Source organism: Dryobates pubescens, chromosome 16, assembly GCF_014839835.1.
Source record: "Dryobates pubescens isolate bDryPub1 chromosome 16, bDryPub1.pri, whole genome shotgun sequence".
Lineage (NCBI taxonomy): Eukaryota > Metazoa > Chordata > Aves > Piciformes > Picidae > Dryobates > Dryobates pubescens.
This window is the reverse complement of record NC_071627.1, coordinates 1,050,264-1,294,056: the sequence shown is the minus strand read 5'-3', so window position 1 is coordinate 1,294,056 and position 243,793 is coordinate 1,050,264. Positions and strand designations below refer to the sequence as shown.

At 40.4% G+C, this 243,793-nt stretch overlaps 1 protein-coding gene across 1 annotated transcript; it reads left to right on the top strand.

The window, feature by feature from the left end:
- Positions 1–4,192: 4,192 nt before the first annotated feature.
- SRBD1 (S1 RNA binding domain 1) lies at positions 4,193–143,258 on the top strand. Its single transcript, XM_009904029.2, has 20 exons — positions 4,193–4,275; positions 4,695–4,860; positions 5,795–6,148; positions 7,559–7,725; positions 9,823–9,940; positions 10,071–10,209; positions 13,306–13,402; positions 14,975–15,110; positions 22,811–22,914; positions 32,007–32,114; positions 40,217–40,374; positions 41,541–41,631; positions 42,519–42,626; positions 70,283–70,374; positions 84,897–84,979; positions 117,829–117,935; positions 120,753–120,929; positions 123,666–123,818; positions 137,825–138,009; positions 142,465–143,258. The coding sequence occupies exons 1-20, from the start codon at positions 4,193–4,195 to the stop codon at positions 142,752–142,754; spliced, it is 2,916 nt and encodes a 971-aa protein (XP_009902331.2). The 3' UTR covers positions 142,755–143,258.
- The last annotated feature ends 100,535 nt before the right edge of the window (positions 143,259–243,793 follow it).

Sequence of the window (243,793 nt, the reverse complement as noted above, 5' to 3'; positions counted from 1 at the left end):
GCAGTCAACATTGTAGATGCTCCATGTGGAGTATAACCATTTGCCTGTTTCTTCAGTTTTCCTACCTCACTTCAGGTACTGCCTCTAAGCTATTAAAAAAACCTGTAATAGTTATTCATCATCATCAATGGCATTTAGTCTTGTTGCTTTTTCATCCTCTTCCTTGCCTCCCCCTGCACTGAATCATTGAAGGACTGTTTTTCTTAGTCATTAACTGTAGGTGTTAGCACACCCTAGCACAGGCAGCTCCAGAGGAAAAATTAGCAGACAGCTGTCTGGCAGTTTGGAGTTAAATAAGGAGTACTTTGTGGATTTTAATGAAAAATTAATTCCTTATAAACAAATATAGATGTAGCAGCCTAAGATTCTTTTTCTGGACTTGATCTTGGAGGTCCTTTCCAGCCTGCATCAGAGGTCTTGGTGGTTGAACTCAATGATCTCAGAGGTCTTTTCCAACACAAACAATTCTGTGATTCTAAGTATGAAGTACTATTTGTTCGTTGTATGCATCATTAGAAGAGGAGGTAGTTACAGCTTGGCCTGACCTCACAGTGAAATAGGATTTTATTTTTTTTGTCTTTTTCTGATATCCATGTTTGATATTCATCTTACTGTGCTTTTTGGTATAGGCCTTTTACTTAGAGCTGTAGAACTGTTTTGCCTTCTGACCCATGGCTTGTCTGCTCACAGAGAGTTACTCTCTAGTTTTGTACTTTAAATTCACATCTCGCCTTAGTTCAAATTGACATTAAGCACAGGTAAAAAAGCTTTAGGAACAAAATTACCACTTTTCACAAAAATTCAGTAGATTAATGATGTAACTGAATTTGGAGTTTATGTATTTGATGCCAGTCCTGACTTGCTGTGTGCTTGTAAGAGCTGGAAAAATACTGATGAGTCAAACAGAGGACAAATTCTGTGCTGCTCTTATCTTCTTTGGTCTTCTGGAGCCAGTGTGTTTGATACTTCTCCAGCTTTCTGAGGGACAAAAAACATTGATTTTTTTTTTAAGTGGAAAATCCAAGAAGTCAAAAGAGAGGAAAAAATACAAACATTGAAGTGTTCAATGATTCTTTACCTTATCATGTATAATTTTCCATTCTGTGTCATGCTTTCCCATGCCATCTTCATATTTGCCATATTGTAATCCCACTTCATTCAGTGCTTTGTATGACAACAAGTAGACTCAGACTAAGGATACAGAAGCAAATATTAATCTGTTTAAGATTTAACACATCTAAGTGTCAGGTTTTACACATTGGCCACAATAACCCCAGGCAGTGCTACAGGCTGGGGTCAGAGTGGCTGGAAAGCAGCCTGGCAGAAAAGGACCTGAGGGCACTGGTTATCAGTAGGCTAAACATGAGCCAGCAGTGTGGCCAGGTGGCCAAGAAGGCCAATGGCATCCTGGCCTGGATCAGGAATAGTGTGGCCAGCAGGAGCAGGGATGTCATTCTGCACTGTACACTGCACTGGTTAGGCCACACCTTGAGTCCTGTGTCCAGTTCTGGGCCCCTCAGTTTAGGAAAGATGTTGAGTTGCTGGAAGATGTCCAGAGAAGGGCAACAAAGCTGGGGAGGGGTTTGGAACACAAGCCCTATGAGGAGAGGCTGAGGGAGCTGGGGTTGCTTAACCTAGAGAAGAGGAGGCTCAGGGGAGACCTTCTTGCTGTCTACAACTCCCTGAAGGGAGGTTGTAGCCAGGAAGGGGTTGGTCTCTTCTCCCAGGCAAACAGCACCAGAACAAGAGGACACAGTCTCAAGCTGTGCCAGGGGAAATTTAGGCTGGAGGTGAGGAAGAAGTTGTTCCCAGAAAGAGAGAGTGGCCATTGGAATGTACTGCCCAGGGAGCTGGTGGAGTCACTGTCCCTGGAGGTGTTTAAGAAGAGACTGGATGAGGCATTTGGTGCCATGGTTCAGACGATTAGATGGTGTTGGATGATAGGTTGGACTTGATGGTCTCAAAGGTCTTTTCCAACCTGGTTAATTCTATTATATTCTGTTCATGAAGAGTGTGAAAAATGCCTGGTTTCATAAACCAAGTTGCTCCTCTATTCTTACTCTCATACAAAGACTTAAATCATTCACCAGTGTTGGATGTCAGGAAGTACGACTAGCTTTATAGAGTAAGTTTTACCATAATCTTATTTAATGTAACAATACAAATGTTGAGATACTTTGAGACCCTGCCCTTGGTCACTGGAGGTGAGAGGGAAGTACTAGCAGAAGACTGACCTTCCAGAAGAGGCTTTCCGTGTACCTGTGTTTTGGGTAAGCCTGCAGACTGTCATGGTGATACTCTGCATGTTCAGAACTGGCAGGCCAGTTTAGGTAGCGGTGCTATGTATCAGGACTTGAGATTTCAAGTGAGAGAACATGTATGTCTTTTTCCTTGCTATGATTCAATGGGTACCTATGAAGAAGCTGGTTAGAGTGATCGCTTCCTTCCAGATTTTCCTGCAATACCCACTTAGTCGAATTAGCTGAAGAAGCATGACTGATAACAATATTGTAGGCTAACAGTTTGATAACAGAGAACCGTGGAACTTAACCAAGTGAAAAATATCCCAGTGCCTGCAAAAAATTGATCAGAGATGTTACCTAATTCTGGAAATTTTCATGCCTCTGAGGTAATGGGATTAATTAAGAGCTATGATATTGACTATTGAGGTATAAAGAGCAAAGGAAAATGGGAAGCAAAGTGGCTGATTAAAGCTGCAGGTGTCTCAGAACTGACAGTGAAAAGTTACCAGGGAAGGTATTGAGATGAGTGGGGTTTTTATGTTCTGTGGAGATTTCTGTGTTCCTGTGGTAGATACTTGTTCTAACTCGTCACATAATGGGATTTCAGTCAGTGGAACAGCGCAGAAATGATGACCTGTTACTGACCATGATGATTGCTACAAAAAGGTCTTTTTGCAAGCTTTGGGATGCAAGTACATCAGAAGCTGGTGCTATTTCATAGAATCATGGAATTGTTAGGGTTGGAAGGGACCTCAAGTTCCAATCCCCCTGCCATGGGCAGGGACACCTCACACTAGATCAGGTTGCTCAGAGTCACATCCAGCCTGGCCTTCAAAATCTCCAGGGATGAGGCTTCTACCACCTCCCTGGGCAACCTGTGCCAGTGTCTCACCACCCTCAGGGTGAAGAACTTCTTCCTAACATCCAATCTGAATATACTCATTTCTAGTTTTGTTCCATTTCCCCCAGTCCTATCACTATCTGACACTCTAAAAAGTCCCTCCCCAGCTTTCTTGTAGGGCCATTCAGAAACTGGAAGGCCATAATTAGGTCTCCTTGCAGCCTTCTCTTCTCCAGACTGAATAACCCTAATTCCCTCAGTCTGTCCTCACAGGAGAGGTGCTCCAGCCCTCTGCTCATCCTCATGGCCCTTCTCTGGACATGCTTCAGCACCTCCAGATCCTTCCTGTAATAGGGGCTCCAGAACTGGACGCAGTACTCCAGGTGGGGTCACACCAGAGCAGAGGGGGAGAATCGCCTCCCTTGGCTTGCTGGCTCTGCTTCTCTTGATGCAGTCCAGGATGTGATTGGCTTTCTGGGCTGCAAGTGCACACTGAAGTTTGTCATTAGTATGGAAAGCCTGCAGTGAGCGCTGGTGGCTCATGTTGAGCTTCTCATCCACCAGCACTCCCAGGTCCTTTTCTTCAGGGCTGCTCTCAAGCCAGTCGCTGCCCAGCCTGTGGACCTCAGTAGTAGGGTGCTGAAAATTCTGGATCAAAATAGACAACCTTGTAGTCCTATTCATATCAAAACCATCCGAGAACTTGCTTTACTGGATCTTTATTTTACATTGCTTCTTTGGCTGTTGGAGGAAAGATGGTGTAAGATGTAAGTGATACCCAATCACATGTCTGAGAACCAGTACTCTTTTTGCTAGGATATCTTTACAAGCAAGCCAAATAGTTACCTTTGTTTCAAGAGGAAAAATAATTTGAGAGGCTCTAGTGCTGGTTTGCTGGTTTGTCTGTTTGTTCTGTTGAAAAGATCATTGAACATGCACTGCTGTGGCTTAAATTCTTGGATACTAAAAAATCCAAACTTTCTTTAGAGGAAATCTTTGTGACTGGTGAAGACGTTATGAGGGCATACTTTGCAGTGAGTTAAAAGGCTGAATAAGAATAAAGCTTCAACCAAACGTTCTATTTCTCTTTTCTCACTTGTGTCATCAGATGTCAACTCTACCAAGGAGGGTGAAATCTGAATCCAAAGCCCATACATCAGAAGACTATGAACTGCCTTCATTTCTTAATTCGTAAGACTACTTTTGGTTTTCCTTATTTTTTGTTTAGTGTATGCTAAGCATGAGGTCAATTGAAAAGTTTCAATGAGCAGAACTTGTAATCAATTCTAAAATGCAAATCACCTCTTCATCTTCACAGTGAAGATAAGGTAAAACTGAATTGCCAGTTGTCCAAACAGGATCAGATGTGTACACATCCCTGTGACCTACGTCAGGAAAGCTTAGTGATGTGTTCCAACTGTTAGCTCTGCACCAGGCCAAAAGGCCTGTATTTGTTGAGGCTGCTGACCTTTCTGTTAACTTTTCTGTTTGTGTCCTTTCATGTCAGAAAACACTCAGACCAGTTTGGTTGGTTGGTTAGTTGTTGTTTTTATTTAATTTTTTTTAAATTCTTCTAATAAGCAATATTTTTTTACTCATTTGTTTTTCAGGAGCTCTGAGTCAGAGGAGGAAGAGGAGGAGTGGGAGCCAAAAAGCAAAATGGCCAAGAGACCTCGGTTGCCAAAGAAAAATGAGGCAAAACCTAAAAAAGTTGCTGCTTCACGGTCAGCTGTGGCCAGGAAGAAGGTAAAGAAGGTACCAATAAAAGAGGAAATGGTGAGTATCTGTAAGCAAGAGACATTTTATTACTGTGGCTAACAAATTACATGAGCAGTAGTTTTCCATCTATGATGTGCTCAGTTGCCTGAGTCTGATCAGCTCATCTGATTTCACTGTTACTATGTATATTCAGTATATTTGATAAATGTTGCTTTCTTAGGTATTTAAGTGTCCCAGATCTAAGGACCCTCCTTTGAATTTTGGCCTTGCAATAATGGGGCATGGGTTTCCCTGGAGATCTCTTTCAACAACAAAGATAAATAAGTGTCTCTGTTCTTTCTATAATGAAAACTAAATACTCTAGTATCTGTGATTTCTGTGTTTCACCCATGTCTTACACCTTTCACCATGACAAAAAGGCCTGCACTTATGTTTCCTTGCATGGCTGTTCAACCCAGTAACTGCAGTTTTATGCTGATGAATATAAGATGTATCAAAAGTTACTTAACTTCTGTCAAAGATTAGTATCAGAGCTCAGGTCAGGAGAGGAGCCAGTCCTTATGGCTTCTGAAGATACCTGGAGAAATCCAGGAAAAAAAGAGGTGGCTTATCCAAGGTTATCTTGCCAGACCAAATCTCCCTTCCAGTTGGTGGGCAGCACCTAACACCTCATTAGAGGAGTGCTTCCCTGCCCTGTTGTTTTTTTCTTGAGTGAAGGCAGGGACTGTAGGTTAATGTCTTCTGAAGGAGAGCCCCACTGGAGTCTTTCCAGGATGATTTTATTTGCTCTTTTAAATGTCAGTTCTGCTAAATATGCTTGTGTCTTTTCTTCTACACAACATGTATTTTGGGTTACTTCATTTCTGGCTTAACATTTCCCTGCCAGACAGAGATATAATTTGGGAAAATGGTGTCTAATATTAAGCCTTCCTAGGTTTTAAGTGAAATGTTGAATTGGTTTGTAACAGTGGTTTCAATGCCTTTTTGTCAGGATGTGTCCTTGCCTATTGCTCCTGCAGAAGATACTGGAATGCAACTCCTAAAACTTAAGGAAGAAGATAAAGGCGCTAAACCAAAAACCTTAAACCAAAAGCTGGAAGTGCCTGTAAAAATGGAAGTAAAGTCAATCCAAGGGAAGAATTCTGAGAGGGTTGAAAAACCTTCAACAAGTGTTCCTGTAGTGGGAAGTCAAGTGAAACATGAGAAATCTGAGAAGGATTTCGCATTTGATGAGCCACCGTTTAAGAAGATAAAGTTGACTACATGTCCTGAAGGAAAGCCAGCTAAAAATCTAGGAGGCAGCAAAGTAAAAGAAGAATTTGAAATGAACTGGGATATTGTACAGGTATGAGATTTTTTTTGTTTTAATTGTCTGAGGTATTGATGAAACCACTTCCTATGTAATTAGCACTTTGAATCTTAACATACAATTTCAGTCTGCTTGACATCAGTTGGAGTGTCAGAGCATCATTGTGCTGTTATCATTTAACTTGAGCTTAAGTTGTCATAATACATACAGCTGTTGGTCGGTAACTGTTAAAACTTTAATCTTTAACATTATTCTAATATCTGTGAGTTAAACAGTCCTTAGTACAGAACTTGCCTCTAACAGTTTGCACAATTCCCCTGTGTCAGCACAAGGTTTTTTTGTAGATGCAGTCAACCGAATCCCCTGCAGAAAGGGATACTGAGGGATTTGGGATGTCTCTGTGCAGGGTTTCAGAATTTAAGACTTAGCACAGAGCATTTTGTTGTAGACACTCACTTCAGAGTGTATATCAATGTACAGTACTGTCAAAGGGAGATTGTGTTCTTGGAACAACAGTAACATCAAGGGAGATGTCGTCTTTGTTTCTCTAGGAGGTTACTTTGAAGCTATTCAGGTGAAGACAGTTTTAGGATAGCTCCTGTTCTGGGGAGTCTGTGTGTTGTTATGGAAGATTTTACTAGAAACAGAATGGTAATAGTTTGGGTACATTCTATTCATCATCTTTAGCACTACCTGCTTAAGAAAGGTGAAAAATTTTGTTTCTCAGTCTTCTAAAATATTCCTGGAAATCCAGATGTGGAATTTGGTCTTTTTGTATCATTACTCTAAAATCAGTGAATATGATCGTGTAGGAGTTGATATGTTTTTAGACTTCTGAATAAAACTTTCCAAATGCTTTTATGTCGGCTACTATGGTGCTTACATAGTTTGTTCTGGATGCTGTTATCTTTAGAAAGGCCAAATGGTACAAAATTGTGGTTAACTTAACGAGGCTTGATTCATCTTCAAACCTTTAGTAATATCATGGTAGTATCAAGTTATTTCTAGAGCGTTAGTTGCATCAGCTCAGGATTTGTTTTCTTTAACTGTTAGGTATGTCAGTGTTACTATAGAAAAAAATAAAGTCCCAGGTGTTCTGAGTTGTAATGTGCAAGTCTTGCTGATAATTGTTGTTTTGTTTGCTTGTGCCTTGTTTGTTTGTGGGTGTTTTTGTTTGGTGTATGGGGGTGTGTGTGTGTGTGTGTTTGTGTTCTTTTCTGTAGTTCAGGTTTCTGGAAACATGGGTAACTGCATGTCTTTCTGAAGTACAGGGTGTGGGGCCTGGATTCATGGGCAAGCCTGGCATCCAGATATAGGAAGGAGAGTAGTCCCAGCTGGCCCACATAATATCCTGGGAGTGGTTTTTAACTTTGAGTGGGAGACTGTTTAAAGCGATCGTATCCTCTCTCTCACGTGTTGTTGGGTTGCTTGTTTCTTTCCTGACAGGCCTTGTCAGAAATAACAAATGTTGAACCATGGGTATGTGCAAACTTAATCCGTCTCTTTCAAGAAGAAAACACAATTCCTTTTATTGCTCGGTACCGCAAAGAGCTCATCAATAACCTGGAGGCTGATGCCTTGCGAGAAGTGCAACAGGCGTTAGAAGAGCTGCGGTAAGTAAGTTAAATCCTGGGAGAGAAGTAACAAACAGCTGCTGCTTCTGTGTCTCTTGTTTTGACACTTTGGACACACTACAATTGTAAAGGAGCTGATCAAACCCAAAATTTAAAACTAAGGTAATTATGCTCGTCACCTGGCTGTGTTCCTGCGGGATTTTTTTTACTCTAAATAACAAGAAATCAGGCATTGTCAAAGAAAAAGTCGTCCTACATCTGCAGTTTTCTAAAACTCCAGAGGAAAGAACTCATACTAAAAGTGTAGTTTATGGGCTCTGGAGATATGTAGCCTGATGAGATGTAAGCTGCACCCTCATGAAATACTCACTAATCATAGAATCAATAAGGTTGGAAAAGACCTCGGAGATCATCAAGTCCAACCTATCACCCAACACCTCATGACTAACTAAACCATGGCTCCAAGTGCCACATCCAATCCTTTTTTGAACACCTCCAGGGACGGTGAGGTGACTCCACCACCTCCCTGGGCAGCATATTCCAATGGCAAATCTCTCTTTCTGGGAAGAACTTTCTCCTCACCTCGAGCCTAAACTTCCCCTGGCACAGCTTGAGACTGTGTCCTCTTGTTCTGGTGCTGGTTGCCTGGGAGAAGAGACCAACCCCCACCTGGCTACAACCTCCCTTCAGGGAGTTGTAGAGAATAATAAAGTCTGCTCTAAGCCTCCTCTTCTCCAGGATAAGCAACCCCAACTCCCTCAGCCTCTCCTCACAGGGCTGTGCTCAAGGCCTCTCCCCAGCCTTGTTGTCATTCTCTGAACATGCTCAAGAGTCTCAATGTCCTTCTTAGATTGAAGGGCCCAGAACTGGACACAGGACTCAAGGTGTGGTGTAACCAGTGCTGAGTACAGGGGCACAATGACTTCCTTGTTCCTGCTGGCCGAACTATTCCTGATGCAGGCCAGGATGCCACTGGCCTTCTGGGTCACCTGGGCACACTGCTGGCTCCCTTGGCGGGGAGCAGCAAAGCCTGTATTGAAGTGCACTACCTGAGGTTGCAGTGTGTCACTATCCCAGACCATTGTAGCAAAGAAATGATCAGCGAAGGCTGCTGCAGTGGCATATGAGACTGCTTTCATTTCTACTTGCTTTTGGGTGGTAGTAAGTGATGGTGCAGGAAGGGACAAGCCAGCTGTTCTGTCAACACAGTGTGTTCCTTCATGTACTCTCCATTATTCCCTAGCAAGAGATTCTTTCCAAAGAGGGAAGGTGACCTGAGAGTTCTTGTCCTAACAAGGGATTTAAATCCTCATAATATACCTTTGCTGCTTGCAGTAGCACACAATTATCTTACTGGAGTTCTAAGAGTTTAATATTTGGTACCTTGTACTTGATGCAGCAGTACTGTCTTGATATGAATTACAGCTGTAAGTGCTTGTCACCATATATTTAATTTGGGGGTTTTTTACTTGGTTTCCAGGTCAGTAATGCAAAAATGTATATAGCAGTAATAGAATAGAATAGAATTAACCATGTTGGAAAAGACCTTTGAGATCATTGAGTCCAACCTATCACCCAACACCATCTAATCAACTAAACCATGGCACCAAGTGCCTCATTCAGGCTCTTCTTAAACACCTCCAGTGATGGTCATTCTACCACCTCCCTGGGCAGCACATTCCCATGGCCAATCAGTCTTTCCGGGAAGAATTTCTTCCTAACATCCAGCCTGAACCTCCCCTTGCACAGCTTGAGACTGCGTCCTCTTGTTCTGGTGCTGGTTGCCTGGGAGAAGAGACCAACCCCCACCTGGCTACAGCCTCCTTTCAGGTAGTTGTAGACAGCAACAAGGTCTCCCCTGAGCCTCCTTTTTTCCAGGCTAAGCAACCCCAGCTCCCTCAGTATTATGATTTTTCTGAAAGCTACCATAAGACATGCTGATACAGTTTTGAACTAACTAGAGTAATAGTCAGAAAATCATTTGGATTATTAGAGTTGTTTTGTTGAGCATTAGCATGAGATACAGCCTTCAGGGGTTTCAGAGAGCTTCAGCAGTGTAATAAACAAGGCCATAATCAGTAGCCTTTTTGATCTGCTGTGAAATGTGATTGTTAATATCAGTCTCTTGCTTTTTAGTACTGTTGCAAAAAAGACACATGCAATGATAGAGAAGTTGAAGAAAGAAGGGAAATTATCTGGATGCCTTTCAACAGCATTATTAAATTGCAGAACTTTGGAAGAGTTGGAGCATGTGGTAAGTACACTAGTATTTTTTTTCAGCTCATCCTTAGTGTAAATGTAATCTTGCTCAGTGCATAATGCAAAGTACATAGCATGACTTGAAATATTTCCTTGCATTTTAGTAACTCTGTTTTTTTCTTAAGTCTGCACCTTATAAAACTGGGAGTAAAGGCACCAAAGCCCAGAGGGCCAAGCAGCTGGGATTAGAACCTGCTGCTCTCTCCCTCCTGCAGAATCCTATGGAACTCAATCTCTTTTCTTACATTACACCCAATACCAAAGGTAAGTGCTCTGCTTCTATAAGCAGTAATGTCCTAAATGTCTGAAAATATTTTGAAATGGTAATTACTTTATTTATTCCTGTGTTGCTGGAACTATGCAACAGTTCTCTTAGCAATGTGTAGTAAGAGTTTGGTTAATGCCATGAAGCTTCACCCTTCCCCCCCCTGCTTTTTTTTTTATAAATAGTAATAATTCTGTTACAAAAGAGACATTTGAGATGTTAGAGTTGACATCTTTATTTACTGCTGAGAGTGGGAACTGCACTGCACCCCTGAGACCTCTCTGTGGTTCTACTTTGATTGCTGAAGATTCAGTGCTGATTGTACAGGGGGCTTACGCTTGTAGTCTGTACCGAAGTAAATATCGCCTATCAAAGCACATCTTAGTAAGAACTGGCCTTGGCAATTGGGACTGAGTGGGAAAGTTTTTATTACTGAATGACAGTAGGAATGGAGAAGATGTATTCTCTGAAATTTGAGTGGGAACCTTAACAATGTGTTTGTCACATACAGACTGCAGGGTTGTGTTTCTTTGTGAGTGCAGTTATAGGTGAATCTGTAGGGGGCAATCTCTGACAATAAAATACAAAGATTGCTGCAACCTTCTGTATGGTGTTAAAAGAGAGACATACTTTTCTTCTTCCCTGCTACATTTACTTTTTAAATTTAACCTGAAGGCACTGAACCTTCTTACTGGAGCTGATTTACTCCTCCCACATCGGCTGTTCTTTCTTTAAAGATTTTTACAAGATGGCCCTAATTTTGCATTGAAACTCAGTTACCAAATATTCTGATTAATTACAGCATTTTTAGCATGTCATTACTTCATACTGCCATATATTGCAACCACGTATCTGGCTATTCTGGCAGAGTCAAAGCAGCCAAAGGAAAACATTCACAGTGAAAGTCCAAATTAATTATTTAGGGTGCATTCAGAAGGAAGTGCTATTTGTTGCAGGATAAACATTTCACTTTTTGAGAATTGGTACACCTGTCTTGACTTTTGTGCTAAAAATAATGTTGCTTAGGTTTATATAATGGTTTGCATTTGAAAGGTGCATCAGAGATTAGATACATTTATGAACTGGGTCACTTTTATCAACTTGGGAGCCACTTGGCAACCTTTGAGATCAGAGTGAAGTTTTTTGAAGACATGAGCCATTTATTGTGAAGAAAAGTTTTCATCAAATCTTAATAATCAGTTCTTTTAAATTCTCAGTGTCTTTAAACTTATACTAAACTAAAAATAAACAAATAAAAACAGCAGTTCATGCTTCAAAGCCTGTTATTTCAAAGTTAAGGAAGCAGGTTCATCAAAATACTTATTCTTTCTACTTGTATGCATGGTCCAGTATTTTGCTAATTACCCAAGCATCTCTTAGTTTTGCAGTGGACACAGTAAAAGGTTGGTGTGAGTGGTATCTGGTGAATGGGAGCTTTTTTGATGATTAAATATAGGCCCAAACCAGTCGTGATTAAGTAATGACTGTTTTTGGCCTATTCCATCTCATTTGCATTCTCTGCTAGGCTTAAAATAATGTTGCCATGTACATTGGTGGTCCTTGAGTGTCTCACTTCATATTCAATAGAGTGCATGTTTTATAATTCTCCTTAGGTTTATATTCTGACATTACATTATGTTTGCCATAGGAAACACTAATTTGTAGATCTGAGGATCCAACTTTCACAACTTCTGATCAGTTGAGGCATTTAATAACACGTTTTTATTTTCACATTTTTATTTCTGACCTGTGAATTCAGCATTTCCTTTTAAAAGAAGGTCATGATTATTGTTACTTTATTTTTGTTCTTGGAGGTTTTTCGGGCTGTGTTTCTATGTTGGTGAGGGTTTATTTTGGTGTGTTGTTTGGGGTTTTTTGTGGGTGTTTTTTGGTTTGTGTGTGTGGTTTGGTTTTTTTTAATTGTGTGTACCTCCATAGCCAAATCAGAAGCACAGATCTGAATGCAATACAAATATAAATACTATGATTTAGTTATTAGAGGCATATGGGTTTTTTTAAAAGGGTGTTAGTAAAGCTGTTTCCAGATACTGGTAATCCCACTGACAGCAGAATGAAACATATTGTGTATCGAAAGAGACAGTTAATGCTGCATCTACCAATGCTAGAATTCTTTTGCTGTGAAGCATTTGTTTCTGACCATTGATAGAAACAGGGTTAGATATATTGATTTAAACACAGGATGTCAATTTTATTTCATTACCTTCTGGTTCTGTCTGATACAACCATTGTGCTAAGGAGAGTAATGTGTCGCTTCTTCTAGTCCTTGGAAGCGAGAGATCGTTCTGTGTGTTTGTAAGCGGAATGATTCTGATGCAAGCTGTCTGTAGTACTTTGTCTATGGAGGTGTTTTACAACTCAGTGTTTGAACAGTGTTTCATGGGAGAGGATAAGGGTGCCCTGACCTCAGTGTGCGAACTCCTGCTACAAACTGGTGGAAATATAAAAGATGGCATTGCCTGCAAAGATCTAGACTATGTCACAGAATCACAAAATGTTAGGAGTTGGAAGACGCCTCTAGAGATCTAGTCCAACACCCTTGACAGAGCAGGATCACGTAGAGTAGATCACACAGGAGCACATCCAGGCAGGTTTTGAATGTTCCAGAGAAGACTCCACAGCTTCTCCAGTTTGAATTTCCCTGTCAGCAAATTGTGTGGGCTTCTGATTCAATTACAACCTCAAAAATTATACTTGAATATCCAGTTTTACTACTGTAAATAATTCATTTGCATCTTAAATGCCAAGATTTGTTAGCATCAAAGAAAAAATAAATTCTTTTTCACTGATATTTGGTGTCATTTTGACTTATGCTGCATTGGTTACTTTAGGCTCATTAAAAATATAATGATTTGAGGTGCTTTGAAAAGAAAACTTAATAAAAAAATTCTAATTAATTAGGGTTCTTCATTGAAATCTCTGCAAATCAGTTCAGCTATCTTGCATCAATTTTATTTTTACTTGTATGAATATCCTTAGTGCATGTGAAGTTGTGTGAAATAATTATAAAAAAGCTAATATGACAAATTAACTGGGGTGTGTGTTTTTTGTTTTTTTTTCTTCCCCCCCCTTGAAAGGCCTATCAAATATCCAGGAAGTAGAAGCTGGAGTACAGCATATTTTAGCTGACATCTTTGCTAAAGACAAAGATACACTGGATTTCATCAGGAAATTGTAAGTTTGACTCTTACTTTCTGAACTTTGCTAATTACATGGTAATATTCAGTCTCTTAGCTTGCCGATACATAAATAACTTTTTCAGTGATGTCCAAATAGTGTTACTGTGAGGTTCCTTTCTTCCCTTGTGCTGGAAGCACATTCATTAGTCTTTCAGCCTGTCTGGCTATCAGTGAAGGAGAGATCTGTGTGCATGGCATTGTCCTGTGACTCCCCAAGGCTGAAGAATTCTCCATGGCTCTGCTTCATATAGATCCAATCTGCCTTGCAGTTAGTGAACTATAAAGGAAAGTTTTCTTTCCTTGCACTTTCTTCAAGCTAAAACTTTTCAGAGCTTAAGCTGTTTGTCCAATATCTACTGCATAACGTGTCAGTATATTTTGCATGCAGAGATGTTTGACTTTGGTGTTGCTATTCAGTAAAGCAAACAAATATGGCTGGTTTTAAAGCAGGACTTATTGATCCCCTGACTGTGTTAGCTAAATTTTAAGTTTTCATGTGTTACTCGACTTCAGGGTTGTCATGTCTGGAAGCTTGGTGTGACAAAGTAACAGATACCTGTGTTGTGTGTCATCTGGTTTAGAAAAGATGGTTATCAAAGAACTGGTGTCACTATAGGAGCATGCAGTATTGGTTTGAATCAGTTCAGTTCTGTTTAGTTGACCCTTGTTTGCTGTTTATTGTAATGGCCAACTTCATCACAAGACCAGAGAACAGCAATATGATAATTTCAATGGAGGGTTTATTTTGTAATGAATGTGATGTCCCTACCAGACTATCGCTTTTGTTCTTTTCACCACTGGAATCTCCTTAGTTGGATACACAGTGCTCTACAGAAGTATCCTAATGATCTAAAGAGTGTTGTCTGTATAATAATCATGAGGAGCAGAGAGGAAGCTACCTGTTTGAGATCCCTGTTACTCCTAAAGTAACGAAGGCTTTTATGGGTGTTAAGTACTCAAAGCACAGAATCCTGAGGCTGGGTAGATTCAAGAGAGCTGTTGTATTTGTAAGAATTACATGGTAGTTGCCTATTTTTAGGAGCTTCCTGGAGTTTGCTGTGTGAAGTTGAATCAGTAACTGACCAAACCGAAGTGCAGATGGTAGCTTTTGAGTCTTCATTCCCTTTGGAATGACCGTATTCAGCTTTTTCTGAGGTCTGCTTGAATTTCTTTTCTTAGTATATTCCAGTCAGTATATGTTGTGTCAGTCTCAGCATTAAGATTCTATAGGTAATGAGAGCTAACTTGTAATAAGCTAGACTCCAAACCTTGTTTTTAATACAAGCACTAGTGAGTGGACATTAGGAACATTTTTTTTTTCCATGGAAAGAGTGGTCAGGCATTGGAATGTGCTGCCCAGGGAGGTGGTTGAGTTGCCAATCCTGGATGTGTTTAAAGGTAATTTAGATGTGGTGCTTGGGGATATGGTTTAGGGATGAACCTTGTAGAGTAGGGTTATTGGCTGGACTTGGTGATCCCAAGGGCCTTTTCCAACCTGAATGTTTATTTGATTCTGTGATTGTTTCAAGTTTCCTGCTAAAATACCTTATTAACGTTTGTTTCTTAGATGTCAGCAGAGGTACATTTGTATCCAGTCAGCCTTGGCAAAAGTGTCATCCAAAAGTGGGAATGAGAAAGATATTGATAAATTCCAACTGTACCATGAATTTTCTTGTAATATCAAGAACATACAGCACCATCAGGTACACCTACACATTTGTTTGTTAGTTTTTTTCCCTTGGAATTTTAATTATGGTTTCACTTTTGAACTTTGTTGCTTAAAACTATTTTAAAGGTGCTTGGTTTTGCTTTTCAGTTATCAAAGGCAACAGAGATTTTCAGATTCTTGACGTGCGTGACTAAGCTGTTAACATCTTTCATAAGAAACTGAACAAAGACCTGTTTGTTCAGTATGCCTATTGTCTAATGCTCATTCAACAAATATTTACAATGATTTATGTATCAGAGATTCCAGCACTGGTGTGATTTATTTTCAGTGTGTGCCATACCTTCCTCCCTCCTCTTCAGTGAAAAGTGCAGAGCAGATGTTACCATGAGGGGGATAAAGTTAAGCAATAGACTGTAGGGGTGATGCTGGGATGGTAGTGGCACAGTAGAGGAAGCTTCTTGGTTGGAGTATAACTATTTGAAGCAAATTTTGATAAACTTACTCTTTGTTGGTTTTGGATGTTTGCTGCAACACTGAGTCAGAGTGCTCTGAGCCATTTGACACTAAACATGTAAGGTGAAACTGGTGAGAACTATCAGAGAAGGATCCAGAAAATGAAATTGATGGTGACCTTAAAAAGTAGCTCAGGGGAACATCCCATGCACTACCCCAAAATGGGTTTGTTTTGCAAGTCATCAGTAATCCCTTCTATGAAGCATGTCCAGTTATCCTAAGCCTCTCAAGTTATCTTAAGCCCCAAGGCTAGGTTTAATATGACTAGAAATGAGGCAGAAAGCAAGCTTGCTACCTGATGACAAGCTGAAGACTTGATAGCTAGGCTGCCTCTCCCCCAGTACTGATGGTCAAAGACTGAAGTGTGATGCACTCAATGCAACTGTCAGGACCTTTGTACTGTACTGATCCATGACTAATCACCAAGTGAATTGTCTCTTGTTTTGGTCACAGGTACTTAGCCTTTAAAAAATAAGAATGAAATACATAAAACTCCCACACAACCCCTAACCAACCAACCAAGCCCCCAAACTCAACAACAACAAAAACTCCAGAACAATAAACCCAAACAAAAAAAACCCCAAACAAAACCCAAACCAAAACAAACAGAAAAGACCAACTAACTGGAAAAAAAAAGCCAAATGACAAACCAAACAAACAACCCCACAAAACAACAAACAAACCAAAACCCCAAACCAGCTACTTCCAGCCAGAAATGTCCTTTTCCTTTAGAAGACTACAATATTCTACTGCAGAATGCTTTTCATTTTATATTTATGATATGCCTCATTTTCTCTCTGCATGCTATTTTAAAAGCCTTTCTTCCATGCCTTGAAATGAGTTTATTACAAAAAATATTTCACAATATGCATGGCCTAATTTTAACCCCTCTCCCTCTACCAAAATGGATGGTGTCAGTTGAAAGACAAAATAGTGGGCTGAACATGAGTCACCAGTGTGCCCAGGTGGCCAAGACGACCATTGGCATCCTGGCCTGGATCAGGAATAGTGTGGCCAGCAGGAGCAGGGAGATCATTGTGCCCCTGGCCTCAGCACTGGTTGGGCCACACCTTGAGTTCTGTGTCCAGTTCTGGGCCCCTCAGTTTAGGAAAGATGTTGAGATGCTGGAAGGTGTCCAGGAAAGGGCAATGAGGCTGGGGAGGGGTCTGGAGCACAGCCCTGTGAGGAGAGGCTGAGGGAGCTGGGGTTGCTTAGCCTGGAAAAGAGGAGGCTCAGGGGAGACCTTCTTGCTGTCTACAACTCCCTGAAGGGAGGTTGTAGCCAAGTGGGGGTTGGTCTCTTCTCCAAGGCAACCAGCACCAGAATGAGAGGACACAGTCTCAAGCTGTGCTAAAGGAGGTTCAGGCTGGATGTTAGGAAGAGATTCTTCCCAGCAAGAGAGATTGGCCATTGGAATGTGCTGCCCAGGGAGGTGGTGGAGTCACCATCACTGGAGGTGTTTAAGAGGAGACTGAATGGGGTGCTTGGTGCCTTGGTTTAGTTGATGATAGGTTGGATGATAGGTTGGACTCGATGATCTCAAAGGTCTCTTACAACCTGGTTAATTCTATTCTAATCTATTCTAAAATAAGTATGAGTGATTTTAATAGAGAAACCCTTTCTAGATGATTGAAGAAGTACTTGGAGTTATTATATTTGTAATAAGTATTAATATTTACTGTATTTCTATCAGTATTTCCTAAAAACTTACCTCTAGATTGCTGAGAAAAGCCAACAGAGCAATCTAAGTCTAATCTCATGATGTATCACAGAAGATTTGTAAATTCATCAGGGCACTCTGTTTTGTTTGGGTGCTTTACTGTTGAAGACTTTCAGAGACTGTTTAGTTTTTCCTGTACTAAGTGGTGAATACTGAGGTATGCAACAAGTATTGGGCATACAGCTGCTCCCTGGGGTGATGGTGTGGTTTAGCTCTTGTCTGAGGCATCTGTTTCTTTTAACATACAGAATTCTTTAACTGTTGGTTAGCTAGATCCAGGTTTAGGAAGCAGTTTACCCAAACCTGGTGAGCACTCTGACTATGTGGCTGCACTGATGTGCCCCTCATTTGTCTGAATTTAAGATTAACTTGATCTGTTTTGATTTCTTCCACTGTGTATCTGTCACTAACCTTAACATCTCTTTCTTTTCCCATTTTGGCTGTCCAGCAGAGAACAGTCACTGTTCTTGCAGCTACTAGTCCTATAATCACAGGATGTTTTTGCACTCTTATGTGTTGCCTTCCATCTGTATTATGCTCTTGTTGATTCTTCTAACATATTGAATATTTCTGTTTTATGAATCTTCAAAGTCTGAGTTGTTTGTGCTTCACACAGGGCATCAGGGCCCAAATTTTATCAGGGCTTTTTTATATTAGTCAAGGACAAAATGTATTTTGTGATAATTTTCAACATGTGATTTGCAAGAGGTCCCTATTTTGTAAAAATACTGCAATTCCTCTTTTGGTTCTTTGTTAGTTTTCCAGCTCCTTTAGTTGTCTCCCATTTATGTTTTGATGATGAAATAAGTAAGGAAAAAGTGTTTTATCTGGCACCTCTTCCTTAAATTTTAGCATTGCACTTTCAAAAGTCTTTATCATAACCAGTTTCTTTTTTTATCTGACCTTACTTTGAATCATAGAATCAATAAGGTTGGAAAAGACCTTAGGGATCATCAAGTCCAACCTATCACCCAACATCTCATGACTAACTAAACCATGGCTTCAAGTGCCACGTCCAATCCCCTGTTGAACACCTCCAGGGATGGTGACTCCGCCACCTCCCTGGGCTGCACATCACAATGGCCAATTACTCTTTCTGGGAAGAACTTTCTCCTCGCCTGAAGCCTAAACTTCCACTGGTGCAGCCTGAGACTGTCCCCTATTTTTCTGGTGCTGGTTGCCCGGCTACTTGCCCTACTACTAGAAATTAATATTTTAATTAAAAAAAAAAATATTTTCTTGGATTATAACAATCTTTTTTAATATCTAAAAGTCTTTAGGTTTCTCCTTTACCTGAGTCTTTGAAGAAGTCTTTTAAATCTTCAGCATTTTAAAAACTGGTCAAAAAATGTCATCTTTAATGTGCTTTGGAGAGGCATAGTTGTGTTCAGGTGAAGAAATTTTCTGGTTTGGTTCAGGATTTTAAGAAGATACTTAAAAAAGCTATGGTGAACCTTGAAACTTATCATAGAATCAATAAGCTTGGAAAAGACCTCACAGATCATCAAGTCCAACCATGGCACCAAGTGCCACGTCCAGTCCCCTCTTAAACACCTCCAGTGATGGTCACTCCACCACCTCCCTGGGCAGCACATTCCAATGGCCAATCTCTCTTGCTGGGAAGAACTTTCTCCTCACCTCCAGCCTGAACCTCCCCTGACACAGTTTGAGACTGTGTCCTCTTGTTCTGGTTGCCTGGGAGAAGAGACCAACCCCCTCCTGGCTACAACCTCCCTTTCTGCCTGGCTGCTCTCCAGCCACTCTGTCCCCAGCCTGTAGCACTCCATGGGGTTGTTATGACCAAAGGGCAGCACCTGGCACTTGGACTTGTTAAATGCCATCCTGTTGGACTCTGCCCATCTGCCCAGCCTGGCAAGGTCCCCCTGCAGAGCTCTCCTACCCTCTAACAGATCAACTCCTGTCTCCAACTTGGTGTGTCTGCAAACTCACCAATGATGGACTCAATCCCTTTGTCCAGATCACCAATAAAGACAGGGAATGGGATGGGGCCCAGCCCTGATCCCTGCAGTGCTGCAATCACAGCTTGAGCTGGCACTGGATTCTGAACGAAGCTTTTTTAGCTTCAATTCTGACAAATTCCCTCCAATTTTCACCAAATGTTTTGTAACACATTGAGGTCACAGAGTCTCTGTAGGAGGATTTCAGTCCTTACTGAGCTGTTTCAGAACAAGAGGACACAGTCTCAAGCTGTGCCAGGGGAAGTTTAGGCTCAAGGTGAGGAGAAAGTTCTTCCCAGCAAGAGAGATTGGCCATTGGAATGTGCTGCCCAGGGAGGTGGTGGAGTCACCATCTCTGGAGGTGTTCAGAAGGGGACTGGATGTGGCACTTGGTGCCATGCTTTAGTAGTCATGAGGTGTTAGATGACCGGTTGGACTTGGTGATCTCTGAGGTCTTTTCCAACCTTATTGATTCTATGAGTCTATGATTCTATGATTCCCTTCAGGGAGTTGTAGACAGCAAGAAGGTCTCCCCTGAGCCTCCTCTTCTCCAGGCTAAGCAACCCCAACTCCCTCAGCCTCTCCTCACAGGGCTGTGCTCCAGACCCCTCCCCAGCTTTATTGCCCTTCTCTGGACACTTGGAGTGATTTAAAAAATGTAGTAATGCCCTAAGACTGCAGGTGGAAAAGCTGTCTTTTCAAAATTCACTGCTTTAAAGACTTTCTCTACTCCTTTCATGATTATGCATATGCAAATGTTCTCAGTGCTTTTAGCTGGAGGCAAAAGTAGTTGCTTTAAATCACCTCTTTGTAGAGTTGCAAATAAAGAATTCTATAAAATACTGCACTGAAACTGGTCATCACCTGAATATATAAGTGCTGGCCTGTGTGCTTCTCCTCTAGTTCACATGCAAGTTAAGGGGTTGAGCCATACCCTAGCATGTTACCTCTAAGACAATTAACTGTGTCTTTATGACCAAAGCATCTGTAGCCATGTGAGTGTGCTTTAACGCACATAGTGCAATGAGGTGAACTGGTGTGCAGTGAAATGTGGCTGGGTTCTGTGGTACTGTAGCTGTCACTGCATTGTGCCTTAGTTCTGGGTTAGTTGTTGTGCCGTTGCTGAGCGTTAAGATGTACCACAGAATAATCATCACTGGCATGGAGTTGAGTTGTTTGACTGAAAAAGTTTAAAATACTGAACCTGAAATGAGAAAAAGAAATTGGTTGTTTAAAATGCCTGACTCCAGATTTTGTCATGGTTGGATACCTGGGGGTGTTTCCAGCTGGAACGTTTTGCTGTTGAGAAGTTCAGCCACAGTTCTTCCCTTTGGCAGCAAGGACAACCAGACTGAATTGTATTAGGATGTCACTGGGTAGCTGTACCAACTCTTTTTGAACTGAGGAAAAAAACCTTTCAAGAGTTTATTTGAATTTTTGACTAAATGTAAACAATTCAGTGTTTGTGTATGCCTTAGGGCTACTTTCCTCTATTCAGAGATGATTGAATTGGTGGGAGGAAAAGAATTCATGAATAAAGTGTAATGTTGAGGCAAGTGCTCTATTTTCAATCCCATACTTAAAAACGAATTGGAAATCAAAGTCCTTGGCAAAATACACAGAACTTATTCAGTGAATTTAAGTAGATGTGCAGCGTAGAAGAGAGCTATGCAAAATGAATGATGTTCTAATTTTCTGATAAATAAGTGTGATGAATTTTATGACTAGACGAAATTATTGTTCTTACCTTCTCTGAAAAATGTTTGTTGTTTTGATTAACCTTTCCCCTGTTCCAGTCTTACACAAAGCTGCTCTCCTGGAATTTTTTTCTTTCTAGAACAGCCTGACTTTTAACCTGTTACTTAAAAAAAAATAAACTGATGTTATTGGATTATTAGAATTTGACTAATTACTTTATGAATTGAACATTTCTTGGATGATAATTCTTTCTTGAATGCATGTCACTTAAACAGTCTGCCTATTCTGTTCTAAGAATAAAAATGTAAATAATACTTGTGACTGCAGTACAGCTGATTCAAGTTCAGGTAGCTGACACATTCTGCAGATTGAGTGCCAGCAAACAAACTGCGATGCAAATACTGACCGCTCTAGCAGTGTGCTGAATGACGTGATAATTCTATCAGATACATTCTCTGTAGTGAGCATCATTTTGATTTCATTTTAGCTTGACATTTAACTTTCTCTCTTTTTAAAAAATACGATCAGAAGAAACGTGAAAACATTTGACTTATTAAAATGTGCCTTTCTAATCTCTACATGAAAACATTTGCTTTGGCAGTCAAGGTACCAGATGCTATAATATTTCACATGCAATCTTTATTACTAGCTTTGTTGTTCAATGATATGTCAGGCCTGGTATGTCACAGAAGCAGTAAGGCTGAGGAATATAATTTGGTACTATGTCCTGGAGTCATTTAAAACCATTGTATTTAACATATGTGACATGTCTGAGTTAGCTAGTGATTGAATTAAAGTTTATGATTGACATAGAATGCTCTGTTGTGACAGTGCTCAGGGCCTGCTACATACAGCAACATGTGTAGTCATACAGGAATGTCAACTTCTAGCAGTTTTTTTGTTTTATTTTTGCACTTTAAAGCATTCTGGAAGGGAAAATGAAATATGAAAGCATGTGGCTTTTATTTGTAGCTGCTTCTCAATATTCTTCTATTTTGAAAATCTCTTGGCAAGTGAGTTTTCTTAAAACTATAGGGCCTACTTCAAGTGAACATTCAACATCTTCATAGTGAGATTAGACTAGCAGATACCAGTATCCTCCAGGATCTACCACTTGTATTGTGATCTTAATTTTAAGTGTATAGCCACAATCTTCTGTTTAAAATCAAACTCTGTATGCAGATAGCATGTGTGACACCAGATCTTGCTTTAGATGATGAATATGCAGTTGTGTGCACAAGTATCTGCCAGAAATATGCCCATATGTTTTAAAACTGGAGTGTTACTGTAGGTATTTCCTGCTGTTTATGAACTAGGCATGAATAGTTCTAAATTCATCCTCTTTCAAATTAAGCTGATTACCTTTGTTTCATTAGTTCTGAATCATAATTAATATTTAATTTGGATTGATTTCAGGAAGAAAAATGGAGCCTGAAGCATAGGGTTGACTTTTTCCCTTTCTGTTCTCTAGTTCTGATTGGAGTCGCTTTCTAGTTTATTTCTTCAGTTTTAATATGGGTTATGAAACAAGATTATTCCACCTAAATTAATGCTGACTTTTATAATAAGTGTGTTTAATATAAGATGGATCTTAAGATTGCAGACTCTAAGAAAAATGTACGCTTTTTTTATGCCAGGGCATGCTTTAATCTGTGTTTAAATCGTGGATGTTGTCTGTACATGCTAGTACTTCTCTGTACATGCTAGTACTTTGGGAACTGATTTACTGTACCACCATCACGATTTGCTACAGAATGTCAAGCAAGTGCGTACACAAATGTTGATAAGTTTATCTTTTAGATATTTTGTGTGTCATCTGTCTCTGCCACTTATGTTTGCACTCAGATTCTGGCCATTAACCGAGGGGAAAATCTGAAGATCCTGACAGTGAAGGTCAACATTCCTGACGGGGTGAAGAATGAATTCTGTTGGTGGTGTGTCAATGAAAGGTCTGCATGGATACATATTTTTAAAGAAATCTCTTTTTTCTGTAGACAGCTGCGTACTGGAATGTATCTCAAATGTCTCATTACATTAGGAGAATAGTTTAAAGGAGTACTTACTAGATTAAATTAAATTAGCAAGTGCATAATTCTTGTTCTTTATTTCCAACTGCTGTAGCATAATGCTGAAAAGATCATGCCTTTGGCAGTATTTGGGGAGTTCTGGCATCATTCCTCAAGCATCTGAATTTTTTAAAATAGTGTGAAGGCTGATAAATGTTTATGTATTTCCAGTTGCAATATGCATCGTGTCCAGTAGCCTTTACTTGAAAGGAATTTGTAGAATTCTAACTTCTAGAGCTAACTTCATATACCTGTTTACAACAGCTAAGGTGGGCTACCTCAGATTTAGATCAGGGAAGTTCGTAACTTTGATTGTCACAATTGTAAGGAGTTGCATGTTTAAAACAATGTTTTGGATTGAATAGACAAACCTAAATGTGGCCTTTCTTCAAGGCATGATTCTTAGATATCATGTGACCAGACTTTTCCATTTTGATCTCTGATTATTAGAAAACTGGGCTTTAAATTTTGGATGATTCTTGTACTTCTTACTGATTTGCTCTTATAAGTTGCTTTCTTCTTAGGCCTGTGGTGAGATGTTTCCTGTCACATAATACTGGTTTGGGGCACCTTTTTGGTCATTTTTGATGTGTTTGTTGGGTTTGTTGGTTGTTTTTTTATTTCAGTTGGTTTGGTTTGTGGGGAAAAAACAAATGAAAGTTTAGGTTCAATTTATATTGTTTTGTGCAATATTTCTGTCATCCTTCTTGGAAACTATACCTTGATGCCCTCTGTTGGAGAATGTGGTTCCAAACTCTGCATCTTCTGTGCATTTCTAAAAGACAGTTTTCTCTTTCTCAGTGGTTTGTGAAAATGGGCTTTTTTCTGAGAATGTCTTAGAAATCCCTACCTCTGCATCCTACACATTGCATACATAGAATACATACATACATAGAATAAACCAGGTTGGAAGAGACCTTCAAGATCATCGCGTCCAACCCATCAACCAATCCAACACCACCTAAACAACTAACCCATGGCACCAAGCACCCCATCAAGTCTTCTGAAAACCTCCAATGATGGCGACTCCACCACCTCCTCCGGCAGCCCATCCCAATGGGCAATCACTCTCTCTGTATAGAACTTCTTCCTAACATCCAACCTAAACCTCCCCTGGCGCAGCCTGAGACTGTGTCCTCTTCTCCCAGGCAGCCAGTACCAGAACAAGAGACCAACATCCATCTGTCTACAACCTCCCTTCAGGTAGTTGTAGAGAGTAATAAGGTCACCCCTGAGTCTCCTCTTCTCCAGGCTAAGCAACCCGAGCTCCCTCAGCCATTCCTTGTAGGGCTTGTGTTCCAAACCCCTCACCAACTTCATTGCTTTTCTCTGGACTTGTTCCAGCAAGTCAACATCCTTCCTAAACTGAGGGCCCGAGAACTGGACACAGTACTCGAGGTGCAGCCTAAGCAGTGCAGTGTACAGGGGCAGAATGACCTCCCTGCTCCCGCAGGCCACACTGGCCAGGATGCCATTGGCCCTCTTGGCTGCCTGGGCACACTGGAGGCTCATGTTCAGCCTACTGTCGACCAGCACCCCCAGGTCCCTCTCTGCCTGGCTGCTCTCCAGGCACTCTGACCCCAGCCTGTAGCTCTGCATGGGGTTGTTGTGGCCAATGTGCAGAACCCGGCACTTGGATGTGTTCAGTCTCATGCCGTTGGACTCTGCCCCTCTGTCCAGCCTTTGAGGTCTCTGCAGAGCCTCTCTACCCACCAGCAGATCAACTCCTGCCCCCAGCTTGGTGTCGTCAGCAAATTTACTGATGATGGACTCAATGCCCTCATCCAGATCATCAATAAAGATGTTAAAGAGCATGGGACCCAGTACTGATCCCTGGGGCACACCACTGGTGACTGGCTGCCAGCTGGATGTGGCACCATTCACCACCACTCTCTGGGCTCGGCCCTCTAGCTGGTTCCTAACCCAATGCAGTGTGCTCCCATCCAAGCCATGAGCTGACAGCTTGGCCAGGAGTTTGCTATGGGGAACGGTGTCAAAGGCCTTGCTGAGGTCCAGGTAGACTACATCCACAGCCTGCCTCACATCCACCAGGCGGGTCACCTGATCATAGAAGGAGATCAGGTTGGTCAGGCAGGACCTGCCTTTCCTAAATCCATGCTGGCTGGGTCTGATTCCTTGGCCATCCTCTTAAGTGCTGTGTGATTGCACTCAGGATGACCTGTTCCATAATCTTGCCTGGCACTGAGGTCAGGCTGACAGGCCTGTAATTCCCTGGCTCATCCAACCGGTCCTTCTTGTGGATGGGCACCATGTTGGCCAGCTTCCAGTCCTCTGGGACCTCTCCCGTGAGCCAGGACTGATGAAAAATGATGGATAGTGGCTTGGCCAGCTCATCTGCCAGCTCTCAGCACCCTAGGATGGATCCCATCTGGTCCCATGGACTTGTGGGGATCCAAGCGGCTGAGGAGAGCTCCAATCTCCTGCTCATGGAACATAGGGAAACTATGCAGCTCCCTGGCTCCTTCTGCCAGCTCTGCAGGCCAGCTGTCTGGAAGACATTCTGTCCTGCTAGTAAAAATTGAGGCAAAAAAGGTGTTAAGTACCTCTGCCTTTTCCTCATCCTTTGATACAACATTTCCCTCCATGTCAACCAAGGAGTGGAGGTTGTCCCTACCTTTCCTCTTGCTATTAATATATTTATAGAAGGACTTTGTGTTGTCCTTCACAGCAGAGGCCAGTTTAAACTCCAAATACGCTTTTGCCTCCCTAATTTTCTTCCTGCATGATTTGGCTACATCCTTAAACATTCCGTGGGTTGCCTCGCCTTCCTTCCAAAGGTGATAAACCCTCTTTCTTTTCCCTTAGTTCTATTAAAAGTTCATCGCCCAACCAGGCTGGCCGTCTGCCCCGGCGGCTCATCTTCCGGCACATTGGCACAGCCTGTTTCTGTGCCTTCATCAGTTCTTCCTTGAAGCAGGTCCAGCCCTCCTGGACCCCTTTATTTTTAAGAGCTTTATTTTTAAGGGCATACTGTGGTACTGCTTTAGCATGTATTTTTTTTTTTCTGCACTCAGTGTAAGAAAGGGATGTGGTAAAAATGTTATTTTTCACTCTAGAAACATAATAGTTCTGCTTCCAACTCGGAAGTCTCTGAAAGAGTTAAACTGTTATTTGGCTAGATACTATTAATCCTAAATCACCTTAGTTTAAGTATCTTCACTTTTTTGTTTTGTTTTTATTTTTTTACATTAAAGTATCAATATTCGTAAACACACTGAAGTTCCTTTCTAGTTTGTAATGGGATTCCTGTCCTTCCCTGGAGATGTATATTTGCTAGGCTGAACTTATCTGTCAGTCTTGCTTTTACTGCATCTGTGACAGAATTTGGAAGCACTGTGAGCCACAAATAATGGGACAGCTTGTCACTGCTACGCAAATGCATGTGGGATGTAAATGGAGATATTTGTGGTTGACTGCACTTGTGTGATTCATTCTGAGATAAAAAGACTGTTGACCTTGGAAATTAAACTACTTATTAATACCTAGTGTTCATGAGGCTATATATCCTTCTGGCTTTTTACTATTTAAGGACAACTTCTCCACCAGCTTCTGAAGGAATGATTTTAGTAAATCTTGGTGCACTAACACCTAGGACAAACTGATCTTCTTTGTAGATTGACAGCTGTTATCAAATTGACAAATGGTAAATACATATTCTGCCTTGCAAACTTGGAAATGACTGTCCAAGGGTAGGAGGTGCATTGTTTTCATTGCATTGATTTGCTGGTGAGATCAGAAAGTTAAGAACTTCTTTCAGAGGCAATGGTTTTAAAACTTTAGAAAGGTATTAACTAATTTTCTGAAGCTTGCACAAAACCAGTTGCAGAACCAGAAATGCTATTTTGCTACATAGTTTGGCCAGTATTCTAGCCACAAAACAGTATCACCTGCTGCCTGTTGAATTAATAGCAAATATGCTGACCTGCATGTGTTCTTCTGAGGAAGATTTTTTTTCTTATTTTTAATTATTTTTTTATTTTATTTTATTTTAGCATTAATTCCCCCTGCAATGGAAAGGAGATTTGGAAGATGACTATAGAGTTCTTTATTGTTGCATTGTACTTTATGTAGATGCTTTTTAAGATTAACATAACTTCTTTCCAAGTTTGGTAGATTTATTAGCCCACAGAAGGATCTATATTACCTTGAAATTTGTTTGTGTTGATAAGTCAAGAATATCTTTATGCCTGGTCCTCTGGACTGTATTTTACATCAGAAAATGGCATCTCTGTGGTTTGACAGCAAACCTAGCTCCATTAAGACTAGTGCTGCAGTGCTCCTAGAAACTTAGTTGTGAAGTGGGACTAGGAAAAAAGGTTCAATATGCAACAGCCAGAGAGGGACTGCTCAGCTGGCTTTGAGTGTAAAGACAACATTGAGTTGTTCCATGGGTAGGGGCAAGATTTTGTTCCAAAGTGAGACAGCAGCCATGGAAATGAAGTTCAGCGTTTGATAATCCAAGTGCTCAGATCCTGCGTTAAGTCTGTGGTACAGACATGAAAGGCGTGCTTCATGAACAGTTACTAGCATACCTTTTCCTGCCCTGTCTTGCAAAAAAATAGGATGCTTTTTGTGCATCTGATGCAAAAGCCGTGCCCTTCCTGAAGCAGTTGTTTAGTTAATACTAGCAGTTTGTAACGTGGGTTACTTTAAGTCTGTTGATGTCTAATTTCACCCTCTGTGGTCTGCCAGTAGTCTGAGCCATTTAAGTGTGTGGTGGGCACACGCATGTGGAGATATGATCAGCAGAATAAGGTAGGATTATGTATATGGAACTTTTCTAAATTCAACTTCATTTCAAGGGCTTCAAAAGTCAGCTCTTAATTAAATAATCAAGAAAAATCCGTTCTTAGAGGGAAGCTTAACTGGGCTGTGATAATCTTTAAAAACAAACACACATGCTTCTGCTTTGTTTGTTTGCAGCAAAGTGGAATTTTCTTTTCTCGCAAAGAATGAGAATGAATAAAATGCAGTGCTTTCCTATGATTGTACTTACATCTGCAAAACTATCCAAACAGTATCAATTTCTAATACAATGTTACCTAAATGTTTTTAGTTATATATAGGCAAGTAATAAAAATATCTGCTGTTATAACCCTTTTACAGAGGGAAGGTTTGCTAACTAGCTTTAATGGATGGAAGAGAGGGGGAAACAGCTGCTGTGTTTCCAAATTCACTCTTTTTTGTGCTGAGGATACTGTCTAGAGGAGTGTAGTCATATTTGCCACCTGTAAAAACTTCATGTTTATAGAACTGGATGGCAATAAGAGAGGGCTTTAAAGCCTTTGCCACTTTTATATAGGTCTGGAAAGAGTCTCCCATTGCAAATGAGTATAATAGAACTATTTGCAGAAACTGTTAGCACAGTGATGAGGTCATGTGGACAAGCACTCAAGTCTGAATGTTGTAAAACTAAATGGTGAGCTTAATTCTGCTCTGTGTTCGTGCAGTGTCAACTTGATCACACATTTATCGACTATTATATGTGCAGACACGCAGGAAAGCTGTTTCAGGAAATTGTAGATCCCCTTAAACAACCAAAAAGCTGTCTGCGTAGGAGCAATTTAGGTTTCTTAGTATTTCTGAGTCAGTGCAAGTAAACAAATTCAGAAGTAATATTGAGTCCTTCTTTTAGCCTGGATCTTCACCTGGACACGTTATCAAATGGCCAAAATTCTATCAGGTTGCATTTTTTTATACTAAAAATCCAAACAAAAACCTTACAAAACTTACCCAGACATGCATATAACTCACTTTGCAATTAGGGACCCAGGCATGTGAAAATACACAGTGAATTAAGAAATCACCGAATGTTACCAGTATTTTAAAAAGAAACAAAATAGGTGGACTGTAATAGGAAATATTAATAGTCTTCAAAGTGCAAGGTCCTGCATCTGGATCAAGCCAATCCCAGGCACAAATACAGAGTGGGTGGAGAGTAGCTCTGAAGAAAGAGTCTGGGGTGTATTAATTGATGAGAAGCTCAGCATGAGCCACCAGTGTGCTCAGAAGGCAAATCCCATCCTGGGCTGCATCAAGTGATAGGAGCTCTCCTCAGCAGCTTGGACCCCCACAAGTCCATGGGACCAGATGGGATCCATCCTAGGGTGCTGAGAGAGCTGGCAGATGAGCTGGCCAAACCACTCTCCATTATTTTTCATCAGTCCTGGCTCACTGGAGAGATCCCACATGACTGGAAGCTGGCCAACGTGGTACCCATCCACAAGAAGGGCCGGTTGGATGAGCCAGGGAATTACAGGCCTGTCAGCCTGACCTCAGTGCCAGGAAAGATTATGGAGCAGGTCATCCTGAGTGCAATCACACAACACTTAGAGGATGGCCAAGGGATCAGGCCCAGCCAGCATGGGTTTAGGAAGGGCAGGTCCTGCCTGACCAACCTGATCTCCTTCTATGATCAGGTGACCCGCCTGGTGGATGTGGGGAGGCCTGTGGATGTAGTCTACCTGGACCTCAGCAAGGCCTTTGACACCGTTCCCCATAGCAAGCTCCTGGCCAAGCTGTCAGCCCATGGCTTGGATGGGACCACACTGCGATGGGTTAGGAACTGGCTGGAGGGCCGAGCCCAGAGAGTGGTAGTGAATGGTGCCACATCCAGCTGGCAGCCAGTCACCAGTGGTGTGCCCCAGGGATCAGTGCTGGGCCCCATGCTCTTTAACATCTTTATTGATGATCTGGACGAGGGCATCGAGTCCATCATCAGTAAATTTGCTGACGACACCAAGCTGGGCGCAGGAGTTGATCTGCTGGAGGGTAGAGAGGCTCTGCAGAGGGACCTCGACAGGCTGGGCAGTTGGGCAGAGTCCAACGGCATGAGATTTAACACATCCAAGTGCCGGGTTCTGCACATTGGCCACAGCAACCCCATGCAGAGCTACAGGCTGGGGTCAGAGTGGCTGGAGAGCAGTCAGGCTGAGAGGGACCTGGGGGTGCTGGTCGACGGTAGACTGAACATGAGCCTGCAGTGTGCCCAGGCAGCTAAGAGGGCCAATGGCATCCTGGCCTGCATCAGGAACAGTGTGGCCAGCAGGAGCAGGGAGGTCATTCTGCCCCTGTACACTGCACTGGTTAGGCCGCACCTCGAGTACTGTGTCCAGTTCTGGGCCCCTCAGTTTAGGAAGGATGTTGACTTGCTGGAACGAGTCCAGAGAAGAGCAACAAAGTTGGTGAGGGGTTTGGAACACAAGCCCTACGAGGAGAGGCTGAGGGAGCTGGGGTTGCTTAGCCTGGAGAAGAGGAGACTCAGGGGTGACCTTATTACTCTCTACAACTACCTGAAGGGAGGTTGTAGACAGACAGATGTTGGTCTCTTCTCCCAGGCAAGCAGTACCAGAACAAGAGGACACAGTCTCAGGCTGCGCCAGGGGAGGTTCAGGCTGGATGTTAGAAAAAAGTTCTATACAGAAAGAGTGATTGCACATTGGAATGGGCTGCCTGGGGAGGTGGTGGAGTCGCCATCACTGGAGGTTTTTAGGAGAAGACTTGACAGGGTGCTTGGTGCTGTGGGTTAGTTGCTTGGGCGGTGTTGGATTGGTGATGGGTTGGACGCGATGATCTTGAAGGTCTCTTCCAACCTGGTTTATTCTATGTATTCTATGTATTCTAAGAGAAGTATGATCAAGAGAGGTGTTTCCGCCCCTTCGCTCGCATGAGACCCCACCTTGAATACTGCGTCCAGTTCTGGTGTCCCCATCACAAGAAAGACACAGAGCTGTTGGGAGTCCAGAGAAGGGCCGCAAAGATGATCCAAGGGTTGTAACACCCCTGCTACAAGGCTAGGTTGAGGGAGCTGGGGTTGTTCAGCCTAGAGAAGACTCTTGGGGGACCTTATAGCTACCCTCCACTATCTGAAGGGATCCTACAGGAAGGCTGGAGAGGGACTTTTGATAAGGGTGTCTAGTGGTAGGAGAAGGGGAAATGGTTTTAAATTGAGGGAGAGCAGGTTTAGACTGGATCTGAGGAAGAAGTTCTTCAGTATGAGGGTGATGGGACTCTTGAGATAGGCTGCCCAGAGAGGTTGTGGCTGCCTCCTCCCTGGGGGTGTTCACAGGCAGGTTGGATGAGGCCTTGATCAGCTGAGTGTAGTTAGTTGAGAGGCATCCCTGCCCATGGCAGAGAGGTTGGAGTGGATGATCTCTAAGGTCTCTTTCAACCTAAGCTGTTCTGTAATTATTTGATTTACACTTTAAGTATGTCAGCAACAGGTAAGGGAAAAATGATTTGCAGATTGGTTGTGGGTTTTTTGTTAAGGACTGCTGCAAAACTGATAGATTTCATTTTGAGTCTGAATAGAAATTCTCAAATAATTCAAAACGAAACTTGAATTGGTTTTTGTTAATTGATACTAACTCTTGAATTTGTCTGGGCACAATTGCCTTACATCAGTAGCTCTGCAGTGAGACTCACAGAGGAGGTTTAGTCTCTCTTTTTTCTTTTTTAATACATGGAAGAAAAGCAAATAGTGCAACCCTAATGGTAATATGGAATGAAGTTCTTCATTCAGTTGTGGTAAGCATTGACTTCTCATTTGTAAAGAGTAAGAGGCTTTTTTAATTACTCTCTTTAAAACATAAAATCGATTGCATTCTAATACCTAACAACAACAAAAAAGGCAACATAAAAGGTAGGCCCTGTCCTTTGTCTTCTAGTAGAACCATGGACAACTTCTCATTCCATTCATAGAACCATAGAATTGTTAGGGTTGGAAGGGACCTCAAGGATCATCTAGTTCCAACCCCCATGCCATGGGCAGGAACCCTTCACACTAGATCAGGTTGCTCAGAGCCATTCATCTTTGGAGCTATGATTTCTCTAATTACTGTAGTAATCCTGCTGTGTATAGGACATTCCATTCAATGTAGAAGTCTCTTTTCTTTAAAATTCCCTTATTAATTGTTTGCCTATGTGCTTAAAATATATTTTTTTTTCTATTTCAGATGGAGACCAAAACAATTTTTAAAACCAGAATTAATGAGGATACTACGGACTTCAGTAGAGGATGCGTATAAACGCCTTATATATCCTCTCCTCTGTAGAGAATTCAGGTAAGAATATGTGTTCTCATCCTACCAATTTCTTAACGGTTCTCTCCTCAACTTTTTATTAGAATATATTTTATCCATTTGGAAATACCAGCAATCTTTTTAATTCCCTGTGCTCACAGAAGAAATGAACTATGTGGTCTTGGTTCTGCAGATACCATTTGAGACCTCTATCCAGTTTAGATTACAGTAGAGAAATGGTCTTTCTGTGAAGGTTTTACATGGTTACCTATTTGTTGCTTGTACATTCATCTAAGAAAGTTGAGTTTAGATTTGCACTGCTATAATAGTTTTATCTTTAACCTTGAGTATTATCATAAACCATCATGTAGCTGAATTTTTCCCAGCATCTCTTCATATCATACCAATAGGACTACCAGTGACATTATTCTGACTCCTCTTTCACCTGTCTGAAATAAACTGGTAAAGTAATTGTTGTGGTTGGAAGTGTCCCTCGTGCTTATCTGCACTTCATGGTGAATGAATTTGCTCTCATGCCATCTTGTGAGTATTGTGATGGCTCTATTTCTGGTAATGCTGGTGTAACAATGCAATCTATGTCACTTTTAAGGTCTGTAATACTTGAAATTTAAAGGAAATTTAAAACAGTGTCAAAGTAACATTGAATAGGGTATTTTCACGGTGTAGTATAGGAGTCTACTATGTTAATTGAAATTATTTGATATTATTAAAAGTCTGCATTTTAAAAGTGTTATTTTAAAATGGCTAACAGTACTGATTTGATTCTTCTCTTGAATACAAGAGAAGCTCCTCAAAGTATTAAAAACATGTTTGATTCTGGCAAGGCTTTCTGATTCATAACATAAATTTTAATACGTGTTTTGAGGTAGTTCAAGTGGAGCCCCTGTTAGATCTTAAATGTTGAAATGGCACTTTGAGGTGGTGTCCAGTGATAGGAGAGAGGGCCATAGGTACAAACTAGAACACAAGAGCTTTTACTTGAGCTTAAATAAAAAATTCATTACTTTGAGGGTGACAAGAGACCTGGACTGGGCTGCCCAGAGAGGTGGTGGAGTCTCCTTCTCTGGAGACTTTCAAAACCTGCCTGGATGTATTACTGTGTAACCTGAACCTGCATTGGGAAGAGGGTTGGACTAGATGATCTTTGGAGGTCTCTTCTGACCTCTACCTTTGTGTGATTCTGTGTATGATTCTCTTACTTGTATCAAAATAACATATGTTGGTTATTCAGTACCTAAAAATGGCAATCACATTCTGAAGTATAGTTCTTCTGTACCTGCCTGGCTGTGCAATTGTGTTTCTGTTCAAATTTGAGTTATGTTCCTGGCATAAAACATCACTGGCTGGGTGTTTTATGTTCTTCCTCTCTGAAAAGGTCTGTTGTCTTTAGTTTTGAACAGCAGATATTTCTAGTGGCTTTTGTGTGCCTTCACTGCAGTATGTTGTGTTTGCTCATTACTTTGCAAGTAAGACTGCTTCACTTGTTTTCACTAGTGAGCCTGATTTTTTGCTACACTGAATTTCACAGGTTTTTTTTTTTTGCAAGTGCTGAGATCACTTATTTATTGTATGACCCCAGTATACGTAGCTGTTTCAGAGGAGGCACTGTCTCTATTGTTTGGTCACAATTATGAACATCTTAAAATGGTGAGGCTAACTGATGGGTTCTGTTATATGAATGAGAAAGTTGTCATTTGTAGCCTTCTCTACAATCAAACTCTTAAAATAAAGAAAAAGTACTTTTAAAGTAGGCTTTTTTTAAACAAATCATAAGCAAGCAAGATGACATAAGGGTTCTTTAAGCTCTTTTATTATGTTTTTGCTTTGTGATTCTTGCCACAGGACTGTTGTGGCCTGTATGTTGTGTGTAACACTGAGGGCTTCTGTGGCAGTAGGTTGCTGAAGGTTTTTCATTCTCTCAAAATAACCCTCAGCTTCCCTCCCTGCTATTTCCTAGATGTAGCTCACGAGTCATAAATGCAAAGAATACGAAGCTTGCTGCCGGTTTTTGGGTGGATCTCTGCTTATGTTTCACTCTATGATAATTTTGCATGATTGATGGTGTCTGGTTTGGAAAAGCCGAAGCATCTCCTACAGAGAGGAATGCAGAGCACCTGACAGTAGTGTTCCTGGTCCATGACTACTTAACCCTTATCCTCCTTTTACTCTCTTTCCACCCACACCAAAAGCTGATTTTTAGGACCCTTGCAAAGGGCTGCTAAAGTATTCAGTACCTCCTTTTGGCATTAATATTTCCAACCCACAACTCACTGTTCTATTTTTTATTTTCTTTTTATTATCATTAAATATTGGAACAGAAAGTTTCCAGGAGTATATTGAAATTTCTGATGCTTCTAGTAATCAGAAGAATTAAAGTTGCCAGCCAGACAGTTACTTTATTTGTTTAATTTCCTTTCTTCCACTCTGTAAGTTACCTTAATTTCTTGTATCTGGTATAATAATGTCTAGTGTTGCTTTTGGCTCTTTGAAATACATTTTATTTTGTTGCAGTACTGCATGGAATGATTCCATGAGGATTTGATGCAAGTGATGTGGCATGGAGATATCTTTTAATGGATAATCCTTTCCTAATTTTCCATGCTTTCTTGAAGTGAGTGCTTTGTCTCCTCTGTCTTCAGGGACACAAACATTTCTCTATGTATCTTGTTTCACACCTGAAGCTAGTTTGCAGATATTTTTCCACAGAAAGGATTGCCTCTCAGACTGAATATGGACATGGGGAGTTTTAAATCTCAATTTAAAAACTGGAATATAGAAGCTTGTAAGTCATGATTAGGTTATTTGCTTTTATTACAATCTACCTGTTAGTGATACACAGTCCAAGTGCTTCACAGGGTTCATGACAGGGGCTTGAAATTCGGACTTGGTTGATGGTTTAAGTAAGAACTGAAGGGTTTTGTTTTGTTGGGTTTTATTACTAAATAATAATTGCTCTTGTCTTTAGAATCATAGAATCAATAAGGTTGGAAAAGACTTCAGAGATCAGCAAGTCCAACCTATCACCCAACACCTCATGACTCAACCATGGCTTCAAGTCCAGTCCCCTTTTGAGCACCTCCAGTGATGGTGACTCCACCACCTCCCTGGGCAGCACATTCCAATGGCAAATTTCTCTTTCTGTGAAGAACTTTCTCCTCACCTCAAACCTAAATTTCCCCTGGCGCAGCTTAGGACTGTGTCCTCTTGTTCTGATACTGGTTGCCTGGGAGAAGAGACCAACCCCCACCTGGTTACATCCTCTTTTCAGGTAGTTGTAGAGAGCAATAAAGTCTCCCCTGAGCCTCCTCTTCTCCAGGCTAAGCAACCCCAGCTTCCTCAGCCTCTCCTCACAGGGCTGTACTCCAGACTTCTCCCCAGCCTCGCTGCCCTTCTCTGGACATGTTCAAGTATCTCAGTGTTCTTCTTAAACTGAGGCGCCCAGAACTGGACACAGTACTCAAGGTGTGGCCTAACCAGGAGAGGAGAGATGCTATCTGTCTCTGCTTTCTCTCTCTGCCATATTAATGAGAATTGTCACACATTGGACGAACATGAAGCCAGGTATCTTGCCATTTGTATGCTGAAGAGGAGAAAGATAATCGCTTGTTTGAGGTAGATTGACATTTGTTCAAGGATCAAATGTCTGTCCCAAATTTGAAATTAAGGACCAGTAATTGGGACAAGTAGATCATCATTGATAAAAGTGTTGAGTGAGTGGCAGAGAGAAAGAGAATGAAATGAAAAAATGCAAGATATGTAATAGAAAGGACATTCAGTAACATTTCCTGTTATTATAAAAGTTTAATGCCAGTTTTAAACATGATTTCCATAAGGTGCACATAACTAACAATATGTGCTTAGGGGCAGTTTTAATTCCTGCATGAATCTCCCTTCAATAGTGGCCTGATGTGAATTTACAGTGGGAGAGGACTCGACCTTCTGGGTGATAGGGACCGCATATCTCTGTGATAGAAAGTTGGACCTTGAGTGGATCCATACAGCTGTGAGGCTTAGGTGTTTGCTTTGCTTTCTTTGGTCTATTGCAAGTGTCAACAAATTGTTGTATCCTGAACTCTTCCTGGAAGATGCTGCTTTTGTGTTTTGGACTGGTTTTGTTTTATGAGTGGGAGAAGGATGCTGTAAGACTGAATGATGAGGAAATAAAATGGCATCTTAAAAATGGTGGAGGTGGGTTTATAAAGTGATGCTTGCAAGGGGAAATAATTATCTTTTTATATCAAATATTATGAACTCTGATCTATCCCAATGTGCAGGAAAGGTGCTTTGGCAGTGTGGAAGATAGTTCCATGTAAATGTTAAGTGCTCAGAAGATAAACAATCGTTGGCTGAGTTGGCCCATATTTGGAATATTATTGGCCATTTTGGTTGAGGGATGAGGGGGAAATAGTAAAATGATTCATTACAGCTGAAAGGCCCAGTGAAGGAGAACTAGGTATGAAATTATTTCTGTGTGAAGAATTGATTAGGCTATGACATTTCAGCTTAGAAAAGAGGAATTACAGGTGAATGGTGTGTAAAGAGTGGAGGTAGGGTTTCTAGGGATGAATTTTTGCCCTCTTCTAAGACATAGAAGGGGCACAAAAATTCAGAGAATTTAAAATAATTGGCTTCCAACAAAGAAGTGGCAGGTGTTTACACAGCTTTTGATGAACCTGCAAATGCCAGTTGACTGTGTGGTTGCGAGAAATGTGGGGTTCAATATGAGACTGGATAGTTGAACAAGAGATCTGTTATGGGCTACTGGAGACAAATCATGTCAAGATAAGGGAATACTCTGAGCTGGAAATAGTTGGAGGCTACAGTAAGATTATCGAACAGGTATTCTAACGCTGCCATATCAGATCCATAGGCAGCTGCTTACACCCACGCTTGGGGACAAGATACTGCAGTTAGAGGGACCACTTACCTGAACTAGTGCAGCCATTTCCATATTCTTGTTTTCAGTGGTGATATACAAAGTATCTGCTTTTCGATGCTGAGGGCACATCTGAGTTACCAAGGAGTCTTGGAATGCAGATACTGTTCACCATCTCACTTCAAATCGTGTCTGTGGCATACTTGCTGTAAAAAACCAGCACAAATATGAGAAACTTTTGAATGCTTTCTAAGGAAGCATGAAACAGCAATCAATGTGTAAAGAGAATCTAGACCTATCTCTAGACTACTTTGCAAATGAGAGACTTACCAGCTCTCTGTACCACTGCAGGATGAGACAGGGCTGAACTAGTTGTTTGGTTGAACCTTGGGCTAACTCACGTCAAACCTTTAAATTCTTCCACATCTGGAAATTGCTCAGCATATTTTCATATCCCATCATATTAAATAGCTTTAATGAGGATTGTGTTTGAGCTGTTTGTAGTCTGCTTGTGTCGTGCATTGAATGACCTAAATGACTTGAGTGATTTCCCTTGCTCCATTCTTACAGGGTTTGTTAATTGTAATGCAGGGTTTTTTCTACTGTGAAAATAAATTCAGATGTGACTATTTTCAGTGATGTGTTAAAGGAAGATGAGAATAAGGGCGTTGGCTGTTCTAATTTATTGGAGAACAGCTGTCTGCCTAATTACTGCTGAAAATAGCAGAGTACCTGCAAAAGGGCAGGGGTGTGTGTCATGGTAGGGCCAAATGGCCCCAGCACAAACCCAGGCAGACACTGAGGTGTCTAGCCGTGGTCCCCCTCTCCTCCCTCCTTCCTGCAGAAAGCCAGGGTAATGTGGGAAAAGGAACAGAGGGGACAGGACCATGCATGTCTGGTCAACAACCCTGTATCTATGGTAAAGTCATGTGTGCTGGCCACAGCCTGGCAGTAACCCCTTCCCATTGGGTAACTGAGTGCTCGTTTCAGTGCCCTACTGGCCCAATCAATCTCAGGCTGATTTCTAGTCACCTGTGCCTTGCTCAAGCCTTGCTCAAGCCTTGCTCAAGCCTTGCTCAAGCCTTGCTCAAGCCTTGCTCAAGCCTTGCTCAAGCCTTGCCTGCTTGAACCTTGTCTGGCTTGAAGTTGCCTCAAGTTGCCTGGTCCAGTGCCTGGGATAAAGCCACGAGCATACACACTGCAAACCATCAGGGAAGCCATGAGCTTAGGAGTTGGAGCCAAGCCTGCTTCCCCTTGTGACCAGGATTTTGCCATGCCTCAGTTTCCCCAGGACAAAGCAAGCGCCCGGTGTGATAGCATCATTAACAGCCCTGCCGTCTGCTGAAGCCAGACCAGCCATCGACAACCGTGTGGCATTCCTGCCACTCCAAAGCCTCTAATTCTAATACACAGCAGCAGCACCCCCCTACTTGGGTACAGTCAGCTGTGAGTAATCAATTCACTGCCTCTTTGGCATAACCATTCTTGTCGAGTCTCCCCTGACCCCATGTGGTTGATGCCATTTTGCTCCTGGGGTATTCTCTTTCTGTTATATTCCTCCCGGTGTGGATAAAATGGTTAAATTGTTATAGTTGCCCAAATGCTGCACATTGCCATGGTAAATATATTCTAACCGTACATCCAACCTTGTGATATGATTGGCAATTTTATAGTAATAAAAGAATATCAATATCTTTATTAATGATGCCGTATATTTATAAATTAAAAATATTATATCCTTTCACAGTGTGTACAACACTTAGGTAATGATGATGAATATTTGTGTTCTCATTATCTTTTCAATTCAGCTTTTTTTATACAAGATGCTATACCATGATAAAAATATGTCCTTATCAGTCATTGTCTTACTGGTCACATCTGACATAAGACATCATACATCTTGTACACCTTCACTCAACAAGATTGATTTGTTGCTCATAACACTCTGCAGTAAGTGTTTTTGCTTGAAGTCATCAAAGTCAGTCCTTTGTGCACGAATTCCCTTCTTTCTCTTGAAGAGTACTCTCAGCTTGCGTCGGGTTGGAAGGGGCCCTCAAAGGTCATCTTGTACAACTCCCCTGCAGTCAGCAGACACCTCCAACTAGATCAGGCTGCCCAGTGCCACATCAAGTTTGGTCTTGAATGTCTTCAGGGACAGGGCCTCAACCACATTCCTGAGCAGCCTGTTCCAGTTTTTTACCACTTCTATTGTAAAGAACTTTCTCCTTATGTCCTTAAGCTACCCTGCTCCAGTTTAAAACCATTGCACTTCATCCTATCGCTCCAAGCCCTTCTAAACAGTCCTTCCCCAGCCTTCCTGTAGGTCCTCTTCAAATACTGAAATGTAGCTACAAGGTCTCCTCAGAGCCTTTTCTTCTCAGGCTTGACAGGCTCAATTCTTTCAGCTGGTCTTCATAGGAAAGGTGCTCCAGCCTTCCAGCCTTCTGATCATGTTTGTGGCCCTGCTCTGCACCCATTCCATCAGGTCTATGTCTCTCTTGTGTTGAGGGTATCATAGCTGGGCACAGTACTCCAGGTGAGGGTCTCGCCATAGCAGAGTAGCATGGCAGAATCACCTCTCTCAACTGGTGGCCATGCTTGGTTTTATGCAGGCCAGTGGAAAAAAGGGTAGGGATCATCTTGATCCCATCAGCTTTCTAGTATGGTTCTGGGAAAGCGGAATACCCTCCTAGAACGACTCAAGTTTACACACTTCCACGAGGACTGTTAAGTAATATAATTTGTAAATGAAATTGAACATCTCATGAGTCTCAATGGATTAGCAATTAATTGGACAGTCTCTTCTGTATTCTTTCTAGTACATCTCAGCCTAAGTGATGATCCTTTTTTTGCTGAGTAGTGATTTTTCTCCAGAACTGGGAAGTTAGGATGAATTCAATCAATGCTGCCTTCAGAACCACTTTTGTTTGCAATTAGGTATCAGCATTGATGGAAATCTGCTCTTTGCTCAACAAGATGAGCTGATGTTAGAATGCTTGTTATGTGCATGTTCTTATAGGAGTTGGATTTACTTTTAGAATCAGGATGAGAGTATTATATAGCTGATCCTTTTTTATAAAGTGTCAAAAACTTGATTGGAAGTGTACTATTTAATTAAAGATAATGAAAACATGATTGGGAAAAGCTTTATGACTTTGAAACAGTTCAAAAGTGTGTTTTAATTCTGATGAAGGGGAAAACGTTTGGTTTGGTTGTTGGTTTTTGTTTTTGTTTTTATCCTTTTAAGATCGAAGTTGACGTCTGATGCAGAGAAAGAGTCTGTGATGATGTTTGGGAGAAATCTCCGTCAGTTACTTCTGACCAGCCCTGTGAGGGGCCGTACTTTGATGGGAGTAGATCCTGGCTACAAACATGGGTGCAAGCTGGCTATTATTTCACCAACCAGTAAGTTTCAATTCCAAATATGTTTGAAAGAACTGAAAACATATATATTGATTTAGAGGAGAAGATCGTTTCAAAGCCTATATTTGTATCAAACTGATTTTTATGTTTTTTTTTTTCCCTTGGGCTGTTGGTGTTTTCTCTTAGTCTTGTCTACAAATTCCTTTCTTCAGGCTTAAGGTTAAGTTTCTGTCACCTGGGTTCCAGTGTCTCCTTTGGTGTAAAATAAAATACAACTTTAAATCCTTCTTCCTTCTTGAGTACAGACTCAAATAATTGTGCCTCTCAGTAGTCAACAAAGAGAACATCTGGCATTTTTATTGTTTAACCAAGAATTTGTGTTTAAATACTTTGTAAATCCTCAATTTTTTTTCATGGGCACATTGGACATCTGGATGCTTTATCAGCCCTTTTTGTTTAGTAATTTATGTGTTAATTGGAGAAGTCAGAAACATTGTATTTATACAACTTTCTAGTGTAGTTTTTAGACAGTTGTATAATAGAGCCTTTCCAGTTTATCTATCTGATCTGGACATGGATAACTCTTTAGGCCCATGGTAAAATGGTTTGTTTTCCTTTTATTTTGTTGCTGCTTTTTGTGTGAGAATACATCTGGCTAGTGTGTAAGGAAAGATGTGTTCTTGACACATTAAAATGGCAATAAAAGTAAGGTAAGTGTTTATTAGCATGCGTTGCCCCATAAGCTGTCAGTGCTGATTAATACCGTTATTTCCAAATGTGACAGATGAGATCATGGCAAGAGCTAGTATTGGAGTTCTAGAGGTCCTGAACTGCAGGTCCTGCGACTGAATTCCTAATTTTCATCTCCCTTTACTGGATCTGTAAAATATGCAAGACTAAAGCATTAGTCTTTTGCAGTCAATTGGTGTTTTTTTGGTAATATCATACACTTTAGTTGCCTAATATGGCTAGGTCCTCATTATTTATGTACATATGTCTCCAAGGAACTAGAAAATATATCAGCTCATTTTGGTTTGGCAGCTAAAGTATTTTTGTCCTTGGCTCACCATACATGTCTTCTAACTGGACTGGTGGTGCACTGGATGGCTGGTTAAGAAGCTTTGCTTGTGAATCCCCAAATTGACTTTGCAGGATATGGCTTCTGAGTTTTGTGCATTTATTAAATTATTTACTCTCCATTGTTCCAGGTCAGATACTTCATACCGATGTTGTTTATTTGCATTCTGGTCAAGGATTTCGAGAGGCTGAGAAGATAAAGAAGCTTCTGCTACAGTACAAGTACTCTAAAAAGAAACTTCCATTTATTACTCTTTCTTGCCAAATGTAGTGAAAATCTTCATGATAAAAATACTTGCTTTCAAGTGCAATAAGATTTCTAATGATTTAACTGGCATTGCTCTTTCTGTATAGTTTAGAGCTTGTTTTTCTTTTATTCTGTTCATGCTTTTACATTATGTATATGTTAGAAGCATATGAAATCAAGCTGTGGCTGTCACTAAAGCTGCATGCTTAAGGGAGTGTATCCCCATAAAGCTCTGTCAATCCAGGAATTATCTTGAAAATAGGAGCAGCATGATTAAAGGGTTATTGTTTCCAACTGTTTTGGGGTCCCCTGTGGACAGACATCTGGTCCCTTGTGTCAGCTGTTGAACATCCACAGTATACAGCCCAGCTTGTCTTTAAGCATTAGATTGGTTTTAAACAAGGTGATTCGATGGCTGTCTGGCTTTGGTGGCAGCAGTCAGCGTCAATGACCTTGCAGGCTGTTGCAAACTGATGTTTGCATTGAGGAGTTAAGATTCTGATTGCTTGGGCTTTTGTCCTTTTTCATGACTTGTAACAGAAATATAAGGTGAAAGGGCTTGAGGACTGTACATTACATTTCTTGTATGAATATGAGGTATCATTTTGGGGGGGTTATGTAGATACTACTACTGTTCAATTCCATTACAAGTGAGAGAGAGTGAGAATTTTGACCTGCCTCTTGAGTTATTACAGTTAAAAACTTGTTAAACATGGTATGATATTACTAGGATTATGTTCTTACTGCATGTGGGCCTTGTGTTACATGAAATAAGATGGACTGATCTTTTTGTGTGTTGAATGATATGTATGTCTAAAAGAATAACTAAGGGAAATTGTTCATCTTTTCACCTTACACGAAGCTGTAGCACTGTTGTGATTGGCAATGGCACGGCCTGCAGAGAAACAGAAGCTTACTTCGCTGACTTAATTATGAAGAAATACTTTGCACCACTGGATGTTGTTTACTGGTAAGATCATTTTGCTTGCTGTGATACTCAATCTGATCAGCATATTTTAACTTACCAGGTAGTCTTAAATACATTTTTTTTCAAGTGCTTCTTTTTATTGCCTTGTCTTTTTTTGTGTCAAACTTGACCCATCCTTCTAGCCAAAAGAAAATGGCTGTAGCCCTTTGGAGCGTGAAAGCAGCTGTCCTGAGTCAGTAAGAGAGAGTCCTGAGATTCACTCTGTTGCTATTATCATTGTAACAAAGTATGCAAGAATAGCAGTTCAAACAGCCCTGTGTTTGTTACTGTGTTTGTTTCTTGATTAATGAGGTTCAAATGCAAATGATAAAGCTTGTATTGTCTCACTGTAGTATGAAATACTTCCTGATCCTATGGATATTAGATGGGCTGGGAATAATATTTTGTTAATGAAGGTGTTTGTTCTCTTTAAACTCCAAATTTTATCTGCTAGTTTGCTAATTTCGGACTAAACTTTTTGGTGTTACTTGGATGGAAACTACTGTGTTGCTTTATTTTTTCCATGTAGAGCTTTCTTTTGTTTGTTAGTTTGTTTTTCCCCCCCGGCCCTCTGTTCAAAGTACAATACAGATTTCCTGGAACCTTTTTTCCCTAGATTAGGAAGTTATCTTAAAGAAATGTTCAACAAGTCTGTTATTCCTAACAACTTGTGTTATCATTTAGTTACACTTATTCTTTGTTTCTAAGATTTCTAAGTAAATTTGCAAAAGATCTGATGCTTACATGTCCTTTTTATTTCAAGAGAATAGTAGTAGTTTTTCTGATTTTAATTATTTGCAAAGGAAGAAGGCTCTTTAAGCTTCTGAAAAATTAAGACTTCTTCTTTCCTGCATCCAAGTTGAAAACAGTGGATTTTTGATGATGGTAGAGAATAGAAAATGTTTCATACTGTGTGGATTTTTGAAAACGCTTTGTTTTGGCGGTGTCCTCTTGTTACACTGACATAGGCGCTCTGCCTGAAAGAGTGATAGTGATTTTATTTATTGATCATGTGTTGCAAAATGTCGGTAACTGTTTAGTTTACACAGAAAAAAATATATAATACTGTGTCTGGATAGTTTACTTGCTGCTTTCTTCTTTTGCTCTAATGTTTATTTCTGGTTTGATGCTCAGGATTATTGAATTTTCAAAATAATTAACAGTATTGATGAACTTTAAATTTGTGTTTTGGCCAGTAGAGCTGTGAAGTTGTTGGAACTGGTAAAAGCTGTTATGAAATAGGAATTAGTGTAAATGCTGTAAGGCAGAGGTCAGGGTATCAAGTTGGTTTTGTTTTTTCTTTTTTTTCTAGTAGTTATGAATAGTTTTTTAAACCCTTCAGATTTTCCAAAACTCATGGTATTAGTAGGAAAAAATGCACAAATGCAGTTGTTTAACCTTCAAGATAAATTCCTGGAAATTAAGAGTAATCAAGAAAGCATTTTTGCTTCCAGTATGTGTATATACATATATATATGTGTATAGTTAGTGATTTTCTTGCATTGTACTCATGTATAGTGAAGAGCTAGTCCCTACTTCACAATTTGTATGCAGGACACACAAATCAGAAGAATATAGATTTTAATTTTATTATTTTTTTGGCAGCATATTTGATGCTGTTGAGCTTTGTAGATTGCTGTTTGTGTGTGTGTGTTTATTTGGATTTACAAATAAGCTGAGCTTGTAGCTGAACTCTCACATTTTGACAGTCTTGATTCGATGTTTTCTTGGAGACAGGGGTTCCCATGTTGTCCTTTCCTGCTAAATTAATTTTATGTGCATCTCATTGCTTTATCCAGTGCTGGGTTTTCTCAGCCATGCTGCTGAGTCCTGCAAGATAGCTACTCTGTTTCCTTTCTAGCTCCAGAAAACATTCTCCTTAATCTCTTTGGTATTTCTTAGTAACAGAGAAGTTCCTGATACCCTTATTTTTGATACTCCAGTAGAATGCCTGGGATTTTTGTCAGTTTGAGTTAAAGACTGTAATACTTGCAAAATGAGGAGCAATTAGTACAGAGTTATTATGTGACATAGTAGGCATACATTGGGAGAACTGCTATACCTCTTGAGGGGAAGGAGCTATGAAAGGTGACTTGGGAGAATGTGTGCTGCCGATTCTCTTGTTTTTAAACATAGAAAGTCCTCCAGTCGCACTCTCACATCACAAAAACTCGTTTCCATGTACAAAGTCTTCCCTTGAATGTACTATTTTATGATAAGGAAAACATTGGGACTGTGTTTATACAGGTCTCTAATCAGTTCTGTTGAAACCTGTGGTTTGCTTTTGGATCAAATGATCTCTACAGATTGTTTTCCAGTTAAAATCTCTAAGAAGCCTATTAAGCAGCATTGGAACAGGTAATTTTAAAAGGTCTGTTTCTGCATACTGTAGTCATAACTGAAAAAACAGATTTGCAAATCAGTTCCATGTTTGAACTGTAGGGAGAAAAAAAAGATATTCCCCTAACCAGACAAAACAAAAAAGTGAGATGAAAATAAAAATCCTCAAGTGCTGAAACTGTACAGAATGAGTCAGACGCATCTGACAGAATACCAGTTCTTGCGCTGCCCAGCAAAACGATTCAGTTCATTGCTGTGTGCAAGTTTCAGAGAATTGTGAGTTGTATTTGCACTTACAGCCTTTTTCCCTCAAAGGAAAACTCCTTAAGAGAATCCAAATGTGAAGTGGCTTGGCAGATGAGGCCGGATTGTTTTATAGTGCTGTAAACCCCAAATCCCAATCATCTTCTTAAGCTGTCATTCAGAAAGGTGACTGATGGAGAAGTACTACAGACTTTGACTTCTTGGCAAATAAAGTTTGTGGTATGATACTACTTGACTTTTTGTTAGAAAAGGAGAATAGAATCTGAAATTATTATACAAAACCAAAACTCTGCTCATACCTTTATGTCCAGCTCATCATATGGAACTTGGATCATCTGTTTCCAGGGAAATGAAACAAATAGAGTGTAATTTTACAGAGGGGGCGTGCACAGTTGATGCGCACACAAATATTCTGGACAGGTATGTACTCTTAAGTAAGATTAGTGATAATAGCCAGCTAATCACTTAAGTGATATGTATGTGCAATACATGTTCAAATAGTCTCTTTAGTACTAACATCCAATACAATAATTTCAGAATTCTGCCTGAAGCTATTCCTTGGCTTCAGTCTCCAAATCCAGCAAGCACTGACCTACAGACTTCAATAAGAATACCGTTAACTTTTTATGAAGTCTATGACAAGAGTCAACTGATTCTCATGTTAAAATGTTTCAGTTGTTTCAATAATAAGAATTACAATTATTTTTTTTCATTTCACTTCTCTCCAACAAAATTATGTTTTATTTGTTACTATGTTGGTTTTTTTTTTAGTGCTCATAAACACATGAAGGGCAAAAAATTACCAAATCATCAGCAATGGCACATACAAACTACTTGGTTTACTGAAGTTTTCCAAAGAGAAGCAAAACAGTGCAGACAGTAGTAGGAAATGAAGCATATGGCATGATTTTTATGTGGCTTTAAAACCTCTTTATACTCAGTTTGACAGTTTTTTGATTTAAAGCAAATATTTTTCACTATTTTTTTTAACCAGCATACTTTCAAATACTACCTACATCCAACCTAAATAACTGCAGGACTTTCTTTTTATTTTTACTTTTTCTTTTTCAAAGTAGTTTCCCTTTTAGATATATGTTTATTGACTTAGATTAGGACTGGACTAGAGCCCGGGGACAGTCATATCTAGTCTTTGAGTTTTTTGGTTACAAATCAGTTTTTGTTACAAGGTTCAATAAATATTCTTGATTATTTATGTTACTTCTATTGTGAGTTCTTGCCAAAGATACATTGTATTATAACCAAAACAGATGTTCTGTTTTAGACAAGTGTATTTGTTTTAACAGGACCAGAAATGTAAATGAAACAACAGTGTGTTCAGCATTAACATGGCAGATGATGAACTTTTGGGATTTCTTTGGCCTTTTTGGATTAACTGAAAGTCTAGAAAAAATATCTCAGGAATCTCGTTCCATATTTCTCTCTCTGCAACTGTTTTTTCTTTGATTGCTGTCAGTTGTAGCAATGTTGAAAATGAAAGGTATCTGAATGACAGATGAGCTATGCTAGAGCAGGACAGCATGAACACCTCAATCATATATGGAAAACAAAGTCACAACTTTTCCGCCTCAGCAGTTTTGTTGTCACAATAGAAACATTCTGCTGCCTTTTCTTACGTGTTTGTTGCATTAGTTCACACTCCTCATAAAGCATCTCAGCTCACATTTAAAAGAAAGTTTAGGTGCCATGAATTGCTAATAGTTTTCAACAAGGAATAAAGAATGAAGCCAGGCAAGTGTGTATTTTTCTACTTTTCTGAAGTATTTTTGGTATTTAATTTCTGTTATACTCGGTTTTAAAAGTCATACAAAGTCCTTTTCACTTTCAGCAAGACTTTTCTTGCTCTCGAGACTTTATAAGCAGTATAATTAATAATTTACTGCTGTTTAAGTTCAAACGTGTATACTGTGACAAATAGGGGAAGTCTGTTATACAGTTTTGTAAAGCTCTCATTGGATTTTCTTTAATGTTTATACTGTCTCCTTTAGAATGCTTAGAAATGTTCTGCTAAGGTAGAATAAGACTGTTTAATACCTTTTGAAGTTGGACTTTGGTGGCAAGAAATTGATTTGGAAATGTTTGCTCTATAGGATTTTAGGTCCACTGGTATTTTATAGGTGTCTGCACGTGCTTTAAATATCCTTTTCAATTTAAATGTGTGGTTTATGTTGTTGAATATCTACATTATATTCTCTCAGCTTTAACAAATGCCACTTTCAAGTTCCATGCCCCTACATTTCTAATGTTACACTAGCTTAATTCCCATTACTTTTCTGCTTCATAGCACTCGCAGTTTGAAAGGGACCTAACATTCGGGTTCACATTATGATAATTAGGTTTCAAAGCAGCGTGGGGGGATTAAGATGTCTGAAGTCTAGTCGCCGAATAAAGTTCAGAACTACTTGTAAAACTTGTTTGAGTGGTTAACAGAAGTGGTTTTATTTATTCAGAGCTCATGCGGCATTAATCCGTATTTCATCAGGTACCCACAGTGCTGTAACTCTAGATATGACCTTGGGACTTAATTTACCCCATCTCAGTTTTCCTTATTAATGTGCCATGAAAGAGGTACATGAAAGATAGCCAACATCAAAGCACCTTTTCAAATAAAGTGGTTGATATGAATCCTCTGGTATTTAACACTGTCTGTCAAATGTTTCAGCTGGTTTGCATCCTTTTACAAGCTATTGCTTGCTGCATTAATGCAGTTGTTTTAAGTCTGTTGAGAGTACAAAGGGGTGTGGGGATATGGGAAACTTCTATTCCTTTTTCTTTTTGATTATATTTTCTTGAAGCTGTTATTTTTGACCGTTAAGCCATGTAACTCTATTGATGACACATTAATGTGTGCACACCTACACACCTTAGGTCATTAGATGTCTGATACAGAAGGTAGAGAGTAGTTTGGAATATTTTGGCAAAAGGACTACATGCTCGGTGGCAACAATGCAAATGTCTGAAATGTGCACTGAAGAACCTTTGTTCTGCTTTCATCTCTTTCAAGCTCTAGTGGAGTCATGAGAAGTCCTAAACAATGAAGAAATAATATGACAAACAAGCACGTTAAAAGTATGTGTCAAGAGGACATAGTCAGTGGAAACATTTTGTATTAAGTAGCGATTTCCCACTAAATTGTCTTCTCTCCCTTATTTAGAAGCTACTTTCCACTGTGATTATTTACAACAACTAAGAATTCATGGCTGTGCACACTTCAAAAGAAAAATCTCTTTGTCTGTGTGCATGTAATTTTATGTCTCACTCTGCAAAGAAACTTGTTTCTTCTGCTACTCCTTTTATTCGTAACTTCAGGTAGTAATTAGTCTGTTGTTTGGCACAGCTTGGACCATAATCAATTTCTGAGTTTAAAATAATATCCATTTTAAATTTTACTGTTGACACCATTCCTGTTTCTAGCAGTGTTTTTCCAAGGGGAGGAAAAGAAACTGGGAAGCAGTGAAAGTACAGGTGAAACAGATGATTTCAGGCTTTTATAGTGTGCTCAGGTGGCCAAGAAGGCCATTGGCATCCTGGCCTGGATCAGGAATAGTGTGGCCAGCAGGAGCAGGGAGATCATTGTGCCCCTGGCCTCAGCACTGGTTAGGCCACACCTTGAGTCCTGTGTCCAGTTCTGGGCTCCTCAGTTTAGGAAAGATGTTGAGATGCTGAAAGGTGTCCAGGGAAGGGCAGTGAGGCTGGGGAGGGGTCTGGAGCACAGCCCTGTGAGGAGAGGCTTAGGTCGCTGGGGTTGCTTATCCTGGAGAAGAGGAGGCTCAGGGGAGACCTTCTTGCTGTCTACAACTACTGAAGGGAGGTTGTAGCCAAGTGGGGGTTGGTCTCTTCTCTGAGGCAACCAGCACCAGAATGAGAGGACACAGTCTCAAGCTGTGCTAAAGGAGGTTCAGGCTGGATGTTAGGAAGAGATTCTTCCCAGCAAGAGAGATTGGCCATTGGAATGTGCTGCCCAGGGAGGTGGTGGAGTCACCATCACTGGAGGTGTTTAAGAGGAGACTGAATGGGGTGCTTGGTGCCTTGGTTTAGTTGATGATAGGTTGGATGATAGGTTGGACTCGATGATCTCAAAGGTCTCTTACAACCTGGTTAATTCTATTCTAATTTGACACTTTTTAGAGCAAGCTTTTATAAGCAATACAGTTGATAGAATCCAAAGATGGATCTAGGATGAGAACAAGGACTAACTGGAAGTATGTAAATCTAATTAATGAGATTATGAATTCTGTTGAGTTCTAAAAAAGAGTAAGATATATAAAGTCTGGATTTTAACAGTGTGAAGGCAGGGGTCAGGGAGTAAATGTAACTAGCAAAAGAAATCTGAATCTTGAGGAAAAGTTCTCTTTTCCAGGGCACTACAACATGTTGTTTGATTCCAGGGAAAGGGGAAAGTTACTGATGCAACTTTCCTTCTGCGTTTTCTCTTAAGAGAAAATCATAGTAACGGTAATATCATCACTGGAAGACTTCAGGATGAGAAGCTGTTGTGCATGTGACACTATGTTCAAGGGTAACTTGGCATGCTCTTCGGTTAGATACGTGTTGATCTCAAATACTTCTGCAAATCAGGTAACTGTGAGAAATTGATCACAATAATTCCTCTGTTTTAACAGAGAAGTCGTTTATTATATTTAGGATTGCAAAATTACTTTTCTATTTTCAATTTATTTTTCTTTTGTGTCCCCCATTGAGCAGTAATTTGCACACAGGCTGTTTTCTTGTACATGTTTGTTATGTTCAGATCAATAAAACATCTTTCTTTTAAGATAATCAGCTATAATACATCTAGTATTGCAGTACAACAGAGGTCAGGTGAACAGAGTGTGCCATCTAAAAATATTTACAAACACAAAACAAGAACCTGTTGGAAAAGTGAAAGATTGGTTAGAGATACCAGAGAAAGAATATACTGAGCAGGTGCTACCATTTCTGCACACAGTGTGCTGATCAGGTTCCCCGGGGGTAGTTTTGTTCCTAAGTCTCTCTTGAAATGATACCGTCTTTTTCTGGGGTATGTGCGTGTTCAGGGTATGTTTGACTCGGTAATAGAAGTCTTTAATGTTGTGCTCCTATGAAATCTCCTTTATTAAGAACTTTCTATGATGACAATGAGTAGTACTCTGGCCTAAAGTCACTTGTTCAAGGCCATTTCCAAAGCTCAGAAATACTGAAGAATTTAACTAGAAAGGCTGCTTGCCTGTATTGTGTTCTTGGCAGGAGAGGGTGAGGAGTCTTGTTAAGAAGTGTCTGAGTGGTGGCCAGTATCCAGGGGTGGCTCAAGGAGTGCAAAAGTCCTGAGGAGCTGGGTTGGCGGTGAAGGAAGCAGTACAGAAAGTATGGATGTGCAGTCAGGGAATAAAAGAGAGGGCAATTTCAAGGTACTTCCTCTAGGCAGAGACTCTGAAATACAACATATGGGAAGTGTGTACTACTCTGAGCTCATCTGTGCTGTGCATTCTGTCTTTCCAAAGTAGCAGATTATGTGAAGAGAACAGTTCTCCCTCTCCTCTCTGCAGTCTCTCTTAATTGTTTGTGAGTGTGAATGGATGGTGTACAGTCCAAGCTTAAAACTGAGGTTTGGACTTCTGCTGAAAAATGTGACCTAAAGACATATTACTGCTGATCAGAGTGAATATTGGAGACAAACTCTAAAGCAGCTGCATCTATGAGTCTTTGCCCAAGACTGGGGTTTTTTTGTTTGTTTGGAGTTTTTTGGTGTTTTTTTTTGGTGTGTGTGTAGCTAGAGTGAGCTGAAATATTCGTGTTCCATTTAACTGCAGAGTGTGGTTTAAAATGTTGTCTACTCATTGGAAGACTTAGAAAGTTAGGTTTTGGCCAGTTACTGTGAGACAACACATTGATGATCTAGATGAGGGGATTGAGTCCACCATTAGTAAGTTTGCAGAAGACACCAAGCTGGGAGGAAGGAGTTGATCTGTTGGAGCGTAGAAGGGCTCTCCAGAGGGACCTTGCCAGGTTGGACAGATGGGCAGAGTTCAACAGGATGGCATTGAACAAGTCCAAGTGCCTGGTGCTGCAATTTGGCCACTTTGGCCCCAGCAGTGCTACAGGCTGGGGTCGGAGTGGCTGGAGAGCAGCCAGGCAGAAAGGGACGTGGGGGTACTGGTTGACAGCAGCTGAACATGAGCCAGCAGAGTGCCCAGATGGCCAAGAAGGCAAATGGCATCTCTGCACTATACTTGGCACTGGTTAGGCCACACCTTGAGTCCTGTGTCCAGTTCTGGGCCCCTCAGTTTAGGAAAGATGTTGAGTTGCTGGAAGGTGTCCAGGGAAGGGCAGTGAGGCTGGGGAGAGGGGTCTGGAGCACAGCCCTGTGAGGAGAGGCTGAGGGAGCTGGGGTTGCTTAGCCTGGATGAGGCTCAGGGGAGACCTTCTTGCTGTCTACAACTACCTGAAGGGAGGTTGTAAACCAGGATGGGGTTGGTCTCTTCTCCTAGGCAAGCAGCACCAGAACAAGAGGACACAGTTTCAAGCTGTGCCACGGGAAGTTTGGACTGGAGGTGAGGAGAAAGTTCTTCTCAGAAGAGTAATTGGCCATTGGAATGTGCTGCCCAGGGAGGTGGTGGAGTCACCATCCCTGGAAGTGTTCAAGAGGGGATTGGATGTGGCACTTGAAGCCATGGTTTAGTTAGTCATGAGGTGCTGGGTGATAGGTTGGACTTGATCTCTGAGGTCTTTTCCAACCTTATTGGTTCTGTGATTCTATGAAGAAAATGAGTCATGTTCCTTATGAAGCTGGGACTGTCAAGTTTTAAATATGTGTTCTGCAAATGTTCCAAACTTGGGTTTGGTATTAATCTGAAACCAGAAAAGAGTAGGCTTTCAGTTACGGTGCTGCAGCGCTGTTTTAAGCTTCCAAAATTAGCCTGTATGGTTCAGTTCTGTAGTTTTAGGTGTGTGGGGCTTTTTGTAGTTGGTTTTTTTTCTGTAAAGTTCTGGGCTGTGTGGTCATCTCCAGTTCTCTCTCATAGTGGAAATGGAATGGAATCATATTTGGGTGTTACTTGCTCAAATAGAAGCTGAGAGAGGTTAGATAGTGACTGAGCTAAATGACAGTAGTTCTTTGACGTATTTTCTATTTGTAAACTGTTGAAGATTCTCTGGTGACAGTGTAGAATTCCCTACAGGGACTCTAAGCCTCCTGGCAATGGGCTGTTTTTTCTTGTGTGAATCACAGGCTGAAAACCACCAGGTCTTAACCTGAGGGGAAAAAAAGAAAGAAAGAAAGAAAGAAACATCCTATTTAAAATACATGAAATTGTGGATAGGAAATTGTCTCCCTCATTTGTGCTTGCAGCATGGTTCTTGTTACCCACATCTGTGGATTTTACACTGCTATCCCTTACTCATTGCCTGAGATGAAATAGTGTGGCCCCACACTAGTATGGTATCACCATGCTAACAAAATCTTTGCTTAGAAGGAAATGTAAACAAAAACCATTAAAATGTTAACTTACGATTTCTGTGAGTATTGCCTTTCTAAAATAAATGACCCTTGGCATGTTTGGAATATTACTCTATGGTCATACTCATACTCAAGAGATGTCAAAAACGTCTTTGTGTGTTCTAAGTGAATTTGTTGTGAAATAACTGTGGCAATTGTTAAATTTTCACTAGTAAAAATTGGGAAAATGAATTTAGACTCCTTACTATGTAAAACAACATCAGGGATTACTTGTGGAACCCTGTTAGAAAATAATTTAAGTGGAAGCATCCTAATATAGTGTGAATATATCCTCTGATTTGTGAGGTACTAAAACAGTCTGACCTGATTGTGTATTTGGTTTTGTCTTCAAGTAGACATTGCGTAGGAACCTAATGGAGAAGTAATCATTTTTCCATTTGTTGCCAGTAATATGCTTTTACTTAAGTTGAGGTTCTGCCAAGCTTCATACTTACTCATTTGTAAAAGTGCATTTGGTATTCTGCATTTCAGCTCTTTCTGGGCTTCCTTTATTGTTATAAGATGTGCTAGACACATTCATTTATTTATTCTTACTTACTCTTCTGTTATATCTGGTTATAAGCTGAAGCTTCGGTTAGGTGGCTAGATTACATTAGGCTGTCTAATCATCTGCATTCCTTAATTTCAGTCGCTTTAAGCTGAAGAGTTACCTTGGGCATGAGATTCTTCATCATAGGTCTGTTAGAGAGTGTCTGTGTGGGTTGCATTACTGGGGAAAAGTGGATTTATTCTTTGATGTATCAGTACTGTTGAGATCTGGTGAAAGGAGTGGTTTGTGGGCAGATCCTAAGTTTTGAGAGAAGTCTCCTGCTGAAAATACTTTCAGGGTTGTTTTGAGTAGTACACCTCAGGAAATGGCCACTTGTACTGCTGCTAACAACTCCGTCTAGTGCCAGGAGAGCAACTTTTACAAACCTGGGTTTTAAAAACAAATAATCAAAATTCTTTGAAAATTAAATGTTTATGACTGAGGTGTCTGAAAGCCTGAGAGTCTTCTAGGACTGAGAAGCAAATACAGCGTGTCTGTCAGTAAAACAAGGGCTCTTTCCTTCTGTAGTGACATAAAATCGTTGCTATTCATGATTTCAGGCTGTCATCAGAAGTGAGCACTGCCCATATTCCACCTTCACTTGGAGTAATTTTGTATGATACTGGAAGTGGAGGCTATGCTTGCTTGGACTCAATTTAACTTTTCTTATCAACAAAGTGTATGGCAGTCTCAAAAGCTTCATTGAAAGAAACCACAACAACAGGAGATACTTCAACATACTTCTAATGTAGTTTTCAGGGTGTGAGAGGCAGAGAATATAGACATGCTCTGTGTCTCAAAGGGCCTTTGAGTAGGTTATTTCAGCTTGAAAAGGGATTACATTTAGATGACTGTAGTGTCAGATGGATATGACTGAAGGTGCCTATTGAGAGCAATTCTTTTCTATAACTGGATCCCAGCACTTCCATCAATGATGAGTAAGTGGAGGGAATGAGAAATGATCCATTTGTTGTGGTGGGTGATACAGAAGCAAGAAAGAATGTCTGAAAGGAGACATCAAAAAGTACAAGCTAAGTGATGTACCTGCTTCAGTACCAGGCCATCCTACCACTAGCAACAGGCAAGTGGAAGGAAAAGGGCAGAGAGGAGAGAGTGGTTTTCCTGTTTGTTTTCAGTTATGGCATAATTGTATTGCTTTGGTGACTTAATGTATGAATGTAAATGTAATCATGTCCATCTCACGCTTCTGTAGATTAGTTATTTTCCTTTTGAACACCCAACAGCCCTGAAAGCGAATTTGGTTTACTCACATGGAAAAGAACATTATTACTTGAATCCTACTTGCAACATCAAGTAGTACCACAGTTCCTAATTGTATCAAATACTATTCAAACTGCTGAGTTTTCTGTGGGGTTTTCTAAATAAAAAACGTGGAGGTGGGAGGGGAGGGGGAAGGATGTCCGTCTATATACAGTTTATTTATTGCCAACATTAAATTGGATTTTCACATAAAGCTTCTCTCTCAAACCTAATTAATTTTTATAGTTTGTTAAACATCCCTGGCAGGTAAGGCAAGATGCCTATTGCCTGTTTAGTTCTTTTACTGAGTTGAACTAGAACTAACATTTGGATAAAATACATTTTGACATTTGAATCTGATGTCAATGTTTCAGGGAAGCAGTTTAGACATGCACCCTCCCTGAGTGATTCATGAGTGATTCTCTTGTCTGCATTACAATGTGGTACTGTAAATACACTTTGGAAGTGGGCTTTCAGTAAAATCAGTGATGCATTTATTACTTGTTCCTGGTCTGTTTTTCCTTGTAGTGTAAAATCACAACTCAAAGCTAGCCTGGCTTTTTTTTGCTGTTAATTACTAGAAGTTACTTTGTCATTTTTAAGTAAATCAAACTGGATATTCCTGTGTTACTGCTCAGTGATTATCTGTCTGTTGAAGGAAATGTTAACTGTAATCTTCTGGTGGAAGAGGAAATAGAAAAAGACATTGTCAATTTCAATGTTTTAAAAGGAAATAATTTTGAAATAATGATCTAGTATCCTTTTAATATATCTTGTTTCTGTAGTGAGCAACAGCAACAAAAAAAGGGCTCTGGTTTTCCTCTGCTCCTACAGGCCCCAGCTGTCTCTGCCAGCATCCTGCTGTGTCTTACTTGCCTGTCCACAGCCTCTTGGTGCCTCCTTGGTAGTTACTTTCTCCTCAGGGAAACTGCCTAATGACCTCCTGGTGTTTCTGGAGAAGACCACTGACTTGAAAGGCTGTGCTACTGAGCATCATTTGTGGAGCAAGTTAGGGGAAATATTTTTTTCCTTTTGCTGGTTTTTGGTAATGCATTTACAGTAGGCTGTAGGTTCTGGACTTCTGACATTAGGAAGAGGAATGCTTTCTGATTGAGACAAGTTTTTGAATAAAGGGGTTGTTCTTGTGCTATATGAGAAGGTAAGACTGATGTCATGTAATTCAGAGCAGATTCTCTGCAGTTTTGTGGCTTGTAGAGAATTAAGGGAAGATGCAGATTAAATGTTGATCATAATGACTTGTGTAAATGTATTTTACTATGCAATGAAGAAAGTGCAAAGTTGATTATTTTTTACTTGATTTTAAATGCCAGTGTTATGAGGTCAACCTTATTTGTGGTTAATATTGGGTTGCAATAAACTAAAATTTATAATTAATACAGTGAAGTTTGGAGGAGATGCTTTCTATATCTAATTCTCTGGTACAAATTGAAACTTTTAAGGATTAAAACTGGTCATGTGTCAAAATTTTAATGTAGAATTCATGGTTTTAATTCATGGCTACTCCTTATTTATAAAGGACTTGTAAGTTAGTTTCCATTGCATTTAATGACACAATGTAAGTCTGGGGGTTCTTCTTTACCACAGTTGAACTCTTATGAGTCATGTAGTGCTTGTGATAATGGTGATGCTGTGAGCCTTTATGAACTTAAAAGGAAGTTAAGATTTGACATTTGATCTCAGGGTTTGATTAAATCCAAATCCAGGATGGGATATGCCAGTTTGTGGTAGTAGTGATTTTAAAGTTTTGTTTACACTTTGTAAAAATACTGTTTCAACAACTTGAACAGAATTCTGATTATGCTTTATGCAATGTCATAAATGGGGGTGTGTGGGAGGGGAAGTAGCAATTGGATCCTTAATACAGAATCTGTAATTTCATTCTGAATGAGTCTATGCTTAGATGTGGAAGCCTATCTCTGGGGGAAAAAACTTTGATGTTTGTGCCTAGTTCTTTTGGTGGAGGAGGAGCTTGTTATCCTGTCTCTGCAGTGGATGTAAGAAATGCTCTGAGCCTCATAACAGCTTGACCAGTAAAAGTGCTGGAATGGTCCAGTGCAGACCTCGGCTGTGTTGTCACATCTGACAGTGTTGGTGTGCGAATGTGAGCTTCGTGCTGCGCTGGCTCAGGGCTGATCGACACTGATGGCAGCAGGAGTACTGGTCTGTTTTCCGGGGGCAGGCTGAGGATGAGGCTTGGCTCTGCCATCTTTCACAGTAGCCAGCAGAGCTGAGAAGGTGCCTAAGGGCAGAAGATGCCCTGATGTATTAAACGGTGCTGCATATCCCAACCTGTCATATGTTCTCCATAACTCCCTGCAGGAGCCGTCTGCATCAGCCAGAGTGCCTTTGGGTTTGTTGCTGTGGTGCTGCCATAGAATCAGATAAATTCTTGTTCTCCTCTGGACAGTTATTGTTTTACTGTTGTATTGTGTCTTCTTTTATAGCCCTGATCAAAGTGTGGGGCCTTGGATGTGGTGTTTTGTTGTGGGGCTTTTTTGTTTGTTTTGTTGCTTTGGTTTTGTTGTCGATTTTTAAGTAACAGCTGTTAGTTGTTAGAAGCAAGAATCCTCCTAACAGTTTACTTCAGGCACTTGAAATTAAGTGAGCCTTCTCTGTTGCTGCAGGAATCGTCAGGCCACAAATTTCCATTCATTTAATTTCCAAACAATTTTGGGTTTCCTCTTTTACTTGCAGGATTTGAGTGAGCTCAAAATGTTCACTAAGTTTTCAGTGTAGCCCTATTTGAAAACAAAGAGCGTTGACTATCTCCTTTTGTTTCTCAAATGCTGTTCAGGGGCAGGTAAATACTCTCCTGAAACATTCATGGTACTAAATTGTTTACCAGCCATTCAAAAAACAAGTCTGAAACTCTGTACCAAAACCTCTGTTCTCAGCTACAGAGGATCCAAATGTTCCTGCTAATATGTAGTATGTTTTTGAGTTTCCACTCAGGGAAATATTTGAAACCTGGCTGGGCACAGCCCTAAGCCATTTGCCAGGGGTATTTGACTAGCCAGTCTCTGCAGGTGCCGTTCAACTACCACAATTCCCTGGAATTCAACAGTTTCCAAAAGTGGAAAGGGTTGTTCTAGGTTTCTCAGTCTTCATTGCTAGCTTCTCTTGCATGATCCAGACATCATCTAATGATGCATGCAGAGAAGTAGATGTGGAGTAGATCCCCACAGGACAGGGCCACTGCTGTTTCCGCTGGCTTTTGCAGATGTAGGTTCTGATTGTCTGCTTTCTGTGTAATGCTTTGCAGAAGACTTTTATGTTCCAGTGTACCTTTCTTTCTTGCTGCCCAAATACGCATGGACAGTACAGTTTTGGAGTCATTTGCTCTCATCTTGAAGTGTGCAATGAGGAGAGGAAAGAGACCTTTGAATGGAGAAGGGGGAAATCAATAGCTCATTCTAGGGCTTAGGTCTTGAGTGAAAATTGGGTTGTTGATGGATTATTATTTTTTTTTTAACTTATTTATTACTGCCCAAAAAATCTGAATATGAAGTTTCTGGTGCAAACTTTGTCATCTAAAAGAGAGAAAAATATAGGGTTCATTTAAAAAGAATGAGTTTTGATTATAAAGTGGGGAGGTTAAAAAGAGAGCTAACTCGATTAAAATGATGTGTGTTCCAAGATTTTTATATTTTTTTCTGCAAAATATTAGTAGTTGAACTTGGGTAATTAGCTGTGTAAATGTCTTAATGAACCTTTACACTACTGTAGGGTATTTTCTTACAGGTGATTGAGTATTTAAGTACAGGATAACATAACTATGACCAGAGAATCACTTTGAAAAATCATAGTGTAAAAAAAGTAGGATGTGAAATAATTCTGCTGCATTTTTATAACTGAGGTGTGAGGATATCTTAAAAAACTAGAGAGCCATCTTATCCTATGTTTTCATATTTGGATAACTAAAAAAAAATTTTAGAGTTAAGGGTTGGTTTTTTCCAAGTGTAAAAAGTAATTGGACAGAAATGCAGCACAAGTAATTTCAATCCAGAAATATACCATAATTTTCCCCCCAAGTGTTTGTAAGTGCATGAAAAACATGTTTTAAATCAAGTGGTCTTTCAGCATATGTTTATGCCAGTTCTAGTGATATTACTCATGGAAAGTCTCCAGTGTGGATCTGTCACAACCTGAGGGAACAAATTATTCCCTTTTAAGAGAAGGCTGAAAACAAATACAGCACTACCTAACTAACCTTTTATTTCACTAAATCCAGATGTTTATTTCTGTCACTTTTTTCCTCCTTTTGGTTACAGGAATTTGGGTTTTTTGTAAAAACGTGGAATCCATGAATCTCTTGCGAGTTTGTGGGAATTTCGTAGCTTTTGTTGTTTGTTTTTGTAACATGAAATGAGGCAGTATCCACTGTTTTAAATGGTCAAAGGATAAACAGTAACACACCTAACATTTAGCTCACTTCCACATGGAGCTAGATTTAATTCAGATTAGCATTGTTTACTGTAGATGCTCAGTGATGGCACATATCAGTTAGATAAGGATGTTTAAAGCTATGACAATGAGGAGCACCAGAGAAGACATGAAAGAACTCCAGAGGCCTAAAAAGGGAGAAAAAGCTAGAATTTAATAACAAAATAATTTAATAACTTGATCTGCCTATGTTGCTTTACAGACATTTGTGTATTAAATCTGTGTCTTTGAAAAGAAAGTGACCTATTAAAATACGCTTGTTGAGGTAAAGCAAAATTCATGTGATTTATTTTTTTTGTTTTAGTTTTGCATGAAAAATGTTGCCTTTTTCTAAAGAATGAGTAACCTACTTTTTCTTAACTTCCTTGCTTTTTTGTCCTGTCTGCTATAATCCTTTTTATACTGTAGTGCTACAGTTCCTTCATAGGAGGTTTGTAGACTTTGCTGGAAGCACTAAACTAGTACCGTAGCCTTAGAAGCTTTTTTCCAATGAAGAAACACAGTTGCCTTGATGGACAGAATGGAACTCTTCTTGATCAGCATCAGCTTTGAACAGTTGTGAAATAGAGTATAGGAAAATGTCAAAGCAAGCTATTTTTTCCTGTACTAAACAAATAATACAACAGCAGCAGCAATGAAAGAAGACTTAAAAAATGTTCATAGAATCAGTAAGGCTGGAAAAGACCTCAGAGATCATCAAGTCCAACCTGTCGCCCAACACCTCATGACTAACTAAACCATGGCTTCAAGTGCCACATCCAATCCTTTTTTGAACATCTCCAGGGACGGTGACTCCACCACCTTCCTGGGCAGCCCATTTCAATGGCAAATTAGTCTTTCTGGGAAGAACTTTCTCCTCACCTTGAGCCTAAACTTCCCCTGGCACAGCTTGAGACTGTGTCCTCTTGTGGTGCTGGTTGCCAGTGTTAAGAACACTGCATGATTAAGTTTGCAGAAATTATTTTTTGAGAGATAGTACCATTTAATTTTTGTGAGGTCTGCATGAGGGACCATTTACTGTATGTAATACTTGTCTCAGTGTTGTTGAGCTGGAGAGTAAACACGGGAATTTCTCTATGTGGTAGAAAAGCTGCGTACCTTAGAGTTCAGTAAACTGTGCCAAGAAATGTCTATAGGTTAAAAACATTTAATACGATGTCTTCAGATACAGCCTAGATGTTAAGAGGGTAGCTTGCTAAGGAGTGATTGAGTACTAAGATCAGTGATATTGTGAGAAGTGGGGGAAAAACAGAATAAAGCTCAATGTGAGCTATAAGTACAGGTCAGAATTTTCCATGAATCAGAGCTGCAGAGGCTACGTGGCAGCTCTGGCTGGGCTGCCTCCCAACTGCCCAGAGTGAGCATTAAAGAAAATGACAGTTGCTGGAGGTGCCCTTCTCTAAGAGGCATTTTGCTACATATGTTGTGGTCTTGTCTGGTTATACTCCACTCTGTGAGCAAAGCCTCCGTTAGAGTTAGTGTGACTCAAAGCTCCAGCCTTTGTTTTGGCTGAAGTAACTGCTTTTTAGCACCAACAGTTGCTGCATCTGTGTTGCTCATTCTTCCAGACAAAAATTATTCATAAGAGCAATTATAGCAACTGAATAGCAGGTTCTTGTAGCCTTGCTGGACAATTTCAAGTTGACCATTTGCATGTGCCATTTCTTCATCCAGTTTTTATTTGATAAAATCTGAACACTCTGAACACTGGTAAGGGGTCAGTATTCACTGGAGAATGGGGTGGACTCTTATTAATGCATTGTCTGTGTCTTGAATGTCCTGTGGCCCACAGGAAAGGGATGGTGTGGGTAGGACAATTGTGTGCAACAGGGAAATGTTTTAATTTGAAAGTGAGACAGTCTTTAGGCAGGCTTTGGTGTTCTGAAATACAGGCCGTTGGTAGCAATGCCAAATATGGCTGGTGCTGGCAAAATCTGGGTATTTCCTTATAGGAAGAAATGGAAAAAAAAAAAAAGTCATCTTCATTCCCAAAGCCTTAGTTCTTGGTACTTTATAGTGCTCCAACTTGAATCACTGCTGAGTCCCAGGGTTTTACCCTTTGCCTCTGCTGTTTAAACAGCCACGATGGGCCTTACCTTTCCCAAGATGCTGCGTGGCTGGAAATGGGCTGAATGAAACACTAGCTCTTCCTTGTGTGCTACCACTGTAGGGCTTTCTGCTTGGCTGAGCTAAGGAGCTGCTGGCAGGACAGTGCTGGTGATGGCCTAATGGCCTTCTGCTTTGGAACTTGCAGCATCCCTTGCTCTGCTCATAGTGTTGGATGAGAATTGCTGGCTTCAACAAAGCTCTTGAGAATTTGAGAACTGCGAGCAGTAGGGGCAAAGTAAGGCAACTAACAGCTCTTTCATGTGAACAGTTTTGCTAGGCTTTGTGGGGAGCAGCAGCATCTTTCTGGACTGTTCCATGGTTTTAATCACAGAATCATGGAATTATTGAGGCTGGAATAAACCTCTGAGATTATCAAGTCCAGCCTATGATCTAACACCACTACATCAACTGGACCATGTCAGTAAGTGCCACATCCACTCTTTCCTTAAACATCTCCAGGGACAGTGACTCCACCACCTCCCTGGGAAGTCCATTCCAGTGTCTAATTACCCTTTCCATGAGGACATGCTTCCTAGCATCCAACCTAAATCTCCCCTGGCACAGCTTCAGGCCATAACCTCTCATCTTGTCACAAATTGCCTGGGAGAAGAGGCCAACCCCCATCTTACAACTACCTGAAGGGAAGTTGTAGTAAAGTGTGAGAGTCTCTATAAAACACATGAAAAGTGAGTATTTAACATTGCCTGGTGTTTGTCTTTTTTTGGTTTTTAAGTGTGACTGCCAAGAACAGTTGTGTTTTTGTCTCCATGTGCCTTCCTCCCAGGGGGTAAAAGAGGTTAGGTAAAATCTTGTCACTGTTTGGCTCTACTTTTTTAATGGTGTTCCTATGTTAGTCCTGCAACCTTTTCTACTGTCTTTTCTTTCCTCTAATTGGAGATAGATTACTTTAAAACACATTTGAACGCATCTAATTAAAGTAATGCTAAGCAGAATTAATAATGCTATTGCATTGTATTCACATAAAATGTGCTTTTTTTCCCTTCTTGCATGTGTCCTGATATATTACAGTAATAATGTATTCTATAACATTTCTCTTGCCAAGATGTCTCTTTATGCCATTGCTGCCACAGGAATTAGAGCTGTAGCTAAATTTTATTTCTTAAGTTCCTACCATACTACAGTTTTAAAGTAAAAAGGAATTACTTAACTGCTTTTTAGCTGGATGGTTAACTTGGGAGTATAGTTTGGACCTGGAGTTGAGATTTTAAAGCTCTCTGCGAGAGCAGAAAGAAGCCTTAGCTCCAGCTGCTTTATGAACAATGACAGGACCTGTTTTCTGAAACTGTCAATGAAAGCAGTGGGGGCAGTCACAGGTGACTGTCACCTTCGGTCTTGAGACATGCCACCCTAGGTCTTTCACTTTTCACTGCAGACATGGGACATGTATTTCTTCTGGGGATGAATCTGCAGCACCAGTTTTGTTCTGATAACAGCATCTGGCACTAGATTGATTTAACAGGCTATGAGGTTTGCTCTTTTCAGATATGCACTTGTATGGCAGCTTCTGTGCAGCTCTGACATGGCCACACGCTGCTGTTGTTTTTTCTGCCTCCTAGCACCACGTGTGAAGCTAAAGCTCTTTGACACCTGCCATTTGGACCCTTTTCTTACTGAAAAATGTCATCATTTTCAGACTAGATGAAGGCAGATATCTGATCATTCTTCCCTTTGCAGGGATGTGCTGAGGGCTTGCTTCATCCATAGATGAATAAAGCATGTCAGGCTGTAGCTATACAGTTAGTTTTATTAGTTTAGTACAGCAAGTAGTTTTTTTGTTTTGGGGTTCAGAGGGTTATGCAGGAAAAAAATTAAAGCAAGGTAACTCATTTATGAATCTTGCAATAATTCTCAAATCTATTCCTTCTGCTGTAAGTAGCAATCATCTTACGGTTTTAATAGCAGGAAATGCCACACCACTTCTCTTGGAGAGGGGAATGATGGTAGCTGAATTGAAATCAGAAAATTTTGAGCTCTTCTAATTCCGTAAAATGTTGTATAATGGATATCTTCACTGCATTTTTCCAAACCTGGAAGTTGGTAGAACTGGGCTGCATTTTCCAAAGTAGCAACTTTTTGAAAGAAGCAATGCTTTAATCCAGTGCCACAATTGCTTCTCTCATATCCTTGAAACCTATTTTGTGCTAGCAAATAGGCAACTGGGTTGCATGAGTCGTTGTTGTCCTCATGTTTGAAATATCCTTTTATTATGTTTGATAACAGGTAAAATGCTGTTAGAATGTAAAGTCAACATTCAGCCCTCTTTTACACTCCATAGCAGTGAAAGTCAAAAATACTCTGCTTTGTTAGCCCTAATATTTCCCAGCTTGCAGGAAAGTGGTAAAACTTGAAGACAACTATATGAATGATTTGGACTCCTATATAAGCAAAACTTGTGTGCTACATAGTGACTAAAAATTTTGAATGAAGCAATGGCAACATGATGAAAATTCCTTTCCTATCTAACAGTATATTTTGTCATTGTAAAACATATTAAATACTGGAATAGCTCCTGAGTTGTATGTGTTGCTAAAACTTAAAGCTGACTCTTTGGATTGTTTAAAAGCAGAGATGAATTGTATGGGTTTTGTCTGGATTCTGTTGGATAATTGCATTCTAGCACAATCTCCTTTTGTGATCATAACATTTCCATTGCCATGCCACTAACTGTTTGAGGAAGGGGAAATGACCAGATTTTGAATTAAATCTCCTCTGTAAGAATGAACAGGCATTACAATTTTTTTTATTCTTTAAATGCTTTATTGAGCATATACCACCACCTTTTTATCTTGCACTTCTATGAGATAGGTTCCTCAGAAGAAGAAAACAAACAAATAAACAAAAAGAGTAATGGCTTAGCTGTGTCAGTGCCAGGGTTGTGAAGGCTGATATCCTCTTGTTCCTGTGGTGAAGTGCATGTGGCTGAACAAATCCCAGCACCTCACTCAGCCTTCACAGGACTGTAGTCTCCAACTGGCTGTATTCATCACCTCCCTGGCAGAAGCAGCTGCGCTCTGCACAGCACGCAGGGGCTGGAGTGCTCACATACCCACATGTGAGGTCCTGGGAATGGCAGGTAGCTGCCCACGACAGCAAGAAACCTTCAGCTTGCTGTTGGTAATGATGGGGAGCTGGTGCTGCTGTCAAAGTTGCTTCTGTCATGGGTGGTATCCCGCTTGACAGGAGAGGGAAGACTGAGACAAATCAAAATGCAAATGAATGGACTGTGGCTGTTTCCTACAAAGTGCTTTTTTTTGATGTCCCCTGGGTGTTTTTCATTAGCTGCCAAAAGCAAGTGTGCAGGGACATGTATAAGAAAAGATGCAGACATTCTACTTCTCTAGTACTTCTGTAGGTCTCAACTACTTGTACTGGAGGCCAGTCACTAGTGGTGTGCCCCAGGGATCAGTGCTGGGCCCCATCCTGTTCAATATGTTTATAGATGATCTGGAGGAGGGGATTGAGTCCATCATCAGTAAATTTGCAGATGACACCAAACTGGCGGCAGGAGTTAATCTGTTAGAGGGTAGGAGCTCTGCAGAGGGACCTTGACAGGCTGGACAGATGGGCAGAGTCCAACAGGATGGCATTGAACAAGTCCAAGTGCCTGGTGCTGCACTTGGCCACAGCAACCCCAGGCAGCACTACAGGCTGGGGTCAGAGTGGCTGGAGAGCAGCCAGGCAGAAAGGGACGTGGGGGTACTGGTTGGTAGTAGGCTGAACATGAGCCAGCAGTGTGCCCAGGTGGCCAAGAAGGCCAGTGGCATCCTGGCCTGGATCAGGAATAGTGTGGCCAGCAGGAGCAGGAAAGTCATTCTGCACTATACTCAGCACTGGTTAGGCCACACCTTGAGTCCTGTGTCCAGTTCTGGGCCTCTCAATTTAAGAAGGACATTGAGACTCTTGAAGGTGTCCAGAGAAGGGCAACAAGGCTGGGGAGAGGCCTTGAGCACAAGCCCTGTGAGGAGGGCCTGAGGGAGCTGGGTTGTTTAGCCTGAAGAAGAGGCTCAGGGGAGACCTTCTTGCTGTCTACAACTACCTGAAGGGAGGTTGTAGCCAGGTGGGGGTTGGTCTCTTCTCCCAGGCAAGCAGCACCAGAACAAGAGGACACAGTCTCAAGCTGTGCCAGGGGAAGTTTAAGCTTGAGGTAAGGAGAAAGTTCTTCCCAGAAAGAGAATGGCCATTGGAATGTGCTGCCCAGGGAGGTGGTGGAGTCACCATCACTGAAAAGGTGTTCAAGAGGGGATTGGACGTGGCACTTGGTACCATGGGGTCTGTGGTGACAGGTTGGACTTGATGATCTCTTAGGTCTTTTCCAATCTTATTGATTCTATGATTCTGTGATTGTTAAGCCAATTATTTTAACTGATAACATTGAATAATCCTTCAATCATTCTGCACTTCTGCCTTTTGTGGGAGCCACAAATTTATGAAGGATGTACGTGCCAGTTGACATGTAGAAAGCTGGGTTAGAGGAGTTCATCAAAACTTCACAATTGTGGTTGTGAAGGGAGTTGTATTTTTGGCAGATCATTGTTTTATGACCAGATAGGAAGATCTGGACCCATTTTGAGATTGAAATACCCTTTGCTTTAAGAGTGACCGTGATTTCTTTCCAAGTATCATCTCTTGATTGGACTGGTATTGTTTCTTAAAATGTTTCTTAAAGGCTTCAAGCTGTAAGTCAAGGTTTTGGAGATTATAGGAACAGTAAGCTGTGTAAAATTAGGCAATTTTTCTTCCTGGTTATTAATCTGCTTTTGCATTTGACTGTGGTGAAATTTACTTCAGTGTAGTAAAATCGTCTGAAAAGTTAGTAAGCTTCATGAAAATATCAGGAAGTTGCATCCGTCTTTAATTGTAGAAGTCTAGCCTGATACAGCTTTTTCATTACACATTCATGAGATTATTTTGTACACAGTTTTGAAAGGGTTTTCAGTGATGACATGCTAAAGAACCTTATTAAGTTTTTAAAAGTGTGCCATTACATACAGAAGAAATTGTAAATAGAAATAGCTGAACAACTGTTAGTGACTCGTTACATGTAATCTTTATCATGATGTGTTTTTGTAGGGGTAGAGTAGTTCTGAATTATTTTTTAAATAAATATTCTTTGATTATTTTTCTTTACCTTTTACAAGAAAGCCTTTTTTCCTCTAAAAAAACCCAAAACAAACAAAACTTGAGAGATTGAAAATCTGACGGCCTTCAGATTATCTTTTCGTGGCAAATACATAATGCTCATTTAAGATGAGTAGGAAGTTTGCTCCATGGTCTGTAGCAGAAAGCTGAGGTTCCACCAGATGGTGCTAGTGGAATATGGATAATGGTGATTTAGCAGTACTTAAAATGTGAATTGAATATGACTGGGACAGATGCAGTATGTGAAAACTTAATTTTTATGCAACAAGCCTGTTTGCACAATGAAAATGTGCAATATTGTCTAGTGAAATATTGTCTGAAATATTGCCTAGTGGCTTTGCAGTTTGGGCACTTTTAACTTTCAAAAGCTTGAGATTAGGCACTGAGGGGGAAAAAAAATATCTGTAGGATCTGTGGAAAGCAGATAGTATGGAGGCATAGTCCTGAGTGGTTTACTTGCCTTTTTTATAAGTCAGAGAGCAGTTTTTGAAGCTTGTCCATTCACGTACTATAAGCATATCATATTGCCACCTGCTTAAAAAGTCAATGTAGAAATTAATTCAAGTTCTTAAACTATACAAAGTTTTTGCCAACTGCTACAAGGGCTTTCTTGTGACTCTCTTGATAATTGGATCCTTTAAATAAAGAGATGGGGAAAAGTTTGACAACAGTACCATAGTAGTTTGTAATAATTTTTTGTTGCCTACTGATTTAAGCAGATTTGGTTGTCTTAATGTGCCTTGACATAAATATGTATATAATTTGAAAGCATGACTGTGGTGGGTTGAAATTTCCCCCCCTAACATTAACTTTGCCAGACCAACTCAGTTAGAAGCAAATGGAGCTGTATTTACAAGCAAAATCTACACTCTACAATGGAATGCAATGAAGATGTACAAAACATGCAGGATTTACAATATTATACAGATATTTACAATTAGCAAACAACACAAAAACTCCCCTGGTCCTTGACCAGGTGAAGCTCCCTGCCTCTCCCCTTATCCCCCGTACAAAAGCAACAAGAGAAAGGAGCAGAGAAGTTAGACTTAGCCAAAGCCAGCCAATAAGCAGGCTAACTCTCCCGAGCAAAGCAAAACGGCCAGAGATCACAAGAGAGAAGGGCAGAATTGTTATGGTACAGCTCCTCTTATTCCAGATATTTACCCAATGAATTTGTTTAGAATAATCTTTTGTTTTCCTTTTCACACCCAATAGTGATTTATTTATAGTTTTCTACTTTTCTTCTTGAAATTTGTAACTAAATTTTAAAGGCATAGCCTAAAACCACCTCAATGACATAGAGCATTTTACAACATTAGTTTAAATTGTTCCATATATCATTCCCCATTTCAAAAAGAATTACTAGAATTTAGAAAACAAAAAACTAAAATGTCTTTGAGTCAAAATGACTGTCTCATGTGTAGTTACAAAAAGGCAAAATCTGGGACAACTGCAAACAGAATTCCCCATACCTATTATGCTTATAATCTCAGTACTGTGACCAAGCTAGTAACCACCTTACTGTAGCTACAAAACCTAAATAAAACCACATGACAGCCACTAATAGGTCTGTAAAGTTTGTCTGACTATGATTGAATGAACCAGAGAACGATTTCTTTGGAGCTCGAGGTTTTGTCTGTTTACTTGGGGTAACAGATTTATTTTAGGTCCAGGTTTCACTCTCTTGGGCACAGTGGTGAGGGGGTCTACAGGAATGGAAAGTCTTCCCCCACCCTTTCCAAGTCTGCTACACCAAATATTTTAATAAGTGCATACGTATAAAAAGCCATCTCAGAGTGGCTGTCAAATATCCAGTGAAAGTGCTTTTTAAATCTTGTTTTCCCGCTTCAGATAGTTTTTTTACACGGCTTCCTCCCTTCCTCCTCCCCTCGGTGTGGAAAGGAAACGTACTCTTTTCAAATGTTTCTTTCTACCATCCTGAGTTTAATTTTATTTACTCATTTTAGCAAGGAGGTTTTTTTACTGCCTAAAGTAAGATCTGGTGCAATTCACTTGCTGCTGTAGAATGACAGTGTTATTGCAGCCCTCTCGCTTTTGACAATTGTCAGCGTAGCATTTATGAGGATCAATAAAACGTGAAATGTTTTTAAAGTGCCATCCGGGTCACTTTGGTTTTCTTCACTATACAAAGTACTGTAACCTCCTTATTACTTACAGTAATAACTGCTTGGACAGCATTGTAAAAATGTGTGCAAAACACTGAGTATTTTTTTTTTAATCTGAGTGTAATATTAATGTATTTAGAAGTTGCAGAGAGTTTACTTTTTGGATCCGTTCGAATACAAAGATTGAAGAGCGATTAGTGAAAAGCTGTTAGAAGTATGTGCTAACATATGTGGGTTTTGGAAGCAGTATCCAAAAAGAAAGCATTTGCCAGATGCTGCCTTTATAATGTTTGAACAGGTTAAGAAATACATTCTGCTGCTTTGTCCTGTAACCTACCTGTTAGTCAGAAAAATCAGTTTGATGAGGCTTCTGTCAACATCTTTGTTTTTCAGAAGTTATATGATATGACCTTATTTCTGAGCTGTTACAGGGCTGGTTTTGGAATATCTATAACACAGAATCTTTTTAAAAGTTCATGAAATAGTATTATTTCCACTTGCCTCATTCAGCTGGTCTGAGCAGGTTTTTTTCCTGTTAAACTGTTGCTTGAGTGGATTTGGAGTTATGCTAATATAAAAGAGAACAGGATTTTATTCTCTATTTAGTGAAAGATGCAATCTGTTTGTAGTGTTGAAATGTTCATTAAATTTCAACCAACTACAAAACCTCTGTGTGTACGAGGTTGGGGGGGAATCTGTAAAAGCAACAGTAAGAAATTCTTGCAGTTTTATGTCTACGTTTTATGCTATTTGCTGTTAACATAGTTGGAGCATTGAATAAGAATACGTTTTATCTCTGAGCTATTTTCCAGCTTCCAGGAAGTGCTTCTGGTATCAGATTTTTATTTAAAAAAAAAAAAATCTACTAAATGTTCTTAGGAAATTTACAGTCTAAATTTGAAACAATATGAAGAAAAGTTATGATTTTTATTGAAAGGTCTGGCTCTTAAAGATTGTAGTTTCCCTCCTTATAGCAAAGACAGGGTTATTCTAAGTGGAACAGTAAAAGTAAAAATAGTTCTGAAACTGATCACATTCCTCTCCAGTGCAGTAGCTGTCAGATGCCTTAATTATCAACTTGAAATTCAAGTTCTGTTGAAGTTATTTGAAGAAATTCACTTGTGAAAAAATTCAGAGCTGAAAATAAACTTACACTGAATACTTGATTGCTGTTTTCTCTTGAGTGGAACAAGAGCACTTGAGAGGTTTTTAATTATGTGTTTGAATTGGTGAGTTTATCATCATTACTGAATGAGCTTGAGGTGTGCAGTAGCTAAATGAACTGTAGTGTAAGTTACTGAAGACATGCAGGCTGTTTTTCTTTGGGGATGGCAGTGAGAGCAGGGAGAAGACAGTGTTAAAGGCTGCTGAGAATCCAGCTGCAGCTCAGTCTCTATCAAGCTGTTGTTTTTTTCTGAGTGTTTTAGGCAGCTAGCTTTTGACAATGTGTATGTGAGCACATGACTTGGATGTGTGTAGTAGTTTGATATTAGACTTTAGAATATAGGTCTTTTTAATGATATTGTTGGGTAGGGTTTTTTTTTGTCAGTGGAAGCTGGATTGCTGATCTGCTTATGGTAACGCTTGTGTTCGTTTTCTCTGTTGTAACATTACTACAGGGGCTGATATCACATACAGTGTAGAATTATAATTGGGCAAGGACTGAAAAAGAATGAGTGTTGCAGGGCAGGAAGGGGTGTTTTGGCTTAAATAGATTTCCCCCCCTTTCCCTCCCCCCCCGCTTTGACTGTACTACCTTGCTTTTGTAAGTATTCATTGATTCAAAATATTTCTAAGATGTGAGGCTTTAAAAAACATCCAAGTATTCAATCAAGTCACTTGCTGTGTCTTTCAGTTGTTTGGTGTTTTGATTATTCACCACTTTATTTTTCAGCATTGTCAGTGAAGCAGGAGCTTCTATTTACAGTGTCAGTCCAGAAGCATCCAAGGAAATGCCAGACCTAGACCCTAACCTACGAAGTGCAGGTATGAAGTGTTTTATCACCACAGAGCTTGTTTTCAGATCTTGGACTGTGTTGTTTATAATGTTAAGTAATAACAGTCAAAAGCATAAAAAGTGAAATGTTTTGCTGTTTTGTTTCTATTCTTTTATTCTTCTATCATTTCACATTTGAGATCCTAGATACGAAAAATCAATAACATCATCTTCCACTAAGGGCTGTAATGTAAAGGTTCTTGTGGATATATTCCTTCAATAGGCTGGTTTAGGAATTTATGGGGATTAATATCACCACTCAATCATATAAATTTTCACAGCTGGACATGTTCATGCACACAAGAGGCAGACCTTCCCTTTTTTGTCCCTTGTATGTACAAAAATGTCTGTAACAATAACTGAATGCTTCAAGGGCTAGAAAAATGACGTAGGAATAGAACAGATAATTTAAAGATGTATGTTTGCTATGATCACTTTGAAGTCTTCATGTAGTTGAATATAGCCTTCAAGAAGTACTGTTTAGTTTTAGTTTTTAAAAATTTATCTACTTGAGAATAAATGTCACTGAGGTATAATACATCCCGATTCTTAGATATGTAGAACTGTTGCCACTCTTAACATTTTCAGTGTTTACTTAAAGAGTAGTCTTTAAAGAGCAAATTACTGGCAGCTTTGTTGGTATCCAAATTTTGCTCAAGGGTTTGCTTTATTGGAAGACAGTTGTATGTACAGGTCTGAGGTTATTTTTTTTATTACTTCATTTGTGTATTTTTATTTGTGTGTCTTTTTGTATATTTTCAATCTACCTTAGCTTTTTTTTTCCTTGGGGTTTCCTGCAATTTGCTATTGTACTCAATAAAACATGTGGTATTTGAAAAAGGCAGTAACACTCATGTATAGACATTTCCCAGTTAAGATTATACTGTTAATTTTAGTGTTACTCTAGCAGGTTACTGCTGTGAAAGTCCCTGGGAAGTTAGTAGAAAACAGTTCTGAAGTTACATGGTATTTTGAGGTGAAGCTTTCTAGAGTTTCGCACGTTCCCCTTTCCTCATTTTCATGAGGGGGGAAAAAGGGATTTGTGTTAACTCACTGTTTCAAGCGAATGATTTTACGCGAATAATCTTTAAATTTCTGTATCAGTCCTTTCCTTTACAGGACAGGTCTTTAGCTTGTTTTGCTTTACTCTTTCCTCCCTACCTGTGAACAGACTCGGTGAAGATTTATTTCTTCCCTGGGCCACAGCAGTTTTTAACGTGTCATGGTATGACCATAGTGAATATCAGGCGTGTGGCAATTCTGTATTTGTGATGGATTCCACTAAATCCCTTGGGCAAAAGTTTTTGGTGGTTTGTTTTCTGTTGATGTTGTGGGTTTAGAATTGATGAAAATGAACAGAAAAACAATGAAAAAGAGGAGCTCTCATCACTAACAGTATGCCTTTCCAGGTGTACCTTATTTTCCTTTTGTCTGAAATGAATGTTTTTAACATTTTAGAGATTTTTATTTAGTGTTGCACATCAAATACCATAAATGAAACTCAAACTTGCAATACATGACCAATTTCAGTATTAATTATCTAGAGTTGATAGTTTCTCCATTTTAGCAGGAATTACTTCAGGCACAATTTAAGTGCTGTTGCTTGCAGTTTGAAAAGCATCACAAATTTTAACATGCCACAGCAGTAAAACAGAGTGGATACAAACTGAAAAAGGGTAAGATCGAAAGTGGAAAAATAATTGTTTAGTTCCACGGATGTCAGCTATTACGGAAATGACAACTCGGAGCGGATTTACTACAATAGTCCTTCCAGAAGTTTTGGGCTTTCTTCTTGACTTCTTTTGCTGTCAATTTGTAAGTAGCTGTGCTTAATCTGTGAACTTCCTTCACAGCTGAACATAAAAATATGACATAACATTAGAAGGAAACAATACCTGATGTTTGGGGTTTCTTGCAAACTTTTTCTTCACTAGCTTTTACTTCTGTGCTTTTGATTTTTCCTTTAATTTGCAGCAAACAGAAAAGTGACATGGTGTCAAAACTGACTCGCTTTTTCTTTTTAATTATTGTGTTACATCATGTCAGGTTCAGTGCTTACATGATAGCATTTAGTACATTAAAGGAAGCTGACAGCTGCATGATGAAGTGTGACATTTATAGTTAAAATAAAAGGTACAACTGATGTGACATCTCTGTGATTTTAATGCAGTTTGCCATTTTAACATTTTTCTCAACACAAACTTTATAGAAGGGTTTGGGGTGTTTTGAATTACAGAGGTAGGCCTATTTTTGTCCATCAGGTATATATTAAGTAATGCATATTATATGAGAACTTACTCTCGCATCTTGTGATATGATCTCTGTCACATTTGTAGCGCTGTTTAGCAGCTGTTTGCAGCAAATTTTCAGTTCATGTAGAAAAAGAAGACATCAATCCTGAGTAAAAATTTTACCTTATTAATTTCTCCATGGCTGAGTGTTGTATATAGAGGGGAACTCAGCAACTTGTAGGCTTTCATAGATGTGTTAAAGATGTTATTTCAGCCAAGAACTCAACTAGTTGTTATTTTTCTCCCATTTGAGTAGTATTTTGCAGGTCATGAATGATGACATGGGTTTATAATAAATTATGAGAAAGCTCACAACTTGAGAATTGCCCTGCAGAGGTGGCTACCTTCTTTCAGGAACTAGGCAATATTGGCTCCTAATATAAATTCTTTACTGTAAAACTTTTATAGCACCATATCGGAATATTTCATGAAGGTGCTACTCTTAGTTGCTGTAAAATCTCATGAATTGGAGCTCAGCTAAGTAGATAGCAAGGAACTTGATGAAACCTAGTTACTTGTGTTTGAGTAGTGTGAGAAGCTGCATATATACCCTTCTGATAGTCATTGTAGGATTAATAAGCAGAACAGCTATTCTTCAGCCTCACAGAATTAGGAGATAAGAGGCTTATAGGCCAGAGCAATAAAAAGATTTCCTACTTGATAGGCTGAGGAAGTACAGCTGCAGCAGATTAGGAGTCTTTTGCCTAGAGAGCAAACTCCTGGAGTTCAGTAGCGGAAGCTTCTTGATGAACCTGAGATAGGGCTGCATCTTGACAGAGACAGGAATACAAGACTTCCTTCCCAAAAGGTGTGCCTACGGACAAGCTGAGGATTTGGGGTGGGAATTTTTGTAGGGAGACTGGACACCATAAAAAAGAGTGATTAGCAAGCTGGAAATGTCAGTCAGCTTTGTGAAGCTTATTTATGCCCCCTCAAGGCTTTGTGACTGCCCTCTCTGGAGTTAGTGGAACAGTAATGTGAAAAAGCTATGAGGCCCCATGGGTGGCTGCAGTTGTGTTTCTACCTCAACAGCTGTCTTCTGGCCATCCTCTTGGAGAAGCAATAAAGCTTTTAATTTGATGGATTTTTTGTGAAACTGTCAAATTTGTATTTACTTGGCTCTCTTGTTCTTTTTTTGGTGGATTGTTTGGGGGGATTTTTTTCTTTCTCTTTCCCCCCTTTTATTTTTCAGTTTCCTGAGCTACAATCAGTGTAACACTTCACACTTAACCTTTGGCTGGCTTTTATTCATGGCAGCTTTAGGTAGGAGCTTTTCACTGTAACTTGTCAATAAAGTCTTAGATTACTCTAGGTCTCAGTGGCTGACATTTGCTTGTGCCTCTCTTTTAATGGATGGCCTGGATGCAAGTTTCCCTTTGAAGCAGTTTTAAGTACCAAGCTCAGTGACGTGTTACTTTGCGCTACAGGTTTGCCAGTAATTCTCCTTGCCATTAGTTGTCTTTCATTATCAGAGCAGTTAAGAAGACTGTCCTGATGTGGTATTCTATGAGGAGAAGGAAAAAACCTAAACTCAGTGGTGACAAGCATGCCTTCCTTGAAGAGATGGACTTTGTGATAACCAATATCAACCTGTTCTCAGTTGCTGTCACTGGGGCTGTGAACTCTGGAATTAAATGATTTTCTGAAGGTTGACATTATCTTTGTTTTACCTTCTTCCTGTCCTATATAATTTCATCCATGAGTTTGTTTTGTTATGCAGTACCTGTATTCCTAATGAAAATAAACCTTCTGGGATGAGAAGTAAAGAGTCTGGGCAGTGTGTCCATACTGCTACGCATTCTGTTTTTTCTGTATTTTAGCACGTCTCCATGCCTGCAGTTCAGTGGTGCTGGAAGTGCTTTTTAGCTTCAACAAGTTTGGCTAGGCAAAATGGGAAGGCTATGGAGGGACAGGTGAAGAATATAGAAAGTGCAAGTATGTATGACTTGTGTTAAGGATTGACACAAACAAATGCACAATTTATGTACTTCCTGGATGCCTGAAAGCTTTTTAAGATATGGTCAGCTAGTGGTCGCTTTGTTGACCTTATTGTAAGGAGGATAAAGGATTCATTGATTGTTTGGCGTATGCACACGAGAATTTTTTTCCTGTAGTCTTTCTACCTCTTAAATTGGATACCATGATGAAATGGTATGATGAATACTATTGGATACCATGATGAAATGTTGCCCAATAACTTTAAGAACCAAATGAAACTGAATTCTGGTGAAACCGTGGACTAATGGTGAAGAATCACTGTGAGGCAGTAGTCATGCTGGGATTTTACCCTGGTCGTAATACATGCTCAATTATGTTAAATGAGAAATGCCCTCATTTCTTTGAAGTGATTGATTACATTTCATCTTCAGATTAAATGCTTTAACAATAAGCAATCTCTTGTTTCTTTTACTGTTTGAAGAGGGGGGGGGGGAAAGAAAGCCTAATGCTACTTTATAGCACTGATTTCTGAAAACAGACAAATTAAATACATAGAATACTTTAAACATGGGATGAGGGGTGGGAAAGGGCATTATGTCATTTAAGATACTATGTATAAACGTGTGTTCAAAGATAAACTTCTCATTTATTTCCATACCTTAATGCAATCATGCATTTGGTTTTTAATTATCAATTCTGTTTTCAGATGCTGAAATGAGCAGCATACTTGGGCTAGTCTAGTGCAGCATCTCCAAGAAATCCTCATTTTCCTCACAGACCTGAAGGACCTGTGGTTCTCTGTCAAGACCACATAGTTAGGAAAGCAACAAATATAGATACCATATTCCATAAAGTTGCTTTCTTGCAGTGATTTGGAATACTGACAGGGCAAGCATGTGTGTCGTGCCATATGCACAGGTATGATCCAGTACAGAAACTGTGTTGCTTCTAAAGGATGATTCCTGAGAATAAAAAAGAATCCAAGAGAGCAAAAGGTCACACAACGCAGCTTGCCTTAGCATTGTCAAATCCCATGTGCTTGCCTCCTCTCCACAGGGCAGAATACATTGGATTATTGTACGTGCAAAGTTCAGCACACCACTTGCACTTTCCCTTGGAAAAGAAAGCCTTGTAGGCTTGGGGGGCTTGTTAGGACTTTGAGACTGTCATGCTACAGGGTTTTGTTCCCTGAGGTGCTGTTAAAGATAGAGACATACAGTTCAGAGCTGTCATACTGGCCAGCAAGTAGAAGGTAGAGATTGGAAAAAATGTAATTTCTTTTGACTTTATCTTAAGGAAAGTAAAACAATTTTATGATTAGATGTGTGGGACATAGTGCCTTGATGTCTACTTGAACTAATTTCTTCATCCTCTTAAAAGAGCAGTACTCCCCCTTGGCTACTCAGGAGAGAAGGTCATTTTTCAAAAACTTTATTGGACAGAAGTCTTATGGTTAAACCATTCACACTGCTTTTTAAGTGGAAGCTTCCTTCTACAGATAATTGTAGAGGATTGGTGCAAGTCCCATAAGTTTTCAGAAAGAGAAGGAAGGAACGTGGTGAATTTTTATGCATGAAAACATATTGCCAGCCTGTTTAGTTGGATTGTGTGCAATTACAGCAGTATGGGATGAAGTTGTATTCTGTCTTTCATCTGGTGTATTGTGTAGCATTTAAGAATGAGTGTAAATATATTACATTGGAAGGGAAAAGATACAGTGGTTACAAACAAAATGGATCGTGAACAGCGCTAGCAATTGAGGAGGTCCTTCCCAAAGGACCTGACTCTGACTAATGAGCAGAAGCTTTACAGTTTCAATAGAAGTTTTAGGGAATCAGTTGCTAACAGTTCCTAAATGCAGATAGTCTGGAAATGACTGGGACTCCTACTACAGTTGTGCATGGTGAGAGATGTTCTGGTAAACTGCACTGTTATTTCTTCCAGCACTGTAGAGTGTAGTAGTAGGCTCAAGGAGAGGAGTTTGATCTTCTGTAATCTGCAAGATCAAGAGCCATTTAGATTCTTCAAATTTTCTGCCTTGTTATAGAATTAAACCAGATTATTTTGAGCTACATGAAAACTATTTTGTCTGGCTGGTTTTGAGCAGTATTTTCACTATGCTAACAGAATTGCCTGCCAGTGTATAGCTTTTAAACTGAACATAATTCTCTCTGTGCACGTTAGTTTGCAAATGATGTGTCATTTTTGTGTGCTTTGTGCAAAGGTGTGATGCTCAGTTTAGGAAAGATGTTGAGTTGCTGGAAGGTGACCAGAGAAGGGCAACAAAGCTGGGGAAGGGTTTGGAGCACAGCCCTGTGAGGAGAGGCTGAGGCGGCTGAGGTGGTTTAGCCTGGAGAAGAGGAGACCCAGGGGAGACCTTATTGCTGGCCACAATTACCTGAAGAGAGGTTGTAGCCGGGTGGTGGTAGGTCTCTTCTCCCAGACACCCAGCACCAGAACAAGAGGACACAGTCTCAAGCTGTGCCAGGGGAGGTTTAGGCTGGACGTTAGGCATACATTCTTCCCAGAAAGAGAGATTGGCCATTGGAATGTACTGCCCAGGGAGGTGGTGGAGTCGCCATCACTGGAGGTGTTTAGGAAGAGACTGGATGAGGCACTTGGTGCCATGGTTTAGTTGGTTAGATGGTGTTGGATGATAGGTTGGACTCGATGATCTCCAAGGTCTTTTCCAGTTAATTCTGGTTGTGTATAGAAGCTGAGCAATTACACTATGTTGCAACCCAGTTCACCTTACTTTCCCCTCCTTTACCTATTTCTTAAGTCCTAGATGGATTTAAGCTCAGCAAATGGACTCTGCCTTTTATTTACAGAGCACCATTTTCAGTGCGTCTGAACAAATTGAAACTACTCCGACAGTTCTGCCTAAAAGCCATCTCCAGAGGCAGAGCAGTAGTCCAGGCTCTGGTAACACCAGTTCCCTTTAGCATAAAAGAGTTACGAAAAAGGTTTACTTCCTTCTGGATGTAACTATGCTTATCTGTGTGTATTTTCCTTAGAAGGGTATGTTGCTGCTTTGAAGCATGGAGCCACAGGACCAATGAGTACAAAGATGCCCTTCAATTTGAGGAGTTTTGTTTTGCTTTTTATATAGGAGTATATTCCATAATTTACCAAGACTGCTTTTCTTACTATAGGCACGGGAAAGGGCATTCTGGTCACTTTTGAAAGGTTATTTTGTATCATTGATACAAATTAATCTTGTAAGTGCAGAACTTCAAACAGCTATTTTTTTTTTTTCACTTCTAGTAGTAACAGTAGTCAGTGTCTTGTTAATGTAGTTAAAGTTAGGAGTGGTATTCTGAATGTGAAAAGCATAATGATGATGTTTGCCTTTTCATCTGAACAGAGGGGGAAAGGTTCTTTCTGAATTAACAGAATCCTGTAAGACTAACTTATTTACTTCTGCGACAGGGAAATCACATCAGGCTTCAGTTCAGTGTTTGACTCTCATCTCACGTTGACTCAAAGAAGGGAGACCATCTTGTGATGCAGAAATTATTAATACTTAGACAAGTTTTTGAAAATGTGTTTCTAAGAAAAAATACTGATTTTTTTTTTCTTTTTTAAAAGCTGCATTGTAGTGTTCACTTGTCGAGGGTTTTTTTTTCTTGATACATATTTATTACTTCCTTTTTGTATTCAGCCCATCCCTTTTAAAGATTTCTGCAGTAAATAAATAGAACACTGTCATTCATTATTTCATTAATCTTAGGCAAATAACAGATTATCAGTTTTATGGAGTTAAAAGTAAACTGAAGTGTAACCTTTTAAAAACAAAAACCTGCCCACTTGCCACAGAAGAATTTTGGATGAAATGCAGCTGTTGAGCAGTTGCTTAAAATAAATTGCATACTTTAAACCCACCGAGAAGATATATGAGGATTCAAAACTGTGTCACAAATCCTGACCTACTGAGAAAGAATGCTTAATGAAAAGACTACTGTACGTTTCACTGTATCCTCTGCAAGGAGGGTGAAATTCAGGTCAACAGAACAGAAAGTGCAATAGAAGGCTTCTAGGACTCAGGAAACCTGAATAATCGATCACTTAATAAATAGTGTGACAGATACTTATGGAGAGTAATTGATCTTGAGCACAATAATAGGCTTTATAAAAGGATTTAAATAAGTTGTAATATTTTCATATCTACTCTGGTATGATATATTGACAGTAATTAGGCATGCATTTTTAAGTTAGTCTCTAATTACCTTAATGTAATTATTATTTAATTTCATTGACATTGAAGTTTTGACTCAGGTTTTTAAGTTACAACTGTTAATTTAATGGGGGGCTGAGGGGGATGAGTCAGCATGTCTCAGCAAGAACTAAATAGTGAAGAAAATGAAGAAATGGAAAGAATTAAATGAGAACAGCATTCTCATTTACGGCTAGATTGAGGTTGAGCTAATCGTAGCCTTAATAAGTTGGGGTTGTCATACATTTGTTTGTAAAACATTTATAAAGCTCTTCACAGCCCCTTATACATCTGGAATCTTCACATTGTTTCAAAACATAAGCAAATGCTCCTATATGTATGAGGCAGATAAACTGTCACCATTTTTGACCGGGATGTGGTTTTATCCGTATATAAAGACCTGTGTGTTTAAAGGAGGGAGTGAAATCTTGGTCTTCTGGCCAAAAATGTTTTTCTTCTTGCAGTGGCAAGAAGCAACATTAAAGCACCACTGTATCCGAAGGAAATTGAATATTTTATTTTATTTTGTGTCCTTCTTCTACCCATAATCATTCCTGGCAGCCTCTCGTGCTGCATTTGGCAGAACTTTGTATATTCATTTTCAGGCTCTGTATCTGCAGCTATTAAGCTTTTGCTTTATGGTGTGGCACTTACACAGAGCAATGGAAAAGGAGTACATTTTCATAGGCGATTATCTGAACACAGGATTTGACAGGCTCACCCCAAAACAGGCACAATACTTGAAATGATTTATGGTAAATTTTCTTATGTAGCTGACATGATTTCTAGCTGCTTTTGCACCTCAAATAGTGTACACGTCTGATTTGGGTCGTAATGATTGCTTTAGACCTATTCCTTTGCTGAAGGGAGGCATGTAACATAGCTAATTAGCACGAGTTCTGTTGGGTTTTTTTAGCGCTGGCAGATGACATGGCTCTTGTATAGATACCATCTATGGAAGTAGTTGGAAGCCTGCTATATTAGTTTTACCCCTCACTGTTCAGAGTGGGTACTTCTTTCCATCATTAGTCTGACAAGGTTTAGCTTGAAAACCGTTACCAGTATTCCAGACTGGAAACTCTCTCCTTTTTAATCCCTGTGAAAAACGTTATCGTGTACTGGAGAAGGCGTTAGTGGAAACAAGGTTATGTGGTATCTGTGTGTAAGGAAAATAATCTTTAATTTTGAACTTGTCAGTTTGGAATTAAGAGAGATTTGATCTTTTTAAGACTGAAGTAGTCAGGTCCTTAAAAATGTTTGCAATTTCACTGTTAATAGAATTCCCTATTTTCTATGAAGATCAAACACTGAGACTGTCATAAATTGTGCAAGCTCATGGAAGCTTTTCACCCCCCCCCCCCCCTGTCGCTGCACTTTATTGCTGACAGGCAAAAATACTTAACTATCTGGCAGGTTTGTCTTGTCAAATAGTCAAAATATGGAGTGAGTTAAGACTGTTAAATAGTTAAATTGCCTTTCTTACAAAATGGCAGGAAATGTCCTAATGGGAAGATTTCAGTAGATATGCTTTCTGTAACATCCTTTATTTCTCCTGGATTTGAAGGAGCAGGTGATCTACATTAAAGTCAGAGGACAAGGTAGGCAGTTCTGTCGCTTTACAGTTTCACATGGATTTACTGCATGGCAGCACAGTATGTTACTGTAATTCCAAGTGTTGCAATGATGTTTTCTTTTTAATTGATAATTTGGCGCTTTGCATTTGGTGTGCAATTCTTGTGGTGATTTTTCTAATAGAAATACTTAATAGGGTTTTTCACATTTTACTTTGACTAATGTATTATAGAATGGCATCTCAAACATTTCGGCTTTGGCTCTGCTGATTATTTTTTAAAAATCTGATTTTCTGGTTTCGCCTTGCATGCCATCATATAATTTGTTTTGCATTTGCTCAAGGCAAAGTGAAGCATATCTCAACTGTAAAAGCGAGAATGCTTTACTTGTTTCATTGTCACTCATCTAAAAAGGCATGTTCTTTAGCCATTCCAGAAATATATTTTAAACATATAAACAAATAGGTTTAGGCAATACTTGTACTAGGGTAAAATTGGTTAATACATGTTTTTAAAAGGGGGGAGGGGAGCAATCAACTTTTTGAAATGTCTTGGTTTGATTTTTAAGGGTGTGGTGGTTTTAGGCTATGCCTTTAAAATTTAGTTACAGATTTCAAGCAGAAAAGTAGAAAAATGTAAATAAATCACTATTGGGTATAAAAAGGAAAGCAAAAGAGTATTCTAAACAAATTCATTGGGTAAATATCTAGAATAAGAAGAGCTGTACCATAACAATTCTTGCCTTTTCTCCTCTGATCTCTGGCTGTTTCGTTTCACTTGGGAGAGATAACCTGCTTATTGGCTGCCCTTGGCTAAGTCTAACTTCTCTGCTCCTTTCTCTTGTTCCTTTTGTACAGGGGTGCAAGGGTGAGGCAGGGAGGGAGAAGCGAGTGGCTGTTTATTAATTGTAAATCTCTGTATAATATTGTAAATCCTGTATATTTGTACATCTTCATTGCATTCCATTGTAGAGTGTAGATTTTGCTTGTAAATACAGCTTCATTTGCTTCTAACTGAGTTGGTCTGGCAAAGTTAATGTTGGGGGGGAAACTTCAACCAACCACGAAGGGGGAAATGCTAAGACCATCATGTTTTACTCTGCCTGGTCCACAGTGGCAGACATTTCACTTCTGCAGAGCCATCATGATTTCAGTAAGGCTCCCCTTGCATTGTAAGAGTTCATCCACATGGATCAAATTTCTAGAGTGGAGTCTCACTGCCCTCTACAAAGACCTATTGCTTTGTGCTAGTATGGTAGCAAAGGAAAAGTGGGTTTTCCTGTACAAGAGACGGTAGATGCTAATCTTGACTGAATTTGTGCCGGGAGAGAATGTGAGCAACTCTTACATTTCCCTATTGTGTTTTTTTTTTAATTGGAATAGTTCTAGACTACAATTACGACTTTAGTGGGAATTCTACAGGTCAGTTATCCCTAGTGGTGTTTACTGTAGGAGCAGCATCCCTTAAATTGTATAACTGACTGCTAGCTGATCTTTGTGCTTCATTATTGTGACTGTTAGGCCTGATCCAGCAAATCACTTTAACTATGTAGCTATGCATATGAATAGTTCAGCTGGTTCTGGTGGGAATATTGACATGCATCTGAACTGCCTTGCTAGATCAGGCCCTACATCTCTGCTGGAAGCCTCCTAGGTATGTGATGGTGTTGTCAGCCTAGTTATTATGACAAAAAGAGTCTAACTTTTGCTTTTAATTGAGGGTTCACAAGAGAACATTCTGCTTGGAAAATTTCTGTATCAATCTATCCATGTAGTTGTCTATTTCTAAAAGATGTAATGAAAGTAGAGTGAGAGACATTAGCTCTCAGGTTAGCTAAAATGCAACTTTTGAAATGTGTTTTGCCCTTAGGTGGAACAAAAAGAAAATTCTCTGAAGCATTTTGTAACTTTTAAGCAAGTTGAGTTTTAGAAAGCTTGCTGAAATAAAAACAGAATACCTGCACCTAGACATAAGTGTGTTCAGAAGAAATACCTAGTTTCAAGTGTGTCCTGGTTTGGATCAGTATTACTTTCACTGATGTTTTGTTCCACTTTTGTTTGCTAGCTAATGAACAATAGATACCACATGTTATTTCCAAGTAATTAATATGAATTGTTGTATAGGAAAGACATTCTGCTGTAAAACTATAAGTGTAAGTGATAACTGGTGTACTCAGACTGGTTAACCTTTGGAGATCCTTTTTGACAGGAAGGTGTATGTGATTGGCTTTGAATTCAGAATTTATCTATCAGAGAAAACAGGCATATCAGATGTCACCAGCACAGTGCTTTCTGAGCCTAGCTAGCAAGCTGCCGTTGTCAGTGTGTGTTAAAATGGATAGCAAAGGATATGAGGAGTCTTGCATGACTGTGGTGAACTTCATGTTAACTGTGTGTTTAGCAATGCAAGTCTTTAAAAGTGAAATCTCTAACACCCTGCAGTAGTGGTAGTTGCTATTTAAATTAGGACTGCAAAGATGATTAAGGGACTGGAGTGTCTTTCAAAGAAGGAGAAAGCAAGATAACTGGGAGTATCCAGCCTGGAATAGAGGAGGCTCAGTGGGATCTTTATGTATTCCAGTTGTATCTGTTGCCTCTTGTCCTATTATAGACACCCTTAAAAAGAGACTAGCACCTTCTTGACACCCACTCTGCAGATATTTGTAAACATTAACAAGGTCCCCTGACAGTCCTGATTTTTTCCAGACTAAACAGGCCCAAGTCTTTCAGCCTTTCCTCATAAGACATGTATTCTAGTACCTTAATCATCCCCATAGCCCTCTGTTGGACACTTTTGTATATCCCTTACCCTCTTGAACTGAGGAGCCCAGAACTTGGCACAATACTCCCGATGTGGTTTTACCAGAGTAGAGGAGGAAGAGAATCTCCCTTGACCTGCTCACTGTAGGTAGTAGTGTGGCTCAGTTGGTAGCACGTAAGACCCTTAATGGGAAGGTTGTGAGTTCAAGCCTGCAGTGGGCAGTAGTGGCCTCCCTACTCTAGTCATGAGGTCTGTGGTGACAGGTTGGACTCGATGATCTTTGAGGTCTCTTCCAACCTTAGTGATACTGAATGCTGTATTCTTAATGCACCCCAGGATGCCATTTGTCTCCTTGGATACAAGGGCACACTGCTGTCCCAGAGAAAACTTACTTGTCCATGCCAGGTCCTTCTCCATGGAGCTGCTTTCCAGTAGGTCAGCCTCTAATCTATACTGGTGTGTGGGATTGCTCCTCCCTAGATGCAAGACTCTGTATTTACGCATGTTGGACATCCTTAGGTTCCCTTTGCCCAGCTCTACGGTCTATCCAGGTCTTCCTGAGTGCCTGCACAGCCTTCCGGTGTATTAGCCAGTTCTCCCAGTTTGGTATCATCAGCACTCTATCTCCTCATCCAGGTCATTGATGAAGATGTTGAATAAAACTCAGTGGTCTCAGTACTGACCCCTGGGGAACTCCACTAGGTACAGGTCACCAACTGAACTGAGTTCTGTTGTTCAGACAGTTCATGATCCATCTCACTGCTCACTCTTCTAACCCAGACATCCTGAGCTTGCCTATTATGGTTGTCAGTTATTGAAGTCACATAGAGTGTGCTGATCTGCGCTCAAAGGGTGAGGCAAGTTAGAAATACTTCAAAGCTGGCTACTTTTTAAATTTTTTTATTTTTTTAAATCAAGAATAGCCTCCATTCCTCAAGGGCTGAGGATTATCTTGACTTTGACTTCTTTTTCTTCTCGAAGAAACACCTGGCTATAGTAAATGACCCTGTGGGAGGGAGAAGAGTTACAAATGCTGAATAGAGTCTTGATTTAATATTTGGAAGACCAAAAATTCTCCCCATGAGCTCTTAATGGCACCAGAAATGGTGGAAATAGTGCCCCTCTCCCCCTTTTTGTTTTTCCTTTTTGCCCCTAAATGTGGTTATAACAATGACAGATTGCCAAATGATGTGTTTTGGTATGCAGTTTAGATTAGCAAAGTCCAAGAACCATTTTCAAAGTGAACAATTAATTTGATATTTGAATTATGTTAGTATGGAATATATACCCTAGGAATGGCAACATTAAATAAATCTGTGAACGGTTACTCCACTCTTTTTTAAATGTTTGTTTCTACAGGTCCATGAGTTAAGGTTAAAGGATATTTGAGGGTTTAATTTTAAATGTAGTCCATTTAATATGGATGCAAGGGAAAAATTTAGTGTACTCAGGTCTATTTATTAACTCTGTGGCCTGATTTTTTTTAATACTGTTATTACTATTTCAAGTCTTAGGTCTGGCTTTAATTATTCAATTAAAAGCTTTGCTTAATGTATATTTCATGTCCCATGTCTAACAGTGAAAAAGAACGCTGCGATATTATTGGCTATTTCCAGGTTTAAAGAAAAAAAAAAGATTAATTATGTAGAAGATTTAAAAAAAAAAATTATCAAAAGCAATTCTTATTCTTATTTTTCAGGTAAAACCCACAGTTGTTTTGTAATTCTGTTTTTCAGTTTCCATAGCTAGACGCGTCCAAGACCCATTAGCTGAGTTAGTGAAAATCGAGCCCAAGCATATAGGAGTTGGCATGTATCAGGTAAGATAATATGTCTCATTTGAGTAACCTGTCATGCTATAGAGCAACACCAAAATGCTGCTTTGTAATTGCCAACTGTTTATGTCTCCTTTAAAAGACGTTTGTAGAGCTGATACAATGGTAGTAAATACCTAGGGGTCATAAACTACCTCTTTTTTTTTAATCACCTCTTTTAACGATTGCGATTGTGACTAAAATGGCTGTAGCCAGATGTATGGGCTATTAAAAACATCAGATCAGACAGGTAACCTGATCTGTAAAGCTTTCTCCTTTTTTTGCGTTGTTGCAGCAGTGGGGTTTAGCTTTTTGTGTAAAGTACAATGAGATATTGATCCTCCATTTTGAAGCCATTAATTTGTACTGTTGGGTGCATTCCTTCTTAGGAGTTTGTAATAAAAACATTTGTTTTAAAGGTTTTCATTTACTAAAGCTGAATTGGAAAATGTTTGACAACTCTTATTTTTATAGGTTTTTGTCAGTTATTTCTGAGAGCTAGTATTTACCTTCAAAGTGTTTTTATAAAGTGAAGGGTATTGAAAAGTGGTGTGTAAGTTACTATCATTTTACAGCATATTGACATCCATTCAGGAACATAATATTGATGTGCTTAAGTCTCACCAAATAGTTAAAAAGAAAAGAAAAGTCATCATGTGCTTTTTCTCTGTATTTTTGAAACTGTAGAATATGAGTAAGTTTGAAAGGCTGAAACAAAATTCAGAACAGAAAGCACAGAACTGTCTGGATCTGTTCTTTCAGGTTAGCCTGTGAGAGTTAATGGGGTAGAAGGCAACTAGCAGCCTAGAATCCCTTACTGCCACTGGTAAAGATGACAATACAAAGAAAGGTGCTATGGAAATTATCAAAGAAGTGCTTGTTTTGTTTTTGAGGAACTGTGGTCAACATTTCACTTGGTTAAAGTATTGCTTAGCATGGCTTTTGCAAGCCCTGCATGTTTTGCCACAGGCTGTCAAACATACTTGTGTTGGTTGCTAACTGCAAAACTTAGTGGTGTAACTAACATATAATTATTCTTTCGGTATGATCTATGCCATAGTTTTTTGAGGAAAATTAGATTGCAAGCCTGAAATATTGTAGATTTCATAACATGTGTATCCAGATTTCAATAAAAATGTGCTCCAGTGATGACAGCTAATAAATCAGGGGGTGGTCATCTGGCAAAAGGAAGAACTTCAATCTGAAGCATAGTTGGTTTCCTAATTCGTGGAGAGCCATTGCTTTTATCAACAAAATGACAAGTGATACAGATTTTTGTTGGTCCTTGCTTCAAGGAAATAAAGTATTTAGCAAAAAAATAATAATCTTGAAATCCTATTTCAACACTGAAAAGTAGGTTGTGGTTTTGTTTTTTTTTAAGTTATTTAAAAAAATTTAAACTGGAGCATTTTACTATTTGAAGTACTCTGGTCATTGTTTAAGAATGAAGAACTCTCACCTTCGTGGCTAGAAGTTACTGTTTTGAATTCTCACTATCTGCTTATGGTCTGTGTGCACATCGTACCAGCATACATGTGAAGCAAAAAGGCTCAGTGTTGTTGGTGGTTGTATGATATTATGAGATGAATGTTGCAATGAAGGTACTGGCTCAATGACTGAGGCTGGTGTCATTTACTTTTGCAGTGAAATAGAACGTGGGGTAACCACCATGTTCTAGGCCCATTCAGAGAAACTTTGTGGTCCACCACAGGTGTTTTGCAAGTAAATGTTCAGCTGTGTTATTTGTTCATGCCCAAACTGGTTACGTGAAAAAAATCAGAGAAATAATTCCTAAAATCCTGGTAGAGGTAGGCCTCAGAAATTGTACATTTCCAGCTTGTCTGTACTTTGCATCTCATCATGGCTTAAATGAATCCTCTGACAAAGGTGCACCTTCTGTTGGAATTCTTAAGTATCACCAGAGAAGCTCTAAGATGCTTGTTCAACATTTCTGAGGTATTAGATCTTTATGTGACACTACTGAAAGCAAATTTGAAAGAAAAGTCAGAAACTCTGCTGCCCTTTGTGTGTGGGAGCTCTCTCATGGTGTTGGAGGGGAAGAAAGTAGAAGAGGAATTAACCTGTTACGACTGCTCATCTGTCAGAGGGAGCAGTCACTTGCTGGCATGTTGAGAGTGCAGGCATGGAAGAAGCTGTTACGTTGTTCAGGGAGTTCCAGAGTAACAGATGATATAATTTCTCAGATAAAGAACATATCAAGTACTGAATTTTTATATCATTATCCAAGGTAATTTGAAAGATTTTATTGTATATTGATTAATAACTGGGTTTTTCTTGTAATTAATTTTGGGAATAAAATATGCAATGTGCAGGCTGAGTCAAAAATGTAACAGTTGTTTTTTTTCCAGAAGCAGTTACTTTCTTAACCCACTGTAACTGTAATCTAGCATTTAGATATGACCTCCCCTTTTGTAAACACCCTGAAATTGGTATTTAAGAATCTGACAAGTTCAGGTTTTGGCATTTCTGTCCTAAAGGACAGACAGCAATTAGTCCTGCAATTAGACAGAGGCAGCCTGAGACTGCACTGGTGCCAGTGCCCGTGGAAGCACAAGGAGGATAGCAGTTTCTTGAGGGATAGCTGCACACACTACTGTGTGTTGATCAAAAAGTAAGCTCCCTGAAGGGGTGGTCCTTCCTCTTCTGCTACTTCTGCCCAAGTGCCCCAGTCCTTTCCTAGTGTCGATAATGGCAGTGAGATGTCCTGGGTTGGCAAAAGTGGGAGGGAGAGAGGAGCAGCAGCACATAGTCTGTGGGAGGAGCGGAGCTGGGGCTACTGCTTTTGCAGCAGCCTAAGTTTTGATTGACTTGAGATGTGGCCTCTCTATCAGTTTAAGCTAGCCAGAGGTCCCAAACTACTCTACTTGAAAGGCAATGGCAGACACAATAATTTCTCTGTCTTTTCTGGGATCTGGGATTTTTTTTTTTCTCAGAGGTTCAAGTGAGAGTCTGGTGTGGCAGAGCCTGCTTGAGGAAGCCTGTGGCTTTTGTAATTGAACTACAGCACAGGAATGTTTTATGCTCATCTGAGCGACCCTGCTGGGCAGGAGCTGCTGCTGTGCTATCAGTAATGACAGTAAAGCAGGGAGGTGGAATAGTCATGTATTAAATCTGCTGCTCACAATATGAGCTTTCTTAATGTTCATAGGTCGTAGGCTGGACTTGACAACCTCAGAGGTCTATTCCAGCCTCAATAATTCTGTGGTTCTGTGAAACTGTGGAGTGTGTCTGTGCTTCCTCCCAACAACACTATGTGAAGGGAATGCATCGTTTGTAGTCACTGTTTCCATGGGATTTTGGATCCCTCTCGCTTGGCCTCTTTGGTACTTCATACTCATGTTTGTGAGAATACTGCTCTTTGCTAGCTTTTTTTGCTGCATGTTTTCCAAGAAAATCTGTTCATATTTTTGGGTATGGAAATACAAGTTTCAGGTAGCAAAATATCTCTGTAAACTTAGTCTTGTCAGTTGGGATTTGTGTTTACTTGTTTTAGATGACAAAAGAGATTGAAACTTGTACTTGACTGCCTGCTTTTATTTTCATTCCAAGTTATGATTCCACTGTTGAGAAAATCTGGTCTGTCAGTGAAAAATAAACAGGGTCCAGATCTCCTAACAGGTATTTCCTTAAACAGAGAGAAGAACTTACTCTAGGATGCCTCTCAAACTGAATTCCAGTTGCCTAAAGGTCCTTGTCTTCCTTAATCTTTATCTCATTTGGAAAATTGTTCATTCCTCCCAGACAGGAACCTAGCCAAAATTAATTTATCACCTTCAGACCATATTACTGTGATTTTTTGTGAAGGTGATGCCCAGACTCTGCCTGATACAGAACATATTTGCCTTGCCACCTCCCCATGCCAGTTCAAAGATAAATTCCTATCAGGGAAGAAGTGGTTAGTAGTAGACTTTAATATGCTGTAAAACGAATTTTGGCTGATGAATTACCACTACTGTTATAATGATCTTGGAAGTTGTAGATAAGAGCGGAGGACAAAGCTGCTTCACAAAGATTGTGGTTAAATAATTTAATTCCAGAGCAAAGAAAACAAAAGCTTAAAAAGATGCCTAAAGAACAAGAAAAAAATTCCTTCCTCTCAAATAGAAACCAAACTTTTCATATGAGAATGAAACAGCACTAGCATAGGTATTTGGTTGACCAGGCCCTATCAAGTAAGCTTAAGTAAAGGGGGAATTAAATTAATAAACTTCTAAAAAGTTAAAATTTGAGTATATATTGTAAGACAGAGAAGTAATGCTAGGGGATTGTGTTAAATTTGATTGGTCTTTTGCTGTTCATTTAGTGTGCAAAATTACTGGATGCTGGTGGATCTCAAACTGACCTGTGCATTGTGTCTGATCTCGAGAAAGCAACATCTTATTTGGTCTTCATAAATTTTGAGGGGAAAAAACCCTAATCTTTTCATGATGTATTTTTGTACATCTTCATTTTTTGATGTATTTTGAAAATCAACATCCCCAAAGGATGCAAGAGATAACATATGTAGTTTTCTAAACTCTGAAGTTGGAGAATACTTGATTCCAGATATAGCTGGAACATTTTGTGTCAAATAAATAGAATTTGTAAACAATACTAGCAACTCCAGGGGAAAATATGGGTAAGAAGATTCTTGGTTTATTTTGGATATATTGCTGAATGGTCCTGGTCAAAGGAGAGTTTCATACATTTGAGAATGCCTTTTCTGTCCCTCTCAGTCTTCCTTTTCCCTGTGTTGTTCTCATTATTGAAGTGTATCCATTGTGGACGGGTTTATGACCTGTAGGACGTTTTATTATCACAGTTGCAATTTGATATGTATTTTATGCTTGGTTCCCTCACCCCCCAGAAAACCCCCCACAAAACCAACAAAACAAAAACAAACCACCAAACCCCAAACCAAAAAGATGGGTATGTTTTACTGAATGACAATGTAACTTCATGGAACACTTGAAATCAGACATGCTTCCTTCCTAGTTGTACCAATTCTGTCTTAATTATGGCATTGCAGATACAAACCACTCAAAAATGCTAACCAACTATTTAGTAGTGAGGCATGTCACTGAAGTCAATCCTGCTGAAAGGAAGGGAATTTTTGTTTCTCCTAGAATGTTTCCTGCTGTTGCAGGCCATCCCTGCATGGACTTTCCTTTCCTGCCTCAGTGCCAAACTATACTCATGCTGATGAGGGTAAACTAGTGGGCAGCGATGGAAGGTTGTTACTGGCCTCTCCTACATGTGGATGAAACTACATACAGCCCTTTTAGTTTGTTGCATGCTTTAATTATCTTCTTCCTCAAAAGAAGTCAAGTCTTTCTAAACCTCCAGTAGGAGCCTGTGTGACAGGAGGGGTATTAGAAAGGTGAATCTCAATTTTGACAGTAGTATCATTTAAAGTTTTATTACTCTTCTGAATGCCAATCATGCAAATTATTTACTTGGGGCAAACTGACTTTATATTTAATGCTTAATAGTTACTAAGACTGGAGGTGAACTATAGCAACATTTTAGAAATACAGGGATCAAAGGGACCTCAAGGGTATGTGTAAGTACAAGACTAAGATCAGATACAGCCTGGTACAACTGTGGGGTGAACAAGCCTGTGCATTATTTCTATTTGTTGTCTTTCCTGCAAGAAAAGCTGGCTTGACCCTTGCATCGCACCCTAGGAAAGATAACTTGGTAGCTTTGTTTGCTAAGTGTTTCTGAAGCTAAGTGATTCTGGATCTTTAGATTGCTTTCTTTCTAAACCATTATTTTGGGTAAAGTAAATGTTGTATTGTTTCTCTAATAGTGGAAACTGTAAAATTAGTGTTTAAACAGAAAGCTGCTAATAAAAAGAAAGCTGTAAAGTGGTAAGTGACTGCAGACAAGAGTAGTCCTAATCTGAACACTGGCCATCACAGTCTTTTATGGTGAGGTTGATGGAGCATTGGCACAGGCTGCCCAGAGAGGTTGTGGAGTCTCCTTCTCTGGAAACTTTCAAAACCTGCCTGTATGCCTTCCTGTGCAGCCTGCCCTAGGTGATCCCACTTTGGCAGAGGGGTTGGACTCCATGATCTCTGCATAGCTTCCAACCCCTAATATTCTGTGATTCTGTAGTTTTCCTTAAAACAACCACAAGTTTTTGTGGCAAAATATAAGGTTGTATCTTTCTTTTAGTTATATATCCTTTGTGTAGCATGCTTTTGTTTAATAACACAGAGCAGAGCATGGGAGCTAACAATTTCTTTTTTTCTTTTCAGTCAGAAATGTTCATTTTTCACTGAATATTTTAGAACTTTATTTCGTGCCTTTTTATTGGTTAGTTTACCCATAGAGTACATGAGTAGTCAGGTGTGTTAGCTTGGATAGCATGGGAGAATCACCCATTTATGATGTCAGAATAAGGTGATATAGAATGTGCAATAGTGTGTTTTTTAAATCTCTCAGGTATGATTGTCCAAACAACCTCAAACTTGAGCTTGCTTTGTTAAGCTCATTAACAAATTTGTGGGGGATTTCAACTTATGTTTTTCTGATTAAGGCAGTGTTATGTTTTGCTAGGTAAGCAGTGCTTTACATTGCATGTTTCACATTATCTCCTCTGGAAATTTGGAATGTTATTTGCTGGTCAGAATTGCAGGTTTCAACACCCAGTTGAACAGCCTGTCTGCAAAACACTTGAGCATTCCGTCTGTGTTACTACAATGAATTTGTATATACAGTTAGGTATGGAATGAGTCTCCTATGCTAGAATTGCAGTTTTATGAGCTGGCTTATGTTTCTAAGTACTTCAATTGAAATGGTTGCATAAAGAGAACCTTTGCTTAAATCCTGTCAAAGGATACCAGTGCTCATGTCTGTGTATCTCACAGTAATCAGACTGCTTATTAATGAATGTATGTCACTTGTTTTTAGCAGTGAATAGCAACAGGTTATTTAATTACGAGCATACCTTGAGTTGAAAACACTTAAAATATGAAATGGACTGGTAGACTGGGGTCTGGCTGAAACTCTGAGGTATCACAAGAGTTATTCTTATGTTCTTATATTAAAGGAATTCCTAACTAGCACATATGTTGTCATTACTATAAATAAAAAAAAAATAAAATAATTGGCCAAATTCTGGGCACCTTCTGCATTGTATGTCATCTGAACAAACTCACTGGGACTTCAAAGACAGGGATACATGGGATAGTATTTCACCATGCTATTTAATCTCTCCTCAACAAAGGAAACTTGCACCTTTTCTGTGAACCTATACTCCCTTTTTCGTAGAGTATTGTCACAGAATGTTTTTCCAGCGTCTTGTGGGTAATTGATTGCTTTGAAATTAGTGGGAAATGGGGAGAACTTAGAGTTTTAAGGTGTACAAAAACTTCTTGAGGGATGGAGTGTGGTGGTTTTACCTATAGAATAGTAAAAGCAGGCAAGAAAAAGGGTCATGTCAGAAGGGAAACGGTATTTCAGAGACAGACAGTGGATATGTAGGCTGGTGAATGTGTTTGTGCTTACTGCAGGATTTCTACCACCACCAGCTTATCCTTAATTGTAGCATGGTAAAGTAAAAATCCTATGTGGTTTTGCCCTACACCATTTTTAGGGTGAATGATGTGCCTTTCATTTTAAAAAGTAAAACTTGGTGAGCAAAGCTCTCTGCCATCCATGGGAACATAAATCTTTGCAGACAGCTTTGTCAGGAAGAGGTAATCACCCCATAATGTTTTCTGGATGCTTTCCCACCCCAGTAAAGTAGGTGTGCAAAACTTAAGATTCCTTTCAAAGTAAGTTACACCTCTGGTAACTTTGCGCAATGTAATCTTCAGCAGGATTTACTGGCTGCTGGGGGTGGTTTACATCCTGTAGCTTGGCAGAAGTCTCTTTGGTTGTGTCTACCTGTTCTCTGACTGGCAAAGAGAAATCAGCTGTCCTGTCAGCAGTAAACTTTTGCTAGTCTGTTATGACCAATTAAAACAAAGGGATATAGGAAGAAGATAACCATTATGTGGTTAACGACTTTAGTTGGTGTACTGTGTATATTTCATTACCTCCAAGAAGATGTTCCAGCATGCTGAGGTGTGATGTTGCCCCTTTAAGGAAATGAAGGAAATGTGTGTATGTGTATTTGCAAAGAGTGAAGAGCACAGCGGTATTGCTGCATCTGCACATGTCACTCATGGAGCTGCCCATGGACGACAGCATCTCTTTTCACTGCTGTCACCAAATATGCTCTGTAGACACCATTTGAAAACTTGTCAGAGATGTGCCTTTGTAAGCCACCTTAACTGCAGGTAAATTTTAGACATTACTGCTAATAATGCCCCTCTTTCATTGATGCTATTTAGTATTACTGAGTTGGTATCTGCATAGGTGGGTCTTTATAGAGCTGCTGACAGTTTAGCAAAAGTAGGGAAACTTCAGAAGTGTTAGATACTGAGGCGGGATGATCTAAGGGTGTTGACAGGAAACAGCTGCTGAACAGATTTGCCCTCTCTTGTCAGTTTGTTTCTGATTGCTTAATTACCAGCTCTTTTGGCAGAAGTTTGTTAGGAGGTTGGGTTTTTTCACCATATGACAACAGATGATGCAAACTCATGTGATTTGTGCTCTAATTGAATTAGAATGATATGTTACTGTTCACAAAAACTAGGTGTAAATGCTGTTAATTTCCAGACTACCACAAAACCAGCAGGCAGGAACTCCTGAGCGGAATTGCCCAGCTATAGGGAACCCTCTGTGCAAGCGTGTTTAATATTACTGTTTGACTTTTTTTTCCTCTCTTTTATTTTTTTCTTCCTCCCCCGCTCTTTCCATAAATGTACTTGGGGAGAGCCAGGCAGATTTAAACTCTTTTGAGAGACTGTTCTGACACGGGAGCCAAATGGCAAGAGCAGTAAAATAGAAGTTTGTGAGGCTGGGATCCTGCCAATAGGTGTGATATGCCTTCTCTCTGCATCAGTTTGGAAACACTTGTTAGATTAAAAGCTGAAACAGAAAAGAGCATAATAAAGTCTGTCATTCAAAAAGTATTTTGATTGAATAGCTTCTGAAATGTGTGAGGGGATTTTGTGTTTTCTATTTACATTTCAAGAGTTTGGAAGTGAAAATACGCAATTTTAGCCTTGAAAAATCCTTCTGCTCCATTCACCTTGATTTTTAATTACATTTTCATTAATTAAGTTCATCACTTTTTTATAAACATTCTTTAAAATGCCAGAGAGAGAGCTGCAGATTGCTCTTGGCATAACCTGGAATATCCGTGATGTGGTATTCATAGAACTTGTTGATGTGGTTCATAGAACTTGTGCTTCAGGCTCAAACATTCATCTTTCATGTGAAGTAAGTTAATCTCTAAGACTCTGTGTTGTGCATTCTAGTCAGATTTTAATGTAAATATTATAATGATAAAATTGATTAAACTATGACCACAGTAAAAGCATGTCTTCAGTGTCCACAAAGTCAGGTAAAAGTGGCAGTGGAGATGTGAATCACTTGCTTTGTATGTGTGTGTGGGGTCAATTTAAACATCATTAATGTAAATATTATTTGTTAGTGGAGTTCTGTAGTCACCACTTGCTGTGCAGCGGTCATCTGTTGCATCTGTTGTTTTGGTTTCATGAATTAACAGTATATTCATTTGACTCATAGGGAAGCATACTAATATTTTGGTACTTTTGAGTGATTCCTTGTGAGTTCATAGCACAGCAGCTGTTGACCTAATATCTGAATATCTGGAAACAGCAATAGATTTCTTTTCACCCTCAGCAGGAGACCATAGGTGGCAATTAAATTCTTATGATATTTTGAATTCATAAATGCTCTGCTAATCTGTATAGTCCTAGTGATATATATTATGTAAGATAAGAACTTGATCCATTTTGCAGTGAAATACATAAAATAATTGTTCTTACTTGGTTTGAACGGATACCGAATTACTGAACATTGCAAGGACTTTCACAGGTTCACTTGAGCTATGGCTTTATTTTTCTTGGTAACTGTTCCGTATAAAAAGTAAGTGATGTGGTGTTAGTGTACGAATTTGTTTAAATATTGAATATGTGGTCAAATTTTTCCTCTCTTCCTTAAAGTAATATGAACTTAAAGTAGGATGACTTTAAGTTAGTGTTGCCGTTCCTCACAACCCTTCTGTGACACTTATGTCACTCAATATATATCACTGAAAATTGTAGCCTCTTTTCACTAAGAGGCAATATAACACACAAGATTTCTCTGTTCTGTAATTCACTGCTTTCTAGATTTTTATCTTGCTAATAACACTTTTGCTAACAAACAAGTTTGGAAAAAAATCATTTTAGAGACTAAAATCATGTTTCGCTAGATAGTGATTAATATCTGTAGCCTTTAGTTTCGTATCAGGAACATAAATATACACTTTTTTCTGTGTCAGTCATTGTCTAAGATTTCATCTTTGTTCTGCTTTCCATTACATACCATGAATTATATACCATATAATTTAATCGCTACTCCAAACAGAAATTAAATGTGCCCTAATCCAGAGTTACGTTGTTTGCTTTTACAACTGTAAGTCATAAGTAATTAATTTTCCTTGGAAAATTAATTCGCTTACCATTCCCAGTAGCATCATATGTTGACACAGGGTTACAGATAGTTTAATATTTTTGTTCAGCATATTGGCCTCAACTTTGGAAGACCTTAAAGCAAAACAAATTCAAATTTACTCAACTGTGTATAATTCAGAGTAATTTAAAGTGAATGTTGTCTTTATTGCTGTCAACCAGCTGATGATGATGATTCTAAAGTTATGTTCAATCTTCCAATAGAGTCTATGGACAGATGTGAGTTTCACATCAGAAACTTGGATATCATGACCACGGGAATGCCATAAGTAGTAGAAAAAATTTAGCTCCTCGGAGAACCTGACTACACATTACAAAGATTTGGGCTGGAGTTAATTTTCTTTCAACGTGCCTTATGTTGCATGGGACAGTAGAAGGTGATTCCTGTTGTACGCGGAAATTTGTGAGCTGATTTAATGTGAAACATTATTTTGGTTTTTATATTACCATGTAGAGAAAGGCAGCACAGACACCTGTGTGGGTGGCCCTGCTGCCCACAGCTGACTGGCCTTCTGAGATGGCATGGAGTAGTGTGGGCCAGAACGCTTCTGGAATAAGAGAGGCAGCTTCTAAGTCTAATCTTTCAAGTTTGCCAGGACGACCTCTTTTCTTTCCTTTTTTTTTCTTTCCTTTTTTTTTTTTCTCTCTCTCTCTTTTTTTTTTTTTTCCTTCTTTTCCCTGCAGCTCCATAAAACATGGTGTTTATTACTTTGGTTTATTTTTATTTATTTAAGTCTCCCAACTGAAACTCCAGTGATGCAGTGTTCTGGTTCAGACAAGCAAGGCTTATTTTATAAACGTCCCTTTGTGCGTTGGTGGCTGCATTGTGCCTGAATGCATGGGGTTGGTAAGAGTGGTGTTTAGTTTAGATTTTTAGAGGTGGAAAGTAGAAATTGACATCTAATTCCAGTGTAAAGTTACTGCTAGATCAAGCATAAAAGTATTAGTGCATTAGCAATCACAGTAAGAAAGTAAACTATGAGTCCTTTGACAATACACAGTCATATGGCAGACTTATGTAAAATAGAGCAGTGGATGGAAGAAAATACTGTGTGGATGCTTTTTTCCCCACAACACTGAAGTATTCTACTAATGGAATTAGATCCTACTAGTAATGACAGTGCAGGTAAATTCATCTGTAAATAGCAGTATTATGTGTAAATAAATATTATCACACATCTCTCATGCAATCTTTTTTATGTATATGCATGTGTAGACAACAACTCTGCCATAAAATTCAGTACCTGTTACTTTCAAATTCAGTTATTTTGAATTTTGTGTTTCTACATCTATCTTTTAATGTAACAGGTCCCAGTAGGTATTGCTAGCTGTTTCATTATTACAGCTGATTACTTTCAAAAGGCTTAGCTATGAACTGAGTTTGTCCACATACTTCTCCTTGGCAGTCACATACGATATTGAAGCTGCATGCTACCTACTGCACCCAGCTGTTCATGTCTTCCTTACCAGGGCCATCAGCTTTAACAAAGCACATTAAACTGAGCCTGCAGAAGTTCCTTTCTGCATTTTTGCGTACTCTTTGACATGATGTACTTTCCATCTCAGGTAAAGGAGAAACAAGCACCAGCTCTATCCTTTTCTTACTGTTTTTGTAGGAGCTTGTGCTGATTAAACATACAAGCAGCAGGCTCAGGACATAGGGTATCAGTATTCTCTCTCCAGTTACCCTTCTGTGGTACTGTTATCTATGTAATGTATGTAAAAAATGTTGTGTATGAAAAGTCTGCAAGCCAACCAAAAGCTGTTCTTACAAGTTTCTTGGCAGTTGGAGTTCGTGTTTCTTTTGGGAATATTCCCATTCATTTTATGATGACAGTGATTGTCTAAATTCACAAGAAAAATGAAGTTAAAATAATTATTGTTTAAAAAAATCTGCAGAAACTATTTCTTGAAGCAAAATTTATATTTTGAGCTGGACTGTAGTTTTGGATTGGATAATTCAAAGTTGGCAGTAAGTCTGAAAAAAAACGTTGAGCTGTGAAGTACAAGAAGAAAAAGCCCAAGAAGCATGAACAAATGCATACAGTGTCTCCTAATGTAAGTGCTTAGCTCTTTGCAGGCCACCAAGAATTCTACAGTGATTGACACGCATTCTGGCAAAGCTTCCCCCTCCCCCCCACAACAGCGCTGAAGTCAGTCAAAGTCTATAGACAAAGCTGAGTGAATACCAGTTTCCCCAGTACAGGGGCTATTTTTTCAGGAAGTCTAACTCAAACCAGATGTTTTGCTTAGGCCTAGAGTTTGTTGCTGCCAAGCATCTCATCAGAGGTCAGAGTTCTGGGCTCAGGGCCCTGCAAGAATTCTTTCACAAATTGCTATTCGGTGAGGTTTTAATCCTAATGGAAAGAATAATGTGCTTGTAAAATCTGCAGTTATTACAAACACAGTATACATATTGTGGACTTCAAATGACTACATATTTCATTCCCATAAACAGGGAATGCAGATGAATGCAGTGTGTAATAGTTTTAGACATTCAAACTTAAACCAAGTATATAGTTTATACTATTGTTAACCATTTGCATTCTTAACACTCCTGTAAAATGAATAGCAATCTTGACTAACAACTGGCAGCTTGGAAAATAACAAACACAGAAAGCCTCCAATAAACCAACAAAACAAACCCAAACAAAAACCAACCAAAAAACAAACCCCCTCAAAAAAAAAAAGAAAAAGGCAACCAAAACCTCCAGCATGTTTTGACTTATAAGCTGTTTCCTGAAGTAAATAGGAACCCTTATGGTTTTGAGAATGTTCAAAACCCTATTCTGCTTGCTAAGGCACAGTTTGTTTCTTTCCTCCTTTCCCTGTTTCGGTGTTTGGTTTTTGTTTTTTTTTTCTTTTTCCCCTCCCTGTCTCAGATTTTAAATAGCTTGGTAGCAACATTTTATGGTTGAGTTAATCATATATCACATATTTCTTCATACAGCTGATTATTAATCCCCAAAGCCTTGGAGCAGACTATATACAGCAGCTTATTTAAGAACTAGTGATGGAAAATCTCACTATATTTTTGTTGTCTTCTTGGGAGAATTATTGATAAACTTCTCCTGTCATTCTAATGCAGTGGCATTTGAGAATAAAAAAAAATTCTTGAATGACTTTGATAGGGTGCTGTAGAAGTGCAGCTGATATGGGATGAAGACTGAGATTTTGGCTATCAGAAATCAATATCTGCTACAGAAAACAGTGCTATAGTGTGAAACTGGGTGATGTAACTGATAGTACAGTGAGGCCGTAGTGATGAAGAGTCGCATAGCATCTGTTTTCATCGCACACTGCTGAAGAATCCTGTTTTCAGTTTTGATAACTCTTCAGGCTTTTAATTTGTAAAAACATTAGATTGCATTTAATATAACCGTGCTGCTTCATCTCATTCTAATTGGTGAATTTTACACAACTCATAAATACATTCTCATTATGGTGAAAAAAATGCATAACTTAGGAGAAAGGTCATGTCACTCAGAATAATTTTATCCTGTTTATGTGACAATCATAGTCAGTGATAGCTGTGCTGGGAAGGAGGTAAGTATGTGTAAGGCACTACATATGTGTTAATACCCTAAACCTACAGGCTGGCTGAGGTGTTCAACTATGGTACAGCTTATTGCTTTTTTAATTGCTGTTTTTAATAAGCAGACTAATTAATGCACGTTGACGCTGCAGTACAAGTGCTACCTTCTGGCGGGCAGGGGGAAAAATCTTTTACGTACTTTTCGACACTGCTATAACTGTTCACTAAGCCTCACCGTAGGCTAAATTTGTTTCATGGCATTGAATGCAGAGATTTGTAAAATAAGTCACTGCTACATCAGTCATATTATTGAATAAGAAATTGATGAAGCTGGTATTTGGACAACAAACTCACTTGCAGAGACAGTGCCTTTTTCAGAGTAGGACTTTGTTCCTGCTGTATTCTTTAGAAAGGAGAATGTACTCAGAGTGATATTGGTAAAATTCCTTTCCATTATGGTGCACATTTGTATAAATAGTACTTTTCCCTTAGTTTATTGAGTAGACATGACTTACATTTGGATGTACAGAACTGAATTAGGAAACTTGAGTTCTCTCAGTGGGCAGGTTATAAATTTTACCTTTGTTCCACTAGAATCTGCATTTTGATTGGCTACAATTGTTTATTTTATTTAATACACCCCTAAACTCCTATACAGATGTGCTATGTTTATTGCAAGTGGGATGATCTTGGTGCAAACTGCTGCCTCAAGGTGAGAAAGTGAATATTAAATGTGAATTGAAATTCATACGTACAAGATCATAATTCACATGCAATAAGAAGTGGAGACAAACTGCAATCTTAGAAGAGAAGCTTTTTCATATTAATGAACTTCCATTTGCCAATAATTCTGTCATTTGTAACTTGAATCATTCATCACCCCTGCAAATGGTTCTTTCAAGATGTTATTTGCAATTTTGTCTTGTGTTTTCATCCTTGATGTTGTGAAAATGACCGTCTACTGTTACAGGAATGAAAAGAGATCTCATTCAAACATCTTTTGTGTTTCCACTTTCAGTGAAAAATGTTTTTCAAACCTGCAGCTGGTTATTTCTGCAGGAGTTCCCACTTATATTCAGGTTTGATTGACATTTTGAAATGGCAGCTTTTCATGAAAAGCTGTTAACTTGTAGAATTTGGTTATGGTACTAAGACAGACTGACTTTGTTCTACTGTTGGGGCCTGTCCAACCTAAACACAACCCTGCATCTGAATTTAATAGTGCTACTCAGCACAGGGAGCACGAGGTTTTTTCTTCTTTTTTTCTTCTTTCTTTATTTCTTTTCTGTGGTGTGGGTTTTTTTAGTGGGTTTTGGGGTTTTTTTTAACACTGGTGCTTCTAATGTGTTTTTGAACCTGACCTGATAGGTACTCATCCTGAGATCTTCTCTGTCAGTAATTGGATTAATTGGTATTCTCCTTCTTTGTGACTCTCCTGGGCTGGCAGGTTGTGCTAAGATGCACTTTCATAATCTGAGCAATGAAATAATTTTTCATTTTAAATGATGAAAATGAGAGGAAACCTTTTTGTAATTACCATTAAGTCCTATTGTGTCTGTCTTAAGTGGCTATCTGCAGGCTTTACTACTATTAATTTTTGAAGTTTTGGGCATGAGGGCAAGCTTATGATATTAACAATTTTTCTGAGCAGTAACTGCTCATTTAATTTCTAGAAAAAAAGAGAAGGCAGTGCATAACAATAATTCTGCCCTCATCTTTACTAAGTTGGTCTTTAATACTATGCCAGAATGTCAGAGCAGGAAAGGGGGACATCCCTGTTTCTTGACAGCCTTCTAAATAAAGATATGTAAGTACCCACATATTAAGTGAGAAGGAAGAAGAGCATTTTTAACTTTGAAGCAGATTATTATTTACATAAGGGACTTAAAAAAAAAAAAAAAGTAGAGATTCAAGCATCCTAATATTCATCATTGATGATATCTACCATTGTTCTACTGCAGTGTGAGGAGTAAACCTTTAAAATTATCTACAAAGTGAATGTTTTCCCAGATGCCCATTCTGCCATTTTCCAAATTTAGAAATGATGTTTTGAGTACCAATTAGAAGATAAATTTTATGATGATGAACAAATGTTGGCAATTCTGTCCCATAATTTTGAATGAATGCTTCTGAGCTTCATGTGAACTTTCAAAGTGAAAGCAGAAGCATCCTAGTTGCCACCCAGACGTTACTTTTAAAGATTAATACATGCCACTGCTATTCCTCCAAGCAAAGACAGGATACATGGGTGCAAGCTTTTTGGTAAACCCTTAAGGTCATTGTGAAATACTAGACCAATTGAATTAAATGGCAAACTGCCCACTGACTTGAAGTGGAGACAAGATTTTGCCCTTTAACACTATCAGGCCCTAAGGGCAAGCAGATTTCATTCTTAAACAGACCAAACACGTCAGTGTTTCAAAGTAAAGCTGAGCTGCTGTGAAGTTTGACCCAAACTACACAAAATGCGGAGGGCAACACAGGTACCTTGAACTAGAAGTACGGCTGCTGTCCTGTTGGATGCAGTGGAAGATGGTTGCCGTTTTGAAATGTGGTCTTCCATGTCATTTTCTGTAGGAAAACATTATTTTCAGGTGTTATTGATTGCAAATCAACATTCTGTTTAAAAATGGGTAGGAGAATACAAAGAGTGACTAGTCAATGTACTGCTGCTTCACACTGTTCCCATGCAGAGTAAAACAGGTGGGATTTTCTGTCCCAGAAATAGGAGTGAACATTTCAAATGTGTATTTATTTTTACATAGGCAGTAGTAACTTTTTCTGGTATTCCTGCTATAGCATCCTGAGGTAAACTTCCAAAAATTTTGTCTACATGGTCTTCCTGGTTTTGAACAAGGAATCTGTTAAACAGAAATTTTTTCCATCAGTAAATTAATGACTGAAACACTTGGATTGCAAAAATAAAACTTGAATGCTGTTTCAACCAGGTGAGCATACATTTAGAGTCTTCAACCTCTTTTGTATTATAAGAGTAAATTCAATACTTGCAGTGGTATAAGTACTGTATAGTATTCCAGAGCAAAACAAAAATTCTTTGGGAAGTTGAACTTCTACCACATTTATCTAGGCAAAAGAATTAAGCCTCCTTGCAACATTCTTTCGAATTCCCTATTTTAAGCTTTCTTCTGTTTTATGGGGCTTTGGAAATTTTTGTTTGTTTGATTTGCTGTTGGGTTGGGGGGAGGTGTTGTTTTGTGGTTTGTTTTTTTAGTTTGTTTGGTTGGTTGTTGTTGTGAGTTGTTTTGTTTTGGTCTTTGGTTGTTGGGTTTTCTTTTTTAATTTGGCTTCCTCAACTTGCATAAAAATGCTGCCCTGAGTCAAGATTTTTGTACCTGTTTGCTCCCTTAGAATTAGCATCTGTGATAAATTTAAACATCACAAAACCTCGAAGTAGATGCATTTATAATATAAAAAGTATCAAAACCCTTCAAAAGTGTTTAGATCACTTATCCCCCTACCCTTTACTCCTGCTGTGTAGTCATCCTTCATTTTGTCTTTACTTGGCTGATGCATACAACTATATATTAATGAACTGAAAGGGGAAGTTAAGGAAATCTTATTTCCATTATGTGATAATCTGTGTGAGGGTAGGAAAGCACTGCAGAGATCCGAATAGGGTGGATTGATGGACTGAGGTCAGTGGGATGAGGTTTAACAAGACCAAGCACTGGGTCCTGCAGTTTGGTCACAAGCTTGTGCAGCACTACAGGCGTGGGGTGGAGTGGCTGGAAAGCAGCCTGGTGGAAAAGGAACTCACGTTGCTGGTGGATGGACAGCTGAACATGAGCCAGCAGTGTGCCCAAGTGGCCAAGATGTCCAGTGGCATCCTGGCCTGTATCAAAACCAGCGTGTCCAACAGGAGTAGGGACAACAGGAAATGGCAAGTTGTGCCAGGGGAGGTTTAGAAAGAGTGATGAAGCATTGGAACAGGCTTCTCAGGGAGGTTGTGGAGTCACTATCCCTGGAAGGGTTCAGGAAGTGTGTAGGCACTTCAGGCTGTAGTTTGGTGGTCATGGAAGTTGGGTTACAGTTGGACTCATAGCATAACAGGATGTTAGGGGTTGGAAGGGACCTCTGGAGATCAAAGCCAACCCCCCTGCCAGAGCAGGACCGCATAACCATATAATCTAGTGTAACACTGCTTTTAAGCATACTTAGGCTGGTCTAAGGCTGCATTCCTGAGCGTGTTTTCAGTCTTATCTTCTCAGAAAATTTTAAGTTGGCAGGGTTGCCTACTGTCCTCTGTCTCTGTGACTGCTTCTCCATGTAGTGGTGTAGTAAAGCCATCTTGATGAATGTTACAATTAATGAATATGTTAGGGATCTCTCAGGTAAATCTGTGTTGGCCATGGCTATTCCTTACTTACCAGAGGGCCATTGTTAGGATTACTTTACTCTGTGTAGCATTGTTAAAGAACCTAGGTATTTTGCTGAAAATGCTTGGAAGTGTGGGTAAGAAGGGTAATAGTACAGATGTTTGGCCTTAAGTGTGTGCAAAATAGTACATCCACACTCTGTTTTCATAGTGATCCTCCCCTCTGTGTACACATCATTAGACTGTCTTTCTGTTTTATCACATCCTGAGATCTGATCCTGTGTTGCTGTTACTAGGCTGCCATATAATTTCCCAGCTCTGTTTAGTCAGTCACTATGCTTCTTCCATAATGTTTTCTGAAAAGACAGTGTTCCAAGTAAACGGCATGTCTTGATGTGTTGTGAGGTCTAGTTTCTCAGAGCTTTAGGAGGAAGTGTACCAATGCTTCTATCTCTACAAGTGTCTGAATCCTGAATTTTAGACATCTCTTTCAGAACATCTGTTTTTGTTGTGTGGGGGGTTTTTTGGTTGTTTTATTTGTGTTAGGTTTTTTTTTCAGTCATAAAGTGCAAGGTACATGACTGAGACAAATAGAAAATAGAAGAATATATAAATTACTTGAAGATATGAATGCTTTATGAAATCTTTGAGTCGGTTGAAAATGAGAGTGAATTCTGAGAAAATGCAATAGGTTTCTGAAAATGCCAGTGTGGTTTGACATTCTCTCTACAACTACCTTAAAGGAGATTGTAGACAGGCGGAGGTTGGTCTCTTCTCTCAGGCAACCAGCACCAGAACAAGAGGACACAGTCTCAAGCTGCACCAGAGGAGGTTTAGGCTGGAGGTTACGAGGAAGTTCTACACAGAGAGTGTGATTGCCCATTGGAACGGGCTGCCCAGGGAGGTGGTGGAGTTAGCATCATTGGAGGTGTTCAGGAGGAGACTTGATAGGGTGCTTGGTTGCATGGCTTAGTTGATTAGGTGGTGTTGGATGATAGGTTGGACGCGATGATCTTCAAGGTCTCTTCCAACCTGGTTTATTCTATTCTATTATCTGAAGAGATAGCATACGCTAACTAAACTCCATTAGAACACTATTGTGTTTGACAAAGAAATTTCAGGCTGTTGTGTAATAATTTAAGTTTTGCATAGCAGTCTGCAGAAGTCATGTTGCCTCTGGGTTGGTACCTATTGGAAATGATACAGTGCTGAAGCTTTCCAGGAGAACTCTTCCAGTGGCTACAACTTGCAGATGGAATTTCAGATTAAGAAAGTACATATTTTAGTGCAGTGAGGTGCACTGTGTGCAGATGGGAAGAATAAGAGGCCTGAAAAATCCAAATCATGAGGTATCCATTTATTTTCTGAGGCATTAGAATCAAGTGGTGAAGACTGAAATGACTTAAAGATGTTATCTGTGCATAAGCCATCATGAAGAATATTATCAGTTGTAGCTTCTTGTTTGTTTCAGGTATAAATTTTGAAATGGCTGCTGTGCCTAGGAATGTCTTGGCTTCCTTTTGAGAAACATTTTTCAAGAGGAACTAGTTACTTCTTTCATGTGATGTGGTGTAATGTAGAGGATGTGCAATTTTCTCCTCCCATTTTCCTAATAATCCATATTTTAGGTCTTCATACTTCATAGCTAGAGGTTATTTGGTATCGATGCAACTTGAACCATTTGGCTATGGGTTTCCAATTCTCTTTCAGAAGCATACATGCAATAATAAAAAATCTGCTCCTCGTAATTTCCATCTAACTTAAAGAAAAAAAAATCCAAGCAAACAAAAAAAATAAACACAAAAGTAACAAACGAAAAATAACCCAAATAAACAGAAGTCCAGGACATTTTTAGCTTTTCAGTATACCTGTTTACAAAGACAGTAACTTCAAAATGTGCTTACCTGAAGCAGTTCTCCTGATTGGTTGTGCATGTGAGGTGGTCTAGTTGATGTTGCTAGCAGTTAAGTAGCAGCGGGAGAATTTCGGATCAGCTTTTGGAGACTTTTTTTTCCACTGCTATGATTTGACTACATCTGTGGTTTTAAAATAGCTTTGCTTTCCAACTTCTCGTCCAGACCTTAAATCCGTTAGTCGGAGGAGGTAGCTTAATTGCATCTAAATCTTGATTCCTGCTTGAAAATAACTTATGAAAGAGGGCAGCTTAGTTTTTATCACTGACCTGGGCATATGAGCACTTCCTCTGGAATAGGATATAATGAATTCAGTTACAGGACTCTTTTTCACTCCAGCTGTGTTAACTAGGACAATTGCTTAATGAGAAGTGGTTATTAGCTTCTAAAGTGAAAGGGATTTAGACCTATGCTTTAATTGCTTCCCTTTGATGCACGGTATAACTCAAAACAAAGATTTGTACACTGACCCTGGACCATGCAATCAGTGAAGGAATATCTTAAAATATTGGAGAAGCAAGATCAGTACACTTTACTTCTGGGTAATGCTGCTCAATTTGCAGACAGGAAATGAAGGATTGTGGTCCTTCTTCATTTACTTGATCATTGGTTTAAGAGAAATGAGTAATTTCTTGTGATTTTTCTTCATTTGTAATTTTTAAAGCTGGGACTATTTCAAGTACTTATAAGTACTTACATATCATAGAATCAACCAGGTTTTAAAAGACCATCAAGTCCAACCTATCACCCAACATCATCTGATCAACTAAACCATGGCACCAAGCTAGCAATTAAGGTTCAGTGACTAGTTTACTCATAGTTGCAGGGCAAGTAACTGGAAAACTACTCTGCATTCTTGTATACAGTAGGTATTTGGTATGCCTTTTTAGATCACCTAAGATCACTCCCAAACCTGAACTTGTTTAAAAGGTTGTGTTCAAATACTGGTAACATTTAAAAACAAACAAACTGTGAGAGACTAAACTCCTGGTGTGACTCAACAAAGATAAAATCACTTGCTGCTTGCCCAGGCAATAGCTGATCCGTGTTGGGTAGAGCCACTGGAAGGTGCAAAGATAGCATCAATCACTGGACCACAGCTGGCCTCACAACAATGGACCGAGGCCACCTTTGGGAATATGCATAAGACAAGATAATCTCCACCCATCAAGTACCCTGGAAAGGGTGAGACAATGGATTCACCACCTGTTTCCTGATGTGTAATGAGTGTGGGGGCATGTAGATGGAGAAGGAGGAGGCAGAGGCCTCCCCCCTCCATCTAGACCCCTGCCCAAACACACAGGAATGCACAGAAAGATTTCCTGGGGAACGATACCTGGATATTTACCTAAGGATGATTTCCTGGCCCCTGAATTCCTGAGGGACAATACTTGGACACATACCTAAGGACTAAAAACTGTATAAAAGACTTGAGCCACTACTGGCTTGGCAGAAATAAAACGGAGAACCGAAAGCACGAGAGAAGGAAAAGCCTGGGACAATGCTGCTCCGGAGAAAAGAGGCCATGGAGCCTGGAAGAAGCAGACTGAGCCCTCTCTCCATGTCCTAAGTTCCGCCGGCTGCAACTCATGGAGCTGAAGAGGCTGCCCAGAGGACCACATCTCTTCTTCAGCCAAAGCCTCAGTAACCAGATTCTGTGCCTTTCATGATGGACAAAGATCCTCAGAGCAACTAAGAGGATGAATTCCAAGCTTATGACCGTGGACTTTAGGCATGCAGACTTTGATCGCTTCAGGGATCTTCTGGCCAAAGTACTGTGGGACAAAGCCCTAGAGGGAAGAGGGGCCCAGGACAGCTGGTCAGTGTTCAAGGATCACCTTCTCTGTGCCCAGGAGCAAACTATACCCACAAGGAGGAAGGCAAGAAAGAACATTAGGAGACCTGTCTGGACACACTGTCTCACAAAAAGAAGCTCTACAAGGAGTGGAAGAAAGGACAGCTAGAAAGGGGGGTATGTAAGGAAGCTGCCTGAGCAGCAAAAGACCTGGTTAGAAAAGCTAAAGCTAAAAGTTACAATTAAATCTAGCCAGGGAGATCAAGGGAAACAGCAAAAATTTCTATAGTTATATTAATGGTAAAAAAAAGACTAAGGAAGGTGTGCACTGCCTCAAAAAGGAACTGGTGACAAGTGTCATGGAGAAGGCTGAGGTTCTTTACCTAGGTCTTTACTGGCAAGGTGTCCAGCCACACTTGGTGGAGTCATGGAAGATAATGGCAGGGGACAGAAGAAAGAACTGCCCTTTGTGGCTGAAGATCAGGTTTGTGATAATGTGACAAACCTGAAAGTGTTCATGTCCATGGGACCTGATGAGATACACCCAGGGGTGCTGAGGGAACTGGGGAGGTCATCTCTAAACTGCTCTCTATTATATTCCAAAAGCCATGGCAGTCCAGGGAGGTCCCCACTGACTGGAAAGGGGAAAATATAACCCCCATTTTCAATAAGGTAAAGAGGGATGACCCAGGGAACTATAGGCCAGGCAGTCTCAGCTCTGCGCCTGGTAAGATCTTGGAGCAGATCCTCCTGGAGGCACTGCTGAGGCAGAAGAATAACAAAGAGGTGATCGGGCACAATCAACACAGCTTCACCAAGGGCAAATCCTGCCTGACAAACCTGGTGGCCTTCTATGACAAGGTCACAACATTAACAGATGAGGGCCAAGCAACTGAGGTCATTCAGCTGGACATGAGCAAAGCCTTCAGCACTGTCCTGCACCACATCCTGGTCTCCAAGCTGGTGCAGGATGGGTTCCATGGATGGAGCATTCAGTGGATAAAGGACTGGCTTGATGGCTGTACCCAAAGGGTTCCTGTCAATGGGTGCACGTCCAAGCAGAGGCCAGTGACAAGTGGAGTCCCTCAGGGATCAGTCCTGGGACCAGTGTGGTTTAACATCTTTGTTGGTGCCACTGACAGTGGCATTGAGTGCACTCTCAGCAGGTTTGCCGATGACACCAAGCTGTGTGGTGCAGCAGACATGCTGGAGGGAAGGGATCCATCCAGAGGGACCTTAACAGGTTGGAGAGGTGAGCCCATGACAACCTCATGAGTTTCAACACGACCAAGTGCAAGGTCCTGCAGCTGGGTTGGGGCAATCCCAGGCACTGATATAGGCTGGGCAGGGACTGGCTTGAGAGCAGCCCTGGAGAAAAGGCCTTGGGGGTGCTGGTGGATGAAAAAAAGCTCAAGATGAGCCAGCAGTGTGCACTTGTGACCCAGAAAGCCAATTGTGTCCTGGGCTGCATCAAGAGAAGCATAGCCAGCAGGTTGAGGGAGGTGACATTCCCCCTCTACTCTGCTCTGGTGAGACCCTGCCAGACTGGACAGGAGTCCCTATTACAGGAAGGATCTGGATGTGCTAGAACATGTCCAGAGAAGGGCCCCGAGGATGATCAGAGGGCTGAAGCACCGCTCCTATGGAGACAGACTGAGAAAGTTGGGGTTATTCTCTTCTTCAGTCTGGAGAAGTGAAGGCTTTGTGGAGACCTTATTGTGGCCTTCCAATATCTGAAGGGGGCCTACAAGAAAGTTGGGGAGGGACTCTTTAGGATGTAGGGGACTTGGCGTAAAACTAGAAATGGGTAGATTCAGATTGGATGTTAGGAACAAGTTGTTCCCTATGAGGGTGGTGGGACACTGGCACAGGTTGCCCAGGGAGGTGGTGGAAGCCTCATCCCTGGCTGTTTTTAAGGCCAGGCTGGATGTGGCTCTGAGCAACCTGATCTAGTGTGAAGTGTCACTGCCCATGGCAGGGGGGTTGAACTGGATGATCTTTGAGGTCCCTTCCAACTCTGATAATTCTGTCATTCTGTGATATAGATACTGCTTTAGTAGTGTGTTCTAATGATGTCATGTCCTAATTACATTCATGCTGTAAAACACTGAGAGATTATTTTTCTGTATCCAAATGACTAAGAGAAATTAAAGTAGCACTCAAGTGAAGACAGAAACCTGTTAAGCAGATCACCTATATTCTGCTAATCATTTTAGTAGTAATGATCGTATATTGTCAATAGCAATTATGATTTTGAAAATAAGAGAAATGTTTGTGTTCTTATTCATTTCTGCAAATGGTCATTGAGAACATGATTTTTTTAGTGCTGACAAGTTAGTGCAGCTAGTTTGTTACTTCATTGTCAAGTTTTCAACCTCCGGTACTTGAACATTTTGCTTGTCTTATGCATGTAATAGGAAACGTAATATATACATTTTAATGCATCTTTTGATAAAGATCTGCTGTGCACGAAGCTTGAAGTAGCACAGACTTATTACACCATGAAGGTGTTTTTTTCCCCAATTATTCATGCTTTTGCTATAAATATAACTTGCCAATACACATAATGAATGGTGCTGAAATTCATTTCAGTTATCAAAGATGTGAATGCCACGATGGTGCTTGCATGCTCTGCCTGTAAAATCTGCAAGTCCTGGTACAGGACAAACTTCTGTTTTCTCACCTGTTTCCTGGTTTTCTGTCAGCTTTCAGTCTTGCATGGGTCATTCAATAAACACTGCTCTGGGTGACTTTTTTGTGTTGCCATATGTCAATCAAACTGAAGTGCATACTTTTTAGTAAGCAGAGAAAATAAGCTTGCTTTATTTGAGTTTCGCTGAGCCTTCCACAGGATAGTGACTTGCATTTAGTTTCACTCTTAGTTTATTTTTGCTTTCAGCTGTGCAAAGAGTTTGGGGATGCAGCGGGGAGTGCCTGATGAAATCAAAGGTGGAGCCAAACAGAAGAGAGAAAGAACTGAGCAACAAAGTTTTAAAATGTTCTCTAAGCATATTCAATTTTAACTGTTCTGCTTTAAGACAAAAAAGAGGAGAGGGAGGGATTAAGGAAACTCAAATTACCTAAAAGCTTTTTCCAGTAAGAGTTTCAGAAACTGGTGCTGTGTTAAATTAAAATTTAAAAAAAATAAATCTCTTAATTGTATCCTGACTAATTCTGTTGGTGTGGGATTAAAAAGCTGCTGAATATCATTGTTTGGCATATTATTTTTTTTTTCTAGTGAGGAAATGGATTTGTCATTGTATTAAATGTATGCTTGGAACATTGCAGTAGGAATCATCTTGTGTAGCACTTGCTGATTCAGTTTGTACACAAACTTTGAAAACTAGTGAGTGTGAGAAGTTGTTTTTATTAGACATCTAAGATATGATAAAATATGTATCAACTGTACAAATCTTCTTTCTAGATAATAGCCCTAAATGAATTTGCAGGTTTTGGTAGTTTTTAATATTGCAAGTACCCCACTCCTCATTAGAGATGAGTGAGAGGACCTCCAAGTTGCCTTCAGTGGAGCTGGAAGAAGCTCCTCACATCTCCTGGGGGCTCTTTTTGCTCTGAGTTGGAACTTTATACATCTGCTGCAGGGGGATGAATGGTCACTAACTTCAGACTAAACAGAATTCTGGACTCACCTTGGACTTCATGACTTCTGTCTTGTACTGTTCCTTCCCCCTCTGTCAGCATAATCTCTCTTCCCCCTCATATTCTTCAGCACTTTTCAGGAAAATTCCTAACTAAATTTGTTGTCTTTCAGCCATGTGATTGGGGAAACTCTACTCCTGATGATCCTTGTTTTATCTTTCTCTAGTGTTGCATTGTGTTCCCTATGCTTGTAGAGCTTTATCAGCCCTAAAGTACGGTTTGAGACCGAGAGTGAAATGTAGGCTTTCCATCTAGCAATTTGGCCAATAACCTTTGCTGCCTATTGCAAAAAGACAATGTCCCACTAGTATCTCCAGGAGTTGTATGGCTGATTTTTAACTGCAATTTAGATTGCTGCCCCTTAGTCACATAACAATATGTACTGGAGAAATCTTGTTCCTGTTCTGGAAAGAGAAAGGGTATTTGATGTCTGTAATTTTCTGCTGTTTTCCTATTGTCAAAGTTAGCTTCAGAAGCCAATCATATTATCAGTTGGTTTGAATCTGTGTAACAAACTTAGCAGTACTACTGCTTCTGTAAGGACACAAGCATAAGTAAATATGAGATGAATTCCAGCAACTTGCAAATAACTTGAAGCACTTACACGATCGAGTGTGCATTTTTTGTTTCTTTCTTGTTTTTCCTTTTTTTGTTTAAGTATCAGAGCTGACAGACTTTGTTTTTGTTTTACCATTTTCTTTGAAAATATAAATCAGTTTCTTTCTCTTGGGATATTTCAGTAATAGTAATATGCTGTTAAAATAAACAGAATTTGGATTTTTGAAAACAAGAAGTGAGTCAGAGTTAAGTACATAGGATAACAATATATCCTATAACAATATAACATTTGGACAAACTACAAACAATCTTCAAAAGAAATTCTTGAAGTTAGGTCCTTTTATCAAACATCAGAGGCATAAGCTTATTTTCTTAGAGTCTAACTGAAAGGGATTTTCCAGAGGACGCTAGAGATTAAAATCCCTTGCCTGAACTTTCCAATGTTTCCACCTGGCATGTAAGGTGCACTTTAATTATTCTCCCCCGCCCCAGCTCTGCACATGAAAAGGTATTTATTGTTACACTGGCTGTGTTAAAGTAGTCCTGCTGTACTTAAGGGCTTGCCCTGAATGAATTTTGCTTTTGTGGTTTCACAAGCACTTGAAGTACAGCAGATTGTCTGTAGGCCACAGCACTGGTAGAGAAGGCTTTTTTCCCCTTTCTTAAATTTTAGAACATGTTTCCATGAATTGGATCTCTGTAAAATAATATTGTTTTGAACTTTGCTTAGGATGTGTTGTCCCATGTAATTAATCATTCAATAAATGTCATTCAAACTGCACAGTTATACTACTTGTTAAAATTTAAAAAAATACACTTTTTTTTTTTCCAAGAGGTTTGTTGGCTAGTCTCACATGTCTATATTAAAATTCATGGATACAGAAGTTAATGGCAGGTACTTACAAAATAATGTTTTATGAGGTGTTAGAAGTGTTTCAGGGCTTACTTAAAGACAGAAAAAGTTAAATTGCATTTACTTCATTGAAGGTTGACTTTTGGATTCAAAGGACAAGTGAAGTATAGTTTGACCCAAAACGAAAGGAGTGCTGTTGGACGTGCAGCTCGGTCTTATTTAGGATGAATGTTGATCTTGTTATAACACTGTTAGGGCTGAGCCTAGGTCAGCAACTTGCAGATTGCTGCCCAGACGTGAGAACTCTTTCCCTCCCCACTACTTTGTGACCAGCATCATTAAGTCATGTCTGCAGCAGGTTTGTAAACTCTGCAGGATACGAATAATTCTTGTTCAACTGTGTTGGAAGGTGCCTTGCTTGTCTCATAGGCACGGTAAAGTATTAAGAGTGCACGGGCTGCTTGAGTTGATGTCTGCTAATGTTTCTAAATGTAAAATAATAAGTATTTTACAACTGCTGTGTGTTGCAGTAGAATTTCAAGCTTTTCAAATTTGACTTTCAGAGAGACATGCAATCATGCCACATTTTCTGAAAATAGGATTTTATAAGGAACCAGGAAAATGTTACCAAATGCATTACAATTGTGTATTGTTTTAGTATTTGTGGGCTGTTTTTTTTTCAGGCTGCCAAAAGTAAAGAGTTTACAGTTACAACTTATATTCACAAAAAAGACATCAGTTAGGGTTGTTCTAGCCTAGCATTAGTAATCTAGTGTTTAGAGTGTTTGGTCAGGCAAAGTTTATACTGGTCTGCCCTCTTTGCTTATGCAGGCTGACCAAGTACAGCCTCCAGGCTTCATAAAAGCAGTGGCTCTTTGGCTTGATAAGTTTTTCATGCTGATGATAAAGGTGTTTTTATTGTGTCTCTACTGGTATATTGCTAGAAATAATGGAGCTGAAGCTCTGTTATAGCTGAGAAGCTGTGTAGAATGCTGCCCACCTTTGGTGTGCATCAGCAGGTTTTTGAAACTGGAAAATGGCTTCAGTTACAGTTGTAACATCAAGGAAGAGAGAGGTTTATTGATTATTATTTTTTTTTCTTCTTTAGTCATGTTAATTGTTCTCAGTGATGGTTCATAGCTCTAGAAAATAAGTCAAACAGTCCTTGATGTCCACATCACATAAAAAGAAAAGCTAGCTGAAGTATTAAGATACAATAATAGAACAAAACTATCATGCACATAATATGTAGGTGTTCTTGAGCATTGTTCTTTAGTGTTATACATTCTGTGCTTTATTTAATGAAAGTACATTAATAGAATAGAATAGAATTAACCAGGTTGGAAAAGACCTTCGAGATCAAGTCCAACCTGTCTAATCAAATAAACCATGGCACCAAGTGCCTCATCCGGTTATTGATTTGTTTGTTTCTTTTTGAAGTATGGCTGTGTGAAACGGTAATTTTAAAATATGAAAAGAATATTATTTGTGTGATAATTCTAACAAGTTTGCCACAGACTAACTTGAATGTTAATTATGACCAGAAATCAAAAAAGCAGTCCTTTATTTTCTTCCAGGTTAATGAATACATTTGGGATATTTTAGGATACCCTTCATTAAAATACTAAAATAATGTTTGAATTTCATTTATTGGTGAACTGCAGTTATTTACTGTAGCAGTTTCAATCGGTCAAGTAGTTTAAGTTTATGTCTCTGATTCCCTAGGTCTCTTGATAATTCCTCAGAAAACAAACACTAAAATACAGTTACAGTGCCTCATTTTTTTTAAGGGCAGGTTAATTTCTAGAGCCCTTTCCACACCAAAAAAAAAAATCAAACTCAGCAGGTGTTTAAGTACTTCTTAATGCTATTTGTGAAGCAAGGTGGCTTTGTTTTCTGGAGACTGATGATAAAAGTAAGTTCACTGATTTGCACTGGACTTGCTGCAGTTTGTGTCAGGTGTCTTGTTTCTGCTGACATTAGTTCCCACAAGCTGGGGGGTACCAATCCTTTTTATTCTTGGAGATCATTGTACAAACTGAAGTCTTGTGCTCCAGATTGACGATTCAAGCAGTGAATGCTCTAATGGTAGTATTTCTGGGTACCCTTTTAACAAAACCTTAATGATTTATTTGCGTGGTAAATTTCAGGTGAGGTTTGAAAATTGGGCCAAAGGACATGCTTCTGCTTGTTAGGCATAGATTTTGAGGCGCCTTGTGTGCTTGATTCTAAGTAAGTTCCTGGTACAAATGGTTCAGCTGGCTGAGGGAGGTAGTTTATCCTGGTTGAGTAAAGGTAGTTGTGAGGGCAGTTGTGTTCTTTCTCTTTTTTAACTCCGCAGATAAAAACAGCTAATAAATAAGAGTTGTTCTGATTAAAAAGAAAATACTCAATAGTTTTGTCAGGGACACCCTCATACATTCAGTGTTAGTGTTTATATGAAAATGTTATCTTTAGAAGGCTTTACAAAGGATCAGCCGAAGCAATTACCTGCCACATTGATGTGTAGAGGGGCTGTAGGAGGCTATGTAGCTTAAAATTCTGCATAAGTAGCCTTGCATATTTGATTTGGGCTTTAATTGTGCAGATTTTATTCTGATGTGCTTAATGCAACGGTTAAGAGGGATTCCTGTCATTACAAACCTGTTATATTGAGTGAGTAGCATGGCACATGTATGCTTTCAGTAGTTTCTGAATAATTTGATACCACTCCAGTACATATAAATAGTACATAGAAATATATAATATCATCTAACCTCTGATATTTGAGAAGATGAGTGAATATACTTTAAACCTTTCTGTAGTGTAACCTGTTAGTAGTAGGAAGTCTTGACAATGGTGTTGGGATAATAATATTTTTAATTAGCTACTCCTAGAAACTCAATTCCTAACGCATCTCTGTGCTTTGTATCAATGTGAAGAGGGATGTAGATACTTCATTGTAGCAAAAGGAAGCTTTGATGGTCAGTAGCTGCACCTTGAAAGGCAAATTTGTCATTTGGAAAGTCTTCATAACATTTACAACCTAACATCATTCACTAGCTGAATGTATTCTACTTCTGTGAGGTACTGGTTTCTTTGGGACTGTTTTTTTGCCATCCTGTTTCTTTATTTATGCTTCCACATACATGCTGTGATGTCCATTGCATGTGGTACAACTGTTATGTTTGAGTAATAAAGAAAAACTTGTGCATATCTTGTTTTGTGTTTTCAGTGGTAACTGTCAAGCAGCAATAAAGTTAGAAGACACCTTGGAGACACCTGAGAATTTGTCTTCCTGGCAAAATGGACAATTGAATGTTACAATTTTTTCAAATTGTGTATAATTAGTGTGACAGAATACAAACTATTGCATCCACAAACTTAAGTCTTGAAATAAACACCTGATCTTCCTTCCACTGTCAGAGGTATTTCAGGAGGTGTAACTTTTGATTATAATATATCCTCTCCTTGTTTGCAAGGGAGTATAGTTGGCTGGATTGTTGTCTAGGTTGGCTTTCAGGAGACTGGGAAATAAAGCTTCTGCTGAATCAAGTCTCTTCCCAAGAACAGTTTAGGGCCTGATCTAGGGATTACTTTCTTTGATACACCCAGTGCTGTAAGTCATTGTGGAGATAATGACGAATGTCTCAGTTTTGAATCACACAACTGTATGTTATTCCTTCTGAAAGAATAACATCTAAAGGAATGAGACTAAACCTAGGAAACAGCAATAATCTCTGCAGACTGTAATTTATATTCTGAGTAGTTGTTTTAGACCAAGATTTTTTTTAAGAGGTGGCAAAGAACTTCTACAGTTAATGAAATTTGTTCATGTAACTTGTAAAACTATATGATAATCAACTTCCAAGTACCTTGCAGTCAGTAGCCTTTCCTAAAAGCAGAAGGAAATATTGAGTTCTGTGTTTTGGGAGGTTTTTTCCTTCTTTTGACTTCCTCTATCATAATGAGATTTTATATTAAAAAAAAAATAGTATCTTTATCTTACTATATTTTAAATTCATGCTTTGTCATAGAAAAGACTTTGTCAGAAACACTTGGAGTGTTTCTGAACAGTTCTATTCTGGTTCTTGTACTGTCATATAAACACATCCTTGCATGAGCATGCATGTGAGCTGGAAGCTCTGCTATGTTACCCACCTGATGGCAGGAGGGGGAAGGAATATATAAAACATCCTCCCAAAGAGGAACTGCATTTTAAGTAATTCAGAAAAACAGAAATATAAAACTTACTTTAGGATGTGGGTTTTTGCTTGTATCTCTTTATTCTGAAAAGAAACCCTTGTGTTGTGGTAGCAACACATTTCTACGTAGTAACTGGCATTTGTTCTGTGAAGTGTGCTCATAAGCTTTGTGGGTTTGAGTCCAAGACTATGTTCAAATTGCTTTTCACATTCAAACTTTGTATCAGAGGAGCAATATTGGTGAAATTTGCGCTTCCCATTTGTAAGTAACCTTATTATGTTTCACATCATGCAAATCTGTCCCACTAGCATTACCTGAAATAAAAGGGCTTACATTATCCCAAGCTCTACGGTTGTTTCAGTTATTAGACACTACTTGATGAACTACCAATATTAGTACATTGGGATTTATGATGTCAGCATGTTAAATTTAATTATGGAATCTTTAAAAGATCTGAATGGCTTAGAAGGTAAAACAAAGTGGATGAAGTGTTTGGTGTCTTGGGTTAGATCCTAAATGAATGCATCATGAAACCACAACAGATCAACCCAGATTTACATGACTGACGTATAAGAGCCCTGAAGCTAAGCCAACATAATGCTTGAATTATCTCCTGCGTTTACAGAGGCTTCTCCCCCCAGGTCAGACTTCTAAGCACTGATGGGCTTATATGGGGAGCTAGCCCACATAGACTGAAGTATTCCAACATTGTAGAGGCAAAGAAATCTCAGAGCTTCAGAACTTTTACCTTTTGACAAGTGTGACTGATTTTCTTTTTGGGGAAAAAAAAATGAAGCATTTCCATTAGTGGTACTTAGCTGAAGGACCTGCCAGTCATCCCAGAAATATCTGTTCAAAATCTGAAACATTTTGTTGCTGTGGGGCTGATCTGTACCTTATGTATTGCCCAACCTCATACAATACCTGCCTTGTTCTTTTAGTAAATAACTGTACCGCAGCATGATGCTTGTAAATAGGACAATTTGGTGAACATTTGTATATGTACAGCATTAGTGCCTTAATTTGATAAACTGATATTATAGGTAAATACATGCCAGATGAAAGACAAGGCTTAATGGATGTTTTTATGTGATGCAGGGAAAGAGGAGTTAGATAAAACAAAACAAACAAACACACACACCCCCGCCCCCCCCCCCCCCCCCCCCCCCCCCCCCCCAAACAACTCAGAAATGTGAAGAATGCTTTATTTTAGGGATTGATATAGTGACAAAGACGTTGCAAGACATACTGTAGACCTTCTAAAAATATGTTCTACAACTTACATCTTTAACTGGTGCCCTTACGTAAGATATTGATAAGTTCCAGCAACTGTGGTTTTTTGATTGTTAGCATTGTTTGCAGGTCTTATTTATGTACACTTCGATATTCCAGTAACCTGGTATCTCCATTTTTGTTCCTCAGCATGATGTATCACAGACGTTACTCAAAGCAACTCTGGACAGCGTGGTTGAAGAGTGTGTCAGCTTTGTCGGAGTTGATATTAACATCTGCTCAGAAATACTATTAAGGTGAGTCAAACATTTTCCTATTCCAGTAATTACATGGCTCTGGATCACAGAGTCTCTGTTTAGTCTGCCATCTGACTCAAGCTCAGCTGGAGCAAATGGCTCTTGTGTTAAACTTCCAAGTACATGAAAATGACACAGTAAGATAGTATTTCACTGAATCATTAAGAGTCAGTTTTTAAGAGTAGGAGTGATTCTCCAGGATGAAATTATTCTTGGGAGAAGAACAGGTATTTAAAAATTTTGAGCCATTTTTAGAAAAAACTTCCTATCAGGGATTTGTACTTTTACACTGAGAAAGGAATTTTCAAATGGGCTTTCTGTCTCTTAGAAGGTATTTTTATAGATACTGCTAAGTGGAACAGGTAATTTGCCATATTTACTTGAAAAATACTATTATATTTCTCTTAAAAATTCAAAGCTCATTCTGTCTCCTGAGTATGCAGAATTTAGCATTGTTTAATTGAACAGCCTCTCAGGAGCAAAAATGTTTCTATTATGCAGTAGGAGGAGAAGAAAACGAATGTCATAATCTTAGTAGTGAGAATTAGGTATCAAAGTTAGGAAAAATGTATTCTTCATAGCTCAGCACTGGTTAGGCCACACCTTGAGCCCTGTGTCCAGTTCTGGGCCCCTCAGTTTAGGAAAGATGTTGAGCTGCTAGAACATGTCCAGAGAAGGGCAACAAAGCTGGGGAGGGGTTTGGAGCACAGCCCTGTGAGGAGAGGCTGAGGGAGCTGGGGTTGCTTAGCCTGGAGAAGAGGAGGCTCAGGGGAGACCTTCTTGCTGTCTACTACTCCCTGAAGGGAGGCTGTAGCCAGGATGGGGTTGGTCTCTTCTCCCAGGCAACCAGCACCAGAATGAGAGGACCCAATCTCAAGCTGTGCCAGGGGAGGTGTAGGCCTGATCTTAGAAAGAAGTTCTTCGCAGAAAGAGAGATTGTCCATTGGCATGTGCTGCCCAGGGTCGTGGCAGGGTTGACGTCCCTGGAGGTATTTAAGAAAAGACTGGATGAGGCACTTGGTGCCATTGTCTAGTTGAGTAGTTAGGGTTGGGTGATGAGTTGGAGGTCTTTTCCAACCTGGTTGATTCTGTGATTAACTGTCTGACTCCTTATAATAATTTCTTAAAAAATCTTACCATATTTTGAGAGACACTCTCTGTTCTCTTTTTTTTTCCACTTTCTTTTCCATATTCTCTTCCTGTGTAACCTTTCCTTAGCCTGACTCCTGATTTACCTTCTGTCTTACCTTCTTTCAGATTTAATTAACTAAGCAAGCAAGCAGTACCTATTGGTACTGACAAACTTTTATTCCATGAATGAAAGCCTACCTGAGGAAGTGCATACAGTGGGTGAGCACTGTCAGCCCTCTTCAGGGTACAACTGTATTGTGCAGTTCAGCAGAAGGCACCAAGCTGAGGTGCTGTTGTGTCCCCGCAAAAATGATTGTGGAGTGACGCTGTCCAGACATGGTAGCAAAGTTACCATCTGTACTGTGTTTGGTTTAATTAACCTGGCTTATAATGCTTGTATACATGTGCTACATCAAGTTCTGGATCTAACTCAGTGCTCAGCAGTTCCATTCTGCTGTTCTGTGTAGATGCAGTCTCTCTTGCAGTCTCTCTTTCAAGTATCATACTTGAAAGACTTGAGGTTGTCAATGACACTGTGAGCTGTGTTGTGTTCCTCTGTTACTGTAAACAAGCTGGATTTCATAACGTTTCCAAGAAATTTTTTTGAGAAAGTTCCATTCCTATGATTTATATTTTGTCTGTAATTAAAGGTGTGTCCCTCCAATTTAATTCTGAGGTTTCACCAGCTTTGGAAATTTTTTATTTTTTTTTTACTTTTGAGGATGAGAATGGTGGAAAGATTTAGGCTTTTTTTGTTCCTTCCCACCTAATTTTGACTATTCTTGCCAGCTTTGCTGCTGGTGGTTATTCTAGAATCTGTCCGTGCCATTCCACAAACAGGTCTCTGCTGCTGTTGACTTAAAGCAATGACATCTGATACATAGAGAGCCAGATGGATGACATTTCCTTCACTAGTGCCAGGAGTAACTGCCCCACCACAGATCTTTTCCCTCTCTCTATGATTAAAATACTCCATACAAAAAAAGTTGTACATACAGAAAATGTGCAACAAACCCACTGCTTCCTGAAGGAACTTGGCTAACTGCAGGGGCACTTAACAGGTAAATTCTTTGCCAGATCTGGGTTGCCCTCAGAACAATTCATACAGTCTATTTCCAGCTGCTCTTTTATCTCAAGAGCATCTGAGAGAAAAGGAACAAGCTGTGCGAATCTGTTAAATTGTACGAGGAGGGCAGGCTGCTTCCAGCCACTCTCCGAGTAGCAGACATCCGCCTTTCGTGTTGGGGCAAGGTGTTGCGGTACTGCTGGAAGAGAGGAGCTGAGAGGGAGCTGTTCTCACAGGAACAATTTATCTGTCCTGAACCTTCCTCCCACGTTGTTTCCTGAAGAGGGCAGCTGGGGGCAGGCCATAAGACGTGACAGATTGAATTGGCGTTACAGAAATAGCCAACAGATCATAAATTACATGTCCCTGGCTTACTAGTCAGGTATGTGCAGAACTGTATTGCTGCCCCAAGTTTTGTTGACTTGAATGGATTCCTTCCATAGAAGTAAGAGAAAGGATAATTTTTCAGGTGGTGTCTTTGGTCTATTGACAAATTTCTTAGTTGTTCTTATGTTTTGTAAACCAGATTTTCTATGGTAACATGTATCCTTGTAATGAATTGCACTCATACTGATGACTGTTCAATGGTAATAAATGTATTCTGTAAACTTTTCTCGTAGACACATTGCAGGACTGAATGCTAACAGGGCTAAAAGTATAATTGAATGGCGAGAGAAGAATGGGCCATTTATAAACAGAGAACAGCTCAAGGAAGTTAAAGGTCTGGGTCCCAAATCCTTCCAACAGTGTGCTGGCTTCATCAGAATCAATCAAGAGTATATAAAGACCTTCTGCAGGTAACAGAGATGTTAGCTGTCTTGACTAAATAATCCAAAACAGTTTGAGAAGACTTCTCCCTTTTTCTGATTTACAGGGTTAGAGATGTCAGGAACAAATAAGCTTCTTGAAGTCAAGGGTTGAAGATAGTTCTTCCAAATGATCATGGCTTGTTAGCCTAGCACTCTAAGTTGGATTGTCAATAAGCCTATAAGTTTAATTACAAATTCTGTCACTGAATTGGTAGAAGAAATTTGGCACATGGTAATGTTGTAATCTGAAATATTATATATTATTGTGTTTCAGGCATTATATAGAGACTTGTAACGTCATTTTAATATGGTAAAGGTTACTTTGCAGAATGTAATGGTAGTAGAGTGGCCAGGATCAAGCTCTGCATGTGCCTAGCGTGATGTCTCCAATGTGAGGTCCTTTCCCAAGTCCAGTTTGTCAACAGTAGGTCATCCTTTTCCCTGCCATCTCATTCCTTGTTTCTGAATGAAAACTTTCCTTTTGTAACCAAACACTCATTGTGCTCCTCTTGACCTGAAATCCTTTCTCTCCACAACTGGAAGTGCCCTTTCTAGGGCAGTGTCTCTTCTCCTGCTTTTCCCATTTCTCCTTCCAGCAACAAGGATTAAGAAAGGGCAGAGTGGTACCACCATCCCCACCCTTTTGCCACTGACTCTTCCCAAAAAATATTTTCCTGGGAAGCACATGCTGTTTTTCAGCCAACCCAGTGCTTAGAAGCAATACTGTCTTCCCAGTTGCTTCTGGCCAAACAGCACACGTGTAACTTCCAGGCAGGAGGTGGGCACGTTAGGACTGGCTTACTGCCCAGATAGAAAGTATACAGATTGGTTGCCCATCTGGCAGGGAGACACATGCTGCAGGCCAAATGGTGCACACTGTAAGCACCAGAAGACCAAAAGAAATTGCTTTTAAGGCCGTAGATGATCGATAGGTCTTACGTTGTACAGATCTGTTCTAGTGAACGCTGCAGTCAAACAGAGGAAGCAAGAAGACTGACCCTTTTGTTTTTTCCCTGCCCTTTTTTTTCCCTTTGTCAAAAAGTTCACTGGTGAAATGTTTAACAACATTGTTTTGGTTTATTTTCTTCCTTGCTGGAGCATGCTTCTGATGTTAGTCAGATTCCATAAAACTTGAGAACGCTGTATAACCTGAGCAATCTCCTATAACTTTGGAGTGTGAGGCCAAAGCAAAGCTCTAACACCATCGCCTCCTCGTTTCTTGTGGACCCAAGTGGCAAATCCAAACATTTTGGAAATGGACTTTGAGAAGGCTTCATTTTTGTCTTCTCTGATCATGTTGATGTCTGTGGAGTGCTGTATGGGTTAGTTTTTTTGCTTTGTACTTGGAAGTTAACAAATAGTGGATATTTTAAAAAATGGTATGGAAAGGGAAAATTCTACCTCTATTTCTGCCTCTTCATGGGCAGAGTGCAAAATGTCAGTGCTAGTTCCAGGTACCTCAGTGTGTCCTCTTTTGTCTTGTTAAAGCAGGAGCCACTTGTGGTTTAGGAAACAAAAACAAACCAAAAGGAGGTGTGGTGGGTTGAAGTTTCCCCCCAGCATTAACTTTTGCCAGACCAACTCAGTTAGAAGCAAATGAAGCTGTATTTACAAGCAAAATCTACACTCTACAATGGAATGCAATGAAGATGTACAAAATATTCAGGAGTTAGAATACTATACAGATATTCACAATTAATAAACAGCACAATGATCTCCCAGGCCACGGACCAGGGGAAGCTACTAGCTTCTCCCTGTCTCTCCACTTACCCTTTGGTTTTCCCTTTTATACCCAATAGTGATTTATTTCTATTTTTCTACTTTTCTGCTTGAAATCTGTAACTAAATTTTAAAGGCATAGCCTAAAACCACCACAAGAGGCAAGAAAGGAGCCTTGGCCAGTAGGAGACATTTTTTTACTTAAGGGAAACTATATTTTTTTAAAAAGTGTGCCAGTGGTCAGTGTGCTCTACACACAGAGGTAGATCTCTCTGGCTTACCCCAAAAAAAAATTCTGAAGGAAAAAAGCTCCAAGTGCTAACTGATTAGGAGTCAAAATGATTTCAAAATACTGAAATGGTAGTAGATTTGACCTGTAGCTTTCTTGTGCCCTGTTATAAGCAATTCTTGATTTGAGTTCTTCTAATGTGAAATTTATGATCATTTGATTTGGCCAGTGGTTAAAGAGAATTCTTTAGAAATACAAGTACAGAAAGCCAATAAATGTGGTTTAATGAGTTCTGATTAAGCATTCACATGCTTTCCTTGCTCTGTACTTATCCTTGCAATGCAGTTTCCTTACCTGAAGATGGTATGAATAGGAAGTTTTATTAATGTATTTCTCACATTTAAAATTATGCAGACTGCTAATCAACAAATAAGTATGAAAGTATTCTCACAAGATCTTTATCAAGTAGGTTAATGCAATTGTCCCCATTTTACAGACAGATGATGCTATCCAGATGGCAAGTGATGCAACAGATTGCAAAGACTTTCCTTTATAATCTTGTCATTGTGAAGACATCTTGATTTAGCACACAATCCTTTCCCAATGTTTGTTTCTGTTGTCCATTAATTTATGCATACACTGATATATTTTTATGCTACAACTGTATTGTTAAGATTCACCCATGATGAACTCTTAGGGATTTTGTACTTTAAAAAATCAACATTATATAGGAGTCTGAATACGTTTTTCATGTGTTCATTTCTGATTTCTAACAGTAGTAAGAAAGCTGATCTTGGAAGTCATGCACTTTTAACTAAAGCAAGTGCACAAAGTAAAAAGAAGACAAAACCAACGCCGTATGCCTCACAACAGCCCAATCCTTTGGACCAAACTTGTATTCATCCAGAGTCTTATGACATTGCAATGAGGTAAGCAGTGGGAAAGCTTCTCAAATACTGACACTGCCAGTTTTAAAAACGAGTGTAAAGATGTTTGTGCCAACAGCCTGCTCAGCCTTTTGATATAGGAACATCAGTATTAATTTGATACTTTCTTTGAGGAAAATATATCCTTCAGAAGTTCTTCACAAGCAGAGCATCTCAGTCAGTGTGCTTTGCTTCCTACATGCATGCAAGTTTTTAGTTTCTTCTTTGGGCATTTATTTTCCATGTTGTTTTTCAAGGAGGAAATCAGTGTCTTTTCAAAACATCACCAGACTTTGCTCCCGTGAGTCTGTCTGCTTCATCTGCTGCCTCATTGAGTCCACTTGCCGCTTTTGTCAATTTCTGTTTGAGCCGCATCAAGAGAAGCATAGCCAGCAGGGCCAGGGAGGTGATTCTCTCCCTCTTACTACACTCTGGTGAGACCCCACCTGGAGTACTGTGCCCAGTTCTGGAGCCTCTATTACAGGAAGGATCTGGACATGCTGGAAGGTATCCAGAGAAGGGCCACGAGGATGAGCAGAGGGCTGGAGCTGCTCTCCTATGAGGACAGACTGAGAGAGTTGGGGTTGTTCAGTCTGGAGAAGAGAAGGCTCTGAGGAGACCCTAGTGGGGCCTTCCAGTATCTGAAGGGGGCTACAAGAAAGCGGTGCAGGGACTTTTTAGGGTGTCAGGGAGCGATAGGACTCGGGGGAATGGAGCAAAACTATGCTTACGCTGCACATCACTTTCAGTTTGGACTTGCAGTTCACAAACTATGGAGACAAATAACATTCTAAAAATGTCTAAAACCTGATTATTTTTCTTCTGCCTTCCCACCATATATTTTATAAAAGACCATCACTAAACTGAAGTTTTATTTGTTCTTAAAAATTATCCAATTGAAATGCCTTGCAAATGTTTAGTCAGCAGTAGTTTAATACCTCTGTATCACTAAGAACTGCTTTTACAGTGTTGTTTGTGTTCAGCATTGTGGTGGGTTGAAAATTACCCCCCAACATTAAATTTGCCAGACCAGCTCAGCTGGAAGCAAATGAAAGCTGTATTTACAAGCAAAAACACACTCTACAGTGAAATGCAATGAAGATGCACAAAATATGCAGCAGCTACAGTATTTAAGGGTATTTACAATTAATAAACAGCACAAGAACTTACCTGGCCAAGGACCGGGGAAAATACTAGCTTCTCCCTCCTTGCCTCCCCCTTATCCCCCCTGGATGAAAGGGACAAGAGAAAGGAGCAGAGAGATGTTGGACTTAACCAAAACAATGCAGCCAAGGTCAAACAGAAGTCAGTTAGTATCTCTCCCAGAGTAAAGAAGTGAGAAGAGAAGAGAAATTGTTTTGGGACAACTAGTTCTAATCCCTTATCTCTTCCAATGGGATTGTTTAGAATTAGCCTTATTTTCCTTTTTATATCCAATGGTGATTTATTTACATTTTACTACTTTCTGTTCAAGATCTGTGAAGAATTTTAAAGGCATAGCCTAAAACTACCCAAAGCATGTGTCAGTCAAACTTTCTGTGTAGTGAATTTTGACCACTAGAATTTGTATTTGAGTATGCACGCAAGTGCACAGACATATGTGAGCATGTGAGCAATTCTGATATTGCAAGATCTAATTAAGATACATGGATATATATTTTGCATATATATATTATATATATATATATTTCTCTGTACATGTAAAGTTCCAAATTATATGAACACTTTGCTGGGTTTACTAAATGACCTTTGGCTAAAAGAAGAGAAAATTTTTGTGTAGGTCAGAAAACAGTCTCTAGGAACCTGTGCATGCCTCTGTTTAGAGTATACTGCAGCTGGTACATGCTAGTATAAACTGTGATCTTTTCTGTTGCAGCACTGGTTGAAATTGGACACTGCTTGTCCTTTTGAGAAAACATTAGCATCTACCGTAAACCAGGACATATTTGTTTTTTTAACTGATTTGTGGTGAACAGATTTTTTTTTTTTGTTCCTTAAAATGTGGTGGAGCTAATTTCAGCAGTAGCTGGATGCTTTATCGCTGTTGAGAGTATTATTCCTGGAGAAACAGAGTTGTGCTTCCTGTTCTATAAATAAAACCATCTTTAATCCTCAGAGCGATAGGTTGGGTTTCTGAATTCATGAAGCTTCATTTTCTTACATAAAAAAAGTCTGGACAGAACTTTGCATTTTTAGGGTACCTAACCTGCAGTGTGTATTCTGTCCTCTCTGGTGGATATAATTGCCTATATGACTTCCCATGCATGGGCCTCTGTGCTTTCCTTCTGCTCGGTATGCAGTGTGCTTTTGTTTCCATCCTCCGTCTTCTGCAGCTCATTCTTCTTTATGCCTGACTGTAGTGCCACTGTGCAATTTGCCTGTTAGAGTCCATGCTCTTTGTCCAGTGTGTAGGTAACTGCTTTCTCCTTTTCAACAGCTATTGCCCTTTTTTCTTGCGTATCAGCATTTTTCACTCATTCTCCAAACTATGCATAGCTGTGGAAAAAAAATCAGGCATCTTAATCATCTTAACATGTGGTAGGTGGCTTATGGGGTGAGGAAGCTTGGTCATGCCTACTGGAGGTTATTCAGAGTGAATCAATGTAAAATACATAAATAAATAGGTTATTCAAAATGAATGTTGATTTTTCAATGTTATATTATATTATGTTTCATTTATTTAAATATGAAGTATTCGGGATCTGGGTAAAAGTCTATGTAGCTTTCTACCCTACTACACTAATAACCAGTGAAAGTGTTCAGTGTTACAGCTTCACTGAAAGGCTGATGTGGAAAGATTGCTACAGAGAGCAGAAAAGTGTAGCCAGTTAAGGATGGCATACCAAAGGAATTTATCTGCATGCACTGCCATCACACAGAATTGTGACGTTGTCTGCAGAGCAGCACAGATTACCACTTGCATCTGAAGTAGAGAGTAGGATTGTTACTGCATAGGGTAGCTCAGATGTTCACATATGGTTGACATTCTGGAGACAATCTTAGTAGATATTGCAAGTCATACAGTTGTGATTTGAAATTTGACTGGGAACTCAAGATGAACACTGTTTTAATAAAAAAAAAATTAAGAACATATTGAGCACAAATTTTACATCTGAACCAAGAGGCTGTGGCTTTTGCATGGTTCAAAAAGGAGACTACTACTTACTGCACAGCCAGCACTGCTCAGAAGGTACCTTGCTGAGTCAAAAACTGTGCTCATGGTCAAAGTCTGTGGACCTAGAGCTGCAAGCCATTGCAGAAGTATGACTGGCTGTAGACCAGCACTATCTATCATGTCATTTCTCTTTGGCTAATGCAATTATTTTAAAATAAGTCTGCAGCTGTGCCATTATCTGCTCTCTATTTCTCACTGGACCCTTTGCCTTCCTGGACTGAGTTTTCAGATGAAGTACTTAGATCCAAAGACAGGTTGTAGGCATTGTACTGTACAGGCTAGGTTATGCAAAAGAGTGTCAGTTGATACCAAAACAAATGTAAAAACACAATAAAGTTATCTGCTAAGAGCATATGAAAACTAATAAGTGAAGCAACTGTCTCTGTAATGAACTGAATCAGTCTTTTCTGATTTCTTTGGGCTTTTTCTGTTCTTGTACTTCTTACATATATGAGTATCTGTGCACATAGTGTGGAGTGGAAAAAAGTCTTAAAATGCTTTCTGTGCTTCCTGTATACTCTATGTTCAGCAGTAGTTTTCTTGCAATCAAAAGAGTTTCCTCAAGCTCATTATATATGAAAATTATCTCTCTTAGGGTATAGATTGTATTAACACACACTGGTTTGATATCAGAAAATGATGTGGGGAAGGGGGAAATATGTTTTTTCATTGCAAATAACATGTTTGAAGAAAAGAAAGTAGAGCTCTGCAGCAAAGGCACAAAAGCTAAGGAATATAGTATTAAAAATTTACACTGATGACATAAGGGCTAAATATAAACCAGACATCCTCTCCTCAAGCAACTAATGCTATAATTTAGCAATGATTTTATGTTTTTAATGACTTTTCATAAAGAGCATATGAGCTGTCAAGCTTCTCAGAACTTAGGAAATGGCTTTCCAAACAAATCTGCTGCCTAAATATGAATTAAGAAAAAGTTCTGCTTGGAATGCAGACTGCATGGAGGTTTCAGTCCAAAGCTTATCAGGGCTTTTAACAAGTTTTGCTGACTTGGATAGGCAGTGGACTGGACTGGGCTTTATAATTCCCTTTTGCCAAGAAAGCTTCTGAGAACCTGAAGATCAAATTGTCTTCATGTTGTTGATACGAGGTATCTTACTGAAATCAAGCAGCATCCAAAGGACTTTGTAACATGTTAGAACAAAAGAAACTAGGTTTAAAACCTAATTGGTAATTCATATTAGTTAAAGTACATGAGAAAAAAATGAGACTATTGGCAGTGGATTAGAATAATTGCTTATTACATACATTTTTTAATGAAATCCATTTTAAAGGAACTTTGTTACTGTTTTCAAAGTACTTTCTCTTTTTCTGTGTTTACTTGGAACTTTGTCAGGGATCACATCAAACTCACAGGTGAATCTGTGAGTCAGAACTGGTATCCTGAATATAGTCAGATTTGATTCAAAATGTGAAAACACAATATTATGTATTTCTTACCTCAGAAATTAAAATCAGTGGCATTAAATGCTGCATAAATGAGTTATAAAGGCTTCCTCATGCATTGCCTAGCACAAAGAGAAGGGCAACAAAGCTGGTGAGGGGTCTGGAGCACAAGCTCCAAGAGGAGAAGATGAAGGACCTGGTGTTGCTTAGCCTGGAGAAAAGGAGGCTCAGGGGAGACCTTCTTGCTGTCTACAACTCCCTGAAGGGAGGTTGTAGCCAGGATGGGGTTGGTCTCTTCTCCCAGGCAAGCAGCACCAGAACCAGAGGACACAGTCTCAAGCTGTGCCAGGGGAGGGTTAGGCTGGAGGTGAGGAGAAAGTTCTTCCCAGAAAGAGAGATTGGCCATTGGAACGTGCTGCCTAGGGAGGTGGTGGAGTCACCATCACCAGAAGTATTTCAAAAGAGCCTGGATGAGGCACTTGGTGCCATGGCTTAGATGATTAGATGGTGTTGGGTGACAGGTTGGACTTGATGATCTCAAAGGTCTTTTCCAACCTGGTTAATTCTATCTTACCTTAAGAAAGTCATTAGATTAAAAATTTTCATGGGAAATTGCATTTCTTTATAAATAAAATAAGCTGATTTTTATCTACTGCTTCTATCCAAATGACTCAAAAGCAGCAATTCATATTATAGATGTATGACATACAAAATTATCAGTTTGTTTTAAAACAATCTTTTTGAGGGATAGAAATTCACCAGAATTTGAAACCACTGAGTTTCTTGTTCTGAGCTATTTTGTAGCTTGAAAGGCCAAGCCATTTAAAAAGGAGGAAAAAAAAAAAAAGGAAAAAAATAGTTAAAAGAATTGCTCCCAAGTGGTGACTTCGGTTGCCAAGCATTAGGCTGGAGCCAATTTTTATGGCTTAATTAGAAACCCCTGATGAAATAGGGGGTTTATAATGGAAACACTGATGTAATTTTTACTAAGTGGCACAAATGGTGATAGTGTGATTGTTTTATAGCATTTAAACATCTTAACTTAAAATCCATACAATTTCTGTAAAATAATTGGAAAACATCCTACTGGTGATCTAACATACTCTGCAGATGACCAAAATGTTTTTGTTCAAGGTTTCCACACCATCAAAATTTGGCTTTCTCATGTCCAGCAGTCAAGCTTATGAACACTTCTAAATATAATGAATCAGAATTTCCTTAAGGTTAGATAAATAAATAAAACTTTGTAGGCAGCATAATTTCTTACAAAGCAGAAATATGGTTTAAGTTTCTGAAAAGTCTGTATGTGAAAGCCAGTATATAGTGGCAGGATCTTCTGCATACGGTTAATGCAACATGTAGAGCATATCCAGTTTCTTGGTACAGGTTGTAAAAGTGCTGGTAGAAAAACCAAGGAAATATTTAGGAAATCCCAAGAACTTAGAAAACAGATTATGCTTGTAAACCAAAAGAAGCTGGAAAGAAAATGCAATGCTTTTTCCTTGTTGTATCAGTCTGCTAGGTGCAGTTGTTTTTCTGTGACTGAATTTTAACCTATACTGATTTTTGTTTAAATCTCATTAAAATGCTCTCTGCTAAAGATTGGCACTTGGAATGTGTATTTTCTGCTCAGATTGCAACATCTGGCATACAGGTTATATTTCAGTCTGACTTAAATATTTTACCATTATTTGTAAAAGAACTCAAGTTGAGAGGATCTTCCTTGGTTAATTATCCAGGTTTAGGACCTTGCCTGGTAGAGCATTGTACTGCACACTGCAGTTGGTTATGCCTGAAGACAAGTTTTCAAGATATTTTGAGTGACTTGCAGTGAAGATTCATGTCTCACCCTTTGCTGTGTATTGATAATGCTGTTTGCTCCCTGCAGAAGGACTTCAGATTGAGCAGAGCACTCATTCACATTGTTATTCTTCACCGAAGTGAAGCATTTGGATTTGATGTTCATTTCAGCAAATAAGTTGTTGATAATAATATGTTATATTCCAGTGTAGATGGATCGATCGTTGTTCAGGAATCTCTGATGTTTCTACTACTATTTACATGGGTGGATGTAGCAGCTGATGTATAGTATCTCAGGTGCTATGCTGAAAAGCTGCATGTGTTAGCTTTGGAGGCAAGTCCTGATATCAGAAAATGCAGAAGGAAAGCTGTTGGTTAGGGAAAGGCCCCTGGAACAAGAAAGGTCTTGCTCTTCTGCCCTTTATGCAAATGGACACGTGTCCTTTGGCTGTGTATCCAGCTCTCTGCCAGACTGATTTGCTTCTGAGTCGGCAATGGTTAAAAGGAATAGAAATCAGGGATGGAATAGTTACTTGGTATGGTGTTTGAGTAATGAGAACACATTGTTGTGTTGTATTTAATAAGGCAATCGAGATGTGAACAGTTTACCAAGGATAGAAGTTTTTACTGTGATAGGATGCCTTTCCTTAAATTCACTACAATGTCACCAGAAACATTGTTGTGGTGGGTTGAAGTTTCCCCCCCAACATTAACTTTGCCAGACCAACTCAGAAGCAAATGAAGCTGTATTTACAAGGAAAATCTACACTCTACAATGGAATGCAATGAAGATGTACAAAATATACAGGAGTTAAAATATTACACAGAGATTTACAATTAATAAACAGCACAAGGATCCCCCTGGCCAAGGACCAGGGGAAGCTACTCGCTTCTCCTTCCCTGGCTCCCCTTACTCCCCTGTACAAAGGGGACAAGAGAAAGGGGCAGAGAAATTAGACTTAGCCAAAGCCAGCTGATAAGCAAGTTCTCTCCGGAGTGCAGCAAAACCAGCCGAGATCAGAAGAGAAGAGAGAAGGGAAGAATTGCTATGGTACAGCTCCTCTTGTTCCAGATATTTACCCAATGAATTTGTTTAGACTAATCTTTTGTTTTCCTTTTTAGACCCACTAGGGATTTATTTCTAATTTTCTACTTTTCTGCTGGAAATCTGTAACTGAATTTTAAAGGCACAGCCTAAACCCACCACATATATTTTCAAAAGCTACCCGGTCAGTGAAATAGAAAAAGAGAAAAGGCTTTCACCAGCCAATGCCATTCAGTGAAGGCATTTTACAATGTTTACATCATGTAAAATATACTGTTAATGAGAATGACTAGAAGGACTTGGAAATAATAAAGAATTATCCTCCAGTTCCACTCTAAATGCTGCACCCATAGATCAGGTGGTATTTTTTACATTCACTGAAATTTTTCAAGCTTGCACAACTTCCTTCTGGTTGCATTTTCTTTAAAAAAAATTATGAAGAAAATAAAATTAGGTTTTTTATGGAATGGTATCCTTTAACCTGTAGTACTAATTCTTTAATTTTCTTAGTGGATAACTATTTCACTATTTCCTATCAGGTTACTCTTCAGTTACGTGATACATCAGCAGTCATGAAAGCAGCTCACAGCAGCATGTGTAATAATATAGTAGCAAAGTGTCTATGTTGCAGTGTAACTGTGTCTCCATTTCTCCTCTCACTTAGAAACTTGTTTCTTAGATTTACATGTTCAAAATACCATAAACAGAGTGCTTTCTGGCCTTCTGCATGCAATCAGACAATCTATAATATGAACAACTTAGGCATTTGAGGAAAAACTTACTTGTTAAATACCCTTGTCTAGCCAAACCATGTAAGTAGTTGTGAATATATTTGAAGCTTTAACTTCCTGCGTCTGTCACCTACTTGCAGAGAGTAAAGTACAAATAGTGTTTGATACATATTCTGCACCAGTGGTTGAAAATTTAGGATCCATGTCACTAGTGAGATGAGCACAGTCAACATCTGCATCATGCAAATAATGTTCTTGCATTACTAAACATGACTAAAACATAAACATCTACATAATTTGTTTGCTGCTGTCATGAACGTAGATTGTACCTAACAAAGTGCATGCTAATGCAAAGTTGTTTTGTTTTCAGTGTGATTATGTTGCATTACCATTAATTCATGTGTGCACTGTGACAAGATGTAATGGCATATCCTGTTGCTTTAATGTAATGAATCCAGTGCTCCCAGCTCTTACATTGTGTTGCTGGAAATGATTACATAAAACAGAAATGACTGTGACTAAAACCCTTGCAAAGCCTTAAAACTCCTGCATATTATATGAAGCTTTTTTGGGGTGTTTAAAATAACTTCTTCAAAATTTACTGAAGTCTTCTCTTGGTTATATTTTTTACTCTTTTCTGACTGCTATTTGCATTCCATTGAGATTTTCATTATCTTTTAAGCATTTCAAGGACTATGCTATAATTTTGTGCAGATGTGTATGTTAAGTGAACATGATGTGCTTATTTGTTACATTTATGCTACTTTTCTTTCTTTATCTGGGTAAGATGGATGAAATTATGTATTAAATAAAAACATCAGTGATTTAGCCATGACCATTTGCTGCCAGGTCCTGTAAGACCAGAAGACTGCTTTTAAAACTAAGATGGTTGTAGAGTTGTCCTAGTATCCTCTAAATCTCCAAGCTGTAAAACTCTCAACGTCTCTAATCCAGCTAAATTTCACTCTCTTCTGACTCTCCTAAGACTCTGGCAGGTTTATCTTCATTTACGTGCCTGGAACAGAAAGTTTGCCATTCGCTCACTCAAAATTTAAGGAGATAAGAGCACTGTATGTCACAAGAATGACCTGACGTCAGAAAAAGCATCTCATCTCTCCCACTTCCATTTCTGCCAGCTGCTCCGTAGGTTTTCTCTTTTCGTAGATAAAGCAGCACTCGAACTACTGTAACGTGTTAATTAGTTTACAAATGTAGCGGGGAAAACGCTTGAAGAGCTTTCATTGTGCTGCGTGTTCCATGTCCTTACGTTGTGCAACTGGAACTGCCAGTTACAAATTGGGCGAGATAGTTCAAAGACTGCACTGAAATAATTTAACATTGTGAAGATTAGAACTAAGGACAACTGCCCACCTCCAGTAGCCACATTCCAGTCTTTTTACCAGCTATATCTGTCGTTTCTGACCTTGAAGTTACTCTCAAAGGAAGTTGTCGGTTTGCATTTTTTAATCAGGAAACCCTTAGTGTTGTTCTTACCAATGGCATTTAAAAATAGAAATTATCGATATAAGGCACCACGATGCAGTCTGAGATTTGTGCTTTATAGGTTTTTTTTTTTTTTTTTTAAATTCTAAGTGCTCCCAGGCTATGTTCATTTGAGTGAAAATGATCACATTAAATATGTAACTAGATTTAGCAGTACTTTTTAAAACTGCATTTGTAATCACTACGAAATTGCTTTTATTTGGAAATCTTTTAATACACAGGTTGAACCCATACCTAACTTAAAAAGGTGAGAATTTCCAAACTAGAAATAGATTCTTTCTCTTAAATTTTATTTCTTTTTTGTGTATGTGCATGCTGGACTTCGTTAGAGTGCGCTGTTCTGTCTACAGTTGTGGTGGGTTGAAGTTTCCCCCCAGCATTAACTTTGCTAGACCAACTCAGAAGCAAATGAAGCTGTATTTACAAGCAAAATCTACACTCTATGATGTAATGCAATGAAGATGTACAAAATATACAGGAGTTACAATATTATGCAGATATTTACAATTAGCAAATAACACAAAAATCCCCCTGGTCAGAGACCAGGGAAGCCGTTCCACTGCCCCTACCCTCTACCCCCTTGTTCCAAGAAAGAGGAGTGGAGAGAAAAAGCAGTGGGTTAGACTTAGCCAAGGCCAGCCAAAGCATGCAGACTGTCTCTCCCGAGTGAAGCAAAACAGCCAAGATCAGAAGAGAAGAGAAAGAAGTGTTGTAGTACAGCCCATCTTATTCTAGATATTTATCCAATGAATGTTTAATCTTCTGTTTTCCTTTTTACACCCAATAGTGATTTATTTATGTTTTTCTACTTTTCTGCTCAAAACCTGTAACTAAATTTTAAAGGCATAGCCTAAAAACCACCACAACAATATACTTTGTAATTCTGAAATACTCTTAACCAAATGCCTGAATTTTAGAACATTAATAGTTCTGCCGAGGTCAAACAATCTTGGCATGGGTTTCAGCTTCATCTTCAGGTGGGGCCAAAATTTAAGATGTTAACTGCTCAGAAAAAATAGTTATTTAAACAACGGAAAATGATAATGTAAGGCCCAAACCTGCCACCCTTGCCTGTATCAGGTAAATGCTTCCATTTGGATTTCTGGACAACGGGGGAGGCAGAGGAAAGAGCAAGGATCAAAATAATTTTCATGAATGGTAGTTGAGGGCTCAGGCACCTGGGCTGTATACTGTTTCAGACTGTTTTTCTTTGCAGCAGCATACACATAACCACTGTGTGCTCTGATTGCATTATCCACACAGTTCTGTACATAGCAGGAGGGGAGGGTTATACATTGGTGGGTATTTTTCATGTGATTGCACAGAACAGCAGCAAAGCCAACTTGTTATTGATTTTCAAAGTGAATGCCCTTCTATTTGATCAGAAAGATGATAAAATATTACTTGGAGGCACTCAAGCTGAATTTCCATTTGAAGTGAACTAAAGCCAAGTATGTGAATGTCAGCAAACTTGGTTGTAAGGGCAGGCAGTAAAGCATACATTATTTAGAAGGCTGAGTCATGAGGCTAGTTGGGTTTGTCGTTTTACATCTGGCACGTCAGTCAAAGCTGAGGCAGCTGCTGCCTGTCACTAGTGCTCTGGTGAGGCATTGTCCATCCATTAATGTTAGCGGCCAGCAGCCCTCAGGAGCTGTGAAGAGCGCTTTGCCTCGACCTATGTGCAGTTTCAGGATTATCATTGCCAATATGTTGGAGGCCAACAGAAGACAGTTTCATAAAAGTGCTGATACTTTTCACATATAGGCTCTTATTTGATGAAATATTTGAGGAGTAGTAGTGTTTTGTTGTTAGTTTACAGAAGATAAACATTTTTATTTAATATTATTAATTTTACTATTTATAATATTTATAAATAGTATTAATTATAAGTTATAAATTATAACTATTTTACATCTATTGTGATAATTTACTTTGTTTCCAAACCACCTTAAACCACTTTTAACAAGTGATGCCAAAAGCTGAAATGCAGCCAGTCAAAACAAAATTCAGTGAGAACAATATCTTTCACTGAATATTTATTAGGGGTTTTTTTGTTCACTGCCACATGAAGGATCCGTATGCATTAAGAAAATGTGAAAATTCTGTCAATCACTATTAAGTGCAAATATGTGTGTTTGAGCTAACAGGACCCTTAAATCACCATGCTTACGTTTGAATTCAGTGAAAAAGTGAAAGTCCTAACAGCCAGTTTCAATGGATGTTGCTCCTTTTGGTGCAATTAGTGGACATTTTGAAGTGCTCAAAGGTCAGTTTTGTACTTCACCGAATGCCAGACATTGCTTCTAATTATGTTACTTCAATTTATATTTTCTGGAAAAGATTTAATTTCATGTTTCAGTGCATATACCTTTTTACCACTTGCCACCTGAAATAATGTTAGTTGGGTTCCTCGGGTTAAAAAAAAAAAGGAAAACAATGAAACAAAAAAAGAACCCTCCCTACTGTGTCTCTTGCCAAAAGCAACATTAGCCTCAGGTTTTGATAAAAGCACAGCATGTATTTTTGAGGGAGGGAAGGAGATTGAGTACCAGGGGCTTTTGCTTTCTTATGGAACTGGAATGTCACACCACTCCCAAGTGCAGGACATGAAACTGCTGGTCAGCACTTCTTTTGTGGCTTGTAGTTTACACCTGTTGTGAAGTAGGATAAGGACAGGAAGGAGAGATCTCTTAGGAATTTGGAAGGAACATTTATTCAGACTCTGGGGGACAGGTCAGTAATTCGACATGTCTTCTGTGGTGGAGAATATGCAAAAAACTATGTACCCCTTCCAACGGTAAGGGTCATGATAAAGCAAGCTAGAAGAGACTCATTCATGATGGCATGCAGAGCAGGGCAGCAGGACAGATAAATGAAGTGTCTGCTGGGAGAAGGAGAAACTGATTTATTTAGTACAGTGTGGCTCAGCTTTTATGTGCTGCATCCTCATTTTCATTGGTTTGTATCCATTAAATATTTGTTTTGCATTTAATTAAATAAGGGCATCTACTCAGTGATAATTTGTCTGAGGCACCACTACTGATCATAAGGAGTAGCGTCTGCATGTGATTTTTTTTTCCTCATCTGTTCTCTGTGCTTCTCAGCGTAGGCACTGAACCCAAAATCCTCAGCAAATGAGTTTGGGGATTTTTCATCTGTTTTAAAAAAAAGGCATCAGAGATCCAGACACATTTTTTAAACTATTTCTTGTCAGCCTTTTTAGATGCCAGTCCCCATTTGTGTCAGTCTGCAGTAAGTGGATGTATACGACAATGTGGAAGGCTAAGGGTATTTGTGTTGGGCAACTGTTTTGACTTGGTAATTTCCTAGTTTCTGAAAAACTAATTGTTCTTATTCACGAGCTTCATAGGGAAGTATCTGATGTGAAGCTTCTCTTAAGTCTGGTTAAAGATTCTTCATATTAATTTAATTATTTTAAATATTCATTAAATTGCCATTCATTTTCATTTGAATGAGAGTAGCAATAAAGGTGACACTATTATGGAACTCACTGATTCCTAGGGAGCTTTCATGGGAGAAGTTTAGGAAAGATGTTGAGATGCTGGAAGGTGTCCAGAGAAGGGCAGTGAGGCTGGGGAGGAGTCTGGAGCACAGCCCTGTGAGGAGAGGCTGAGGGAGCAGGGGTTGCTTAGCCTGGAGAAGAGGAGGCTCAGGGGAGACCTTCTTGCTATCTACAACTCCCTGGAGGTTGTAGCCAGGAGGGGGTTGGTCTCTTCTCCCAGGCAACCAGCAGCAAAACAAGAGGACACAGTCTCAAGCTGTGCCAGAGGAGATTTAGGCTGGATGTTAGGCAGAAATTCTTCCCAGATAGAGAGATTGGCCATGGGAATGTGCTGCCCAGGGAGGTGGTGGAGTCACCATCACTGGAGGTGCTTAAGAAGAGCCTGGATGAGGCACTTGGTGCCATGGTTTAGTTGATTAGATGGTGTTGGGTGATAGGTTGGATTTGATGATCTCCAAGGTCTTTTCCAGCCTGGTTAATTCTGTATTCTGATTTCTTTAAGTCATAATGGGATTCTGTTTTAGCATGAGGGGAAATCATTGTTCTGAGAACTAAATTACGTTTTAAAATTTTGCTTCTAGTTTTCTAATCTCTTTTGGGAGGCACTTGTGTACAGACAGACTCTCAGTTTCCATGTGTGTCTCTGATTAGTGATGAGTTGAGAAGATATGCACTTGGGAAGCTGTTGATTGTTCATATTTTACATTCTAAGCTTTGTTCACGCACCAATGCAAAAGTGATTAAACCCCCTAAATATAGCAAGGATTTGGTTCCCACTAAAAGATGTTACAGATCTCTTCCTGTATCTTTGTTTCAACTTCCCAGCTTTTTATCTTTCATCGGAGGAAATGCAAATTGTGTAGGAACAGCAGATATGCAGCAAAAAGTGAATGCAGTAATTCAAAAGGAAGGACTAGAAGACACAGCCAAAAGACTGAATACAACAGTGCACACACTGCAGCTTATCATCGATGGTCTGACTCAACCTGAAGGCTTTGACATCCGAACAGGTAAATGTTTGTTTTGAAGGTTGTCATCTCAGTTTGATTGTTTTTATGTATCAGTTTTAAAAGAGCATGTTTTCTTCTTCTAATGTTCATGAATGTGTAGCTCCATTTCCTTACTTTGGCAAAATAGAGGCTATATCATAGTCAGATGTTTCTTTCCAGCTCAGTAGGTAAATAAAGAGTATGAATCCTGTCTTAAGTCATGGCATTTTCAGCTGTAGGAAAGGGAGTTGTATGGCTGTTAACAAATGAAATAGTTTCAATATGTTGACTCTCTACTGATTAAATCTGTGTTGGCCCTCCATCACCGACGGGAATACTGAGACCAAGCTGAAACAGTAGTAATAAAGGTCTGTGGAGCAGTAATACAGCAATGTGTGTAGTTCTGTTCTTCTGTTGCACGATTTCCTGGAGATAAGTGTAATTGGAGCACGTGGCTTATGACCTGCCTTGGTTAAAACTTTGCAGCACTGCTGAGCATTATGAGGTGGATGGGAAGAAAGATGAGGAAAGCAATGAAGTAGGCATCTGGAGATGCTGTTCAATGAAACTTGAAGCTGAATTCTCTTACAACAGAGAGAGAGATAGTTAGGCAGCAAAGATGCAGGCTTGTAAAAACAAATAATGAACAAGCTTGAATAAAAACCAACGTGATTTCTTTTGCCTTTCTTTGAGCTCATTAGTAGTTTCCTTGCAGATTTTATAAACATTTCCTATTAGTGATCAGGAAAATGTGTATTTACTTTGTCTCCATTTATTCTGGTGGTTTCACATCAAAGTTGCAGTTAGATAGACTATTAGCATATGAAGTTTGAAAGAAACTCTTAAATGGAAATACTCATATTCTGCTGATACAGTACCTTCGGTATTACTGTAGACAGACTCTGTGACTGGAGTCACAGACAGCCTAGTAACCTTGTACAGGTGTGATTCGTTATCTTTGTTATCCTGGTAGTGGCTGTCAGTGAGGAAACGTGTCACATCTAAGACAGCTCAGGCAGATTGACTGGTTTGTACCCTACCTGGACTCAGAAAACAGTCTTGGTTTAAAATTCAGTTCCCTTTTTGTGTGACAGTAGGGAATGGCAGGCAAAGAGTAGCTTTCCTTAAATGTAACTGAAATTCTATGTTTCTTGTTTTTCCTGAAGGATTTCATTACAAAAGAAAATGGGAAGAAGTATTTGGGGAACAGAAAAGAATAAAATCTTTTTGTCACCTTATTTTAAAAATCTTCTTCTAGCCAAACTCTTGCAAGTTATTCTTGCAAGAAATTGTCCTTTTAACATTAAAGTTTAACAGCTAATCAGCTGTCAGCAACATGGACATTGGCATTGGATGCACCCTCAGCAAGTTTGTTGACAACACCAAGCTGTGTGGTGCTGTCAACATGCTGGAGGGAAGTGGGTGCTATCCAGAGGGACTTGGAAAGGTTTGAGAGGTGGCCAGTGCCAAACTCCTGAAGACAACAACAGACAAGTGCAAGGTCCTGCACCTGGATCAGGGCAATCTCAAGCATAAATACAGGCTGGGCAGAGAATGGATAGTCGTCCTGAGGCGGAAAACATGGAAATGCTGTTTGATGAGAAGCTCAGCATGAGCTGTCAATGTGTGCTTGCAGCCCAGAAAGGCAATCCAATCCTGAGCTACTTCACAAGAAAAGTGGCTAGCTGGTCAAGGGAGGTGATTGTTTCCCTCTGCTCTGCTCATATGAGACCCCCACTTGGAATATCTGATCCAGCTCTGGAGTCCCTTACACAGGGACATGTTACTGTTAGGGCAGGTCTAGACAAGGGTCACCAAGCCTCTCCAGTGAAGACAAGCTGAGAGAATTGGTATTGTTCAGCCTGGAGAAGAGAAGGCTTCAGAGAGACCTTATAATCATCTTCCATTATTTGAAGGGGGCTCATAGGACAGCTGGAGGTGGACTTTTTACAAAGGCATATAGTGACAGGACAAGGGATAACATCTTCAAACTGTCTTCCCTATTAGGGTGGTAAGGCACTGGAACAGGTTGCCCAGAGAACTTGTGGAGGCTCCAACCCTTGAAGTGTTCAAAGCTTGGTTGGATGAGGCCTTGAATGACCTGGTCTTGGAGGCATCCCTGCCTATGGCAGAGGGGTTAGAACTAGATGATCTTTAAGATCTCCTCCAACCCAAACCATTATGTGAACTGTAATGAATCTGATAGGATGGGGGGCAGAAACAGGTTTTCAACCATTTAAAAAGGTTCCCATCATTCTTTTGAATGTTCTTGTGCTCATTGGCATGAATGTTTGGGCGAGTTTTTCTTTGAAATGTCACTGCACGGTATAGGGTTACAAGAGGATTAACCATTTTGGACTGGAGCAATTAGCTACATTGTGTCAGTGGAAAACGTGATGTCATTCAAAGTCTGTTGCTGCGTTTGCCAGCTTATGTATTCAGTTGGAGTTTGACCAGCTGCAGTGGGTTAACCATAGCTGGATACCAGATGCCCACTAACCCGCTCCATTGCCCCCTATCCTCAGTGGGACAAGGGAAAGAAAATATATGAAAGGCTCATATTTCGCAACGAGGACAAGGTTAGGGTCCAATAGGGATTCAACACCACCACCATGGGTGAAACCTGGGGAGAACTAATTTAATTTATTACCAATCAAGTCGGAGTAGAATAATAAGGAAGTAAACTCAAAATCTTAAAAACACCTTTCCCACTCTCCTCCCTTTTTCCTGGGCTTAACTTTACTCCCAATTTTTCTCTACCTTCTCCCCCTCAGCCACAGAGGGTTATTGGGAGTGGAGAATGGGGGTTGCCATCAGTTCATCACATGTTGTTTCTGCCACTTGTTCCTCCTCAGCAGAGACCTTCTCACACTTTTCCTCTGCTTCAGTGTGGGGCCTCTCCCACAGAGGACAGTTCTTCACAAACTCAGACTTGGCCAGCAACAAGTCTGTCTTAGAGCTGACTGGCATCAGCTCTATTAGACATTAGGGAAACGTCTAGCAGCTTCCCACAGAAGCCAACCATGTAGTTCAGGCTATATTTTATTTCTCAAAGGTGAATATAAAGAGACAGGGATCTGCTGGAGAGACTCCAGCAGAGAGCTACAAGGATGTTGATGGCACTTGAACATCTCTTCTATGAAGAAAGACTGAAAGAACTGGAGCTGTTTAGTCTTGAGAAGCCTGAGAGGGGATCTTATCAATGTCTATAAATATCTGAGGTGTGGGTGTCAGTGTGAAGGTGGTGCCCAGTAATGGAACAAGGAACAATGGGTATAAGCAGGAACACAAGAAGTTCCACCTCAACATGAGAAAATTATTTAGTGTGAGGGTTACAGAGCCCTGGACCAATCTTTCCAGAGAGGCTGTGGAGTCTCACTCTCTGGAGACATTCAGAATCCACCTGGATGTGCTCCTGTGTGACTTGCCCTAGGTGATTCTGCTTTGGCAGGGCAGTTGGACTAGATGATATCTAGAGGTCCCTTCCAACCCATTCTATGATAGGGAAATGATTGTAGTTTGGTGATGATCTCTGCGGAAAATCTCAGCCCTATTGTATGTTGGAAAAGGTAAATGCACAGTAGGAAAAGATTGCAAGGAAAGTTTACAGTGAGGATGGTGAGACACTGCAACAGGCACTTGTGGGTGCTTTTACCTTAGAGATGGTCAAGGCTAGGCTGGATGAGGCCTTAAGCAGCCTGGTCTTGTGGAAGGTGTCCCTCCTCGTGGCAGCAAAGTTGGAACTAGATGATCTTTAAGATCTCTCACAACCCAAACCAACAGCATGAAAGTTGTTGAGATAACTCAGAACGGTTTTCTGCAGGAGCAGAAAGTGGTAAGCAAGTAGCAAGAGAGTGAAAGATCTGTCTGTGGCCGTGAATGTAGAATTGTGAACTTCAGTATGTTGGCATATTACCTGCTCGTACTCAGGCATGTGTGATTTTCAGGTTGATGGTGTGGAGAAGCAGTTGATTGTTTGATGTCATGGTGCAGATCAACAGCAAGCCTAAAAACAGTGCATTGCTGACTTTTCTCTATAGTTTGTGTTAAGACTGAGTATTCATCTTCCTGTATAGAAATTTAAATAGGAATAGAATTTTACATATAATTTATGCAGATCTAGTAAGAGTCACCTCAGATCTTTCCTCCCTAGTACCAAGAAAATGTAAAGGATCATTCACTCACTGGCTACTGTACTACACACTTCTCATTCTCTTGTGATAGTTTCATGGAGTATGAAACAGGGTATGCTTATGACTCTGTTAATTACAGTCTTTTAAAGTGATTAATGAAACAAATCAGTTGTTTATTGCAGGTGGGTCTTCATGTAAAAACATAATGACGCTGTATTTGTGACCTCAGAGCTACCTTGGGATGACTTCTTAATAGGAAACAATCAGAGGGAAATAACACTTGGAAAGCAATGCAAGCTTTTTTCTCTGGTGTCTTATTTTTGTTTCTTGTTTCTTGTAACAGATTTTGATAAACCTGACTTCAAGAGAAGCATAGTCTGCTTTGAAGACTTGAGTGTGGGCACTGTTCTGACTGGAAAAGTTGAAAATGCGACACCATTTGGAGTTTTTGTTGATATTGGTGTGGGAAAAGCAGGTTTGATTCCAGTGCGAAACATAACAGAAGCAAAACTTTCTAAAGTGAAGAAGAGAAGAAGCCTGGGATTAGGTCCTGGAGAAAGAGTGGAAGTTAAAGTGCTTAATATTGATATTGCTCGATTAAGGATAACGCTGGATCTTATTCGTGTTTTATGAGAGTGGGTTTTATGTTTGAGCCAGCATTTTAAAGGGGAAGTAAGGTCAGCAGCATTATGGAGATTCAGGCATTTAATGAGAGTCTTCAAAATGAACAAATTTTGAAATGTTCAACCTTGTTTCTTTTTGTGTTGTTTTAAATTTTATTTCTTTAAGGAAAAGAAGTCTAACCATTTTTCCCGGTTTCTTGAATCCTTTCTGTTAATAATTGTTGGAACAGTTTATTGGATTACCTCCAAGTAACCTTGTTATTTTGTCTGCAGAGCGAAGGAAATTCCAGTGTATTGTCAGATAGGTCTTTTGTCTGTACTGTCTGTGCAAGATTTGCTGTCCCAATCTTTAATGGGTACTGCACAGGCAGACACTGCTGCTGCTCCCTTCCAAAAGCTGTTGAGTTTGCCTGTTCCTCTAGTAGAGAGTCTTAGAAGAGGATATGTAGTTGTAGGAAAAAAGTAATCTTTAGTTAATCAGTGACAACTGTGCTTCAAAAGTAGACCACTCCCCGCCCCCAAAAAAAAAGCATCTGCTAATGATGATTCAGAAATAGTTGGCTTTAATTTATTTGAGCAACATTGTTAGGAGGTCTGCTTACAGGTCTTATTAATGCTTGTTCAGCTGTTAACACACTTGTATGTACTTCAGGAGTTCGTGGAACTTTGCCCAAAGGGGTCAAAAGACATTTATGTTGTTCTGTAGTTGTGCAAAATAAAACCATTTCTGGACATCTTTTCTCAGTGTACTGGTTCTAGAAGTGATTTAACAGTCCTTGTTCTCTCCTTCAGTAACACTTCGTCTTAAGAATGCAGCTTGTGAGAATGCACATGGCTGACCTGAATGCTTTGCACTTTTCTGGGCTGTAATAACAGAATACAGCCTATGGCCTGATGTTGTTCCTGACTTAAAATGGTTAAAATCTGATTTGGACCTCTTTAATTGACATTAATACTTTTTTTCTATCTTTGATACAATGTATTTTTCTGTCTGTTTTAAATGGAGAACAATTTTTCAACACTTGCCTTTACACTCTATGCTTGTGAAGATGCGATTCTCCGTAAAACCTTTTTACTACCTGTAAATGATTGCAAAGCTTTGCTATACTTCTGTTTTACTAAGTATGCTCATCTGTTGCCTGCTAAGATTGCCTAGCACATGAGGTTTATTTCTTCCACCTAGAGACTTTTTGGTTTGGTGTTTCAAAATGTTTACCAATTTAGCCACGTTTTCAAAGGATGGGCAATGGTATAGTGGCAGAAGAGCCTCCAGCAACAGCAGTGTCACTGCTTAGTATCCTGAGCCAACAACCCTGGGCGATAGGTGAATTGTGCTACGATTCAAAAATTCCCTTGGAGTAAATTAATGTGAACCAACACCAAATGGCTGATGAGTTGGGCTTGTTAGAGTAAATGAAAACACTCAGTAATGGACTGGAACAGAGTGAGAACAAGAGAAAAAAAGGAGAGGGGGAAAAAGAGAGTGAGTTAAGAAGTAAGAGAAAAGGGGAGCTATCACCACTCCTTGGCTACAGAGTTGAAGTTCTTTGGTGACAGATGTACATTTCAGATGGGTCTTCTGGGGTAGATGCAATACGTGGAGCCCAGAAGTTGTGGTCCGTTTATACCCTTTTGGCAGGGAAAGGGTGCTGTCTCTCCAAATCACAGAGAGCTTTGCATCAAGCTCCTGTGGTGCAATGTCTGTCACGTGGCACTGTTACACATGGTTTTAAAGTGGGAATTCCCAGCTCTGCAGGATTTCTCTTTTCATTTTTAAGCCAGAAGCTCTCCTTCAGAGCTATCGAGGCCATCAAAACCACCACCCTGTTTGTTCAGACCAAGTAGTATCTCACGCCTTGTTTGGGGCGATAGAAGATTGGGCTGTCACAATGTGCCATGTACATTTTTCGGGGAATTTTTGGTATGCTGGATGTCTGTTCTTTGAAGCCATCAAACTCACCTGTGAGCTGGCAGTAAACCGTTTGTAACAGGTGAAACACAGGCAACATCTATAGTGAGTGTCAAACATCTTTGACAAGATTTCTGACTACAGATGTCCAAATGGCTGTTGGCACAGGGACCATATATTAGTTAGGAAAAGGCTGGCATCATTGAGTTTCTCAACTTTGTGCTTTAATTTTCAGAATTAAGAGCCAGCTTTAGAGAGTACTTTGGAGATTCTTCTACAAGTGATGCATTCACTGATAATGCTGCAGTATTTTCTGCTATCTCTATAGAATTATCTAAATTCTGCTGAGCTATGTATGTGATCTCTACAGTATCTAAGCACTCAGCAAATTAACTGAATTTGCTTGGCCTCCTCTAAGAAGGAGATAAACTTGATCTTTTCCTGAAGTTCATTTCAATGCCTTCAATGGCTCTTTTTTGTTACTGAAATGCATCTTTTTAATCTTTGCTATCATGAGGACTGTAGCATCTTCTGCATTTTTGTGTCTCTTGGATGATCATAAATCTGTCTAAATTAACATCTCGACACCATTTTTATCACTGTTAACTCACAGGAGGTTTCTTGCTAACGCCAAGGGCCGACCTACAAATCAATTCAGGTATGCATAAGCTAGTGTGGTTTCTCCTTAGCGGAACTCAGTAACGTATTCTATGTCATCATAGAGACTATTGGAACATGTTGTCTCAATCTCTTTCAATCTTTTTCTGCACACCAAAACAGGAAGCTCGTAACTATCAATGCCTTAAATGTCTGTAGCTCTACAAATGTAATCTTACCATTTGTCAGCTAATTCAGTATCTTAACTACTTCCCATGCAAATACTTCTTTGCCACAGCCTAGCTGTTATGGTAGCCCAGAGAGTCTAACAAGAATACGTATATGTTCCTAAGTCCTCAGTTTTTGTCATGTCTTTATCTGGAGATCTTAAAATTATTTCTTAATCAGTTTTTCAGATTTCTGACATCAACGCATCAAGGCTGTTTTCTGTAATTCATCTCTCCTTTTAGTTTGTGAGTGAAGAGAAAGTTACTGGCGGGGTGTTTTCCCCCCCATTTGAGAAGCTCTTCATGATGCAGTCCAATCTGCTGTATAGTGCTGACTGGTGATGCCTCCAAGATTTAAAACCAAAACAACCCAACCCACACACAAAAGCAAGCACCAACAAAAAAATAGCCTGCTTCATCCTGATGGTACCTCTAAGTTCTATTTCTCAGGGGAAAAATTAGATATGAGTCTTAAAGTCTCAACTACAAATTTTGCATTTGCCTTAAGCTGTAGATTCCAAGGCATCTACTCACCATTCCATCTCTCCACAGGAGAATCCAGCCCATTGATCTTAGCTGACAATCTGCTTTTTAAGTTCCACCCTCACTCAAATAGTCTGGTATTTTGCAATTAACTTCCTCCAATGTGCAGACCCATAAGAGCTTCTAAAGATTTCCTGTGCTTTAGATGTTACACAAAGGAGAAGAAATCTACCAAACAAGATGGCACTTGTATGCCTGGCTGTAGTAATGCAAATCAAGAGTTTAAAAGAAGCCATTTGTTTTGGGTTTATTCCAGCCTCAGGCAGTTTTAGACAGCCTATATCAATTTTCCAGAAACTTGTCAACCTCAGGAATGATTTAGTATGCTGTTAAACATAATAAAATCAATAGGAAAACAAATAGAATTTCCATGAGGAGCAGACGGTTGGAGAAGCTTGTCCATATGGCATGTAGACATGCTGGAATTTGGGACTTTGTAAGGTGCTTGCCTTGGAAAAGTTGCATTCCGAGCAAAGGTAATGCATAATTCAGGAGAACAAATAATCTAACAGCTTTGTGGGAGTGAGTCTTGAACTTGGTGTCTGTATTTATTTAACAACAAATACACTTAAAACTCTATGCCTGGAAGCTACAAACCAAACATGAATCGTATTTGCTTGATTTCAGAGCTTTATATGAGGAGCCTCACCCGGTCTGAAGCAAGTACTGAGTTTGTAGTTCACCCTGAATAGCACCTTTGCTTTTTTAGCCTTCCTGGGGTTAATTTATGTAGCTACCTGCCTGTGCTTAAAGGGTATCCAACTTCAGGACTAAGCAGTTCTGTAAGAAAGCAGAGGGAAGCAGTTGGTTACACCTATGCATGTTACTCTATGTCACCCCTCTTGTGCAAGGTTTCCTAAAGAGCTGTGAGAGAGCTGGTATGTTTCTGAACATGCACAAAAGCTAGGCAAATCAGTAACCTGCACAAATCAGTAATCCCGCTGCTCCTCGTTAGAGAGTGTCTAGAAGTTTGAGAGCACCTTGGGTTACTGGTCCCAACTGTTCTTCATCCTCCTCACAGGCACATAGAATCTGTGTTTCTAAGTGTTTCATCTTGAGGAATCCTTGTGAATCTGTACTTGATGAAGCTCCACAAGTGTTACACATATGTTTCTCAAAGCAGAGAACTTTGGTTGCCTGTTTTCTAGTTGAGCCTCTAAATGGTCCCTTCAGTGGATGTCACAGTGTCGTGCTTCTGTGTGAGCTTGCACAATGGGGCTTGCCAATGTTAATTGGTTTTCTAGTTTTCATGCTGTTCCTATAGCTGTTAGGTCTCCTGTGGGCATTATCTAGCTGCATGAAGAATCCAAAGAGATTATTTGCTCTGGAAGTGAGAGAGGACTTGTATCCCTGCCCAGTCCAAGATGACCCTCATCCAATTGAAAATTTTAAATCTAACCAAAAGTTCTGGGAAGAGCATTCAAATCTCATCTCACCTGCTCTGTCTCTGACTAGGAGCTATCAAGCTTTTGAAATTGGCCTGTGTACTTGCTGTTTCACTGGTTAGAACTTTTACCTTATTTGAGTTTTTCTAGAATTGAAGTTTAAGGCATGCTCATCACAGCACTCCCATTAAGTAATAGAAAGTCTCATTTGTTTGCTTTGTTTCCCTGTCTTTTTCTCTACAAGGAACAAAGAAGGGAACACTTAGTAAACTGTGGAACCATATGATGTTCAGCTCCTCAATTTAAGAAGGACACTGAGACACTTGAACGTGTCCAGAGAAGGCCAATGAGGCTGGGGAGGTGTCTGGAGCACAGCCCTGTGAGGAGAGGCTGAGGGAGCTGGGGTTGCTCAGCTTGGAGAAGAGGAGGCTCAGGGGAGACCTTCTTGCTGTCTACAACTCCCTGAACGGAGGTTGTAACCAGGTGGGGGTTAGTCTCTTCTCCCAGGCAAGCAGTGCCAGAACAAGAGGACACAGTCTCAAGCTGCACCAGGGGAGGTTTAGGCTGGAGGTGAGGAGAAAGTTCTTCCCAGAAAGAGATTGTCCATTGGCATGTGCTGCCCAGGGAGGTGGTGGAGTCACTGTCCCTAGAGGTGTTCAAGAGGGCATTGGATGTGCCACTTGGAGCCATGGTTTAGTTGTCATAAGGTGTTGGGTGACAGGTTGGGCTTGATGATCTCTGAGGTCTTTTCCAACCTTATTGATTCTACAATTTATTTATTTTTTTAAATCTTTATAAAATAGGGTTAAATCCAGGCTTTTACTTGTGGATAGGTTATTTATCTTCAATAATTAATTAGGAGACTACTACCTCAGAAACATTAATCAAGCTGTTATTTTCTCCTTTTCTTACAGCTCTATTTGTCCTACTACACTTGTAAGTTACCAAATGAAAAGCATTTTCAGTATGCAATAGCTGAGCTGGAGCTTTGTGCTCTCATATCTCGTCATCAGTCATGTTTCTAGAAAAGACTATGCCTTTGTTTGTGGTCAGACTGATTTTTCTTTTCTTTTTTTTTTTTTCATATGACTCACAATGAGGTATGTGGAAATAATGCCTTGAGAACTATTATGCTTGGGGGTCATTTACAAAGACCAAACAGAAGTGAAATCTTAGGAAAGTATTTTCACCTCAGAATTAAATGTGTGGAATAGTTTGGCAGAGAGCAGAAACCGCCACATACCAGAGGCTGCATATTGGCACCATGACTGCTTTCTTGTGTGATGGGGAGAGGGAGGGGCAGGAAAGGGGAAATGAAAGGAAATAGAGAGATCTGGGGAAGAGCATCCTGGATATGTAAATGGTCTTGTGGGAATGAAGTTAAGATGACGAAATGCAAATGGCACAAATGTAATGGTAATGTTGTGCTAATGGAATCCTAGCCTGGTTATCTCTTACTCCTTATACCTCACATGAAGGTTAAAAAAGTAAGTATAAATATTTGTTACAGCTAAAGGAAACTGCATCTCTCATATCAATGCATATTGCTGCTAAAGAGTGGTATAGAACCATTTGGATTCAAGTGGGAGATATACAGAGTACGTGCTGTTAATTGATTTCCTTCCTATTTCCTAGTCTTGCTGTTTCAAAGTAGTTTATCACAAGGAGATCAATCCTTGCTCATCAGCACTTCTGGCTGAGACAGTGCAGCTGTCATCTGTAGCATATGTTGGCCATCATCACAGGGGAATGAGAGTGCTCCAAGCCATGAGCAATTGTACCCATCAGAATTTTTACTTACAGTACCAAGTGGGAAGAGTCCTTGAGAAACTAGTGTTTGTCACAGCATTTTCTGATTACTTGAAATGAGCATGCAGCTGCCTTCAGTGACAGGGATAGACACAGAGCCAAGCAAAAACTGAAAATAGCAGAAAATCCAGCTATTTGTTAACAGGGTGGTATTTTCCCTAAGAGCACACAGCATCAGTCTTTTAAGACCTGCACTGGTGATTCAACTTTTTTTATGTAAGCACATGCTTATTAGCCTCTAAAGAAAATGAATCTTTGCTTACCTTAAAGACCATCTCTCCTGGTATGCACCATGGCTGAGACAGATACTCAGTTTCAAATTTGGTTATGTTCTCAGGGTGTTGTCTTTTATGCACTGTCTAGTTTGGAACTGGTCTGAAGTAGCCCAGGTATTTTAATCTCCAATGTATTTTATGAGGCCTTCTGTTTTCTGGAACACAGAAGCTGAAAGAAGCATCTTCTGATGTGCTGTTATTAGATGCTTAGCTTATTTTGTGTATGTTATATGTATGATATGTGGACACTGCTCATGGAAGGGAAGGGCTAAAGGTAAATCATAAAATGAACAAACTCAGCCACACCTTGAGTCCTGTGTCCATTTCTGGGCCCCTCAGTTTAGGAAAGATGTTGAGATGCTGGAAGGTGTCCAGAGAAGGGCAACAAAGTTGGGGAGGGGTTTGGAGCAAGGAGAGGCTGAGGGAGCTGGGTTTACTTAGCCTGGAGAAGAGGAGGCTCAGGGGAGACCTTACTGCTGTCTACAACTCCCTGAAGGGAGGTTGTAGCCAGGTGGGGGTTGGTCTCTTCTCCCAGGCAACCAGCACCAGAACAAGAGGACACCATCTCAAGCTGTGCCAGGGGAGGTTTAGGCTGGATGTTAGGAAGAAGTTCTTCCCAGAAAGAGAGATTGGCCATTGGAATGTGCTGCCCAGGGAGGTGGTGGAGTCACCATCACTGGAGGTGTTTAGGAAGAGCCTGGATGAGGCACTTGGTGCCATGGTTTAGTTGATTAGATGGTGTTGGATGATAGGTTGGACTTGATGATCTCCAAGGTCTTTTCCAACCTGATTAATTCTATTCTATTCTATTCTAAAAACATTCAAAGTGGCGTAAGAGGAAAATGTCTGCCTGGCTGTAAGAAATCCTTGACAGTCTCTGTCACATTGTTTCTCACATTTCAGAGTAGGTTCTCTCTTGGATCAAGTTGCAGTAAGTAGTGTGTTACTTGGGGGGGTCAATGTCACTTCGTGTGCCTTACATTGCTTGCAGACTTTGCTGGACCAGTCACAATCTGGCTTTTTTTAGAGACCCACAAAACAATGATAAAAAATCCCTCCTATGGGAGTGGAGCTTCAACTCATCTCCAAAATCCAGATTGCCCACAATCAAAATACTGTGAAACAGTTCTGCTTCTTTTACAGTTGTGAGAGGAGTAGCTTCCTCAAGTCTTGACTTTGTTGAACAGAACATCGCTGGTTTATCATTATTTCTCCATCTCCATGTAGGTCTGTTTGTTGGGGGGGGGGGGGTGTTGTTTTATTTGGTTGGTTGTTTCCTAGTGCTCTGCAGTGAGGTATTTACAGTGTCATTATTTCCCCGTGTGTTTTATGACCTTTAAGAGTAACTTCTACCTGGCTTTGTTGTATGAAATACTGGAGTACTTTCCTTACAATCAGGGTGACAGTAGTAAATTTGATGGTTATTACATCACAACCACGTGGGAAGGTATAACCCTCTGCAGACTGCCTCAGTTCAAGTAGAACTTCTAGATACTGTATGATCTTTAAATGTGGGATCAGATAATAAAGGGTTGGTGCTTAAATTGACAAACTGGGCACCTGAAAGTTAGGAAGCGGTTAAGGATGCCCTTTGGAGTCCTCTGTGTCTTGAGGACTATAAAAAAAAAAGTACAACTGTAGCTGAAAAATGATCATCCAACACGCTCATGGCAGAACAGAAATGGAAATACAGCTTCGTTCTATTGTTTCATTTCTGTTTCTAAACTGTCTTCACAGACAAATCTATTTTGTATACACCTGGCTAGTTGCTGGCAAGATAAATATACAATAAACAAACTATCCGTAGTTTTTTGATTTGTTTTTTAAATATTCAGGTGACTTGAAAAATGTGTTCAGGTGATGTTAAAAATAAGATGGTTTTGGCCAGCAGAAGTTCACTCTGCAGATCACAAGGTCAACATGCCAAATAACAGTTGTCCATGTTTCAATTAGTTTAGGATGCAAGTTCCTAGTTTTCTGCAGGTGCATAAAAGAGACAAGATTTGGGGTTTTATTTTCATAAAACCTCTTCTAGGAATTGCCTAAACCTGGAGGGAGGTTGTAGCCAGGTGGGGGTTGGTCTCTTCTCCCAGGCAACCAGCACCAGAACAAGAGGACACAGTCTCAAGCTGCACCAGGAGAAGTTTAGGCTGGATGTTAGGAAAAAATTCTTCCCAGAAAGAGAGATTGGCCATGGGAATGTGCTGCCCAGGGATGTGGTGGAGTCGTCATCACTGGAGGTGTTTAGGAAGAGCCTGGATGAGGCACTTGGTGCCATGGTTTAGTTGATTAGATGGTGTTGGATGATAGGTTGGATTTGATGATCTCCACGGTATTTTCCAACCTGGTTAATTCTGTGTTCTGTATTCTGGTATATATTGCTTTGTCTAAAAACTTGCCCCAGCAGGCTTACAATTGTGCTCTCTCTGAAGACCCTCCCAGCTGCAAGACCTGATTGACAGAATCTTTGGGCAGATGCACTTGCCAGACTCCAATAAAGATGGAGCCTTGGGAGAGTCTGAGGCAATTATTGACGGGCAGCAATCCACTAATCAGACAATTTCAAAATTAATCCCACAGTCCCTTACTGTATTAGCTTTCCTCCTTGTTTGTATTTATACAGCAAATTCATGACTTCAGTGAATACTCTCCCTTCCAGCCCAATTATGTCTCTCTGAGGGTATTAAATTAAAAATGGAAGAAATATTGAAAATGACTTGCAATTAGTTTCTGTAAAAGGTGGTATGGCACTTGCAGGCTGGAGTTCTTAATATGATGCTTGATAATAAAAGTAAACAGGATTTTTTTCATCACACAAGCAAGGCAAGTATTCCTAATACGCCTTGTTAGAAAGTGGCCTGTATATAATGAGAGCGAAAAAAGTTATTTGATTTTGGAGTGCCATTATGTTTTCATAAAATTCTTCTAGAGTAACTGACAAGTCCACTGTGTCTCCAGATAACATAAAGAGATTTTGGGTTGTGCATTTTGATTCATCTTCCCCTCATTTTATTTTGATCACTTTATAATACAAAATTGTATTGCTTTTCATAGAATCATGGAATTGTTAGGGTTGGAAGGGACCTCAAGGATCATCCAGTTCCAGCCCCCCTGCCATGGGCAGGGACACATCACACTAGATCATGTTGCCAGAGCCATATCCAGCCTGTGGGGACCTCCCCAGACTCCCAGGACTTTTGGAATATGATGGAGAGCAGCCTAGCAACCTCCTTCCCAGTTCCTTCATCACCCCTGGGTGTATCCCACCAGGTCCCACAGACTTGAACACTTTCAGGTTCTTCAGATGGTCACACACCTGATCTTCACTCACCATGGGCAGTTCCTTCTTCCAGCCCCTGCCATTATCTTCCATTATTATGGGAATGTGGCTGGACCCCTTGCCAGTGAAGACTGAGGTAAAGAAGTCATTGAGAACCTCAGCCTTCCCCATGTCACTTGTCACCAGCTCACCTGTTTCCTTTCTGAGGGGGCCCACACCTTCCCTAGGCTTCTTTTTGCCATAGAAATTTGTACTGTCCCACTTGCTCTCCCTGGCCAGACTTAGTTCTAACTGAGCTTTGCCTTTTCTAACCAGGTCTCTTGCTGCTCAGGCAGGAATGCCCCCATTCCAGCTGTCCTTCCTCCCACTCCTTGTACAGTTTATTTTTTGTATGACAGCATGTCCAGAAGCTCCCTGCCTAGGGTCATTGGCTCAGGTACAGCGTATCTCATTCTGTCACTTTTATATGGAGTTCCTACATTTGCTGAAGCATTGTTGCTGCAGATCTGAACCTGAATATAGATTTTCCTTTTTTATTATTGAAAATGGGCCACCAAAAAGAGACAGGGGGCATTCTTGCACTGCAGATGGCTATTGGCTTGGGTATTAAGTGCACTGTGCTCTTCTGCTGTTTCCCATGTCGTATTGTTGGGGCTTACTTTTTGTTTATTACGAATCAGTTTGCTGATCCACTTGGAAGTCAGTTGGTAACTCAGTGTACACAGGGATAGGAGAGTAGGTGGTGCAGTGCTGGCTGTAAGAAGTGCAGAAAGTTATTTCCAAGTTGAGAAATATGTAGAGCAGAGATTCAGCTACAGAAGCTTAGGCTCAAATGCTTCCTGGGTAACTTTGGTGGGTTCAGCCAATTTCTCTGTATCTCAGATTCCCATCTGTATGCCACCTTGAATGGATGCTATGGGGGGAAAAAAGAAAGTGATGTGAAAGCCTTACTGGGTTTTATTAGAAGTATAGAATTAGTGTAATTTTCCAGTAAAAAGGATAAATAACTCCTTAAGTGACAACAGAGCTGGTTAGCCCTGATCTTTTTAGTAAATGTGTGTGAAGCTGATGAAAATATTGTTATGAACACAGCACCACATGCTCTACTTGGAACAAAAAGAGGGAATGAACAGTGTCCATTTTGGGTGTTTGCAATCACTCACAAGTTTGGATTGATTCACAGGCATGGAGGACATATGAAGCATTTGTTACACCTCAAGTAAATTATTTTCTGTTTACTTGAACAATTTCTCTCTCTTGCCAGAGCTGTGTAATTGCTTGTTATGGAAAAGGGCTAAGGTAACATACTTGTGTGGTTGGCTACATTCAGACCAGACGAGGCTCAAGAGACACAAGGACAAAAATTCCTACGCTTGCTTTGTACTCCGGTGTCTAACAACCTGCCTGCAATGATGCCAAGCTGCCTTTCCTAGTGGCAGCAAAATCCAGGGTAGAGCTACTGGTAGGCCGTGGTTTATACTACTTTGATTTATTGCACAAGTTGTTAACACCCCATAGACCTTTGAATAAAATAAAACAAGAAAACATATAGGAATCAGTGACAATGTAAGACAGGGAGCCTTTCAATGTTGTTATGAAATAATGAAGCTGTTGACTACCTAGAAATTAACACCTCCACACCTCTGTGTGTAACAGAAGATGCATTCTGTTAGTAGGAAGCTCTGTAAAGTAACAGCTCGTGCAGTCTGGCTCAGGAGGACAGAACATGAAAAGTATGACACTAACAAATGTAAAAGGTTATCTAGATTTCTGCCTGTCCTCCTTTTTGTGTCTACCAATTCATCAAATAGGTTTCACATGGAAGGAGTTTTAAAATCACATAAAAAAAATTAAATCACAGTGCTTGGTATGAAAGTAGTACTTAAATTAATGTCACAGCTTGGTGATGTTGGTGGAGCTTTGCCATTTAGTACAGACAATAAAAAGCATTTTTATAAATATATTAATGCTAAATAGAGGGCAAGAAGAGCCTCTGCTCTTTATTGAACCTGGACAAGAATATTGTAACTAAAGATGAGGGAAAAGGCAGAGGTACTTAACACCTTCTTTGCCTCAATTTTCAACACTAAAACAGGAGGACTTCAGGATAACTGGCCTCCTGACACAGTACATAGGATCAGGGAACAGTATAGTCCTCCTGTATCCAGGAAGAAGCAGTTAGAGACTTGCTGAGCCACTTGGGTACTCACAAGTCCATGGGACCGGATGGGATCCATCCTAGGGTGCTGAGAGAGCTGGCAGATGAGCTGGCCAAGCCGCTCTCCATCATTTTCCTCCAGTCCTGGCTCACTGGAGAGGTCCCAGATGACTGAAACTGGCCAAGGTGGTCCCCATCCGCAAGAAGGGTTGGATGGAGGAACCTGGAAACTCCAGGCCAGTCAGCCTGACCTCAGTTGCCAGGGAAAGTGATGGAGCAGATTATCCTGGCAGCAATAACTGCGCACCTGAAGGATGGCCAAGGGCTCAGGTCCAGCCAACATGGATTTAGGAAGGGCAGGTCCTGCCTCTCCAACCTGATCGCCTATGATAAGGTGATCCGTCTGGTGGACGTGGGGAGGCCTGTGGATGTAGTCTACCTGGACTTCAGCAAGGCCTTTGACACCATCCCCCACAGCAAACTGCTGGCTAAGCTGCTCGTGGCTTGGACTGCAACACTCTGTGCTGGGTTAGGAACTGGCTGGAGGGCCGAGCCCAGAGAGTGGTGGTGAATGGTGCCACATCCAGCTGGCAGCCAGTCACCAGTGGCGTCCCCCAGGGATCAGTGCTGAGCCCCATCCTCTTCAACATCTTCATTGATGATCTGGATGAGGGGGTTGAGTCAGTCATCAGCAAGTTTGCAGATGACACCAAGTTGGGAACAGATGTTAGTCAGTTAGAGGGTAGAAAGGCTCTGCAGAGGGACCTTGACCGACTGGACAGATGGGCAGAGTCCAATGGCATGGCATTTAATAAGTCCAAGTGCCAGGTGCTGCACTTTGGCCACGGCAACCCCATGCAGAGCTACAGGCTGGGGGCAGAGTGGCTGGAGAGTTGCCAAACAGAGAGGGACCTGGGGGTGCTGATTGACACCCGCCTAAACATGAGCCAGCAGTGTGCCCAGGTGGCCAAGAAGGCCAACGGCATCCTGGCCTGCATTAGGAATAGTGTGGCCAGCAGCAGCAGGGAGGTCATTGTGCCCCTGTACTCTGCATTGGTTAGGCCACACCTTGAGTACTGTGTCCAGTTCTGGGCCCCTCAATTTTAGAAGGACATGGAGACACTTGAATGTGTCCAGAGAAGGGCAACAAGGCTGGTGAGAGGCCTTGAGCACAGCCCTGTGAGGATAGGCTGAGGGAGCTGGGATTGTTTAGCCTGGAAAAGAGGAGGCTCAGGGGTGACCTCATTGCTCTCTACAACTACCTGAAAGGTGGTTGTAGCCAGGAAGGGGTTGATCTCTTCTCCCAGGCAACCAGCACCAGAACAAGGGGACACAGTCTCAAGCTGTGCCAGGGGAGGTTTAGGCTTGAGGTGAGGAGAAAGTTTTTCTCAGAAAGAGTAATTGGTCATTGGACTGTGCTGCCCAGGGAGGCCGTGGAGTCACTTTCTCTGGAGATGTTCAAAAAAGGCTTGGATGTGGCACTTGGAGCCATGGTTTAGTTGTCAGGAGGTGTTAGGTATTAGGTAATAGGTTGGACTTGATGATCTCGAAGGTCTTTTCCAACCTGGTGGATTCTGTGAATTGAGCTTGGAGAGAGTTTGAAATCCTTTCCTATAACTAGACATTTTAGTAAATGAGGGCAGCTCTTCAGTCCACATCTGAATAGAAAGATCCTCCTTAGACGTGGGTACAGATCAATTTCCCTGCTCACACTGCATTCACCAGCTGATTATTCTGCTGTTCATGTGTATTCCTTTGTCTTCATTTCATAAGTGCAGGTGGATTCAGACCACTGGCTTTACATACACCACCAGCTGTAGCTGACCAGCGTTAAGTTAGAGCTGGTGTCCAAAACATGAAAGTTGGTGTTAGCTAAAAGTCTGAAGTTACTTGTTACCTTTTAGTGGTTGCTGGTTTGAAAGCCATAGCAATTAGGTTTGTGTGGCACAATAAACAAATACAGAAAGCGCGTTCATATGGCTAATGTAAAGATTAAAGCTCTTGCACTCTCAGCTGCACAGGGACTAGCACATGTTTTTATATGCTTTTAAACAAGAGAGCTGCGTAACACGACCCTTGAGTTGAAAGGATGCAGAATCGCTATACTCCCATCTGGGTTATTACATTCAATTCAGGCCACATGAACTCCTGTGCTGAAGGTGTACATCTAAGAAAATGGTTGTGAATTGAGCGTGACTTGCATAAAAGAGCAAGTTGCACCTATTCTCTCCTGAAAAGCATCTGCTTTTAGTTAAAATCACTGTTGGCTTGCCAGCTAGCCATGGGGCCCCCATCTTCTTTTCTGTATCCCCCCACATTCACATGCTTAATATAGTAGTAATTTTATTATGGAGCTGTGGTCAAGACTCTCTGTGGCTAAGGTTGCAACCGGGTTCTTTTATAAGCTCTGCTTTTTGTCTGCCCCACTAGAGCTTTCACTAGGAAAATTGACTTGAAAATTGACAACATTCACTCTGCACTTCATATCCATATATTTGCATTCACAGGCATGTTTAATTGTTGTGCTCCCTGCTTTCCTGCTCTTTCAACTTCAATGTTAATTATGAGGCTCAGTTAAATTTAAGCCCTTCTATAATTTAAGCCCCCTCTAATAAAGCCCTAGGCAGTTGGGTTCCTATGCCCACTGCATAGTGCACAGTTCTTGGTTGTGGTCCTCAGTTGCCTTGGCATGGCTTATTCATAGACTGGAAGTACTTTCACTTTTTGTTGAATTCATCTGAGCATGTTGAGGGGCCCAGTCTGAAACTCAGACTCTTCCTATTACTGCAGTAAAAATAAGTGGTAATAAACATTCAAACAAGTCCTATACGCAATCTCTCTCCAGCTGCAGCTGTGCCTCTCATTTTATACATGACCATGGGTGCTGACTCATCCTACCACCTAAGCTAAACCACTGATGTTTTCCAAGCATTGCTTCAATATCATTGTGAAAACTGAAATCACTGGTTTTGGCAAGGTACAGGAAGCCTGCACACTTGAGTGGAGGAATTGTATAGTGGAGCTGATAATTTACAATAGGCAAAGTTTGTTTTGAAAATGATGTGGAATTTGAAGAAGTGTGATCCAAGTAGTTCTTTGTTTTCTGTATTAATTTACTTTTGTCATCGCTTTTAAAATGCAAAATTTGCCTTGCTCATGGGAGCAAAGTAGTGGCAGAGGATTTGCAAGCAGCCAGTTGACTTTGGTACTTTAGTCTGTGTTCCAAAGTGGATTCAGATTAAAGCAAGATGGCAAAATCTCAATTTAAAATGCAGTTGTTATTCCATAGGAAGACATTTTTTGTATTTAGTCTGGTTCAGTTTCATGCAATTTCTGACTACTTATCCCTGACTTTGCCATCAAGAGTCTTATATATCCAAAAGTAACTTAACAGCATCCAGACCTCTAAATAATTCACATGTTCACACTCAGCATTCTCAGTGTATGATTTATTATTTAAAATTAACCAGGGTCTTCTAAGTACTCTATTTTTTTTCCCCAAAGTTTTATCTAGGTTGTCTAAATGCATAGTGTCTGCAGTCAGAGAGGATTAAAATTGATAAAAGAACCAAAATTATCTGCAAGAAATAACGAGTGCTTTGATATTTTTGAAAGAGATTTGGTGAAGGTAAAGAAAAACAAAGGAAATCAGAAGTGTTCTGCTAGAAAAGAGAGACCTTACAAATTGGGCTAAAATTATTAAAATGGTAAGGAGAGGCAAGTCTGAGCCAGCAGTGTGTCCAGATGGCCAAGAAGGCCAGGGGGATCCTGGCATGCATCAAGAATAGTGTGGCCAGCAGGAGCAGGGAAGTCATTGTGCCCCTGTACTCAGCGCTGGTTAGGCCACACCTTGAGTACTGTGTCCAGTTCTGGGGCCCGCAATTTAAGGACATTGAGACTCTTGAATGTGTCCAGAGAAGGGCAAAGAGTCTGGGGAGGGGTCTGGAGCACAGCCCTGTGAGAAGAGGCTGAGGGAGCTGGGGTTGTTTAGCCTGGAGAAGAGGAGGCTCAGGGGAGACCTTATTGCTGTCCACAACCACCTGAAGGGAGGTTGTAGCCAGGAGGGGGTTGGTCTCGTCCAGGCAAGCAGCACCAGAACAAGAGGACACAGTCTCAAACTGCACCAGGGGAAGTTTAGGCTCGAGGTGAGGAGAAAGTTCTTCACTGAGAGAGTCGTTTGCCACTTGGTGCCATGGTTTGGGCATGAGGTCTGTGGTGACAGGTTGGACTTGATGATCTTTGAGGTCTCTTCCAACCTTGGTGATTCTGTGATTCTGTAAAAGGAATGTGCATTGTGGAATGGGAAACATTTTCACATAAAGGCAGACTGGATAGCTGTGAATACTCATGGGAATGTTACTTGATCTGTAATATCTCATTTTGAAAAAAAAATCTTTCTTTTTAAGTATATCAATTCTTCTCCTCTTCCACTGAACTGTTCAGCATACTCATTATCCCTTCTGTGCAAATTTTTGAGATGTGCTGTGCAATACTTGCTCTATATGTAAAGTGAAGTATCATTGCCTCTAAGTATAAATTCACATCCACTTCAGGAAACCCTTACCCATTCTTCTAGAAGAATTAATACTCTTCTACTATATGATAAGAAGTTGTGTCTGAGAAGTCTGTATGAATAGAATAGAATAGAATAGAATAGAATAGAATAGAATAGAATAGAATTCAATAGAATGGAATTAACCAGATTGGAAAAGACCTTTCAGCTTATCTGGTCCAACCTATCATCCAACACCATCTGATCAACTAAACCAAGTGCCTCATCCAGTCTCTTCTTAAACACTTCCAGTGGTGGTGACTCCACCACCTCCCTGGGCAGCACATTCCAATGGCCAATCTCTCTTTCTGTGAAGATCTTCCTAACATCTAGCCTAAGATCTGATCATCTCAAATTGTAGAACTGAATCTGCAAATAGTACCAGTGCAAAGAGGGATCTGTCTTACAGACACATGGCACTATGAATGTTCAGAAGAATGTATTGCAGACCTGAGACCACAGTAACTGCAGCATCTAGCTTTAAACAGGTCATGGTGTTGTTAGTGATGCACTAACAAACCACACTTATCAGAAGAAATTAGGAAGTGCTTGGCCTGTAGCAGTAGCTGGATTTGGAGGAGCATATAGAAATTGGCCGTTGCTTCTTAAATAAGTCTAGCTAAACGGACTTGGTATAGTTCTGAGAGGTAATCCAAACACTGTGTTACTGCTTGCCTATTGATTGAATTGCTGGTACATTCCCTGTCAATTGTGCTTTGTTTTATTGAATGTGGGAAGTCTTTAACATATCCTTTGACAGCAAAACTCTTTGCAAACCAAGGACCTGGGATATCTTTACTATGCTCAGAGAGCACAGAGAGTTGTCACTTGTCTCAAACTCTCTCTGCAGAATATAGATAGATGAATCTCTTTAAAGAGCAGGCTTTTTATGAGGCTGCACGGTGAAATGAGCCTTGTTGCTTTTTGTGTGTGTATTGCAGTTGTAAACTTGGGGATGCATATGTTAAAATTCAGGTAACTTAGTATGATGCTGTTTACTAACTTCGAGCAATATAGGTCAGTCTTAAAAATCACTCACATTATGTGTAAATGCTAATAAAATGAAATCCCTTAGCAGTCAAAGGAATTAGCCCATATATGAGTGAAATACCAAGGCAGGTCTTGTTATTTTTATGAAACTGTGAATAATAAAAGTATCCAATTGATAAAATTTTATTAAAGCTGACAGCCCTTAAGTGATCTAAGTGGTAAATATTGAAATGAAGTTTCAACAACACTGCAGTACCAAGGGAGGCCTAAGGCAGTAATAAGGATTAAACAATGATTTAATGTTGTTCCTTGGGGGTAGGGATTGTTGTTTTAATGGAGAGCAAAAGCTCACTTCCTTCTAAATAATTAAACTGTGATTTGAGAAATTGATCTAAGGTAGTTGTAGTGGTTTGTTAAGTCCGAAAGAGATAAATGAAGGAAAAGTATCCTGGGGCAAGGAGAAGTCAGGGGAGAGTAGTGAAGAGATAGTTTTGCAGGATAGATTCATGACAAGTGTCCCTCGGGAAGGGGGAGTCTGGCAATGAGCATATTTTATCTTTTATTTGTAATGTAAACAGACTTGTGCTGCCTGAGGCTGGGCAATGGCTAATGAGCAGGGGGTTTCCGTGGGGTGCAGATTTTATTAGCACAGCTTATAAAAAATGGAGCTGAATTAAAAATGTGGTGTCTTCTAGATAATCCGATCATCAGTGGTGCTGCAGGGAGCACCTCCGCCTCAGCGGGGCCAGTATATTAGCATATGCATGTAAAATTTCCAGACAGCATTTTCTGAGAGCTGAATGGCTTTCTCATCTTCATGGCAGAAGGCAGATTTCACGTAACAGGGCTGAGTATTTTGGGCTGTCTTAGGAATGCAGGAACGAAGGAATTTTGCAATGTTTTTCGAATCTGTCATTTGTGTATAAGCAGTGGTAGGCTTGGCCAGAGAACTTCTCATCATATATGCCTCTTGGGTGATTGTTACAAATGAGATGACAGCTAGGATGATGTTGGAGATAGTATAGAAGTGGAAAAACAGAGGCTGAAAACTGCTTAATTAGATAATTGCTTAAGGTAGTTTCCTTGGGGTTAACATGATACACAGTCCTGAATAGTTCTAGATTACTGATGCAAAGCTTCCAAAATTGTGGTGGTTTCCAACTAACCAACCCTCTCAGGCTGTGTGCACATAACACAGTTTAGAAACAGAATTTAACTGAATTAATGTCCAAGAAAACACTGACATTCTCTCTGTTGGCTGCAAAAGACCGTGCTCAGTCCATGCCTTTGGGTGTAGCTATAAATGGTCAGGGGTACATTTTTGTTCAGAATAATGCTGTATTTGGGCTACAGTACATCAAAGGAAGAATAAGTTGAAGCATCAGAAGGGAAAGAGAATGAACACACACCACTGCCCAACAAAAATCTCATGACTGCCACTGCCATTGCCTCCATTTTTCTCAGCAGCAAAGGGAAAACTATGAAGGCAAATTGAATCCAGAGCATGAATAGCAAAAGTCATCTAGAACTTTAATTTTATGGTATCTGTAGTTTGCATGAATAAGAGAAAATGATAATCCAATTATATGTGGGTATCAGAAGCTTTGAGACTTAATCAGTGAGGTCCAGTGAAATAGAAAAAAAATAACAGAAATGCCCCTGTATATCTCACTCCAGGCTGTAAGACCTGGGGCTAGTAGTGTTAAAGCTACAGTTACACAACCAGCAACATGTCTTTGACATACCTGCTCCTCTATGTACAATAAAATGAAGCAATGGAAATGAAACCACACAAGCAGCTAATTGTGTATAAAATAATCTGCTGGTGTGATTTTTCCAAGCAGACTGTTTTATGTTGTTCTATGTTGGGTACATTTTACTGTGATCAAAGGAAAACCCCAGGACCACCCAGTGTACAAGGAACCTGGTTGTTCCCTACTCCTCAGGCTAGCAGAGAGAAGATGTACAATGATCAAACAATCATTGGTATTGTTCACCAATGGTTTTCCATAAGTGCTAGGCAGGTTACAAGTTCTAGCCAACATCGTTTTGTAGAGTGCACCCCTTGCACTGAAGAGTGTGCTCCAGCTATTTGAGCATTCATCACTGGTTCAGTCTGATGATTGAAGTCCATCTGCACTCATCTTTTGTCGGAAGGAATGAAAAGTATATAGAATATTATGTTATAAATGTTAATACTATTGAATAATAACCACAACACTATAGGTCATCCCGATCTCTCTGGCCATGTGAATTCATTTTGTTAGTGCAATTGATCAGAATGAGTTAAGTGAAGCATTTTACAATTGAAAAATCATATTTTGATTCTCTATGGAGGAGCCAGCTGTTTCGGTAGACCAGAACTGTGCTGTGGATAGATTTGTAAGTGTCCTCAAGGTGAGACCCAAGATATCTATTCTATGGAGCCCAATATTTTAAATTTGATATTCTGTAAAGATGAAATCCAAATTCTTGCATGTCACAATATTGCATTTCATGATGTTTATTCAGAGAGAATAATGATGTGTTTTAGATGACCAGATGGTACACATCACTTTGCTAATAGGAAGATCCACGATGGCTGATTATCTGCTTACAAGGGTGTCACTAGACAGTTCCATTCCTGCCTTTGCCTTATGCTTTCTGAAGAACTATCAAGGAAGTCACTTGTCTTCCTAGACTTTCATACCTACAACAGAAGTAGAACAGTAGTTCCTACTATTTTTCTAATCTGAGTACTTTTATATGATCACCTCTTCAGTGTAGCAAGTGCCTTGTTCTCTGGAACTGAAATTAGAGGCTGAAAATTAATGTGAAGAGTTTTGTCACTGTTGGCTTAAGACACAGTTTTGCCACGGTCAGATGTCTTACAGCAGCTTTTTCTTGGCAGTCATTGTTATACTTTTCCTTCAAATACAGCAAAATCTTCAACATGGTGAAATGGCAAAAAATATCACAGTTCATCATGCTACAAAGTATAAACAATCATCAAACAGGTGAAAAATGCATTAAAGAAGAATAAAACTTCAAACAGGTTTTAAGTATTCACTTTTATGTTTTAATAGCTCTTTAGGAGCCTGTAAATAGAAAGTCAATTGGATTTCAGACTTGTTTCCATAGTTATATTACACACAGGGAGTATTCAATAAAACAAATCTTTTATTTAGTTCCTGACAGGTAATTAAAATGTGCCTCTGCATTTTCTTGTCTGTTACAGTAGGAACTAATATCAAAGTTTTCTACATTTTACAAGTATTCAAAAATATATTGAAACTTAATGTTATCTTTTGGGCTGCAAAATCTAGTACTGACTGGAAGGGCTTTACTTAATGGAAAGTTTGAATCCTTTTTGGCATTCTAAGCCTAACATTCCTTTTTTTTTTTTCATGCAAAGATTTGCTTCAAAGATTCTGAGTCTCATTTACACATTTTTTTTGTTTTTAATAACCTGTGGGGATAGCCAAATATGTAGAAAAAGAACAACTTGAAACAGTATGAAATTATTAGAATTTCTTCAAGGAATGAAATTGGTTTTGTTTCAAGCATCTGATATTTTTCTAAGTCCCATTCCACAAAAGACCATTCAGTGCTGTGGTCTCAGTACTACATTCTTAGCACGTCCGTTAGCGTCGAAGGAAGCTAGAGAGTAATTCTCTTTATCTCTGACATGCTACCTGGATGAGTCTGTCTAAATCAGAGACTTTCAGTCTTTGTGGTTTTTATATGTTTGTATGTGATGGCACCGTAATGTAGGATTTCACAGCTGGGGATCATAAAAAGATAAGCTGCCTTTTATCAGCCCCTTTTTTCCTGGTATGTCGTTATAGTCACAGAAATACAGAATCAACCAGGTTGGAAATTACCTCAGAGATCATCAAGTCCAACCTATCACCTAATACCTAATACCTCCTGACAACTAAACCATGGCTCCAAGTGCCATATCCATTCCTTTTTTGAACACCTCCAGGGATGGTGACTCCACTACCTGCCTGGGCAGCACATTCCAATGGCCAATTCCTCATTCTGTGAAGAACTTTCTCCTCACCTTGAGCCTAAACCCCACCCTGCACAGCTTGAGACTCTGCGCTCTTGTTCTGCCACTGCTTGCCTGGGAGAAGTGACCAACCCCCACCTGCCTACAACTCTTTTGCCCTTAAAATGTTTTAGTACCCACTGCAGGGCATGGTGACCAGTAGACTTACCACGATTAGAACCAACCATATCAAAATCAAAATGCCTAAATTACAAAATGGTTAATTTTACAGGAAGCTACCTCTGTGCTGTTCCTTGTGCATATCTCAGATACATGGAGGAAGGGGTATATTAATTCGGGAAGGGCTGTATCAATTACACTGATTAAGATTAGGTTTATGATAATTAAGACTGGCCACAGTTTTGCATTTAGTAACTTTACTCTGTGATGATTCTGACACCTGCCTTGTCATTTTGGCTGCTACTGCTTGACTACTGCTAACCCTCATCCTTGTCCTTTGTGTGGTGTGAAGCATTGGTGGTTCTCCTTATGCTTATCTAAAACAATCATAATTTTTCTTCACTCTGGCATGTTGTATGTAATATATGATTTTCTGAGTGTGTTTAGTGGGACTTCCCATTAGCAACCATGGTTTAAGACCATGCCATATTCCGTGGTTCTGGACCAGCTCAGTACTACTGGGGAATAGTTGATGGACACTGTGTCCAGTTCTGGGCCCTTCAATTTAAGAAGGACACTGAGACTCTTGAATGTGTCCAGAGAAGGGCAATGAGGCTGGGGAAGGGTCTGGAGCACAGCCCTGTGAGGAGAGACTGAGGTAGCTGGGGTTGCTTAGCCTGGAGAAGAGGAGGCTCAGGGGAGACCTTATTGCTGTCTACAACTACCTGAAGGGAGGTTGTAGCCAGGAGGGGGTTGGTCTCTTCTCCCAGGCAAGCAGCACCAGAACAAGAGGACACAGTCTCAAACTGTGCCAGGGGAGATTTAGGCTGGAGGCGAGGAGAAAGTTCTTCACAGAGAGAGTTACTAGCCATTGGAATGCGCTGCCCAGGGAGGTGGTGGAGTCACTTTCCTTAAAGGTGTTCAAGAGGGGTTTGGATGTGGCACTTGAAGCCGTGGTCATGAGGTCTGTGCTGACAGGTTAGACCTGATGAACTCTCAGGTCCTTTCCAACCATTATTGATTCTATTATTCTATAACACAGAAAGGAAAGGCTTGAGGGTACCAAGGTCACAAAGAGACGCTTCTGAATAGAACAGAGTTGGGAGCAGTGGGGCTTCCCAACCCAATACAGGAAAGCTATATTAAGAGGATATTTCTTTCCAGATGGCCATGCCTGAATGGAGGCAGCAGGCTCCAAAATGAATAATATAGCTTCTCCAGCATTACCAGGCTGTTGGTTATTGAAGGTCTTTTAGGTAACATGTCTGGTTATGTCTTTTACTTTACACACAAGTGCATCTCTACCCTGTGCTGAAGCTTAACATTAGCCAATAGGCTTATGTTTATGCATATTCAAATATCATAGCTGTAGTACTAACCTGTATAATTTCTGGTATAACACCCCTACCTTCACTTCTTTTATGTTGGAATTAGAACAGTTGCAATCTTTATTGTCCTTTAAAAATTAGCTTGGAGGAGTTATTATAGTATTGGTTAATCTCAACTGAATCATAACATTTACAGTATTGCTGATGGCTTCAGTTAGGCCAGTAAAGTTCTAGGGAAGAAAAAAAATATCTTAAACTGCAGGAATTTACAGAGATTTATAAGTTCTTGGCACAATCAGGAGTAACTGCTTCCACAAATGGCCATTTTATCAAAAAGAAAAATTAGAGAGTTGTGTAGCACAAGATGTTTGCTATGGTGGTAAAAGTTCCCATTTCTGGATTACTCTTGGCTCTGTGTATTGTCAGAGCTAATCGCACTGAGCAGTTCATCTGCTCATTACCTTAGTGTATTTACAGCATGCATAAATACAGCTCTTCTCATATTAAGCCTGATATCTATTTTAAACCTGTCCGTTATCTCTTACATTTTCTAACCCACTTATTGCATTTGCAGGTATTGCCACAAATTTATGTGGTTTATAAGCCTAACAGAATGCCTTGTGTACTGATTGATGGAAAATCACTTGTTCAGTTGCCAGGCAGTGATTGATTTTCCAACACAGCTGCTCCAGCTGTGCTACAGATGCTATTTTTTCTCAGAAATCATAGATGGTGTTGTAAGCTGTTGAATATGATCCTTAATTGTTAAGATCCCTGAGATACCAGTCATTTCAGCAATTGATGACTGTTTGGTCTCCATCTTCAGCTACCTTTTGTGTTTTTTACCTAGTAAGCTTGCAATTAGCAGTGTCACTTGGAGGTTGCTTTGGTGTGTTTTGCAGGAAGCTAGTTTGAAATGTGACATAAGTAAATGCTTGTCACAGAAAATTACAGGTCATTACAAAATGCTGTATCCAATAATGTGCTGATGACAGCAAGCCTTTTTCCTGGAATGCGTTTCAGATTCCAGCATTTTATTTCAAACCTTGCTCAGTTGTGTATGACTAATAAATAATAGAGGAAAGAGAACTCAACAGAAAATTTGCAGACCTTCTTTTGATCTGGGGAAGCAGACTTTAGTAGGCTGGTGTTCTTTTAGATGACCTTCATAATTTAGTTGCAGGCTGTGATTTGGCTCTGCTATCATTTTCACAGAGACATAAAATATTAAAGCCGAGCAATATCAATAATTCATACTTTTATGACACTGGGGATATCAATGAGAGGATCGTTTGGATTTGCTAAAATTAAAAGTGCAAGTCTGCTTCAGGTACAAATGCAATTGATGGCTTTTAATGCTCATTATGAGAGAGGAAATTAACACAAGTTTCACGTTTCATTGAAAGAGGAGCTGCAGTTGGTAGATGCCCTGTCATTTGTACATTAACCTCCTATTCACACCAGGGTAATGTGTCCACTTGCTAAAATAGACAAACTTGTTGGCAGAGTGTGCCCTTTCCCCCTACCTTCCTCAAGACAAGCATTTCTCACAGCTTTCTGCCTGGTATGAAGTCTAACTGATTTTTTAAAAAAGCTGGTTGCTGCTGGCATTGGCTGTGGCTGGTTGAAGAACAGAGAGCTGGAAACAGGGCACAGAGTAGCTTCTAAACCTGTTTTACCATTGTCCTGTGGGTGAATCTCTTTGGATATCCTGCTATCTCCTGCATTTAATTAGAAGCTCCTCAGGAAGGAGAAATGTTTATTCAGTGTCTGGTTCCACAGACCTTTCAGTGGGCTGAGGTGCCTTGAGGTGATATGAGTATGAAATTAAAATGCAATTCATTCCCACTCTAGCTTCTAGAACATGGTATTTCCATGATGTTTTCTCTTTTCAAATTATCTTGATGTCTTCTTTGTCTAGTCTTGTCTTCCACTAAATACGTTTCTAAATGGTATAAAATGTTAGATGATTTAATAGCCTGGTACGCTTCCCTGCAACAGTTTTGGAGTAGCCATTTATACTCGTCTGGTGTGTTAAGGCAATACCCTCATGTGTATTTTTTTTTTTCAGAACTGTTATTCTTCCAAAACAGCAATAAAAATTCCCTCATCAAAGCTGCCTACGAGGGACTTTTTGGAATAAAGGTATTCTTTCATTCCCTAAGTTTTTTTTCTAGTGCATTCTTCTTCAAGAGAATGGGAGATACAAAAGTCACCTCTGCTTCTTTTCCTTTGCAAAACTGATGAGCTTTTCAACAAAGACCCATCTACAAAATGTAGGTTGCAGTTATAGGAGAAGGAGTCCCAAACCAAATTCCCATTGGGCTTACTAGTTTTTACATAAGCAAGAATGAACTTCCCTCTGAAGTAAACACCTCACTCCTTCTGTGTAGCTGGAACACAGTGCTCTGCAATTTTAGCATCTGTGACAGTCAGGTAGGCAGTATGCTGTACTCACTGCTCCAGAAACTTGAAGAGATTTCCAGTAGTGATTGTGTGATGATATTTATATCACTGAAACAAAGCCTGTGCATGCTCATGTCACTTGTACAGCAAACAAGTTCACATTTAAATTCTAGCGTATTTCAGAAAAGTGGGTGAGCTATGGGGGTCGCTTGTAAGAAGGCAGCTTCAACAGTCATGGAGCAAATCAACAACCCAGTTCTTTTGCTCCAGAAAGAGAACTAGAGGGACATGCAGCACTTCCACTGAATGTTGGTGTTGCAAGGAAATAAGATAAAATTAGATCCTTTCAATTGCTTCGTGTCCTGTCAGTACATGACGGGAACTGACAACTGTCAGATGAGTATCTGTCAGGGATTCCTTGACCTCTTCAGCTAAACTGGCTACCTAAGTAAAAGCAAGTTGGCGTAGATAAGAACTTTGTGTTTTTGAGATCTTGACTCATTTTTCCCCCTGCTGGAACTTGTTTCTGGACACCTCTGCTGTCTTGCTATGAGGGAAGACTTTGGGAACTGACTCTTCAGTCACATTTGTTTTCTTCCTGGTAGAAGAGGTACTCTTGCATTTTGTGGGAAGGCTGAAAACAGCTGTTTTCAGGCAACAGGAGAAGAGATAGTCACTGTGAGCTGCAGAAATGTGTAAGAGAGGTCATCATGCAGCATCACTCAAACTCCTGTATCAAGTCTGAAATCTTCTTATGCCTGTCTCTGGTGAATTAAAGAGCCCACTACTTCAATGGATCTACTGCCACTGCAAGTACTTATAGGACATGGCTGAGTTATCTCTTGAGCTCTACACGTAGTCTAGCTCAGTAAAGTTCCATCAGGCTTTGGGTGTGGAGTGCCTATGACATTCTTAGAAGTTTTCTGAGCCATTTCTCATCTTCATGTTTTTTTCATAACAATTTCCTATTCTTTGACCTTTTTTTTAAGTAATGAGGACATCATAGTGAGGTAGTGAGGTGGATTGTGAACTGGTTGAAGGAAAGAAGTCAGAGAGTTGTGGTCAATGGGACAGAGTCTAGTTGGAGGCCTGTGTCTAGTGGAGTCCCTCAGGGTCAGTACTGGGACCAGTGCATTCATCAATGACCTAGGTGAGGGCACAGAGTGCACTGTCAGCAAGTTTGCCAATGACACAAAACTGGGTAGAGTGGCTGACAGACCAGAGGGTTGTGCTGCCATTCAGTGAGACATAGGCTGGAGAGCTGGGCAGGGAGAAATTGAATGAAATTTAACAAGGGCAAGTGTAGAGTCTTGCACCTGGGAAAGAACAGCCTCATGGATCAGGATAGGTTGGGGATTGAGATGCTGGAGAGCAGTGAAGGAGAAAAGGACCTGGGGTCCTAGTGGACGGAAGGATGACCAGCAATGTGCTCTGGTGGCCAAGAAGGCCAATGCCATTCTGGGATGGATTAGAAGGACTGTAGTTAATAGGTCAAGAGAGGTTCTCCTCCCCCTCTACTCTGCCCTGATGAGGCTGCATCTGGAATATTGTGTTTGGTTCTGGGCCTCTCAGTTCAAGGACCTCAGGGAACTGCTTGAAAGAGTCCAGTACAGAGCCACTAAAATGACTAAGAGAGTGGAACATCTTCCTTATGAGGAGAGACTGAGGGAGCTGGGGCTCTATCTTGGAGAGGAGGAGACTGAAGGGTGACCTCATTCATGTTTGTAAATACATAAAGGGTGAGTGCCAAGAGGATGGAGTGAGGCTCTTCTGACTGATGCCCAATGACAGGACAAGGGGCAATCGGTGGAAGTTGAGGCATAGCAAGTTCCATGGAAATGTGAGGAATAATGTTTTCCCTGTGAAGGTGACAGAGCACTGGAACAGGCTAACCTGTGTGATCTGGTATAGGTGATCCTGCTGTGGCAGGGGGGTTGGACTATAGATGATGGTTCGAGGTCCCTTCCAAACCCTGACATTCCATGATTCTGTGATAATGGCAAGCATATCCCAGCATCTCTACTGAATGCTTTTCTGCTTTGTAGACCAAAACTTACTACATTTCTTAGTTGCATATAGTGTTAGTCAGTGCTTTTTGTTTCTCTTTTAATCCTTTTCCAACTCACTCTCCTCCTGCTCTTGATCACACATAAAACACATATTCTTTATGCTGTTACACGGTTGAGATTAATATTACTAAAAACACATAACACTGCTTCCTTTTCATCAGCAATTCAGATCACATTGCATGAAAAACCTATCAGCAGCAATGTTTTAACTTTTTAAGTATCACATTGATTCTAGAAATGAATATCACATAGGCCATGACAGAACTTGCATGTTAATTATTTGTAGGTTCCTTTTGTTTTCAAAAAGGATTTCGCTTTCTTCTTTTGAATTAAACTACAAAAATCCCAAATGTGACAGTATTTTCCATTCCTCACCACCCCCCTCCTCAGACTAAACAGAAGACTCAAGCTACCTCCAGTTCCCACCCCTCCCCTTATTACTTCTGTGATTTGTAACATTGGAGATATGCAGTGACTGCTGAGGAAATTGCCCTAAGTGATATTGGAGTAATTCTCCTTCATTTTAGTAATAAAGGTTGCATATGTTTTATGAGAATAGCACCCCTGCAGTACAGAGAGCTACTGTGATCCATCACTTTAAATCAAGAAATAGTTTGGCACATTTATTTCCTGACCAGGAAGTGTTCTGTCAGATCAGCGGCAAACCCTGAAATCTCTGCATGTTAAGATGAAAGTTGGAATAGCAGATGCTGTTATTTTACTGGGCCAGTTCCATTTTCATAGGGAGGCCAGGCTACCAATGGGATGAAGACATCTCTCTCTCTTTCCTTTCGAAGTATGTATGTCTGAAGAAATCTATTAAAGTATGGGTTGCAGTTAGTCACTTTCAGAGGAATGTATACTTAATAATTATATGGAAAAATCTCATCCAAAATAGGAATATACATAAAATATACTCTCTACATATATACCTTTAGGAGTTAAAGAAGTGAGAAAGTTTCCCATGTTATCTTAATCAGAAGGTTTTAATGTAGATTTTGCAAGTTTAATGCAAATCATGGTTGACTTATAAATGAATACATAACAAACCCAAAACTGGGCAGTTTGAGAACCACTTGTAAGCAGGCAAGAATGGCCAGCTGCACTTCCCTGGAAAACATCAATTGTGCAATGAACATTCTCCCTACATGTAAGGTATAGAAGAGGCTTTCCAGCAGATTACTAATTGTTTATGCATTAAAGCTAACTGAATATGCAGAAGCAGGGTCAACTTTATCTTAAGCATTACAAGTATAAAAGCTGCCCTGGAGATGTTTAAGCCTTGCATGCCAGCTGCATTTTTATTGGCCGTCTGCAACTTCAAAGGCTTTCCTACTCTAAAGCCCAGGCAGGTACCACAGGCTGCCCTCAAACCTGCCTTTGCTGTCTTATTTATTCTCAGTGTGGCTTTACCTACCAGGCAGTGGGTTTGTTTTCATTGTGAAATTATATTGAAATTATGTTCCTATTGGTCTGCTAAAGGTTTCTTCAATTTGTATGTTGTTAATAACTGTGCATTGCTGTTTCCCCCTTTCATTGATTCTGTCTGTTATTTCACCTGTCAGAGAGATCTGTTTAAGTAACAGATGCCTGAGGTATTTTGACAGGGTGTTTGTTTCTGTTTCCAGCATAAAACTCATGTGATGACAAGCAGACAGTAAAAAGAGATTTGCCCCAAATGTGCTAGGGCCCCACTTTTCCTCTTTCCTCTCCCACTTGAAAATTAGCTTTATTGTTGTTACTTCAGCATGTGCCTGGATGAAAAAAATTCCCTCCCTGCTCACGACCAGGGAATCCTGATCTTCCTTACCTCTTCTTGGACAGTCCATGGCAAGGTACTTAGTGTGATCAGGAAGAAATATCAGGATCTTAAGAGTATTTCTGAAGACAGGTGATCTGCCCATCACCTTGAACACATAACTCCTGAACTTCTTGAATAGTTGAGGAGGAATCCCTGAGATACCTGCTATACACCTCAAAGCCAAACACAGTGGGTATGCCTTGAAATTCATTTGAAGAATTAATTTTCAGGGTTGTCTGTGTATATCAAAAGCAAGGTGCTAAAGCATAACAAATTTTTCCTGTCATGGTGCTGGTGACAGATGTTCAGTAGAATTGACTCCATTTTTTTCAGGCAACTCCATCACATTCCATTATTTTAGTTAAGATCAAAACGTGATGTTCTGCTGGTCTTAGTTGTGAAATAAGTCATGATTAGGATATGAGATGAACTCACTGCCTTTAAGTTGCCATTTAGAAATATATGAGACTACTGTCTTTAGAGTATTGTTGCCTACACTATCAACACTTTATTATAAAACTAACTTCAGCGAAGATCTGCATGGTCAATGGTACCTCAAGATCAGACTTCAAAAATTCAATCATGCCTAAGCAACTGCAGTGATTTGGAGCCTTCTAGCTGGTTCATACCATGAAGAGCAGGGTTTAGAAATGCCAGATGGAAAATTGCCCCATATATCTCAATTAAATAATCCCTCTGATATTATATAAACAAGGCAAATGTTGTTAACACCAAAAGTTTTTTTACAGTACTAGGGATGTACACATATGGGCTGATGGTACCTGAAACATTATACTGGTGTGTAAGTCTGCCCCTCAGACTGAAAACTCTCTGTAGTAAGACCTGTCCCTTATTATGTCAAAACAGCAGCTAGTCAGATAGGGTCCCTGATCTGGGATAAAGACTTTAGATACTCTTATAAAACAGTGTAGTAAAGACCAGGCTGTTGAAACTGAAAAAAAAAGCATTAAACATCCAATCGAATTTCCTCGTTGTTCCCTGTTATTGCAAATAAAACCTTGGCACAGCAACACCGTATCTGCTTTTCTGAAGCTTTTGTCTTAAAGTCTTGGGATTAAAGTATAAGTGATGGAGATTTACATGAGTACAAAAATATCTTTACTGTATGTTTTCAGATTAGTTGTCCCCTTCCTGATTAAATATCAGGTGTAGCTGAACTGCAAGATGCTGAAGTTATTTTCAGCCCTAATATGATTCATGTTCATTTTCAGGCATAAGCCTGCGGATAAAATCCATTCAAAATACGTAAGCCAGCACGGGAGAAAGATTTCAGGGCAGCCTACCTGTCTGGGCATTAGGAGAAGAAAAGCCCTTTGAAGTCACAGACGGCCAATAAAAATGCAGCTGGCATTCAAACTTCAAATGGCTCCAGCGCTCAGCTTTTACGCTGGTGCTTCTTAGGCAAAGGTTGAAAATTTTCAGAAGTGCCTTCAAATACGAGTCCACAGTAAACTTATGTACCTACAGTGTGGCAGAATCCCATCACCCTCATTTCCTTGTCATTAAGAACAAATTGTGAGAGGCATTCCTGGTAACTGAGAAATGTAAAAGCTCTGGACTGCTCTCACACCCAGGTGCAAGGATGGCAAGATCCTGCAACAGTTTGTAGTTTCCTCTCTGGAGGGCAAGACACCAGCTGAAGAGTTCCAGAAGGTCTGTTTGTGCCCAGGCTAGGCAATCACTCAGGAAAGGCCTGGTGATGCTCCTGCAGATGTTTCAGAAGTGGGGGCATGCATCTCACAGGCTGAGACACGGGCTATGTGAGTACTTAGTTTTCCTTTGCATCTGTGGCGGTCATGTGGCATGAAAGTTGGGATGGAGGTGAGCTCTGCTTCCCGTGGCCCTAGGTAGGGACTGAAAGTGTTGGTGTGGCCCGCCTCTTATTTGACCCCTTGGTGGATTCAAGCTCTTTCCACAAGGCTTTGTACAGCTCCCAGCATGACAATACAAATATTTCCAAGCTTACTGACACAGCTGGAATACAAAGATATATGAATGAGGTTGGGATGGCTAACCCTCAAATAAAATTAAGAATAGCCCTGGCTTTATGAGTTATCCATGTTTATTGGTCCATGAATAAGAAAAGATTTAAAGTAGTCACAGTAGATACCCTTAAGAACTTAACTAATTTTGCCTTTCCACATAATAGATTGTGGTTCCTAATCCTGGAAAGATTTTAAATGCTGTTTTTCTGGCTTATGAAGATATTCCATGAAATCCTGAGTAGTCTTCTTTTTCCCGTGGACAGGTTCAAGGGCGGAAGATGGAGTGAGCTGGCAAGAGCGGGGATGTAAAGTTCCTCTTTTGTTGTAACAGGATCATGGAATGGTAATGGTTAACAACCACTGCAATTGAATTTTACAGGGAAAATTCAATCATTACACTAAAAAACAACCCATTTTTATCACTCACTGGTCCTGGAATAGCATGTGATGGATGTAAGCACTGAGCATCGCCTGTGCTTGCCCTCAGGTTAAGCTAATTTGGAAGAATGATGGATAAAATTTTATTGCTGGCATTTGGGGTTTTTGGTTGTTTCTTATTTTTTTTTTTTTTTTTTTTTTTTAATGACAGCTGCTAGCAGCTGCTGGGTGCTTAGAAATAGCCTACGCACAGCTAGACCAATGAGCAGAGTTCAGGTAGAGCAGCAGTCAAAGATGCATGGGGCTTTGCCATTTCCTTGCCGAGTAGCCCCATACGTGTGTAGGTGAGCAGTATATCCAGTTTATTTCCAGATAATTTATGCTTTCGTCCAACTATAGAGCACATAATAAAATACCCTTCTTAAAAATGTTTACAGATGTGTGCTCGTTTGGATTTTTTTTTCATTCCAATTGCAAAGTTCCTAATGTTTCCCATGTAGCGAGGAGTCTTGACTTTGAGACAGAAAGCACATTTTAAATGTAGGTACTTGTGTGCCTCACAAATGAGATCATCTTCAGCTGAGTACAATCATTTCATTCTTATGGGAACGTTAGAAACCTCACCTGATTAGATGCTGGTTTTGAGCAGAATGAGGAAACAGTTACAAAAGGCCCAAGCATTGCTATTTACAAATTGTATGCTTTGATAAAAACTTGCCCTTCTAAATAAATGCATCAAACATTTATTGGATTAGGAGTGTAGAAAAGCAAATGTGTTCAAATCTTAAACACATCATAATTTTAAGCGTCCACAAGTGTTTAAAAAGTGTTGGTAGGAATGAGCACATACATCCATTCACTAGTTAAATATTGTAACCTGTTTCTTTTCTAAACACATGCGCAAGGGAACAGAGCACGTTTTAAATGTTAAACACATTGACATGTTTACAATGTGTTGCAAGAAAGTGTTTAACTTCTTGTGCTCCAAAACTAAACACTTTGGAATTAGAGGGTTTACTAATTCTGCATTTATTCAGTATGGCTATCCCTTGCTGACACTTATTGGATAAATTTTGAATGGATTCAGAGATTTTAAAAATGAATTGGAGAGGGAGAAACACTTTGGCTTTTGAACTCTAAGGGGGAAAGATGTGAGTTAATAGTCTACAGTAGTTTGTAGTTTATGCATATGTCCCAGTGAGCAAATAATTAAAAAAAAAAAAATTACCCCAGGTTTATGAACTGTCCTGTATCTGGCTCATGTAAATACTAGTACCAATCATTAGTTCAAATTAGAAGTCAAATTAGAATTCATTTACAAGGTGCATTTAAAATAAACCTTTAAAAATAAAATCAAGGTTTAAGTAAAACACTGTCTCGCTGGCCTACCAGATCACAAAATTAGCCCTAGGGATCCTAGATCAGTAGAACTGGCATGGCAGTAGAGCAGGAGCAGGGTGGGGAGGTAATACTGCTAACCTTTTCAAGTGGGATTCTTAAAAGTACACTGTTCTGCCCTAATTTTCTTGTGGACTTTTTTCTGGGTTTTGGTTTTGGTTTGTGTGGGGGGTTTTGGGTTGTTTGGGGTTTGTTTTGTTGATCCAGTTCTGAGGCTTTATATAGGGGAGACTGGACGTGGCACTTGGTGCTATGGTCTAGTCGTGAGGTCTACCGAGACAGGTTGGACTCGATGATCCTTGGGGTCTCTTCCAACCTTAGTTATACTGTGATACTGTGATAGTTTCACTCCCAATTACCATGGAAGCAAAGTTAGGCTCAGTGCTTTTAGCCCGATATAATTTACTTGGAAGTAGATGGGGGATCTGGACCTAAGCACATTTGGTGAAGAGGATGCACTCTGCTGTTTCTCCTGTGGACCTCTCGAGAGCTGGATACAGTGCTGCACCAGATCTGAAGCTGCAGACTGGTGGTTTTTCAGACCTCAGATATAGGCCAAATGGTTCCGTTGCGCTGCAGGGTGATATGTGGTTACTCCCTCTTACTCCAGGTGTAAAACAAACTAACAAAATACCTGAATGAAAGCACAGAGCTCTTAAACCCATCAGAAGTTGAAACTCTCCAGAAGTGTGGAGGATAGCTGAAGGCAGCTTAAACAGCACTTCCCTGGAGCTTTAGGCAGCAGGTGTTCTGGTAAGGAAAAACAGTTAGAAGATAGCCTTATTGCTGATACCCCCTCTCATCTTTTCCACAGATTGAACTTTTGAGCAGCAAAGCCTATCACTCCATTTGGAAAGTGCTGCATTCTGCAGTACACCTCCTTCCAGCACGTGAATGATGTATTTTAAATGGAGATTATGAAAACAAACGTGAAAAATCGGTGTGACTGATCTAAGGTTGAGAGCTACATTTGGGAAGTTAAGGCTACATTTAAACTGAATGATGTCTTCTCTTGCATGAGTGGTCCATCCGGGACTAATGTCTGTTTTTCTTCCCATAGATGCAGAGTGTATCCTTGGTAAAAGAGAAGACGAGTCTGTGTGTAACAGAAAATCTCAGGGTTATGAAAGGATTCCTGAGATGAACACCTGTGTTTCAAAGGCAATGGAAAGCGGTGGCTAGCAGAATATGCCTAGCGTGGCAAGTGGATGATAGCAAAGTGCTTACAATATGAAAGGACATCTTCATAGGAGTATTGCTGCAAAGAAGGACCAGAGAGTAAATGAATGCTTTGAATTTTCTGTTGGGTACAAGTGAGTACATTAGTCAAGATCACACTTCTGTAGTACCAGGACTTGCAGAAAGCTAGTTTTGTGTGTCTGTCATGTTTAGGAAATGAAATCTTGGAAAACTGTAATCTATGAAAAAGAGACAAGGGAATGTATTAGTCGTTGTAGAAGGCCTTCAGGCTTTTGTTTCATGGAGAGGATGCCATCACTGCAGTGACAGGGAAGACAAATGTTTCACCCATGTGCTGGACTGTGCTGGACACTGAGATTCTAAGATATAAGAAGATTCCCTTTTCTTTATAAAAAAGAGAATGCTGAAGTCTAGCTGATAGTATGGCCCTATCTTAAATGTATGGCCCTATTTAAGATAAGGGCAATATCTACAGTAATCATATTCCTAAATTAGCTCTGAGTGGCCTCTAGGCAATGCTGGTGTGGAGGCTGTACCTTTTAAATATTGTGATTAAAATTGTAGACTAGGTGTTCATGGATCACAGAAAAAGTTATGACCAAAGTGCTCATGATGATGTTTACACATGGATCTTTGTATCACCTCTTTCCATTATGGAGCTGGGTTTTTCAACTACACAGGTAACATTTGCACACTGAATAACAAATCAGAGAAAGTTTTGGTGTTACAGATTTATGCTAGATAAACTTGAGGTAATATGCTACTGGACCCTATGAGAGACTGAATGGGAAAATATTATTTGTTGATGGATTTTTACTTAAAGGCAGCAGAACTGTGAATCTTAAGGTGTCACAGGAAAATATACAGGAAAAGACACATAAAAGTCATTTAGGGATTGGAAAACCTCAGAAAAGTTCAGAAAAGCTTTTTACTAGCCCCAAAGATCAGTTGTTATCAAGGAAGGTTTTCAGGATGGTCCCTTGTGTCCAAAGTATAAAGCAAGTGAAGTGGCCTGTGTTGATGATGCAAAACAACCTGGCTCCTGGAGTAAAGTAGGTGGGTTTGCTTTCCTTGATGAAGTGAAATTGTGTGTGTGTGTTCTAGAATGCAATTCTGCTTTTTACATGATGGCTTTACTGGAAAATGCACTTGAGCAGAAGATTCTGTATGCAGAGTCCCTGGCTAATCATCACTTATGTGTGCCTAGAGAGAGACATGCAACCACCACACCACATTATACCCAGTCTCCAGGCTGGTACAAGTAAGTGCCAAAACAATAAAGCATCTGTTGAAAAGGTCAGATTCTGATAGATATTTAGCACGGCAGAAGGGCAGAGTGGAGCCAGTGAAGGGTGGGGTTGTCTGCACCAACATAGAATAAGACTGCATGAAACACTGGATACAAATGCTAGCATCACTGGAGGTTTGGAGGTTGTACCTTTGGTTTGCTGTTGGCTTGACAGTGAGATTTGGTGTCTTTTCATCTGAAATTGTTTGCTCTCCAAAATCAGTCCTGACTGAATCTCCCTACTGATTTCCTTGGGACATTTAGTAAGGTCTACATAAAGCAGACCTAACTCCATTAGACATTGATTTAAATGGACACAAAACCAGACTCAGATGCGATTCTGTAGGTTTAGGCTCATGATTCTCTTATTTCTGAGCACAGAAATGGCACCTTTCCCAACACCAGCCACTTACATGGGATGAAAAAGACATAAAAAAGGGCAAATCAGGATATGAAAGGGAGACATAGGAAAGCTGAGCTCACTTCCTCGCCCTGTTTCAATCATCCTGTGGTATGTGGGCAAGTAACACTGACCCTCTGTGCCTTTCTTCCTGCGGGATGGAAATAGCACTGCTTCATTGCCTCCAGAGGGCAATTATGAGAAGAAATTTTTATGTCTATGAAGTGTGATGAAGAACAGATAAATAGAACATCCAAAAGAGCAATTTGTATGCTTCTTGCAAGTCCTGACTTAGAGACGCTCAAAGTCAGTCTCCATGCACAAAATCAAAAGTATTTTGACACTGGTGGCCATGTGTAGAAAGTGGTGGGTGGGATTTTCAATGTCTCCTGAATTCTGCATCTTTTACAGGGATGTCATCTTGTCTTTTGAGGGTGTCTTCTGAGGTTGGCTTCCTGAAAGCTTCTGATGTGTGTTGTCTTTAGGATTGCAAGTTGCTTTCCCCCTCCAACTTCTAGTTTTTTATCTTCTTTGTCACCCAGCTGCTGATCCTCTCCCACATGTTCCTTGTGAAGGGGTCAGAGGATGTCTGTTCATCCACTGGTTGCTACTTGCTGCCTTGTGCAACAGCTCTCCTGGAAATGTAGTGTGGTGTAGCCATTCCTAGTACAAGTTGCTAGCTGGTCTCACTTCTGACTATGCATACAGGCGCTGTTTCCAGAACTATGAGCATTACATGATTTCATAGCTGCACACATATGGGTTGCACTTCTGTGCCAGAAATGCTGTGTATTACCAGAAGGCTACTCTAATAGTATGGAGTCATGATGAACTGATCCTGGTTCAAATTAACTTTTTCTGATGTGTCTTGAAGGAAGTTTAAATCAAGGTGATTTTGTAGGTCCCCTTCACTGTGCAATTCATTATGTATCTATCAGCACAGTTGTGGATGTGCAGGATGGCTGTGTGTGGATGAAGCTGGGTTTGCTCCTGGATATCCTCTATTATTAAACCCCAGAGCACTAGAAGTTTAAATAACCATGTTTGCTTTTGTCACTTCCTTAATCATTCTTCTACCCATACAGATCGCTTGGGCATTTTTTGGCTTTAAACCATTTATGGTCCTCTCTGGACTTAAGTGCCTTTCCACTCCATTTCTGTCACAGCAGGACACTTCATAATCTCAAGTTACATATTTTTCTCTGCCACACCAGCGGTGTGGGTGTAATTTACACTCATCCAACAATTTACAGCAATTCTCTTATTGGCAGGGATTCAGGTCTCAGCTAATGAGCGCATCAGATTCAAGCACAATTCCAAAGCATTTGCATGGAGATGAGGAAACCAACAATAGATCATTATTTCAGTAACCTTCTTTTGTGAATATCATGTCATGACACATAAAAAAAAGAGTGATGTGTTTTAACAGAGAGTAAAACACAAATTTTATACAAAATACTCTCAACATAAGCTCCTTTTTAACTGCTTGTTTCATTCTTATGCAACCTTGAGTAACTTGACCATCTTAATTGCCACATTTACAGTAGAAATTTGATACTGGACTGATTGCAAATGTATTTCTAATGGATTTTCCCCAGAGATATTTCAATAAAGTCTGGTGAGAACCTTTTCATTGCTTTTTGTATTACTTGTAAAAATGTTCTTTTTGGAAGCAGTCAGTCTTAACAAATGATCATCTGTTCACCTTCCCCCCCCTATTCCCCCACCCCCCTTTGATTTCCTTTCTGGAATTTGGGTTCTTTGGAATTTCTTATAATAACAATGGGATAAGGAGTTTGTTCTGTTATTTTCAAAAAGTGAGCCTAAATTTAAGCTTCCCATAGTTAATGGGGATTCCAACTCAGGACACCTTTAAGATGACAATCAGCCTGAATAAATAAGTAAAGTAAAATTAATTAAATATTGGAGAGGGAGTAAAGGATATTGCAGTTCTGAAGTTCATTATGGCTCAAACCTGTTAAACTCTGTGACTGCAAAATGCCCACATTGCCTAACTGTATTAGTGAGTGCCCTGGTGCAGCTGGTAGCTGTGATAGGAGAGAAAGCCACAGTCTAAGATGTAGCCTGATAGAAATCTCTTTAAATCATCATCCTGGGAAGATGTTGCATGGGGATGTTGACAATTTTGACACCACAACCAAAAAGAGGGGAAGGGGCCTATCAAAAGTGCAGTAACAATCTGCAGTAATAGGATGAGATTTGGACTTTGAGGAAGATGGAAAGAACCCAAAAGAGTCCAGACAGAGGAAACTTTGCATTTGACCTCCTGAAAAAAACAAACAAGCAAGCAAGCAAACAACAAAATCCAACCAAACAAAAACACCCCACAGAAATATTAAATGGGAAGCTGTAGGAAACCTTAGAAACCAAAGAGTGAGACAGCAGAAAACTGTGGGTCTTGGATGGGGGAAGTGGTGACTTTTGAGGGAAGGGACAACAGTGAATCTATAGAGGTGAATGGGAAAGACATTAAATGCATTTGGAGATGAGCTGGGGGCCAGTGAGGATAAGGGGCTGAGTTTGTCCTCATCAAACTGAGTGAAACATTTTCCACTAATGGAAGCTCTTCAGGAGCCTTCTGGGCTGACCCCAAAAAGAATCAAAGCCAGAACAGAAAAGGCTCTTGGTACCAGAAAGCAATGAGGTACCTAGGTAATCTCTTAACTGTTACAGACTAAGCCCATGCCGGGCCAACTTCCGCTCTCATATTTGCCTATTAAAACCAGAAAATTGATCAACTTCTCTGATGGAATTCCTGCAGACTTACATGAGCAATATAACTGTGTTGCTGAGCCCAGAGTTTAGCTCCAGTGCTAGAAGCAAAGAGCTGATACTGAATCTCCGACAATTAATTTAGCCGAGTTGCATGCAACTTCCAAAGAGGGTATAAAAGAGAGTGAGAATTACACAAATGGTTTGATATAGCTGGCTATGGATAGGAATGTGATGGTTTGTAAAATTGTTTTCAAAATGTTTAACTGACAGATGTCTAAATCCTGCTATCTGCAGTAATTTATTCTTTATATTATGGGGTTTTTTGCCTAGAAAGTTCCACAACCCATTTTTGTTTAAAATCCTATTACAAATCTAATCTGCTGTCTTTCTTAGTCTTGGTCCACATCATCCATGCCAATTCCAAAGAAGTCTTAACTGAGATGCTCTTGTGAGGTTAAGCATTGTGAGAACTCAAGGCAAATAAAAATCATTACATCTGGAAACATGAAACCACAAAAATATTATTGTTAATAATGCAGTTATTAAAGTATTTGAAAGGTAAATATTTAAGCAACTTTGGTTTCTCTAATGCTAAATCTAATAAATATTCTTAAATTTTTGATGCAAAACCAAATAGAATTGGACATTAACTACTTGACATAAATAGATCTTTTTCTTCAGTGTAAATCAATGAAGTATGTTCTATGAAACATTCATACACTACTTCACCTTTCAGAGTTGCTGGAGAAGAGAGTGAACAGTTACACACTGATCGTAAGTGTCTTCTATCAAACAGGACTCTCTTAGTATCATAGTATCAGTCAGGGTTGGAAGGGACCACAAGGATCACCTAGTTCCAACCCCCCTGCCATGGGCAGAGACACCCCACACTAGATCAGGCTGGCCAGAGCCTTATCCAGCCTGGGCTTAAACACCTCCAGGGACGGGGCCTCAACCACCTCCCTGGACAACCCATTCCAGGGCTTCACCACTCTCATGATGAAGAACTTCCTCCTCAAGTCCAGCCTGAATCTCCTCACCTCCAGCTTCATTCCATTCCCCCTAGTCCTATCACTACCTGAGATCCTGAGAAGTCCCTCCCCAGCCTTCTTGTAGGCCCCCTTCAGACACTGGAAGGCCACAATTAGGTCACCTCAGAGCCTTCTCTTCTCCAGACTGATTATAGGAGAGGTGCTCCAGCCCTCTGCTCATCCTCGTGGCCCTTCTCTGGACACCTTCCAGCACATCCATATCCCTCTTGTAACAGGGCCTCCAGAACTGGATGCAGTACTCCAGGTGGTGTCTCACCAGAGCTGAGTAGAGGGGGAGAATCATTTCCCTTGACCTGCTGGCCACACTTCTCTTGATGCAGCCCAGGATCTGATTGGCTTTCCAGGCTGCAAGTGCACACTGAGAGCTCATGTTGAGCTTCTTGTCCACCAGCAGCCCCAAGTCTCTCTCCTCCGGGCTGCTTTCCAGCCAGTCACGGCCCAGCCTGTATTTGTGCCTGGGATTGCCTCGACCCAGATGCAGGACCCTGCACTTGGTCTTGTTGAACCTCATGAGGTTGTCTTGTCTTGTTGAACCTCTTGAGATTGTCTTGCAATGGAAGCTTCTTCAAATTTATTAAGGTGGCCAGAAGGATTACTGTAATCAGATGCTGAAATGAAGCTCACATCTCAGTTATGTCTGTGAATAATGTTTCCCTAACTTCCTGTTTATTTATTTTCAAATATAAAAGCCAAACAAAGCTGCAAGGAGTTTGCTGGAAATGTGCAGCACACCCTCTTTGTGCTGAGCTGCTCACAGGCTCAGTCTGGATTCAGAAATTTGGCACTGTGCAGTAACTAGCTATTTAAATTGTGAAAGCCTGTTATGTAAAAATTCTTTAACACTAATAATGCTTTAAGACTTTCTTTGCACATCTGTAAATTAAAACTATGCATCTCTTAGTGAAAGTTCAAGGAAGATAATCTATTACACAGTATCACAGTATCACAGTAACTAAGGTTGGAAGAGACCCCAAGGATCATCAAGTCCAACCTGTTCCAACAGACCTCACAACTAGATCATGTCAGCAAGTGCCACGTCCAATCTCCCCTTGAACACCTCCAGGGACTGCGACTCCACCACCTCCCTGGGCAGCCCATTCCAATGACGAACGACTCGCTCAGTGAAGAACTTTTTCCTCACCTCGAGTCTAAACCTCCCCTGGCACAACTTGAGACTGTGTCCCCTTGTTCTGGTGCTGGTTGCCTGGGAGAAGAGACCAACCCCCTCCTGTCTACAACCACCTTTCAGGTAGTTGTAGAGGGCAATGAGGTCGCCTCTGATCCTTCTCTTCTCCAGGCTAAACAATCCCAGCTCCCTCAGCCTCTCCTCATAGGGCTTGTGCTCAAGGCCTCTCCCCAGCCTTGTTGCCCTTCTCTGGACACGTTCAAGTGTCTTGATGTCCTTCCTAAACTGAGGGGCCCAGAACTGGACACAGTACTCAAGGTGTGGCCTAACCAATGCAGAGTACAGGGGCACAATGACTCCTTGGATTTTATTAATTTGTATATGTATTTTTTGTAAAATTAGTGAAATATCTAGGATTGTGGAAGAAAATGTTGTGGATTTTAAGTGAAAAGGAAGGAAAATACTTGCATAAAGATCTGTATCTGCTAATCAGATTGCTGGCTCCTTAAGATCTCATTTAGTGTTGTTTCTACTGCTATGTTTTCTGGAAAGCCATTAAGAAATCCACTCTATGTCTTTGATTAAGAGCAGTGTCATGGTTTTAGGCTGTGCCTTAAAAATTTAGTTAAAGATTTTGAGAAGAAAAGTAGAAAAATATAAATAAATCACTATTGGGTGTAAAAAGGAAAACAAAAGAGTATTGTAAACAAATTCATTGGGTAAATATCTCAAATTGAAGGAGCTGTATCATAACAATTCTTCCATTTTCTCCTCTTCTGATCTCAGGAGAGATAACCTGTGTGCTTTTGGCTGGCCTTGGCTAAGTCTAACTTCTCTGCTCCTTTCTCTTGCCCCTTTTGTGCAGGGGAGTAAGGGGAGTTAGGGAGGGAGAAGCTAGTAGCTTCCCCTGGTCCTTGGCCAGCAGGGTCTTTGTGCTGTTTATTAATTGTAAATCTCTGTACGGTATTGTAACTCCTGGATATTTTGTACATCTTCATTGCATTCCATTGTAGGGTGTAGTTTTTGCTTGTAAATACAGCTTCATTTGCTTCTAACTGAGTTGGTCTGGCAAAGTTAATGCTGGGGGGGAAACTTTAACCCACCACGAGCAGCCAAACAGACAGCAAACATTCTTATTTCAATGATTTAAGTGAGGAAACAAAAAAGAACATAAATAAAGGAAAAAAGTTTCATTGAATAGAGTGAAATTACCAGAGTCCAGATTTCCCCCCTCCCTTTACTCCTACTTTCAACTTGGGGTTGTGATTGTATTTTGTTTTTTGCAGTCTTAGATTAATGGATAATCTTGGCTCACCTAGGACTATACACTGGGTATTTCCTTCCCTGCTGACCATGTCATCTGGTGTGTTTGTGCAGTCCTGCTGTGACTTGCTCATATGCTGGATAACCAAACTTTTTTCTCATTTTCTTTCTTTCTTCTCATTTCCTGTGCTCTCCTCATCTTTGTATGGTGCCTTTAACTCTGCTGGAGCTATATATACCACTGTAAAGCTTCATATTGGATTATAACGTTGCCACATGACAAGTGTCTTGCACTGATGACATTACCTTTTCCCAACAATATTTGTAAGAAGTTCAGCAGGCACTCAAATGGTCCAGAACAGTAGCTCATGAGCATCTTCTCTCTAAGAATCTGTAATAGTTTGGTAGTAAGTTGGGACAAATTAGCTGCTAAACACAAGACCAAACCAAACCCAAAACTGAAGGAGTGTAAAACTCCTGGGACCGTTGCCATTTGGAGAAGGAAGAATACAGGTCACTGTTCACGCTTCAGGATAGATTGGACAGATAATGTGTGTTAGGAGGAAGTATGCTTATAAAGGATTTTCCATAGTTAAAAGCTAAGCATAAAAAATTAAGTTATTCTACCCTACAGCAGTATAAATTCAGCTGCTTGAAGAAACTCTAAACCAGTGACACTGGTCATGCAAGTTGTCTTGTCATGTTCTGTCTTTCTAAATGACTAAAAAATGTCAAAGGGGGAGAGATTGTCCCGTTATTTGGAGTAAAATCATTGTCTTAGTAATTTTTTCCTCTTGCACTCGAGGCTCCTTCCTGTCTCTGAGCTAATAATGTTTTTAAATTTAAAAAACAGATTGTGACAGATGGCTGCCATATACAGCTGTGTCTGCACAGGCATGCATAGATACACTTGTGCTCCTCTGAAACATAGGAGGAAATGTGATTTCTGCATTGCATGCATTACTTGGGTAAGAAATACAAACCCAAACCAGTGTCAGTGGAACGTTATTTTTACATCTATATCATATTACCAGTGAATGTGATTAACAGGGAAGGTGTCAGTTCAGGAACCTGAAAGCTGTACATTTTCTGTGCTGCAAAGGAGGAGTATAACTACCAGAAGGCATAGCTGTGCTGCACTGACTCACCACTTGTTTTAATTTACTTTAGAGACATAGGAGAGCCTGACAGATCTCTTACATTTCAAACCATGCCAGGTGTGCTTTTGTGGCGAGTCAGTAAAGATGTTACAAAGAGGTAGGTTTTGCAGTGCCTGGAAATAATAATGGAGTAAAAACCAGTGCTGAAAAACTGTTGTAGAGGTGTCTGCTAATTTGTAAAAGTCTTTGGTCACATCTGGCATAGCAAGTCAGATTTTGTGACTTTCGGTGGGAAGCAGATAACTCCTTCTCCAGTCCCTTCCCAGTTCCTTGATGATGGTGGGGCTTTTTGTTTGAGCATGATGGTGAAATGAGAGAAGAGAGATGGACATTACTTAGAGTGAAAAAGGAAGATCTCTAGCCTTGCCTGGGAGCTATAGTCTGTGAGCAGTTTGATGGATACAGATTTTCTTAAACTTCAGGACTGAATTTTTGGCTATGTTTCAGGTTTTAGAAAAACAGTAATTTGGAGATAGAAATAACTTGACAGAGTTGTCCCAACTTTTTGAGTGACTCTCTCTTGTGCCCAAGAGCCCCTTTTCCACTAGGATAGTCTCACCAATTTTTTATTTGAACTCAGTAGTCAGGGGAAGCTTCTCACTGACATGCAGACAGAAGCCCTGCCTTTTGCAGCAGTAGGGGTCAGAAATATTTGCATGTATTATATTGTTATTAGTGTATGTATAATTAGTGTGCAATGCACACTTGTTGATTCGGGACACAAAAATCTGTTCCCAAGATTTGTACTATCCTTTTAAACCACCTGTGTAAAGCAGGGGCTTGAGTTAAATCTAGAGATGTCCCAGAAGACATGTTCCTTTAATAATAATAATAATAATAATAATAATAATAATAATAATAATAATAATAATAATAATAATAATAATAATAATAATAATAATAATAATAATAATAATAGATAATATTATTATAATATAATAATATATTATATATTATATTATAATATAATATAATATAATACGTAATATAATTATAACTATATAATAATATATATAATATATATAATATAATATATAATATAATTATAATATAATATATTATATATTATATATTATATTATAATAATATATATTCTATATTATTATTATTGTATAATAATATATAATATATATATAATATATATAATCTATATTATTATATAATATATATAATATATATTATATGTTATATTATAATTATATAATTATATAATTATATAATTATAATATAATAATTATATAATATATATTATATAATTATTATATAATATATAATATATATTATTATATTATAATTTTTTTTTTATTTTTTTTTTTAAACAGATTGGAAGAGACCTTCAAGATCATCGCGTCCAACCCCTCAACCAATCCAACCCACCTAACCCTCAACCAATCCAACCCACCTGTGGATGTAGTCTACCTGGACTTCAGCAAGGCCTTTGACACCGTCCCCCACAGCAAACTCCTGGCCAAGCTGTCAGCCCCTGGCTTGGACAGCAGCACTCTGAGCTGGGTTAGGAACTGGCTGGAGGGCCGAGCCCAGAGAGTGGTAGTGAATGGTGCCACATCCACCTGGTGGCCCTATTGGTGAAGAGGAGGTCAAGCATAGCCACAAGATATTATAGATTTCAATTTTCAGATTATTTATTATGCTTCCATTGTTGAATACTGTTCCTCATACTGATCACCACATTCAGTCTTTGGCTGAGTTTGTGACTATTTTAAGATGTGTTCATGTTTCATTTCTGTGATTTTCATAGGATCAATAAGGTTGCAAAAGTCTTCAGAGATCATCAAGCCAACCTATCACCCAACACCTCATGACTAACTAAACCATGACACCAAGTGCCACATCCAATCCCCTCTTGAACACCTCCAGGGACAGTGACTCCACCACCTCCCTGGGCAGCACATACCAATTGCCAATCTCTCCTTCTGGGAAGAACTTTCTCCTCATCTCAAGCATAAGCCTCCCCGGGCACAGCTTGAGACCATGTCCTCTTGTTCTGGTGCTGGGTGCCTGAGAGAAGAGATCAACCCCCACTTGGCTACAACCTCCATTCAGGGAGCTGTAGACAGCAAGAAGGTCTCCCCTGAGCCTCCTTTTCTCCAGGCTGAGCAACCCCAGCTCCCTCATCCTCTCCTCACAGGGCTGTGCTCCAAACCCCTCCCCAACTTTGTTGCCCTTCTCTGGACACCTTCCAGCAACTCAACATATTTCCTAAACTGAGCAGCCCAGAACTGGACACAGGACTCAAGGTGTGGCCTAACCAGTGCTGAGCACAGGGCACAATGACTTCCCTGCTCCTGCTGGCCACATTATTTCTGATGCAGTCCAGGATGCCATTGGCCTTCTTGGCCACCTGGGCACACTGCTGGCTCAATAAAATTTTCTTCCAATATTGTTTTATCAATTTTGTTAATGACTTCATGAAAGACAGAAATAATCCCAGCAAGATCTGTCAGTCCTGTACAGATTGGTTTATAATCCTCAGTCCTGACCTACCAAACACGAATGTGGGTAATCATAGTCTGGAGGAGAAACCAGCACAGCTCTAGCTCTAGCACATGACAAAGTTTTTGTCACTATTGGGACTTACTTCCTGCTCCTATTCACTGTTACTGTATCAACATATTTTAATCATATTTGGTGGGAATATTTTCTGAGTCAGATAAGTAAATGCAAATATTTGTTTAAAGCTTTAAACCCCCTCTGTCCTTCATAAAATTAAAAACTATGGTAAAAAAACAAACCAAACAACCCTCCCCCAAAAAAACAAAGTAAGGCAAAAAAGTATTTTTGTAGGGTTTGGGTTTTTTTCAAACTACATTCTTCATCTTTCTTGAAGAATCACATTCTTCACTAGATTTTAATCTTTAAAATAACTTTCTGACTTCATTTTGACAGAAACATCCTCTAATGTGAGCCAGGCTTCTTTATGAAGGGAAGTAGTGGGGGGATTTGGGAAAAAATGCTTCCTGGAAAAAGCTAATCAGTATAAAAGGAAAAAGGTCAGCAGCATCTGTGTAAATTTTGAGGAAAAACTGAAGTAATCCAGGTGTGTGAGATATTTTCCAGCAGCAGGAAAGTGCTCTTTTCCTCAACCATGTACACTGTAAGTCTTGCCTCTCCCCTGGGGAAGTTGGTTTGCCCTTTTTTTTCTTTTCTTTTTTTCCCTTTTCACCCTGAATGATTTGAGGGGGAAAGAAAGGGGGGGGGGGGGGAAGAAAAGAGAAGAAGCTATACATTGAAAAGACATGTGTATATGTCTGAACTTTGTCTTTTCAGTTAATTTTACTGACCTTAATCACAGCATCACAGTATCACTAAGGTTGGAAGAGACTTCAAAGATCATGGAGTCCAACCTGTCACCACAGACCTCATGACTAGACCATGGCACCAAGTGCCACATCCAATCCCCTCTTGAACACCTCCAGGGACGGTGACTCCACCACCTCCCTGGGCAGCACATTCCAATGATGAATGACTCTGCCGGTGAAGAACTTTCTCCTCACCTCGAGCCTAAACTTCCCCTGGCACAGCTTGAGACTGTGTCCTCTTGTTCTGGTGCTGGTTGCTAGAGAGAAGAGACGAACCCCTTCCTGGCTACAACCACCTTTCAGGTAGTTGTAGAGAGCAATGAGGTCACCCCTGATCCTTCTCTTCTCCTGGCTAAACAATCCCAGCTCCCTCAGCCTCTCCTCACAGGGCTGTGCTCAAGGCCTCTCCCCAGCCTCGTTGCCCTTCTCTGGACACGCTCAAGTGTCTCAATGTCCTTCCTAAACTGAGGGGCCCAGAACTGGACACAGTACTCAAGGTAATCAATAAATATGTTGGTGTTACAGATCCCCATATTCCCTCAGCATATTTGTAATCTTACAGGTTTTGTTTGCCATTTCCTCAGGACCTGTAAGATGGCCAGCCACAGTGGATATGGCAGCTGCAGATTTACTGCGCACATAGGCATCTCTGCCACCACAGCAGGTTCTCATGCTTGAGTTGCAGCCATAGGAGGTCTCTCTTTTATCTTCACCTCTAGAGAGGAAGGAGAGGGTATCAGGGCCAGACGGCAGCAGCAAAGCCTGAATGGGTTGGTGGAGGTGTTAGATGTTCCCCAAGGGATAGGAACACTTTCTTTGCAATGTGCCCTCCTTCGCTGTGTGTGAAACATCTGCCGTAGCGGATAGCAAGCAGCCAAGGAGATGGAAAAATTGAAAAGAAGACTCTGAGAGTCTAAACAGCACTGATGTTTGTGTGATCATGCTCTCTGAAGAACTCAGAGGTAAAAAACCCTACTTCCTTCCAGCTCTAGCCTAGTGTGCAGTCTTGAGGAAGTCATATTATCTCCATATCTTGGCTGCTTACCAACTGTGAGAGATTAAATCTTGTCTCTCTTGGTGTGACTCAACAAAGATAAAATCACCTTATCTGCTTGCCCAGATAATAGCTGATGTGTATTGGGCAGACCACTGGATAATGGCTCTCTGGAATGTGCATTGACAAGATCATCTCTACCCACCAGCTACCCTGGAAAGAGAGGATGGTGGAAAGGATAAAGACTGCTCACCAAACTGCAGCTGCCCTGGAAATAATGAGCAGAGGCCTCTGCTATCCATACTTTCTGAAATATGCATACTCACCACCTGGATACATCCCTAAAAACTATATAAAAGATCTGAGCAACTGCTGGCTCAGGGGAAGGAAAAGACCTGGGCAATGCTGCTCTGAAGAAAAACGAAGAAAATACCAGGAGAGAAAATGGCAGAGACATCACCATGTAGCCTGGAGGCAGCAGACCAGGAGGAACCCTCTCTCTGTGTCCTAAGTTCCACCTGCTGCAACTCACGGAGCTGAAGAGGCGGCTCAGAGAAGGGCTTGGACTTGGACTTTGGGATCTCTCCCTCCCCTGTCCAGTGGCGGACAGCACAGCTGACAAGTATGACCTCTCCTCCACACCAAGGCTGCAGCAGCCTTCCTCCACAGACCCAACATCTCCTCCAGGCCAAAACAGCAGCAGCCTTCCTCCACAGACCCGAACTGTCTTGGGGGATGAGGGGTGTGGTAATATAATTCCTTTCCTCTTCTCTCTCCCTTTTCTCTTTCTCTCCTTCCATCCACTTTATTCTGTCCATAAATAGCCTCAGGGCTGTTGATATTTTGGCTTTGTTTGTGCCTCTAGTTTTGTAACACAGGAATATTCAAAAGAACTGAGTCTCTTTCCCTCTCTGGACTGAGACAGCAACACTGCCACCTCTGCTCTGTTTGCAGATCTCATAGGAGTGGGGCAGTCACTCCTCGCCTACATAAAACACCTTGCAGTGGTGGTTTTGTTCTCCTGCCAGTGCACAGTTGCCCCCCAAACCTGGAAATAAATCTGTGCTTTTAAAAAGTGCTTCAAAAGACATACTTCACAAATCTGAAGGGTGTAGCCAGTGGTCTCTCTGAATCCTCCTGTGTTTGTGTGCAAAAGGGCCCAGTATTTAACTCTGCTGTCTGGTTGTGGTTGATTTCTTATTGTCTAATCTTACTCTTTTTTTACAGAAACTGAAAATTACCAAATATGTATTTTTGAAGAAGGACTATAATCATGTAATTCTGGTTTCTGTCACACCCTTGTAGGGACGTTTTCTGATCTCTCTCTGTCCTGGCACACAGAGACGGTTCATCATGGCTTTGTAAGCTGAAGCAGGCAGACAGAGAGAGAGATGGAAGCTGCCACAGTTTGTTATCAAGAATGCTGTTATTTCAGTGTCTTACTGGTAACGTTGGTGTGCCAACAGATGTTGCACAGGCGATTAGAACCTATGCAGCTAAACAGAGCAACCTGTGTGGGTTATGGTACGGCTGGATGTGGAAGTTTTAGGCTATGCCTTTAATGTTTAACTGCAGATTTCAAACAGAAAAGTAGAAAAATATAAATAAATCACTACTGGGTGTAAAAAGGAAAACAAAAGATTATTCTAAACAAATTCATTGGATGAATGTCTGGGATAAGAGAAGCTGTATCATAACAATTCTTCACATTTCACTTCCAGACCCATTCCTTTTCTCTTCTCTTCTGATCTCGGCTGTTATGGCTTTGCTGGGGAGAAGATAACGTGCTACTGGCTGACTTTGAGATAAGCCTAACCCACTGCTTTCTCTCAACTCCTTTCTCTCTCCTGGTACAGGGAGGTTTGAGTGGTTGGGGGGACGGGGCAGTGGAGCAGCTTCCCTGGTCTTTCTGACCAGGGGGTTTTCCATGTTGTTTGCTAATTGTAAATATCTGTATAATATTGTAACTCCTGTATATTTTGTACACCTTCATTGCATTCCATTGTATAATCTAGTTTTTGCTTGTAAATACAGCTTCATTTGCTTCTAACTGACTTGGTCTGGCTTAAAAGTTAATGCTGGGGGGAAACTTCAACCCACCACACTGGAGATTCTAGCCTTTGGTAAAATTACTAGAACCCTAGATGAAAACCACCTGCCTGAAAATACCTTGCATTTGCTGTTTTCTTGGGCTGAAAACAGTTTCCTGAGGGAGATGCTTGTCACGTGGGTAGAGGGAGTCAAACATTTCAAAACAAACATTTACTGTTATAAACACACTATTGGTGGCTTTTGGATTTGGAAAGCCAGACATAACTGCACATCACTGCTAACCTTTGACTATAAAAAGGCAGGGCTGAGCTTTCATATGGTGAATGGCTGACTTCGGAGAGCAAAGGTTAGCCTGGGGAGACAGGGTGGCCTAGGCTGTGAGGCAGGACTGATTTCTCAGGCCTATGTGTCGTGCCCCCTAGGTAGTCTTGCTCTGGTGGAGGGGATTGGACTAGGTGATCTTTCAAGGTCCCTTCCAACACCTAACATTCTGTGATTCTGTGATAAGGCTACTGCCTGGTTGTCTGCTGTGGGCCAGATATAAACATTTATGTTTATGCTTATTAAGAAATAATAAATGTCAAATGCTGCCTCTGGAAAGTCCTGTAGCAAATAGAATAGAATAGAATAGAATAGAATTAACCAGATTGGAAGAGACCTTGGAGATCATCGAGTCCAACCTATTACCCAACACCATCTAATTAACTAAACCATGGCACCAAGCATGCCATCAAGTCTCTTCCTAAACACCTCCAGTGATGGTGACTCCACCACCTCCCTGGTCAGCACATTCCAATGGCCAATCTCTTTTCTGGGAAGAACTTCTTCCTAACATCCAGCCTAAACCTCCCCTGGCACAGCTTGAGACTGTGTCCTCTTGTTCTGGTGCTGATGGCTGGGAGAAGAGAGCAACCCCCACGTGGCTACAACCTCCCTTCAGGTAGTTGTAAAGAGCAAGAAGTCCTCCCCTGAGCCTCCTTAGCCCCACCCCCCCTTAGCCTCCCCTCCAGGCTAAGCAATCCCAGCTCCCTCAGCCTCTCCTCACAGGGCTGTGCTCCAAACCCCTAATGCAACAGAACGGACATAAGGCAGGGGTCTTCATCAGGGAGAACTGGGTACAATAAGACTTCCCACTCATCCTTCTCCCTCTGCAGCTGTGCATCTGCTCCACAATGCAGGCCTCAAATTCAGAAGACTTTCAGGACTACCTTTACTTCCAGTGGGAAATGGCACACATTTTATGCAGAAAATAGCATGGTAGGGAACTGCTGAGTTTTACACATTGACTTCAATGGTGTCTTTCATAGCACTGGAGGACCAGAATCTGATCCTATGCTTTACTTTCTCTTGGATGTAACCTAAGAGGAAATGTGGGAGCCTGAACATTACTTTCTAGGAATCTGGCCCTTCACCTTTGATTTTATTCCAGAGCGGAAGCAGCAGTGTTTGCAGCTCCCACATTACTGGTGTGTATATCACTCCAGACAACAACTTCTTTGTTTTAAGATGCTTTTAGATGTAGGATTGCATGTATTGAGTGAAGCAATGGTTAGCCTTGGGTTGTTACCCATATACCTGCAGTTTTCACGGCTGTAATCTTATGCTGATACATATGTTTCTGGTCTACAGGCAGTCTTTCACAGCATCATTAACTGCAGTATGCTCTTTAACAGAGAGCCATGGGAAACACCTGCCTTCTATGGCTGCCAAAGTTTTTTTATCTGTAGTATTTGTGGCATTGTGCTTATCTTTTATATATACATGCATGCATACATACATAAGTAAACACATTCATATATATACCTGCACACAAACATTTCAGTATAAAACTGTTTTGGCAGCTCTCATGAAATAACAACAGTGCATGTACCTTTAATATCCCTACTCTCAGCAATGTCATACTGTGAATCGATACAAAGTCATTGTTTTCAATGATAATTTTTGATTTAATCACAATTAGTTTTGATGAGCAGCAAAGTATTAATGAAAAAGTGCCTACTTTGTGCATCTATGGTGCATTCGGTCTCATTTTTAGGTCTGATTTTGAAGAAGTTTAAATTACTCATTTTTTTAATTAAAGTGCCAGAACACCTTCCTTGGTGCAGAATCTGGCTATATATTAAGGGGTGAAGAAAGGTTAGACAATGGGAAATTTATACATATTTCTGAATAAACTAATTATTTTTGTCTTGGAACATACAGGGCTACTGTAATAATGTGTAAATGGTTTGTAGTTGGTGTGACAATACTGGACAGAAGGATGGGAAAGCACAAAACATGTTAAAAGTGGAGTGAGCTCTGGTGAACATCTCAAAGACAAGAAAAGCTCATTATGTTAATTGATCTTAAAAGGGAATGCTCTGCCAGAAGATGGAGAAGAGGTTATTTTGAATGGATGCTTTTGCCACTGCCATACAAGCTACCAGTTTTCTAGTCTTAGGGTGAGAAGTAGAAAAGCTCTATCTCAACTGAGAGAGCTATAGAAGCATCAGCTCTCTGGTCCATCAAAGCAACTCTACCATTGGGTAACTGGGTTGGTACTGAAAGATGCTGCTGCATAAGGTCATGCTTGTAGTGTGTCAAAAGGCCAAAAACCACACTGCAACTGCCATCTGGGAAAGGAAGAGAAATGTAATATATAAGGGTTTTTAAATGTTACTTCTCTGAGCTGAAAGAAGAGAAAGGGCAGCGGGGAAGAATGTGCGAGAATATTGCGTTGGGCAGAAAATGACCAGAGTTTGCAGCAACAATAATGAGAAAGGGCTTCCTGTGTTTTATTATGTATTATGGCTTTCCAGCCAGACATCAATGTTCTCCTGCTATGACAGGATGGCAGCCCCCATAGAGCAACTCCTGCAGACGACTGTTTGCATTTGCCTGTAACACATTTCCCATCCAACTGTTCCAAGATGCTTTCCAGTTTAAATACAGTCCCAAACCAGCCATTTACAAAGAGCTGTTGCTGAACAAATATGCTTTGAGAACAAGCACAAACCTGTAAAGCTCCTCTTCATCTTGTGAAAGCATTTTAAATGCCTCAAAACCAAGAAGAAATAGCCTAATCTGAGGCTTCAGAGGTGGGGTTATTTAGTTTTCCAACATGACTCTTGCTGCTAAGCCCTAGACACTTGAGAGATGGCATGGAAATAGTGCCTCTTGAGTTAAAGCTGAGCAGCATAATGGAAAAGCTGGTGCTGAGGATTAAATACTGATAGAACTAGAGTTTGTCAAACAGTATGCTGTGAGCTGTGATTGCAGGACTGTTAAAAGCCATCCATGAAGGTCCTGTAGAAACGATCCCTTTGGGTAAGGAAAGACAGCACGCTGAAGAAGCTACCAGCTGTCAACAGGAATAGTTAATGCAAGGGCTTGTGAGAGTGTAGCTTCCCACACAGATCAGGTGGTGACATTTCAGAGCCATTTCATCGGGGGAGGGGAGTGAGATATACAAGACAATGATCTTAGAGCATTGTGATAGCATTCCCTAAAGGAGAGAAGGAAAAATAAATTAGATCAGTGATCTCCCTGACCAGAGCTGCCAGTTGTTACCATCTCTGAGGGGAGCACACAAGCCAAGATGACACTGCTGAAGGAAAAAGAGGAACCCATTTGTCTAGATGTAAAAGTCTATTATTTTTATTGTACCGGTGCTGTGGGTTCCTGTTGCAGGAGGTCAGGGCTTTACAAATGCTGGTTAAACAGCCTCTTTCTGAAGATAAGCTGTTGCAGAACAGAGCATATAGACAGGACTTGAAAATGTTGTTTTTCTTGAGGTAGTATATGTGGAAGTGTCAGAGCCCTGTTGGCCTCAGCTGAAAATACTGTTGAAGTCTTGTCTGGCACTGGTGTCCCTTGTTACCCTGCAGATGAAATGTCTTACAATAGTAATCTGAACTCATGCTTTTTAATGGAGTGTATGCTACTAATCACTCAAAATCATCCAATCCCTTACAATGAGACTGAGCTTTTCATTTGTATGTGGATGGAGTTTTGCCAGAAAGGTTTATGTCAAGTGGTTTCATTCAGCAAAGTGAAAACCTGTGTGCTTGTCTCTGCAGGTACAAAGAAGTGAAAAATCAGGCAGTTGCAAAGAATGTAACTAATGACTCCACTTCTGTATGTGATTTTTTTCCAGGGAGAAAACTGGTGTATAAATCTTTGAAAATGTGATTCAAAATGACACCAAATTTTCCTAGCCTGAATGTTTAAGTTGGTCTTAAAATGTAAGCACTGCTTTGTAGGGTCACCATGCATTACTGTATAAAATTTTATGTACAATGATCAATAATTAATTGGGAAATTGATGCTAGTAGTTTTCATTAGGTATCCATGACTTTAAACTATCGTGATTAGAAAATCAGAAAACAGTCTGCATTTAACTTACACCCTTAGTACCCTCTTCACTTCAGCATGCTGTAGATCAGAGTGACTGGACATTCGTGTTGTGCCTAGGTCAGGGTCTTGCCTATTTAATAATTTCCTTGATGCCTCTCACTGCAACCATGACTCTGACAGGAGAAGGTGATGTTCATTTGAGCCTTTACAAGGGAAGTTTGTCTTGGCACAGAGACAGGTTCGTTTTCTGCTGTCTTACATCTTCTGCTGGCAAAAGCAAGTGTGAGTACTACTGTCCAGTGTTATTCGTGAAGAGCACCAGGGAAAATGTCTTCGGTCATCCCATCTACCTGTGACAACAAGGAAATAATGTTAAGGACTGATACCGCCCACATGGTTTTAACACCTGGGCTTTAGTACTGCAGCTTGCAGTGGAAATGATCTGAAGTGTGTAACATACATGTACAACATACAGCTCAGGGTCACTGCTAAAGGGACAGGTAGCATAATTTGGAAACCTTCATCAGACTGGCCCCAAGGTGGGGCATATCGTTGCTTCTCTGGACTTGGGTCATCCCCTCAGCAGCCACATCTGCCTCTTCCCTCATCAAGTTAATGTTTTGGTCCAGGAAAGCAGCAAGGTATGGCAGGACTTTTCTTCACTGCAAGGCACACAGTGCTGTGCTGAGTTCTGTCCTGTCTAATACCTGAGCTGATTTCACCTTTCAACAGGATAGTGATGGTCTGGAATCTGGAATTAGCTTAACATTTTATGGCAGAACTAATGGTAACACTGTTCCTTTCCCTCTGGAAACATGGAGCCTTTACTTGGCTTTGCCACTGACAACAGCTTTTCCAGGTGACAGCCTGCCTTCTCTGTGTGCAATAAAGGCAGAATCCCTTCCTCAAACAAGGAAATAAAAGAGTTAATTCTTAGCAATACTATGAAGCCAGCAAAGATTGACAACCATGAGAGATGAAGACTACAGTACTTTAGTGAAATGTGTCTTTGAAAAGATGTTTCTAAAGGAGATTGATGACAAGGGAGCAGAAAAAGAAAGATCATCCATTAAAGAAGTAGCAGAACCCCAAAAAGAAGCCAATCTTTTTGAAACGAACTGCTATTTTAGTTTTGATTAATGACTTGGCATCAGAAATTGGACATTTAACAGCACTGGGTACACCACAGAAATGGACTCACTGGGAATCACTGATGCAAAGATAAAGGTTCAGACCAGACAAGCTTTTGTATTTTCTATGTGTGCATACAAGGGGTCAGTGCTGCTATTTATCTGACAGCCTCTGAAGCATGTGTGCTCAGAAGAATCAAATCCATAAGCCATAAGCACAAGCGTAAAGCTTCCATTTGTGATCGTGTGTTTCATTGGGAAGCCTATTCTGCACTTGGTAGGAGATGTTTAGGGAAATATTTGACATCAAGAGAAAGCAGCTGAGAGTAATACGACATTGAGGTGCTGGAGCATGTCAAAAATGGGCAAAAAAGCTGGTAAACAGTCTTGAGATGGAGTGTCTGAGAGAGCTGGGCTTGTTTATTCTGGAGAAAAGCAGGCTCAGGGGAGACCTTACCACTCTCTACAGCTACCTGAATGTAGGTGATAGAGAAGTGGGGGTTGGTCTGTTCAGCAAAGTGGCAAGTGATAGGGCAAGAGAAAATGGCCTCAAGTTGCACCAAGGGAAGTTTAGTTTGGATATTAGAAGAATTCCTTCACTGAAAGGGTTTTCAGTCATTGGAATGGCTTACACAGGGAGGTGATGGAGTCCCCATCCCTGGTGGTACTTAAGAATTGTGTAGATGTAGTGCTTAGAGATATGATTTAGTCGAGTACTTGTCCGTGTTAGGCTAACGATTGGACCTGATGATCTTAAAGGCCATTTCCAGTCTGGGCAGTTCTGTGATTCTGTGAACAGTATTTCTCTCATTTCATAAGCAAACTAGCCAGAAGGTTATGAGTTCACTTAGATCATAGTATTCTTCTCAAACAGACTACCTCTTTGCTAATTTTATTGAAGAACTAATGGTCAGAAACCTTAGATCTGAATGCCAAAGAGGAAAGAAAGGCTTAGGAAATGTTATAAACCTATACATAGCTAAGCATGTCGAAAAAGATACTTCAGGTTTGAATTACATGATGAGAGAAGTACAGATTTAGTGAGTGCTGGGTGCTGCACTTTTTTTCCTAGCTAGTTTAGGCAGGGAATCCACTATCAAAGTGCATCACTGTTTGCATCCATTTTACTCTTTCCCACATTTTGTTTTAATCTGCTTGCACATGCTCCTGTACCTTGGCACCTGCATGAGAGATGTGTGTTAAAATTGTGTAATGGCTGCCCAGGCCTTGTTATTAGAGCTGTTCTGAGCTGTTCTCCAGAGAGTCGCGCTCTGGTGAAAAAAGACCTTCAAGACAGACTGGGAATAGCTCAGGAGCTCACTTCCCTCTTCCCATGGAGTTTTGGATGAAAAGGAGAGTCTGAAAGCTACTAATACTTATATTTTTGTATTCAGCTGTGCTATACAAGGGTGAAATCAGTTATGAATACTGAGACACACACACACACACACACACAAAAAGGAGAGAAAAACTTTGTGCTCTTTACTTAAGTGTGGGAGGGAAGGAGTTAGGGATTAGAGGTGCGGGGGTGTGTTAATGAAGGTATTTCTCCACTGACTTCAGCCAAGATCTCTCAAGGCTCATAAATTTGAATAGCAGTACTTTTTATTTCTGTTATTGCTGAATGATGTGGATCACTGGTTAGCTTTTTTCCTTCTTTTTTTCCATTGCTTTTATTATTTGCAAGCTCTCATCTTGGACAAAAAAAACAACCCTGCCAACATAAAGAAACCAAAATAGCCAAGCTTATTTCATTTCATATGTCTTAGCAAAGTGCACATTACTCCTCATAGGTGTCTTTCCCCCTGAACTAGTGAGATTTCTCCTTCATTATGAAAAAGGACTTGACAGTGTTCTTCTGGAGTATATTATTTCTACCAAGTCATTTTATAAAGTGCAGTAAGGTTTCAAGGCCCAAGACAAGTCTGGTCCTTGCTGATCCTAAAAAACCCTATAGTCCTTCCTGTCTGAGTTTGCTGATGAATTGAAGCATCCAGTAACTACAGACTGAATTGGTGAAGTCAGTAGCAAAGAATAGAATCTGCAGCTTCCTTTCATTTCAGGAGAGAAATCTATTTTCCTCATGAGCCTTTTTAAAGACCTTTAAAATCGAGCTCAGGAGACTGAAGTGCCATCAATTAATCACAGACTTCCTAGTGCAAGGCATGCTGCAGCTTTCAGGATTATTTGAAATCCTGGTCCTCTTTCACAAAAGCATCTGTCTGTCTTGTCTTGGGGTTTAATGCTGTAATTCTTTTCTCTTTCTTTTTCCTATGTTCTCTGGTGACGATTCACCCATCATTTGAGTTGTTACTCAAGCACTATTATTCACTACAGGAAATACTTGAAAGGTATTTGATGAGAAGAAAGAGCTATTCAGTTTTTTTTGCAGCTTTGCAGATATATTCAAAACATAATCTTGTAAGTCAAGGCTGTGGCAGACTAGTTACCTGGTTTAGGAATTCACTTTTATGAAAAAGTGGGGGGTTTTATTTGAAGAAGACATGTTTGAGTTTAGTAAACAGAAACACCTGTTAAGTTCACAGGTCTTCTGATTCAAAAAAAGATTTGGGCATTTAGGGTTTAGGCTTTTTTCTGGATTTTTCTTTGATAGTCTCCTAAGTGGCTTGTCCTTATTTTAGACAGTTTTGTTATCCCTGCAGTTCTCTGTCCTTTAACAGATAAATGATGTAACTGCTCATCTGCACCAGTAGCTGTTTTCTCCAAGTCAACTTTTCACTGTTTTGTGAATGTGCAAAAGCTGTCATCAAAAACCAAAACCCAAACAATGGGGGGGGGAATTAAAAAGTAAAATCATAACTTTTTCATCATGAGATAGAATTTGATGTATTGTTAATCTATTAGTTATTATATAAAATGTAATAAATGCACTATGAATTATTTTTCATATGATCAGATGCATAACACTAGGACAAGAAGGTCATAACTTCAGACAGAGAGACACAGGACAGCAGGAGATTTCCATAGCGCATTTGAAGTAAGTTCAGTAAATAAAAAAAACCCAAAATACCACAACTGAGAGACAAAAGAGTTTTAAAATCTTTTGTAACTTTCTCAGCTTTTTCACTTCCAGCTTTCCTGTGTCAACTTCAGTTTTATTTACTTTACCTATTGAATTATTAACTATCACTCAGTGAAGAATTAAGGTTCATGTGGATGTGCAGCTTTATTTAGTGTTACGTTTTGAAACATTTTAGGCATTTCTTAAATGCCAATATCACCTTCCTGTTTAACCTGTATATTCAGAGTACAGTGACAGCAACTGCTACACAATCTCATCACTAGGAGAAGAAGTGAGACTTATTAATAGTAAACAACTAACCAAAGCTCTTTGCGTTTGAACTTTCCCGGCAGTGCTTGTTAGATATGTGATTCTGTGATGGCAAGGCTAAATGTGAATCACCAGCCGGTGACTGAACTGTTGTGCATTGTAGACTTAAAGCAGAGTTAGCTGCAACAACCATTTAAAACAACAGAAAATGCCTGCCTACCTGGCTCTCTGTTGTTCCTCTTTTCCTCAGCTGTGAGGCTGTGGAAGGAATTTTCAGAATTTAGGAATACCAGCTGTGGCAGCCAAGCCCCTCAAAGGAGGAAGAGGAAGAAGTTTTGCTTGTATTTTATTTGAGGACTCTTTTGATTATGAACCACATCCACAAGCATGCCACAGACCCAGCAATGGTCCAGTGTTTAAAAAAAAACACAGTACAGCTGGTTGGTATAGAGGTACCTGTTGGGAAGTGGGAGGAGAGGAATACGTGAACAATCTCACATAAATACTTCTCCTAGAGGTTTCCATACCATGTGCATGGGAGCTTATGTAAAAGCAAAGGAAAAAAGGCCATCATAAAGAAACACTGCTTTATGGGCATCTTGCATGCAAATATATCTGTACACAGATCTGTGCTGTCATACAGACATAGATCCAGATCATTAACATCTCTTTTCTGAAGGTGATCCAAAGTATCAATCACCTGAATTACTGAAGTAAAACCTGTCTTTTAATGAAACAAAAGCAAGACGTGAAAATAAAAGGTAACCTACTTTAAAATGTTTATAGAAGATAAAGGTTGAACCACAAGTCTTTAATCAAATGGAAGACAGTAGGAAAAAAAGGTCTAGAAAATGCCCTTTGGCTGCTCTTTACTGTGTGGTGAAACCTCACAGTATCTCACCTCATATACTATGTGTGCCCTAAAGGCAGCTGGAAATGTTTAGAAATATGTCTATTTTGGTACATGGCTGCCTCTCTATCTGTTATATCCAGCAGTGTTTCAAGGAAGGGAGATATTTGCTTAAATGAAAAGCCCAGACCCAAGTGTGAGATGGTAAATGGCGCTCGAGGGTATAAAGCAGTCTAAACGGTGCCCTCTGTTAAAAGAATCAGCCACCTGACTGCTCATTAGTTAACAGTAAATAATGAAGAATAGCTTGAGGCAGGAGCTCAGAAGTGCAGATGTCCCAAAATATTCACCCAGTTTGTGGTGTCATGAGATCTGTAGTGTCGTAACATAAAATACACTTAATCCCTCCTCTGAGTGAAGTAAAGCATTTTACAGTCTTTGTGGAGTCTAGTAATTTTGGGTAATCTTTTCAGTGAGGGTATCAGAAAAGAAAAAACAAGGTCCAGGTCCATGAGATCAGGCAACGACTTGCACACTTTATCTGTGCCCTGACACATTGCACACCCAAAGGGTATTCACTGCTAAGAGGTCACTGCTGGAAATTCCCCCATTGGAATGCCACTCTCTCCTCCCTCTCAACAAGTAGTAGATGATGCACTTTGAATTAGACTGATAACAAATCTCAGATGGCTCTTGTTGTTTTAATGGGAAGACCAGCATCTCAAACCAGAATTACCCTGAAAAGGGGGGGAGTCTGAGTGAGGAGGGTGGGCAGTGGCAAGGCTGTGGGAAGAGCCCAGACATATGTGAGAGTAATGGTGCCATTGCAAAGAACTGCAGAAATATCATAAAATCCATGAACACTTTTAAAAGAGGTTGCATTTTTTTTCTGTTAAGGTATTTTTACACCTTAGAGGCTCCCCTTTACAGAATTCTGTAACAAGGTTGGTTTTCCTTGCTTAAATTTTAGTTTGCTTTGTATTTTGGGTGCTGTCTAAAGTCAGAAGGTATTTGTAGTAGAGTTCTTAAAAGCATTTAAATCACAAACCTCAATCCCAATAAATTTTAATGAAATTTTAGGTGCCTAGATTTTCCCTTTTCTGCTCATTCCTCCTTCTCCTCTTTTATTTTTTGTCCCTGTTTTTGCCACAGTTTGGGTAAAGCTCCTTCATTGTCTGAGGACACATGCAGTGACAGTCTTGGGAGGAAGGTCAGAATAAAGAGAGAAGTCAAGGTCTGTTCTCCATACCTAGCCTGGTGAGTAGGACACACCTCTTGTTTGGGTCTGTTCTGGCATTTATCCATCTCCTTGACCCTTCAGCAGTGCATCAGAGCTCAGCTTCAGGCTCCAGTAAGTCTCACCTCCTCTAGTATCAGATGTCATCTTATGTCACCCTCTTCCTACAGCTCACAGAAGTACCTGCCTTGATGTTTCTTTGATGTGTCCAGTTTAGTGTCTCACCAGACAGCTCCCACAAAAGTGCTTGCATAGGACAGTACTCCAGGCAGGCCCTGATGCCATGACTGTTACATGCTTTTCAGTCATCAACAACTGTAATCACTGCCTGTGGGGTTACTGGTTGAGGTCCCTGCCCCATTCACAGCAGTTTCTTACCTCCTCCTCAAAGCAATCTGCCTGTACTTGTGTTTGTTATCTGAACCAAGATGCCAGACTGAACCCCTATTTCCCCTGCCTTCTTACCTTTCAGCACTGTGTCAAATCCTGTTTGCTGAGAACATGAAACAATTTTTCTCTGGCCTCAAAAGTCAAACACACACTGTCATAACCAAGGGGCTTAACTTAGGAACAGCTTGGTGTAGGATAAAGCTTAAAAAATGTGGGCGTAGACAGCAAGTCCAGGTTCCTTCTTCCTGTATGCCTCTCATTGACCTCAATGGATATGCAGAGAGGACATTTGCAAACAGATGGGGAGCTGAGCGGCAGCAGGAAAGCATGTGGAAAAGAGGATGGATGCCACTGCTGAAGGTGTTCTGCATGAAAGGTGTGAATCCAGTTGTATTTACACAGCATACACTTGGCCTCTTCTCCTCTGCTGATGTAGGACTGCTGGTACTGTCTTGAGTCCTGAATGTGCTCCAAAGATTTCATCTTCCCTGGGAATCCAGATTTAAAGATAAAGGCCATCCCCCCCAGACAACCTCTGAACAGCAATGGCCCAGGAAAGGCTGCCATGAGACTGCTCTGGGGATTTTAATATGTGAGGTAACTGATCTAGCAGGTTTTTTGACCAGTAAGCTTCCATATTCTCTGTTTCTTTCTCTGTTACACATTTACACATACAGAAATTTTTAAAGAAGTGCAAGTAGAAAGAGAAGCAGGAAACCCAATCTCAGTAAACTCTCCAAAAGGCCGGAAATTAAGAACAAGTACATCATGAAAGCATATTAGTCAGAAAGCTATAAATTCCAGCAAATTGATTGTCATATTTAATAAAAAACTTACTATAATATAGAAGAAGTTGAAATAAATACTGCAAATCAACATCAGGCTGTAAACATTTAAGATTAGCCTTCATACCACATGTACCTGAAGTGTAAAAAAAACAAGCAGGAAGGCTTTAAAAAAAAAACTAAAAGAAAGAAAGGACAAAAAGTGTTCCCCCTAAAAATGGAGTTTGAAATGAAAATGTGGTCCTTTGAATTACACTTACTTTGGTCTGCAAACCACTGGATGGCTTGAAAGAGTTTTGCAGCATAGATGTACTCTTGTGCATTGCTTAACAGTGATCAACCTCCCCTGCTTACAGAACACAGAATACAGAATTAACCAGGCTAGAAAAGACCTTCGAGATCACTGGGTCCAACCTATCACCCAACACCATCTAATCAACTAAACCATGGCACCAAGTGCCTCATCCAGGCTCTTCTTAAATACTTCCAGTGATGCTGACTGCACCACTTCCCTGAGCAGCCCATTCCAATGGCAAATCTCTCTTTCTGTGAAGAACTTCTTCCTAACATCCAGCCTAAACTGGCTGGTGCAGCTTGAGACTGATCAGTGCTGGGCCCCATGCTGTTCAATATCTTTATTGATGATCTAGACAAAGGGATTGAGTCCATCATCAGTAAATTTGCAGATGACACCAAGTTGGGGGCAGGAGTTGATCTGTTAGAGGGCAGGACAGCTCTGCAGAGGGACCTTACCAGGCCGGACAGATGGGCACAGCCCAAGGGCATGAGATGGCACACATCCAAGTGCCAGGTTCTACACACTGGCCACAACAACCCCATGCAGTGCTACAGGCTGGGGTCAGAGTGGCTGGAGAACAGCCTGGCAGAAAGGGACCTGGGGGTCCTGGTTGATAGTAGGCTGAACATGAGCCAGCAGTGTGCCCAGGTGGCCAAGAAGGCTAATGGCATCCTGGCTTGTATCAGGAACAGTGTGGCCAGCAGGAGCAGGGAGGTCATTCTGCCCTTGTACTCAGCACTGGTTAGGCCACACCTTGAGTCCTGTGTCCAGTTCTGGGCCCCTCAGTTTAGGAAAGATGTTGAGTTGCTGGAAGGTGTCCAGAGAAGGGCAACAAAGCTGTGGAGGGGTTTTTAGCACAAGCCCTGTGAGGAGAGGCTGAGGGAGCTGGGGTTGCTTAGCCTGGAGAAGAGGAGGCTCAGGGGAGACCTTAATGCTTTTTACAACTACCTAAAAGGAGGTTGTAGCCAGGTGGGGGGTTGGTCTCTTCTCCCAGGCAACCTGACCTGATCAAGATTCCCAGCACCAGAAGCCAGGCGGGGTTCTTTTCTATTTAGTGTATATTCAGTACTATTTGCTAAAGTGCCCTCTAGTCTTCATTATTAATGTGGTATTGGCCTATGGCTTCCAATATCATATTTGTGGTATTTCTTCTCTCAGATCCTGAGCAATCTACATACAATCCTCCAGCAGAAAAGCTGTTTAAAAGTCATGGCACTGGGCCTTGTGTTTGAAACCACTTAGCTCAAAACAAGGAATATGATGTCACCATCTACAACACTGCCTCCACAGTGGAGGAGCATCTGCATTGTTAAGGTCACTTCTGGCTTAGGCAGCAATTCATTGTGTCAGAAGAGAGAGGCAACATGTGCAATCATACTGAGAAACCAATGGGAAGGGTTGGCACCAAGATAGGGCAACCCACAGGGTGGGGCTGAAGATGCCAGCCCCCATCTCATGTGAAAGTCTCTCAGCCCATCTGCCTGAATCCATGCCAGGGCAAATCCTGTCATTTGGGGCTGCAGTTTGGCTGGTGCAATGCAAATGAAATCACTTGGGTAGAGGCTGATAAAAGGGAATGTGACCTCGTGTGAGCTGCTGCAGGTACCAACTGCACTACATTCCCAAACACGTGCCTGAAATGTTAGGCAGTTTTCATTCGCATGGAGCCTGAATTGCACCACATTTCCTTCTGTCAGTAACTTACTGATAAAGCCTTTCAGGTGAAGATAGACTTGAGAAGAGTCCTGAAGCTGCTGGAAACCTGATACTTCCTTCCTGGTGGGATTCAATTCCTGCTGTCAATAGCATGTCAGTGCAAAACGGAAGCAGCCATGTTTACAAAATTAACAAATGGACTTCAAGTTAAACACTGGGCAATTTGTGAGACAGATTGTTTTTTTCCCCAACCATTGACCAGGCTCCTGAGATTACTTGCAGGTGAATGTTTTGTTATTCTTTCTGGACTGACTTATTCTAACATCGTGTCATTTCTAATTGCTTTTCTTGAGAAAATAAGTTTGCAACTCCATCCTGTTAGCCTTGTTAGAGTGCTCTTGGTGTTAACCTTTTCCCAAGGCTGCATTCACCATTCTTAGATCACACGTGTATTTTCAGTGACTTAAATCTGTTATCACTGTTGGGAATGCAAAGGTGTATTCTCTGTATGCTATGTGCCCTATATTATTAAGCTCTGGACTTTCATATAGGACAAAACTAAATGGCACAGGCTTGTTTGTACTGGACCCTGATCCTGAGAGATGTACCTGCTGTGTGTATGAGTGTTACTACTTTTAACATGACTCCTTGCAACAGCAACTGAATAGTTGTTTGACAGTTATGGAGGCGGGGGGGGGGGGGGGGGGGGGGGGGGAATGGATTTGCTGCCAATATTTGTGAGGAAGAAACCATATTAATGCATTATTTTGCTTATACAATACTTATCACTTTTCCCCCTTTAGTCTGCACTGTTATATGTAAAAAGCAGATCTATCAGCATCTAATGTTTCTTCAAAACACTGTGTAGTGTCTAGAAAACTGAACTGTCAGGCATGTTTGTCATGGACATATTTTGTCATTAACTGAGTTCAGGCATGAGTTTTGGCAGGATTTCTTCACAACTATCCTGAACTTTTCTTGACACTTTCAATGGCATGTGATATATCTGCAACTCAGGGCTTGATAAGCCCATAACTCTTTAATTATGAGCCTAGAAACTCCCTTCATAATTATCATCCTGTAAGCAACATGATCTACTTCTCAGCCCAGCAATTCACACTGCAGGTGCTTCGCTGTGTTTGGCTACCTTCTGCTAACTTTTTTGCTTTTTTTTATCATGCCAAGAGAGCAGTGTGTGCTCTGCATTCTTGTGTCAGTGTAATCCTGGAGTGGTTTTGCAGTCACTTGCTAGCTGATCTGATTGATATCCAGCATTTGTCATTTCTCTTGTGTCTTTTCCGCCAACTAAGGACAGTGCTCAGCTCTCACACCATGCATGCCGTTTGGATCAGATTTATCTGGAAGTCCAATTTCCTTCTGTTATGGCTTCACAGTGGTGTTTGTGTCATACTGAGTGATGCTGGTATGCTCTCTTAAAGTGAATTGGACTTTTACAAGTGCTGTAGGAAATAAAAAGAACAGAACTTACATAGCTGATGTATCTAATATCTAAATCCCATATTACCCTATGGGAAAGTGAACTGGGAACTGGCTCAGTGTCTTGCCCAAGGCCCCAGAGGATATCAGTGACTGAAAGTGAACAAACCCCTCCAATCCCAACTCTGTAGCATCTCTGTGATCACTTTGAAAACTTCTTTTCCATCTATTGGACTGATTTTAAAGAGAATAATGAAACAGGGAATTCAGCTCTCTTTCTTACAGCCTGAGGGAGGAAGTTAGGAAAAAGTTTGTCTGATGATTTAATTAATTTAATAAAAGAGGAATTACCTACACAGTTGGTTTTGTAAAAATTCCATAGAGACTATAAATCATGTGTATATTTATTAAATATTAACTTAGCAAACAAGGATACAGCAGTCTACAAAAGTGCAAAGACAATTCCATCTTTTCAGAGTATGAAGAAGTTCTATCTACTTGTGCCAGATGTGAATTTATACATGCACAATTCAATGTAAACCTAAATATATTTAACCGAGAATAGTTTCCTTTCTTAAACTCTAAACATAACATAGTTCCCTGCCAGATATATTTATTCCTTTTCATATTCAGTATTTGTGTCTAAAGCTGATCATCTTACTGAAAAAAAGGTTTCTATTCTTCCTGAAGTTAAGAGTTGCTAGCACAGATCCATCAGCCAGCAGCATCCTTCTGTAGCCTTTCAGAACACGTACAAATGGCACAAGGTGTTAAGAGATGCAGGCCACGAGGCCAAGAAGTTCAGTGATGGATTTATTATTGAAGAGTGTATGCACTTTTCTAAAATACGAGTTGAACTTCAGGATCCTCTTCAAGTTGCTGTTTAAATAACAGAGTTCAATAGTGAAATAGTCCATAGAGTTTCCAGAGAGGAGCCCGAAGGAACTTAATTCAGCAGAGAGAAGGCAGTTCCAGAAGATTCCTGGAGCGAATAGAGGATTGCTTCCTGACGCAGCTGTTAAGCGAGCCTACCAGGGGACAGGCTCTGCTTGACCTGCTGCTCTCCAATAGGGAAGGGCTAGTGGGGGATGTGACCGTGGGAGGCTGCCTAGGGTGCAGTGACCACGAGATAGTGAAGTTTTCAATCTGCAGGGAGATAGGGAGAAGTACCAACAGAACCTTCACTTTGGACTTCTGGAGGGCAAACTTCAGCCTGTTTAAGAAACTTATTCGTAAAGTTCCCTGGGTACCAACCCTCATGAACCGAGGGGTCCAGGAGGGTTGGACCTACTTCAAACAGGAGCTCTTGAAGGCACAGGAACTGGCGGTCCCCATGTGCCGAAAGATGAGCCGGCGGGGAAGGCGACCGGCCTGGATGAGCAAGCAGCTCCTGGAGGATTTAAGGGGGAAAAAGAGGCTGTATCACCTTTGGAAGGAGGGGAAGGCTTCTTGAGGTATGTTCAAGGAAGTGGTTAGATTATGTAGGAATAAAATTAGAGAGGCAAAGGCCCAGTTGGAACTGAAACTGGCCACCTCTGTGAAAGATAATAAAAAGCAATTTTACAAATATATCAACGCTAAAAAGAAGGTCAAGAAGAACCTCCACTCCTTATTGGACCTGGAGGGGAACATGGTGACCGAAGATGAGGAAAAGGCTGAGGTCCTGAACACCTTCTTTGCCTCGATGTTTAACAGCAAGGTAGGAGTCCAGGGTAAGTGGCCTCCTGAGCTGGGTAATAGGGTCGGGGAGCAGTGTAATGCCCCAGAAATCCATGAGGAATTAGTTTGGGACCTGCTGAGCCACTTGGACACTCACAAGTCCATGGGACCGGATGGAATCCATCCTCGGGTGCTGAGAGAGCTGGCAGATGAGCTGGCCAAGCTGCTCTCCATCATTTTCCTCCAGTCCTGGCTCACTGGAGAGGTCCCAGATGACTGGAAACTGGCCAGTGTGGTCCCCATCCACAAGAAGGGTCGGATGGAGGAACCTGGAAACTCCAGGACAGTCAGCCTGACCTCAGTGCCAGGGAAAGTGATGGAGCAGATTATCCTGGCGGCAATAACTGCACACCTGAAGGATGGCCAAGGGCTCAGGTCCAGCCAACATGGATTTAGGAAGGGCAGGTCCTGCCTCACCAACCTGATCTCCTTCTATGATCAGGTGACCCATCTGGTGGACGTGGGGAGGCCTGTGGATGTAGTCTACCTGGACTTCAGCAAGGCCTTTGACACCGTCCCCCACAGCAAACTGCTGGCTAAGCTGTCAGCTCGTGGTTTGGACCACAACACTCTGAGCTGGGTTAGGAACTGGCTGGAGGGCCGAGCCCAGAGAGTGGTGGTGAATGGCACCACAGCCAGCTGGCGGCCAGTCACCAGTGGCGTCCCCCAGGGATCAGTGCTGGGCCCCATCCTCTTCAACATCTTCATTGATGATATGGATGAGGGGGTCCAGTCAGTCATCAGCAAATTTGCAGATGACACCAAGTTAGGAACGGATGTTAGTCAGTTAGAAGGTAGAAAGGCTCTGCAGAGGGACCTTGACCGACTGGACAGATGGGCAGAGGCCAATGGGATGGCATTTAACAAGTCCAAGTGCCAGGTGCTGCACTTTGGCCACGGCAACCCCATGCAGAGCTACAGGCTGGGGTCAGAGTGGCTGGAGAGTTGCCAAACAGAGAGGGACCTGGGGGTGATGATTGACACCCACCTAAACATGAGCCAGCAGTGTGCCCAGGTGGCCAAGAAGGCCAATGACATCCTGGCCTGTATGAGGAATAGTGTGGCCAGCAGGAGCAGGGAGGTCATTGTGCCCCTGTACTCTGCATTGGTTAGGCCACACCTTGAGTACTGTGTCCAGTTCTGGGCCCCTCAGTTTAAGAAGGACATCGAGACACTTGAACGTGTCCAGAGAAGGGCAACAAGGCTGGTGAGAGGCCTTGAGCGCAAGCCCTATGAGGAGAGGCTGAGGGAGCTGGGATTGTTTAGCCTGGAGAAGAGAAGGATCAGGGGTGACCTCATTGCCCTCTACAACTACCTGAAAGGTGGTTGTAGACAGGAAGGGGTTGGTCTCTTCTCCCAGGCAACCAGCACCAGAACAAGGGGACACAGTCTCAAGCTGTGCCAGGGGAGGTTTAGACTCGAGGTGAGGAAAAAGTTCTTCACTGAGCGAGTCGTTCGTCATTGGAATGTGCTGCCCAGGGAGGTGGTGGAGTCGCCGTCCCTGGAGGTGTTCAAGGGGAGATTGGACATGGCACTTGGTGCCATGGTCTAGTCGTGAGGTCTGTTGGGACAGGTTGGACTTGATGATCCTTGGTGTCTCTTCCAACCTTGGTTATACTGTGGTACTGTGATACTGTGACACTTCCTGCATGACAAATTAAGGAAAACTTCCAAATCAAGATGTAAACATTCTCTCGGGGTAAATAACAATTGTCAAAACCATGTAGCCATTCCATAGCTTTATATGCTGAAGGAGAGAGAGCTTAAAACGTCATTAAAATTCCAGACCCAAACAAACTCAAACTTTAGGATTAGTTCATACTTGGATTTGAATTCAATAATTTGGACTGATCTCTACAGCCATACTGGTTTTGCAATAGAAGCTTGCTTATGGCTGTATTTTTCCAGGCTGATAATTTTGACAGATTTCTGAGGTTTCAGATCAGCACCACCTGCAATCTTGTTTAAAAAAAGTGATATATTTTCCTACCTTTTCCCATGCAGCTGAGTAGTTATGTTGTTTGATGCCTTTGTGTTAAATGCCATAGCTTCAAATTCTGTGCATGTCAAACAGCAGAAAGGTAGGAGAGTTTGAAAGGTTATCACTGTTTCTCTTTGAATTCCTGTATACTGAAACCCGTCATAGATAGCTGCTTACTGCAAATCACTGTTTGACAGCTTCACTCAACTTCGAGTCTTGTCAGCTCAGGGGGCAATTTGACAGCTCTCAGGCAATAAAGTAAACAAGGGATTTGGTGCGTCAGAGAAGGAATTCTTAAAATCATTCTTAATATTTCTCCTATTCATAACATGTCACCAAGCCAGTGAAGTTATGTAGGCAGCAAGTCTCAGCTTCTTACGCATCCCAGGTGGCGTTCACAGGATGAAGGAAAGCATCAAGGAACCCTGGCAACCAGCTTCCATCAATTACCATCCAGATTTTTTCCACTGATGGCATTCCTGACAAAAATGAAAACTCAAGGCATTCTTTGTCAGATGGATGGTTTTACAGGTACTTATATAGCAGTCTGAGTTAAAAGGTGATTCTGTATTGGTGGAAACAGAGCCTCATTTATGAATTGTTGTTTTAAACCCGAAGATGACCAGTTTATAGGTTTTCTGCCTCATAATGTAGTTAGGGCATATTTTTTTCACAGTGGCCTGGAGATCCACAGACATTTTGCTTGTACAAATTCTTCAATGAAGAAAATATAATAGTGCTGGAACCTGCTGGGGGTTGATCACTACATGGATCTGTTCACTTATATACCTGTTTATGGACCTACAACATACTTGCACCTGAACTAACAGGTACATTTTCTGAATTAGTCACTTTTATGGAGTCCTGACTTTGTGGAAATCAGCTGAGACATATTCAGTGGCACTGGGTTTTTTGAGGATGCTGACTCCAGATTCTGATAATCTGGCTATGTTAAATAATGCATCGCCAATTGGATGCTCAAAATTATTACGAGCTTTTAAGAATGTAACCTGATTCATTGAATATTTTACTCTGTGTGTTTCTGCATTCCTATCAAGAAATAATATTAAACAAAACTAAGCATAGAAAATCTGACCTAATTTTTCCTTTGAACACCTATTTTGAGGACTCCTGCTGCTAAGACACCTCAAGCTGACCCATTTGTTAACTGTGTGGCATGCCCATGACAATAAATAACCTGTTGTCATTATTGAAAAGGAATAATGGTCTGTTAGCCTTTTAGGACATTATTTAAAAGACATTTTTCTAAAAGAAGAGATATATTCCCACTTGAGGTGATGCTTGCTGGTTTATCCCCCTTCCTTTCTAAGTAACTTCATTAACTGTTGCTGATCTGTGTTGTTATAGGAAAATTTCTAACTCCAGTAGTCGTCGTGGAGTGAAATTGCAGTTACAGCTGAATTATCTCATTAATATTTTTCTAATAAGGACACTTAACTGGACTCATGCAAACTCATGTAAACTTCTATAGATGTGTTTTCAATGGATCTAATCTACTATAGACTAGTTGTAACATATAGGGGTAATGTTAAAGATCTTAATTTGCTGCAGTATTACAACTCCATTAATTCTCATTTTACACTGAGCCCTGAACAAATGCACTTCAGCAGCCACTTGTGCTTGCTAAAAGATTAAAGACTGAACTGTGTGAAGAAAGGAAATCTTATAGGTTGCTAGCTAATGGTTGTTTTCTTTGCTGTTGGAGTCGGTAAATTGAATTGTAATGGACTGGATTGATTCCACATACGGAAATTACAAAGAACAGGATGCAGAACATTTTTTTACAGTCATTCTGGAAGTCAGCTATACACCTCAAAATGCAAGACTCCAAGAAAACATTTGAAAATCTGATAGGCCTTTTTAGCATAATATTACTTGCTTATATATCTGCTCTGTACTTTGCATGAGCAGCTAAGTAGTTGATGTAAATGTAGTTGATTTGGCATCACATATGGAGGTGCATGTTAGCACCACGTACGACCAGCTAACACTGTGACATCGCAATATGGAATACCTGGGATCTCCAGCTCACTATGCACATGAATACTTGGTCAAAGGCTCACATTAATTTCATTGCTACCAACATGCAAGTAAAAATTATTAGAGGAGTAAAATTGCGAGCATGCGTTCTTTTGCAATGTTCTTAAGGCTTATCTAGCCTAAACTGTATTCCTAGATGTATGTCTCTTCCTGATGCCATCATGACAAATTCAGGCTCAGACTAAGTGGCAGAAGGGTAAAGAAAGTCTCCACAGCTAAAACTACTCGTACTGCTTGAATCTAGGCAGAGTGATGGGAGTTAGTCACTGAAACATGAACAGACAGGACTAGCTTGTCATAGCTACCAAATCAGAACTCTGTAAAACTTGTCAATGTTTTATCATGACCAGCTGTCAAACTCTTACAGTTTCATGATTAATACATTACAGAGTGATTTCCTCCCTTTTACTGTTGCCTGGAATATGTTTTAACTAGAAGTGATATTGGTCATATTCATTTAGAGTGAGCTACAACTGTGTGCATACAGGTGTATAAATGTTCACAGAAAGGAGCAGATAATTCTTGGGCCTGGCTCCTTACATGGGAGGGGACTGTTCTACACATCCTGCCTTTCACTGTGCCCCTTGGACAGCAAAGAAGTAGGGCTGTGAGCACTATTAAACACCCGTGTTAAGCTAGATAAACATAAATCTGTACCCCTGTTCTCCTTCCCCATGGTAATGTCTGTGTATAGTGCCACTAGAAATAGCTTCAGAGTCATCTTTTCCCAAGGAAAAACAGAATGAAAAACTCTACTGATGACTTGTGCACAGACATATTTTTTGGTTGAAAGAGATCATTTAATTACTGCTAAATCTCTTTTGCAGTGTTTTTGCATAAAGGGAAGAGTGTGTGTCACTTTCCTGAGGAGTGCCTGGAGACTGCTTATGCAGCATGACAAAGTCATATAGCATTTGAACCAAACCAGATGAAACAAGATGGCCATTAATTTATTTAAAACTTTGCCCACCAAGAAACTTCTGGGCTGTCCATGGGCAGGCTGGGAACCAGTGACAAGTGCTTGGAAAGTCTCTGACTTTATTGACAAAATGCTTGACCTAAAGGGAGGTTGTAGTAAGGTGGGGGTCAGTCTCTTCTCCCTTGTATCAAGTGATGGAACAAGAGGAAATGGCCTCAAATTGTGCCAGGGAAGGTTTAGATTGGATATTAGGGGAAATTTCTTTACTGAAAGAGTGGTCAGGCATTGGAACAGGCTGCCCAGGGAGGTGGTCGAGTCACCATCCTTGGAGATGTTCCAAAAATGCATAGGCGCATGGTTTAACGGCCATGGTGGTGTGGTGGTGTTAGGTCAGCAGACTGCATGATCTGAGAGGTCTTTTCCAACCAAAACAATTCTATGATTCTATGATTCACTTGAACTGAAATTAAAGCCCTTGAAGATTACTGCTGAATCACAAGCATTGCAGACTGAAATAATTACTGAGCTACTCTTTACCATAGTGGACTCCTGCCAGGGGAGGATTTGCATTTTTTGTGAGATATTTCCAATTAGCCTGTGGTCAAGGACTTTCTGAACTTGCAGCTCTGTGGATTTGCTTGTTCAAGACTGTCAGTGCTCTCTTTGATTTTTTAAGAAATAAAATAATAGCCATTTTTAAAACCTTTGAAGAAAAGAAAACTACTACTGTAGTCTATTTCTTTTGGAATTTCTTAAAAGGTTTCCGAGGAGGGCTCCTTCATGACAATATGATTAAGCAATGAGACATGACAGCTAGTCATTTCAAGGTTATTATTGTATGCCTAAAGTGGCATAGCAGGCATAAGGCTGAAGAGTGAGTGGCTTTAATCATCCATTAAGTGCGATAATCTCTTTTATATGCACTGTCTGGAGAGACTTATCAAAAAGGAATTTACGAACAATATTAAGATGAACAGGCAAACTGGTGAATGCACTAGGCATGAATATTAACATGGTTATAACGTCACTGACAGACACTCAAGAAGGTCTATTTGTGTTAAGTTTTCATCATTAAAGACACCCTGAAGGAATGATTTTTAGTAAGAAGCAAAATGCTGCAAGGACTTTTTTGCTATATTTGCTTTTTTCCTCCTTAAATATTTGTCTTATACACTTTAAGCATAGATTGTATGGACTTTAAAGTGGATTAACTCACTTATGAGGTATAGATGGGTAAAAATGCAGATGGCGAACAGTGATACATTGCCTGTCCATATCACGACAATCCTGCCATAAACCCCTTATTTGGTGATCCAGAATTTCAGTTCACTTCACTACCTTTGCCTGGCACTCTGCTCGAAAAGTAGGCAGTTCTTCCTCAGGAGAGACTTCCCCCATACAGTATGTGAAGGTCAGTGGTGTGGTTTCCACATTCATTTTAGCTTATAGAGCTGGGAATTGAACTGTAGCTCTCAATGGTGATACAGAGATAAATGCCAAGCTACTTCATTGACCTGGTAAAATATTTTCATTGGTTTTAAAGGAAAGGCATAAAGCATAGTTATTTTCGTATGAAGTGGGTTATGGAAAGTCATAATTTTTCAAAATAACATAATTGCCTGATTTTTTTTAATGTAAAGGTTTTGCCAATATGCCACTAAGTGGAGAAATCCAGTGCCAACATAAATGTTGGTAATAGGTAATATGCTCGTCATATTTACAGGTCTGAAAATGTTCAATTTTCCTTAGCTTCCATTGTGTATATTAAGACATTAAAATTATCATCAAAATGTAAGTGTGAGAGACGAAAACATTTGTTATGACTCAAAATATAATTGCTCTATGCCATATAGGAAAGAGTGCTTTTCTGCGTTGGCCCTTGTTTGAACTTAGACTATGTTTGTGTATTTTGTGCTGGATGCAAAAAGATTTGCCCTTTACTTGAAGCCAGATTTGCTTGTATGATTGCCATGCTTCAGCTTCCATTTAGACAACGAGAGTTTTCCTGTCAGTCTGTTTGAGACCACGTGGCCTGAATGATGAAAATCTTCCTATTGTAGGTGCATGGAAGGTTGTGGCGATTCTGTTTCATTGAAAAGGAATAAGAGCTCCAACTCTGAAAATGAAAACTGATGAGATTTGGACCTCGTGTTTTGTTTTGCCTTTCAAAAAAAATGTACAGGAGTGCAGCATTGCAGGGCTGATATCAGTGGTTCTCTTTGAAAGAAAAAGCCTTGGTTCTAAACAAAATGCATTCTTTGAAGAATATTTGAAGAATTAGACTCTAAAAATAAAAGTCAACAAAATTCCTTTCAAATAAAGGGTTAAAAAGAAATCTGCTAAAGTTTCCCAAGGGACAGTATCGTCCAGTTTTGAAAAAGTCACTGCTGTAATAGGATATGCCCTTAAGCTTGATCTTAAGTCTTATTTTCTTAACTGCAGGTTGAGAAAGTTTCTCTCCATCTTGTTCCTTGCAGTTGTTCTGGAAAGGAATGGCAAAGCTGTGCAAGGTTTCACATTGAAAAACCCCTCTTCCTGTAAAGGCAAGACCCTGCCAAAATAAATAGGGACTGCAGCAAATGGCAATTTCTTTTCAGCGAGTGTGTATGTATTATGTATAGTAATAATATACATCTAGAATGGGGGGAGGGGGAGGAGGGGGGTGTAGTTACAAAAATTTGCATAAGCATCAATATTTTTTAAAAATATACCCTCTAGAGCCTATATAATCAATGCCATCTTTCTTGGAAACTGGACATTTAGTGCAGTCCAACCTGCTCAGAAGTTCATCTTGTAGTATCCGGAGATGAAGATTAATGTCCTGGGACACAAAAGCTAATTTCTTAATAATGATAAAGTTACCAAAAGCAATGCAAGTTCTCGGTGCCTGAAACAGCCAGCTGAAAATAGCATGGTCTAGTGATTAGAAAGGTTTTTGTAGGATATAATACTTTTCTTGTCACTGGGCAGCATTGCCAGAATGAGTGCAGCAGCTGGAACACATATGCAGAGTGTTTACTGGAGCGACTCTTACACTTTCAGACAGAAGGAAATCCTGTGCAGGATTGGAAAGCGCAGAGAGCTGTCACCGGGGAATAGGCTGTCTGTGTGTCTCCATGAAATAAAAGCTGTGCAGACCACAGACCCTGCAGTGGGCACTTCCTGCCCCCTTTGCTGCAGCAGTTTGAGATTGCTTTTTCTTTTTGCATTTTTTTCCCTTCTTGGTTTTTTTTTTGTTTGTTTGTTTGGGTTTTTTGGTGTGGTTTTTTTTTCTCTCTTGTTGTTTGGCTTGGTTTTTCAGTTGGTTGGTTGATGTTTTGGTTTATTTTGGGGGTTGGGGTTTTTTTTTGGTTGGTTGGTTGGTTTGGTTGGGGGGGGGTTGGGGTTTTTTGGTTGGGCTTTTTGGTTTTGGGGGTTTTTTTGTTTGCTTGTTTTGTTTGTTTGTTTTGTTTTGTTTGTGTTTTTTTCTGGTAGATATCAAATCTAGCAGTATTATCAATAAAAATACTAATGAACTTCAGGATGTACTTTGTACCAAACTTAGAGACTCTGATTAGGGGTGGGGATGTTTGTTGGGACTGGGGTTCAGTTTATATTTGGCAAAAATGAGAACCTCTGTTAGGTTGTGTGGATTCCTTTCTCTAGGCTAACAAGGCATCTGATAGTACTTGAGGTTTTTTTTTCATTTTCTTGGGGTTTGTTTGGGGCTTTTTTTCTTCCCCAAAGCTGTGTAAGTTTCAAACTACTGTGAGTGCATTTAAAGGAGTTGCAGACCCCAGTCACAGGGGGCAGCTGATGCTGTAAAAATGACCAGTATCTGCTAATGAATAAGAAAACAGGTTCATTATCAAAATAAGTTAAAAAAAATATTAAATTAATGATGTGCTTTTGTGACGGGTTTGCGGGAGGGATTTCAAATAAAATCACCATCAATCTGGCTACAGCCAAAACAAATTTTATGAAAAGTAAAACAAACTGTTGCACAGACAAAGTAGGCCTTTGGGGGCTCACGCAATAATCTGTGTTTTCTTATTTAGCTGTGTATAATATTTCTGTTCGTTTCTTGTCCAGATAGAATCTTAGTATATATAACATTGTTGTTAGAGCCAAGAAGAGTCAACATAGGCCACTACCCAGAGGGAAGGGAAGAAAGAAATGAAAGAAAGAAATGCGTACTTAAAATTTTTGCTTCAAGTAAGCAAGCCATGCCCAGGTAACCATGTCAGGCATAGTGCAATTGTAAAGGTGAGCATTAAATATAAAAGCTGTAATTGTAAGATGGTGACTTTTCACAGAAATATGTGACTATGTTGGAGTGTATATTCTGGAAACCCTAGATGCTGCTGTCACTAATAATAAAATTATTGTTAGGATCAAAGTTCTAGTGAAGTTCTGTCTTTCACTGAGCAGGAATGTCACATTTAAGCAGATGAAAAAGACAAGTGGGCGCACAGTTTCAGAAGCACATAAGCAATACTTATGCAGTAGCCAAGTGGCCTGTAGCACCAGTCAATATACCATCTGCTCTGGCCCACCCTCAGTGGTCAGTGAATGGTGGAAACTGTGCTGGTGTTTGGGTGATGGTGAACCAGGTTGAAAACGCTTCACCGGGCTGAGGCATAAAGGCCACTGAGCACAGCAACTGATTCCCAACAGACATGTATCATTGATGAGGAAAGGTTTAAATTCCTACTTGCATGTTCCAGTGAAAATGCATCAGTCATTTTTTATTGTTTTCTTTGCACTGTTCTGCAAATATGTTCTGTGCTGGGTTACACCCATCCTCAATGGGGGCTGAAAGACCCCAGCCCCTGGGTGGACAAAAGAAACTCGGTCCAGGTGGGCAGAGAGAGACTTGGTTTCCCCCCTCCTGGGAGGAGGGGTCCCCTGGGTGAGAGGTGATCTATTTCACTCCTCCTTCCCGTCCAGCAAGCCTATGAAAAGGGCAGACATCTTTTACTGCTCTCTCTTTCCCTGCTTCACCTGCTCGAGAGCAATCATCATCATCATCTGCTGCTGCTGCTGCTCCCTGCACTGACCACGTGGTGGGGGCCTACTTTCCAAGCTGCATCCAAGCTTTCTAAAGAACTGAATCCACCTATATCCAGGGAATACAAGGCCATCCAGCCTTGGTTTTGTATATTTTCCTATTTATCCTTATCCCTTACCTTTGTAAACCTTCCCTGTTATTCCTATATAGATATTTTGTTAAAATTTTATCTCTTTTACTTCCAAACCAATTGCAGACTTTCTTTTGTGAATTTACATCTCCTTTCCCCTACCTGATTTTGTTTTATCATATCTTACCAGGAAAGGAAGGGGTGAGGAATCTTTATCTCTTAACATTTGGCTTTTAGATTCCTGATAAAGCTCAAACCAGCACAGATATTCTTGGCGCCCAATGTGGGCCTTAAAAAATAATGCTTTGTTTGAAAAACTAATACTGTGCTTGGGAAGAAAGGATTGCAAGTAGAGATGTTAATTTTATGGACTCTAATAGTCCAAGGTTTTGGCTGGATTTTTTTGACTTATATTTATAAACTAATAACTTACCATGTGATTTGGTTACCGGCAGATGCTGGTCGACTGGGTAGAAACTTTACCCATGCGGTTTTGCATGTATCTCTTGAATTCTATCAACTTTACTGGCAGAGGGAACTTCTCTGACATAAAGAATTTTTCTGAAGCATGCTATGAAACTAACCATATAGATAAAAATATTTTTGAAGGGAATTGGTATTGTATAGCAATATGGTCTATATGCTGAAATTTAATCTTTAGATCAGCTCTGGCTGCAAGGGGCAGTGTTAACCTATTAAGAACTCTCTGCAGGGGGACAATGGGCGCAGTGCATTCCTTTGTGGGCTCTGATTGCTGAGGGGTGGAAGGCTATAAACACTGCAGGCACTGTAATAATGCTTATGAGAACAGGGACACAGAGGGGGAGGGGTCTCACTACAGTGACTGCTGCTCAGCCCCATGGGCCCCAGCCTGCCCCCAGCCTCAGCCCTGAAGACTTGCCTCCTCCTCCCCCCGACAGCTTCCCACTTAAGCCCTGATGCTCCTACCCACATAGTCTCTGTGTAGCACCTGTCACCAAACGCCAGGAAAAGATGCAAATATCAGTTCCAGACACAGATGGTGGAGAAGGCACTTCAACAGGACCCAGCACACGTTCTAAGGGGACTTTTGCTTGAAAAAGCACTTTTGATTTGAGCTGAAGTTATGTCACTGTCTTTCATTCACTAATCCAAATGCATTACATACAGATGCTAAAAACTCTACTTTTGCATCGTTACCCAGCTTGCCTGTTCTCGTTACTGCTTTCCAGTCAGTTTAATGGGAGTATGTGTCTGTCATTGAAACAAATTAAAACCTGTGCCTGTTTTTTAAAGGAAATATATCTCCTCTTACTATTGCATGGTTTCCTGATCAGATAAAACCCATCTTGTGCTAACATTTAAATGAAATGCACTGCATTCCAACCCAATAACAACAAAATCAAACCCACTCATTGCCAAGTATCATAAGCTCTGAAAATACACTCAGGCACTGTGATGATATTAATAGGGAAGCAGATATCAGGTTTTGGATGACAAAGAAAATCACACAGTGGAACGTAAGAAGTACTGTGCTTACTGATTTCAGAATAAAATGGAAGACAGCCTATCAGAAATTATACTAATCATCTAATACTGTACATTTACATGGAGACTTGGCCTGGAATATCTCAAAGATGCTTCACAGAGAGAGACATTTTTATCTTATCTCTCCATCTAGGTGGCTGAGGTAAAGAGGTTAAGCGATGTAGACTCAAATTTCGGTAAAAAATAAAAAAATAAAAACCCCCTCAATGTCCAAGGTGTGTCTCAACAAAAGCTCTGTAAGAAACTAGGATGTATTGCAGCCAACAGATGCAACAGTAGACTAGAAATCACTAAACTCCACCAGAATTTGATAAGACACTCTGTTTGGCTGTTTCTTAAACTCTCCTGTTAAGCATATTTAGCGTATGAGGGGGGCCAGTGACAGAGCTGAAAACAAAACCAGGCTTTTCAGTCTGTAGTTATCATAGATAACACATCTGCAATACATAATCTGTTGACATAATGTTTTGGGTTTTTCTTTAAGCTAATGAGTAATGTGGTTCAGACATTATTCCAAGCACTGATAAAGGCTGGGCAGCAACTGGCTTGAGAGCAGCCCTGAAGAAAAGGACCTGGGGATGCTGGTGGATGAGAAGCTCAACATGAGCCACCGGTGTGCACTTGCAGCCCAGAAAGCCAATCCCATCCTGGGCTGCATCAAGAGAAGCAGAGCCAGCAGGGCCAGGGAGGTGATTCTCTCCCCTCTACTCCACTCTGGTGAGACCCCACCTGGAGTACTGTGTCCAGTTCCAGAGCCCCTATTACAGGAAGGATCTGGACATGCTGGAAGGTATCCAGAGAAGGGCCACAAGGATGAGCAGAGAGCTGGAGCTGCTCTCCTGTGAGGACAGACTGAGAGAGTTGGGGTTGTTCAGTCTGGAGAAGAGAAGGCTCTGAGGTGACCTAATTGTGGCCTTCCAGTATCTGAAAGAGGCTACAAGAAAGTTGGGGAGGGACTTTTTAGGGTGTCAGGGAGCGATAGGACTGGGGGGAATGGAGCAAAAAATAGAAATGGGTAGATTCATATTGGATGTCATGAAGAAGTTCTCCCCCATGAGGGTGGTATACTGGCACAGGTTGCCCAGGGAGGTGGTGGAAGCCTCATGCCTGGCTGTTTTTAAGGCCAGGCCGGATGTGGCTGTGAGCAACCTGATCTGCCATGGCAGGTGGGTTGGAACTGAATGATCCTTGAGGTCCCTTGCAACCCTAACAATTCTATGATTTTATGATTATAATATGTCTAGCATGGCTTGCCCAAGATCACTAGTTCCCCAGAGATCCTTCTTTGAGGATCCCAATCCAGAAGGAAACTTTCTTACTATCAAACTGTAAATTTTCCTCACACATACAGCAGGATTTTCTTTTCATAGTCATTTATGCATGGGGAATACACAGGGCTGACCAAGTGAACATTCCTTGGGTCAGGATGCGTAAATGAAGCACAGCTTTCCATATGAGTTATCTGTGAGATAAAAATTGCCACCCTTGTGCTGTTATGCCATTTGTTTATCCTAGGCAATTTTTTTTCTTTTCTTTTCAGTTAACCTGTTGTAATGCTAGATCTCAGCACATGGTCTTCTAATGGAAAGCAAACCACTCTTGACCGCTATGTTAAATTTGCAAGGTTGTGCAGTAGTACGTTACAGACATACAGAATTATCTGCTTCCTGCAATCTTTGTTGTAGACTTACTGGTACTAATTATTTAATAATCTGACTTACAAAAGCTTGAGTATTGGTACCTTCACTGCAATTGCATGTTTATGATAGAGTTTGAACCAAACTCACAGAAATAATGAAAGAATCACAGATAGCTTTGTAGTGAAGGACACTCCACACTTGGTAGTGTGAAGGACACTGGTAAGGAAAGTAAGTTAATCTGTGTACTAGTTAAAGCCATATAGCACAAGAGGTTCAGTCATTACTGAAGAGTTAAGGACTTTTGTTTGGAGAAGCCAAAATCTTTCTCAAGGAATTTAAACTTATTTAGCTGCTGTCTTCTGTTGATTATCAAAATGCTGTCTTCAAGTGATGTGGCTCAGTTGGTAGCACATAAGACCTTTAATGGGGAAGGTCGTGAGTTCAAGCCTGCAGTGGGCACTAGTGTCCTCCCTACTCTAGTCATGAGGTCTGTGGTGACAGGTTGGACTCGATGATCTTTGAGGTCTCTTCCAACCTTAGTGATACTGAATACTGAATACTCAACTCTTTGGATGGATAACTACAAAAAATATGTTCCTGGTGGTGTCTAGGATCCATTTAAGAGTATAAAACCTGGATGCCCAAATATTTATCATAGAAATAGAACACATCAAATTTCACTCTTGCTATTGCTGTGCATCTGTGACCTCACGGATAAAACAGAAAACTGAAGAAAATACCTTCTTGTGCCTTGTTTGAGTCCTTTCTGTTAATGGGCTTAAGTGCTGCTGCTGTTATGTAAACAGGAATTAAAACACAGGTTGTAAAAATATGTTGTGTTTGAAAAATTGAGTGAATTTTGTTCACTGTCAGTGATTTAATGGCCTCACTGCTTGATATCCACCAACTGTGCACAGAACCAGCCAGGCATTTGCTTCTGAGCTTTAACAAGTTGATGTGCATAATATTTTTCTGATACTGCAGAAATTAAATATTTTTGTATGTATTTTTTTGAAACAGGGTAGAATACAGTGGGTAATGCTGATGGGATGTGACCCTATGTCACATTATCTCTGTCTTTAACCAAAGCTATCTCCACCAGCAGGTTCAGCACCACAGAGGCAAAGGAGTAAGTCTGACACGCTTGGATGATATTCTGGACAAGAATATGATCTGCTCACAGAAAATGTGGACCTCATCCAACTGGCAGTCTTTGCACACCTTAGCAAGTAATTTGTGGCACTCCTGAGCTTTGCCCTCGGGATTGTTAATCTTTGGATAGTGTAAAGCAGTGTCCTTGCCATTTGCACTCTGCTACTGGTTAAAGCTCCCTCAGTGTGAACATGCTTGCGTTTCAATATGCCTGCCTAGGGAGATGCAAACAGAAGTGCCAACTCCCGTGTCCAATTGCTTAGTCTTCTATGCATCCTTTGTCAGTGAAAGGTTGCTCTCAAGAGCAGAACTGTTTCCAGCACATAACCTTTTGCAAGCAATGCTTTTTAACATCTCATTTTTCTTTTGTTCTTTTTTTTTTTTCTTTCTTTTTTTTTTTCTTTTTTCTTTTTTTTTTCTTTTTTCTTCTTTTTTTTTTTTTTTTCATTTAACTATGGGGGATGCCTCTGCCTGTTGGTGCTCCCTGTTCCTCGGTTAACTTTGGAAGTACCTGTGTGTCAGTACCAGCTGGGAGGGAATGTTGATCTGCTTGAGGGTAGGAAGCCTCTATAGAGGGACCTGAACAGGTGGGATTGATGAGCCAAAGCCAATTGTATGAGACTCAACAAGGCCAAGTTCTGGATCTTGTACTTGGGTCACAACCACCCCATGCAACACCACAGGCTTGGGGGAGAGTGGCTGCAAAGCTGCCCAGTAGAGAAAGACCTGGAGGTGTTGACGGACAGACAGCTGAAATTGAGCCAGCAGTGTTCTCAGGTAGCCAAGAAGGCCAACGGCATCGTGGCCTGTACCAAGAATAGTGTGACAAACAGAACCATGGATGTGATTGTCCCAGTGTACTCAGCACTGCTGAGGCCGCACCTTGAATGCTGTGTTCAGTTTTGGGGCCCTCGCTACAAGAAACACATTGAGGTGCTGGAGCATGTCCAGAGAATGGCGATGGAGCTGGTGAAGGGTTTGGAGAGCAGGTCATACAAGGAGTGGCTGAGTGAACTGGGGTTATTTATGCTGGAGAAAAGAAGGCTGAGAGGCGACATCATTGCTTTCTATATGTACCTGAAAGGAGATTATAGCAGGGTTTATGTCTGTCTCTTCTCCCCAGTAACTAGTTACAGGACAAGAGGAAATCACCTCAAGTTGCACTACAGGAGGTTTTCGTTGGATATTAGAAGAAACTTCTTCACTGAAAAGGTTCTCAAACACTGGCATAGGCACACCAGGGAGTGGTTGAATCACCATCCCTGAAGTTGTTTAAGTGCTGTGCTGATAAGGGACATGTTTTAGCATCAGATTGATAATGGTTGGACTTGGTAATCTTGATATGTCTTTTCCAACAGAAATGATTGTATGATTTTATGAAATAACAATAAACTTATAATCATGCCTAATAGGAAATATACAAATAAAAAGTAATTTTATGCAGTGAATGATACATTAATCAATATGAAGTTACAGTTTGGCTATTACAATTAATGACCTCTGCCTTTTCTTCTTGATAAATCGTTAAGCCCGGCCAAATTCTTAGACAGTGAAAGCAATTTAATTTTTATCAACTCACTTACTTCTTTTTTAGCTATTTACAAGATCTGAGTTATTTTAGTAGAAATATTAGTAGTATTTTCATCAATTTTGTAAGAAAAGGAATTGCATAACATTTGTTCTTAGGCATGAGTTTTGATGTATGGTTCCAGATGTGAGTAAGGAAGCTGTATTGTATGTTCTGAGGTTTTCCTATTGGGCATTTCTGAAATTTCAGAAATGAATGCTGAGTAGGTCTAAAAGATACAGTATGGGGTGCATGAGAGATGTTTTTGACACAATAGGGTCAGAGAAATTAAAGACACGTTCTTTGTTGGCAATTTTGGCAGAAATACTAAAACACAATGTGAGAACTGCAAACCTTATGACATTTGGTAATACGTGAAAGGCTTCACGTTTGTAATATATGACTTGATGTCATGTATATGAGTTGGTAGCTTTTGCATGATATATAATGAATCTCATTTTTTTGTCTGAAGTTTGAAAAGATTTTCCCAGTGTAAATAACTCATGCTTGAAGTGCAGTGTGAATTTAAAAACCCCTATTGTGGGAGTGTAAAAAAGTTCCTTTCATAATATTGCAAAAAATTCATCCTGTATTCTTAGTTTAATGGCTACTTATAAAAATGTAAACCATCTTGAGAAACCAAATTAAGGATGTGTAAGGAGAGGTATGCATAAAAGCAGGGAACCAACTATCCAGGTGTGTCTCTGGAACTTGAAGTTCAGTTGTAGTTCCCCATTACTTTGCTGCTCTTGTGTGGGCTGCAATAACTATAACACAACTAGACCCTTCTGCATTTCTTAGCTGAGCTCTCCTGGCATCCACTCTTGGAATGCAGCGTTGTATCTTAGGAGCTCACGTTGACATTTCAGAAAATGGTCCTTAGACCTTTTCTTTATAATTGTATTGATTTTATATTCAAGTCCTCTGGGAAGTGGGAAGCTCCAATACAGAGTCACAGAATACATCTGGTTGGAAGAGACCTCAAAGATCATCCAGTCCAACCCTCGACTCAGCACTGAAGGGTCAGCAATAAAATGTGTACCTAAGTGCCAGGTCCACACACTGCTTAAACACCTCCAGGGATGGTGACTCCACCACTGCCCTGGGCACAGCATTCCAAAGTTAATAACCCTTTCAGTGAAGAAATATTTCTTAACATCCAGCCTAAGCCTCCCCTGGCACAGCTTGAAACCATTTCTTTTATTCCTGTCACCTGACACCAAGGAGAAGAGGCTGGCCTCCTCCACGCTTCAACTTCCCTCCAGGTGGTTGTAGAGAGTGATGAGGTCTCCCTTCAGCCTCCTTTTCTTCAGACTGAACAACCCCAGCTCCCTCAGATACTCCTTGTAGGTCATCTGTTCCAGACTCTTCATGAACCTCACTGTCCTGTGGACACATTCCAGAACATCAATGTCCTTCTTGTAGTGAGCGGCCCCAAAATGGCCACAATACTTGAGGTGTGGGCTCACAGAGCTGAGTACAGGGGGATGATTACCTCACTGCTCCTGCTGGCTGCCATGTTTCTAATACAAACCAGAATGCCATTGGCTTTCTTGGCCACCTGGGCACACTGCTGACTTATATTCAGTCAGCTGTCAATCAATATCCCCATGTCCCTCTCCAAGTTACAGCTTATCAACCACACATCCCCAAGTCTGTAACGTACCGTGGCATTGTTGTGACCCAGATGGAGGACCTGGCACTTATTCATCTTGAACTTCATACAACTAGCCTTGGCCCATTGATTTAACCTGCCTAGATCCTGCTGTAGAGCTTCCATACCCTCTAGCAGATTGACACAGCCACCCAGCTTTGTGGGAATCCAAGGGCCTTTCTGCCCATGCAGGAACCTGGTGGGTGATAAGTGATGGGACATCTGGTTGTGAGAAAGGATTGGGGCATGGAGTAACAAAGTGCTACATCACTGAAGTGAATGGGAAAGCAGTTGGGGAAAAGAACATCTGCTAGAATGATAATGTGAACAGTGGGTTCAAGGACTGGTAAGCTGTGGGAAAGTGAAGAAAAACGTGTACAAACCTTTCAATAGATAGTCACAGATTGCTCAGTGCAGGACCATTTGGCCCACTTATGACAGTGGCCACGTCTTCACAGACTAGTCTGGCACTTTGTATTTCAGCTCACCATGGTGGGACTGACAGGATCGGGACCACTACATTTGTCCCATATTCACAAATAAAGCCACAGAGCTTGGTGTCATCTGCAAACTTACTGAGGGTGCAGCCAATCCCTTCATCCCCATCATTAGTAAAGATACTAAACAGGACATGCCCCAGTACTGAGCCCTGGCAGACACCACTGGTGACTGGGCACCAGCCAGATTTGGTTCCATTCACCACCATTTCTTGGGCCCCGCCACCCAGCAAGTTTTCTATCCAGTGCAGAGTTTCTGGAGGAGACAGTGGGGAATAGAATAGAATAGAATAGAATAGAATAGAATAGAATAGAATAGAATAGAATAGAATAGAATAGAATAGACCAGACCAGGTTGGAAGAGACTTTCAAGATCATCGTGTCCAACCTATCATCCAACACCACCTAATCAACTAAACCATGCAACCAAGCACCCTATCAAGTCTCCTCCTGAACACCTCCAGTGATGGTGACTCCACCACCTCCTCGGGCAGCCCATTCCAATGGGCAATCACTCTCTGTGCAAAACTTCCTCCTAACCGGCAGCCTAAACCTCCCCAAGCGCAGCCTGAGACTGTGTCCTCTTGTTCTGGTGCTGGTTGCCTGGGAGAAGAGACCAATCTCTGCCTGCCTACCTACAACCTCCCTTAAGGTAGTTGTAGAGAGCAATAAGGTCACCCCTGAGTCTCCTTTTCTCCAGGCTAAGCAACCCCAGCTGCCTCAGCCTCTCCTCACAGGGCTGTGTTCCAAGCCCCTCACCAACTTTGTTGCCCTTCTCTGGACATGCTCCAGCAAGTCAACATCCTTCCTAAACTGAGGGGCCCAGAACTGGACACAGTACTCGAGGTGCAGCCTAGCCAGTGCAGTGTACAGGGGCAGAATGACCTAAAGTCCAGGTAGACACTGTCCATGGCTCTTCCCTCATCCACTAGGCAGGTCACCTTGATGTAGAAGCAGACCAGATTAGTCAGACAGGACCTGCCGTTGATAAACCTGTGCTGACTGGGCCTGATTGCCTGGCTGCCTTGTAAGTGCCATGTGATGGCACTCCGGATGACTCTCCCCATAACCTTTCCTGGCACTGAGGTCAGACTGACAGGCCTGTTGTTCCCTGGATCATCCTTCTGGCCCTCCTTTTATGTGGGCATCTCATTTGCTGAGTCCATTGTACTTGTGGTGTCCATTGACTGGGAAAGTGGCTGTCTGTATGGCAGTAGGGAAGGGACCCCAAACAGATAGGACTATGAAGACATCTAAAACCAGCTGTATTGGATCTGACCTAAGTCTTCTCTTCTGAGTAAGGCAAATCTAGAGATAATTCACTCCTGATATATACCATAGTGTTGTAGGAAAGTCACAGCAAAGCCTAATCTGAAACCTTACCAGAGGAGTGGTGATTACTGCCACACCTGACACATGAGGAGAAGCTGAGGGAGCTAGAACAGTTCAGCCTGCAGAAGGCTCAGTGGATCTTATAAAAGTGTGATAGGGTAAGTATAGAAAGTGGGGCCAGACTCTTTTTAATAGTGCCTGGTGAGGACAAGAAGCAATTGCCACAAGTGGAAACACAGGAAATACCATTTAAAGAGAAAATGCCCTCTTAGCATGATGGTGGTTGAGCACTGCAACAGATCACACAAATAGGTTGCAGAGTCTTCACCTTTAGAGATATTCAAAATCTATCTGGCCTTGAGCAAGCAGTTCTAGTTGACCCTGTTTTGAGCCATAAAGCTGGACTAGATAATTTCCCAAGGTGCCTACCCACCTCAACAGTGCTGCAATTGTGCAAGTCTATTTTAAAAGAAAACTGACTGGAGTGACTCACAACCCCAGTCTTACATGCTCAGAAGCACCATGTTGCATGTGTTTAAATACTCTCACCAACATGCAGGCACCAAGACCTGTGTCTGGCCAGGGTTCCTCAAAGTGAAATCAATATATTTTCTTATCTCCTGTTAACCCTTAGGCTGGCAACTATGTGCTAGCTTTACATACATAGCCTGTCATACCCTTCAAGGCCTGACCATGATTGTGATCTTCTGTTTCTCATCTTATCTCACCTTTCTGAGTGTTTATTCACTTTCTTTCTTACCTGGTGTCTTATAGCTCCAGCCCTTTATCTCCCTGTTATTATCTTTCACTAATGTGAGTCTTCATCTAGTCTGGGAGGAAACCGCCCTTGTTCTCAAATCTTCCTTATTTCTCATCCTGGATGTCATGGAAAGTTGCATGTAGATGTGCTGGGAACCTGACGAGGGTGGCACTGGTACCTGAAATTGTGCCTTTTTCTGTTCTTTCTGGTGTTTCCACACCAGTACCTCTTCATTTTCCATTCATTCAGTCTTGACATTTATATTACAAATTTCAACATCCCAACAGTCTTTAGTGTACTCCCAAGGACTTGTTGACTGAAGTCTGTATCCACAGGTTTAATAATGCATGCCGAACTGTTATTTTTCCTTATTAATTTGTTAAATTGTTTTTTGAACATATTTATAGGAACATAATTTTTCCTTCCACAACATGCATGACAATTAATTTATTATAAATCCTATGGGGGGAAAAATATGTCCTTTTGTTTGCTTTGCAGCTGCTCTCAGAGAGTTTGCTTTGGCATCTTCTATTCCAGTCACAATTTGAAGATTGTAGTGTCTTTTCCATCAGTTATTTCTTTTCTAATCTGAAGACTCACTGTTCATTTCCTCGCTTCTCTTCCAGAAGTCATTTCATGCTGATCATTCATCCTGCTTTTCTCTGTATTTTTCCTGATACGCCGTATGACTTTTGGGATGTAGGAACTAAAAGTGTGCACAAGACAGGTGGGCTGAGGAGCCAGCCCATGGCATAATGTTATGTTGCTGCTTTGCTCTTTACACCTTTCCTAATAATCCCTAAAGTTCCATTTTCTTTACTTGCCTTTACTGAGCACCACCACCTGATGGATCTATCCACAAAAGCAGCAGAATCTCTTTTCTTTGTTGTGGTGTGTACTTAACAACCCATAGAATAGAATACATAGAATACATAGAATAAACCAGGTTGGAAGAGACCTTCAAGATCATCGCGTCCAACCCATCAACCAATCCAACACCGCCCAAACAACTAAGCACCAAGCACCCCGTCAAGTCTTCTCCTAAAAACCTCCAGTGATGGCGACTCCACCACCTCCCCAGGCAGCCCATTCCAATGTGCAATCACTCTTTCTGTATAGAACTTTTTTCTAACATCCAGCCTGAACCTCCCCTGGCGCAGCCTGAGACTGTAATAAATATAGGTGTTTTTCCCTTGACATGGATTTATTTACACTTATTAATATTGTATGTTAGCTGTAATGTAATGGGTTTTTTTAATTCTTTGCCATCTTGCAATCAGTCAGTTTTTACTGAAAACCACAGGTTCCAGCTCATTCATTGTTTCAAAGAATCTGAACGCATCTGTGCTGCGTTGCTTTCCTCTGCAAAAGGGACCTAAACTGACTTCCCAGTTAAATCATATGTACACACACATATATGCGTGTGTGCATATATATTCAACTGGTTACCAGAATCTCCAATTGCTTCCTACCAAGTTGCACAGAAAACAAGCAAGGCTTCCTAATCTGTACCTTCCCAAGCTACCTGCTCTGAAAACCATTGTCATGTTTGCTATCTTCCCTTGCTATGGTACTGGCAGAGATCCAGGGAGCAAATTGTACCAGCTAGTAGTTTGAGAATTTCACAGGTGAGTTCTTTTGGGACTCCTGGATGAATTTCACCGCCTCCAGGCAATTTGTTTCCGTTTTGGAGATTTATTCTGAAAACTTGTCTTCTGACTTTTCAGCTTGAGACAGTTCTTCTAGCTCATTCCCCTGAAAAGAAAGGATCCTCTCTACATTTCTTAGTAATGAATCAAACGGAAGTAGCTCTTTTTCCATAACTGTGTCGTCTGCGAGTGCTCCTGTTAGGCTGTGATCATAGAATCATAGAATCAATAAGGTTGGAAAAGACCTCAAAGATCACCAAGTCCAACCTATCACCCAAGATCTCATGACTACTAGACCATGGCACCAAGCGCCACATCCAATCCTCTCTTGAACACCTCCCTGGGCAGCACATTCCAATGGCTAACAACTCTCTCTGTCTAACAACTCTCTCTGTCAAGAACTTTCTCACCTCCAGCCTAAACTTCCCCTGGCACAGCTTCATCAATCCCAAAGGCTCACTGGCAGGCTTTCTGCTTGTGATGTTTTTGAAAAGGTATTTATTGTTAGTTTTTATTCCTTTACAAAGTTATTACTCAAAGTCACCCTTGTCCTTTCTTACTCTGGTTTGACTTCTGACATGCTTTGCTTTAACTGTTTTCCGATTTTTGTATACTATCTCTACATTTAATTGTGCATCTCTGTAATGAATTATTCCTGGGTGAGATTTTTGGGTTTATCTTTTTAAGTCCTACAAGGAGGTAGATTATGAGCACATCATGGTCAGAATATTTAAAAGTAACATTTTGAGTCAGAACCCCTGCTGGATTCAGAAATTAATCAATCAACAGTTTATTTTTTGGCAGTTCTGTGACTAGTTGCTTCAAGAATATAGTTACTGCAGGAAATGGCAATTTTCCGTCTATGTCACAACATCAAACTGCCTCAGTTCTGTATGTTTCAGCATGTCACCACTGAGAAGTTGGTATTGTCATACTGTATTTTACTAAGAGATTGTAAAACACTTGCTATCAGTGTTGAAACCCAGACATCTATTCTAGTACTTGTATAGGAAATAACCATTTTCTTGTAGTCTTTTCCATTTTGATGTGCACTACAGAAAGAAAACCTTCCAACTCTATTATCAAGACTGCTATTGAAATGTCATTGTTTCCTATCAGAATTTTATTGATTTCTCACCTACCTTGTGTCTTTTTCAAAGGATAGAGAATTTTTATGATTATCCCAGGAGAGGATGAGTCATTCCAATCCTATCACAGTATCACAGTATAACCAAGGTTGGAAGAGACCCCAAGGATCATCAAGTCCAACCTGTCCCAACAGACCTCACGACTAGACCATGGCACCAAGTGCCATGTCCAATCTCCCCTTGAACACCTCCAGGGACGGTGACTCCACCACCTCCCTGGGCAGCACATTCCAATGACGAATGACTCGCTCAGTGAAGAACTTTTTCCTCACCTCGAGTCTAAACCTCCCCTGGCACAGCTTGAGACTGTGTCCCCTTGTTCTGGTGCTGGTTGCCTGGGAGAAGAGACCAACCCCTTCCTGTCTACAACCACCTTTCAGGTAGTTGTAGAAGGCAATGAGGTCACCCCTGAGCCTTCTCTTCTCCAGGCTAAACAATCCCAGCTCCCTCAGCCTCTCCTCATAGGGCTTGTGCTCAAGGCCTCTCACCAGCCTCGTTGCCCTTCTCTGGACACATTCAAGTGTCAAGTGTTCAAGTGTCCTTGTGCTCTTTCCACAGCTTTTTGGTTTAAAACTCCCCTGCCGCCTTTCTAATTTTAAGTGCCTACAATGTGATACTTTTTTTTCCACATAGACAGAGACTCTTTCGTCTGTAAGCCTATTTAAAAAATTTCCTTGGTTACTAATTAATCCTCTTTCCTAATTATTCCTGCTTCCCTGATCAGAGATAGAGAGGGAGTTAACCAAAGTTTTTTGGTTATTTATAGGGTATTTCAGTAATTATGTACTGATTGCCTAGGTTAATGCATATCCTCTGCTAAACACACATCTAATGAATTTGGTCTTTCCTGGAGTGGAAAGGGTTGCACCAGAGCTTGAGGTAGTGTTAGTGATGTTGCTTGCAGCACAACTGATTTGTTCAGAGATATTTCTGTTGTCTCCACAGGAGAATGCACTGGTTTCTGTAATCACACCATGAATTCCTTATAGAGTACGTGAGTAAAGGCAGATACCCAAAATGGGTTTCACAGCCACCAATGTTTTAGTGAGTAGTCTCCAAGCAGGAAGTAATTCAAGCCAAACAATAGGAAATACTAAGATAATGAGGTGGAGAAATATGTTTCTCAGTAAGACATATATATTTGACTCAAAGCTAGTAGATGGTGCCTCTGTGGGACCAGGACTAAAATTCATACTCTTCTCCTGAGGCTTATTACCCAAGACCATCTTTCGGGTGTCTTAGATACAGCAAAAGCATTTGACCGAGATCAAGGAGATAGAAATGGAATGGTCATTTTCATTATATATGCACTTGCAGGATATCCCAAAGGCTTGATAATAAATGATTATTACACAACATATTGACAATTTTGTGCACACATTGTACTTCTTTTTAATATTGAATGGCATCGTATGTGATAAGAAATTTGGCTGACATCACAAGTGGATTTTGAACTAGCCATATTTGAAAAAGGATCCTAGGCCCTTGAATGAAGATGGAACTATGGACATCTGTTTTTTCTTTGTGTAAATATACATTTATATTGGAGACAGTGTAGAAGTGAAGATTTAGCCCATTCTTTCAAACTCTGAAGTATCTAACTAAACTGTGTCCAGTTCTGGGCCCCTTAGTTTAGGAAAGATGTTGAGATGCTGAAAGGTGTCCAGAGAAGGGCAGCAAGGCTGGGGAGGGGTTTGGAGCACAGCCCTGTGAGGAGAGGCTGAGGGAGCTGGGATTGCTTTGCCTGGAGAAGAGGAGGCTCAGGGGAGACCTTAATGCTCTCTACAACTCCCTGAAGGGAGGTTGTAGCCAGGTGGGGGTTGGTCTCTTCTCCCAGGTAACCAGCACCAGAACAAGAGGACACAGTCTCAAGCTGCACCAGGGGAGGTTCAGGCTGGATGTTAGGAAGAAGTTCTTCCTAGAAAGAGAGATTGGCCATTGGAATGTGCTGCCTGAGGAGGTGGTGGAGTCACCATCACTGGAAGTGTTTAAGAAGAGACTGGATGAGGCACTTAGAGCCATGGTTTAGTTGATTAGATGGTATTGGGTGATAGGTTGGACTTGATGATCTCAAAGGTCTTTTCCAACCTGGTTAATTCTATATTCTGTATTCTATTCTCCGTGTATATATGAAAGCTGTCTGCAAAATTTCAAACCATTTGAAATGGTTGACAATGGCAAAAGACACTTTTCTAAATGAAAACAAACCCATGTCTCTTCACCATATGTACTCTTCCTGAATGGTAGATACAATTCCTGAAACTCAGTATCTCACTAAATCTTCCTGTAAGTAATGAAGCTTGAACAAGCAGAAGAGACTTGGGAATATATGGCATTACTTTGGGTGCTGCATGTTCAATAAACAGCCAAAATCATCTGCAAAATAGTTTTGGAGAGAATGAGCAACATGTCACTGAATGTTTCAGTGAAGGAGAAAATGAGAATTCATTTCCAGGCTCAACCTGGCTTTCTGCTTCCTTGTAATAAGAAACCATTTCAATACAGACAGCTTAGAAATAAAGTCTTCCCCTTGAATGTGGAAAATATTGCACACGTTGTGTAATGTATATGTTAAATGAAAAAGTCTCCCTTGTTGGATTGGCAGTTTGAAGCCGCTCCATTAGCCCAACAGCGAGCTGTGGGCCTCTTGGCCCCATCCCACCAATCCTAGCTTGGCTTGGGAAGGTAATTTTGAATTTGGCATGGACACAAATTTATTTAAAGCAATGTTTGTTAGGTTATAGCTGGTGGATGGAAAATATACTATCTGATGCCCAAATTGTGACCTCCTGTGTGGAACTCGATCAATGCAATGAAACTAAGAATCTGAAAAAATATAAGTGTAGACATAGATGTACTTCAGCAGTTTCAGCTGCTGTGGCTTCAGTCAGATAAAACACTCAGGAGAAGAGCCCACAAGATAAAATACTCGTCCTATAAGATCCTGTGACTGGTCTCTAAATTCTTTAGCAGCAAAAGCACCTTCAACTGAATTTACTAATCAAAAGCAGTTAACAGAATAAGATTTTGCTGGATCTAAATTGCGCCAAATTAATATCTATTTCCCCTCTAGTTAGAGCTGACTGTCAGGTACTTTCAAGGACTTTTTCTTTGAGCATGTGCAATTTTCTTTAAAAATAAATTGACTGTGTTTCTGCGCTACTAGCTCTATCTACCCTTCAGCAATTTCACCCTCTTGCCTAGCTCTTTATTTTGTAGATGACTAATATTGTCTCTCCTCATCTTTCTCATCCTCTTCCTGCCTCCAGCTCTCATAAACACTGTCATTACCTTGGTTTCTGTAGCCCACATAGTCTTTGACCACACTAACAGTATTATAGAACCACAATACCATTGCTGAGGAAGTGAAAGCAGTCTAATAATAAGCACCATTTATTGGAGAATGCAATATTTCTAGGAAAGAGCAAACAAATTTGCTCTTAATTTTGAAATTTATTCTGTTTTCAACTAAACTCCATATTTTCCCCATGTTCTTAATGTTTCAGGTTCTTTTCTCATTTTTTGTGGTTTTTTTTCAGGACCTTAGCATTCATCATAGAATCATAGAATGGTTTGGGTTGGAAGGGACTTCCAAAAGTCACCTAGTCCAGCACCCCCTGCAGTCAGCAGGAGCATTGTCCTCTAGATCAGATTCTCCAGAGCCATGTCAAGAGCCATGACATTGAATGTCTTCAAGGATGAGGCCTCAACTACCTCCCTGGATAACCTGTTCCAGTGTTCCACCACCCTCATGGTGCTAAACATCGAAGTTGAATAGATACAATTGGTTTGGGTTAAACATAGCAATAGAATGAGTCACATCAGTAAACTTGTTCAACCATTTACTGAAGTCTGGACCCTCATAGGTATTTGCAATACATACATGCCTGAGAGGAGCCTTCCTTAGCAAAGGATATTCCTTTGGGTCCCTCTCCATTTCTAATTTCTTCCTGCTACTACCTTGCATTTGTGACTTTCCTCTGGTTCTTGGCTTCTACAATGACTTGACGAAAGAACCCAAACCTAAAGCTTGATTTTGGGAGGAGGAGATATAAACAACACCTAAATTACCCTTCTCCATTTGAAGCAAAGGTCAAGTTGGAGAAAAATAGCATTCTGGCTAGCAAGTCAGAAAAATGAATATATTGACATTTCCTTGAAAAAATACAAGTCTTACAGGCTTTATTTATTCCCTAAGAGAAGCCACATTTATTATAAGGTCAGAAACAGAAACACAAATGCCAAACTTGCATTATTCCAACATGTGAGCTCTCTATTTTTGAAGATTAAGAAAAATGCATGCTGATAAATCATCTTATGTATATTTAGCTAAAATCACTAGTAACTTGTTTTGAGGTGAAATCAGCTATAGGTCTTTGCCTTCAAACAAGATAACTTACAGGATACAGAATTAACCAGGTTGGAAAAGACCTCTGAGACCATCAAGTCCAACCTAGCACCCAATACCATCTAATCAATTAAACCATGGCTCTAAGTGTCTCATCCAGTCTCTTCTTAAACACTTCCAGTGATGATGACTCCACCACCTCCCTGGGCAGCACATTCCAATGGCCAGTCTCTCTTTCTGGGAACAACTTCTTCCTAACATCCAGCCTAAACCTCCCCTGGCACAACTTGAGACTCTGTCCTCTTGTTCTGGTGCTGGTTGCCTGGGAGAAGAGACCAACCCCCACCTGGCTACAACCTCCCTTTAGGTAGTTGTAAAAAGCATTAAGGTCTGCACTGAGCCTCCTCCTCTCCAGACTAAGCAACCCCAACTCCCTCAGCCTCTCCTCACAGGGCTGTGCACCAAACCCCTCCCCAGCTTTGTTGCCCTTCTCTGGACACCTTCCAGCAACTCAACATCTTTCCTAAACTAAGGGGCCCAGAACTGGACACAGGACTCAAGGTGTGGCCTAACCAGTGCTGAGTACAGGGCAGTATAACTTCCCTGCTCCTGCTTGCCACACTATTCCTGATGCAGGCCAGGATGCCACTGGCCTTCTTGGCCACCTGGGCACACTGCTGGCCTTGAATGTCTTTGAATGTTATATGCTGATGCTTTTAAAGATTAGTAACATCCATGTTAGAGTTGCTTGGATATACTATCAAAGTTTTAAGAACATAAATATTTTTTGAGTAGTGCAGAAGCACACTGGGGACAGTCATAGTTGTTCTGGAAAGCAGGTATCTGAGCTTCATGAATCTCATCCATCTCAACCATACTTCTCTAGGAGAAAGACACACTGTCACTGTGAGTGCCCAGTTTCTTTCGAGCTCAGTTTTCATAACTTCATGTGTAAAGAGTTACAAACAGACTACAAGTTGACTTTAACAATATTTTATACTAGCCTTTAATTTCATGGTCAGTAAATTATAGGAAATGATTCTCTGCTAATCGTTCCAATACATTTCGCCAAACTTTCTTCCAGTAACCACATTACTTTTGCTGCCCAAATCTTTGTACCTTCTTGGACTGCATTTCTAAGTGGCTGACTGATGGCTATTGAAGAATCTCTTGAAATACAGAGGAACTGAACTGATGAATGAGTATCAACAACTTGACTAATCCAGAAATTCCACATGAAGTGCTTGAATTTAAATACAAAGGCATAAAAAGGCAATGGTGAGAGGAGAGCTTTTTCTAGTAAGACTGCTGTCATAAAAGTATGTGGAAGGTGTGACTTGCTTCGTTCTATTGAATATAACAGTGCTGTATTGGGTTTGACTGAGCTGGAATTAATTCTCCCCAGAGCATTTTTCTAATGCTGTGTTTTGCAGTGCTGTTGATAACATACCACTGTTTTGGCTACTGCTGAACCAAGCACCAGAGCTGTACTTTTCCAACGTTTCCGTGACCCAGGAGTATGCTGTGGGGTGGGCAAGATCTTGGGAGGGGACACAGCCAGGCCATCTGACCCAAACTGACCAAAGGGGTATTCCATACCACATGACATCAGCTCAGGTATATAAGCTAAGCGAAAGAAGGATGTGGGGGGACAATCGTTGACAGGATGTGTCCTCCTGAGCAACCACTATATGTATTAGAGCCTTGCTTCCCAGAAGTGATCCTGATGGGCAGTACAGAATACATCTTTGCTTGCTTTTTGCTTTCATGTGCAGCCCTTGCTTCTGCTTTGCATTATTAAAATTGCTTCTATCTTATACAAGCTTTTTGTTATATTTTCCTCTCCCCTCATCCATCTAAGATGAATGATAGAGCAACTTTGGTGGGCATTTGGCCAGGGCCAAACCACTACACAGTGCTTTACTGCTGTTGCTTTTAAATGGTGCACCTATAAATGTGTACACTCTGGTCTTCGATGGAACATGGAATTTGAGAGGAACAGCTGAGATGCTGATGTGGATATAATGAAAAATGAGAAGTCTTATGAATATTAGACATAGATTTAGTAAGCAGCTTGAACTCTTGTAGCCCTCTCAGCTCAACTAGAATGCAACAATTTACATTATCTGAGGCAAATAATTTTCTTGTAATGTGTCTGTCACAAAGACAGCATAGCTGAGCTTCTGAACACAAACAATAAATATTAATAGCCAGACCTCAGGGGGATTCTGCTGATTTATTTAGGCTGCCATCTCAGGATCTGAAGTTTGAAAGACATGTCAATGCAACCTGATGCATGGTGAAAGAGCTGAGCTTTGCACACTACTTCTCAAGTAACTGTGGGAATCCAGTGAAGCAACGATAGCTGTAGGGAAACACTTCTGAAAGCAGCTACTTTTCAGTGTGTGGAACATGTGAAAAAAACCCATCTTTGGACAGGTTCAGTGGTATTCTTTGGCACAATGACATATTTATAAATTATGTCTTTTGCATTTAGCATTTATATGGAAGCTGTTGGTACATTGGTGTTGTGGTGGGCCATCTTCAAAAGGTTTGGAATTCCAGCTTCAACTAAGCATTTAAAAGGTTAGAGGCTTGTCCAAGGCTTATTCCAGCCTCTCAAGGCTGAAAACGTCTGATGGGAATAACATATTGCCCTCAAATGCAGCCAGTCTTGTAACCCCTTTAGTTTCTTCGTTCTTTATTTCTTTTCCCCTGTCCTCTATCTCCTCTTCCCTGTGCTATTCCTGAGGTAGGATCGTCTCTTAGACCAGGCCTTAATACCCTCTTCAGTTGTACATTTTGTTAGAACTGATTATTTCTACAAATCCCACAGACACTAAATCAAGTCTGTTGTACTCAAATTTCTGTCCTCCCAAGGACTGGTTTATATCTGCTGCATTATGTGATTTATTTTTTTTTTTCTGCTGGTTTATTGTTTTTTACATAAAATCGTAATTGAAGGAATATGTCTTGCTCCTGGAGTGGAAAGCCAATAAGGCTGGTGGCTCCTACATCCAGCAGAACTTTTTTGTAGTTCTGTAGAGGCTGCAAAGGAAATTGTGTCTTCTGTCCAAGAAAGTTTGCCCTTACCATAGGCAACTCTATCATTCCTCTGGGAACAGACTGGGAAATCACTCTCCAGTGTTATTTTTGTGTGGAAGCAGGCAAGAGCAAAAGAACAAAATTAATTAAAAAAAAAAAATATTTATTTTCTCAGGCTTTCTAATTCAGTTTTTCTGGTATTTTCTTCCAATAGTGAAGGTAAAAATAATGCCAAGAGCGTTTTCTTGGTGGTATTTTGATGCTTTCACCTGGAGCCACTTGCAATGGAGCTAAAAAACAGTACATCTCTTTAAAGGCTCACTTAGCCTCCTGTTAGGATTTATACATGTCTTGCATGAATCTGAAATTCAGATCTGAACACCCTCAGTCCTTGTTTCATTTGAAGTTTCTCTTTGAAAACCAAATTATTTGCAATCATTTCACCTCATTTTAAAAAGGGCTGACACAAAGTTCCTCAGAACAGCGAGGCATTTAAAAACTGATTTGGCAGTTTACCAGCTGAAATTGTGTCCAGGAAGGTCCAAGGCTGTGGTGGTGCCATTAGAATGGGAGTGCTGCTCTGCTGCACTGCTTAATGGGGGCAAAACTCCTTGTTACCTGCTCTTCTCTTACTAACTCTACCTCATTTCTCCTTAATTCTCCTGCCAGAGCTGTGATGACAATGGGTAGATTTTCAATGCCAATTATTTTCCAGTTAACTTTTGTTTTTCCTAGCTACTCTTTTTCTTTCAACCTGAAACTCATGTGAATCCAGGTTTCTGAAGCCTGAGACGGTTTGCCTGCTTTGCAGAGTTAGCAAAGAAAGCAAAGGGAGCCACCCTGTCTGTGAAACCATGGGCACCACAAGAAAACAGCACTCCAGTAGAAAAAAAACACTGTATCTGTTACCTTTATCAAAATGTTTTATTCTGTGAGAGCATACAACAAAATTTAGAGCCACAAATTTCATTAATAAGTTTGCACAGGAAGTGTAAACAATGAGGGAAATGGTTCCTCCACTGATACTTGGGTTTCTCTTTCTTTCTGAGTGATAGCCTTAAGTCTATGTGAATTACCAGGACAGGGAAGGCCTGCCAAGCTCTTTCTGAACAGTACTAAAATGGCTCTGCAATCCATCCTCTGTGTGTGTGGGGGGGAAAGACTTTCTTCTAATTCTCACAAACTAGTTTGGTAAATTCTACCTCAAAATATTTGTGACAAAAATGTGGGCAGCCATAATAAGTGCCAAAAGAATGCATATTCTTAAAAAAATATACCAAGTAATAGGGAACTTGTGGCCATTTATCTTATAAACCCGTTTCCTGTTTTAGACTCAGTGGGTCAGAAATTCATTGATGTTAAACTACACAGACCCACTGACTTCTGATTTATAACAAATAAGAACAGGGTCTAGAAGAACTCTAAGCAGGGTTTGAAAACCTCACTTCTGTCTATAATGTTTTTCATCTTTACATATAGGACAAATAACAGGGAATTACCTGTGCTAGAGGGCATGGAATTGACCTGAGCTAATTTTCTCCTTTATACTTGTAAGCTCTGTAAAGGCTGCTTTGAAAGGGATTTGGCTTGAATGTTTTTTGGTTTGGTGGTTTGGTTTTTTTCCGAGGCAGAGATGAGAAATAGTTTTGGAGATTATATGCCTGTGTTTCCAGACACAACTGTCCCAGCCTTAGCCTCAGGTGGGGGAGTTTTCCATTTCCCTTACAGCTTGTATTGAATTACATTGCTTTCTTGTCATAGACACAATCCTTTGATGAGAAAACCTTGACTGTATTTCAGAAGAGGAAGAAAATCTGTCTCTACGGAGTCACCAGAGACTTTGACTATTACTAATTGATTCTACATGGAGAGCAGGCAGTGCTGACAGCCATCAGTCTTCAATGGTGAGACAAAGAGTTTCTGACTTTCTTTGAAGTGCTGTGTGCAGGAGCTGTTGGAAGTGTAAAAAGTTCCTCTTTGCCTGCTGAGGTTTTCTGTGCCACAGGCTGTGTCAGGGTGATTTGTTCTGTGCATGTTGGGAGGGATAAGAACGGAGACTTTGGGGGATGCCCCTCAGGTGAAGCACTAAACTCAGTGCTTGGGCGGAGGGGAGGTGAAAAGGCCACTCCACCCCAGGACTTTTCTCAGAGACATCGTTGCATAAGGCCCTACATGAGGCCTTGATTTCACATAGAAATTTGTCTAGCAGACAAGAGCAAAATCTCAACTTTTCTTGCATGGTGCCAACAGGAGAGATAACCAGTGGGAATGGAGCTCTGCTCACATTAACTCAGCCTATGGCCCAAGCACGGGCAGTGCAGAGGTGGTGGCAGAAGAATATCTTTTTGCAGCAGCAAACAGCCACAATACAGAGCTGGAGAAGGCAAGCTTGCTGGCAGCAAGGCTGTTAAGGCAAATGCTTTCCAGTGCAAGCAGGCTCAGCTGCAGCAGCTGGTCCAGGCAGCCCTGTCCACCTCAGAAGCTGCCACAGTTCTCAGTAGATGTAACCCAGAATTCGCATCCTTCTCTTTCCAACCAGCCAAAGCTCTATCTGTCAGCACTTGCAAGCTGGTTCTCAACTGTCCTTTTCTGCAGCTGTGACAGGAAAGGCTTCCCTGACCAGATGTAGAATTTGCTCCTGTCCTTTTATAGCACAAAATGGAGATTTCCATTTCTATTACAAGGCAATGAAGTCCTCCTCTGGGAAAAATTCTGCTAACCCCACTTGCTGTCTGCTGCAGCCTGGTACAGTACAGTAGCAAATTATTTGCCCTTGGACAGTGTTTTTGCAGTCCCCCTACAATGGGCAACATACCTGGCAGCACTGGTTTGCCCAAGAGGAGAGGTGAAACCTACACATGCCACAGAAAGTTATAACCTGTCTTCTGTACCCTTCTCTAGCTGAGCCAGCCATGGCTACACCTCCATGAGAGAGTGGGAGGCTGTCGAGGGGTGAGCAGTCTTGCTGCTCCAGTGGGCCTGTTTGCTGCTGTAATCCAGTGTGCTGTGACAGCCTTTTGCTGGACTGGCAAAGAAAACAAATACTTTTAAGAAATTGCTGGTGATCCAAGAGATGAAACTGAGAAGCTGATAATAGTGAGTGGTTGTGAAAGGCATATGATGGTAATGTAGTACCTTGGCAGGCTCCTCTCAAAAGAAAACAGTACATTCCTGGCACACCAGGTAACACTTCACTTTAGAGTTTCTGCCACAAAAGGCTGATTAACTTCTAAAACACAAATAAATCCCCCTGTGCCCCACCGTGATGGCCAGATAGCAAACAATTTCAAATGTCCTCTACGTTTTAACAGGGAGTCTGTTAAGTATGAAGAATGATATGTACAGTGGGGTCTAACCTTAGCTTTGGGGGTTGCATGGGTTCATTGTACCTGAATTATTCCATATAGTTAATCTTGAATGAAGCTATAAACTCAGTGGTTTTGTTCATTTAACCTAAATGTATAATTTGAGACAAATACCACTGAATGTTGGGATTTATAAAATAGACTTGTGCTTGAAAATGGAGTTTGTGAGGAAATGATAAGTTATTGGACTTAACAGTCTTGCATGGTTTCAAAATTTAGATTTGATCCTGTATATAAAAGAAAACATTTGCTTTGAACTGGTTTGGAGTGGGTTTCTATTTCTTGTGAATGGCATGATTT

What these genes read in the sequence shown, in the direction of transcription:
- SRBD1 (XM_009904029.2), top strand. Translation starts at nt 4,193, where the DNA reads ATGTCAACTCTACCAAGGAGGGTGAAATCTGAATCCAAAGCCCATACA. An exon ending in CATTACACCCAATACCAAAG is followed by an intron (nt 10,210 to 13,305) that starts GTAAGTGCTCTG and finishes CCCCCTTGAAAG; the next exon opens with GCCTATCAAATATCCAGGAA. An exon ending in CCCTAACCTACGAAGTGCAG is followed by an intron (nt 70,375 to 84,896) that starts GTATGAAGTGTT and finishes TCTGTTTTTCAG; the next exon opens with TTTCCATAGCTAGACGCGTC.